Source organism: Dendrobates tinctorius, unplaced genomic scaffold (assembly GCF_039654945.1).
Source record: "Dendrobates tinctorius isolate UK_male_01 unplaced genomic scaffold, ASM3965494v1 ptg000056l, whole genome shotgun sequence".
Classification (NCBI taxonomy): Eukaryota; Metazoa; Chordata; class Amphibia; order Anura; family Dendrobatidae; genus Dendrobates; species Dendrobates tinctorius.
This window is the reverse complement of record NW_027361724.1, coordinates 14,951,226-15,239,583: the sequence shown is the minus strand read 5'-3', so window position 1 is coordinate 15,239,583 and position 288,358 is coordinate 14,951,226. Positions and strand designations below refer to the sequence as shown.

The window sequence follows — 288,358 nt, the reverse complement described above, 5'->3', positions numbered from 1 at the left end:
TCTCATAAAGGCACGGCACTTCGAATTGTGAAAAACACAATAAGGTTTTCCAGACAATTCTATTGTATTATATTCATGATATGGTATATTTAAAAAAAAGTCTGGTATAAAAACGAGTCAATATGATTTCAAGTCACAGCAGTCGATCAGCATTCAGAAAGACGATGGCGATCTGTTAGGTACATATGTGTTATGCAACTGTTTGGGATTAGCGGCTCTGCCTCCTCCAATGCGGGTTATACAAGTGGCACCTCCCATCTTCATACGATGCCGTCCTTTTCTTCCCTTCCTGTCATGGCTTCGGCGCAGACGCACTGCTCTGCCCTTTTGAGGGCAGAGCAGAGTCCTGAAGTGCGCAGGCGTCAGGAGAGGTCTGGCGCCCGCGCACTACTGCGGGCCGTAGTTTAAGCACCCCTGCTATAAAGTCATGACAGGATATTGTGGTTTTGCCATGGTGGCAAAGACGACACGATGATAGGCTTACACTAAAAATGCCAGCAGATGGCACTATGAAACAAAATAAAAAAATCAAAGCACCAGAATTACGTTTTTTTGGTCACCACAACATTGCAATAAAATGTAATAACGGGCAATCAAAATATTGTATCTATCCCAAAATGGCAACAATAAAACCGTCAGCTTGGCGCTCAAAAAATAAGCCCTCACCCAGCCCCAGATTCCGATAAATGGAGGCGCTACGTGTCTTGAAAAATGGCTTTTTTTTTTTTTACAAACTTTGGATTTATTTTTCAGCACTTACCGGTCCGTAAATAAAAAAGAACCTAAAGATGTTTGGTATCGATGAACTCATAATGACTTGGGGAATCATAATGGCGGGTCAGTTTTAGCATTTAGTGAGCATGGTAAAAAGAAACAAAATAGTTGAAGAATTGCATTTTTTTTTTGCAATTTCACCGCACTTGGAATTTTTTCCCCCATTTTCCAGTATACTATGTGGTAAAAGCAATGGTGTTGTTCAAAAGTACAACTCGTCCTGCAAGAAAAAAGCCCTCACATGGCCATATTGACAGAAAAATAGAAAAGTTATGGCTTTGGGAATAAGGGGAGCAAAAAATAAAAACGCAAAAACTGAAAAACAAAACAAAGCGGTAAAGGGGTAAATCAGGTTTTTGTGTTACATATATATTGTAGGGGTGCAGCTCTGTGGTGCACACACAGTCATCCGATTCTGGTGTTCAAATAGTCAGTGGTTTGTTGAAAGTCCATAAACAGTCACGGCTCATTAAAAAAAAATGGCACCAGTGGCACCATCTTGCTAGAGAAAAAAAAATTCCTCTTCCAATATCGGTGATCGCTGATAGCTGCTACTCTGCATGTGCTGTATACACATTACACATGTGATCATGCTGCAGCACAGGGGCCACCACCGGCGCCTGCCTGCAGAAGGGTTTTTTCCCCCATGTTATATATACAGTCATGGCCAAAAGTATTGACACCCCTGCAATTCTGTCAGATAATACTCCGTTTCTTCCTGAAAATGATTGCAAACACAAATTCTTTGGTATTATTATCTTCATTTAATTTGTCTTAAATGAAAAAACACAAAAAGAATTGTCCTAAAGCCAAATTGGATATAATTCCACACCAAACATAACAAAGAGGGTGGACAAAAGTATTGGCACTGTTCGAAAAATCATGTGATGCTTCTCTAATTTGTGTAATTAACAGCACCTATAACTTACCTGTGGCACCTAACAGGTGTTGGCAATAACTAAATCACACTTGCAGCCAGTTGACATGGATTAAAGTTGACTCAACCTCTGTCTTGTGTCCTTGTGTGTACCACATTGAGCATGGAGAAAAGAAAGAAGACCAAAGAACTGTCTGAGGACTTGAGAAACCAAATTGTGAGGAAGCATGAGCAATCTCAAGGCTACAAGTCCATCTCCAAAGACCTGAATGTTCCTGTGTCTACCGTGCGCAGTGTCATCAAGAAGTTTAAAGCCCATGGCACTGTGGCTAACCTCCCTAGATGTGGCCGGAAAAGAAAAATTGACAAGAGATTTCAACGCAAGATTGTGCGGATGTTGGATAAAGAACCTCCACTAACATCCAAACAAGTTCAAGCTGCCCTGCAGTCCGAGGGTACAACGGTGTCAACCCGTACTATCCGTCGGCATCTGAATGAAAAGGGACTGTATGGTAGGAGACCCAGGAAGACTCCACTTCTTACCCCGAGACATAAAAAAGCCAGGCTGGAGTTTGCCAAAACTTACCTGAAAAAGCCTAAAACATTTTGGAAGAATGTTCTTTGGTCAGATGAGACAAAAGTAGCGCTTTTAGGGCAAAAGCATCAACATAGAGTTTACAGGAGAAAAAAGAGGCATTCAAAGAAAAGTACATGGTCCCTACAGTCAAACATGGCGGAGGTTCCCTGATGTTTTGGGGTTGCTTTGCTGCCTCTGGCACTGGACTGCTTGATCGTGTGCATGGCATTATGAAGTCAGAAGACTACCAACAAATTTTGCAGCATAATTTGGGGCCCAGTGTGAGAAAGCTGGGTCTACCTCAGAGGTCATGGGTCTTCCAGCAGGACAATAACCCAAAACACACTTCAAAAAGCACTAGAAAATGGTTTGAGAGAAAGCACTGGAGACTTCTAAGTTGGCCAGCAATGAGTCCAGACCTGAATCCCATAGAACACCTGTGGAGAGATCTAAAAATGGCAGTTTGGAGAAGGCACCCTTCAAATATCAGGGACCTGGAGTAGTTTGCCAAAGAAGAATGGTCTAAAATTCCAGCAGAGCATTGTAAGAAACTCATTGATGGTTACCAGAAGCGGTTGGTCGCAGATATTTTGGCTAAAGGTTGTGCAACCAAGTATTAGGCTGAGGGTGCCAATACTTTTGTCCGGCCCATTTTTGGAGTTTTGTGTGAAATGATCAATGTTTTGCTTTTTGCTTCATTCTCTTTTGCGTTTTTTCATTTAAGACAAATTAAATGAAGATAATAATACCAAAGAATTTGTGTTTGCAATCATTTTCAGGAAGAAACTGAATATTATCTGACAGAATTGCAGGGGTGTCAATACTTTTGGCCATGACTGTATATAATATTCATTATATAAACTAGGGGGCAGGTCAGTGAGGGATCAGTGGCCTGTCAGCAGGCTTCATTATGAATAGCTAATCAGAGCACCACCTGAAGACCCCACACAGGCCGCCCCGGGGCACGGGCATATCATTAATCTTTATTTTCAGTTTAGAGTTAAACAACAACCACAAGACGGATTTCATTAACCAAGGTATCATTGTAAGGCTGGAGTCACACACAACGAATAAAACATCGGTCCGATTTTTACGGTACGAAATCGCACAAAGATTTCTTGTCCAGGGATCCGTCTGTCATCCCATTTTCCGGCGATGAACCGATTTTATTCGCATCTAAGCATCAAATTGACATCCAATGCTAATGGCTGATGCTCTTTCCTGTTGACCTGGAGAAGTCTTGCGATTTAATCGCAAGTCACACGTGTGGTGCGTTTTCAATGCGATTTTTAATCGCATCCATAGACTTGCATTGTCGAATCCGATCCGAAAATCGGTGACAATCGCAGCATGCTGCGATTGTCTCGGACCGAGGAACGGATCTGGTAAAAAAAGCGCATGATGGGAGCAGCACCATAGAATAACATTGGGACAAATGCAATGCGATTTTTTTATCGCATTGCATTCGTCCAATTTAATCGCTAGTGTGACTCTAGCCTAATCAGTATAACGGCGCCGACCTGACAGTGTCTGTAGGTTACTGTGCACAATCCTGCTGACAGGCTCCCTTTAAGAAAAGCTACTTCAAAACTTTATCATAGTAGAAATGTTTCTTACAATAGGACATTTTCAGCTAATTTAATTCATTTTGCAATATGTTCGCTTAGTAATTATTACTAAATGATTGCTTGGTCTTGTAACGTTATATTTAACACACAATTAATTGAGTCATCCCACTGTTTTTGCGGCTCGTAGTTTATAGATAAACTGCTTACATACCAAGTTTTATGGGCAATTATAAGTTTGCCTCCTTTTTCTCTAACTGCCTTTGGTAATTATTAGTTTGTTGCCTATGCATATGATATACTGCTACTGCTAGGTTTAATTCACAGCATGTTTTTGATGGCGTGTTGGTGTACCATATAAAATGAAAATCTCCTGATGTACATGAGTAAAGAGGACCTGTCACCAGTTTAAAAATTAGACTTTTTTGCTCTTATTTTATTCCTACTGCTTCTCTGAATATTACATTTTTTTTAAAATCCACCACACGGTACTAATGGGATGGTACTCACAGATCCTCTGGGACGTGTTTTTAGGTGACTCTGTATTATTTCTCTGTTAGCTACATCCCTTAGAAAAGACCATAAAAGTTTGCAGGAAATTATTTATTCTTTATTTAATGACCTTTGGCTCAGTCTCGAACCATTGCGACATGATGGATGAACGATCTGTAGGAAGATTGATCATGTGCAAGCCTAGATAGGTCCACCAGGGTCATCTATGCCGTTATTTTGATAATATCAAGCCATTGGGTAGTTGGTCTTCCTCGTAACCTCATTCCTTCTATTATTCCAACCATGATGTCCTTCTCTAGTGATTGCTGTCTGTTACGCACCTTTGGTGGCGCATGTGGTTCGTGGACCCACTGGGCAACAGACCGGACCTACCCGACAGAGGCGTGACTAAGCAGCAACCTTGGTGTTCACTTTAGCCTCTAGTAATGAGATCAGACTTGTGCGGCAGGTAGCTGCCAGGTGCCACTCCAGGGCGACGTCCTTTAGGAGCTGCTGACCCCAAAAGGCAGAGATGATACTTGAGATTCTCAATAGAGCAGTACAGCAGGAGGCCACTTAGTGATGTGGAAATTTATAGTTGGGTAAATTTACCCCTGTGCGTACTGTGGCCTGCCCAAATTAGATAGAGTCTTACTGAGCGCTCAAAGAAGGAAAGACGCCAGACTTGAGTGGCAGCAATACCTCCCAGCAAAACTCTGGAAGTTTATTGAATATACTTGGTTTTATCAATTGTACAGAAAAGGAGTGGCTACTCATTAACATAAAGGCTTTACTTCTTAGCTAATTGGTCAGTTTTAATGCATAAACTTATTTGGGCGTCGACCTAAGGTGACAAGCATCAGATGATATACTGCTCTTTGTCTTACAATGTCAGCAATGTTCTGATATTGGCTGGCCCATCTGGCCTAAACTTCCTCTTTCTATGTCTGGGACAAATATCACAAGACAATTCTATCATAAGATACCATCTGCTCCCCAGACTATCTCATGGGGGGGCAGTAGGTCATTTCCACCAACTAGTTACAAGGTTCAAACTGTGAATATGTATCTGTGTGCATATAAGAATATATAAGAGTACATGAGTATATAGCAGTATATGGAGTATATAGCCTATAGCAGGCAAGTGAGATCTATATGAAATACATATACATATATATTTCCATAACAATCCCCCTTAGATATCACTTGCCCTAAAACCCTGCTCCTGGCCCAAAGCGCTGCAACTCTTTTATGCTGCCAGTGGACTGACATATGCCTAGTGCATACATCCTCCTCTGTACAGACTTTTGCTAATGGGCGGTCAGGAGATCTGTCCCTAGAGGGGGTGTGGTGTAATGTAATCAAAGTCTCTTAGCAGTCTATGCAGTCAGTGCATGTGTATTCTCCATCAGGTAGGTAATTTATTCAGTCAGGGAGGTCATCCACAGCATCACTCCAGCTCAGGTGTATCTTCTGGTATGAAGGCCTTTTCCCTGCAATGCGATGCGTGGATCCAGGTGGGGTTTCCCTCCAGGTCGGTGGCGTCAGCACTTGGAGAAGGGCCATCGGATCTGGGATTGAGTGCTTCTCTTTGTGGACTTTCTCCACCCACACTCTGTCTCCTGACTTCCGGACGTGTATACCAGGCACCGACTCTGGACCTGGCAATAAAGGAGAGAAACTCGAGAATGGACATTAGCAAAATTTTTGATAAATTCATTTACACATGCAGACAAAGTATCATATTGCATAGTCAACTGCTAAGCGAAGAATACCCCTAAAATGGGTTTGGACAAAAATAAAGTCTCATATTGGTAACAGCTTTTTCCTGAGCCTACGGGAGTGTCTAATGCCAGGGTTTGTCTGTCTCTTGGGCCAATTTTTTTAGCATGCTGCTCTTAAGTGTCCCACCTAGTCTATGGTGTGGGATGGTGAGTAGTGTGTAGGCCTAAGTCTGACCCTACTGCTGATCAGGTCTCTTGTGTTAGGTTTGCTGTGTATGCGGGTCCCTGATCACTTGCTATTGCTTCTGGAAACCCCATATCTGCACACTATTTTTGAAAGTAGCTTCTTTGCAGTAGTCTTTGCCAACTGGTTCCTTACTGGGAAGTCTTCAGGCCAGATGATGTGGGGGAACTTTTCCCGCTTGTCCGATGTTAAATTTGTCGGTGGCCGAACAGCTGCCGGGAATCTTTGCTGTTTAGGTGTGAGTTGAGTCCAATCAGGTCATTCATCTGTGCCTTCACTTCTGTGTGGGGGCCATGTGCCCACTGAACCACCGTAGGATACACATTTTGAGATAGACTGGGTCTGTCTTGAGGTAGACGTTTTGAGGTAGACGGTTTCTTGGAGCCCAGTGCTTTTGGCCTTCAGCATCCAGCTTTTCTTCTCCTCCTTCCGAGTCTGATCCTATTACTTCTTGTACAGGTTTCAGGAAGTCATTTTGTCAGGTTTAGTGACTGGGTTGTGGTAATTGACATTCTCTGAGCTGATTGTGGGATTTTCCGCGCCTCCCTCTGTATGAAGACTCGTGTTAGACTGCGTCAGAGGAGGACTTGGGACTCTTTGCATTGGTACCGGTCCAGCCGGTATTCTCCGGGGATGAGGGGGAAGGTCAAACTGTCGTAGCCTTGGGATGCCTTCGGACTCATGCAGCTCGTCTCGGGGAGTGTTGCCATGGACTGCCAAACGTAGGACTGTGCTGGAGGAGAAGCTTCCCCATGAGAGGGTGGTGGAGGACAATCTTCTGGAATGTTCTCCATCAAATACGTCCTTTCTGGTAGAGGTGGGCACCATTCTTCAGAATTCAGAATTCATATCCACGTCAGAGTCTTTGTCCTGGAAGTGATTCAGCTTGTTGGCTGGTTTAGGAGGAGGCAGCACTTCTGTCCAATTCAGAGATGGCATCTTCAACGGTTTTCCCATTGACTTCTGTTTGCCAGGTTTTCTCGTCTTCAGTCGTCATGTAGTAGCCGTCCGGCTCTACGACCTCTCCCATTTTCCATATTGTCTTCCTCTGGCTGCTTCTTTGGCTGCCACGTCTGCTGTTGATGCCCCGTGTCTCTACTGTGTTCAGTTTTCCGTGTGCCTTGGCATTCAGCACTGCCACCACTTTTAGTAGTTGAAGAGCATCCAGCAGGTCTCTGATGGCTTCATGGTGCTTCACGGTCGATCCGCTTGCTGTGATGAAGTTTCTTGCAGCCCAGATGGGTCTGAAGTCAGGTGCCATATCATGCGAGTACCTGGAAGTTTTTGTTCTTCGCAATCTGGCAGGTCTTTCGTCAGCTCTATCAGCTCCGCTTCTTGGGCTCTTGGGCTGACAACCTTCTGGACCATAGAATGTCTTGATTGCTGGTCGCTGCACATTCCGTGTGGAACTTTCCTTCATCATTTGCAAGGCTGGAGCCATGTACGGTATCTTGCAGATTTTTCATCTGAGGGTCCGAATCTGCATCCCCCCTTGGGAGTGGGAGTAGAGACAGGTAACGGCTGAGAGCACTGAAGAGTGGTGGAGAGCAGTCTTGTCAAGAGGGCGTGTGCTGCGGGTATTGCTTTCATGCAGGAGGGCCCCCCCTTGCAACTGGATCCAGACCTGCTGAGAGGTAGTCTAGAGGCCTCTGGTTTTCCTCCGTGGGTCTGTTTTAAGCCTGGCCAGTAGCATGACCTTCTCCATCTTGGTCCTTCTTTCTCCGTTTTGGTCAGGACGGGATGGCTTCTTGTAGTCAGGGAGGCCTAGAGTTGGCGCAGAGACTATGAAGTCTTTCAGTTTCCTGTACGAGATGAAGGTTGCAATGTGTTGATGCAATTGTACAGAGGCTGCATTAAGCCTGGAGCACCAGGGATCCAAGTTCTGCAGTAAGAGACTAGACCAAAGAGGCCCTGCATCTTCGGAGTTGTTGAGGGAGCCATCTTCTCCTCCGCGGCCCTCCGGTCATCTGTCAAGTGTTTCGTCTAGTGGGCGATAAAGCAAGTTCCTGAAGACACTGTGACACCACTGGACTCTGTTTTGCAGAACTTACGATGCTGCTCTGCTAGGCAGAGTAGAGGAGACATGTAAAGCGCAGTGCAGGTAGTGATGTCGATGACTTCTGCATGCTCCGCAATCCAGTTGTCGGGGATGGAGGACAATGCTCTGGCGAGCTGTGAAAAGCTGTTCTGGGCCATCTTGGGTCTTACTGTCCATTTGTTCCGCACCCCCCTTGTGCGCTTTCAGGAACTGGTCGTCCAGGTGAGGGGGAACATTGGGGGAAGCTTCGGGCAGATCCATTGCCGTGAGCACTGTTAGGGCCTTCCTCTCTGTTTATCATCCCATTGTTCGTATATGTTGTGTCGTCCTCTGGACATACCTGTGTCCGTTCGTGACAGTATCTTGTCTTCTTTGTGTTGAGTAGCAGTACCATGTTCAAGCTTTCCATCTTGACACTTCTTAATAAGTCCTTCATGCCATCCATGTTTGTTGCTATCATTGTTGTATTGTCTGCGTATTTAAGATTGCTAATTCGTCCATAAATTTTGTAGTTCTTCTGCATATACAGTAAAATGATGAGAAATGATGATTGGATGCAGCCTTGCCTGAAGCCTGGCTCTGCTTTGAACCATGCTGCCTAACGGTGTTCCATTCGGACTGTTGCTTCTTGGAAATTGTAAAGGTCCCTAAAGCGGCTGATCAGATGGCTTGGCACACCCGATGTCCTTCATGTTATTCCAAAGTTTCTGGTGATCAACAAAGTCGTAGACTTTGCTGTAGTCGATGAAGCAAAAATAATTTCTTAATTGTATTCTTTGGCCTTTTCCATTATCCTTCTATTAGTAGCAATCGCATCTCTTGTTCCCCTGCCTTTTCAGAATCCTGATTGTCCTTCTGGAGCTTTTTGTCAAAATAAAGCTGCAGGCGTCCTTGTAGGATCTTCAGTTGTATATTGCTGGTATGAGGTATAAACGCAATAGTCCAATAGTTTCCACAGTGAGCAGCATCTCCTTTCTTTGGAATAGAAATAAACACCGATCTTGTCCAGTCTTTGTCCCATTTACCAGTTGTCAATATACAGTCATGGGCGAAAATGTTGGCTCCCTTGAAATTGTTCCAGAAAATGAAGTATTTCTCCCTGAAAATTATTGCTCCGCCAACATTTTGTGAAAGCCTGGAGCCACTACACTTTCCTTACTTTACAATGTGGTGGACACTGGGAAAATGACCGCCAAAGTCGGCGCAGGAGCAATTGAGGTCTCGGGATCTTGAATTCTTTTTGTAGGGAAGAAAGGGCTAAAATTCCTCCATGCCAATGTGCAGGACTAGTGAACAATTACATGCAGTTTTTACTGCATAAAGGGGTCACACTAGATACAAAAAGCAAAGAATCGCATGAACTATCAATATAATAAAAATAATTAACCCCATCGTTAAACGGCTTAACGAGAAAAAAAGCCAGAATTAAGTTTTTTGGTTGCCACAACATTGCATTAAAATGCAATAATGGGCAATCAAAAGATCGTATCAGCACCAAAATGGTATTCTTAAAAACATCAGCTCAGCGCACAAAAAATAAGCCCTTACCCAACCCGAGATCAAGAAAAATGAAGATGCTACGGGTTTTAGAAAATTTGCCATTTTTTTTTTAACAAAGTTTGGAATTTTTTTTCACCACTTAAATAAAAAAGAACATAGACATGTTTGGTGTCTATAAACTCATAATGACCTGGAGAATCATAATGGAAGGTCAGCATTTAGTGAACATTGTAAACCATCTGTGGGATTGCACTTTTTTTTACAATTTCACCGCACTTGGAATTTTTTTTCCCATTTTCCAGTACACAATATGTTAAAACCAATGGTGTTCAAAAGTACAACTTGTCCCGCAAAAACAGGCCCTCGCATGACCATTTTGACATAAAAAATAAAAAAGTTATGACTCTGAGAAGAAGGGAAACAAAAAATGAAAATGCTAAAACAAAAAATACTTCTGGTCGTTAAGGGGTTAAAAATGACAGTCTAAAAATTTTTCTTTGTTTGTTGGATTTGGTTCTCATTATCTACTTTTATGACTTGTGTGAAAATCTGATGTAGTTCTAAGTCAAATTTTTGCAGAAATGTGAAAAATTCTGAAGTTTACAAACTTTCAAGCACCACTGTGAAGGAGAGGTTTGGTTGGAACACTTAGCAAGACCCCTTTTTTTGCCCACTTCCGAACACTTCTGATGTTCCTTTGTCAAATGACCTAAAAACCTGGTGTGATGCCATTACGTGGTTGTTCAATATGTTAATCAAAGCTATGACAAGTTGCATTTCTAGGCACTCCTTTGTTGTCTCATCACATTAAATCCTATTTTTTCCTGCTAGTTTATATATATTTAAATATGTGGAATCTCTTTATCTAATTGTGCCTAAATATATAAGGTATAAGTCAGCCTAATTATACTGAATATTATTAGTAATTAAAGTTTTATATTAACTGCCTTATGGTTGTGTTGGATTGAGAGATGTTACATCATGAGTAGAGTTGAGCGATACCGTCCGATACTTCAAAGTATCGTATCGGATGGTATCGGCCGATCTTTAAAAAAAGTATCGGTATCGCCGATTCCGATACCGGAAGTCCCATTCAAGTCTATGGGACTTCCGGTATCGGAATAAGAAAAACCCTTTCCTGCCCTTGTACAGCCTCTCTGGGGTCTGTACGGGCCTTTCGGGGGGCTGTGCCGGCCTGCCAGGGGGTCTGTGCAGGCTCCGGTGGTCTGTGCCGGCCTGCCGGTGGTCTGTGCAGGCTCCGGGGGCTGTGCCGGCCTGCCGGGGGGCTGTGCCGGCCTGCCGGGGGGCTGTGCAGGCTCCGGGGGGCTGTGCCGGCCTGCCGGGGGGCTGTGCCGGCCTGCCGGGGGGCTGTGCCGGCCTGCCGGTGGTCTGTGCAGGCTCCGGGGGAATTTCCCACACAGCAATGGCATAAAGTGAGACTAGGGACTTTTTTTTTTTAAGTGGCGGAGGAATACAGTGCGGAAGGATACCTACCTTCCGTCATTGGATTCCTGCAGCCCGTAGAGAACGGCAGCATCATCTGATGCTGCAGTTCTCTACCCAAGATCGTCGTGGGACACACTCGTGGACTGCTTCGGATCGTGGGTGAGTATTTTTGTGGTTTGTTATGTTAATATTTATCCCGGAAAAGACAATGGCTTCGGGGAACAATGTGACAAGTATTGGTAAGTATGTTACTCTATGTTATATGTACTGTATGTCTATGTATGTATTGTATGAATGTATTGTATGTATGTAGTATATATGTGGTATGTATGTAGCATGTAGTATGTATGTAGCATGCATGTAGCATGCATGTAGTATGTATGTAGCATGCATGTAGTATGTATGTAGCATGCATGTAGTATGTATGTAGCATGCATGTAGTATGTATGTAGCATGCATGTAGTATGTATGTAGTATGTATGTAGCATGTATGTAGTATGTATGTAGTATATATGTAGTATGTATGTAGCATGTAGTATGTATGTAGCATGCATGTAGTATATATGTAGTATGTATGTAGCATGCATGTAGTATGTATGTAGTATGTATGTAGCATGCAGTATGTATGTAGCATGTATGTAGTATGTATGTAGTATATATGTAGTATGTATGTAGCATGCATGTAGTATGTATGTAGTATGTATGTAGCATGCAGTATGTATGTAGCATGTATGTAGTATGTATGTAGTATATATGTAGTATGTATGTAGCATGCATGTAGTATGTATGTAGTATGTATGTAGCATGCAGTATGTATGTAGTATGTATGTAGTATATATGTAGTATGTATGTAGCATGCATGTAGTATGTATGTAGCATGCATGTAGTATGTATGTAGCATGCATGTAGTATGTATGTAGTATTTTTTTTTTTTTTTTTTTTAACATTTAACACATTAGCCGGATGATGGGACTACTACTGTCCCATCATTGGCTAATGTGTCAATCACTGTCATGGTAGCAGGCATCGCCCGATGGGACTTGTAGTCCCATCGGACGATGCTTGCACAGACCCCCGGACATCAGCACAGCCCCCCGGCAGGCTGGCACAGCCCCCCGGCAGGCCGGTACAGACCCCCACAGGGTGCACAGACCACCGGCAGGCCGGCACAGCCCCCCAGCAGGCCGGTACAGACCCCGGGCAGTCCACACAGCCCCCCGGCAGGCCGGCACAGCCCCCCGGCAGGCCGGCAGAGACCCCCGGAAGGCCCGAAATGACGGCGCATCATGATGCGCACACACCGCGCATCATGATGACGTCAGGCCGTCAATCAACTGAACTTCCGATTCCGATGCCGAATTCCGATATTGAAAAAATATCGGAAGTCGGTATCGGAATTCCGATACAGCAAGTATCGGCCGATACCCGATACTTGCGGTATCGGAATGCTCAACACTAATCATGAGTGTCAGGCCCGGATTGAGGGGGGCCCAAGGGGCCCGGGCCCTAGGCCACCCACCAAGCGGGGGCCTCCCACCAATATAGGGATACATATCTCAAAACATGTAAAATACACGTCTCTCTTTGCTGTGAACTGTTTCTAATGATAAGGAACATTTAACAAAAGAGAAACTAACGAAAGTGTAGGGACCTGGATACGGTCCTACATCTCAGTGGCTGGCGCAGAGCGGCAAAGTCATGGCACCGGCTTCAGCATCCACTGACCTGGCTAGCCAGACTTCCTTAGTACCTGTACCTAATGCTTAGCTTATGGCATGCGGCAGCCTTCTCCGATCCCAACAGAAGCTACTAGGCGCGCTGCGCTACTTATTCAGCTATATCGATCCCTCGGATTAGATCAGATGAGAGTTTGTTCAGTTTAGCTACCTTCGAGGAAGGAGGCAGAGCCACGATGTCGGCGCGAGAAGAGGATTCTCCACCGCGGAGTGTGGCAGGACTTCACTCTGGATCTTCAGTCACTGAAATGGTCTAGCCTTCACAGTGTCGCGATGGTTGAGTGATCTCTGTCTGTCTGTGTGTGTGTCTGTGTGTGTGTGTCTGTCTGTGTATCTTTCTTGCAGCTCCTGTCCTACACAGTACCATACTGTATATACAGATCCACACTATATCCTGCATTACAGTGTCTCTGTATACTGTATGTATAGTGTGGACCTGTTTACAGTATAATGCTGTGTATACACTTTATACAGCCCCTCAGCCTCTATTCTATATACAGCCAGCACAGCAACAGCCTCTGATATATACAGCCAGGTAAACAGTCTCTGATATATACAGCCCGGCAGCAGCCCCTCATATATACAGCCCAGCAGCAGCTTCTAATATATACAGCCCAGCAGCAGCCCCATATATATATATATATACAGCCCAGCAGCAGCCCCTCATACATATATATATATATATATATATATATACAGCCCAGCAGAAGCCTCTCATACATATACAGACCAGCAGCAGCCTCTTGCATATAGAGCCCAGCAGCAGTCTTTGATATAGACAGCCCAAATTTCTACAATATACATACATACATACATACATACATATGTACATATTTTAATTTTTAATTCCCTTTCAGAACTTCAAGGGTTGACAAGGTCATTTTGCTACTTTTAGATTACCATCATGGACAATCATGAAGGAGATAGGCACGGACATCGCACAAGAATTTGGGAGTCTGGGGCTTCTAAAAGACGTAAGGCAAAAGAAGCAACAATGAAATCAACAGAAGAGATAGCGAAGACAAGAACATTGGCGAGTTCTTCACTGTTCATTCAAGGCAAGTGTCGGAAAGGAATAATGACCTTGAAGAATCTGATCAACCTGACAATGCTTCAGTGGAAATGGTTTTTGATCCTGGCAAAGAAAAGGCTGAAGTATTAACGTGTACAACTGAAGAACACAAAGAAAAGGAGACTGATAGTGGCACATCTTATAAAGAAGGTGAAGTTGAGGGCCCACCAGGGGGCGATGAAATTGGACTTTGGCCATGCATTATTTCAGAACAGATGCAAGATTACTGGCTGAAAAGGGGTGTATCAACAATCCAGCACTGTGATGAAAGTTTGTTCATTGCACACTCGGCTCAGCAACCTAGAAAGACTGCAATATTCCAAGAATGTGCACACTTGGGCTTTTCCGTCTTCAAAATCATAATGGAGAAGTCATAATGAGGAATTGGTTATGCTTCTCTCCCTTTAAAGGACGCATTTACTGCTTCACATGCAGATTGATGTGCTTTATTACAGCATCTGAGTCTTCTCAGCTTTCGTCTAATGGAGTCTGTGATTGGAAATATTCACAAGAAGGTATAAAAAGTCATGAGCAGTCAGCGGAACATCTTAACTCTACAATTGCTTTCAATATGAGGTTAAAAGAGATTGGGCGAATTGATATGGAACTAACACAACAGGTCGAGGCTCAGGAGCATTATTGGAGGTCAGTATTGAAAGGAGTAGTAAATGTTATTCAGATTATTGCCGAGCGTGGCTTAGCATTTAGAGGAGATAACGATTTGGTTGAATCACCTAGAAATGGAAACTTTCATTGCCCAATACGACGACTTTCTTGCACAGCATATCAAAACCAATTGTGGCAAGGGTCATACAAACTACCTGTCATCTACAATTATGGAAGAATTTATCAATGTAATTGGTGAACAAGTCCTCAGAGAAATTATTTCTCAAGTTAACAAATCAATACGACTTTCTGGAATGATGTCCTGCAAAGAACAGATGGTACTAGTAAAAATCTATAACAACAAGCAAAAAGGCAGCAACACTTACCTGCCCAGGTCTAGAACAAATGCACTGCAGGGTGCAGCCAGCCCATAAAGCAAGATGTTAGCAACACAGGTGCAAAATACCAGATTAACAGCCACTCTCCACATACCCATTCCTGGAGGGGGTGACTGCCCAGTATACAATTGCACAATGAGGGTCCGCATAGGGTACCGTTCACACATGGGAACTGCATGGTGTCTGGTTCACAGCCTATTAGTAACGCCCCTACTATTCGATTAGGCGGGCTGGCCAGCACACCCTCAATGCATCCCAGTGTGAACACCCCTCATACGAGACCAAACGTGTCTGGGCTCTGCTGCACCCCGAAAAATGTAGTGCAAAAAATTTACCAATTAGTGAGGTATTAGCTGATATTTTGGCCAATAAATATTATTTATTATTATTTATTAACACGACTTTCTGGAATGATGTCCTGCAAAGAACAGATGGTACTAGTAAAAATCTACAACACGCAAAACTCGATCTAAACACTGCTGTGGCGTCACTGACCAGCTTAAAAAAGCTATGTCGCATCAAAGCGTGACTCGTTCAAAATTTATGAGAAGCAAGGCGAAGAGCTGTGTGGTTCATCTGAGTATGTTCAGACGATAACTCGACACAGGCGCCAAAACGTGTGTCTCAATCCATTGGTTTATGGCCATACGGAAGAAGTACAACTCAGCCCTTCTGAAAAATACAGAACAGAAACTCTTTCCTATCATCAGTTTATCGCTTCTCTTGCCCAACGTCTTCAGGCATATAAAGTTATATCAAGCAAATTTAGCTTTTTTAGGCTACTTTCAAACTAGCGTTCGGAGGCTCAGAGCAGGGCCACCGCTAAGCTCCGCCCCTGGCCGCGCCTCCTCCGGTCAGCTCCTCCTATGATTGCATGACGCTGCATGTGATCAACGTGCCCTATATTTAGCGTTGGGAACGCTGGCCGTGCGCTGGTATGATTTTGCCGGTGCTTGCGCCCTTATGGCGCTGCGCTGAGCGCACAAAAATGCAACAGAGTGCGTTTTTGTCAGTTTGCCACCATTTACTCTACAGTATTGTACCCATTTGGTCTTTATTAGAGCATCGGGTTGTCTTGTTTAAATATAGCCAAATGTGTCCTGTTTTTGCACCTGTTTAGATTTATATATGGTCATCTTTATTTTCCCTCTTGTTCTTTGGCACTTTGCACTTTTATTGAGGGTGTTCTAAAGATAGGCAGTTCATTGCACAATTAAGGATATTGTTTAGCACTACTGCACTTTAATATGTCTATTTAATGTTATATTAAATTATTGTTCTGGCTGTATTTATATGCAATTTTTGCACCTTATATTAGGTGACCTGTCCCTTTTACTGGTATACAGCAGTTTTTGCTTGAATGTAATATTTAATAAAATCATTTTAGGACTATACTCTAAGGAGGTGGTTCATTCTCCTCCATTGTTCTTGTGTACTTGACTTCATATATGAGTTTTTTCCTACATCATTTATTACTGGGACTTTTTGTGTTCACATATATGGAGGACTGAGTAGTGTATTATACCATATGGAGGACTGAGTAGTGTACTATACCATATGGAGGATTGAGGAGTGTATTTTAATATATGGAGGACTATAGGGAGTGTATTATACTATATGGAGGACTATGGGGCACATTATATTATATGGAGGACAATGGGGTGTGCATTTTACAATATGGAGGACTGTGGTGCACATTATAGTATATGGAAGGCTATGGGGTGTATTATACTAAAGAAGCAAAATGCTGCCTATTAATCAAGTGATAGGATTGTTTATGCCGGAACAAAAATCATTGTTCTCAGCAGCACATCTCAGATGTGAACTGTAGATGTGCTGCTGATAACATGATACTGTATGGGGATCTATTAGTGATTGTTCTGTCCCCATTATTATTCCTCAGCCAGTGGAAAGAGGCAGGGAAACAAGCATCGAACGACTTCAGTATTGTCGGTCAAACTAGTTTAGCGGCCTGAACTCAACTTATGTAAATACAACAGAAATGTTTCTGTGTGATGTGCAATATGTTAGCATTTGGGGACCCATTTTAAACTTTTGCCTAGGGCCCCACTTTGCCTAAAACTGGCCCTGTTCACAGAGTATAAATAATGTAGAGCGAAGCTTTGCTTTGATAGTTAACTTTTCTGGCCTATTTATTGGGCTTTATGGTGGGGACCTGACTGCAGTAAACATTTGCTTGGGCCGTCTTCTATTTGGGTACATTGACATGCGCCATTATTCACCCTAAGATTAGGGTCACACCACCATATTTTCTCACAGCTGAGATAATCTAGCCAATTCTGATAATCACACTCTGATCAGAGTATGTTCAGAGTGTGATCCAATTTTTTTGGATGAGAAGATGGAAAAAAAATTCTCCATTTTCTCTAATCTGTCAGTGCGTGAAAATCAGACTGCACTCAAAAGTCATCCGAGTGCAGTAGGATGTTTTCCATGGACTCATTGACTTGCATGGCCAAGTGCAATCCAATAATCAGATGTACTCGGCCATGCGGGTCAATGGGAAAAAAAATCGGACAGGAACACGGCCCCATAGAATAAAATTGTTCTGAGTGCAATCCAATGTTTTGCTGGATTGCACTCAGACAGAAAATGCGGTTGTCTGCACGAGCCCTTAGGGTGTATTCACACAGAAGTTTTTGACATGGTTCATCAATCCATATCAAAAAAGTCTTCAAAATTTGCTTGCAACAACGTTTCAGTTCATTCAACTGGGAAAACACAACAAATGTGCACAAGTTACATTCCTCCCCATGCATTTTTTAATACATGTTAGAAAAGCCATAACGTTATTTGATTGCAGTATTTGATGAGTTTTTTTCTGCAATGTTTTTGCACTGAAAAAGATTGAAAAAAAAAACCCATCAAAAAAGCCACACTATTCCTAAACAAGAATGCTAAATTGAGACAGAACGATCATATTAACAATTGCTCTTCCCCGTACAGCTTGTATTGGCCATTGTGCCGAAATCCGTCAGTGTAAATGGAATTTTGGGCTGTGTTCACATTGTCACTGCGTAGGGTGATAAAAAGTTTTATTGCAAGAAAGGCTTCCCATTGGAAAAAAAATGTAACTATATGGCTTTTTAATTCATTAGGATAAATTGGGATTAATTTCGAAACAGATCAGTCATAACAGAGATAACAGTAATAAAAGTGTGAACAGAGTTTTATGCAGAGCACAGTCTTGTAAATTGCAACACTGCCTGTCATCCTGTTATCACAGGTACTTTATAGTAGTGACACATGAAGGGGTTGATGAAGTCTATTAGGTGTGCATATTGCGATCTCCATGCCCATTGTGTACCAGGCATGATGCTTGTTTCCACCCAGCCTTTCACAGCTCTATAAGTAGTCCGGCTCTTTCTCAGCAATACGCACACATTCTATTTCTACCAAGGTTTCAGTTCTAGGTAAGTAATTATAAAAAATAAAACAAATTATAAGCAGTTACTAGAATCTAAAATATATTTTATATCCAGCTATCTTAGTTACTACTTTGCAGGAAATTTTTGGAAATGTCAAATCTAGCAACACCTTGATTTCAGATTTTATATTATTGCTAGAAATTTTATTACTATACAATGTGATTTAATGCAAATCTAACTCTCAGCTTTTTCGTATTTAATGGGAATAGGTTTTCTATGCAATCCGCGTGCAGCACGATGTAGAGACAGACACTTAAGCCCCCGTTACACACTGCGATATCGCTAGCAATATCGCTGTAAAGTCCCCGATTTTGTGACGTTGCAGCGATATTGCTAGCGATATTGCTATGTGTGATACTTACCTCCGACCGGCTCCCCCGCTGGTTATCGCTGATCGCGCGAGAAGCTCCTGGATCATTTCTTGTCGGCCGCTTCCTGCTGGGCTTCCTGTGGCGCCGACGAGCGACGCGTGGAGCCGGGCGGGAGGACGCAGCATCGCCGCGTCTGACAGGTAAGTAGCAAGACCCCCGTCCCCAGCGATGTCGCTGGTGAGATCTGCCTGTGTGGCAGCTCACTAGCGACCACCTAGCGATGCACCAGCGATCCTGACCACGTCATATCGCTGGTCGGGATCGCTGGTGCATCGCTAGGTGTAACGGTACCCTTATTCCAGTGATTTATCACTTACAGGGCTGCTTGCTGTCATTTTTAGACAATCACAGTTTTCTCTGTTGCAGATCTAGCAGTTCTCTGAATGTTGAGCTCTCTATAACCCCGCCCACACCACTGATTGGCAGGTTTCTGTGTACACTGTATGTTGACATTAAACTGCCAGTTAGTGAGTGGGGTTATAGAGAGCAGTTGGACTAGAAGGCAGGAGACACCTAGTCTTGGAGTGATAATAATCTCCTGATGATAAAACACTTTTTATTGAAGCAGCCTAATGAGTGTCAAGTCATTGAAATCATGGTCTCTGCCCCTGCATCATGCTGCTCTCAGATTACATAGAAAAACCTACTGACATTTTCTCTTTAAAAAAAATGTAAAGGAGAGTAGTTTTATTCTCATTTATCATATTTGATTTTTCAATTTCTACTTTGTTTCTTTGAAATGTTAACAGCATAGTTTGCTCTGTCTGATTGGATTTTGCATTAGCATTATGACTTTATATGTCAATGTATACTCCTCTTATTTAGCAGGAAAGTTGCTTGTATTTGGCCATTCTTTTCACATAACATTTTGCTTCCAAGTTTTTGCATGATTTTCATTAAAAACATGCAATAATTTAAACTGTAACATGTCGTATTTGTGATTTCATCCCATTGATTGTTTTATACTTTCAATACTGTTGACCTAGTTTTACAAGAAACAGTTCTGGGAAGAGATTCTACCCCAGTTTCTTTAACTCCTTCCCATTAAAGCCAATTTTCATTGTTGCATTTTAATTTTTTTCCAAGAGCCGTAACTATTTTATGTTTCTGTCAATATAGCCATATGAAGGTAGAGGTGTTTCTTACAAAATTAGAATATCATCAAAAAGTTAATTTATTTCAGCTCTTCAATGCAAAAAGTGAAACTCATACTGTATATTATATAGAGTAATTACAGAGTCATCTATTTCTAGTGTTTATTTCTGTTAATGTTGATGATTATGGCTTACAGCCAATGAAAACCCAAAAGTTATTATCTCATTAAATTAGAATAATTAACAAAAAACACCTGCAAAGGCTTCCTAAGCATTTAAATTAAAAAGGTCCCGTAGTCTGTTTCAGTGGCTCCACAATCATGGGGAAGACTGCTGAGTTGACAGATGTCCAGAAGGCAATAGAAAAGATACAGCCAGCAGCACTTCAATATTTGAATGCAAGTTCAGAGTCCAATGACACAATTGGAGAGCAAACCATTAAAAACAGGAAAAGAACAGCATTCCATCCGGGTGATTGAAAAATTTCTAAGACCCATAAGGGTTGAAACGTTGCATTATGGCAGAGTAAAGTTTTCAAGAAATTTTTCAATCACCTGGATGGAATGCTGTTCTTTTCCTGTTTTTAAAGATGTCCAGAAGGCAGTCATTGACACACTCCACAAGGAGAGTAAGCCACAAAAGGTCATTGCGAAAGAAGCTGGCTGTTCACAGAGTGTTGTATTCAAGCATGTTATTGGAAAGTTGAGTGGAAGGAAAAAGTGTGGTAGAAAAAGGTGCACAAGCAACCGGGATAACCGCAGCCTTGAATGGATTGTTAAAAAAAGGTCATGAAAAAATTTGGGTAAGATTCACAAGGAGTGGACTGCTGCTGGAGTCATTGCTTTAAGAGCCACCACACACAGATGTAACCAGGACATGGGCTACAAGTGTCGCATTCTTTGTGTCAAGCCACTTAGACAACGTCAGAAGCGTCTTACCTGGGCCAAGGAGAAAAAGAACTGGACTCTTGCTCAGTGGTCCAAGGTGTTCTTTTCAACAAATGAAAGTAAATTTTGATTTTAATTTGGAAATCAAGGTCCCAGAGTCTGGAGGAAGAGTGGAGAGGCCACAATCCAAGCTGCTTGAAGTCTTGTGTGAAGTTTCCACAATCAGTGATGGTTTGGGGAGCCATGTCATCTGTTGGTGTAGGTCCACTGTATTTTATCAAGCGCAAAGTCAGCGCAGCCTTCTACCAGGAAATTTTAGAGCACTTCTTGCTTCCCAATGCCGACAAGCTTTTTCGAGATGGAAATGTCATTCTCCAGCAGGACTTGGCATCGGTCCATACTGCCAAAAGTACCAATATCTGGTTTACAAACAACAGTATCACTGTGCTTGATTGATCAGCAAACTCGCCTCACCTTAACCCCATAGAGAATCTATGGGATATTGTCAAAATGAAGATGAAACACCAGACCCAACAATGCAGACGAGCTGAAGGCTGCTTTAAAAGCAACCTGGGCTTCCATACCCCCTCAGCAATGCTACAGGCTGATCACCTCCATGCCACGCAGTAATTGATGCCAAAGGAACACCGACCAAGTATTCAGTGTATTTACTGAACATACATTTCAGTAGGCCAACTGTTGTGAGTTCATTCTCTGGTTCACCAGTTGTGAGTTCTCCTTCCAGACTCCCTCTGGTGGTAACAGGAGGTAGTGATGCTGATTTGATCGATGGAGATCTGCCACCTGAGAATGAGGATGACGATTGGACTTAAGACAGCCGACGCCCTATTCAGTTGCTGGTGATTCCTTCTGCTTGTCAGGTCTTGGTTCTCAGCTCTGTTCCAGTCAGCTCAAGCTAAGTTTCTCTGTTAATGTTCACACTTGATTTTATTGGTCTATTCAGCTTTTTGTGGTCAGCCAGCCCCGGCTTGGGCTGTGCTGAATTTCCACTCTTAATTATCTGTATTTGTCAATTTGCTTTTTGTCCCTTATTAGATTGGCCTCTTTTTGCTCTGTCTCAGAATATTTCAGAGTGCTGATATAGTGGTAGAAGTCTAGTGACTTCAGGGTTAATTTTGCTATCAGAAGTGTTGGACATTATTTTTGTAGGGTTTTTTGCAGATTGCAGACAGTGTCTTTCCTTTCCTCTCCTTTCTAGTTAGTTTGGGCCCCATCGTTTGCTCAGCCTATTTTCCTACCTGTGTTTGTGTTTTCATCTTGTTTCACCGTCAATACATGTGTGGGGGCTGTCTATTCCTTTGGGGTCTGCTCTGGGGCAGTTAGTCTTCCCTTTTCTTGCTTTAGGCTTATTTAGTCCTCCAGCCGTGACGAGGCGTCTAGGTTCATCGTAGGCACACTCCACGGCTGCTGCTAGTTGTGTGGTAGGATCAGGGATCTGCAATCTGCATAGTTACCAACCAATCAGGTTTTTCTGAGCTTAGCATGTTTAGGTTTTTTCCTCCTCGGTGACCCATTCATAACAACCAACATTTCGGATTTTAAAATAATTTTTCAAGCTGGTGTTATAAAGTATTCTAATTTATAGATAATGACTTTTGGGTTTTCATTAGCTGTATCAACATTAACAGGAATAAACACTTGAAATAGATCACTCTGTCTGTAATGACAGTATAATATATGAGTTTCACTTTTTGTAATGAAGAACGGAAATAAATTAACTTTTTAATGATATTCTAATTTTGTGATAAGCAACTGTATGTGTTTCGTAGGACAAGTTGCAGTTTTGAATGACATGACACCATTATTTTAACCATATACAGTAATTTACTGATAAACAGAAAATAATTCCAAATAGGGGGAAATTATGAAAAATTGCAGTTATACCAATTTTTTTCTTTTAATTTTTCTAGCGTTTATTGTGTGGTGACTATGATATAGTAATATGATTCTTCAGGTCAGACTACGGCAATACCACATTTCTATAAGTATACATTAATTACAAATTAAAAAATGAAAAATTGGCTTGTGTCGTCATTTTCCGAAATGTAACTTTTTAATTTTCTTGATCTATGGAGTCGAGGGGCTTGCTGTTTATGTTGTAAGTGGGTCGCCCTCACACCCAGGGCTGCGGGGCACTCGGTACCGGGCCGGTCTCTCAGAGGGGATTGTCACAGCAGCGGCGACCCGGTCCGTGGCCCTGGGCGCCCATTGTTAAAGGGGTTGTTTCAGTGTGCTTATGGTGCTAAAAGTTTCTAAGTGATTCGTGACGCCACCTGTGGTGTTTGGCAATGAAGATGTAAGCCGACGCTGCAGACAGATCCTCTGGGACAGATGGTGTGGTGCAGCAGTGATGTTATCGCCCTCCACAGGCAGGGCTGTAGTCCCAGGGCAGAGTAAGTGAAGGGACACGTAGATGGTGTAGTGTCAGGCGCAGAGGGGGTAGCAGTGCTGGACAGGTTGGCGCAGGGAATAAGTGGAGAACACCAGGGCATGTAGTTCCAAAGCTTTACTCACAGTCTGTTGTACAAACAGGTGCCTGCCTCCGTGCATTGTCCTCCGGGTCAGGGACTCAGTCAACCTCCAGGCCAGATGGAATACTCCTTTCCAACACTCCGCCAACATGTGCCTTTCTGAACGTCTCCTCTTATAGTGCCTTTAAGTGAAGTACTCCCTAGTACTGAGTTACACTGGAGTGCCTCCTGTTCGATGTTCTTATGAACTCTACTTGTACGGCAGACAGCTGTAGCCTGCTTCGGGGACTCCTTGTTACTAAGTCCTGGCTCACTATCCAGTTGCTGTTGTGCCCCCAAGTTTTGTGTGGGAATAAAGTGGTCACTACTTCTATTCCTCCGGTGTCTGCTGCAGGACCATTAGTATCCATACAACCTCGGGACTGGGCCCCGGCCTTGCGCTTAGGGTTCTCTTCTCACCCACGTCCTCTGGTCTCTTTTACTCCTCACATTCCGTACTAATCTTTCTTTCTATGGAAGATCAGGCTTTTGGTCTATGTTACTCTATCTCTCTTCCTTTCCCGTGCCAGCAGACCCAGATCACTGGGATCTGCTGCAGCACTTCCATCCATCTATCCCTCTCTCCGGGGATCTTCTTCCCTCCAACTCCATAACCAACTGACTTCTAATCCTCAACTCTTCCCACTCCTTGTCATGTAAACTAACTCCACCCACCTCCTAGCACGTTTCGTGTTCCAAGCAGGGAGCCACCAATGGGTGCTTTGCTATACTCCAAGCAGGGAGCCGCCGAAGGTGCTTTGCTACACTACTTTGTGGTGTGGGGTGCAGGTGTTGGAGCGTGGTCAGGTGTCTCCACCCTACCTGGATGGTGGGGCACCACACCTCAGGAGGAGGTGCAGTACCTCTGTGGCGACTGAGCCTCAGGGGCGCCACATAAGCCTTTTATTGGTATCATTTTGGTGTATATCCAATATTATGATCACTTTTTATTCCATTTTATTTGGTGATGCGCAATGAACAAAAATCAACAATTTGTCATTTGCCGTATAGGTTAAATTTATTTTAATAAATCAAATTTTTTTTGGAGTGCTATCATATCATGCATATTTATTTAGTTTTTTTTATCTTTATTTTTAAATTGGGAAAAGAAGAATGATTCAAACTTTTCTCATTTTATTTGTTTTAATATTTATTAAAAACTTTGTTTTATTGATTTTCCCTTTTTTCTCTTAGGCCCCCTAGAAAACTTGAACTATATACTTGTACTATATACTGCAATGCTACATTTATGTAATTAATTAAATTATCTCATATGAAGCCACAGGCTGGGCTTTATAAATTACAAAGATAGTGGTAATGGGGGCCTTCAGTAGTCCACAGCTGTCATGGTAACTCATCGGCACCCCACAATCTTGTCACACACGGGACAAAATTATTTAAATGCCGCTGTCGTAGATTGACTGCAGGATTTAAATGGTTAAACAGCTAAGATCTGAGTTAACTCCAGTTGCTGCTGTTAGAGGCAGGTGCTGGCTGTACAAGGCAGTTGACATCCAGTATGAATTGGACAGGCTCAGCGCCTGATCCCGCTCCATGCACCTGCACCCAACGCAGAACACACATATATATCCTACATCGTGAAGAGGTTAAAGGAGTTGTTGAGAACTTAAATATCGATGACCTTTGCTCAGAATAGCTCATCAATATAAGATTTGTGGGGGCATTCACACTTATCAGCTGTTTGTAGCTCCTTGAATGTAATCAGTGTACAGAGCAGCACTGCTCCATACTCTGTGTAGTGGCCGGTACTCAGCTCAGATCTCATTCGCTTTACATCTGGCCACCACGGGAGATGATCGACTGGGGTACTGGGTGTCACACAACCCCCAACATATTCATGACCTAAGGAGCAGACGCAGACATAAGTGGGACTCTATGCAAAAACATTATATGGGCCCTTTGCAGTCCAATAGCTCATCATATTGCACAATTACACCTGCCTTCGGCCTTCAAGGTTGTAGTGCGCCCCTGACCTCTTGGACCCCTGTGTGACTGCACAGGTTGCACCAATAGTATGTCCAACCATGGATGACCTATTCTAAGGCTAGCTCCTCACGGTCTAAGTACTGGTCAACCTTTTAAAGAAAACCACTCTTTTAGCTGCTGTTTATATGCTCTGGTTATGGCATGACTTGGAGTTACACCATTACACCCAATTACATAACAAACCCTTACTCAAGTTTTCACAGATAAACATAACACAATTGTATATACAGTACAATAAGTGCAAGCCATTAAACTGTACTATGTGCATTTAAGAACCGTTGATTATATTTTATGATAATGTACGGTATAAATAGTGATGATTCATCTGTGTAGGTGTGGAATTTCTAGTACAGTCATCTTATCTTATGCACACTACCCTGTCCTGTTAACCATGTGTTTCTGATGTGCCCTTCAAATACCCAGTTAACCATGCACAAAACGATGAAGAATAAATGCAGACATGTGCAATGAACATGTGACTTCAGGCCCGAATATACATTATACTAAAGTCTGCCAAACTGAACGTCACGGTTGACTGACAGTCTAATGTGTATGGGAGCCTCCAGACTCTCTTCCGACAGACTACGTTGGGGGCGAAGGATTTCAACGACTGATCCTTCTGCTTGGCGTGGGGATAACCCGCTGCCAGAGGCATTGGCCCTCTCGTAGACAATACAGCAGGATGCAGCCAGTGCGGTTATAGGAAGTTTTGCCCCCAACAGTTCTCCCCCAGCAATTTGCCACCTGCAGTTCGCCCCCAGATACAATTCACCCCCGCACATTTCGCCCCATCATTTCACAAACATCCGGGGGCGAACTGCTGGGGGCGAAACATCCGTCGGCGCACTGCTGGGGGCGAAATGGGCGAACTGCTGGTGGCGAAATGTGCGGTGGCGAAACATCCTGGGGGCCAAATGCTGGGGGCGAACTGTTGGGGGCGAACTGCTGGAGGCAAAACATCCAAATCCCGGCCTGTACATGGGGGAGTTGAGAGAGATGGCTGTCGGGAGAACTGTTGTTTGTCTGACAACTATCTAGTGTGTTTGGCCAGGTTCACTCATAACAAAAGTACATTCAAATAAATTAATAAAGTGTCTTTTTTGTTACAGGTGCTTCACCATGTCTTCTTACGGTATGTGACGTAGTTTAAGACCTTCTGACCTCCCACATATTCTCCTGTCTATAAAACCTTTGAAACTCCATCTTTTTATATTATTTGATGCATTTGTTCTTCAATTTATGGATTAAACTATTAAAGAGAATTCACTTGTCAATCCCAAATTTTAAGATAAATTAGTGCTTATGTGATCAGAGTACCAAGTCATTGGGTTTCTATAATACTTATATTTTCCATAAAGTATAAATTCAGATATTTTCTTCATCTAATAAGTAGAAGAATACCATTTTATTGTGGAATTGCTGCTTGTAGCAAATGCATACCCTTGAACACAATCTTTTTTAATTTTAATGCATTCATATATCCTTACAGCAATCTGATGCAAGTTTTCGAACCCAGGGGTGGGGAACCTTAGGCCCACAGGCCATTTACGATCCACAATGACCTTTTATTCCGGGGACCACAGTTCAGTACTGAATTCTGAGGCTTGTGCAATGAAAGATTACACCCTGACACCAGTGCCAGCATCATGAAGTACTTTGTGGGCAGAGTTAGAGCCCAATTTGTACGGCCCCCGAAGGATGGTATAAATATCCAAGTGGCCCTTTCCAGAAAAATGGTTCACCACCCTTGTCCTAACCGTTGCATAGATATAAGAATCTACCTCTTTTTAATAATCCTCTATTCTCAAGAACAGAGGGATTGTTTTTTATTTTAAAGTGTTTAGCTCATTTGTCTAGTTTACCAGCCACCCTGCAGTCTCACAATAGCTGGTTAACTCGCTAGCAAGGGCACCGGGCAAACGTCGGCTGTCAGAGCCAACGTCGCTGTGCAACCTTAGCCTTAATCTTTGCAATGCAAAGGGTAAAATCTACAGTACATCCAAAGCATTTACCAAGTGGACATTCCCTATCATTAAGTTCCCTCAATGAGTATTTGGTGCATTTTTAACGCTGCATATTTTCATGCACAAAAAGTGCAGAGTATAAGACTACGTTCCCACGAAGAGCTTTTGGTGAGTATTTTGTCGCTGCATATTTTTGCTGCTTCATGGATGGGATTCATAGAGCTCTCATGTCCACTGTGTTTTTATTTTACTGAGCGTAAACTGACCTGTGGTGCCTGTTAGAAATCTGCAACATGTCAATTCTATGGCAGCAAATATGCGTTTAAGGTTTCGCTCACACTTGTGTATAAATTGTGTATAAATCAGTTGAGTGTAATCCGATAAAAAAAAAAATTGGATTGCACTCAGACCAATGTCATTCAATGAGGCAGTGCATATCTGAGACTACGTCAAGGTCACCTGGTACTAATATAATAATAAGTAGAAAAATTAACTAAGCTGTAATTTGGCTGTATGACTTAAAATGCCACCACAAGTGTTTCGCTTGTGTACCTCAAACTCAAGATCTCCTGTTTTCTAGACAGGGGCTTTAACAAATTATGCCATAGCACCAGGTGATAAAAGCTAAGGCTGGTTTCACACTTGCGTTTTTTTGCACTGGATTTTAGCGCTAAAAAACGCATGCGTTTTTTTCCCTATATTTTGCATGGGACGCGCTTATGTGCGCATACACATGCGTTTGTATGCGTTTTTCCGCGCATGCGTTTTTTTGTGGTGTGCGCCTGGGCGCACAAAATGCATCCTGTTGCATTTTTTGGGCGTCCGACTTGCCTCAAAAAAACGCATGCGCGCGCAATGCGTTTTTTTTTACAGCAAGACACCCATTATAATTCTATGGGTGCGCATATGTGCGCATTGCCACGCTCATGTATGCGTTTTTTTGCGCATGCGTTTTTTTGATGGCCATTAGTTAGACAATGGAATTTAGGGGTTTGGGTTATAGTTAGGGTTAGTTAAGGGGGTTTAGGGTTAGGGTTAGGGCTTGGGTTAGGGTTAGTATGGTTTGGTTAAGGGTTAGGGTTTAGGGTTAGCTAGGGTTTAGGGTCAGGGTTTGGGTAGGGTTTGGTTAAGGGTTAGGGTTAGGGCTAGTCTGGTTTGGTTAAGGGTTAGGGTTAGGGTCAGGGTTAGGGTATGGTTTGGTTAAGGGTTAGGGTCAGGGTTAGGGTTAGTAAAGTCATGGTTTGGGTTAGTGTGAGGGGCCAACTAATGTTGGAAAAAAACGCAAATGCGGTAAAAACACTAAAAACGCATACAAACGCATAAAAACGCTGCGTTTTTTTCATGCATGCTCATAAAAATGCTTGAAAAAAACGCAGCATTTGTATGCGTTTGTATGCGTTTTTTCCATGTTTTTTTTTTAGGGAAGAACGCGCTGCAAAAAAAAGCAAGTGTGAAAGTAGTCTAAGCCACAGCACCAGGTACGCGCTGCCTGAGGAAGCAAAGCGAAACACGTGTCATGGCATTTCAATTTATACAGCTGCATAATGGGTTACTTCATTTTTCTACTCATTACTAATCAAGTATTTTTACTCTCTGGTCTTTGTTATTTCATTTAAATCATAATGTTTCATTGCACGCTTCTACATATTTTCAAAACGTTGTCATGTTCGTTGTCATGTCACTCCTGCACGGTGGCTCAGTGGTTAGCACCAAGGACAACATCTGCAAGGAGTTTGTATGTTCTCCCCGTGTTTGCGTGGGTTTCCTCCGGGTACTCCGGTTTCCTCCCACACTCCAAAGACATACTGATAGGGAATTTAGATTGTGAGCCCCATCGGGGACAGTGATGAAAATGTGTGCAAACTGTAAAGCGCTGCGGAATATGTAAGCGCTATATAAAAATAAAGATTATTATTATTATTATTATGTTCAGTTATGAAATGCGCTATTTCTTAATGACTTTGATCTCCTGAATTCAAATCTGACTATGAAAATATTTAGCTGGCTCTTGTTTCTATAATATCAAAGAGTTTTTTCCTTTTATTGCTATATATAATTAATGCACAAACGTTTCAGCACTTTGAAACATTATTATTTCTGCAAATATAAAGATCCAGAATATTTTGTTATGCCACTTGTCTGATATTTATTTAGAGGAAACGTAGCAACAATTCAAAGAACTAAAACGTGTCTGCTATTGTGATTTATAAACAGTTACATAAATTACACACAAAAAAATTGGTCGTCATTCAGTGACAACTCATTTCTGCTTGTCTCTTGTACTCCTGCATCAGATCATCTCTTACAGTTACAGTTGTCAACAGTAATCTGCAAGCATTGATGGATTCCATTTTCCTTGATATATTTTCTCCATAGCCTCAATATTGTGGTGAAATCTCTCACCGTGCTCGTCGCTCACTGGTCCCCAGTTTGGAGGAAAAAAGTTTAAATGCGAATGTTAGAAATTAATATTTAAGGACATTTTACAGCCAAGATCTTTATATGTTTTGAGGAGATTTTCCATCAACTGTAACAATATTTATTTCAGATAGAAGCAAAATTCAATAGATAGTGTGTCCTTTTCCAACTACTGGATGTGCTCAAAATAAACCTTATAGTAAACCTGTACATTTGCATATGGATATAATAAAAGTGTTAGTTATAGTTGAATAAATATATGTATTTTTTTTCTTTTTAAGGTTATCCCAATAACAACCAGCCGAATCATGGTTAGTATTAAGAGTATTATGACATCATCTGACAGTTTTTCTAATCTTAGATTTGCCTTTTGAATATAAATCATATTGCAAACTCCTACAATCACTCCAGGAACAGCACCATAATACAGATTATGAAGAATCCTAATAAGAGCAAATATAAACTAGCTGTTTTATGCCTGCAATAGTGGACTTTATAAATGATGTTTCTGAATGGAAGCACATGAATCTTAAATGGTTATCCCGATCAAGTACATTTAGGTTATGTCATAAGTGTATAAGGCTGGGGCTACAACACCTGCCACACGGCTACATTTTACAAGATGTCGCTGCAACAACATGGTACAATACAAATGAGTGGGGTCACAATGCGACAAGCAAGTTGTAAAATATCTGAACATCTTGTTACTTGCTTGTCACTGTACTCTCGAGGTAGCATTGTTACACCAGTCACTTGTATTGCGCTGTGAAGTAGCAGAGACACCTAGCGTACTTTGATCACATACTGTACATGACAAATGTCAAAACCAAAGTCGCTGTATAGTCCTAGCCTTTTATATATTGATCCCATTCCTGAAAGCTAGCCCTGTCTCACAGCGCTGTCAGAGCAGAGGTATATACATATCTAAACATTTAAACAATTTTTTTTCTCAGCATGTGTTATTTGAACGTTGCATTTATATTTGGAGCAACTAAGAGTTTTATAAAGGATAATGCAAACCAAACCTCCAGTACTGTCAAACTATCCATCCCTACCTAGCTATGTGGTATAACATGGTGTCCAACTTATAGGCTCCGATTCATCAGTACTCCAGTCTTGATGAAGTGTGCGCTGGAGTAACATGTGCTAAAGTCGTAAAAAGTCGTACATCTTACAGCTGCCGTGCACCACAACTGCTTTTTGTGTGTAAATTATGATGAATTTTTCAGGTACGTATGGACACCTTGGCCCACACTTCCATAAAGTTTGAGGAGCTGGTCAGGACTGGCATAAAGATGCCAAAAGTCATAACACTTTTGTGTAACTTTAAGTCCTGGAAAAATTTTTATGACATTTCAAGCAGTTGTATGCCATAAAACTGGAGCAGATTTCTTGATGAATCAAGGTCTTAGTGTAATAAGTGATGCATATTATAGCTGTGATTCTAGCAATAATCTATTGTTTATGATCAAACTGTAATATTCATCTTACAGGGAACTATCCAGTGAATCACCCCCAACCCAACTATAATAATGGACATTACCAACCACCTCCTCCCCGTCATGGACATTACCAACCACCTCCTCCCCGTCATGGACATTACCAACCATCTCCTCCCCGTCATGGACATTACCAACCACCTCCTCCCAACCGGAACAATGTTTCTCATCCTCCTAATTATAATGGCCATTCCAGGCCCAGCCGGTCTAATGGATACCATGGATACTAGCCTGCAAGACTTTGACAAAGCAATGGTGGGTTTAAATGCATCAAGCTCTCAGTTATCACAGCAAAGCCAATGGTATATATCTGTAGTAAGGTTTAAACTTTGCTATTATAATTCCAAATAAATTCCTCTTACACATCTACACCTTAACTGCTTAATGACCTATTTACATTTTATGTGCGGCAGATGCCGGTCGAGTTACATAGCCAGCATCTGCCTGTAACAGCAGTGACTGGAGTAAACTCTGATCATTGCTGTTAACCATTTAGATACCACTGTTAATCACTGACAGCAGCATTTTAAAAGCACAATTGCGAGTGTACTCCCACCGGCCCCACCATAATGCAACAATGGAGAGCCAATGAGTTAATCTGGCCTGCTAAAGTCTCCTGTCACTGCCATCTTAGTCCTCTTATGATGATTAGCTGGAGATTGGCTGAGGTTTGGCCAGGAAAAATGATTTGCATTGAATTTATGTATATTTTTAGAGTATGATGTCTGTTCAGAACACAGAACATTATTAGCACATCTAAAAAGAAATAAAGGAATTCTATTCACCTGACCCTCACCTGTCTCATGGCACAATGCACCCAGTCATGTTCTTTGGTCCATGTACCTGTGCGGTTAATAAAGATGGCCCCGTGAAAATCGCACTGGGGACCAAACTGAAAAGACGTTATGTTTACGTGAGTGTGCATACAGTGTATATATATATATATATATATATATATATACACTGGGTGCAGAATTATTAGGCAAATGAGTATTTTGATAACCTCATCCTTTTTATACATGTTATCCTACTCCAAGCTGTATAGGCTTGAAAACCAACTGCCAATTATGTAAATCAGGTGATTTGTATCTCTGTAATGAGGAGGGGTGTGGTCTAATGACATCAAGACCCTATATAAGGTGTGCTTAATTATTAGGCAACTTCCTTTCCTTCAGCAAAATGGGTCAGAAGAGAGATTTGACGGACTCTGAAAAGTCAAAAATTGTGAGATGTCTTGCAGAGGGATGCAGCAGTCTTGAAATTGCCAAACTTTTGAAGCGTGATCACCAAACAATCAAGCGTTTCATGGCAAATAGCCAACAGGGTCGCAAGAAGCGTGTTGATAAAAAAAGGCGCAAAATAACTGCCCATGAATTGAGGAAAATCAAGCATGAAGCTGCCAAGATGCCATTTTCCACCAGTTTTGCCATATTTCAGAGCTGTAACGTTACTGGAGTATCAAAAAGCTCAAGGTGTGCCATACTCAGGGCCATAGCCAAGGTAAGGAAGGCTGAAAAACGATCACCTTTCAACAATAAACATAAGATAAAACGTCAAGACTGGGCCAAGAAATATCTTAAGACTGATTTTTCTAAGGTTTTATGGACTGATGAAATGAGAGTGACTCTTGATTGGCCAGATGGATGGGCCCGAGGCTGGATCAGTAAAGGGCAGAGAGCTCCACTCCGACTCAGATGCCAGCAAGGTGGAGGTGGGGTACTGGTATGGGCTGGTATCATCAAAGATGAACTTGTGGGACCTTTTCGGGTTGAGGATGGAGTTAAGCTCTACTCCCAGACCTACTGGCAGTTTCTGGAACACTCCTTCTTCAAGCAGTGGTACAGGAAGAAGTCAGTATCGTTCAAGAAAAACATGATTTTCATGCAGGACAATGCTCCATCCCATGCATCCAAATACTCCACAGCGTGGCTGCCCAGTAAAGGTCTAAAAGAAGAAAAAATAATGACATGGCCCCCTTGTTCACCTCATCTGTGTAATGTCACGTGTGACTGGATACACTGCCTCCAGCAGGGCGAATTTCTATAACACCCATGAACCTGGATACACTTGCCTCCAGCAAGGTGAATTTAGACAGAGTTAAGGGAAACTCCGGGGAAACCGTTACAATGGAGGGCCCTGCAATAGGGAACGGGGATGTGGAGAGCTTCTGCACTCCCCTGAGTCAGTGTCCCTACACTCCTGACGATCCCTAGGCAGGTTCCACACCTGGCGACGAGCTGCATACCTCAAATCCCTAGTTCGTCCTGCACCTATCCCTTACTAGTGAATTGGACGGTGCAGAAACTAATCCCACCACTGCACTAATACACACACAAGGAAAGTCACAAACAGGGAAAAACACCACTTAGCTTTGCTCTGTTGCTATTGCTCCCAGCAACAGAGTACAACACCAAAGTTCAGCTTCACCCCTGAAGCTCGACACCTGAATTCATCTTCCGCCTGAAGCAATTACACCAGAGCTCCCCTGAACTGCAAGGAACTCCTATCTGTCATTCCTTCACCAGACTTGGTTGGAAATGAGCAATATCACCAGCAGTGAGTGAGACCACCTGCTACTCCTTTATAGGTAGCAGCCATGGAATCACACCTGCTTCATTATCATGTGCAATAACACTAGCGGCCACCGGGGGCAACTAAACTTAAGTAACCAGAGTGCAATGACGCTAATGGCCACCGGGGGCAAAACTAGAACTAAAACAACCACAGTGTAATGACCCTAATGACCACCAGGGGGGGGCAAAACTAACTTTAAGCAAACAGCTTAAAGCAAAAAAAAAGGTTACTTGTGCATAATCTGTCATAATCTAACCTAGATCATGACAATCTGAACCCCATAGAGAACCTGTGGTCCCTCATAAAATGTGAGATCTACAGGGAGGGAAAACAGTACACCTCTCCGAACACTGTCTGGGAGGCTGTGGTGGCTGCTACACGCAATGTTGATCGTAAACAGATCAAGCAACTGACAGAATCCATGGATGGAAGGCTTTTGAGTGTCATCGTAAAGAAAGGTGGCTATATTGGTCACTGATTTTTTTTTTGCTTTTTTTTGAATGTCAGAAATGTTTATTTCTAAATTTTGCGTTGCTCTATTGGTTTACCTGGTGAAAATAAACAAGTAAGATGGGTATATATTTGGTTTTTTTTAAGTTGCCTAATAATTCTGCACAGTAATCGTTACCTGCACAAACAGATATCCTCCTAAGATAACCAAATCTAAAAAAAACCCACTCCAACTTCCAAAAATATTAAGCTTTGATATCTATGAGTCTTTTGGGTTGATTGAGAACATAGTTGTTTTTCAATAATAAAAAGAATCCTCTCAAATACAACTTGCCTAATAATTCTGCACATGGTGTATATACGCAAACAAAGACATATATATACAGTACAGACCAAATGTTTGGACCACCTTCTCATTCAAAGAGTTTTCTTTATTTTCATGGCTACGAAAATTGTAGATTCACTCTGAAGGCATCAAAACTATGAATTAACACATGTGGAATTATATAATTAGCAAAAAAGTGTGAAACAACTGAAAATACTGTATGTCTTACTGTATATTCTAGGTTCTTCAAAGTAGCCACCTTTTGCTTTGATTACTGCTTTGCACACTATTGGCATTCTCTTGATGAGCTTCAAGAGGTAATCACCGGAAATGGTTTTCACTTCACAGGTGTGCCCTCTCAGGTTTAATAAGTGGGATTTCTTGCCTTATAAATGGGGTTGGGACCATCAGTTGTGTTGTGCAGAAGTCTGGAGGATACACAGCTGATAGTCCTACTGAATAGACTGTTAGATTTTGTATTATGGTAAGAAAAAAGAAGCTAAGTAAAGAAAAATGAGTGGCCATCATTACTTTAAGAAATGAAGGTCAGTCAGTCCAAAAAATTGGGAAAACTTTGAAAGTGTCTCCAAGTGCAGTGGCAAAAACCATCAAGCACTACAAAGAAACTGGCTCACATGAGGACCGCCCCAGGAAAGGAAGACCAAGAGTCACCTCTGCTGCGGAAGATAAGTTCATCCGAGTCACCAGCCTCAGAAATCGCAGGTTAACAGCAGCTCAGATTAGAGACCAGGTCAATGCCACACACAGTTCTAGCAGCAGACACATCTCTACAACAACTGTTAAGAGGAGACTTTGTGCAGCAGGCCTTCATGGTAAAATAGCTGCTAGGAAACCACTGCTAAGGACAGGCAACAAGCAGAAGAGACTTGTTTGGGCTAAAGAACACAAGGAATGGACATTAAACCAGTGTAAATCTGTGCTTTGGTCTGATGAGTCCAAATTTGAGAACTTTGGTTCCAACAACCGTGTCTTTGTGCGATGCAGGAAAGGTGAACGGATGGACTCTACATGCCTGGTTCCCACCGTGAAGCATGGAGGAGGAGGTGTGATGGTGTGGGGGTGCTTTGCTAGTGACACTGCTGGGGATTTATTCAAAATTGAAGGCATACTGAACCAGCATGGCTACCACAGCATCTTGCAGCAGCATGCTATTCCATCCGGTTTGCGTTTAGTTGGACCATCATTTATTTTTCAACAGGACAATGACCCCATACACACCTCCAGGCTGTGTAAGGGCTATTTGACCAAGAAGGAGAGTGATGGGGTGCTACGCCAGATGACCTGGCCTCCACAGTCACCAGACCTGAACCCAATCGAGATGGTTTGGGGTGAGCTGGACCGCAGAGTGAAGGCAAAAATGCCAACAAGTGCTAAGCATCTCTGGGAACTCCTTCAAGACTGTTGGAAGACCATTTCTAGTGACTACCTCTTGAAGCTCATCAAGATAATGCCAAGAGTGTGCAAAGCAGTAATCAAAGCAAAAGGTGGCTACTTTGAAGAACCTAGAATATAAGACATATTTTCAGTTGTTTCACACTTTTTTGTTAATTATATAATTCCACATGTGTGGAATTATATGTGTTTCCCCTGTTTTTGCTGGTAAGCGCTTGTGTGATTTTTTGTTTTTTTATAATTCCACATGTGTTAATTCATAGTTTTGATGCCTTCAAAGTGAATCTACAATTTTCATAGTCATGAAAATAAAGAAAACTCTTTGAATGAGAAGGTGTGTGCAAACTTTTGGTCTGTACTATATATATATATATATATATATATATATATACCCTGCAGCCAATCAGCAGCCACAATTGAGCTGTTGTTCATTCACTTCCTGCTGCAACATTAGCGACCACTGATTGTTATGTGCCGTGAGCTCTGCAGCTAATCAGTGGTAATGTTGGGCTCCACCACTGGAATGGTGTTGGTACAGGTGGTGGGTGTAGGGTATTTTTTATCTAAGGGATAAGGTTTCTCCTTGTGGAGAGTGACATGCCATCTCTGACATGCCAGTATGAGGAGACTTAAACGCCTTGCATGCTCATCTGGGAAATTAAATATGCAAATTGTCTCTTCAGAGAGGAAACGGACTTGAACTCTAATGCCACTTATAGGAAGTAGCAATCCTACAAGCCATTATTGCTAAGTTGATAATGATTTGTAGGATTGCTCCTTCCAATAGGTGGCATTAGAGTTCAAGTCCTCTTCCTCTTAAGAGACAATTTGCGTTGGGCATTTTTATGTTACAATTGGGAATATAATATTTTAGAAAGGGTCGTCCTAGCAGTAGGCAATCCCTTTAACTTGTCCCCAGCCCTTTATAATCTACAAAATGGTGCCTGACTGGACAATCCAATAAATATCAATGTTGCTAAGGCCTAATTTATGAGTTCACATGTAATGCTATATGCTCAGAAGAGTCCTAATGTGAGTCAAAGCAGCTTTTCATATAATCATTTTTTATTTTAATAATTTGAGATCATGTTTTTTCACAATCCTATCTTCTATAAAAGAAATTTCTGGGATTACTCAACAAGTAGTTCATATATTATATCAACTCACTTTTATTTTTCTCTGTTTTAGATCTTGCACCTCCATGAATCTTCATAGTTTAAAGAAAAAAATATTTGATTTTCTGCACAAATTTCCTTTCTATAACAATGTTAATGCATTTGCATTGTTTCTTATCATTTTACAACACCTGTGTCACTTGCAGTAAGCAAAATTAATTGTCATTTGCTTTGCCTATCCGGAAGCTTAAAGTGTTTTGCATACTGTAATTTATGGAAATAAAGCTTGTCAGACTGTCCATGCTCAGTGACTTTATATCATGTAATGAGCTCTTGCTAGTTACAATTCAGTTTTATTCTTTTTATATTTCATTCAAACAATAAAGAAACTTTCCTGTCTATAATAATAATCATACAACTATGAAGAGAGAGAGAGAGAGAGAGACAATCTTTACTTGGGGTCTATTCACACATAGTCACTTTTTATATGCCCTTTTAAGCTAGGTTTCCATGATGAGCTATCGGTAAGTTTTTTATGTTGCAGATTTTCTGCACCATTTATGCATCTATTAAGTAAATTAAGTTGCTTTCATTTTTTTTCCGAAAATGCACTGAATAAAAAAACTCACCAAAAAATCATAGTTTAAATGTATCCTTTACCCACTCTTGATTTTGACTTACAAATACTAAGGTAAAAAAACTAAAAAAATACTCAACGTGTGCATGTGACCTAACAGTATCTTACTTGCATTTTTTTACCCATTCACTTTAATGGATGAAAAACACTGCAAAAACACTGAAAGAATAGATACGCTGCATCGTGGAAAAGATGTAGCAAAGTTAAAAAACTGTACATAAAAAAAGTAAGAAAAAGATTGACGATTCAGACATCTTATTGATTATGCTGCTACTGTAAAATGTGGCACATTTTACGCACAAAATACGCTACGCAAAAATCCTAGCAAAAACAAAAATGGTGTAAAAAGCCACGCACAAACAAACCCTAAGATCATTCTTTAAAGGGAATCTGTCACCCCCATGATGCTTTTAAGTTATTACTATGGGAATACAGGTAATAGAATGGTTAAACCAGTCTTACCTGTGTGCCTCATAACCGCGGTCTACATGTTGAGAAATACACTTTTAATGTTTTATATTAATGATTTCTTCCAGGCTCCGTGGCGTAAGGTGCCTGGAAGAAATTCTTGCCTCCCTCATTAAAATACCACACCCCTCCCATTATTGTCCCACTGACCTGCGATGTGCAGTTGTGGCGCTGTAATTCTGCACATGCGCAGTGCACTTGCACTTATTTCATGCAATAAAATGCAAATCATTTATGTAAAAAATCATGCAATGTGATTTTCTGGATTTCTTCTTAGGATTCTGTCTCTCATACTTGAAGTGTATCTAAAGTAAAAATTACAGACCTCGCCAATCTGTTGTAAGTGGGAAAACTTGGAAAATTGACAGTGTATCAAATACTTGTTTTCCCCACTGTATATATATATGTGTATATATATATATATATATATATATAACGATCACTGACAACTTCATAATAACAAGAGGTATTACTAGCTGCCACCGCCAATCGTTTATACAGACTGATTGGACACCCGTTACAAGTAGCGTATGGCTTCAGGGGTGCAGTTTATAGAGCAAGAAAAACAGAGCTATTTTACTTCATATATTTAATCCAGAAAGGTGGTAGGCAGTGCTTACAAAAGTATATAAAAGATGTTATAAAGTGGGATCAAACAATATAGTATATACAATTACATAAAATAAAAAGTAATTGTGAAAGAGAAGTACTAAACCTGATGTTGCAGCAATGGCTCTTATCTTTGCGGAGGGAAGTGCTTTGATTGGTAAAATTAAACACTCTCACAGAGAAATGTGTCTTCTAGAAATGAACAATGACAGAAACTCAACCTCTGAATTTTATTAGATCAAGGTTGCGCTCACATACCTCTCCTTGGAGAACTCATATGGAGACTGGTTGTGGGATGTGCTGGGTCTTTTAGAAGTCTATGAGATCCCCAACTTTCAGGATATATTTGATCATGGAGGTCCCAGGTGATAGATAATGTAGTCATGCTTCCTATCCTGATTTTACCTTTCTATACAGATGAAACATGGCATAGATAGCATCATACATTGGAAGGTAATGTGAGTGAATGCACTATGTTTGTCCCTTTGCTATGATGCTAAAATGTTTTTTTTGCAATACTCCTCTCTAGTTTTCTCCTTCCCTGTTTTTGTGATTTTCAACACATCTTACATTTTTCCTACAGTATGCTTCTGTCTCCCAGTTTTTGAAAACCTGTCTATGTTGCATTTGTGAGAACCTGCCTAAATTCATCTCTTTTGTCATGCTGAGAAATGAATTGCTCAGCATCCATGTCCTTGGTTTGGTACTTCATTTATTGTGTTTGTATGCAATAATATTGTTGCACTGCTGCAGAATTTCCTGGGGCTAGGGGCTCCTTCCCTATTCCTAGAGCTAGGGGATTCCTAACTATCCCTGCTCCCTAGATTACTTCAAATGGTGAAGATGCCCCGGCCACGTGACTTACTGAGCTCCTAAATCATCCTTTATCTGCCCCCTCCCTCACCCAGCGAAGTGGGGATTTGCATCTTGGATGATTTCTTGAGACTTTCCCATAATGCTACACAATGAAGTAGTGTTTTTCAGGTGTGCATTAAAATACATCCACAGGTGTGTCTCTAATTAGCTCAGATGTTGCTAAAAAAACTTCCAAACACACAACATCATCATATGGGTAGTCCAGAATTGTATAAAGGCAGAGAAATCTTAGTGTATCAAAATTAAAATCCAGAAAATCACATTGTATAAATTATATAAATGTATTTGCATTTTGCAGTGAAAAATAAGTATTTGATCCCCTACCAACCATTAAGAGTTCTGGCTCCTACAGACCAATTAGACACTCCTAATCAACTCGTTACCTGCATTAAAGACAGCTGTCTTACATAGTCACCTTTATAAAAGACTCCAGTCCACAGACTCAATTAATCAGTCAGACTCTAACCTCTACAACAGGGGCAAGACCAAAGAGTTTTATAAGGATGTCAGGGACAGGATCATAAACCTGCATAAAGTTGGAATGGGCTACAAAACCATAAGTAAGACGCTGGGTGAGAAGGAGACAACTCTTGCTGCAATAGTAAGAAAATGGAAGATATACAAAATGTCAATCAACATCGATCTGGGGCACCATGCAAAATGTCACCTCGTGGGGTATCCTTGATCATGAGGAGGTTGAGAGGTCAGCCTAAAACTACATGGGGGAACTTGTTAATGATCTCAAGGCAGCTGGGACCACGATCACCAAGAAAACCATTAGTAACACATTACGTCATAAAGGTTTAAAATCCTGCAGTGCCCGCAAGATCTGCATGCTGAAGAAACCACATGTGCAGGCCTGTCTGAAGTTTGTCAATGAACACCTGGATGATTCTGTAAGTGATTGGGAGAAGGGTTAGATGAGACAAAAGTTGAGGTCTTTGGCATTAACTCAACTCGTCATGTTTGGAGAAAGAGAAATGCTGCCTATGACCCAAAGAACACCATCCCCACTGTCAAGTATGGAGGTGGAAACATTATGTTTTGTGGGTGTTTTGCTGCTAAAGGCACAGGATTACACAGAACCACTGTAGGAAAGAAAAATGCCAATAGAGTCTTATCCAGTGATAATTTTAAAATTAATTTTAGTTTGCACTCACCTAATATTCCACAATGCAAAAGCATATAGGACTCATAAGAGCCAACAGCTGCTGTGGATCCACAGGTCAAACCATTGACCGATTCAAAGTACTAGATAGAAGGAGACGTGGATATTACCCGTGCTGCTGTAACAATAACGATCCAGGCATGTAGATAGAAAAAGATTATATTTTATTCACTACTAGCTGAAGAACCCGGTGTTGCCTGGGCATAATAAGCAACTGTGGTTAGTTATAACAAATTATAATGATTATATTGCACATAAAAACCGTGCATCTAATCCTATCCTGTGTGATACTGACTGCTGAGCCTTGTATCTAATCCTATTGTGTGATACAGTCTGCTGAGCCGTGTATCTAATACTATTCTGTGTGATACTGTGTGCTGAGCTGCGTATCTAATCCTATCCTGTGTGATACTGTCTGCTGAGCCGTGTATCTAATCCTATCCTGTGTGATACTGACTGCTGAGCTGCGTATCTAATCCTATCCTGTGTGATACTGACTGCTGAGCCATGTATCTAATCCTATCCTGTCTGATACTGTCTGCTGAGCCATGTGTCTAATCCTATCCTGTCTGATACTGTCTGCTGAGCCATGTGTCTAATCCTATCCTGTGTGATACTGCCTTCTGAGCCATGTGTCTAATCCTCTCCTGTGTGATACTGAATGCTGAGCTGTGTATCTAATCCTATCCTGTGTGATACTGACTTCTGAGCCGTGTATCTAATCCTATCCTGTGTGATACTGGGCTCCCCCTGCAGTCTGTGTCAGAGGGTGGTCTGTGTTGGCACGGTAATAAATTGTGTTATTTCCAGCTTTACAGAAGTACAATAACACCATAGAAATGATAAGAATAATAGGCCTCAGTTACCACAACTGTCTACAAAGAAAACTGTTGCTGATAGCAACCAATCACAGCTCATTTTTGATCTTTTAAACAGCTCTGGGACAGCGTGGCGAGTTTTGAGTGGCGACTGCAGTGTTTCGACTTTTATGTGGCGAGGTTGGTGTATGTGTGGTGAAATGTGTGCTGAGGGTGGTAGATGTGTTGACGCACGTGGTAGTGTGTGGCGCATTTTGTGTGAGTGTTCATATCTCCGTGTGCGGTGAGTATCCCATGTCAGGGCCCCACCTTAGCAACTGTACGGTATATACTCTTTGGTGCCATCGCTCTCATTCTTTAAGTCCCCCTTGTTCACATCTGGCAGCTGTTAATTTGCCTCCAACACTTTTCCTTTCACTTTTTCCCCATTATGTAGATAGGGGCAAAATTGTTTGGTGAATTAGAATGCGCGGGGTTAAAATTTTGCCTCAAAACATAGCCTATGACGCTCTCGAGGTCCAGACGTGTGACTGTGCCAAATTTTGTTGCTGTAGCTGCGACAGTGCGGATGCCAATCCCGGACATACATACATACATACATACATACATACATACACACCCACATTGAGCTTTATATATTAGATTCTCTTAATGCATTTCGAAGTACATATGACTTCTTCCTCAGGAGATGCATAAGTGTACAATATCTTTACATACCATTTAAATAGATTCAGACATTCAGATCTGACGCCAAGGTACAATCACATGTCAAACGGTGTTAAAGTTCATAATGCTGGCGCATAAAAGGCACAGGATTACTTCATCACATCAATGGGAGAATCAATGGCGTCATGCACCATAAAATCCTGAGTGACAACCTCCTTCCTTCTGCCAGAACATTAAAAATAGGTTGCGGCTGGGCCTTCCAGCAAAACAATGACCCAAAACACACAGCCAATACAACAAAGGAGTGGCTCAAAAAGAAGCACATTAAGGTCATGGAGTGGCCTAGCCAGTCTCCAGACCTTAATCCCATACAAAACTGATGGAGGGAGTTGAAGCTCCGAGTTGCCAAGCGACAGATTCAAAATCTTAATTATTTACAGATGATCTGCAAAGAGGAGTGGACCAAAATTCCTCCTGACATGTACGAAAGCCTCATCATCAATTACAAAAAACGTCTGACCGCTGTACTTGCCAAAAAGGGTTTTGCCATTAAGTATTAAGTCTTGTTTGCCAGAGGGATCAAATACTTATTTCTCACTGCAAAATGCAAATAAATTTATAGAATTTATATAATGTGATTTTCTGGATTTTATTTTTGATATTCTATCTCTCAATGTTAAAATTAACCTACCCTAAAAATGATAGACTGTTCATGCCTTTGTCAGTGGATAAACTTACAAAATCAGCAAAGGGATCAAATACTTGTTTCCCTCACTGAATATATTCGGAATACAACCGTCCACTCAAAGGGAATCTGTCACCTAATTTTTGGCAGATGCGGCCACCTCCATCAGGGGTTTATCTACAGCATTATGTAATGCTGTAGATAAGCCCTTGATGTAACCTGAAAGAGAAGAAAAACGAGTTAGATTATACTCACCCAGGGGTCTGGTCCCGTCCGATGGGTGTCGCGGTCCGGGTGCGGCGCCTCCCATCTTCTAGCAATGACGTCCTTCTCCTTCTGTCACGGCTCCTGCGCAGGCGTACTTACTCTGCCCTGTTGAGGGCAGAGTAAAGTACTGCAGTGAGCAGGCGCCGGACCTCTCTGATCTTTTCTTGTGCCCTTGCACTGCAGTACTCTGCTCTGCCCTCAACAGGGCAGAGTAAGTACACCTGTGAAGGAGCCGCGGCAGAAGTAAGGAGGAGGACGTCATCGCTAGAAGATGGGAGGCGCCGGACCGGACAGCGACACCCATCGGACCGGACCGAACCCCGGGGAGAGTATAATCTAACTCGTTTTTCTTATCTTTCAGGTTACATCGGGGGCTTATCTACAGCATTACAGAATGCTGTAGATAAGCCCCTGATGGCGGTGGCCGCATCTTATAGGGCAAAAATGAGGTGACAGATTCCCTTTAAGTAAAATCAAAAGACTAGTCTTGGAACAGGATTCTATCCTGTCTAGTATTCATGTGGAAGCATTATATTCCTCCATCCCACACTCGAAAGGCCTGGAGAGGATTGAGTATTTCTTAAAAAGCAGAGTTTGTCAATTCAGAAAACATAATGAGTTTGTGCTGTAGGGGATTAAATTCCTTCTCACCAGAAATGTTTTTACTTTTAATGGTAAGTACTTCCACCAGCTCAGGGGCACTGAGATGGGGAGGCCCATTGCCCCCTCATAAATTATTCTGCTCCTGGGCTGGTGGGAGGAGGAAAGTATAATTTTTGGTGAGTACAGTGTAATGGGCATTGAGAACAACTTAATCTGGTTAAGATAAATTAACGACATATTTGTCAGTTGGTGGGGCGTAAATGAGAGTTTTTCAAGGTTCTTTGAAGTCTTGAATATCAATAACCTGGGACTAACTTTCGCTTCTGAATCAAATAGCACAACACTTTATTTCCTTCATATGTTGATTGAAAAGAAATCTGATGGTTCCCTCAGCGCCAGCATCTACAGAAAGCCTGCTGGAACCAATTCCCTACTCAGATGGAAAAGCAGTCACCCTGTCACCCCAAAAAAAGGGCTGCCCATGGGGCAGTACCTGAGATTATGGAGAAAGCGTTCTGATATGAACAATTTTAAGAGAGAAACAAGGGATTTATGTAAAAGATTTATTGAAAGGGGTTACCCCGATAAGATCTTAATAGAAGCGTACCAAGGAGACCTGAAGAAAAACAGGACTGATGGATTTTCTGCTGTTCCGAAAAGACTCAACAATAATGCAGAATTGCGCTTCATAACTGCATTTAACAATGGCGCTGATGAATTTAGAACAATTCTCAGTAGACACTGGCCAATACCCAAAATGGACTGAAATATTGGAGAACTCTTAATGCCACAGCCAAAGATTATCTACACAAAGGGTAGATCATTACAAGACTACCTAGTGCATAGCCATTTTACATCATCCTGACAATCTATATGGCCCCCATTCAAAATAACTGGCCTCTATGTAGCGGTTGTGAGGCATGTAACGTCATTGAGGTTGGAAAAATCTACCATGATAAAGCCACCAGGAGGAATTATAATATCAGATAATTTTATAAATTGTAGGATTGTTAGTGATCTACAGGGCATCCTCTGTGTGTGGCATGGATTATGTTGGTAAGACCAAAAGAGAATTCAGGTGGAAAATAGGAGAGCACAACGGGGACATATTTGAAACACAGTCCAAAAAATTGTTTCATAGGGCAAAAAGATTACCTCTGATTTAAGTATAATATCAAACACATCCCTATCGCTAGTGATATCGCTATGTGTGATACTTACCTCCGACCGGCTCCCCCGCTGTCCATCGCTGATCGTGCGAGAATGTCCGGCTCCATTTCTCGTCAGGCGCTTCCTGCTGGGCTTCCTGCTGGCGCCAACGAGAAATGGAGCCGGACATTCTCGCGCGATCAGCGATGGACAGCAGGGGAGCCGGTCGGAGGTATCACATAGCGATATCGCTAGCGATATCGCTATAACGTCACAAAATCGGTGATGTTATAGCGATATCGCTAGCGATATTGCTATGTGTAAAACCCCCTATACTTACAAAGTGCCCAGTGCTCTTAAGTATAGATGAAGTAAGCCACCACCCCTGACAACATCGTTTTGCCAGATGCATTTTCAAAAGGGGCCCCCAAATTTTTATCTGTGTGCTGGATCAGATTTTCATTAGTTTTTGGTCCATTTTTACTATCAGTGATATTCTGATATGCCAAAAAGTACTGACAATGACGAATACAGCCAGGGCCAAGACCAAGGCCAGACAGTATCCAAAGTGATTCAGTTGATTTTATTCGATGGAGTTTGCATTAAAATCCTGTTTTTGAGGATTACAACAGAAACCCTTATTAAATGGTAAGCAGAAAGCACGGTAGAAGCGTGTACTTAGCCATACTAATTTAATATCAGGATACTGGAAAAAATTATCCTTTTTCCATTAACTACAAATCCTGTTGGAATGAAATTCAAATGCAGAAAAAAAACTTGTGTATATAATTTTGACCTTTCAGAACCAAAATGATCCAAGTCACATAAAGGGTATGTTTCCCTTTTGAGCACCATTTTACTTTTTGTAGACTTACTGTACTTTGTGAACATCCTGCCTTGCTTAACATGCACTTGTTACAGAGTAAATATTGACCATCAGCTAAGTGTCAATCACAGATCTACTGGCAGGTATCGAAACTAGAAGGGCTCGTAGTTTTGATCCGAGTCCGTCCAACAAAATATTGAATTGCACTCGGATCAATGTTATACTATGGGACCGTGCACATGACTAATTTTTTTCCCCAGGAAAAAAGTTGCAGCATGCCCCAGTATTATCCAATATTTGTATTGCACTCGGTCATGCAAGTCAATGAGTCCATGGAAAACATCTGACTGCACTGGGATGATATCTGAATACAGTCCGATTTCCACGGCCTGATGCAATGGTGAAGATAGATAAATTATTTTCTCCATTTTCTCCTCACCCGAGAAAATCGGATCACATTATAATCAAACTCTGTTTGATCAGAGTGTAATTTGCATAATCGACCCAATCCTCTTGGATGAAAGAATGTACGCTTGTGCGACAATAGCCGAAAACACAGTTATCAAGAGGTATAGCTTTTCATTGACCACCTATACTTCTGTGGTAAAATTACTGTTTATTTTCTGATGTAGAAGCTTGGAAACCTGCAGAAATGTTAATATACTCGCAGTATCAGTGCAAGACACATAATGGAGGGTTCACATCTCACTATCTTCTTCATTGAACGCTCAGTCCATTGGGTTACACTTGATTATAAAGAATACACACATGCCCCTGACTATATCCATTCGCTTATTGAGGCAAATGCCGTCTCAAAACTGGAAGTTTGGACTCTGACTCCTATCTGCTGCTGTTGTCTTGTAGTCTGCTGTGTCATCTTGTCTGTCATGTAATGAGAGCATAGGGTGATCGGAATCCTCCTTATAGCAATTTACTTACATAGATAACTAAGGTTTTGCACAAGTTTGTTTTATAGGGAAACTGTAAAGAAGATTTTCAAAGGTGAACAAACAATTTAAGTATCGGCAGGGCCACCTACAGACATTTCTAGACTGACTCATAATGTTTATTTCATTAAAGTGTCCAAGGAAACTGTAGGAGAGATCAGCGCAAAATAGGGTCTTATCAGAGAAATATGGTGAGCTTTACTCTCAGATTAAACTCACCATATAGTGTAAAATCAGCTGCAGCAGATCCACGGGTCAGCCAGTGAACATCAAACATCACTAGGTAAGAAGGAGTTTGTGGATAGTCTCCGCGCTGATGACAGGATTTAAGACATATATCTCAGGGTAGTAAAATAAGATGATGGTTTATTTTGATGTGTTTCTAAGTACAAAATTACTTCTTCTTCAGGAAAAAACACATTGTGTTTTTGTGTTTATACCTGTATAGATTATCTCTACCAGTGCATCCTGTTTTCTGAACGTGCATGTTTTATTTTTCCTTTCTCAAGCCTGTACCTGGTTGTGTCCTATAAACTTTTATACTTATATAACATTTGGGATGTCTGATCGTTTGTCCTTGGGTTCTTTTGTGGTTAGAAGGGGGAACCTGGGCACAGCTTCTATCTTCTTACATTTTCCCCTTCTTTAATGATGGCCATCCCCAGCCATGCAAAACCTGAAAGACACCGAACAGTGCCACAAACAGATAAAGTTAAACAATATAGAATCCTTTTCTTTTCTGAGAGCAACACAGTCCTAGTTCTACTTGGTTAAGATCGTGGAACCACAACCATCCGAGTCCTTTTTTAATTTCTTTCTCTTTAACCCGACACCAGTCTTTCAGGTTGATATGGCCCTTTTTAGCAATTACCCTAAAGCCAACACAACATGGCAAAGTTTATCCCTTTAAGGATAGCCCTTGACTGTGTCAAGGGCATAGTCCATTGTCCTCCATCAGTCCTTAGGACGGGGAAAAAGTCCTTTAGCTCCTCTCAGGTCTACGAGACAGGTACACATTCCCTTAGGTTGCAAATTCCATCCTGGTTTGGGATTAGTTTATAACTGAGAATGTAGGACTCTGCAGTGGCTGCAAAGTCTTTCAGCAGAAGGAAACGCAATGAGCATAACAAAACTGGAGGTTTGTAAACAACTTCAGTCATCGGTGGATATCAGGTCACTGGAGTCCCATGCTTTTGGATCATAGGTCTGCTGGACATGGTCCTTCTGGAACTTTGAAATTGCTCCAGTCACTAGTGTGCACCGAGCACTTTGTGGACTTTTTTCAGCTCCCTACTCTCTTTTAGCACCGTTCACACATCCTGGGGGGTTCCTCCTTCTTCCGTCTCTAAGAGGTGCTTAGACTACTTTTCCCTTCCCCTTGCACCTTCAGACTACATGGCCTTTTTCCTGGCCCTTTCTTCTTTCCAGAACCACACGAAGGCGGCCATGCTCTCAAGCACTACGCTAACCGCATAACATCCGTGGGGACGTCCATCTTAAAGAAAGTTACTTGCATACCTGGCATGAGATTGTGCAATCTCTGGTGCAGGTGTTCAGTCTCCACCATCTTCTTCTCTGCATAGACATGATGACAGGTCCTAAACACACAAATGAACCTGTGCCACCACTGTAGATCATAACAAAAAGCTTCTCCTCAGGAAGCTAGCTGTCCTTAGCATTCCGCCAAGGGGGCCACAAGCATTTCTCTGGCCCTGGTACCAGCCCTTCTTGTTTCCAGTGTTGACATGCCCATACCTCTGATCTCCAACTGAGAAATGGCACCGACCTTATTGTTGCTTGGTATCTGTCACTACTCCTCCTTGGTGGGATCTTCTGGGGCACACCATCCTGTTTCTCTATCACCTTTGCCCATTTCCCTGGATCACACCTCACTTGGCAGGCCTTTTTATTCCACTTCACTTTACTGAGGCATGCAATTCCAAATATGACACTCCCCTCAATAGGCAAAACCTCTGGAGGGCTGGACGGTTCTTTGTGCCCTGTCCTGTCTTCTACGCCCATGATGAATGGAATATTCCTGATGTACTGCGCCATTAGCCGCCATTTTGGAGTCAGTACTTGGCGGTATCTTAGATCACGTAATGTTTGCCATCTTCCATGCAACTCGAGTCTTCCCTGGATCCCTTTGTTCTTCATGGTGTCAGACTCGATCCTGCAAAGTGAAACATGGCGCAGGATGGTAGCCTTGGGGAGGAACTTGTGTATTATGCCCCAGACCGTTACATGAAGGTGGAGTACTGCCTGGATGTGTGGACTTGTGCTATAGGGGTGCTGTGCTGTTGCAGGTTGCATGATGCTGGTGACTTAGGCTGGCCAGGACCAGGTGTTGTAAAATTCAATGAGAGAGACCGCCAATCAACAATAAGCAACCTTTTACTAAACAGCAACTTGTTGGGAACTATGTCCAGTAGATAGCGGGTGCAATCCTTCACAAAAGTTTCCTTTAACACATAGAGCATATTCAACATCTTCACATAAATTATTCCTGTCCTTCTCAGAATGAATCTGTTCTGCCTCACTCAGTCCTATATAACAGCGGAGAATCCGGCATCTTTATGATCCTACTGTGCCTGTCCGCAATCGATACATTCTAAAAAGCAAGAGACTAATTCTCCTGTTTACTGCGCATGTGTACAGACATATTGAAGCCTTTCCGCCACATTGCCATGGATTCAATCAGTGTGCGTGTCTGTGCATGCTTACTAATGTTATTGAGGTCGAATGATGCCATCGTGCTTATTAGCTATTCAATATCACAATTCATGTTACATTAAACAGTCGATATACAGATAACAATATTAAAAATTATAATAGAGAAAACATACTTCTTTGAAAACCAGCGAATCAATCCATTAAACGGAAGGTACATTTTTAAATTATGTGTCATGTGTCAATATGCTGTGTCCAGAAACCTAGTATTACTGAGCGTGGTCACGCAGCCTTAGGATACATGCACACACTGAGTATTAGGATGCAGAAACTACTGCACTAATTTTGCTTCTCTCGGTAGGAAAAATTCAGCCACAAAAATGTGCATTTTTGCTGTGTTTTTTTACATTTTTTACCAGCGGTTTTCACTTGCATTTTTCTATTGTTTTTGGACATCAATAAATACTATGGACATAGATAATAGTTAGGAACAGATATACTGTAGATAGATAGATAGATAGATAGATAGATAGATAGATAGATAGATAGATGGATAAAGACAGATATCTAGACATATAGCAGGGTAAATAAGTATTTGATGCACTCCCGATTTTACAAGTTTTCCCACCTACAAAGTATGGAGGTCTCTAATTTGTATCATAGATATACAGTGGGGAAAAAAAGTATTTAGTCAGTCAGCAATAGTGCAAGTTCCACCACTTAAAAAGATGAGAGGCGTCTGTAATTTACATCATAGGTAGACCTCAACTATGGGAGACAAACTGAGAAAAAAAATCCAGAAAATCACATTGTCTGTTTTTTTTTTCATTTTATTTGCATATTATGGTGGAAAATAAGTATTTGGTCAGAAACAAAATTTCATCTCAATACTTTGTGATATATCCTTTGTTGGCAATGACAGAGGTCAAACGTTTTCTGTAAGTCTTCACAAGGTTGCCACACACTGTTGTTGGTATGTTGGCCCATTCCTCCATGCAGATCTCCTCTAGAGCAGTGATGTTTTTGGCTTTTCGCTTGGCAACATGGACTTTCAACTCCCTCCAAAGGTTTTCTATAGGGTTGAGATCTGGAGACTGGCTAGGCCACTCCAGGACCTTGAAATGCTTCTTACGAAGCCACTCCTTCATTGCCCTGGCGGTGTGCTTTGGATCATTGTCATGTTGAAAGACCCAGCCACGTTTCATCTTCAATGCCCTTGCTGATGGAAGGAGGTTTGCACTCAAAATCTCACGATACATGGCCCCATTCATTCTTTCATGTACCTGGATCAGTCGTCCTGGCCCCTTTGCAGAGAAACAGCCCCAAAGCATGATGTTTCCACCACCATGCTTTACAGTAGGTATGGTGTTTGATGGATGCAACTCAGTATTCTTTTTCCTCCAAACACGACAAGTTGTGTTTCTACCAAACAGTTCCAGTTTGGTTTCATCAGACCATAGGACATTCTCCCAAAACTCCTCTGGATCATCCAAATGCTCTCTAGCAAACTTCAGACGGGCCCGGACATGTACAGGCTTAAGCAGTGGGACACGTCTGGCACTGCAGGATCTGAGTCCATGGTGGCGTAGTGTGTTACTTATGGTAGGCCTTGTTACATTGGTCCCAGCTCTCTGCAGTTCATTCACTAGGTCCCCCCGCGTGGTTCTGGGATTTTTGCTCACCGTTCTTGTGATCATTCTGACCCGACGGGGTGGGATTTTGCGTGGAGCACCAGATCGAGGGAGATTATCAGTGGTCTTGTATGTCTTCCATTTTCTAATTATTGCTCCCACAGTTGATTTCTTCACTCCAAGCTGGTTGGCTATTGCAGATTCAGTCTTCCCAGCCTGGTGCAGGGCTACAATTTTGTTTCTGGTGTCCTTTGACAGCTCTTTGGTCTTCACCATAGTGGAGTTTGGAGTCAGACTGTTTGAGGGTGTGCACAGGTGTCTTTTTATACTGATAACAAGTTTAAACAGGTGCCATTACTACAGGTAATGAGTGGAGGAAAGAGGAGACTCTTAAAGAAGAAGTTACAGGTCTGTGAGAGCCAGAAATCTTGATTGCTTGTTTCTGACCAAATACTTATTTTCCACCATAATATGCAAATAAAATGATAAAAAAAACAGACAATGTGATTTTCTGGATGTTTTTTTCTCAGTTTGTCTCCCATAGTTGAGGTCTACCTATGATGTAAATTACAGACGCCTCTCATCTTTTTACGTGGTGGAACTTGCACTATTGCTGACTGACTAAATACTTTTTTTCCCCACTGTATTTCAACTGTGAGAGACAGAATATCAAAAAAAATCCATAAAATCACACTGTATAATTTTTACATAATTAATTTAATAGCATGTATAAGTGTTTGAAACAGTAGAAAGCCAGAACTCAATATTTGGTACAGAAACCTTTGTTTGCAATTACTGAGGTTAGATGTTTCCTGTAGTTCTTGACCAAGTTTGGAAACATTGCAGTAGAGATTTTGGACCCCTCTTCCTTACAGATCTCCAGATCTTTCAGGCTTCAGGGCAGTCACTGGAAAACATTGAGTTTCACCTACCTCCAAAGATTTTCTATTGGGTTTAGGTCTGGAGACTGGCTAGGCCACTCCAGGACCTTGAAATGCTTCTTATGGAGTTGTAAGGGGGAGGAGGATAATGTTCCTTTTTGACCTCCCTTCTTAACAGGTCTTGATGTTAAATGTGTTATCATAATGTCTATATGTTCTTATGTTTTGGTACTGCTACACTATTCGGTGTATTACCATTGTTTGTAATATTGGTACTCCTACATCTCATATATATTACCATTTACTGTATTTTGAATGTATTAAATAGGGACAGTGTACTTCCCCGGGTCGGCCACTAGATGGGGGGCATGTTTATGTTCATAGCTCATAGATAGTGTAGCTAGTGCAAACACATAGTTAATTCTAGGAGAAGCTGCTGTCTGTTAAGTTTGAGAGAGAATTTGAGGTAGGGCCAGAGGGCCAGAGGCGCCCGAAGGGTCTAAATGGACAATAAGCCCAGAACTTAACAGCAGTCTCGCAACGTTTCAAGTGAGAAGCCTTCCACCACACCAGCACAGCATAGCAACGGGCTAGTACAGCAGAATGTGGCAACTCATTGCTTGGGCACACACCTTTAAGACCGGGGCGAAACCATCTGGGGAACCCACAGAAGCAGTAAGTACAGATGAAGAAGAAGCGGGGCCAGTACAGAGAGCAGTACATCAGATCAGGGCTCATCCTCAGTGGCTACTGACTTCGGCGACAAATTATCTTGTGTCTTGGGCAAAACAGACCGAGGGATGCTTCGCCGTGGCAGAGCTGAATAGAGAGGAAACTGGGAAACCGTCAGGGATGGTCCGACCCAGGCCCTTGAAGAGTAGCTGTGAACAAAGTGTAGGGAAAGTGAAGGAACCTCGTTATGTGAAGCCTGTCGCAAATGCTGTGAAGTCTTTGGAAATGCTGTGTAAAAACCAAGTAATGATGTCTTTGTTTAAGTTATGATGGACTGTGTCTCAGTTGATGTGAGATTTCCTTGAAATGGCCTCCCACTGTATAGGGAGGATCCTGAAGGAGCTGAATCCGGAGACACAGGTATGCTGACTAGTGAGCATGATTTTTCTGTGAGGAGAGGTCAGGACACCAGAGCCCCAGTGTCCTCGGCTATGACTACTGTCCTGGACCTCCCTATCACTTGGCGTAGTCGGCAGGATACGACTACCTCACAGTGTGGAGAACTGCAAACAAAAGAGTTAATGATGTTGTGTGTGCGACTGCCGTGCCCCTGAAAGATGACAATGAAAAGGAGCAAGTGGTTGCTGTATTTCGAGAATTGCAAGAAGATTTTGTGAATATTGATGAAACACTGGATTTGACTGCTAAAGATTCTGTGACAACAACGGACTTGACTACCAAGTTGGACTTGGCTTATTTTGTGAGAAAGTCTGACACCATTATTGCGACTAAGATGGCGACAGTAGAATTGGTGGGAAATGGGGGGTGAAGAAGAAAACAACAAGGACGACACCCTTCGTGGGCATAGTCGCTCTAAAAAGGTGCCAAAATCCCCCTGCTGTCCTCCAAGGGTCCGCCCCTGGTGGGTGCGGATGACAAAAAGAAAGCCTCGCCCTCCTCTACTAAATTCCAGCAAATGGGTGGAGTTATTGGAGGCATTCTCACCTGGAAATGGGTGGGACATAGAAGGAAGAACCCAGCCCCGCCAGACAGTGGGAAGAAATCTCAGCGCACCCCACTTAGCATTGCCCTGAGAGTTCTTCAGCATAGAGTCAGCAGCCGGCAGAGTTCACATCATTCCGCAGGCCAGAGACATCGCGAGCAGAGCAGTCCTCTTCACGTTCACTGGAGCTGGAACATCTTGCGGAATCAGCAGCACGGTGCCAGGCAGAGGAATCCTGTCATCCAGAATCTTGGTTCTAATCTCAGCGAAGACCGGAACTAGTGTCCGCCCCAGAGGAACCGCTACTGGAAGCTGGGGATGAGCTGAAGCTTTACCTCGCAGCGGCAGAGGGATCTGGACCTGACGAAACGGTTGCGGCCAATGCCAGAGCTGCTGAGCTGGTGAGTGCACCTCAGCCCCTGACCCCGGGGGGATGGTCCTCTCCACGGGTTCCGCGTACATGAGGGGGGTTCTGCACCTCGGCCTTGTCCCTCGGAGGTTCACCCTGTCTCGAACACCATGTCCCTGGATGCCTCCCATTTTCATTTGCCTGCGGAGAAGCATGAACCAAAACACCTTTCTCCGGAGATGGAATATCAGTGGCGAGTGGAAATCGAAGGAACGGAAGTAGTGCCCGCCCCGGAGGGACCCATGCTGGAAGCTAGGCTGGAGATGGTGTTACATCTATGGGAACCAGACCGCGCAGCTGCAGGCTCAGAAGAAGATAATCGGCGTGCAACGGGTGTGTGCAGGATGCTGTATCGAGAGGTGGTAAGTTCACCTCGGTTCCTGTTCCGGAGGGGTCGGCCCGATCTCCCGTTGAATGAATCAGAAAGTGGTCCTCTAGAACTGTCATATAGCCCTTACAGTCACTCCTTAGTTGTCCTGGCTGTGTGATTCAGGTCACTGTCATGCTGGAAGATCCAGCATTGACCCATCTTCAATGCTCTTACTGAGGAAAGGAAGTTGGCAAAATTTCAAGATACCGTCCATCCTCCATTCAATACGGTGCAGTTGCCTTGTCCCCTTTGCGGCTCTTCCCTCACCATGCTTCACAGTTGGCATGATGTTCTTGGGGTTGTACTCCTCCTTCCAGTAAATACGGCGAGTGGAGTTGATACTAAAATGTTCTATTTTGATCTCATCTCCCCAGCCTCCTCTAGATCATCCAGATGGTCATTTGTGTGCGCTAGTCATGTGCTGAGCAGGGGGACCTTACTTACCCTGCAGGATTTTAATCCATGGCGGCATAGTGTGTTACTTAGGGTAATGTTTGAGACTGCTCTCTTCAAGTCATTGACCAGGTCCTCCCATGTAGTTCTAGGATGATTCCTGACCTTTCTCAGAATCATCCTTAACCCACGAGGTGAGCTCTTGCATGGAGCCTCTGGCCGAGGAAGACTGACAGTAATCTTGTGTTTCTTTGATTTTCTAATAATTGTGTCAACACAACAGTTGTTGCCTTCTCACCAAGCTGCTTGCCTATTGTTCTGTAACTCATTCCAGCCTTGTGCAGGTCTAGAATTTTGTTCCTGGCGTCCTTAGACATCTCTTTGGTCTCGGTCATGGTGGAGAGGTTGGAGTGTGATTGATCGTGTGGACACTCCCATCAGCCGCCACCTGCTCTTGCTGTTATTAGCAGCAGCAGGTGTAGGCTGATGGAAGTAGTCCCATCAGCCGACGCCAGTGACCGGAGGTAAACTTTTTACCTCAGATCACAGCTGCAGACTCACGCTGTCATTTGACAGCGTGGAAACTGTGGTTGCCTGACCGGCAGTAAAGATTTTACCGCCGTTTAAAGGAAGTGTTTGCCGTGCTGTCATGCACATGACAGCATGGCATACACTGGATGTTTGGGTCTCAATTCAAACAAAAGGGGTCCGTGTTCAGATTCGGGTACTGTTCTTGTACCCGAACTAAACTTTTTTAACTATTTGGCTGAACCTGCCTGACCCGAAAATCCAGGGGTTCACGTATATCTAATATTGAGTTAAAACAGGTGCAATTAACACAGGTAATAAGTGCAGAGTAGGAAGGCTTATTAAAGAAAAACTAACAGGTCTGTGAGAGCCAGAATTCTTGCTGGCTGGTAGGTGATCAAATACTTATTTAATGCAATAAAATGTAATTTAGTTATTTAAAAATCATACAAAGTGGTTTTCTGGTTTTCCTTTTTAGATTCTGTCTCTCACTGTTGAAGTGTGCCTATGATGAAAATTAAAGACCTCTCCATTCTTTGTAGGTGGGAAAACTTGCAAAATCAGGAGTGTATCAAATACTCATTTTCTCCACTGTACATACAGACAGACACATAGACAGACACATAGACAGACATAAAGATAGAGTGATAGACATACAAACATATAATTGCACAATCCCTCAATATATAATAAAATTGCACCCTATGGAGTTTATCGGACAGCTTTTTATGAATAAATAAATAAATGAAAAAAACTACACAGGGCCCCCCAATTTTTTGTAACCAGCAAAGGTAAAGCAGACAGCTGAATACTGATATTATCAGCAGGCTGGGAAGGTACATGGTTATTGGGCCCATCTCAGCCCAAAAATACACAGCCTGCAGCTGCTCCAGAAGTGGCGCATCACATTAGGTGCGCCAATTCTGGCACTTTGCCCTTCGCTCATCCCTGTTGCCCTGCTGCTTTGGAATCAGAGTAATGGGACTTGGGATTGATGTCAGCTGTGAATTATCCAAAAACACAGCTGGCATCAAACCTTGGTGTTAGTAATGGAGAGGTGTCTATCAGACACCCCCATTACTAACCTAGTAATAAAAAGTAAAAAACACACACCCTGGTTCACATAATAGAGGGTTCCCATCTCACTATCTTCTTCATTGAACGCTCAGTCAGTCCATGAGGTTACATTTGAATACAAAGAATGCACACATGTCCCTGAATATATCTATTCATTTATTGAGGCAAATGGAGCCTCAAAGATGGAAGTTTGGACTCTGACTCCTGTCTGCTGTTGTTTGTCTGTTTTACAGGTGTAATAGCATAGTCTGCTATGTTATCTTGTCCGTCATACAGTATAAGATTGAGAGCATAGTATGATCTGAATTATTATTAAAGCAATGTACTTGCAAAAATAACCAATGTTTTGCACGAGTTTATTTTATAGAGAAGCTGTAAAAAAGGTTTTCAAAGTTGAACAAACAATTTAAGTATCGGCAGGGCCACCTACAGACATTTCTAGGCTGACTCATAAGACTTATTCTATTAAACGACACGTGGAAAGAAAAATGCATATGCTGTCCACACCTGTGAAAGGTCTCGGGGACTGAAGTTTTAATCAGTGTAAACTACTAACATATTGAACATTTTTGCCCCAATTCATCAAGCAGTTTTCAACAAATTTCTGGCAAAAAAACATGTGAAATGTCACAATTTTTTTGTGCAACTCACACGTCTGCAAAAATTGCAATTTTTGGACTTTTTTCTGTCACTCTCAGCCATCTTCTCCAACTTTTTAAAAGTGACGTCAATTACAAAAGGGTTACACTGCAGATGGAAGATGCGCTAAAAATCTTTAAGAGGTGCATGACTCTTAAAAGTGGGATGCATTTTTCTTCATTGTGACAGTGAGTCTGTTACCTACTGGGCATGTGTGCAACTGGGCAAATTGGAAAATGGACATGTCCACTCTTGTTTAGGCTGAGATCAGACTGGCACTCGGATCAAAGCATTCAGCTGCATGTATTTCTTTGCAGTCGCACGCTCGCTCGCGGCAGTGTTGGGTATTAACGTGCGAGACTCGTCCAAGTTTCTCGCATGTGTGATCCCGGCCTTAGACATAACATATGTGATCTTTATGCTGCTCAAAGATCGGATTACTATGAGTAGGTCACCAGACATAAAGGTATAAATTAACCTCTTCACTATTATAAACTACCAAGAATATTGAGGTTAAACCTTTTACTATGAGAGATGCTAATATTAACTGCATTACGACTCCAAAGGTTTGATGTAATTTATAATAATGACCTTTTGAGTACACTGGACCACTGGGAATATTAGTATCACCCTTTACTGTCTTATACCACTGAAGTTGCTTGCCTTAAAGGAAACCTGTCAACTTTACATGCAGAGCAATCTGCAGGCATCATGTTACAGAGCAGGGGGAACAGGGAAGATTAACATAATTTTTGAAAAAAAAAAAGACTCAATATAACTTATATTTTATTCAATGAAATCCCTGCTGTTTCTACACATGGAGGTGCTGTCCTTGTCAGTAATTGGCAGTTTGTCCTTTGTCTATGTGCATGCAGAGAAAGCCATCAATCACTGATTGAAACTAACCATTGGACCCGAGTGCCCAAAAAGAGCAGGGATTTCATTGAATAAAAAATAAGTTTTACTGGGTCTCGTCCCACATTATTCTGTTCAGTTCCTTATGCTTTATGAGACCCTGCTGGTGGATGGCCCTGCATTTCCAAGCTAACAGGTGCCCTTTAACCCCTTCAATGAAGCTAGTAATAGCCGACGGATCAGACTAAATGAGGCACGCTGGCATCAATTCCCAACCCACCTTAACCCCTTCACCCCCAAGGGTGGTTTGCACGTTCATGACCGGGCCAATTTTTACAATTCTGACCACTGTACCTTTATGAGGTCATAACTCTGGAACGCTTCCATGGATCCCGGTGATTCTGACATTGTTTTCTCGTGACATATTGTACTTCATGTTAGTGGTAAAATTTCATTCAAATAACTTTGGTTTATTTGTGAGAAAAACGGAAATTTGGCGAAAATTTTGAAAATTTCGCAATTTTCCAACTTTGAATTTTTATGCCCTTAAATCACAGAGATACGGCACACAAAAAACTTGATAACTAACATTTCCCACATGTTTACTTTACATCAGCACAATTTTGGAACCAAATTTTTTTTTTGTTAGGAAGTTATAAGGGTTAAAAGTTGACCAGCGATTTCTCATTTTTACAACACCATTTTATTTTTAGGACCACATCACATTTGAAGCCACTTTGAGGGGTCTATATGATAGAAAATACCCAAAAGTGACACCATTCTAAAAACTGCACCCCTTAAAGTGCTCAAAACCACAATCAAGAAGTTTATTAACCCTTTAGGTGCGTCACAGGAATTTTTTTGAATATTTTAAAAAAAAAATGAACATCTAACTTTTTTTCATAAAAAAAATACTTCAGGTTCAATTTTTTTTATTTTACCAAGGGTAACAGGAGAAATTGGACTGCAAAAGTTATTGTGCAATTTGTCCTGAGTACGCAGATACCTGATATGTGGGGGGGAACCACTGTTTCTGTGCATGGCAGAGCTCAGAATGGAAGGAGCGCCGTTTGACTTTTTCAATGCAAAATTGGCTGGAATTCAGATTGGACGCCATGTCACGTTTGGAGAGTCCCTGATGTACCTAAACAGTGGAAACCCCCTACAAGTGACCCCATTTTGGAAACTAGACCCCCCAAGGAACTTATCTAGATATGTGGTGAGAACTTTGAACCCACAAGGGCTTTACAGAAGTTTATAACGTACAGCGGTACAATTAAAAAATCATATTTTTTCCACAAAAATGATCTTTTCACCCCAATTTTTAATTTCCCAAGGGTAACAGGACCCTAAAAGTTATTGTGCAATTTGTCCTGAGTACGCTGATACCCCACATGTGGGGGTAAACCACTATTTGGGCGCATGGCAGAGCTCGGAAGGGAAGCAGCGCCATTTGACGTTTTTGGCTGGAATTGAGATCGGACACCATGTCGCGTTTGGAAAACCCCTGATGTACCAAAACAGTGGAAACCCCCCACAAATGACACCATTTTGGAAACTAGACCCCCTAAGGAACTTATCTAGATGTGTGGTGAGAACTTTGAACCCCCATGGGCTTCACAGAAGTTTATAACATAAAGCCATACAATTAAAAAATCATATTTTTTCCACAAAAATGATCTTTTCACCCTCAATTCTTATTTTTTCAAGGGTAACAGGACCCTAAAAGTTATTGTGCAATTTGTCCTGAGTACGCTGATACCCCACATGTGGGGGTAAACCACTATTTGGGCGCATGGCAGAGCTCGGAAGGGAAGCAGCGCCATTTGACGTTTTTGGCTGGAATTGAGATCGGACACCATGTCGCGTTTGGAAAACCCCTGATGTACCAAAACAGTGGAAACCCCCCACAAATGACACCGTTTTGGAAACTAGACCCCCTAAGGAACTTATCTAGATGTGTGGTGAGCACTTTGACCCCCCCAGTGCTTCACAGAAGTTTATAATGCCCGGGCGTGAAAATAAAAAATTCGCATTTTTTCCACAAACATGATCTTTTAGTCACCATTTTTTTATTTTCCCAAGGGTACCAGGAGAAATTGGACCCCAAAAGTTGTTGTCCAATTTGTCCTGAGTATGCTGATACCCCATATGTGGGAGAAAACTACTGTATGGGCACACGTCGGGGCTCGGAAGGGAAGTAGTGACGTTTTGGAATGCAGACTTTGATAGAATGGTCTGCGGGTGTCATGTTGCCTTTGGAGAGCCCCTAATGTACCTAAACAGTAGAAACCCCCCACAAATGACACCATTTTGTAAACTAGACCCCCCAAGGAACTTATCTAGATGTGTGGTGAGCACTTTGAACCCCCCAGTGCTTCACAGAAGTTTATAACGCCCGGGCGTGAAAATAAAAAATTCGTATTTTTTCCACAAACATGATCTTTTAGTCACCATTTTTTTATTTTCCCAAGGGTATCAGGAGAAATTGGACCCCAAAAGTTGTTGTCCAATTTGTCCTGAGTATGCTGATACCCCATATGTGGGAGAAAACTACTGTATGGGCACACGTCGGGGCTCGGAAGGGAAGTAGTGACGTTTTGGAATGCAGACTTTGATGGAATGGTCTGCGGGTGTCATGTTGCCTTTGGAGAGCCCCTAATGTACCTAAACAGTGGAAACCCCCCACAAATGACCCCATTTTGAAAACTAGACCCACTAAGGAACTTATCTAGATGTGAGGTGAGCACGTTTAACCCCCAAGAGCTTCACAGAAGTTTATAATGCCAGGGCATGAAAATAAAAAAATCGTATTTTTTCCAGAAACATGATCAATTAGTCCCCAATTTTTTCATTTTCCCAAGGGTAACAGGAGAAATTGGACCCCCAAAAGTTGTTGTCCAATTTGGCCTGAGTACGCTGACACCCCATATGTGGGAGAAAACTACTGTATGGACACACGTCGGGGCTCGGAAGGGAAGCAGTGACGTTTTGGAATGCAGACTTTGATGGAATGGTCTGTGGGTGTCATGTGCGTTTGGAGAGCCCCTGATGTACCTAAACTATTGAAACTCCCCACAAGTGACCCCATTTTGGACACTAGACCCCCCATGGAACTTATCTAGATGTGTGGTGAGCACTTTGAACCCCCAAGTGCTTCACAGAAGTTTATAACACTCGGACTTGAAAATAAAAAAATCATTTTTTTCCACAAAAATGATATTTTTGCCCCCAATTTTTTATTTTCCTAAGGGTAACAGGAGAAATTGGACCCCAAAAATTGTTTTGCAATTTGTCCTGAGTAGGTTGATACCCTACATGTTGGGTAAAACACTGTTTGGGCGCATGGCAGAGCTTGGAAGGGAAGGAGCAGCATTTGACTTTTTCAACTCAGAATTGGCTGGAATTGAGATCAGACGCCATGTTGCATTTGGAGAGCCCCTGATGTGCCCAAACAGTGGAAACCCCCCAATTATAACTCCAACCCTAACCCCAACACACCCCTAACCCTAATCTGAGCCCTAACCCTAGCCCTAACCCTAGCCCTAACCCTAACCCTAGTCCTAACCCTAGCCCTAACACTAGCCCTAACCCTAGCCCTAACCCTAGCCCTAGCCCTAGCCCTAACCCTAACCCTAATGGGAAAATGGAGATAAATACTTTTTTTTTTAATTTTATTATTTTTCCCTAACTAAGGGGGTGATGACGGGGGGTTTGATATACTATTTATGGCGGTTTTTATATTTGGCAGCTGTCGCACGCTAAAAGACGCTTTTTATTGTAAAAATAATCTTTGCATCACCACATATTGAGAGCTATAATTTTTCCATATTTTGACCCACCGAGTCATGTGAGGTCTTATTTTTTGCGGGACGAGTTGACGTTTTTATTGGTACCATTTTCGGGCACGTGACATTTTTTGATCGCTTTTTATTCCTATTTTTGGGACACAGAATGAACAAAAACCAGCGTTTCATGAATTTCTTTTGGGGGGGTGCGTTTACACCGTTCCGCGTGCGGTAAAATTGATAAAGCGGCTTTATTCTTCGGGTCAGTACGGTTACAGCGATACCTCATTTATGTCATTTTTTTATGTTTTTGTCAGTTTTATGCAATGAAAACTATTTTATATAAAAAATAATTATTTTTGCATCGCTTTATTCTGCGAGCTATAACTTTTTTATTTTTTCGCTGATGATGCTGTGTGGTGGCTTGTTTTTTGCGGGACAAGATGATGCTTTCAGTGGTACCATGGATATTTATATGCGTCTTTTTGATCGCGCGTTATTACACTTTTTGTTTGGTGATATGATAATAAATCATTATTTTTTGCTTCGTTTTTTATTTTTATTTTTTAAGGGGTTCGCTAAAGGGGTTAACTAATGGGACAGTTTTATAGGGCGGGTCATTACGGACGCGGCGATACCTAATATGTGTACTTTTATTGTTTTTTTTTATTATTATCTCCAAAAAATGGATTTATTGGGGGAATTTTTTTTTTTTTTTTCTAATTTATTTGGCGATTTTTTTTAATCATTTTAACACTTTTTTTTATTTTTTTTTTTACTTTATTAAATAGTCCCAGGTGGGACATCACTGTCCTGTGACAGATCGCTGATCTGCCACATCACAGATCACTGTGACAGATCAGCGATCTGACACAGGCACTGCAGAAGGCTTCCTCATGCCTGCTCTTTGCAGGCACTGAGGAAGCCAGCTTCCTCAGGCCCCCGAAGGCCCCCGTCTCCATCTTGGATTCGGGGGCCTGGAGGAAAGGAGCCCCCCGCAGCAGCGCTGCACATTGCGCTGCCGTGGGGGGCTCAGGGAAGCACGGAGGGAGCCCCCTCCCTGCCGATGCTTCCCTTTAACCCCGGGTACACCGCGATCATGTTTGATCGCGGTGTGCAAGGGGTTAACGTGTCGGGGGCGGTCCGTGACCGCCCCTGACACATTGTGCCGGGTGTCAGCTGTGATAATCAGCTGACACCCGGCCGCGATCAGCGGCGCTCACCTCGTGGGTGCCGCTGATCGCGCTAGACGTACTATCCCGTCCATGGGCATAGGGGCCCGGGTCCCATGGACGGGATAGTACGTCTCATGTCAGGAAGGGGTTAAAATACTAGGTACGATGATATGACCCTCATTAGGATAAGTTCTCATGATGAGTAGATTTTGTGCACAAAAAACACAATGTCTTATAGTTCCAGTAAAGTGGATGTGATTATGTATATATGTATAGATATATATACTGCTCAAAAAATAAAGGGAACACTAAAATACCACATCCTAGATATCTCTGAATGAAATATTCCAGTTGCAAATTTTTATTCATTGCATAGTGGAATGTGTTCAGAACAGTAAAACATAACAATTATCAATGTAAATGAAAATGAATATCACAAGGAGGTCTGGATTTGGAGTGATACTAAAAATCAAAGTGGAAAATCAAATTACAGGCTGATCCAACTTCAGTAGAAATGCCTCATGACAAGGAAAAGATGCTCAGTATTGTGTGTGGCCTCCACGTGCCTGTATGACCTCCCTACTGTAAAACATCTGGGCATGCTCCTGATGAGGTGGCGGATGATCTCTTGGGGGATCTCCTCCCAGACCTGGACTAAAGCTTCCGCCAACTCCTGGCCAGTTTGTTGTGCAATCCTGATGTTCTGTGGCAAATTCCAAGCATCCTGCACAGTTTTGGGCTGTGAGCACAACCCCCATCTGTGGATGTCGGGCCCTCAGACCATCCTCATGGAGTCGGTTTCTAACTGTTTGTGCAGACACATGCACATTTGTGGCCTGCTGGAGGTCATTTTGCAGGGCTCTGGCAGTGCTCCTCCTGTTCCTCCATGCACAAAGGTGGAGGTAGCGGTCCTGCTGCTGGGTTGTTGCCCTCGTATGGCCCCCTCCATGTCTTCTGGTGTACTGGTCTGTCTCCTGGTAGTGCCTCCAGCCTCTGGACACTACGCTGACAGACACAGCAAACTTTCTTGCCACAGCTGGCATTGATGTGCCATCCTAGATGTGCTGCACTATCTGAGCCACTTGTGTGGGTTGTAGAGTCCGTCTCATGCTATCACGAGTGTGAAAGCAAAACAAACATTCAAAAGTGACCAAAACATCAGCCTGAAAGCATTGGTACTGAGATGTGTTCTGTGGTCCCCACCTGCAGAACCACTCCTTTATTGAGGGTGTCTTGATAATTGCCAATAATTTCCATCTGTTTTCTATTCCGTTTGTACAGCAGCATGTGAAATTGATTGTCAATCAGTGTTGCTTCCTAAGTGGACAGTTTGATTTCACAGAAGTTTGATTTACTTGGAGTTATATTCTGTTGTTTAAGTGTTCCCTTTATTTTTTTGTGCAGTGTATATATAAAAGTTATGTCTATTTTTTTTTTTTTTTTTTAAACGCTGCGGAAACTAACCTATGAGATCTGCAACATGTCAATTTCTCAAATTTGCGCTTTATTTGCAAATTTTCCCCATAGATTTGAATGAGACAAGAAAAATCCGAAGATAAAAAAATGCATATTTGTTTTATTGTTTCTCAACATGTAAGAGAAACATACTCAAAATGCAATGAAAAAAGCAAGTTATTTAATTTAGCTTCTTGGTGCAGAAATGCTGCAGAAAATCTGCAACATCAAAAATGGCACCAAAATGCTCATCATGGGAACTTAAGGGGGTTTTACACATAGCGATATCGCTAGCAATATCACTAAAGCATCACCGATTTGGTGACGTAGCAGCGATATCGCTAGCGATATCGCTATGTGTGATACTTACCTCCGATCGGCTCCCCCGCTGGTTATCGCTGATCGTGCAAGATCGGCAGGGTCCATTTCTCGTCCGGCGCTTCCTGCTGGCGCCGACGAGCGACGAGTGGAGGTGGGAGGACGTCAGGATTGCCACGTCTGAAAGGTAAGTATCGTCCACTGTATCGCTGCTGCATCGCTATGAGATCTTCCTGTGTGGCAGCTCACTAACGATCATTTAGCGATGCACCAGCGATCCTGACCGGGTCGTATCGTGGTCGGATCGCTGGTGCATCACTAAATGTAAAGTGGGCTTTATGCAAACTACCCTAGACCACCAGGGTTAATCTCATTAACTATTTCCTCACATTTCCATTTGGACCAGAATGAATATTGTTATTAACCCCAGAGCACTTACATTGCCAATAAAACCTTCAATTTTTGTATCAAGGAGGAACTGTCTCTCCAGATTTTCACAACACAACCCTCATACATTAATAGGTGGATTTAATAGACCAAAGGAGGCTGTGGAATCATTTTAGAAAGTAGTTTTTCTGCCTAATTATAACCCTTTTAGAACACATCAAATTTTCATTTTTGTGGTTTCTTTTTCTCCTCCTCTTCTTCAATAAGCCATAACTCTTTTTTTTTTCTGGCGACATAGACTAATAAGGATTTATATTTTGTGCTGGATGAGTTGTCATTTTGATTGACGCCATTAATTGTACCATATACTGCATAATGTATTAAGAAACAGGAAAAAAAATCTAAATAGGGTGAAATACTGAAAAAAAAGTCAGTTTTTTGTTTTTTTTATGTAATTTAAAGTACAGTAATAATAACCTGATAACATGATTCACCAGGTCAGTATGATTATGGCAATACCAAATATGCATAGTTTATTTTTACTATTTTATTAGCTTAAAAAAATTCTGAACATTGTAAAAAAAATTGGTTTGTGTCACCATTTTTGAAGACTTACAAATTTTTTTTGTATTTTTCTGTCAATGGAGCTTCATAAAGATTGTGTTTATTGTGTACCATTTTGGGCACATACTATGTTTTAATTACTTTTTATTGCATTTGGTAACCATAAAAGAACAATTTAGGCATTTATTTTAATACTTACAAGAATTCCTACACAAGGTAAATGATTTTATATTTTGATAGATTTGACATTTATGGATTTGGTAATACCAAATATGTTTTTATTTGACATTACTTTTAATTGGGAAAGGAGCATGATTCAAATTGTTTTGTTTTTGTTTTTTAAATATTTAAAACAAAAAACTTTTTTTTACCTGTCCTTTTTTTTATTCCCCATGGGGGGACTTGACCCTGCACTCATTTGATCACTTGTACTATTTGCTGCAATTCTTCAGCACTGCATTATGTAGTCAGAAACAGACTCTGCTATAAAGCCCTCTTAAGTACTCATAAGAGTACCAACATGGCAACAATGGAGGGTTTCAACAGGCCCCTGGCTGCCATGGCAAATCATAGGCACTCAATGATCATGTCACTCGGGGGTGAAGGGCTCTGGAAATGGACAGACTGGCAGGATCATACAATTTAAATATGGCTGTCAGTGATTGACAGCAGCATTTAGCGGGTTAAAGGGAATCTGTCAGCAGGCTTTTGCTACCTCATCTGAGAGCAGCACGATGTACACAATGAGATCATGATTCCAATGATGTAGCACTTAGATTACTGGGTGCAGCATATCTCACACAATCAGAGCTTTTAGGTTAACAATGAAGCAGAGCTGAGAACGCTAACCACGCCCACACCACAGCTAACCCCACCCACACCAGGCTCTATATATATAATGTTCATAGACAGTGAGATGCTTAGTTTCTGGACTAGTCCAACAATGCTTATCTCTTAGCCACAAATCCTTCATAGTTAGTAAACAACAGCACTCACATTGTCAAATGACACATCCCTGAATTGTGTATTTCAGTCTCTATCTCCTGCTGTCTTCAGGTTACATAGTAAAAACCTGCTGACAGATTCCCTTTAATTTGCAGTAGATCCCAGAGGATGGAATTGCATTGAAAAGGGCTTATTTACAGGGGTGGTTTCAAGAAAAGCAAAACATCTTTCAACAGACTGTTTCTGAACTGTAATACTATACAGAGGAGGTCACGGACAGACACATCAAACTTTTTCTATTTTGACTGCCATGTCTTTCTTTTCAGTCATGCCGCATATTTTTGACATGACGAAGATAACTTTGCTTCTGGCATGAGTTGTCCTTTGTTTAGCTTTTATCCTTGTGATTGTGACTCCCTTCTTACTCTTGTATAAATGTTAATAGACTTGTTAAAAATCACAAGATCTGAACTATTTTGTCTTGTGAAAGTTACATGTATTAACTGAATACACGATATTGTTTCCTGGCAGCATAAATATACAGTTTAAGCATTGCTGCAAAGGGTGTGTACTGCTTTTCCCGTATACTTGTAAATTGTATACCTTTATACAATCGTCATGGGATAATGGTTTGTTGGTGAAATGGTGAAAGCAAAAAAAGCAAAAAATAAAAAAGTTTACAGCTCTGAGCACAAAATTCTCAGAAGATTTATTTTAGAAGATGAATAAATATCGCGATCAGCGATAACCAGCGGGGGAGCCGGTCGGAGGTAAGTATCACACATAGCGATATCGCTGCTATGTCACCAAATCGGTGATGCTTTAGCGATATTGCTAGCGATATTGCTATGTGTAAAACCCCCTTAAGTTCCCATGATGAGCATTTTGGTGCCATTTTTGATGTTGCAGATTTTCTGCAGCATTTCTGCACCAAGAAGCTAAATTAAATAACTTGCTTTTTTCATTGCATTTTGAGTATGTTTCTTTTGCATGTTGAGAAGCAATAAAACAAATATGCATTTTTTTATCTTCGGATTTTTCTTGTCTCATTCAAATCTATGGGGAAAATTTGCAAATAAAGCGCAAATTTGAGAAATTGACATGTTGCAGATTTCATAGGTTTGTTTCTGCAGCGTTTAAAAAAAAAAAAAAAATAGACATAACTTTTATATATACACTGCACAAAAAAATAAAGGGAACACTTAAACAATAGAATATAACTCAAAGTAAAGGGCATGTCACACTAAGAGATATCGCAAGCAATATCGCTATAACTTGTGACGTTATAGCGATATTGCTAGCGATATCGCTATGTGTGATACTTACCTACAACCCGCTCCCCCACTGGTTATCGCTGATCGCGCGAGAACAGGCTGGACCGTTTCTCGTCGTCAGCTTCCTGTGGCGCTTCCTGCTGTGACGACAAGCGACGCGTGGAGCTGGGCGGGAGGACGCAGGATCGCCTGGTGTGACAGGTAAGTAACGACCCCCGTCCCCAGCGAAGTCGCTAGTGAGATCTGCCTGTGTGGCAGCTCACTAGCGACCACTTAGCGATATACCAGCGATCCTGACCGCGTCATATCGCTGGTCGGGATCGCAGGTACATCGCTAAGTGTGACAGTACCTTAAATCAAACTTCTGTGAAATCAAACTGTCCACTTAGGAAACAACACTGATTGGCAATCAATTTCAGATGCTGCTGTGCAAATGGAATAGACAACAGATGGTAATTATTGGCAATTATCAAGACACCCTCAATAAAGGAGTGGTTCTGCAGGTGGGAATCACAAACCACATCTCAGTACCAATGCTTTCTGACTGATGTTTTGGTCACTTTTGAATGTTGTTGTGTTTTCACACTCGTGGTAGAATGAGACAGACTCTACAACCCACACAAGTGGCTCAAGTAGTGCAGCTCATCCAGGATGGCACATCAATGCGAGCTGTGGCAAGAAGGCTTGCTGTGTCTGTCAGCATAGTGTCCAGAGGCTGGAGGCACTACCAGGAGATAGGCCAGTACGCCAGGAAACGTGTAGGGGGCCGTAGGAGGGCAACAACCCAGCAGCAGGACCGCTACCTCCGCCTTTGTGCAAGGAGGAACAGGAGGAGTACTGCCAGAGCCCTGCAAACCGACCTCTAGCAGGCCACAAATGTGCATTTGTCTGCACAAACGGTTAGAAACCGACTCCATGTGGATTGTCTGAGGGCCCGATTTTCACAGATGGGGGTTGTGCTAACTTAACCCCCTCTTGGGGCATGGAGAATTTTATGCTGTATACTATTTTAAAGTACTTTTCAATAAACTTCGAATTTTATGATACAAGTGTAGCTGGATATACCTTTTCCTTGATCAATTGCTATTCCTGCTGCACTGCAGTCTTTCCGTGCTCTGGACTTGAACATCTAATGGGTGAGCTGACCTTTCTATTTTCTATGTTCCTACAATCAATGAGGACCCTATCCTGCCTTTCAAACTTAAGGCCCCATCTCACATAGCGAGATCGGTAGCGAGATCGCTAATGCGTCACCGATTTTGTGATGCAACAGCAATCTCGCCTGTGATCTCGCTACATGTCACACATAGCGGCAACCGGCACCCCCGCTGGTTATCGCTGATCGTGCTTGAATGTCCTGGGCCATTTTTTCATTGTCGGCATCACGCTGGCCAGCATGCATCGCTGTGTTTGACACCGACGAGCGACCCCGTTGGCGATGCAGAACTCAGGGACGCAGGCGGGAATCATTCAGAATAGCTGCTGTGTGACAACGCACCAGCGATCCTTACCAGGTCGTATCGTTGTCGGGATCGTTGCTGCATCGCTGAAGAGCTCTGCCTGTTTGACATCTTACTAGCGACCATGTAGCAACGCACCAGTGATCCCTACCAGGTCGTACCGTTGTCGGGATCGCAGGTGCGTCGCTATGTGAACGGAACCCTTACGTATGCCCAAAAAAAGAGTAGCCAAATACAATGAAAGTTCAATAATTAGTGTTTGTGCCCACATAGTGTATTTCCAGCAGAGTTTTCTCCACAAAAACTAGTGTTGGCAGGAAAAATGCTGTTTAAAGTGCGTTTTTGAATGGGTGAAAAACTCTGCAAAAATGCCGAAAAATTGTCATACTGCAGATTTGAAAAATGCTTTGATGGTTCTAATTTGCAAATCAAAAGTAAGCAGCATGTACGTGAGATTTCAGAAATCTCATTCACTTTGCTGGCACTGCTGTTTTCACCCATAAAAAACCTACCCCCCAAAAAAAGACAAAACCGCAGCATGTGATCAAGCCCTCATTTGTCCTTAGTATTCAAGATAATCAAGATAAAATACTGTATTATTTATGACTATGAGAACATAGTATTGTAAAGACGAAAAGATAAGGGGCAGATAATTTATGTGTATTTTGATGAACCTATATTTGATATGACCTACTATGATACCATTGTTTCTGGCATAAAGTCAATAAACACTGAGATGTCCTTTGTTTCTGTTTTATCCTCATGCCTGTGATTGGCTCCTAACTCTGCTCTTACCCTTGTATAAATATCAGTAGTAGACGTCTTGAGAATCACAAGATCCTGAATACTTTGTCCTGTGAAAGGTATGTGCATTATCTGACATAAATAGTATATATATATATATATATATATATATATGATATTGATACTGATCAGCATACACAAAGTTTAGTCATTACAGCAATGGGCATTTATATTGTTTTTTTTCCTGCATGCTAGTAAATTGTATCACTTTATACACTTTATACTATTTTCATTCTCATACATGTGGTAATCTACCGATGGATAATACTTTCTTAGCAAAACGGCAAAAGCCAAAAAGTTTTAAAAAAAGTCCTTCCAGGCGTTTTATTTCATCCTGGAAAATATCAGTATAATTAGTAGAGTGGGTAACAATAGCTTACAGGGATAAGCAGTAATTCTATGTATGATATCATTCCTAATTCGATACTTCCCGCCCTCTGTGGCTGCAAGCCAGGATTTATTACATGTACTCAGCCATATAAAATGCTTCAGTGATTCGGTGCATTACAGAAAATGTATCAGATTCTTTGGAGCAGGAGGACACTTACTGCAAATCAAGTCTACATTTTTTAAGGTTATTTAGTGTTTTATTCAACATTTTAAAGAGGCTTTACACTACTTAGAAAATGATTAACTCTCCTTGGGATAGGTAAAAAAATATCAGCTTCATGGGGGTCTGACACATGGAACCCCCATTGTTCAGTTGTCTGCAGTGCTATCAGTAGCCGGATCTGAACAGTGTGCGGAGCCAGCATGAGTTGTGTAGTGTATGGTCTCAATTGTACCTAGGATCCCACTCACTTCCAGTGCAGCTGAGCTGCAGTACATGAGAATGGCCACTACACGCAGTATTGAGCTGTGAGGTTCTCATTGGTTACGACACTGTACCCTGCTAAGCATTGGGGGTGGTGGGTGTCAGTACCCCTCCAATCTGTGACTGATGACCTATCGGAAGGAGAGATTACCAATATCTATGTAATGAACAACTCTTTTAAGAGAATTTCATGTGATTCACACAATGCTAAATTAATGTTTGTTACTGTATATGCATGTATGTATTGATTAAATGTGTATCTGGATATTACCTTATTGCAATGTTGCTTTTAATGAAGCCACGTATATTTATATTTTAATGAAGAATTACATTTTGAGTGAATAGCAGAACATCGAATGCTTAGTGATGTAGAGCCTGTCAGAGCTTGGGCTGCTCTTTGTCAGGGATTTGTTACGGTCTGGACCTACATGGAGTTTTTCGAGCTAGGGGCCTATCTATGTTTATGACCATATGCCTTAACATCGTTAATATCTGCCTGTAAATATTAAGAACGTATGAACCCTTACAAACAAGAAACATAGCGCTAATGTAAAAAAATTCTAAAACCAAAGAAATATTACTATTCTAAATATTGATGACACTGATATAGCAGTTAATATATACAATATAACATTTTAGACAGACTATATACATTATAGGACTATGCTATACAATATGGAATTTAGGTTCAGATGTAACAAATGTGCAAAATATCACTATCTATGGTTTCTAATATCAATGCAGGTACAACTGTTAGTTTATAATATTTCAGTTAGATATTGCGGGGTAGAAAAGAAGCCACTAGATCCAGCACTTAACCCCCCCCTCAAAAAAAACCAAATGAGCATATACTTTACAGCAACTAAATAAGTAAATAATAATAGTGCATGTAAATAACATAGGGTACTTTGTTAACCCTATTTTGATAAAAAAAAAAACCTCATAAAAACCATCCCACCACAACAAGGTGTACCCAACAGGACGGCCCTAACCTGTCTCTAGTATTAAAACCTTACCATTTTTTGCCTTCCTCTGGATCAACATGTTAGGGCAAGTTAGGATAGGATATGGGTTGAACTAGATGGACTTAAAGTCTCCCTTCAACCTTAATAACTATGTTACTATGTTACTATGTGTCAAAACAACCTCAATGTGAATAAAGGCAGAGCAGGACAAGGCCAGACTGAGGCAAAAAAGAGGAAAAGATCCAGCTTCTGGTAAAATTTCAAGTATGATCTTTATTCCATCAAAAACAATTAAAAAATTGAGGACAGGATGGTCAGCAAGCACCGCATTTCAAACACGGCTGTTCTTCGTCAAGCTTGATAAAGAACAACCATGTTCAAAATGCATTGCTTGCTGACCATCCTGTCCTCAATTTTTTAATTGTTTGTGATGGAATAAAGATCATACCTGAAATTTTACCAGAAGCTGGATCTTTTCTTCTTTTTTGTTGCATTTGCAAACACGAGTGGTCGGCTCGTGGTTCCGTGGATCCGAGCACGCTAGACTTCTACGTACTTCAATGGTGAGCTGGCATTACCCCTTTTTTCTGTTTTCCCCAGACTGAGACCCCCACCAGTGGGAAGCATTGTAATCTGTGTCTGTAATTTGAAAAAATATTGTAATAGTGTTAAGTACCATATTTTGCTGCCTTCCTACAGAAAACCTATGCAGAACTGTGCTGCAGCAACTTTTTAGATCCAGCCACAATATCTGGTGTACAGATCCGCCACGCCAACTCCGAGTATGAGGGTGCATAGTGTGAGCTCTGAATCCTAACAACCACAGTGAGAGAAGCACAGGGGAGCATGTAAGAGGGTGTTAGAGATATCTCACAGTGTGCTCTGCCTCCTTTATAGCAGTCACACTCCTGGTAGTTTAATGTGGAATGGGACGGTAGCCATAGGCAAAATACTCGTCTTCCACACCCCAGGGGTTCTGTCTGAGTGTGCAGACTTGTGTTACATTGGCGATACTCCTCACCAGACCATGCGGTGCCGCTGGATTCAGCTGGCCAGGTCCAGGTGTTAAGGACTTAAATGAGGGAGAGCACATTTCAAAAACTTTTTTTGCTGCAGATTAACATAGTAAGAACTATGTACTGGAGGTAGTAGATATGAATCGTTTCTTTTGTAACACACCATCATACACGTTTACTTCCTTGTCGAAATTTCTCTGCTCTTCTCAGTGCCTCTCTACTACCAGAACAGCCCAAAAAACTAACTTGGGAGTTTCCATTTTCCTCAACAACATCACTAAAGTGCAGTCAGCAGGAGTCTATTCTCCGTCGGAGTGTGTGTGTCCCAATATGGAATCCACTTGGTATAGACGCTTCGTAACCACAGCCCTGTGTACATTGTCTTCCTTTTGTTCTCCTTCACTATAACCTCCCGTCACCTCTCAGCTCTAAGACTCCCCACTGTCCTGATGGGCTTTAGGGTCTAGCCCTCAGTCTGTGTACTTTTTTCCATTTCTATCATTTCTCCTGCCTGTAATCCGGCCTCTCACTGTGTCATTATTCTCTTCGGAATCTTATTATCTGTCTCTGAGTTCTCCGTCTTGCCATACAAACACCCATTGCATGCGGATCTGCCAACTTTCAGACCTGAGGTCTGCTACAGCTGCAAGCTAGGCCCTACCTAACTAACTACCAGGAAATCATGTCCTCTGTGCCCGTGTAGCTCACACCGTTCTGGGCTAGTACCAACTCTTAACCCTATCTATACCTACCAACTAACTGTTGCTGGGCAGAACACAACCTTATCACATAACAATACAAATCATTAGACATAGCATAAAGTACATGAGTAAAACAACAGAATGCATCATATCAGCTCTATTTCCTTAAGTGGGGTTGTGGGCAACACCTCCACTTGCTTACAGTGACATCATTACTTTCACAGTGACAGTGCTGTAACTTGAAGACACGAAGAAAAAGCGTATACTGAACATACAATACAAAACTCTTTATTCAAGTATTAAAATCATAAATTTACATACATCAAGACAGTCCTAATAGTGCATGATTGTGAGTCCAAAAGACCAAACACCAAAGCAGCACCAAAATTGGAGCAAAATTGTTTACATAACACTATATATTTACCAGTAGTCACAAAAAATATTTATGGTTAACCCTAATTCAATAGCAGGTTTAGTCACACATCTTCCCGAAATATAGGGATCAAAAAATAAACTGCACCATAAGAATCACATAAAATAAGGGTTACATACCAATGCCCCAGTGATGGTGCCGCTTCCCCTTTTTGTCTAACAAGTCCAGATATTTTAGCTTGATTCCTCAATTGTGACTTTTAGAAAAGTCGCACAACTTGGCACAATGCCACTCCAGTCCACCCAGGCGTATTTGAGAATATACATATTTTTTGCGGCTTTTGGCCCCAAAACTCACAAAAACAACTCAAGAAAGGACAGTTTTTGACTTTGTGCCAAATGCATAAATCACGTGCACAAATGATGAATCGGGGCCATGGTGTAAGTATCTAAGCAGTCGTTACTGCACGGTTCAGCATCTGTTTTCTGCAGGATGCCAGCAAAACGGATGAATTAATCCTATTAAAATATTTTTGCAAATTATAGATCCCGCATTAAAATTAACAACAAAAGATTAGTTACGCTTTAAATATTTACACTTCATAATAAATGAAAAATCTCTGACAATCAGCAAAATGGAAGTCATGAAGGGTCTAACAAATGCAGTATTAACATATGGTATATTGCATACAAGCTATCCAAATGAATGACTGTCAAAGTAAAACAGTATTTGCTACATGAGCTCATAGGAAAGATATTTTATTATGAAAACTAACTTTATACTGGGTAATTATACCAAATATGAAAACTATATGGATATAACAATAAAACAATGTCTTCTGCAGTTGTTTTATTATTTTTTTTTTCTCTTTTCCCAGGAAAAGCCATCATGCACCGTCCTAATCAAGGTAGTGCGCTTTACACCACATCCTATGGCATCATCTACAGGATTTGGCAGCTTCATCTTTGACCTAAATGTGTCCACTCTGTAGGATTTCTGACCATTTTATGTGTATTTTCCCATTGTTATAAATATTGTAAATATTACTTCATGCATATTGCTCTCTCTTTGATATACATCCTTGTTTTTGGATAAAAAAAAAAATTATTATACACAGGAGTGAATTAAAGTCATTATCGGTGACTTTTTTTTTAATACCCTAATTCCCTACGGGGCTTAGCCATTATTAGCAGGTATTTGCTAACTAGCTGCTTGTTCATCTCTGCCCCGATCTCTGACATTGAATGATCAGTCCAGGAGGAGAAAGCAGCTGATTTCTCCCATAAGATATATTGCAGAGTTTGCTATTTTCATGTGTACTATTGATTTACATAAGGTCACACCTTAAGGTATTGCAAGAGGATAACAGTTTGGAAATGGAAGAATAAAGTTTGGAGCAGGATTTGACAGAGAGGACAAATTATTTGCATGGCTGGTTATTTTTCTATCTTATTACACCAATTTTTTTTTTTTACATAAGCCCATCTGGCTAATTTAAAGCGGTAGTTTGGTCTAAAGGAACAAGTCTGCAGTCACTTTATGTGATAAACACTTGAGAAAAGGAGGGCATAAACCACCACCACGGAGTATAATTCTTAAAAATATTTTTTATTAAATAAATTAAATAAATATTGTAAGAAATAGAAGGCAGCTAAGCACCTAATTGCAGGGGTACAGGTCACCATATAAAGTGCAAAGTGCAGCACATCAAAATACAACTAACAAGTAAGTAAAAAGTGGAAAATTTCACCAATAGAAATCCTAAGCCATATGATCCTAATGACTGGAGTAACATGTAACAAATAAACATAGTAGATTTAGTAATCATCAAATATAAGATCAAAAGGACAGTACAAGTGACGCATATGGAAAATGCAATCAGAAAGTGCAATGTGCAAACAAGATGAACCAAAGTGACAGTGCAGTCATAGGAACAAGCGGTGGCCCCAAAAAATGCTTAACTGCAAGATAGGCACATGGCAAAAAGGAAAGCAACTTCCTGAGGTAGATAGAAGGTAACTGACGTGTCGCCAGGGGCCATGGTAGACAGCTATTAAGGGTATGTGCACATGTTGCGGATTAGCCTGCAGATTTTTCTGCAGAGAATACGCATGTCTTGGCAGAAAACGCAGGGTAAAACGCTTGTGGCTTTCTAGTGGAATTGATGTGGATTCCTTTGGGTTTTCCTGCGGAATTGATGCTGTGCAGATCTGTTGTGAACTTTGTCCCTTGTGTGTGTTTCTGGAAGAGAGAGAGAAAATTTTCCACAGCATATGCACAGCATTTTTGCATTTCCCATTCATTAACATTGTGCGCACTCTGCACTGCGGATTTGAGGCAATTCCGCGCATCCAAAAGCATTGCGGAAACGCATCAAAATCTGCAACATGTGCACATAACCTAAGTCTCCTCTCAGTATTCTCTTTTGCCAGCTAAACATTCACAAATTCTCTAACCGTTCCTCCTATAACATTGTTTGCAGGTCAATCACCATCCTGGTAGCTCTTCTCTGAACTTGCTCCAGTTTTTTCAAGTCTTTTTTAAAATGTGGTGCCCAAAACTGGACACAGTATTCCAGATGAGGCCTGACCAAGGAGGAGCACAGGGGAATAATTACTTCACGTGTTCTAGACTCTATGCTTCTGTTAATGCATCCCAGAATTATGTTTGCCTTTTTTTTGCTCCTGCACCATACTGTTAACTCATATGCAGTCTGTGATCTATTAGTTTACCCAAGTATTTTTCACATGTGCTGTTGCTTAGCCCTATATTCCACCCATTCTGTAAATGCTTTTTTCATTTTTCTTGACCAGATGTAGGACTTTGCATTTCTCCCTGTTAAGAACCATTCTGTTAGATCACTTGCATTGAGCCGTGACCATCTAGTCAGATTCTGGCCTGCAGTATGCATATCACATACTTGTTGTCACTTGACTGCCATTCCTGTTACTGACACTGGATAAACATCACAGCTTGCAGTGCGTGCAATGTGAGGATTCATATGTCTGCAGTCATAGAGTGACTGTAGACTTGTAGTTTAAGGAGAATCAAAATTCACCACACACTCCTGAGTTCATGTGCAAAATGTTCTTTTATTTAAGTCCATAAACAAAAGCAATATTCTAGGGAACAAATCAAATTGTGATACAAAAAAGCGGCTAGAGCTATATTAGACATTTCGACCCGTCTTGGGTCTTAAACATTGAGTCACTGTATTGTGAAGGTAGATATCATAGTAAGAAGAAGGGAAAAGTATTTCTGGGTCCAAGGTCTTGACCGGCGCAGACTGGTTTTCGGACATTGCCTGGCACAGATCTTGGGCCTTGACTGGCATGGCCTGATTCATGGACCTTGACTGGTGTCGTCTGGACCTCACTCACGGTCACATGTGCTGGTTCAAGCCTCCTGGCTCATTCTGAAATCTCAGCCTTAGAGCTCCCCTGCGCATGCTTCCTGTTCATCTTACTGGTTGGAATCAAATCCCTCCCTGCCTTACTGCTCTGACCTTTCATATCAGGGACCACGTCTTTAAGACCATCTGACCGGGTGCTCCATCTAGACTTTTCCTCCCACAACTCTTTCTCTTCCTGTTGGTTCCACAGAGTTCTGCTCTGATATGGGTTACCTTGACGTTTGGTAGAGCGGCTTAGTATACATTTTTTACAAAAAAACGAATCAACCAAATACCCTAATTTTTTATCATCTTTTTCCTAGCACTTGCTGTTTATAGTTACTTTTTACAACAGAGTATTTTTACACTTTTTTTGTGTGTTTCAGTCTTTTGGTTGTATGAACACTGTCCTACAGAATTGTTCACTGTGTGCATGGTCCTTGTGTTTGCATTTAATTGGTTTCTTGTTTTTACTAGATTAGGGAGGTTTCCGCGCCTTCCTTGTGGGCCATGCACATATAAGCCGTTCTCTGCAGTGTGTCCACATTGGAGATCACCTGTCTGAATCCTGCTTATATACTGTAGGTACTATACACATGATCAGGTTTTTAAATACATCAGTTAGGGACTGCTCTGATACAGGTTACCTTGACGTTTGGTAGAGCGGCTTAGTATACATTTTTTGCAAAAAATGTATCAACCAAATACCCTGTTTTTTATAATCTTTTTACGAGCACTTGCTGTTTATTGTTAATTTTTTACAACAGAGTATTTTTACACGTTTTATTGTGTTTTTCTGTGTTTCAGTCTTTTGGTGGTGTGAACACTGTCTTAAAGACTTGTTCAATGTGTGCATGGCCCATGTGTTTGCAGAGTTCTGCTCGAGCAGCAAATGGCGGTCTCCAGACACAAATGCCGCACAGTGCTGGGGAATCTCATCCTTTGCGGCACATCCTCTCACAGCAGTACCTAACCATGCAGAAGCATGATCTGAACTTACCACATCTCCTGGGCAAGGGAGGAAGCAAAAGAGAGTATACAGACATTACTACATGGGATTGCAGCTGATTCTTTTTTTGAAGTAAAATGTTTCCCTGCCTGTTTTTAAGCAATGTTTTACCTCAAGCATAGAAACATCTGTGATCCCCTGCTGTAGTATCTGTATACTCCTTTACGTCCTCCCCTGCCCTGGAGTTATGGTATGATCAGACCACATTCCTGCACGGTCAGACACAGCCATTACAAAGGACATAGCAGGAGCATATTTATAAGATTATCTCAGAACAGGAGCATTTTTTAAACACATCCAATTGTTGAACTCATTATTATTAAACTATCTATTGATTAAAATGTTGATTATTATTAACTTTGTTTGTGGACAAACCCCTTTGAAAGGAAGGCTGCCCTATTAGGCAAAAATATCTATAAAATCAGGAGAAAAAAGTAAATACTAAAAAGTAAAGAAAAGAGTTTATATATTCCCTTTAGTGAATTGAACGTTATTTTTATTACTTATATATTGTTCTTGTACTTTACAATATTTTAGTCAAGCTATGTTATCACTGAACTCTTGTATTGACAGGAAAAAGTCATGATTCACATCACCCACCTCATACACAGCACAATCCTCACCACCCAGGACCTCAAGGAGGCCACCCTCCTGCCCATGGACACAGTGGTCCACCCCAAGGGCACGGACCTCATAACCAGCATGGACCTCATAATCAGCATGGATCTCATGACCAACATGGACCTCATGGTCACCCTGGACCACATGGAAAGCACTAGTACTGTCTATAAAATTTGAAAGTTGAGGATCATCAGAAATAGGCTTAATCTATGTCCTTTTGTTCTATGTTCTCTTAAGATAGAGTAACACAAATCTGTCTGATTCATGTCCACAATGTTGATGCTTTTCCCAATTAATATGAAAACATTTCTGATTGTGCGGTAATTGTTTTATCATACTTTTACTTACATTTCAGCTTGAGCACTGGAAGACCATTAATAATAATAAAGCTATGAGCATTTACCAAAAGATATACTGTTTTGTCTCTGAATTACTTCCACTTCTTAAATAACAAATCTAAAATTCTTTTGGTGTACATCATATAAGTGTATTTATAGTTTTTGAAAAAAAAATAATTTTTATCACATCTTTTAGTAAAATTCTATCATTCAATGTAATTCTGCAATCAATGACACCATTGTGTCTTCATTTTTGACCAGTTCATATTCTATTTAGGAAGTGATATTATTACCTGACACAAAATGTGGATTATACTGTAAGTGTAATCTAAAATGAGTGGCAAAAGGAAAAACAATAGGTCCTTAAAGACTTCCATAGGTAAAATATTAATGCTCCATATTAGCCCAACATAAAAATTAAAAATTCAAGGGTCCAAGCCCCAAGAAATGTCTACCCATGTGCCCGCCCTCGACTCCATATGTAAAAGTGCTTCTGACAAAATTAAAATATCATCAAAAAGTTAATCTACTTCAGTTCTTCAATACAAATAGTGAAACTCATATATTATATAGAGTCATTACAGAGTGATCTATTTCAAGTGTTTATTTCTGTTAATGTTGATGATTATGACTTACAGCCAATGAAAACCCAAAAGTCATTATCTCAGTAAATTAGTGTACTTTATAATAACAGCTTGAAAAATGATTTTAAAATCTGAAATGTTGGCCTACTGTAATGTATGTTCAGTAAATGCACTCAATACTTGGTTGGCTCTGCTTTTGCATCAATTACTGCATCAATGCGGCGTGGCATGGAGGCGATCAGCCTGTGACACTGCTGAGGGGTTATGGAAGCCCAGGTTGCTTTGATAGCAGCCTTCAGCTCATCTACATTGTTGGGTCTGGTGTCTCTCATCTTCCAATTGACAATACCCCATAGATTCTTTATGGGGTTAAGGTCAGGCGAGTTTGCTGGCCAATCAAGGACAGTGATACTGTTGTTTATAAACCAGGTATTGGTTTAAAAAAGGACACAAAAATTGAGCTTGGTTGTCCCATCGTCAACATTTTGTCTCTTGTAGGTTTTGTATGCTTTATGGCCAATGTGAACATGTGTTTATGTGCTGCATGTATACCAACTGAAACCAAGCTCAGTTTTTGTGTTTTTTCTTTTTCTTTTTGCATTCTGTCCAAGCCGGGGTGTGGCCTCCATCTCCTGAGCTGGAAATTGTATTTAAAGGTTTCCCCTGGCTGGTGTCCACTGGTCGGGACCCGGTGCATTTGTCTGCCTTTATTCACAAACTGAGGTCAACTTTGACACATAATAAGGTTTTTAATATTAGACAGTGTAGGATCACCCTGATCAGAATCACGTTGTCGACGGTGGGACGGCTTTTGTGCTATTTTTGATCAAAAACATTATTACTAAGAACTCTCTATTCTTTAAATGCACTTTTGCGTTTTACTTATTTAGTTACAGCAGGGTTTTGCTCATTTTGTCTCTTGTAGGGTGTGTGTGTTCATGTGTGTGTGTGTATATATATATATATATATACTGTATACACACACATTATATATGTACATTATATATGTATATTATACACAGTGACGGATCCTTTGCTGATTTTGTAAGTTTGCCCACTGACAAAGACATGAAGAGTCTATAATTTTAAGGGTAGATTAATTTTTAACATCGAGGGCTAGAATATCAAAAATAAAATTCAGAAGATTACATTGTCTAAATTATATAAATTTATTTGCATTTTGCAGTGACAATAACTATTTGATCCCCTACCAATCATTAAGAGATTTGGCTCCTACAGACCAGTTAGATGCTCCTAATCAACTCGTTACCTGCATTAAAGACAGCTGTCCTACATAGTCACCTTTATAAAAGACTCCTGTCCACAAACTCAATTAATCAGTCAGACTCTAACCTCTACAACATGGGTGTCATGATCCATGCTGAATCAGTACTGATAAAAAGCACAGGTAACCTTTTTTTTCTTAAGCTGTGCTTAAGTTTGGTTTTTGCCCCTGGTGGCCATTAGGATTATTGCACTGTGGTGTCACTTGCTCTAAGTTTGCCCCTGGTGGTGTCATTGCACTCTGGTTTCTTTAGTTAAGTGCACATGATTATAATGCAGGTGTGATTGCTGGCTCTGCTATAAAAGTGTCACAGGTGTTGCAATCAGTGTTGGTGATAATGTTCATTTCAACCATCCTTGGTGGAGGAAGGAGCTGGAGAGCATTCCTTGCAGCACTGTCTTAGCCCTGGTGTGAAAAGAGTCATACAGGATTTCCTTGTAGCTCTGACAGAGCTTGGTGGCAGCGATTCAGGAGGAGAGCTGCATTCTGGTGGTGGACTCTGTTGCCAGGAGCAAGTGCAACAGAGTAAAGCTAAGGGGTGTTTCCCTGTTTGTGCTTTTCCTTAGTGTGTATTAGTACAGCGGTGGGGTCAGTGCCTGCGCCACCCAGCTCCCTAGCGAGGGATAGGTGTAGGGTGTGCTAGGGCGACAGGTTCCTGATCGGCGCCCGGTGCGGAGCCAGCATAGGGAACGTTAGGAGCGTTAGGGACACTGACTCAGGGGAGTGCAGGAGGTCTCCACATCCCCTTTCCCTATCACAGGGCCCACCATTGTAACTGTTTCCCCTTTCCCCGTGTCTTGTTGTTGTAGTTACCGGCCTGCGGGCCATGTCACACAGGACAGTATCACGTGCCGTGTCTTGTTGTTTTAGTTACCAGCCTGCGGGTCGCGTCACACAGGGCAGGTCATCGTGACAATGGGCAAGACCAAAGAGCTTTATAAGGATGTCAGGCACAGGATCATAGACCTGCACAAAGTTGGAATGGGCTACAAAACCATGAGTAAGATACTGGGTGAGAAGGATACAACTGTTGGTGCAATAGTAAGAAAATGGAAGAAATACAAAATGACTGACAATTGACATTGATCTGGGGCACCATGCAAAATCTCACCTCGTGGGGTATCCTTGATGATGAGGAAGGTGAGAGATCAGCCTAAAACTACACAGGGGAATTTCCTAATGATCTCAATGCAGCTGGGACCACAGTCACCAAGAAAACCACCAGGACATTAAAAATGGGTCGTGGCTGGATCTTCCAGCAAGACAATGACCCAAAACATACAGCCAAGGCAACAGAGGAGTGGCTCAAAAAGAAGCACATTAAGGTCATGAAGTGGCCTAGCCAGTCTCCAGACCTTAATCACATAGAAAACTTATAGAGGAAGTTGAAGCTCCGAGCTACCAAGTGACAGCCTCTAAATCTTAATGATTTAGAGATGCTTTGCAAAGAGGAGTGGACTAAAATTCCTCTTGACATGAGAGCAAACCTCATCATCAACTACAAAAACCGTCTGACTGCTGTGCTTGCCAATAAGGGTTTTGCCACCAAGTTTTAACCCCTTTACCCCCAAGGGTGGTTTGCATGTTGATGATCAGGCCAATTTTTACAATTTTGACCACTGTCCCTTTATGAGGTAATAACTCTAGAACGCTTCCATGGATCCTGGTGATTCTGACACTGTTTTGTCGAGACATATTGTACTTCATGATAGTGGTAAAATTTCTTTGATATGACTTGCATTTATTTGTGAAAAAAACGGATATTTGGCGAAAATTTTGAAAATTTTGCAATTTTCCAACTTTGAATTTTCATGCCCTTAAAACAGAGAAATACAGTATGTCACAAAAAATAGTTAATAAATAGCATTTCCCACATGTCTGCTTAAGGCTAGTTTCACACTAGCGTTCAGGTGGGCTGCAGATGGCAGCCACTTCCTCCTTTCCTTCCTCCGTGAAGCTACGCCTACACTACGGCTACCGCCACATGTGTCCAGCATTTCCCTACGTACCTATCTTTAACATTAGGTACACGGGACATGCATTGTATGCGGATGCGTCCGCATGCGGCAATTTGTGCGGCGACCGCACTGAATCGCAAAATTTTGCGATGCCATCCGCAGCCCTACTGAACGCTAGTATAAAAGCAGCCTTACATCAGCACAATTTTGGAACCAAATTTTTTTTGTTAGGAAGTTATAAGGGTTAAAAGTGATTTCTCATTTTTACAACACCATTTTTTTTAGTGACCACATCACATTTGAAGTCATTTTGAGGGGTCTATATGATAGAAAATACACAAAAGTGACATCATTCTAAAAACTGCACCCCTCAAGTTGCTCAAAACCACATTCAAGAAGTTTATTAACCCCTCAGGTGCTTCACAGGAATTTTTGTAATGTTTAAAAAAAATGAACATTTAACTTTTTTTCACAAAAAAATTACTTCAGATCCAATTTATTTTATTTTACCAAGGGTAACAGGAGAAATTGGACCCCAAAAATTGTTGTGCAATTTCTCCTGAGTACGCTGATACCCCATATATGCAGGTAAACCACTGTTTAGGTGCATGGCAGAGCTCGGAAGGGAAGGAGCGCCATTTGATTTGCGAAATTGGCTGGAATTGAGATCGGACGCCATGTCAAGTTTGGAGAGCCCTTGATGTGCCTAAACAGTGGAATTCCCCCAATTATAACTCCAACCCTAACCCCAACACACCCCTAACACTAATTCCAACCCTAACCATAACTCTAATCACAAACCTAACCCTAACACACCCCTATCCCTAATCCCAAGCCTAACCCTAATCCCAGCCCCAACCTCCCAACCTTAACCCTTACTTTAGCCCCAACCCTAAACCTAATTTTAGCCCCAACCCTAACTTTAGCCTCAACCCTAAACGCAAACTTCTCAACAGAGAATCCTTCTGGATTTTCACTTTGGAAACCAGAATACCGAATGGATTAAAATAAAGACAGGATTTGATTTTACAATATTAGTTTATTTGATATATACAATTCATATTTAATCCACATATAATTCTCTCCTAATGTGAATTGAAATCATTCTGAGATTTTTTTGGTTGTTGGTTGTATTATATGTTTTTATTAGTCCTTTTGCAAAAGGCATTTTGTGTTTTAATCTTTTTTGTCCGTATGCAGCTTTTTGGAGTATCTCTTGAACCTGCAGTATTCGTCATGATTATAACACCTGATTTGGATGGGGAGGATACTGTTTAAATGTGAACATTTTCTATATTGTTATACCATGATTAAGACCTAGAGTCGAAATGCGTTGGAAATATGCTGCTATGTGTGTTGTGCTGCTAAGTGCTATTTTGTACTGGAAAAGGCTTTGTTCCTATTTTTATGATAACAAATAAAAGTTATATTTTAAGCGAACAAGACTTCCTTGGGATCCTGCTGGAATTCACCTGGTTCTTTGATTAACACTAACTTTAGCCCCAACCCTAACGCCAACCCCAATCCTAACGGGAAAATGGAAATAAATACATTTTTTTAATTTTAGTATTTTTCCCTAACTAAGGCTAGTTTCACACTTGCTTTTTTTTGCAGCGCGTTTTTCCCGCAAAAAAACGCATTGAAAAAACGCATACAAAAGCATACAACTGCTGCGTTTTTTTCAAGCATTTTTATGAGCATGCATGAAAAAAACGCAGCGTTTTTATGCGTTTGTATGCGTCTTTAGTGCGTTTTTACCGCGTTTGCGTTTTTTTCCAACATTTTTAGGTGGCCCCTCACACTACCCAAACCATGACCTTACTAACCCTAACCCTGACCCTAACCCTAACCCTAACCCTGACCCTAACCCTAACCCTAACCCTGACCCTAACCCTTAACCAAATCATACTTAACCCTAACCCAAACCCTAAACCCTAACTAACCCTAACCCTAACCCTAACCCTGACCCTAACCCTAACCCTAACCCTGACCCTAACCCTAACCCTAACCCTAACCCTGACCCTAACCCTAACCCTAACCCTGACCCTAACCCTTAACAAAACCATACTTAACCCTAACCCTGACCCTAACCCTAACCCTGACCCTAACCCTTAACCAAACCATACTTAACCCTAATCCTGACCCTAACCCTGACCCTAACCCTAACCCTAACCCTAACCCTGACCCTAACCCTTAACAAAACCATACTTAACCCTAATCCTGACCCTAACCCTGACCCTAACCCTTAACAAAACCATACTTAACCCTAACCCTGACCCTAACCCTAACCCTGACCCTAACCCTAACCCTAACCCTAACCCTGACCCTAACCCTTAACCAAACCATACTTAACCCTAATCCTGACCCTAACCCTGACCCTAATCCTTAACAAAACCATACTTAACCCTAACCCTGACCCTAACCCTAACCCTGACCCTAACCCTAACCCTAACCCTGACCCTAACCCTAACCCTAACCCTAACCCTGACCCTAACCCTAACCCTGACCCTAACCCTTAACAAAACCATACTTAACCCTAATCCTGACCCTAACCCTGACCCTAACCCTTAACCAAACCATACTTAACCCTAACCCTGACCCAAACCCCAACCCTAACCCTGACCCTGACCCTAACCCTAACCCTAAACCCCCTTAACTAACCCTAACTCTAACCCAAACCCCTAAATTCCATGGTTAAAAAAAAAACGCATATGCAAAAAACCGCATACATGAGCATGCCAGTGCGCACATATGCGCAATCCATAGGCTATAATGGCCATTTTTAGCGCAAAACGTGCGCATATGTGCGCATGCGCTTTTTTGCAGGGCCAAAAAATGCAACATGCTGCGTCTGGAAAATACAAACGCACACCCCAAAAAAACGCAGCGCATGAAAATCGCATACATGCGCTTACAAGCGCGCAGGTATGCGCACCCATGTTAAATATAGGGGAAAAAACGCATGCGCACATGTGCGTTTTTTTCCAGCGCTAAAAAACGCAAATGTGAAACCAGTCTAAGGCTACTTTCACACTTGCTTTTTTTGCGCTGCGCACCATGCGCAGTGCAAACGCACATAAAAACGCATCATGCGTTTGTGTGCATTTTTTGCGGTTTTGCTCATAGTTTTTTTAAAAAACGCATGCTTTTTTGCGCTGACGTGCGCATTACCATGTGCACGTCAGCGCACCCATAGACTATAATGGGTTTTTTGGTGAAAAAAACGCATTGCGTGCACATGCGTTTTTTTGGGACAAGTCGGACGAACAAAAAATGCAACAGGATGCATTACGTGCGCCCGAGCGCACACTACAAAAAAACGCATGCGCATACAAACGCGTACAAATGCATGTGTATGCGCACCCATGTCAAGTATAGGAAAAGAAAATGCATGCGTTTTTTTGCGCAAAAAAACAGCGTAAAAAAACGCAAGTGTGAAACCAGCCTAAGGGGGTGATAAAGGGGGGTTTGACTTACTTTTTATAGCGGGTTTTTATGTTTGGCAGCTGTCACACACTAAAAGACGCTATTTATTGCAAAAAATAGTTTTTGCATCACCACATTTTGAGAGCTATAATTTTTCCATATTTTGGCCCACATGTGAGGTTTTGTTTTTTGCGGGACGAGTTGACATTTTTATTGGTACCATTTTGAGGCACATGACATTTTCTGATCGCTTTTTATTCTGATTTTTGGGAGGCAGAATGAACAAAAACCAGCAATTCATGAATTTCTTTTGGGGGCCGTTTATACCGTTCCGCATGTAGTAAAATTGATAAAGCGGTTTTATTCTTCAGGTCAGTACGATGACATCGAGACCTCATTTATATAATTTTTTTATGTTTTGGCCTTTTATACGATAAAAACTATTTTATAGAAAAAATAATTATTTTTGCATCGGTTTATTCTGAGAGCTATAACTTTTTTATTTTTCCAGTGATGGAGCTATATGGTGGCTTGTTTTTTGCGGGACAAGACGACATTTTCAGAAGTACCACCTTTATTTATATCCATATTTTTGATTGCGTGTTATTCCACTTTTTGTTCGGCAGTATCATGATAAAGCATTGTTTTTAATGGTGTTCACTAAAGGGGTTAACTGTTGGGACAGTTTTATAGGTCGGGTCGTTACGGACACGGTGATACCAAATATGAGTACTTTTATTGTTTAGATTTTTTTAAATTCAAATATTGATTTAATGTAAAAAAAATAATAAAAATCAATATTTATTCTATTTTTTTTTAAATATTTTTACAATTATTTAAAACATTTTTTTTAATTTCATTCTTACTTTTACACCCTGTCCCACTATGGGACACTCATTTTGAGCAGGCTGATTGCTTCTATAGCATGCAGATCTGCACGCTATAGAAGCTGTCAGCGCTGCAGCTTCTGTGCACTGACCTCTCTGAGCTCTGGTAACCCAGATGTCGTCATGATGACATCGTGTTACCATGGGAGCGATCGGGACCCCGTGTCATTCCGTCGGGTCTCAGATCCAAAGTCCAGACACACTTACCCTGACAAAGCTGTGGCCGCAATGATACACATGGGGCTTCCCACACACCCTCGGTCCCGGGACCTTTCTTTACCTACCATGATTATCCATGACAGCTTGACCTGACTGCTCCATCTGGTGACTATTTATGCTCCTTCAGCCTGATACCTATACTTACCTAGCGGCACCTTATACTATCTCTTGCAGCCTTCTAACAATCAGGCTCTGACTTTTGTCATTATATACCACATTATAGGGATTTCTGTCTTGTCGCCCTCTGGTGGCTGCCTATGGCATTTATCTTGTTGTATCACTTCTCTGTATCCCAGTATTTCCAATTAGCCCTATAGGGTGGCACTATATTATATAATTTTTGATTCTACCTTGTGTTCATATTTTCCACTTTTGGGGACACCCAATCTTGGTTGTTTATATACTACCATATATTGTACATGTACTAGTCTTATTGGAGCTTATTCATTTATCTATAGTTGATATATGCTATATCAATATATATCTGTACTATCAACTCAGGTTCAGGTTCATTATGTTTCACTAGATGTTAGGACAGTTACGTTACCTTGGGTGTTGTATTATTGTCTTTTGTTGTTGTTTCTAATGGTGTTTTATAATGTATGTGTCTCCTCTCTGGTCAATCAATAAAATTATTTTTGTTATATTTTTCCTACATTAAGGTGTGCACTACATTTATGCATGTGTCTACTTTCTCTTTTTTGCTCATGTATCCATATACAATGCATTATGCAGCACCCTAACGGTTGATATTATTTAACTTGCAGTGCACCTTATCTTTTTCTTTAGCTTAAGCTATTTGTGATCTGTCACCATGGTGACTGGATGAACGGATCCTTCCAAAAAATGCCTCCATTCTTCAAAAGCCAACTTGACAGCAATTAACTCTCGATTACCCACATCATAGTTTCTTTCAGCAGGAGAAAATTTTTTAGAGAAAAAGGCACATGGTCGCAGGTTAGTTGAAGTGTCAGGACCTTGAGACAATACAGCCCCCACCTTCACCTCAGAAGCATTTACCTCCACAATGAATGGCCTCTTTAGGTCTGGTTGAACAAGAACAGGCGCAGACATAAAACATTTCTTCAACTTTTCAAAAGCCCCAACCGCTTCCGGCAACCAAACTGTTAGCTCCGCCCCTTTAGGAGTGAAGTCCGTAAGAGGCTTGACTACCTGAGAAAATCCTTTAATATTAGTAAATTTTCAGTAATAATTTGCGAATCCTAAAAAGCACTACAGAGCCTTGAGGTTTCTGGGTTGAACCCACTCAATGATGGCCTGAACTATCCCAGGATCCATGTTAAACCCGGAGGCTGACACAATGAAACCCGAGTATAATATTTCTTGAACAGAAAAGGTAGATTTTTCAATTTTAGCAAGCAAACAATTATCTCTCAACCTTTGCAGAATCAAATGAACCTGTTTATAATGTGAATCCAGGTCAGGTGAGAAAATTAGAATATCATCCAAATAAACAATAATAAATCTCCTGACATAATCAGAAAAAATATAATTCATAAAATTTTGAAAAACCACGGGTGCATTTGTTAGACCAAAAGGCATGACGCGATTTTCAAAGAGTCCTTGAGACGTTAAAAATGCTGTCTTCCACTCATCACCCTCACAAATCCGTATCAGATTATATGCCCCTCTGAGATCAAGTTTGGAAAACCATTTAGCCCCGGAAAGGTGGTTATATAGATCGGGGATAAGTGGAAGCGGATAAGTATTTTTAATCGTTATTTTGTTTAATTCTCAGAAATCAAGGCAGGGACGGAGACCTCCATCTTTCTTTTTAACAAAAAAGAATCCTTTTCGTAAACTTTCGTTAATATAAATTTTCATAGCTGAACGCTCAGGGCCAGACAAGTTATACAAACGAGCCTTGGGTAATATGGCATTGGGAATGAGATTAATAGCACAGTCATAGGGGCAGTGAGGAGGTAATATTTCAGACACTTTTTCTGAAAAAACATCTCCGAAGTCTTTCAGGTATTCTGGAAGACCCTCAAGACTAACGGAGCAAACATGCACAGGTTTCAGACATTTTTCAATACAATAAGGACCCCATTTGACAATATCTTTCCGATTCCAGTCAATAATCGGATTATGCATACGGAATCAAGGTATACCCAACACAATTCTAGCAGGTAATAACAGGAGATTAATTCCATTTGAAGAGACCCCACCTTGAGTGTGAACTGCACCGTAAATAACTGAACCAGATTTTTGAGCAACGGTGTTCTATCAATGGCCACAATTTGAATAGGGCTTTCTAGATTAACTGTCCCTAATACTAACTTCAGAACAAGTCCCGCATGAATGAAATTAGCAGCAGAACCGCAGTCAATAACGGCAAATGTGAACGGACACTGATCTTGAAAAAGAAATTCATCATTGAACAACACTTCTTCGGAGGACTTAAATGGTATCTGTAAGTCTGAGTTACCTCCTCAACCATCACCCAGACTTAGCATTTTCCCGACGGTTTGTTTGCTGCAGGGAAACGCCTAAGTCTGAACTGATCTTTTTCTCCTGAAATTTGTCAGGGAGTGCCATAACAGGTTCAGGAAGACTCAAAGATATGTCAGATGCTTCAGAAGTCATAACAGCGGTCAGAGGAGAGGGATTATGAGGGGCAGTAAGAGTACCAGAAATCTGACCCTGCGACTGAGCAAATGAGGAAGCCAGTTTGTGCTTTTTCAAGGCCAGATCTTGGACTAACAGAGACAGATTTGGCACCTGATCACACAGAGTACGTAACGGATCCATATGTGGGAAAAAGAAAAAAATCGTAATATGACACGAGTCACTATAGTAATAAGTCCCAAAAATGGAGAGAGACTACAATAACAGGTAGTAATAATATACTACTTACTGGATAAGTAAAGGGATGTCAAATGATCTGAGGTCAGGTTCAGGAAATGGCGCAGTACAACAAAGGGTAGTCGGAGACGAAATCCAATTCACTAGCCGTTGTCAGGAAAACCAGGAAGGCAAATATAGTTTACAGGGAGCAGGCAAAAGAGAAGTCAAGTCACAAGCAAAGAGTCGAGTCCAAGAAGGGAATCATGTCAGACTGGGTCAGGCGCAGAGCAAAGAGGGATAAGACTTACACAGGCAGTGGCAATGTACGATTGACACTGGTTGCAGGAGCTATCCTGCTTAAGTAGAGGACTAATCAAGAAAAGTGAACACAGATGATTGTAGCCCAGACCCTATACAACCAAAACAGACTGACAGCCTCCACCTAATAGTAACATAGCAGACAAGGACAATGAGGAGATCGTGACACATGCATATGTGTTTTTTATATAGCGTATGTAAACTTGTGATTTCAACTGTATGTACTGTATATAAATAGCAAAGTATAGGTGCAGCACCAGTGAAGGCAAAACATTATAAGCGGGTGCAAAGCCTACCAGGCAAAACCAAATCTCAAAACATATCCAAGAAAGATTAAGGCAGCACTCCAAAAGTCCAAAATATAGTGGTTTACTGACCCATCATGCCAGGGTGACGTTTTGTTCCAAGTGTGGAACTTTTTCAACCTTGGAACAAAACATCACCCTGCTGCCATCATATTTTTATATTTTATATTATATTTTTAGGATGAAGATTATATTTTTAGGATGAAGATTTAGATCCTGGTATTTTGACCCTTGAACAGTGACCTGACTTACAACTTTGTCTTTTCCCTTGGTTATCTACGTCTGGAGCGTCTGATATCTCTGCCTCTTGGTCTATTCGTGTGTAGTGACTAGTGTCACAACCTGTAGTAAAGCAGACAAAAAGGGCAAAGCCCATACACACTGTATGATGCCCTCGAAACACAATATGATACACCTATATCTCCCCATACAGTATGATGCCCCCCTCAACACCCCCAGTAAAATGCCCTGCTATTTCCACACTGTCTGATGCCCTCACAATTTCTACAGTTTCATGATGTCGAAATCCCTACACAGTATGATGACCCACACAAAATGATTAACCTCACACAGTATGATGCACCCACTGCTACCACACAGTATAATTCCATTACAGCCCCAACATAGTATCATGATCCCAAAATAGTATGATGCCTTCAATGTCCACCACAAAGCATGATGTCCCACAGTCCCCCCACACACACAGTAAGATGAACCCCACATAGTAGGATGCTTCCAGTATCCCGAATGTCCCACAGAACTTTCAGTCTCTACATAGACTGAATGGAGGAGAAATGATTTGTTGGATTATTTGCTCCACTGTTATATTTAATTATACCTGTTTGCTTAGGACACATATACAATTAAAGTTGTGACGTCTCTGACCTTCTAAGACAGTGGGACTGCTCCCCAAACTCAGAGACTGTCTCACAGGTTTCGAGAAAGTTGGGAGGTATGTTTATAATATAGCATGCAACGCTGTAAACCATTATTTTGGAATTCGTGACAAAAAAAATCATTCATAAGTGCTGTATTCATGATTTGCGTGCGAGCTAAGGAAAGACTTAATTCCATGCTTCTAAACAAACTGAAAGAAACTGGATTTTTACAGGTTTGTCACCGGATGATCCAGTTGTGATAAGAGTTTACTAGACTGTTGTATTATCTTGTGCCCTAAATGACTCTTTTTATGATTATTGCACAATGTGTTAGGGCACTTTAACCCACCATGCATTGTGTCACGGAGTTCACCAGCAAATATACTTTTATTGTAATGATTTATTGTCTCCTTTTGTATGTTTTATAGCTGGGTAGTGAAAGTTAAATCATTGACAGTATGACAGGCTCGTCACTAACCAAAAATGACAACACCAAGGATATCATTAACTATGTAGGAAGGGACTCCCTATACTACTGATAGTAGCCTTCTCATGTACAGGAGCATGGAATCATTAGTGCTATATAAATAATAATAATAACCTAAGCTATCACATGATAGTCTGCATTCAAGCAGTACAACAATCACTGTGAACATTATTTTCTGAGGAACAGGTATGTCTTTGCGTTAATGATGTATCAAATTGAAACATTTGTGTTCTCATGCTCCAAATCTGTATATTGTTTTGATAAATAGATTTATTGATAGAGGTAGATAGATAGGTAGATAGATAGATAGACAGACAGACAGACAGATAGATAAATCAAAAAAAGGGCAGCACTACCAAAATTAAATAGTTGGTGCAAAACCTATTCAGCAGTGTCCAAACAGCCAAATTAACAAAAGTAAAAAAATAGGCAGCACTCAAATTAAATGTGAAAAAAAGTGGATACTTTACTGATCCTCAAGTGGCAACGTTTCAACGGTGACCCGTCTTTATCAAGCAATGTGCTCATAGTCAGTACAAACTTAAATAGTAGTAACACATGTGTATACAATTTCAATAATTAATCTGTTTTACATATTCAAAATGGCCATTGCCATAGTAACATTTACAAGTGCTCCATACAACATATGTGCATATGTCCGAAGATCTAGATTACAAAGTGCAACAGTGCATATACAGTGCTTAAAAAGACTCAGCTTGTCAATAAAAACGATCATGACACAACTTATGAAGGTACTAAGGCTTATATAGTTAAAAAAAATTGGTATACTTTACTCATATCCATGCAGCTCTCTGTCACTGCTGGCAATTAGCTGTGGTCAGTGTTGTTTGTCGCTGCCCAGCTCCAACATGTGATTCATCACTGCAAGGCCGATCATTGCAGGATGCCTGAGCATGCTCACTAGACATACTGTTCAGAACTGCCATTTTACTTCAGGGCGCCACAGCCCTTTTGCTGATTCCATGTAAATACATGTATTAGTGCCTGGGGTTGCGGATTTACACCTGGAATGGTCACAAACCCTAGAGGCACCCACCAAGGTGACAATATGGTTGTGTTGCTGTTTTTACAAGAGATAACGACCTCACACAGTCTCTCTTTACAGCATTACCCAATCCTGAATACCCTTTCACCACCAGAGGTCACTCTCTATGCAGTTCCCATTCACTCTATTTCACACATACCAGGCATTAGTATACTGCAGTGAAATGGCCATAAAACTCATTCTATAGAAAAATGAAAAAATATATATTTTTACATAACGCCTTTTATTAAGTACCCTTCATAATCTTGTGGTCACTATCTTCACAGCATCATAGAACTGGAAAAAAAATAAAAAGGATATAATTATAAACATATCCATATATATTAAAATATCAATAGCACATACATCACACAGAAGTCAGGTTACATGGAAAGTTATAGCCAAAAAAGGTAAGTTTCTCAAAACATATGTACCTTAAAATCAACGTTTAATCCTGCCGGTTTTAATGTCCCCAATTCGTATATCCATCTCATTTCCAATTTTTTTTAAAACTTCCGTACGGTTCCCTCCTCGTCTATGTACCGGTACATAATCTATAATTCTAAATCTCAAATCTTTCTCTGTATGTCCTTGTTCATTAAAGTGCTTAGGGACAGGCAGATCTTTGAGTTTTTTCCGTATGTCGCACCTATGCTGATTTAACCGTGTCTTCAGATCACATGTTGTTTCTCCAATATAATAAAGTGGACATGGACATTGTAACATGTATATTACATAATCTGTATTGCACGTTAAAAAATGTCTGATGTTTAACGTATGTCCTGTACGAGGATTTTGGAATGTGGAGCCTTTAAGCATTAATGGGCAGTTTACACAAGATAAACAGGGAAAACAACCCTTCCGCTGAGTATTTGTTAGAGTCAACTGCTTAGTTTGTTTTAATGACCCAATGTCTGCTTTAATCAATCTGTCACCCAGACTTCTACTCTTTCTATATGCAAGAATTGGGTTTTTTTTAAATTCCTCTATTTGTGGACACCCCTTATTCAGAATCGGCCAATGGTTCATTATAATTTTAGATATTTGTGGACTTTCTTCACAGAAATTACTTACAAAAGGAATTCTACTCATATTATCCCGTTTTTTCTCCTCAAACAAATCTCTCCTTTCCACCTCATCCAGTCTCCTTTTCTGTTTAGCCAATATACTTTTGGGGTACCCCCTCTGTACGAATTTTTTACTCATATTGTCGACTGTCTCTGTTAGTTTTTCATCTTTGCTAACTATTCTCTTAGCACGTAGATATTGACTATATGGAATAGCATCCAGCATTTTTTGTGGGTGATGGCTAGAATAATGGAGGAGGTTGTTTCGATCGGTCTTCTTGCAAAAAAGTTCAGTATCCAACCTCTCTCCATCCTTCCTTATCAACACATCCAAAAAGTTCAACTCTACTCTGGAACATTCCATTGTAAATTTTATGGTTTCATTAATAGAGTTCAAAAAGTCAAAAAACTCTTGAAGCTCTTCACGTGATCCAGTCCAAGTCAGAAAAATATCGTCAATGTATCGCCACCATCCCCCTACTTTGGGGAAATGGGGCGACACATAGACGAACCTCTGCTCCAGAGTGGCCATCATGAGATTTGCATATGAGGGGGCCATATTTGCCCCATAGCTGTACCCCTTATTTGTTCATAATACTCATCACTGAACATAAAATAATTTTTTGTTAATACCAATTCCAAGAGGGACATGATCATCACTATGGCTTGATTAGTAAAATTGGTTCTGGACAAGGCTTCTCTTACCACCTCCAAACCTTCTTTATGGACAATAGATGTATACAGAGATGTTACATCAATTGATACTAGCCAATCACTTTCTCCCACTTTTAACTCCTTGACCTTCAAAAGAAAATCAGTGGTGTCTTTAACATAAGAAGTGGCCCTTTGTGCTAATGGATTCAAGATCTTATCCAGGTACACCCCAACGTGACTGAGCACTGAATCAGTCCCTGCCACAATGGGGCGCCCTGGAGGGTCTCGCATGGACTTATGCACTTTCGGCAGAGTATAAAGTATAGGTGTCGTTGGAGTAATATGTAACAGAAAATCAAATGTTTCTTTGTCAATCAATCCTTGCTCTAAAGCAGGTTTCACAATATTCCCAATATTTCTGATAATCTGGAACTTAGGATCTTGAAATAATTTCCTGTATACATCTTGATCACCTATCTGTCTCATTATTTCAGCCACATAATTTTCTTTATCCATGATCACCAGGGCTCCGCCCTTATCTGCCCTTTTTATAATAATTGTTTCATCATGGATTAATTAATTCATTGCTTTAACCTCCTCTGTTCTCAAATTTGGTTTAGTAAAACCCTCCATTCCTTTTGACCGCAGTGATTCAATATCTCGTGTAACTGCCTCAACAAATGTTTCTATTGCTGCAGAGCTATTTGGAGGTACAAATAGACTTTTCTTTTTCAAACCCAATTTTGCCATACATAATTCAGCCTCCTGACTTATCATATTTTTACTCTTATTATGAAACCATTCCTTTAACTTTACTGTTCTAAAAAGCCTATTCAAATCAACTTTACAGTCAAACCAATCGACATGCGTATTCATACAGAAAGAGGGACCCTTATTCAAAAGTGACAATTGTGAATCAGTCAATACCTTTTTGGATAAATTAATCACTAGTTCTGGTGGTTGGATCGTGTCACTGGTTTCGGTGATTGGTTGTAATTCTTCTGTTTTCCGCCTGTTTTCTCTTTTTTCTCTGAATAGTGTTCCTTTTTGTACACGGTTTACTCAAATCTCTAACAAATATGCAATGGACACTATGCTATTGAACATGGAGTTTTTACAGGATGAGATCAAACTTTTACAAGAAAAAGTGGATGATGTATGTGCAAAAATTAAAAGTAAAATCAAAGAGGAGGAGTGGAAGGCGTTTTTTGCTGTAATCAAGGGGAGAATTGATAAAATGCGTATAGAACTAGAGGATAATAAACGAAAAAAGTGGATCCGTGACTCTGGAGATTATAAAATAGGAAACATCTATAACACTGGTCAACAGCATTTTTGGTGCCAAAGATATTTCATCGAATTTAGGGTATTTTTGGGGTGCTGATTCTGAATATGTCATCAGTTTTGCCAGATTGGCTCAAGTTTTTGAGATTTTTGGTATCTTATTTATAGCACTTGTTGGTAAATGCGACGCATCATCTCATTAATTTCTTTGGATTAGTACTTGAACTGAGCAGTTCTCAATATAGTTTTGTGTTAATTAGTGTTCTAAAAGTTTGTTCATAGCTTGATTTTTGCACTAACTTTATGTTGTTGTCTGTTTTCCAGTGAAAAGCATGAACTCATCATGAAGAAGTTGTCTTAACGATCCAGACTCATTCTGTTACATTTGTGGTGAATATACACTGCCAAAACATAGAAGAAACATAACAGACTTCGTAAAAAAAGTGTATTTTGCCTATTTTGGGGTTATGCTTGGGGACCAAGACAAGTTTTGGGCACCACACATAGTGTGCAAAGCATGTATCGAATTATTACGAAAATGGAGCAAAGGACAAAGAAAAAGCTTCAAATTTGGTGTTCCAATGGTGTGGAGAGAGCCAAAAAATCATCATGATGACTGTTATTTATGGTAAACACAGGTACAGGCACATCTTCACAATGAGGGACAGGCCTTCTTGCAGATTCCATGTTACTCCCATTTTCGTTTCTTATGCTTATTGAATCCTTGCACTTGCACTGCACAGAAATAACAGTCATCATGATGATTTTTTGGCTCTCTCCACACCATTGGAACACCAAATTTGAAGCTTTTTCTTTGTCCTTTGCTCCATTTTCGTAATAATTCGATACATGCTTTGCACACTATGTGTGGTGCCCAAAACTTGTCTTGGTCCCCAAGCATAACCCCAAAATAGGCAAAATACACTTTTTTTACGAAGTCTGTTATGTTTCTTCTATGTTTTGGCAGTGTATATTCACCACAAATGTAACAGAATGAGTCTGGATCGTTAAGACAACTTCTTCATGATGAGTTCATGCTTTTCACTGGAAAACAGACAACAACATAAAGTTAGTGCAAAAATCAAGCTATGAACAAACTTTTAGAACACTAATTAACACAAAACTATATTGAGAACTGCTCAGTTCAAGTACTAATCCAAAGAAATTAATGAGATGATGCGTCGCATTTACCAACAAGTGCTATAAATAAGATACCAAAAATCTCAAAAACTTGAGCCAATCTGGCAAAACTGATGACATATTCAGAATCAGCACCCCAAAAATACCCCAAATTCATTAAAATATTTTGGACACCAGAAAAAAAAATTTTTTTCGTTGACCTGTGTAATTGGCAGAAAGACAATCTAAGATGGAGGAGAAGAGGTCACTGGATTAATAGGACTTATAAGAGACAGTTGATGGGTATAAAAAACGTAACTAATCATAAGTTTACTTCTAGCAGAATTAGATCATCCTCCTCAAGGAAAAGGTCAAAAAGGAGAGGAGGAAGGCTACAATGGAAAAGAGAAAAAAGAGAAAAGAGGTGGAAAACAGAAGAATTACAACCAATCACCGAAACCAGTGACACGATCCAACCACCAGAACTAGTGATTAATTTATCCAAAAAGGATTCCAGGTGTAAATCCGCAACCCCAGGCACTAATACATGTATTTACATGGAATCAGCAAAAGGGCTGTGGCGCCCTGAAGTAAAATGGCAGTTCTGAACAGTACGTCTAGTGAGCATGCTCAGGCATCCTGCAATGATCGGCCTTGCAGTGATGAATCACATGTTGGAGCTGGGCAGCGACAAACAACACTGACCACAGCTAATTGCCAGCAGTGACAGAGAGCTGCATGGATATGAGTAAAGTATACCAATTTTTTTAACTATATAAGCCTTAGTACCTTCATAAGTTGTGTCATGATCGTTTTTATTGACAAGCTGAGTCTTTTTAAGCACTGTATATGCACTAAAGAACCGGAGAACAATGGGAGTTTAAAGAATAAAACATGGTCTTTATTTCCATATACAAAAGAATAAAATTATATCACACATACATAGACAATGAATTAAGTGTATACACCAATATCGGAACATGTGATATCGCGCTCACCATAGATAACAACCCCAGTGGGTTAATCACCCTTTACCAATCCCTCATGCCCTGGACTCAAAGCATAAAACCCCATATGAATCTCAGTGGTGCCATAACTGAACCCGGCTATCCATATAGCCTCTAAGGTCCTGCTTCAAATAAGCAGCCACCATGTGCAGATGAATACTCAAAATGGGAAACAATGAGATAAATAGGGCAAGGGGCGACAATGATACTCACATCCAGGAGCACTACCACCATGACCCGGAAAACCCCGACGCGCGTTTCGCCAACCAGCGTTTAGCTTTCTCGAGGGGAAGTACAATGAATGCAAGTGCAGGGCCTTTTAATGGCGTCATGATTATGTCACCTGATCATCAGCTGATCATCGGCTATTTTACAAGCCGAGCGCCGTTGTGTAGGCGGCGCATGCGCAGATCCCCGGCATCCCACAGCTCCGAGCACCCGGCGGTGCCCAGCCGGAAGCGAGCGGGGACAGAAAGTCCCCAGTCGCAGACAAACATAGGCTGTTCCGGATAGTCAGAGCCGGGGGAAAGCAAGGAAACCACACAGGCGCACTACAACAGCGCCGGGTACAAATGCACATTGTCATAATGAATTCATATAAAACAAGCACAACAAAATGCAAAAAACAGACAAAAAGAGACAGTCGGATCCTTTCTCATCATGATCCGCTGGATATATCTTCATAGTAATTATCGCCAGCGATTTTCAATCATGAACTTCATTTATGGAGGGATCCGCTCTCTCAGGGGATGTAATAAACTGTCAAGCATCTATTGCAATGTAATTAACTAAAAGAAAAAACACACAATTAAAACCACAAAAGAACCCCACATATTAAAATACAATGGTGGAGGAAATGTACCAACATCAACTATTTATAAAAAAGGGCCAAAATTAAGGGAGTCATTAAGGCCAGCAGGTTTCATTGTTCCTAAAGTCACAATCCACTTTAATTCTCGTTGTGCAAGTAGTTTTTTTATATTGCCACCCCTAATTCCAGTGTGGACTACATCAATTCCCCTTACCATAAAACTAGACGGATCACAGCCATGGACTGCCTTAAAGTGTCTGGGAATTGTTTTGAGGTCAGAAACATTCTCTACTTTTTTTGCTGCTTCAATGTCTCGAACATGTTCCCGTATACGTACACGTAATTCCCTTGATGTTAGGCCCACATAGATGAGGGAACAGCCACAAGTGGCATAATAAATCACGTTAACACTATTACACGAGATATACTCGTTAATCATATACTTTTTAAGGCCATCAGCAGTGGAAAAAGAATCTGTTCGAAGAACATTGTTGCATGCCATACAATGTCCACATCTGAAACATCCCCTCATCTGCCTAGTATGTCCAAAAAGACTGTCTCTTGGAGGAACATAGTGACTTTTAGTAAGCAAATCCTTTAAATTTCTGGACCTCCGAGGGGTCATTTGTGGGCGGTCAGTCAGAAAAGGTCGCAGGGAGGGCTCCGTACACAAAATAGGCCAATGTTTCTGAAGGATACCTCTCATACTATCCCATTCATTGTTGTAATCGGAAATAAAACGTACAATATCATTATCCTTTTTGGGCACCTTTTTTGAATATAACAACTGATCACGTGTTGTAGCCTTGGCCCTACGGTACCCATACCTAATGTTTTTCCCACTATAGCCCCGTTGCCTGAATCTCTCCCTCATATCCAACGCTTGTGTCTCAAATCTACTCTCCGTAGAGCAGATCCGCCTTATCCTTAAAAACTGTCCAACCAGGACGGCCCTCACCGTGGCTTGGCTGTGTGCAGATCCTGCATGCAACAAAGCGTTAACAGCTGTAGTCTTCCGAAAGACATCAGTCTGGACCAAGGATGCAGCATCCACCTCCAGACTGATGTCCAGGAAATCAATCTTAGTATAATCATATTTATAAGTTAAACGAATATTGAAAGAATTATTATTCAACACAGCCATAAACTCCTCCAACTGCCGCACCGTCCCCCGCCAAAATAACAAATCATCATCAATATAACGCAGCCAATGCAGCACATGGCCAGTGGCCTCCACACCCGCGTCCCCAAACACCAACCTCTCTCAAAACCCCAAGAAGAGGTTAGCGTACGCGGGAGCACAGGCCGCCCCCATGGCCACGCCCCATTTTTGTTGGTAGAACTGATCTTTAAAGACAAAAAAATTGTGCGTCAGGACAAAGTGCAGCAGTTCGAGGATAAGCTCACACAGAGGGCCGTCCAGGTTGGAGGTCTCCAGAAAAAAGCGGACCGCTCGTAATCCATCTTCATGTTTGATGCAGGTATACAGTGCCTCTACATCAGCAGTGACCCTTATAGTACCGGCATCAAAATAGACCCCGTCAACCCTTGTCAGGACGTCCGTCGTGTCTTTAACAAAAGAGGGTAAGGTTTCCACCAATCCCTTCAAATAAAAATCTATAAATTTACAAATTGGGTCACATAACCCGTCAATTCCTGACACGATCGGACGTCCCGGCGGGTTGACAGGGTCTTTGTGTATTTTTGGTAAAAAGTAGAGCGTCGGCGTCTTAGGGAAAGAAACGGTCAACCCCTCTAACACCTTTTTTGTAATGATCCCCAAATCAAAGGCCCTAACCAGAATTTTCTGGAGGGCCGCCGAGAAGGAAGCCACCGGACTATGACTCAGCTTACTGTACACCTCACTATCACGGAGTTGTCGAAATGCCTCACGTTCATATTTCACTACCGGCCAAATCACAATGTTTCCCCCTTTGTCCGCTGCCTTTATAACCACATCATCAAGCAGTTGCAGTTCCTGGAGTCCCTGTCTCTGCCTATGTGTAAGATTGTCAAACTGGCGGTATACAGGCAACCTCTTGAAGTCATCCATTACCATTTTGGTAAATACTTCAACCGCCGGGCAGAGGGACAAAGGGGGAAACCTCGTTGACTTGGGTAGTATAGTTCTCGGCCACACACCTTGTTTTGTGGGATTTTGTTCCTCAAGCAACTCGTCCAGTATCCCAATGGCCTCCCTCTCGGCAGGCGTCCAGGCCTCCTGTGTCAGGTCACCCCTGGAGTGCAATTTTTTTAAAATAAGTTTCCGTGAAAAAAGGTGAAGGTCCTTCAACGCTGTAAAATAATGAAAGCCATTAGTGGGAGAAAATGACAGTCCTCTACTCAAAACCTCAATCTGTGCCCGTGATAACTTATGATGTGATAAATTGATTACCTGGAGCCCCCCTTGAGAAGCCCCATCTGGCTGCTTAGGATTTGCCGTCCTTTTGGTATTTTGTCTAGTATTTCTCTTTCCATTATTGGCTGAGGTATAGGCCTTATCCCTTTCATCCCTTAGACTTCCATCTACTGAAACTGTAGATCTCACAGAAGTGGATCGTGAACGAGAATAAGACCCATTCCTATAGAAGGGCCGTGATCTTTCGTTACTATTCTTCCATCTATACATTGTATTTTGTTGCTTATCATTCATGTTGCGTTGAAACTTCTTAGATTTCACTTGCTGAATCTCATCAGCCCATTTCTGTGTTATTTCCTCTATTTCAGCAGTAAATTTTCTCAGAGCTTCACTCGACATGTCCTTTTTAATCATACTTTGGAGGGTTTCAATCTCTCCTTCGATTGTCTTAAGGGAGTCCGCATTCATCCCTTTCAAAATCTCCATAAAACCATGATCATGCCGATGATCAGCTGATGATCAGGTTGCATTCATTGTACTTCCCCTCGAGAAAGCTAAACGCTGGTTGGCGAAACGCGCATCGGGGTTTTCTGGGTCATGGTGGTAGCGCTCCTGGATGTGAGTATCATTGTCGCCCCCTGCCCTATTTATCTCATTGTTTCCCATTTTGAGTATTCATCTGCACGTGGTGGCTGCTTATTTGAAGCAGGACCTTAGAGGCTATATGGATAGCCGGGTTCAGTTATGGCACCACTGAGATTCATATGGGGTTTTATGCTTTGAGTCCAGGGCATGAGGGATTGGTAAAGGGTGATTAACCCACAGGGGTTGTTATCTATGGTGAGCGCGATATCACATGTTCCGATATTGGTGTATACACTTAATTCATTGTCTATGTATGTGTGATATAATTTTATTCTTTTGTATATGGAAATAAAGACCATGTTTTATTCTTTAAACTCCCATTGTTCTCCGGTTCTTTAATGTTTTACAGTGGAGTGGTCAAGTGCACTTATAGGGTGTGTGCACACCCGGTGTCAACATTATGATAAATCTGGTATTGGTTATACTAACTGTATATGCACTGTTGCACTTTGTAATCTAGATCTTCGGACATATGCACATATGTTGTATGGAGCACTTGTAAATGTTACTATGGCAATTGCCATTTTGAATATGTAAAACAGATTAATTATTGAAATTGTATACACATGTGTTACTACTATTTAAGTTTGTACTGACTATGAGCACATTGCTTGATAAAGACGGGTCACCGTTGAAACGTTGCCACTTCTGTCAGCTTCTGTATGGTATTAGGCAGAGCTGAGTGTAATTAGAAACACCTTCTGCTTTCATCTTGTGGCAGACTCCCTTTAGTCTTCCTCACTCCATTGAAATCTTGTCCTAGTTACTGGTAGAAATGTTTTCTGCTAAATGTACAGATGATGAATTTGTGACCTCTAGTGGCAAAGTGGCCAAATATCAAGATTTATCATGTTATGTTGCATCTATTCTTTTCGTATACCAGTTATCACTTTATATAATAAAATAAAGTTCTGTGGATATGTCCTGCAGTTGTTTCTGTTTTTTTGGATCTGGATTTCTCCAGTGCAAGACCTCTTCATTAGAATTGAAATGGAAGTTTTATAAAAAGTCTTCCATTTGCCTCTTTCCCAGCTGGAATCCATTTTTTAGCTGGAAAAAAAATCTAGTCCAGCCAAAAATAGATAGGAAATGGATACATTTGTTTAAAACTTTAAAGTCTATGGGAAATGAATCATAACAGATGGTCGTCCGTTATACCAGCAGCTAATGAGTCCATTTTTTAGCACTGCACGTTCCCAGAATCCTGATGTGTTCAGACAACTCTAAGTAAAAATGGGCCTGCTAAAAACAGAACAAACCAGATGCAAAATGGAAACCAAAGCGTCTCTTTTTAAAGTCATTTGTTTTATTTGTTAAAGATGGATCTATTCAAAAACAGAAATTTTATTTTTCATTTAGCATTCATTTATGCTAATTTTTTGTAATGGATTTTTTAAACACTGGAACTGCTACAAAAGGATGACAACTGGACATACAGTATTAAAAGAGGTTAGCGCCGTTATACTGATTAAAATGATACTTTGGTTGATGAAATCCGTCTTGTGGTTGTCGTTTAATCTTTATTTTCAGTTTTCAATTAATGATATGCCGCATGCACCGGGGCGGTCTGTGGGGGGTCTTCATGTGGTGCTCTGATTAGGTATCCATCTGTATGGCTTCTGACAGGTCACTGATCCCTCAGTGAACTGCCCCCTATTGCAAATAATGAATCATATTTATATTTAAAAAAAACACCTTCCGCAGGCAGGCAGGCAGATTGGGCTCAATCTGTACCTCTACCGCTTCTGTTGGCATGCAGATCTGCACCGGTATGGTGAGTACGGTATGTCCGGCAGGCAAGGATACCATAGCTTGTGAGGGTATGACCACTTTGCCAAGGAGATGGGAGGTGTCAGGTAACTTCTGGACCTAAGGGTCCAGTTATACTAAACGACGCACCAGCGATCCTGACAACGATACGACCTGTCAGGATCGCTGGTGCGTCGCTATATGATCGCTGGTGAGCTGTCAAACAGGCAGCTCTCACCAGCGATCAGGACCAGCAAGGATGCTGGTATCCAAGGTAAACAGCGGGTAACTAAGCGCCACACGCGCTTAGTTACCCACTGTGTACCCTGGATACCAGCGTGCTCGCGCCGGGAGCTGGTTTCCAGGATAAACAGCGGGTAGCTAAGGCTAAGGCCCAGGCTCACGATGGGTCCAGAGCCCATGTAGCTTTTTACCAGCATGATCCCTTTTCTTCCCCATATCTCAACGATCATCCACACCACGCTGGCTATTGGGATGGGTAACTGGTTGGCAGCTACCAGTCTAATGTTCGGCAGCTTCTTCTCTTCTGGCATTGTGGTCATCTTGGACCCTGTGTTGGTCACGCAGCAGATGCATTCCCCATTAAACTCAGCCCAGGTGATAGGCCTTTCGGAAACAATATCTTCAGAGTCTTCCTCCCCTTCCTCTAGGGTATGGGGGCCCCCACATGCGCTCCTTGATCACGTGGCACATTATTTTAACTGACGGATTATGCCCTGGCTTGAGCAGTCCTGGGACATGTGTCATGGGATACGTGTGCAACATGCTCCGCAGTGTCTCCACCCAATCCCACAACTGCAAAATATTCCCTGTTAATTATAGAAGGTTACTGAGCATGGCCCCCAGGGAATACTTCAATGTACTCCAATACTCCACCTATTAATAGCCAGGCCATTCCTCACCGTATTTATTAATAATAATAATAATTTTATTTCTATAGCGCCAACATATTCCGCAGCACTTTACAACATTATAGAGGGGACTTGGACAGACAACAGACATTACAGCATAACAATAAACACAGATCAAAACAGATACCAAGAGGAATGAGGACCCTGCTCGCAAGCTTACAATCTATGAGAAAAAAGGGGAGACACGAAAGGTAGATGGTAACAATTGCTTTCATTGTTCAGACCAGTCATAGTGTACGAATCAGGTGTTCCTGTAATGCTGCATGAACCAGTTAATAGCCTAAGCATATAACAGTACAGACATAGAGGGCTATTAAATGCATAAAGCATGTGCGGAACCTGAATATGGTAAAAAAAATTTTTTTGAATGGGCAACACAGAGATAATTAGGTTAATGCGTTGAGGCGGTAGGCCAGTCTTAACAAATGCATTTTTAGGGCACGCTTAAAACTGTGGGGATTGGAGATTAATCATATCAACCTGGGTAGTGCATTCCAAAGAATTGGTGCAGCACATGAAAAGTCTTGGAGACGGAAGTGGGAGGTTCTAATTATTGAGGATGTTAACCTCAGGTCATCAGCAGAACGGAGGGCACGGGTAGGGTGGTAGGCTGAAACAAGGGAGGAGATGTAGGGTGGTGCTGAGCCATGGAGGGCTTTGTGGATAAGGGTAATAAGTTTGTACTGGATTGTGGAGTGGATGAGTAACCAGTGTAATGACTGGCACAAGGTAGAGGCATCGGTATAATGATTGATGAGGAATATGATCCTGGTTGCAGCATTCAAGACAGATTGGAGAGGGGAGATTTTGGTGATAGGGAGACCGATTAGTAGAGAGTTACAATAGTCCAGACGAGAATGAATAAGAGAAACAGTAAGAGTTTTTACAGAGTTTAAAGTAAGAAAAGGTAGAATTCTATAAATATTTTTGAGGTGCAGAAAACAAGAGCGAGCCAGTGATCGGATCACAGAAACCTCGCACATCTAGACACTCGCACACTCTCTGACTATTCTACCACTGTCCTCCATAGCTTCACTCCACGACACTGACACTGCCACTAGTTTCTACAATGCCACTCTTGCATCAGCCATCGACTCAGTCGCCCCTGTCATGCATAACAGAGTGCGACGAACCAATAGACAACCCTGGCACAATAACACCACTAAAAAGCTTCGGCAAGCATCCAGAATTGCAGAACGGTGCTGGAAGAAAACGCATTCGCAAGACAATTTCACAGCACTCAAACAAGCAACACTTGCATTCAAATCAGCTCTCACCTCTGCTAAACAGGCCTTCTTTACACCCCTTGTATCTTCCTTATCCCACAACCCCAAACAGTTGTTCAATACTTTTAACTCCCTCCTCCGCCCACCACTGCCACCTCCGACTTCCCTAATCTCTGCCGAGGACTTTGCCGCACACTTCAAAAACAAGATAGACCAAACACGGCAAGTCTTTATTGCCCAACCACCTCAACCCCTTTGTATACCAGACCAATGCCCAAACCCCACAACCTCCTTATCTAACATCACTGAAGGGGAGCTTGCTCATCTTCTCTCCAAATCACACCTCACCACTTGTGCACTTGACCCTATCCCATCCCACCTCCTCCCCAGCATCACCACCACTCTTATCCCATCCCTAACCCACCTCTTCAACTTATCACTAACTTCTGGTACCTTCCCTTCTGCTTTCAAACATGCCACAATCACACCTATCCTTAAAAAGCCAACCCTCGATCCAACAACCATGTCCAGCTATCGCCCAATATCGCTGCTCCCATTCGCTTCTAAACTCCTGGAGCAGCATGTCCCCGCTGAACTTTCCTCTCACCTCTCATCTAACTTGCTCTTTGACAATCTACAATCTGGCTTCCGCCCCCATCATTCCACTGAGACAGCCCTGACCAAAATTACCAATGACCTACATACAGCCAAAGCTAACGGACAATACTCTATACTCCTGCTTCTAGACCTGTCCTCTGCTTTTGACACAGTTGACCACTGCCTCCTACTACAGATCCTCTCCTCCTTTGGCATCAAAGACCTCGCCCTATCCTGGATCTCCTCATACCTTTCCAACCGCACATTCAGCGTCTCCCACTCCCACACTACCTCTTCATCCCACCCTCTCTCTGTTGGAGTCCCCCAAGGCTCTGTTCTAGGACCCCTACTCTTCTCAATCTACACACTTGGTCTGGGGCAACTCATAAAGTCCCACGGATTCCAGTACCACCTTTATGCCGATGATACTCAGATCTACCTCTCTGGCCCAGACATCACCTCTCTGCTCTCCAGAATCCCAGAGTGTCTATCAGTCATATCCTCCTTCTTCTCCTCTCGCTTCCTCAAACTCAATGTGGACAAATCTGAACCGATCATCTTTCCCCCATCTCACAGATCTTCCTTACCCGACCTTTCTATAACAATTGACAACACCACGCTTTCCCCCGTACCAGAGGTCCGCTGCCTCGGTGTAACCCTTGACTCTGCCCTGTCCTTCAAACCGCACATCCAAGCTCTCTCCACCTCCTGTCGCCTCCAGCTCAAAAATATTTCCAGAATCCGTCCCTTCCTCAACCCTCAATCTACTAAAATGCTTGTGCATGCCCTCATCATCTCCCGCCTCGACTATTGCAACATCCTTTTCTGTGGCCTCCCTGCTAACACCCTTGCACCTCTCCAGTCCATTCTCAACTCTGCTGCCCGACTAATTCATCTCTCTCGCTACTCCTCCGCTTCTCCCCTCTGTAAATCTCTTCACTGGCTCCCATTCCCTCAGCGTATCCAGTTCAAATTACTAATACTGACCTACAAGGCCATCTACAACCTGTCTCCTCCTTACATCTCTGAACTAATCTCCAGATACCTCCCCTCACGTAATCTCCGGTCCTCCCAAGACCTCCTTCTCTCCTCCACACTTATTCGCTCCTCACCCAACCGCCTCCAAGACTTCTCCCGAATAGCCCCCATCCTCTGGAATTCCCTGCCCCAACACATCCGGCTATCAACCACACTCGGATCCTTCAGACGGAACCTGAAAACCCACCTCTTCAGGAAAGCCTACAGCCTGCAGTGATCCCCGCTGCCTCCTCACCACTACTGGAGCTACCGCCTCACCATCACTGGAACCGCTGTAGCCCTCCAACCTACTGTCTCCTTCCCCACCATCCTGTAGCATGTAAGCCCAAAAGGGCAGGGTCCTCTCTCCCCTCTATATCAGTCTGTGATTGTTAGTTTGTTTGCTGTAAGTGATATCTGTAATCTGTATGTAACCCCTTCTCATGTACAGCACCATGGAACCAATGGTGCTATATTAATAAATAATAATAATAAAAAAAAATCGGATGTGGGGGTGAATGAAAGCTCAGAATCAAGTATGACCCCAAGACCGCGGGCATGTTGCTGGGGAGTAATGGTGGAACCACACACAGAGATGGCAATGTCGGGCAAAGGTAGGTAAGTAGAGGGAGGAAACACGAGGAGTACAGTTTTTGACAGGATCAGTTTCAGATAGCGGGAGGACATGATGTTAGAGATAGCGGTAAGACAATCACTGGTGCTTTCTAAAAAGGCAGGCATGATATCGGGAGAAGAAGTGTATAATTGGGTGTCTGTTATGAATGAGTCACCGAAGGAGGAAAAAACAAAAATACAAGCTAAGTCCAGAAAACCGGAGAGGTTGGTAGCTATCGGATTGCAGACCCCTGATCCTATCCACAACAACTAACAGTAGCCATGGGGGGGTTCCTACGATGCCCTAGACCCCTCGATCACAGCCGGAGAACTAAATAGGCCTAAAGAAGAAAGGGGAAATCTAAACTGCCCCAGAGCAGACCCCAAAGCAATAGGCAGCCCCCAACATATAATGACGATGAAGCAAGATCGCCATCGAGCGTGTCACATAGCGCTCAGATATCAGTGGGCCTCACACAATCCACAAGTGTCCAGTGTCCAAAAGTGTGCGCAGAGATTCAAAATCTCCATTATCCTCTCGTCACTTTGGTCACAGGCAGCTGTGCCATCGAGCGTGTCACATAGCGCTCAGATATCAGTGGGCCTCACACAATCCACAAGTGTCCAGTGTCCAAAAGTGTGCGCAGAGATTCAAAATCTCCATTATCCTCTCGTCACTTTGGTCACAGGCAGCTGTGCCATCGAGCGTGTCACATAGCGCTCAGATATCAGTGGGCCTCACACAATCCACAAGTGTCCAGTGTCCAAAAGTGTGCGCAGAGATTCAAAATCTCCATTATCCTCTCGTCACTTTGGTCACAGGCAGCTGTGCCATCGAGCCTGTCACATAGCGCTCAGATATCAGTGGGCCTCACACAATCCACAAGTGTCCAGTGTCCAAAAGTGTGCGCAGAGATTCAAAATCTCCATTATCCTCTCGTCACTTTGGTCACAGGCAGCTGTGCCATCGAGCGTGTCACATAGCGCTCAGATATCAGTGGGCCTCACACAATCCACAAGTGTCCAGTGTCCAAAAGTGTGCGCAGAGATTCAAAATCTCCATTATCCTCTCGTCACTTTGGTCACAGGCAGCTGTGCCATCGAGCCTGTCACATAGCGCTCAGATATCAGTGGGCCTCACACAATCCAAAAGTGTCCACTGTCCACAAGTGTCTGCAGAAATTCTAAATCTCCCCTGTCCTATAGACACCTTGTACCTTGTTTTACATTACTATATAGTTTGTTGGATTTTGTCTACATTTCTACCAAAAATGAGGAAGGCTGGTGGAAGAGGCCGTGGAATTGGGCGGGGGTTGGCAGCTGGTAATGATGGTGTTGGTGGTGGATCTGATGGTAGTGGCAAGAGCAAAATAGGACCGAATGCAGGAGGTGCTGACCCTGCGTCATCGTCTGGCTACATAAGGCCTCGAACGCTTAGTTTTCTAGGAGTTGGCAAACCGCTTTTAAAGGCAGAGCATCAGGAAAAAGTTTTGTCTTACATTGCTGACTCAGCCTCCAGCTCTATCGCCTCCTCTTCTTCAGTTGTAAAAAGTAAAAGCACTGAGTCGTCATTGGAGGCTCATGTTCATGAACCACACCTTTCCTTGTGTCCTTCACCCCAACCAAGATTGAAGGATGACGCAGGCCATACTACTGATTACTCCATGGAGCTGTTTTCACATACCATGCCTGGATTATCAAGTGAAATGGTGAATTACCTAGGCCAAGATGAATCTGACATGGAGTGCACTGATGCACAGCCGCTGATGGATGATTCTGCTGGTACATTCACTCAGAGCACTACATTGTCCTCGCAGTGTACAGAGCCAGATTTTGACCCTGATGAGACTCAGGTGCCCCTTCCCGCACACTATACCACCATACACGGTGACACAGAGAAAGGTGCACATGACATAGAAGAGGAGGTGATGGATGACCCAGTTGTTGACCCAGATTGGCATCCATTGGGGGAAGAGGGTGCTGCTTCCAATAGCTCAGATGAGGAGCATCCACAGCAGACATCGACATCGCAACAGCTGTTATCTGGCAGGCACGGAGCACTCCAAAGACAGGTTCCAAACATCAAAAGAGTTGCTGGACAGCTTGTCCAGAGGGTCAAAAGATCACAGCGTGCTAGGCCGCAAAATGTCTGCCAAAGTAGGAAGAGTGCAGTGTGGCACTTTTTTGAACAAAATCCTCATGATCAGACCAAGGTTATCTGTAAGAAGTGCGCAAAGACCTTTAGCCGAGGGAAAAATCTGAAAAATTTGAATACCAGTTGCATGCTTAGACATTTAACCAGCATGCACTTGCAAGCGTGGACACAACACCAAACCTCAAGTGCCACATGTGCAACTGATCACAACGAAGGTAGTCAGCAACGCTACATTGTTTCCCCCACTGTAAGCCCACCAGTTAGCACAGCAGCAAATGTTGAGGTGTCGTTGCAAGACCACAGCAGTCAGGGAATCCCACTGTTATATCAACGAAAGACTGATTCTAGGCCATCAGAAAGAACACCAACTCCATCACCATCATCAACCCTCTCTCAGTCCGCCCTGTCCACCGCTACTTCCACCATATGCAGCTCTCAAGTCCAGCTCACCCTCCCAGACACTATGAGTAGGTCAAGAAAGTACTCAGTCTCTCATCCGCGTACACTGGGTTTGAACGCCCACATTGCCAAACTAATCTCGTTTGAGATGATGCCCTTTCGGTTGGTGGAAAGCACAGCTTTCCGCGAACTCATGGCCTATGCAGTACCACGCTATGACCTACCCAGTCGCCACTTCTTCTCTCGCAAAGCCATCCCAGCCCTCCACCATCATGTGAAAGACCGCATTGTCCATGCACTCAAGCAGTCAGTGAGCGGAAAGGTGCACCTCACAACTGATGCATGGTCCAGTCGGCATGGCCAGGGCCGTTACGTGTCCATCACTGCGCACTGGGTTAATGTGGCAGATGCAGGGTCCACAGGGGACAGCGGTGGTGGGACAGTGCTGCCTAGCCCACGGTATAGGAAACAGTTGGCTGTAGGCGTTCGACCCTCCTCCTCCTCCTCCAGAAGCGAAAGCTCGTCCACAGAGCGCAGTCGTACGAGCACTCCATCTGCAGCTGCCACTGTTGCACACGATGTGTCCCCCTATCGAGCAGCTAGTGGAAAGCGTCAGCAGGCTGTGTTGCAGATGATGTGTTTGGGCGACAGACACACCGCCGAGGTGCTGGCCGAGTACTTGAAGCGACAAACTGAGTCATGGCTGGGCAGTGTACATCTTGAGGCAGGCAAGGTAGTTAGTGATAACGGCCGTAATTTTGTGGCAGCCATAGCCCTTTCAAAACTCAGCCACATACCTTGCTTGGCTCACACCTTGAACCTGGTGGTGCAGTGCTTCCTCAAAAATTATCCGGAGTTAACAGCCCTGCTCCAGAAGGTGCGAAGACTGTGTGCGCACATCCGCCGGTCGCCTGTACACTCCGTTCGTATGCAGAAGCTGCAGCGATTGCTCCACCTTCCCAACCACCGCCTCATTATCGACATTGCAACAAGGTGGAATTCCACCCTGCACATGGTGGAGCAGCTGTGCGAGCAGAGGCAGGCCATAATGCATTTGTGGGAGGATACACGGCCAGGCACTTTGAGAGCAGACATGGAGTTGACAGGCGTGCAGTGGTCGAAGCTGAAAGACCTTTGTAAAGTCCTTCAGTGTTTTGAGGAATGCACATGGCTGGTAAGCGCAGACGACGCCATCCTAAGCATGAGCATCCCACTTATGCGTCTGCTCATGCAAACTTTGACGCACCTTAAGGAGCAGGCGTCTGCAGCCAATGTTGATGAGGAGGAAGAGGAGGAGGGAATCCTTGATGACATTCAGCCATTGTCTGCTCAGGGACCTCTCCTGGACGAGGTGGAGGAAGAAGAGGAGGAGGAGGAGGATGATGGGGATGATTACTTAGGGGAGGAGGATGCATCTCGTGGGGCAAGTGAAAATGTTGGCGTGGCAAGGTCTGGTACAGGGTTTGTGCGTGACTGGAGGGATGTGGATTTGCCAGAAAGTGCTCCTCCACCCAGCACTCGCAGTGCATCATTGACACCGGGAACATTGGCCCACATGTCAGATTATGCCTTGCGGATCCTAAAAAGGGACCCCCGCATTGCCAAAATGATGAACGATGACGACTACTGGTTGGCCAGCATCCTGGATCCACGCTATAAAGGCAAATTACAAAACATCATGCCACAGGAGAACCTTGACCTAATATTGGCTAATAAACAAGCAACTCTGGTAAATCGGTTGCTTGAGGCATTCCCAGCACACAGCAGCGGTGATGGTTCTCACACGAGCCGTACGGGCCGGGGGCAGCTTGGCAGAGGTGTTCGTGGTGCACACAGCAGAAGTGGCGTTGGAGACAGGGGTTTCATGACAATGTTGTGGACTGATTTTTCAAATACCGCTCACACAACTGGTAATACTGCATCGATGGAAAGTGACAGGAGACAGCAGTTGTCAACTATGGTTACAAACTACTTTTCCTCCCATATCGATGTTCTCCCACACAGGTCATTCCCCTTTGACTATTGGGCCGCTAAACTGGACACCTGGCCTGAATTGGCCCAATATGCCTTACAGGAGCTCACTTGCCCAGCTGCAAGTGTGCTATCGGAAAGAGTCTTCAGTGCAGCTGGATCAATCCTGACAGAAAAAAGGACCCGTCTGTCAACCCAAAATGTGGATGATCTAACCTTCATTAAAATGAACCACGCATGGGTTTCCAAGGATTTTGTCCCACCTTCCCCTGATGACACATAGGGTGACAGAAAAATGGCTTGCTTTGGTCCACCTCTTCCTGGGAATGGACCTATTTTGCCTTTTGCATCAGCTGAATGTCCAACATCAACATATGCCACTTTCTAAAACTCCCTAACTGTGCTGCCTCCCCCCCCCATGGCCGGGGTCACCACCTACCGCACGACACCGTGCGAGTGCCGTTGCCCTGGACAGGTGGGTAGGCCGACTCTTGGGCGCGGGCACTGGCACAGGGTCCCTCATAGTGCAATCAAGTGTCTCTGACGGTGGTGGTGCACACCCGCCGTCAGACACACCGCTGTACTATGAGGGGCCCAGTGCCAGTACCGACGCCCACGAGTGGGCCCCCCTTGCTTGGGCAGGGCCCCAGCATTTGCAATCTTTACCTCTCCCTGCTCCTCCGCTGTGTAATCTGGGCCGTCAAATCCATACTGTGCCTGACACCGTCTGAGCCTGCCTCCTGAGACATATATTTTGAATGTGTACGCTATCCATACATGTTATCCAGGGATACGGTACCCTTTCTAACCTTTGTGCAATCACGTGCAATCCATACTGGGCCTAACACCGTCTGAGCCTGCCTCCTGAGACATATATTTTGAATGTGTACGCTATCCATACATGTTATCCGGGGATACGGTACCCTTTCTAACCTTTGTGCAATCACGTGCAATCCATACTGGGCCTAACACCGTCTGAGCCTGCCTCCTGAGACATATATTTTGAATGTGTACGCTATCCATACATGTTATCCGGGGATACGGTACCCTTTCTAACCTTTGTGCAATCACGTGCAATCCATACTGGGCCTGACACCGTCTGAGCCTGCCTCCTGAGACATATATTTTGAATGTGTACGCTATCCATACATGTTATCCAGGGATACGGTACCCTTTCTAACCTTTGTGCAATCACGTGCAATCCATACTGGGCGTGAGAACGGCTGGCGAGCTGTTAAGCAAGCTACAGCACCTGTCCAGACAAGTACAGGGATTCCCTAGCGAGGAGACTTATTTGATTGTTTTCAATGTTGGGACAGCAATTTTTGGGGAGCACTATAATCTGGAGAATGATAGATGGGGCCCACCATACACTGGAACATTCCAAAGGTGGACATCAGACACTGGAGCAGCATTTACAGGGCCCATTATACACTAGAGCATTAGAAATGGGGCCCATTATGTTTGGAGCATTATTTGGGCCCATAAGACAGTGGAGCTTCATCCATGGGGACCAACATATACTGTAGCATTATGTGGAGCTCATCATATACTGTTTCAAACATTATATGGGACCAATGATTCTGTATGGAGAAATAGATGGGCCTCGTCATGAGATGTAAAAAGTGAGGTATTTTTCATTGTACTATACCGCTATTTCTCTGCCGTATCGGAGCATGATGAGTTGTGGTATGTGTTAAAGGGGCGCTCTTTTGCCCAGGGCACATGAAAACCTGCAGCCAGCCCTCCCCCCCCACAACTTTAGCCAAATAACCCCCATTTTTCAGTGCGTAACTTGTATTATGAAGTTAATTAAGGTTGACAAGCTTAAGTAAGAAGAATTGATGCTTTTGGCATTCAAATGGGCACTGTAGGTGTGTTTCCTGTCCTCCTCTCACTGCCGACTTTTATTCCCCATTGACTTACATTGGGTTTCGTGTTTCGGGACGACCCCGACTTTTCCCTATAATCGGACGATCTTGCTCGACCCGACTTTTGGAAAAGTCGGGTTTCACGAAACGAAACGCGACCCTAAAAAACCAAAAGTCGCTCAACTCTACTGATGACCCTATAAAGATTTTGAGTGAGGGTCATCTTATGACCCCATAAAAATTTTGATGAGGGCAGTCTGATGATGCTATAAAGATTTGAAGTGAGGGCCGCCTGATGAACCTGTTGATATGGTGGAGGAGAAGGACAAGAAAAAGAAGAAATCATGAACTCTATACCCTTTTTTGGGTGGGAAGGGGTGCATGGGAAAGCTCCAGAAAAAATGAACATTTGAATTGGCTTTATGTTATGCTGCACAGAAGAATCACGGAGGACGCTGGTATGGTCGGCTAAGTACTCCTTCACCATCTTCAAAAAATTTCCCCATCTTACCAGACTACCTCGAGCATCAAAGCCTGGGCACTGGGATGGTCCAATGAAACTGTCATAGACCTTTGACAGTGTTTCCCTTTCTTTATTGTACCTGGTGTGTGACTCCCTTGTCTCTCCTCCTTGGTTGCCAAAGGATCTATGATCTCTGCCTCCAGCATTGTCAGATGGGAATTGTTTTACTAATTGTTCGACTAGGGCCTTGTGGTCTTGCACTGCATCATTTTACTACCCATCTCTACACCGCAAGAAGAAGATGGAAAGTTTGCCTTGTAGCGTTGGTCGAAAAGGGTGAACAAACAGTAATCAGTGTTGGCCAAGATGCGTATAACTAGGGATGAGCGAGTAGTGAAATACTCCGACTCGCTGTACTCGTTACGAGTAGCTCCTAATACTCGGGTACTCGTAACGAGTAGCGAGTCCAATGTAAGTCTATGGGAAAAGCAAGTAATGTGCTGTGTGTGTGTGCGGGGCTGTGCTGGCCTGTGTGGGACTGTGCTGGGCTGTGCGGGACTATGCTGGGCTGTGCGGGGACTGGCCGGGCTGTGCGGGGACTGTGTGGGGACTGTGCCAGGCTGTGCGGGACTGTGCCGGGCTGTGCGGGCCTGTGCGGGGACTGGCCGGGCTGTGCGGGGACTGTGCCGGGCTATGCGGGACTGTGCTGGGCTGTGCGGGGACTGGCCGGGCTGTGCGGGGACTGTGTGGGGACTGTGCCGGGCTGTGCGGGACTGTGCTGGGCTGTGCGGGGACTGGCCGGGCTGTGCGGGGGCTGTGCGGGGGGTTGTGCGGGGACTGTGCCGGGCTGTGCGGGACTGTGCTGGGCTGTGAGGGGACTAGCCGGGCTGTGCGGGGCCTGTGCGGGGCCTGTGCCAGGCTGTGCGAGACTGTGCCGGGCTGTGCGGGACTGTGCTGGGCTGTGCGGGGACTGTGCTGGGACTGTGCCGGGCTGAGCGTGACTATGCTGGGCTGTGCGGGGACAGTGTGGGCTGTGCCGAATATAGCGAGGCGAGTAGTGAAATTTGCTCGCCAGGATTCGAGTACCGCGAGCACCGCATTACTCGCCGAGTACCAAATCCTAACGAGTATACTCGCTCATCCCTACGTATAACACAATGATCACGGGAAAGGCAGAAGGACATAAAGTTAGACTCGCAACAGGCAAGACTTCCCTGTCCACACCAGGGGGACAACTCTCCATTTCCTCCACTTCCCTCTCCTCCTCCTCTTCAGCCAATCCATGCTGAACAGACGGGATAAAGCAGGAGTGGGTAGTGCCCTCTGTAGCACAGGCAATCATCTTCTGTTCTTCCAATGCATCAGCATTCTCCTCATTTTCACCCAATTCGAGTTGAGAAATTAAGATGAGGCTGAGCTTGGAAGTATCACCCTGTGTACTTTCTTCCATTTTCATCTGGTCCAAATGCAAAGCTGTTTCTTTATTTGCTAGCAGTGAGCGTTTGAGCAGACACAGAAGTGGGATGGTTACGCTGATTATGGCATCATCACCGCTCACCATCTTGATTGATTCCTCAAAATTTTGTAGAACATCACAAATGTGAGACATCCATGTTTGTTCTTCAGTTGTTATGTGCAAAGGCTGACCAGGAAAAGCAACAGGCTTGATGTAGCTGGTATTCAACTACTTCCCTCTGCTGCTCACAAAGCCTTGACAACACACATAATGTGGAGTTTCATCACGTGGTCACATCACAGACGAATCGGTAAGCTGGAACTTGCAAGCGCTGCTGCAGCACTGCCAGATTGGCGATAGCTGTAGGTGGCTTGTGAAAATGGGCGCACACGCAGTGTACCTTCACAAGTAACTCAGGCAAATCTGGGTAGGTTTTCAGAAAGAGCTGAACCACTAATTTGAGTACGTGGGCCAGTCATGGTACGTGTATGAGCTTGTCTAGTTTCAGAACTACAACCAGGTTACAGCCATTATCACACACGACAATGCCTGGTTGTAGGTTCAGTGACGAGAGCCACAGATCTGTCTCGTCTGTTATAACTTTCCACAACTCTGCGACGATGTGCTGTTTATCACCTAAAAAAATTAGTTTCATTAAAGCCTGTTGCCGCTTCATCAATGCAGTGCTGCAGTGCTTCCAGCTTGATACTGATATTGAAGATGTACTATGAGATGACAATTTGGAGATGTAGGAGAGGGAGGGGGTGCAGGAACTGGTGTAGAAGTTGGGGGAAACGCTGATTGAACTAGGTCCCGCAAGCCTCGGCGCCCTGAAGAGGTGTCACGTCACCGTCAGACGAGGGGCCTGCTGTTCCGCCCTCAGCCACTAGGAGGCGACGGACTGTCACGCTGCCCTCGGGCTCGGGGCATGCTGTCCAGGCCTCGGCCACCAGGAGGCGCCGGACTGACACATCGCCGTCGAACTCGGGGCCTGCTGTTCCTGCCTCGGTCACTGGGAGGCGCCGTGGTTCACGCCCGAGTGATCGCGGCAACAGTGAAAGGGCTTCTGCGGAGACGTCTAGTGGATGCAGACTCCCTCCGCTCCTCTGTCAGTCATGAAGGGGTTGGTGCATCATCATTGGGTCTGGTCCTGGGGGCGGTCCAGATGACATCAGCAGGCCGGGAGCCTGTGAGAGATGACCTGATCCCTCAAATACTTTGGGACTGGGCTTGCAAGCCGCCGGATATAGTCTTGGTTTCCCCAGTGTGCTAGTTGTTATTTGCTATCTTTGATTCTGACCTCTGCCTTGATTCTGACTCTGCTACTGCCTAACGATTCTGTACCTTTGCCGTCCTTCTGGTTTATGATTCTGACTTTTGCCTTGATTCTGACTCTGCTACTGCCTAACGATTCTGTACCTCTGCCGTCCTCCTGGTTTATGACTCTGACCTTGGTCTGAATTTGACTCTGCTATTGCCTGCTGTTTTTTGTACCTTTGCTGTCCGTCTGGTTAAGACTCGGATTTCCGACTACGCTTTTGGTCCCATATTTTAACCCCTCTCTGGCGACCGTCCTGCTCTGGCCGCTGCTCATATTCAGACAGCGCCCCCTGGGCTCTGCTGTAAATCCAGATCCCTGAATAGGGGTAAAGGGTATCGGGGTTGCTCGGGGTGCTGTCTTACTGCAGCCCAGACTTGCAGACGGACATAACAAGAGGACTTTTCTTTTAATGGTGCAGCAACGATATATAAATTATACAAACCCTGATCTCAACATCACGTTCAGATTCAGATTACGTGAAGAGTCAGTAGGATTTTCTCAGCCTACATCCACAGAAGACATATGGTCAGTTCTCCAAGATGTTTGGAACCACTTTACTGCCAAGTTTCTTCAAAAACTGTGTACAAGTGACAAGTGTACCTAGAAGAATTGATACTTTGATTCTGTTTTGAATGCAAAAGATTGTCATGTCAAATATCGATTTGATATAGAGTTCTCTTTTGTGCATTCACTTTACAATTTGTTAATTGATTAAAGCAAAGTATTAACACTTAAATTTTTTTAAAGCTTTTTTACTTTCCAGCATTTTTTCCACATTTGTCAAAATTTTTTAAGACATAGATGTTTGTAGTGCTGTGTGCGAAATAAACAGAATATAAATTAATGGCGATCCAAAGGAATTGGCTTTATCCAGATTCTGAATGGCAGATTTGGGTTTATCAAAAAGTGGTTTCGCGGTGACATATCTAGGTCAGTTAAGGCCTCAGACCAAAAGTTGTGGCCTGGATTGGCCTGAGACAGTAAGGAGATAAGTTGGTCTTCACTGAGAGAACTGAGCTAAGATAGTGTCTCCAAAACCAGTTCTTTCCTGCATCAGTAAGACAGCACCGTGACGGTCACACAGAACTTTTGTTTCCTAGATACCATTACCACAATGGAACTCTTGAAATTTTGGGAAAAGAAAGCAAACATTATTGCAGAATTTATCATTTTTTAATATAGCTATTACACATGATTTATTCAGAGAATATATCTAAAACTTTAAGCTCCTGAGAATCAATTCAAAACCTGTAATAGAGACAGTCAACATGGGAACTATTTATAATTATACCAGGAGAAATTAAACACTAAAGTTGGTGATCTAGTATAGTATTACATGTGTGCAACTTACATAATAATTCATGTGAATGCAATATTATTGCTTGTATTACATATCAATTTCATCCAGTTAATTTTGCTGTTGCCGCCAATAGCTGGGTATTGATGCAATTTAAATTGTTATTCCAATGTGTGATTATGGCTACATTAGTCATTATACTATTTTCTATGTGCAATTATTAATATGTTTGATGTGGCTTTTCAGCCGAATGTGGTGGTGCATCATGGGACCTACACTAATAGTGTTAGTGGAAGGCACACCTTGCTTTGGAATGGATCATAGAGGACAAGTCTTTGATCTTTGCAATAATGTTTGTAAATTGTTAAGAAACTAGTCTGATTGGCTGCTAAAGTATTTTGGAGGTGCTCCAGGAAAGTCTAGATCCTGAAGATCCCACTGATTACTCAAAACACTTTCCCAAAGTACTCAGTTCAGGAGGCACAAGTCCCCAGCTCCTACATGAGTATATGCAAAAAGAAGTACAGTATGGGGTCAATAGAAAGTGTATGAGTCTCTTTGCAAATGCTTATGCAGGAGTTAATTACTTCAGCCTCTTGAAGTGAACAATTTGAGACAGTGCCTTGTGCGATTGGCAGGGGTCTAAGGACCAGGACCCACATCGATCAGCCCGAAGTTTAGTGACAAACTGTCATGTAGTGACTTGCCCTGTGTGACGCGACCAGCAGGTTGGTAAGTGAAACAAGACAAACAAGGGAACACCGGGGACACAGTTACAACGGTGGGCCCTACAATAGGGAACGGGGACGTGGACACCTCCTGCACTCTCCTGAGGCTGTGTCCCTGAACACTCCTAGTGTTCCCTATACAGGCTCTTCACCTGTCGCTGATGAGGATACTTGAATCTCTCACTAGCCCTGCACCTATCCCTTACTAGGGAACTTGCCAGTGCGGACACTGGTCCCACTGCTGAACTAATATAACATTAGGGAAAATAACGAACAGGGAAAAACAAACAACTTAGCTTTCTCTGTTGCCAATGCTCCTGAGGCAGCAGAGTATGGCACCCGGATACAGCTTCCAACTGAACAGCTGAAACACCAAAGCTCTGGATGAGCTGCAAAGCACTGCTCCAAATTGCGCCTCTCTCCACCAAGGTTGGTTAGGAAATGACCAGTATCACCAACAGTGATCCAGAGCACCGGACACCCTTTTATAGGAAAGAGGGGAGGGTTAACACCTGATGGCTAATTCAACGTGTTGCAACCCCAGCGGCCACTGGAGGCAAAACCCATTAGCAGCAACTAGGTTGTGATAACCCCAGCAGCCACCGGAGGCAAAACCCATTAGCAGCAACTAGGTTGTTATAACCCCAGCAGCCACCGGGGGCAAAACTAACATTAAGCCAGAGGCGTGAAGGAAAAAAAGGTTATATATGTGAGCCCAGATCTGCCACAGATCCAAACATGGATTGTGACAGTACCCCGCTCTCAATGAGTGACCTCTGGACCATCAACACCACACCTCACCGGAAAACCACCTGCAGTGAGGACGCCCAGATCCACCAAAGTTCACTTCAGCAACAATCTTACTCAGGTTTATCGCAAACGTGGGCAGATGGAAGTGGCAATGTATGCTCCGGAGGCACCACAAATCTCCAGAGCGTCGACCTGGGGAATGAGTTGTGTATGGGCATATTTGGGGGTAACTCCAGCTGGTAAGTCCCCGGGCCGTGGATGGCCGACACCAGATATGGCCCGATTACCTGAGAACTCCAGACCCCCGCAGCACACTTTCACTGGATGTTTTTGGTGGCCACCCAAACATACTCGTTCACACACAGGTTCAGACCTGAACGTTTATTGCCACACATATGTTTGCCACAAGACGGTGAACTCTTTACGGAACTGACAACAGAGGCGTCCCCACACTCACACCCCCGCAATTCACAGAGGTAACCACCACCCTCCTCCGACCCCTCCTGCTACGAGGCCTCCGCCTCTCAGAGTCAGTGATAATGTCATGTAGTGACTTGCCCTGTGTGACGCGACCAGCAGGTCGGTAACTGAAACAACAAGACAAACGAGGCAACACCGGGGACACAGTTACAACGGTGGGCCCTACAATAGGGAACGGGGACGTGGACACTTCCTGCACTCTCCTGAGGCTGTGTCCCTGAACACTCCTAGCATTCCCTATACAGGCTCTTCACCTGTCGCCGACCAGGATACCTGAATCTGTTGTGAATTCACTTTCTGGCCTACCTCTGGTTGCTGGTGAAGGTAGTGGAAATGGTTGTATTGACAGAGGGGTCACGAGTTCTCTTTCTGGGCTCCCTCTGGTGGTTACAGGAGGTAATGGAGCTGATCTAATTAACAGAGGCCTGCCACCTGATAATGAGGAGGACGATAAGACATTGGGAGTTTCTGACTGGATTTAAGACAGGCGACTCCCTCAATCCCTGCTTGTGATTTTTTTCCTGCCTCCTGAAGTCTTAGTTTCCAGCTCAGTCCCTGCATCCTCAAGCTAAGCGTTCTTTTGCTATTGTTCACATTTGATTTGGTTTTGTCTATTTAAGTTTTGTGTGGTCAGCCAGCCCCGGCTGGGGCTGTGCTGATTTTCCATCCTTATGTTACTGTTTGTGTCAGTTAGTTTTTGTCCCTTATTAGATTGGTCTCTCTTTGCTCTATTTTCAGAATATACCAGAGTGCTGATATAGTGGGTGAAGTCTAGTGACTTCAGTATTTTTTCTATCAGACGTGTTGGGCATTTTTTGCAGGGTTTTTTGCGTGATTGCAGACAGTGTCTTTCCTTTCCTGTCCTGTCTAGTTTGGGCCCCATCGTTTGCTCAGCCTATTTTCCTACCTGCGTTTGTGTTTTCTTCTTGTCTCACTGACAATATATGTTTGGGGGCTATCTATTCCTTTGGGGTCTGCTCTGGGGCAGTTTTGATTTCCCCTTTCTTGTTTTAGGCTTATTTAGTTCTCCGGCTGTGTCGAGGCATCTACAATCATCGTAGGTACGCTCCACGGCTACTGCTAGTTGTGTGGATAGGATCAGGGGTCTGCAATCCGCTTAGTTACCAACCTCTCTGGTTTTCTGTGGCTTAGCTTGGTCTTGCTTTCCTCCTCGGTGACCCAATCATAACAGAATCACCAGCCTAAACCGCAGATTCTAGGGTACTCAAAAGCAGGAGAGAATTGTAAAAAAAAAAAGTGTCATAATTTTTTTTTATATATATATTTTTTCCTCTTTTTCTCTGGGGCCGTAGGAGGATTTTTTGTTTAATGGAGATTAAGCAATTGTCTGATCGTGTTGAGCAGCTCGCTGCTGAAGTGCGGGGAATTTCCGCCTATCTCGCTCAATCACCTGCTGTTGAACCAAAAATCCCTACTCCTGATGTGTTTTCTGGGGATTGGTCTAAATTTTTTAATTTTAAGAGTAATTGTAAACTATTTCTTGCCTTGAAGCCTAACTCATCGGGGAACTCTGTGCTGCAGGTTAAAATTGTCATATCCTTGCTGCGCGGCGATCCCCAGGATTGCGCTTTTTCTCTGACACCTGGAAATCCTATTCTGACTAATGTGGAATATGAGGTAGAGAAAATATTGAATTCTCGTTTGGCTAGACGGAGACTCCAGTACTTGGTCAAATGGAAGGGTTATGGCCAGGAGGATAATTCTTGGGTCTCTGCTTCTGACATTCATGCCGATAAATTGGTTCGTGCTTTTCACCGGGCCCATCCTGATCGGCCTGGTGGCGTGGATGAGGGTTCAGTGACCTGTTGTGAGTTCATTTTCCGGTCCACCAGTTGTGAGTTCTCCTTCCAGGCTCGCTCTGGTGGTAACTGGAGGTAGTGAGGCTGATTTAATCAGTAGAGATCTGCCACCTGATAATGAGGATGACGATTGGACCTCAGGAATCTCAGACTGAATTTAAGACAGCCGACGCCCTAGTCTGGTGTTGGTGATTCCTTCTGGCTTTTCAGGTCCTGGTTTTCAGCTCTGTTCCAGTCATTTCAAGCTAAATTTTTCTGCTAATGTTCACACTTGATTTTCTTGGTCTATTCAGTTTTTTGTGTGGTCAGCCAGCCCCGGCTGGGGCTGTGCAGAAATTCCACTCTTATTTATCTGTATTTGCCAATTTGCTTTTTTGTCCCTTATTAGATTGGCCTCTTTTTGCTCTGTCTCAGAATATTTCAGAGTGCTGATATAGTGGGAGAAGTCTAGTGACTTCTGGGTTAATTTTGCTATCAGAAGTGCTGGACATTATTTTTGTATGGTTTTTGGCAGATTGCAGACAATGTCTTTCCTTTCCTATCCTTTCTAGTTAGTTTGGGCCCCATCATTTGCTCAGCCTATTTTCCTGCCTGTGTTTGTGCTTTCATCTTGTTTCACCGTCAATAGATGTGAGGGGGCTGTCTTTCCTTTGGGGTCTGCTCTGGGGCAGTTAGCTTTCCCCTTTTCTTGCTTTAGGCTTATTTAGTCCTCCGGCTGTGACGAAGCGTCTAGGACCATCGTAGGTACGCTCCACGGCTGCTGCTAGTTGTTGTGGTTAGGATCAGGAATCTGCAATCTGCATAGTTACAACCTCTCTGGTTTTCTGTGACTTAGCTTGTTTAGTCTTTTCCTCCTCGGTGACCCATTCACAACAGTGACCCCTCCTCAAGGGGGGGTACTGTTGTGAATTCACTTTCTGGCCTAAATCTGGTTGCTGGTGAAGGTAGTTGAGATGGTTGTATTGACAGAGGGGTCGCGAGTTCTCTTTCCGGGCTCCCTCTGGTGGTTATAGGAGTTAATGGAGCTAATCTAATTAACAGAGGCCTGCCACCTGATAATGAGGACGATAAGACATTGGGAGTTTCTGACTGGATTTAAGACAGCCGACTCCCTCAATCCCTGCTGGTGATTTTTTCCTGCCTCCTGAGGTCTTAGTTTCCAGCTCAGTCCCTGCATCCTCAAGCTAAGTGTTCTTTTGCTATTGTTCACATTTGATTTGGTTTTGTCTATTTCAGTTTTGTGTGGTCAGCCAGCCCCGGCTGGGGCTGTGCTGAATTTCCATCCTTATGTTACTGTTTGTGCCAGTTTGTCTTTGTCCCTTATTAGATTGGCCTCTCTTTGCTCTGTTTTCAGAATATACCAGAGTGCTGATATAGTGGATGAAGTCTAGTGACTTCAGTATTTTTTCTATCAGACGTGTTGGGCATTTTTTGCAGGTTTTTTTGTGTGATTGCAGACAGTGTCTTTCCTTTCCTGTCCTGTCTAGTTAGTTTGGGCCCCATCGTTTGCTCAGCCTATTTTCCTACCTGCGTTTGTGTTTTCATCTTGTCTCACCAATAATATATGTTTGGGGGCTATCTATTCCTTTGGGGTCTGCTCTGGGGCAGTTTAGATTTCCCCTTTCTTGCATTAGGCTTATTTAGTTCTCCGGCTGTGTCGAGGCGTCTAGAATCATCGTAGGTCCGCTCCACGGCTACTGCTAGTTGTGTGGATAGGATCAGGGGTCTGCAATCCGCTTAGTTACCAACCTCTCTGTTTTTTTGTGGCTTAGCTTGGTCTGCTTTCCTCCTCGGTGACCCAATCATAACATAAATCCCTCACTAGCCCTGAACCTATCCCTTACTAGGGAACTGGGTAGTGCGGACACTGGTCCCACTGCTATACTAATATAACATTAGGGAAAATAGTGAACAGGGAAAAACAAACAACTTAGCTTTCTCTGTTGCCAATGCTCCTGTGGCAACAGAGTACGGCACCCGGATACAGCTTCCAACTGAACAGCTGAAACACCAAAGCTCTGGATGAACTGCAAAGCACTGCTCCAAATAGCTCCTCTCTCCACCAAGGTTGGTTAGGAAATGACCAGTATCACCAACAGTGATCCAGAGCACCTGACACCCTTTTATAGGAAGGAGGGGAGGGTTAACACCTGCTGGCTAATTTAATGTGTAGTAACCCCAGTGGCCGCCGGAGGCAAAACCCATTAGCAGCAACTAGGCTGTAATAACCCCAGCGGCCACTGGGGGCAAAACTAACATTAAGCCAGACGCTTGAAGGAAAAAAAAAGGTTATTTATGTGAGCCCATATCTGCCACAGATCAAAACATGGATTGTGACACAAACATTGTAAGAAAGAAATAAGATGTAAAATGTTACTTTAATAACTTTCCCATATCTTTCATAAATCACCATTTAAAGTTCCATTAACTGTTTTTGTTTATTAACTATTAACTGTCATCCCATAGCAAAGCAGATACTATTAATATAAAAAAAACTGACCAGCTCCTCCAAACAGAACAAGACAAGTGTGAACTAATGCAAGCTGAGACGACCAAGTCAATAAAGCTAAAAAAAAGTCAGCTGCACTCTGAAATGCAATAATATGCAAAGATTGAATATATGAAATTGGAATTGCATTACTGCTATAGAAAATACATTTAAAATGAAGGTACTTAGAGCACGAATTGGCCAATTTGTGAGAGCCCAACAGCCAGCGTCAAGGCATACCCCTTTGTTGGGACTCTAATTTAATATGCCTCTTACCAAGCTAAAAAATCTACAATTTTAACCCCTTTACTTTTCTACTGTCACTTTGGGAGGTAACAACTCTGGAATACATCAATGGATCCCACAGATTCTGAGATAGATTTTCATGACATATTTTACTTCATGATAGTGGTAACATTTATTTGATGTGACTTTTGTTTATTGGTGAAAAAAAACTGAAATTTGATGAAAATTTTGAAAATTTTGCAATTTTCAAACTTTGAATTCTTATGCCCTTAAATCTGAGAGATATGTCACACAAAATAAATAATAAATAACATTTCTCACATGTCTACTTTACATCGGCACAATTATGTAAACATAATTTTTTGTTGGTTAGTCAGTTATAAGGCTTAAAAATTGAGCAGCGATTTTTCATTTTTCAAGCAAAATTTACAAAACCATTTTTTTTAGGGGCCACCTCACATTTGATGTGACTTTGAGGGGTCTATATGATGGAAAATACCCCAAAGTGACACCATTCTAAAAACTGCACCCCTCAAGATGCTCAAAACCACATTCAAGAAGTTTATTAACCCTTCAGGTGCTTCACATGAATTTTTGGAATGTGGAAAAAAAGAACATTAAACTTTTTTCACAAAAATTTTTATTTAAACCCCAATTTTTATTATCACAAGGGTAACAGGAGAAAATGGACGCCAAAATTCATTGTGCAATTTCTCCTGAGCATGCCGATACCCCATATGTGAGGAGAAAACCACTGTTTGGGCACACAGCAGAGTTCGGAAGTGAAGGAGCACCATTTGACTTTTTGAACGTAAAATTTGGAGAGCCCCGATGTGCCTAAACAGTGAAAATCCCCCACAAGTGACACCATTTTGGAAACTATACTCCTCAGGCAACTTATCTAGATGTATGGAGAGGACAATGAACCCCCCGGTGCTTCACAGAAGTTTATAACATTGAGCCGTGAAAATTTTAAAAATCACATTTTCCCCACATACAGTGGGGCAAAAAAGTATTTAGTCAGTCAGCAATAGTGCAAGTTCCACCACTTAAAAAGATGAGAGGCGTCTGTAATTTACATCATAGGTAGACCTCAACTATGGGAGACAAACTGAGAAAAAAAATCCAGAAAATCACATTGTCTGTTTTTTTTTCATTTTATTTGCATATTATGGTGGAAAATAAGTATTTGGTCAGAAACAAGCAATCAAGATTTCTGGCTCTCACAGACCTGTAACTTCTTCTTTAAGAGTCTCCTCTTTCCTCCACTCATTACCTGTAGTAATGGCACCTGTTTAAACTTGTTATCAGTATAAAAAGACACCTGTGCACACCCTCAAACAGTCTGACTCCAAACTCCACTATGGTGAAGACCAAAGAGCTGTCAAAGGACACCAGAAACAAAATTGTAGCCCTGCACCAGGCTGGGAAGACTGAATCTGCAATAGCCAACCAGCTTGGAGTGAAGAAATCAACTGTGGGAGCAATAATTAGAAAATGGAAGACATACAAGACCACTGATAATCTCCCTCGATCTGGTGCTCCATGCAAAATCCCACCCCGTCGGGTCAGAATGATCACAAGAACGGTGAGCAAAAATCCCAGAACCACGCGGGGGGACCTAGTGAATGAACTGCAGAGAGCTGGGACCAATGTAACAAGGCCTACCATAAGTAACACACTACGCCACCATGGACTCAGATCCTGCAGTGCCAGACGTGTCCCACTGCTTAAGCCTGTACATGTCAGGGCCCGTCTGAAGTTTGCTAGAGAGCATTTGGATGATCCAGAGGAGTTTTGGGAGAATGTCCTATGGTCTGATGAAACTAAACTGGAACTGTTTGGTAGAAACACAACTTGTCGTGTTTGGAGGAAAAAGAATACTGAGTTGCATCCATCAAACACCATACCTACTGTAAAGCATGGTGGTGGAAACATCATGCTTTGGGGCTGTTTCTCTGCAAAGGGGCCAGGACGACTGATCCGGGTACATGAAAGAATGAATGGGGCCATGTATCGTGAGATTTTGAGTGCAAACCTCCTTCCATCAGCAAGGGCATTGATGATGAAACGTGGCTGGGTCTTTCAACATGACAATGATCCAAAGCACACCGCCAGGGCAACGAAGGAGTGGCTTCGTAAGAAGCATTTCAAGGTCCTGGAGTGGCCTAGCCAGTCTCCAGATCTCAACCCTATAGAAAACCTTTGGAGGGAGTTGAAAGTCCGTGTTGCCAAGCGAAAAGCCAAAAACATCACTGCTCTAGAGGAGATCTGCATGGAGGAATGGGCCAACATAACAACAACAGTGTGTGGCAACCTTGTGAAGACTTACAGAAAACGTTTGACCTCTGTCATTGCCAACAAAGGATATATCACAAAGTATTGAGATGAAATTTTGTTTCTGACCAAATACTTATTTTCCACCATAATATGCAAATAAAAGGAAAAAAAACAGACAATGTGATTTTCTGGATTTTTTTTTCTCAGTTTGTCTCCCATAGTTGAGGTCTACCTATGATGTAAATTACAGACGCCTCTCATGTTTTTAAGTGGTGGAACTTGCACTATTGCTGACTGACTAAATACTTTTTTGCCCCACTGTAAATGTTTTTTTAGCACCAAACTTAGCATTTTCATAAGGGATACAATTGTAGTGCAATTTCTTCTGAGTACACTGATACCCCATATGAGGGAGAAAACTACTGTTTGGGCACATGGCAGGGTTCGGAAGGGAAGGAGCATAATTTGACTTTTTGAATGTAAAATCATTAGTGGGCGCCATGTCCCGTTTGGAAAGCCCTTAATGTGCCTAACCAATAGAAACCCCCCACAAGTGACCCATCAAAGAATGTATTTAGATGTGTGATGAGCACCTTGAACACCCAGGTGCTTTACAGAAGTTTATAACATTGAGCCGTGAAAATAAAAAAAATCACATATTCCCACAAAAAATTTATTTGACTCCTAATTTTTTATTTTCACACGGGTAACAGGAGAAATTGCACCATACAATTGTTGTGCAATTTCTCCTGAGTACGCCGCTATCCCATATGTGGGGGAATACTACTTTTGAGGCACAGAGCAAATCCCAGATTTTGCTGGATTGGTTTGAGGGTGCCATGTCACATTGGCTGAGCGTCTGAGGTACCAGAATAACAGAAACCCCCATATGTGAACTTATTTTACAAACTACACTCCCCAATGAATTTATCTAGGGGTGCAGTGATCATAATGACACCACATGTGGGGGTTTTACAGAAAAATAATTATATTTTTACCACCAAAATTTAGTTTTAAACTAAGATTTTACATTTTAGCACAAGAATTGAGTAAAAATGTCACCATAATTTGTCCCACAATTTCTACTGAACATGGTAATACCCCATATGTGGCTTTACAGTACTGCTTAGCCATACAGAGAGACTCGGGAGTGACAGATTGCTGTTTGCCTCCTGGAGCGCAGATTTTCCTAGAATGGTTTGCGGACTCCATATACAGAGCCCCTAAGTGCTAGAAGAGCCGAATTCCTCCCTCAAGTAACCCCATTTTGGAAATTAGACCACTTTGGGGATTTATCTACAGGTGTAGTGATGATTTTGACTCCATGGGTGTTGTCCAGAAACACGCAGCAATGAATGTTGCCGAGTGAAAATTGCAAACTGCCGTTTTAGTGACCAGTACACAGAAGTGACCAGTACATTGTAGTGACCAGCACCTTATAGTGACCAGTACATTATGACCAGCTCATGCTTATGGGGACATGAACCTGTAAGTTAGGCGGGCTCTCATCATTTCAGAAATGCCAAACATGTGGATGCTATATGTTGTTTAGGGACACTGTGGGGCTCAGAAGGGATGGAGGCATTTGAACTTCGAGCACAGAATTTTCTGAATTTCTTTTCAGGGGCAAGTAATGTGGAAGCCGATATATTTTTGCTAACAGATGACGGACCTGAATGAGAACTTGTTTTTTTGTGGATTGAATTGAAGCTTTTGTTAGGAACATTTTGCATAACATTTGAGATCACGTTTATATGGGGATCTACACAAAGCACTTACATTGGGGTTTCCATCTAAATCTGTGAGGGACGTGATTCAGATGAAACCCCCGAGTGATCCATTTACTTTAATGAGTCAGTAGAGTTACTCTGGACATTGTCTGGCCTCTGTTCAGCAGTGTCCTTCTTTTCAGAAGTGCACAAAACTAGCCACCGCCAGATCTCAGGTCCTATGGTGTCCACAGTTCCTCCATCTGCCTTATTTTAGGAATCTTCTGCCTGGGGTTCTGTCTGAATCACATATTTCACAGATTTACATTGAAACCCTGGTGTAAACGCTCAGTGCAGAGCACAGGATAAATGTGCGCTGAGCCTTATTGCGATTTTTGGGAGGGAGAATGAGCAAATCAACAGCAGGTGAAGAATTGGTTTTATTTTGTACCTCATGTGGTATAAGTGATATGGCGACTTTATTTTTCAGGTAGGTGTGATAACAGCGATACCAGATTTATGTTGTTTTCATGTTTGACTGCTGTTGCACACTATAAAATGCTTTTCATTGCAAAAATTATTTTTTGCATCACCATATTTTGAGAGCTATCATTTTTCCATATTTCTGTCCACAGAGTCTTGTGAGGGCTTCTTTTTTGCGGGACGAGTTTACATCTTTATTGGTATCATTTTCAGACACATAACTTTTTTGATTGCCTTCCATTCTGATTTTTGGGAGGCAGAATGAACAAAAACCAGTAATTTAGGAATTTTTTTATGTTATTCTGCATGTGTTAAAATTAATAATTCTTCAGTTGAGTTCACTACAGCAATACCCCATTTATATTGTTTTTTATGTTTTGCCGCTTTTACACAATAAAAATTATATTATAGAAAAAATAATTATTTTTGTATCGCTTTATTCTGAGAGCTATAACTTTATTATTTTTCCACTGATGGAGCGGATTGATGACTTGTTTTTTGCGGCACAAGATGACATTTTCAGCTGTAACATGTTTATTTATGTTTATAATTTGGATTGTGTTTTATTTCACATTTTCCTCGGCAGTATGATGATAAAGCATTAATTTTTCCCTTAATCGATGGCATGCATGCGAATGACACACGTATGCGGCATGTATTGTAATCCGTGCTTTCTGAAAAAAATGGACATGTCTACTTGTGCGACACATGGTTCGTGTGAAAACATGGACATGTGGCAGCACCATAGATTATAATGAACAACAAATAAGAGAAGGGAAGGGAGAGTCAGCTCACAACCAGTTGCAGCAAAAGCCTGATGATCAACAACGAAGCCTGGGGTCCGGCTGATGCAATGCATGAACAAAGAATCCAGTGTGTTTCACAGTTAATTAAAAGTCAAGTGTTTATTGATTCTTCAAAAGTTAAAAAAACATGCTGACAGGTGGCTCTGGCCGATGTGGAACAACCGACGCATTTCAGCTTCAAACAGCCTTAATTATGGTTGAGGGCCTTTGGAGCTGAAATGTGTCAGTTGTTTTTTAACTTTTGAAGTTTCAATAAACACTGGATTTTTAATTACTGGCGAAACACGCTGGATTCTTGTTTCATGCATAGATTATGCATGTACCCCAATAGAAGTCTATGATTCTCTCCATTCCAGTGTTATTTTACTACCCCATATTTACGGACCACTCAGGAGCAGTCTGTGTATTGATGAAGGTCAGATGTATTGACCAAAACGTTTACTGCCTTTGACTGCAAATAAAATCATTCATTTATTCTCAAGTTGAGTGCCAAAAATTTACTTTATTATTGTTCTGGTGTGGGAACCTATTTTTGAGCACCGACACAGCTGTGCCACGATATACTTGATATGTGTTGGTAAATATGGCTGCCTTTATCTGTAATGTCTTCTTCTGTGCCAAAGGAACATATGGGGGCCCCTCCGCTACCAGGATCGGTTGAAATAGTTACCTCTGTACTGTCTTTAGATACAGTAAAATGCACATTTGTTCCTTGAACCTATGTATATATTTGAAACAACGCTTGTGCCATGTCCAAATAGAGATAAACCGCTATAAATGTTTATATGATGTAAATCTATTTACACAACATAGTTATTAGTATTGCAGTCCTTGACTTTTATGTCATCATACGTAAATTGCTGAGTATTTGTCACGAGTCAGGGAGCGGCTTGGCAGGGAGTGCACTGTTGCTGAAACAACAGTGGTTAACTTGATGTCATTGGAAACTTAAGACTCGTATGTTTCCCCTCCAACTATTTCACTTTTGTTTGCTCTCGCTTGTCATATCCTTTTAGCTCTTCTACTTCACTATACATTCAGCTTGGACAGCACTGAACAGACACTGATCTCTTGGCACCAGCGGAAGGTATGTGCATTGTCCTGGAAGCCTTCTATCATTGCAAGATCAATATTTTTTATCATGTTTAGAGCTTTCTAGAATAAGAGACAATAATTTATTATATAATAAATGGAACAGCTATAACTTAAATTAATTTATTTATTCATTTCCGTATCATCACAGTGTATCTTAATATTGGTGCATCCAAATTATAATACTTGTAGGGTATATGAACGACAATTTGTATGTGTTTCCGTGTTACCTATTTGCTATTAAGAGTAAGATAACATCTAATAATCTAAAAAGCTAAAATAATTACATGTTTTTTGTGGCAAAATTATTTCTAAGTATCTCATAATGTGAAATTCTACATTTTTGCCACATAAATATAATGTACTAGCTGAAGAGCCCGGTGCTGCCCGGGCATAGTAACTAACTACGGTTAGTTATAACAAATTATAATGATTATATCTATATATATAAAGTTGAGTGTAGAGCCTCGCCCACTCCGCATAGCCACATTCACTATAATATCCTACATCATCCCATCAGCCAGAGCCACTGGACTACTACCCCTAATATCCCACATCATCCTGTCAAAGCCACCGGACTACTACCCCTAATATCCCACATCATCCTGTCAGCCAGAGCCACCGGACAACTACAACTAATATCCGACATCATCCTGTCACAGCCGCCGGACTACTACCCCTAATATCCCACATCATCCCGTCAGCCAGAGCCACCGGACTACTACCCCTAATATCCCACATCATCCCTTCAGCCAGAGCCACCGGACTACTCCCCCTAATATCCCACATCATCCCATCAGCCAGAGCCACCGGACTACTACCCCTAATATCCCACATCATCCCATCAGCCTGGGGTCAGAACCAGAGTGCTGAGTGGATTTGCCCTGACTTCCATACCAATGATCCCTTTAATAGAAGCCTGGGGTGAGAATCAGAGCGCTGAGGGATTTACTCTAACTTCCATACCGGAGATCCCTTTAAGAGAGGCCTGGGGTCAGTACCAAAGCGCAGAGTGGATTTGCCCTAACTTCTATACAGATCCCTTTAAGAGAAATCTGGGGTCAGTAACAAAGCACAGAGTGGATTTGCCCTAACTTCCATACCGGAGATCTCTTTAAGAGAGGCCTGGGGTCAGTACCAAAGCGCAGAGTGGATTTGCCCTCACTTCCATACCAATAATCCCTTTAAGAGGGGCCTGGGGTCAGAACCAGAGCGCTGAGTGGATTTGCCCTGACTTGCATACCAATTATCCCTTTATTAGAACCCTGGGGTCAGAATCAGAGAGCTGAGGGATTTGCCCTAACTTCCATGCAGGAGATCCCGTTAAGAGAGCCTGGAGTCAGTACTAAAGCGCAGAGTGGATTTGCCCTCACTTCCATACCAATAATCCCTTTAAGAGGGGCCTGGGGTCAGAACCAGAGCTCTGAGTGGATTTGCCCTGACTTGCATGCCAATTATCCCTTTATTAGAACCCTGGGGTCAGAATCAGAGCGCTGAGGGATTTGCCCTAACTTCCATGCAGGAGATCCCGTTAAGAGAGCCTGGAGTCAGTACTAAAGCGCAGAGTGGATTTGCCCTAACTTCCATACCAATGATCCCTTTAAGAGACCCTGGGGTCAGAACCACAGAGCTGAGTGGAGCGGTCCTAACTTCCATACTGGGGATCCCTTTAAGAGAGGCCTGGGGTCAGTACCAAAGTGCAGAGTGGATTTGCCCTAACTTCTATACAGCTCCCTTTAAGAGAAATCTGGGGTCAGTAACAAAGCACAGAGTGGATTTGCCCTAACTTCCATACCGGAGATCTCTTTAAGAGAGGCCTGGGGTCAGTACCAAAGCCCAGAGTGGATTTGCCCTCACTTCCATACCAATAATCCCTTTAAGAGGGGCCTGGGGTCAGAACCAGAGCGCTGAGTGGATTTGCTCTGACTTGCATACCAATTATCCCTTTATTAGAACCCTGGGGTCAGAATCAGAGAGCTGAGGGATTTGCCCTAACTTCCATGCAGGAGATCCCGTTAAGAGAGCCTGGAGTCAGTACTAAAGCGCAGAGTGGATTTGCCCTAACTTCCATACCAATGATCCCTTTAAGAGACCCTGGGGTCAGAACCACAGAGCTGAGTGGAGCGGTCCTAACTTCCATACTGGGGATCCCTTTAAGAGAGGCCTGGGGTCAAAACCAACGCGCTGGATGGATTTGCTCTGACTTCCAAACCAATGATCCCTTTAGGAGGGAAGATGTGCCTATAGGATGGAGGATGTGTGATGGTATATGGGCACAGGAGGGGGGATTAATTTCTGTTGTGCACTCTGCTCCTTTCTGGGGGGCAGACAATGGCTGGGAGCTTATGTTCCCAGGGATGTTAGATTTCTCCCACCATGTCCGTGTCTGCTGAGGTGTTGTCAAGTGGGAAAACTTGCTCATAGCAACCAATCACAGCTCAGCTTCTTTTAACCAGCTCTGGTGAAATGAGAGTTGCTTAGTGATTGGTTGCAAGGAAAACTGTTGCTCATAGCAACCAATCACAGCTCAGCTTCTTTTGAACACCTCTGGTGAAATGAAAGATTCTTCGTGATTGGTTGGTGATACACACATACATTCAGTTTTATATATATAGATTATTATTATTATTAATTTATATAGCGCCATTAATTCCATGGTGCTGTACATGACAAGTGGGGTTCCATACAAAGTTATAGATATCGTTAACAGTAAACAAATTTACAATGACAGACTGGTACAGAGGGGAGAGGACCCTGTCCTTGCGAACTTACATTCTACGGGATAGTAGGGAAGAGACAGAAGGTCGGGGGTGCAGCAGCTCTGGTGGTGATGAGGCGGCAGCTCAGGCGGTGGTGAGGCGGCAGAATGGTCATTGCAGGCTGTAAACTTTCCTGAAAAGATGGGATTTCAGGTTCCGTTTGAAGGATCCGAGGTAGATATAATCTCTGATACACGCTGCACATTTACTGTATATAGTGATAATGCACTTCCCATCCACACAGTCTGTCTTATCACTGTCTATATATCCTGTTAAATGGATAACATATACTAAGCTTATGATAATCCCCCACTGAGATGGCCTTGTGCCAAGGGGTCATTTGATCACTGCATGACTTTTATCACTATTCCAAAGGTCATACTATAGGAAGCGCCATAGTAAACTACTGTAGTAGAGAAGCTGCTGGGTGACATTCTCTTCCTTTGCACACTGTCAGGTATTTAGGATCCCATGTGTATGTACTGTATATGTATTCTAATTTTACAGTAGACTTTACATATGTACCTATACATATTCGAGGTGTAATTAAGTTTCAGCATATAAATAGACACATTTGGTGAACGGGATGGGCACCCCGCAGTGGGAGTATGTATAGGGTGGATATACTGTATTTAAAAAACCTGTAGTGAAACCCCCTTTACAGTTGGCCTGTGGATTATGTGTCCTGCACATTTTTATGGAAATGTAAGATGGCGCAAGGCAGTAGTCGTGGACGAGATACTCGTCCCTTAAGCCCCGCAACGTTACATGAAGGTGGGGGTTCTGGCTGGGTGTGTGGACTCCGTGTATGGGGGCGCTATGCCCTTGCAGGGCGCATGTTACTGATGTCTTTGGTTGGCCAGGACCAGATGTTGAGGGCTTCAATGAGGAAGACTCCCACTCAAAAATAAACATTTTACTAATGGGGATTGTATACAGTAGATAGCGAGTGCACAGCTTAATGAACGTTTCCTTCACAATACAGAGCATTTTCACACACCGTCTCAGTTCTTTCCTCATAACTTGCATGGTTTCTGTCTCCACTGGTTGACCTGCCTTCACCACAACCCAGATCCATACTACAGTCCAGTTAGTGAGAGTCCTACTTTCAACCCATATTTCCGCATTCTCTCGTCCCTCTCAATGGAACTAGTTTGCTAATATGACCAGTACTTATCTTTTTTGCTTCTGACATTCTCTGTTTCATCCGGGCCTGTTACCTTCCCCAGTTATAAACTCGGGGCTGTATTGCTTGGTGTACGGTGTTGTCCTGATCTTCTTGCAACCGTACAAGCTAAAGAATTCCTGCAACACTTCCGCCTCAAAGGCTGGACCTTGATCTGTAAGCACTCGCTCGGGATATCCGTGTGGTCGACAAAAGTGCTGTTGGAATGCTCTGGCTGCTGTCCTGGCTGTTTGATCCTTGACAGGCACGACTACCAGGAATCTCGAGTAGTGGTCAATGATGGTAAGAGCATAAACGTAGCCTGAACGGCTTGGAACCAGCTTCACATGGTCCAGGGCGACCAACTCAAGTGGTTGTTTGGTTATTATTAGCTGCAAAGGAGCTCGCTGGCTGTTACGGTCCTTTCTGCGCAGGTTACATTGTCCACACTCCCGGCACCAATTTTCAATGGCCTTCCTCATACCAGCCCAGTAGAATCTCTCTCGGAGCAAGACCTCCCTCTTTGGAACTACCACTTGCCAGACCAACTCATGAGTGCGGGCATTGATACTCCTCCGGCACAGCTTTCACTCATAGATGAACAGCCGGCCTCTCTCCTTCCACAACTGCTGGGTTTCTTCAGGAGCATCTGGATCTGGGCATGAGTCAGCTTGTGACAGTACTTTACCAGGCGGACTGCGGGGTCGCTATCCTGCGTTTCTGCCCAGTCATGATGAGGCTGTCATGATACCAGTGCTGGGTGACCGGCACTGCTGGGGTAAATGTTTTGACCTCAGTGCAGACTCTCACCTGCACACCTGGGACCTATTATGGTGGCCTCTCATTGGTTCTGGGGAGGCTTCGTATAGCCTCAGGAAGCTCCCATCCCCCGTCAGTTATACTTTCGCCCTTGGCATTGTGTGGTGACCCCTGAGTGTGTTAGTGCTGTGTTCTGGCTGCTTGATTCTCTGTGTATGACTCGGTATGTTCTCTGGAGTCTGCTTTGGATTCTGCCTGGTACCTTCTACGTCTGTTTGGTTTTCATCTCTGCTTGGCTCTGACTATCCATTCTGTCTCATCCCTGGTACTTTACTGAGATCTTGTGTATGACCTTTGGCTTTGTCTGACCTCCCGTCTGTTTATGCCTCCTGTACCTCGCTTGCCTGTATTGTGCATGACCCCCACTTTGCCCGACTTTGAGTTTTCTACCTTCTTTGAAAGCAGGATGATAAGCCCCGCCCCCTTGCAGTCACATGACCGTTCACATGACCATAGGTCCTGTGCCTACTTTCTAAACTTCTACATTCAGGTCCCGTGCATCTTTATTTTCCGGCTGTTCTTGTCCCCAGTTGTCCCTACGGTGCGGGTGAGTCCCTGCCTAGTGGAAGCTGTATGCCGGTGCTGTCAGGACCCTGACATTATAACTGACCATTAAGTTTTTTGGGGGGTTTTTGTGCAGAGAGTTATGGATCCCATACAGTCTCTGGCTGACCAGATGAAAAGTCTGAGTCAGATGTTTCAGGGTCTATCTCTGGAGCAGCAAGCTCTGGCTCGTTCTCAGCAGCAGGTTTCTGAGACAGTGCGGGGGGCTTTAGCTGCTGGATCTCTGGGGGCTGGGGCGAGTGATGTTGTTTTGGTGTCCCCAGAACCACCTGTTAAACTGCCTTACTTTTTTTCTGGAAACAAAAAAGAGTTCAGGGTCTTCATGGAGGGGTGCAAACTTTTTTCTAGTTCGAGACCACGTTCCTCTGGGGACGAAAGTCAGAAGGTTGGGGTCATTATGTCTCTGTTAAGAGGGTCCCCACAAGCTTGGGCTTTCTCCCTTCCTCCCACTGCCCCTGAGAGAGTGTCGTTGAATGCATTTTTTGAGGCCCTCGTGCACATTTATGATGAGCCTGACCGAGTGCGATTGGCAGAGGACATGGTGATGAGCGTCTGTCAGGGGAAACACTCAGCTGAGTGGTTTTGTACTGAATTCCGCCGCTGGGCCGCAGAGATCTCTGGGAACGATGCCGCACTCCGAGGACTCTTTCGCAGAGGCTTGTCCGAGCGGCTGCAGGATGCCTTGGCATTACATCCCCCACCTAACTCTCTCGAGGACGCCATGACCCAGGCCGTCCGGATGGACTGCAGGCTGCGGGCCAGAGGGGTGATGCAGGTGGAAACTCCATTGTTCCCCAGTGGAAAAGAGACTGCCCCTGAGCTCATGGATGTAGGCGCCCTCTCCCTGAAGGATACGGAGAGGAAACGCCGGAAGGACAAGCAGTTATGCTTTTACTGCGGTAAAACGGGACATTGGAAAAGGGAGTGTCCTGATTGCCTGTCTTCAACCTCGTCGGCGGGAAACGACTAGGTCTGGGTAGTCTACGGGGAGACTACTCAGACCCTCAGGTACCCTTTTCCTTGTTTTCTAAAGTCTTACTCATGTGGAAAACCTAAGTTGTTTTGTTCTGGACAATCTACCTGCAGGGTTGGTGCTGGGCATGCCCTGGTTACAACGTCATAACCCAGTTATCAACTGGAAAACGGGGGAGATTGTTCAATGGGGTTTAATGATTTTAAGTTATGTGATAAATCCGCACTGCTGGTTGAACCTGTTAAATCTGTGTCTGTATCATCTGTTGAGCTGGAAGGTATTCAGGAATGCCTGAAGGACTTCAAAGATTTATTCTCCGAAAGTGAGGCCGAGACGTTACCGCCACATAGACCCTTTGACTGCGCTATTGAGCTGGTCCCGGGGGCTAAATTACCTAAAGCCCGTCTGTTTAATTTGTCTGGTCCTGAGCGCTTGGCTATGAAGGAGTACATTGCTGAAAGTCTGCGCAAAGGACACATACGTCCTTCAGTCTCACCTGTGGCGGCAGGTTTCTTTTTTGTAAACAAAAAAGATGGCGGGTAACGTCCCTGTCTCGATTTTCGGGAGCTTAATCAGATTATAGTACGGAATACGTACCCCCTTCCGTTGATTCCCGATTTGTGTAACCAACTATCGGGGCAAAGTGGTTTTCTAAACTGGATCTTTCGGGGGGCATATAATTTGATAAGGGTCCGAGAGGGGGATGAATGGAAAACCGCATTCCTCACGACCGAGGGACTGTTTGAAAATTTAGTCATGCCATTTGGTCTTACAAACGCCCCTGCCATATTTCAGAATTTCATCAACGTGGTATTCTCAGATCTCATTGGTCGTTTTGTCGTTATCTACTTAGATGATATTTTGATATACTCCTCCGAGAAGCATTCTCATTTGGAACATGTACGAACTGTTCTCCAAAGACTGAGAGAAAATCATCTGTATGCCAAATTGGAGAAATGTGTATTCTGTGTGCAAGAATTGTCATTTTTGGGATTAATTGTATCCGGTGAGGGTTTTCGCATGGTCCCCAAGAAGGGGCAGGCCATTGCGGATTGGGTGCAACCCCAAGATCTTAAGGGTCTTCAGCGCTTCTTGGGGTTCGCCAATTATTACCGCAAATTTATCCGGGGGTTTTCGCAAGTGGTCAAACCTCTCACGGATCTAACATGCAAAGGTGCGGATGTGAGAAATTGGTCTTCGCTCCCAAAAGAGGCCTTTGCGACGCTGAAAAAATGTTTTATGTCTGCTCCTGTCTTGGTACAGCCAGATCCTTCCAAACCATTTGTGGTGGAGGTGGATGCCTCCGAGGTGGGGGTGGAGGCAGTGTTATCTCAAGGGTCTGCCACTCTTACCAACCTCAGGCCATGTGCTTTCTTTTCCAGGAAGTTCTCTGCTGCTGAAAGAAATTATGATGTAGGCAATAGAGAGCTTCTTGCGGTCAAGTTGGCATTTGAGGAATGGAGGCACTTTTTGGAGGGGGCCAGTCACCCGGTTACTGTGATCACTGATCACAAAAATTTGTCATACATTGAGTCTGCTAAAAGATTAACGCCCAGACAGGCCCGTTGGTCACTTTTTTTTTCTCGTTTCCAGTTTACTATTACTTTCCGTCCAGGGTCAAAGAATGTCAAGTCTGACGCCTTATCTCGTAGTTTTCACCCTGTGTCTGCCCCTGAGCCACCGTCCTCCATCCTGCACCCTGGGGTGGTGTTAGCAGGGATCTCGTCTGAATTGCAATGGGAAATTGAGGGGGCCCAGTCACTGGTTCCTGCGGCCAAGTCAGGGGGCAAGTTGTTTGTCCCAGAGCAACTTCACCTTAAACTCTTGCAAGAGTTCCACGATCCAAGTTGTGTGCTCACCCTGGTATATCAGCCACGCGACTGGTGGTGGCTAGGATCTTCTGGTGGCCTACTCTTGGTTCTGATATAAAGAAATTCATTTCTGGTTGTGGGGTCTGCGCTCGTTCTAAAAGCTCCCATAGCCGGCCGGCGGGGGAGCTGATGCCCTTGGAAGTTCCCGAAAGACCGTGGACCCATCTGTCCATAGATTTTATTACCAATCTTCCCTCTTCCAGGGGTAATACGGTGGTATGGGTAGTGGTGGACAGATTTTCAAAGCAGGCTCATTTTGTACCCCTGTCCGCATTACCTTCTGCTGAGACCTTATCCAGATTGTTTGTGCAGCATGTGGTCCGCTTGCATGGGGTACCCCTGAATGTGGTGTCTGATCGTGGTGTGCAGTTTGTGGCTAAGTGTTGGCGTGCTTTCTGCAAAAAATTAGGGATATCTCTGTCCTTTTCGTCTGCATACCATCCTGAGAGTAATGGTCAGACGGAACGCACTAATCAGTCTCTGGAACAGATCTTCAGATGTCTAACCTCTGCTAGACAGAATGACTGATGTGATATACTGCCGTTGGCTGAATTTGCCTTCAATAGTCGGGTGAGTCAATCCACTGGTCTGTCCCCTTTCTTGATCAACTATGGGTTCAGTCCTCATTTTGATGAGTTTTCTCGTCTGGATTCGGGGTGCCCCGGGGCTGAGGACTCTGTTCAGCGGTTAAAAAATACATGGGCATGACTACATGACTACATGCACTACCGACCCCATTCCCTCACATCTCCTCCAGTCTCTCTCTCCAGTCGTCACAACCCACCTAACTACAATCTTTAATCTCTCCCTCTCCTCGGGCATTTTCCCATCCTCCTTCAAACACGCCATCGTTACTCCATTACTAAAGAAACCTGCTCTCGACCCATCCTGCACAAACAACTACAGACCAGTCTCCAATCTCCCCTTCATCTCTAAACTTTTGGAACGCCTAGTTTACTCCCGCCTTACCCGTTACCTCTCCATTCACTCCATTCTAGACCCTTCACAGTCCGGCTTCCGCCCCCTACATTCGACTGAAACTGCACTCATCAAAGTGACCAATGACCTTCTGACAGCAAAACGTAACGGTGACCACTCTCTGCTCATTCTTCTTGACCTATCTGCAGCTTTCGATACTGTTGACCACCATCTCCTACTCTCTAGGCTCCAGTCACTAGGCATTAAGGACACTGCACTCTCCTGGTTCTCTTCCTATCTCTCTGACCGCTCCTTCAGTGTTTTGTTCTCTGGCTCCACGTCATCTCCTCTTCCTCTTGCTGTCGGGGTACCTCAGGGCTCAGTCCTTGGCCCCCTTCTTTTCTCTCTCTACACGGCCCCAATTGGACAGACCATCAGCAGATTTGGCTTTCAGTACCATCTTTATGCTGATGACACACAACTATACACGTCTTCCCCCGACCTTACCCCCGCTGTACTACAGAACGCCAGTGACTGTCTGTCCGCAGTCTCCAATATCATGTCCGCTCTCTATCTGAAACTCAACCTCTCCAAAACTGAACTTCTTCTGCTCCCGCCGTCTACTAACCTCCCTAAATCTGACATTTCCTTCTCCGTGGGTGGTACCACAATAACACCCCGGCAGCAGGTGCGCTGTCTGGGTGTTATGTTTGACACCAATCTCTCCTTTACATCCCATATACAATCCCTTGCCCGCTCTTGCCGCTTACACCTAAAGAACATCTCTAGAATCCGCCCTTTTCTCACTATGGAAACAACAAAAACCCTCACGGTTGCATTGATCCACTCTCGCCTGGATTACTGCAACGCTCTATTAATTGGCCTCCCCGTCACTCGACTATCCCCTCTCCAGTCCATACTCAATGCAGCAGCCAGGATCGTCCATCTGGGTAATCGGTACTCGGACGCGTCCGCTCTTCGCCAGTCCTTACATTGGCTGCCCATTCATTATAGGATCCAATTCAAAGTACTTGTTCTCACCCACAAAGCTCTCCACAGTGCGGCACCCCCTACATCTCTTCTCTCATTTCTGTCTATCGGCCTAGCCGATCGCTGCGCTCTGCAAACGACTTTCGACTAACCTCTGCACTAATCCGTACCTCCCACTCCCGACTCCAAGACTTTTCCCGTGCTGCTCCTATCCTCTGGAATGCTCTACCCCAAGAAATCAGGACTATCCACAATTTGCATAGTTTTAGGCGCTCCCTCAAAACACACCTGTTCAGAGCGGCCTATCACATTCACTAATCAAAGTCATTCTCTGTGTAAGTGTGCGTGCGTAGCCCATTCACTATCTCCATCCATCCTTCACTCCTGCAAGATGGCTGGACCTTCATTGTAAATACACCATTGTAAATACACACCTGTATTTTGTATCCTCCTCACCTCATTGTAGATTGTACGCTCTCACGAGCAGGGTCGTCTTATTTCGTCTTATTTTGCTTTAATTATTGTATTGTTAGCGTTGTTACTTATGACTTGTGTTTTGAAACTGTTAAACTGTAAAGCGCTGCGGAATATGTTGGCGCTATATAAAGATTATTATTATTATTATTATTATGGGCAGAAGTCCAGCGGCGTATATCTAGGTCTCAAGGAAGGTAAAAGTTTTTCGCTGACAGGAAACGAACACCTGGTCCCATGTTTCAGGTTGGAGAGAAAGTTTGGCTCTCCACGCGAAACATTAAGTTAAAGATTCTGTCAGCCAAGTTGGGCCCCAAATTCAATGGCCCGTACAAAATTGTGGAAAAAATCAACCCAGTAGCGTACAGGCTATGCCTTCCACCCTCTTTCAAGATCCCTAATGTCTTCCATAGATCTCTACTGAAACCGTTTGAAGCAGTCCGGGGAGAATCCGAGTCCGCTGCTCCTCCGGTTTCAGTTGAGGGACATGTGGAATATGAGATTGGTCACATCGTACATTCTAGGTTGGTACGGCGGTCTGTACAGTACCTAGTTCATTGGAAGGGGTATGGGCCAGAGGACAGGTCCTCGGTGCCGGCCCGGTTGATGCATGCGGATCGTCTGGTTCGGGCTTTCCATGCTAGGTACCCGGGCAAGCCTGGGGTTCCAGAGGCCCCCCGTTGAGAGGGGGGTACTGTCATGATACCAGGGCTGGGTGACCGGCACTGCTGGGGTTAATGTTCTGACCTCAGTGCAGACTCTCACCTGCACACCTGGGACCTATTATGGTGGCCTCTCATTGGTTCTGGGGAGGCTTCTTATAGCCTCAGGAAGCTCCCATCCCCCGTCAGTTATACTTTCGACCTTGGCATTGTGTGGTGACCCCTGAGTGTGTTAGTGCTGTGTTCTGATTGCTTGATTCTCTGTGTATGACTCTGCCTGTTCTCTGGATTCTGCTTTGGATTCTGCCTGGTACCTTCTACGTCTGTTTGGTTTTCATCTCTGCTTGCCTCTGACTATCCGTTCTGTCTCATCCCTGGTACTTTACTGAGATCTTGTGTATGACCTTTGGCTTTGTCTGACCTCCCGTCTGTTTATCCCTCCTGTACCTCGCTTGCCTGTATTTTGCATGACCCCCGCTTTGCCCGACTTTGAGTTTTCTACCTTCTTTGAAAGCAGGATGCTAAGCCCCGCCCCCTTGCAGTCACATGACCGTTCACATGACCATAGGTCCTGTGCCTACTTTCTAAACTTCTACATTCAGGTCCCGTGCATCTTTATTTTCCGGCTGTTCTTGTCCCCAGGAGTCCCTACGGTGTGGGTGAGTCCCTGCCTAGCGGAGGCTGTACGCCGGCGCTGTCAGGACCCTGAGAGAGGCAATGGATTTAGGGTGGCCTCTTTCACGATAGACCGTCTGTTTCTCACTCCTTGGGCACGTTGGGCCGCCATTGGCCGGTGGAAGGCAGGTAACTCTATTTCTTCGAGTGCCTCAGGGTCTTCTCCTGCATCTGGCAGATTGGGCATTCTGGACAGCACATCAGCATTGGTATTCTTGTGCCCCACTCGGTACTTGATGGTAAATTCATAGTTAGACAGCCGGGTCACCCATCGCTGCTCCAGTGCACCTAGTTTTGCAGTCTCCAAGTGAGTCAACGGGTTGTTGTCCGTGAAGATGGTAAACTTGGCTGAAGCTAGGTAATGCTTGAATCGTTCAGTCACAGCCCAGACTGTGGCGAGGAACTCCAGTTTGAAGGAACTGTAGTTGTCAGGGTCCCTTTCAGTGGGACGAAGCTTCCTGCTGGCGTAGATCACTCTTTCTTTGCCATTCTGTACCTGTGACAGTACTGCTCCCAGTCCCACGTTGCTGGCATCAGTATACAGAACAAATGGTTGGTCATAATATGGGTAGGCCAGAACTTCATCTCCTGTGAGAGCCATCTTCAGTCGAGTGAAAGATCTCTCCAGTTCCTCATTCCATTCAAATGTAGGACTTTTCTTTCTGGCTTTCTTGGGCTGGCCCACCAGAAGATTTTGCATAGGTGTGGCTATCTCGGTGAAGCCTTTGATGAACCTTCGGTAGTAGCCTACCAATCCGAGGAATTGACGTACCTCATGGAGGTTGCTGGGCTTCTGCCAGTCTCGGATGACAGTGACTTTGTCAGGATCCCGTTGCCACACCTTCTGCACTCACTACATGACCGAGGTACTGTATCTTGGGCTTCAGGAGGTGGCATTTGCATGGCTTCACTTTCAGGCCAAAGTTGGACAAGGCTTTAAACACCTCAGCCAGGTGCTTCAGATGGTCTTCATAAGTCTTGGAGAAAACAATGACATCATCAAGGTATAACAGAACTGTCTCGAAGTTCTTGTGTCCAAGACAGCACTCCATTAGCCGTTGAAATGTCCCAGGGGCGGTGCAGAGCCTGAATGGCATGTAGTTGAACTCGCAGAGACCCATTGGTGTAGTAAACGCTGTTTTCTCCTTGTCTGCCTCTGCTAAGGGAACCTGCCAATACCCACTAGTGAGATCTAAGGTGGAAAAATAGTTAGCAGTTTTAAGTGCAGCTAATGACTCTTCAATTCTAGGTAATGGGTAGGCATCCTTATGTGTAATGCTGTTAATTTTTCGGTAATCAACACACATTCTCATGTTACCATCCTTCTTTTTCACAAAGACTATTGGAGCTGCCCAGGGGCTACAACTATCTCTGATCACCCCAGCCTCCTTCATTTCCCGCAACATACTTTTGGCACCTTGATATTGTGTTGGGGGTATAGGCCGGTACCTTTCTTTAATGGGTGGATGGTCTCCAGTGGGGATATGGTGTTGAACCCCTTTTGCCTTCCCAAAGTCTAATGGGTGTTTACTGAATACCCGCTCATACTCCTGAGTCACTCGGTAAACCCCACTGTTTTGGTATGAAGGGGTGCAGTCAGTTCCCATATTCAGCAGCTGACACCATTCCTCTAGCTGCTTTACAGAGCCATTGTCCTCCACCTGGTCGGATGAGACCAAGGGCTCTGCTGCCTGTATTGCATTGTTACTGACAGTAAGCAGCTTAGCAACTGTGGCATACCGAGGTATTATGGCCTCCTCCTCCCCACAATTCAAGAGGCGTACAGGTACTCTCCCTTTGCGGACATCAACTACCCCTCTGGCTGTCAGGACAGTGGGCCAGCTATCAGAGTACACTGGCTCTACCAATGCTTGGTAATCTTTTCCTCTGAGGCCTATGGCTGCCCGACACCAAATTAACATTTCAAATCTGGGTGGTATCGCAATGGGGAAAGAATCACTCACTCTGACGCTGCCAATTTCTCCGCCAGACAGTTCTACCTGCTGTCTTTGCATCAGGGCCTTGATCTCCTTCTGCAGGACTCGTTGTTCACTGGAACCAGCAGTCTCAGCCACCTGTTGCAACAAAACTATAACCTCGGCAAGACAATTTTCAATCACATTAGTACCTAAGGTCATCATTGGATTACATTCTCGTCGATCAATATCTACAACTATCAAACCTTGAGATTTTAACTCTACTCGCCCCACTTTAATAGTAATCTCTTTACATCCTACTTGCGGCAAAGACTGACCATTGCTGGCAACTACTGTCAGTTCATCACTTGGGCCGCCAGTAAGTTCAGAGTCAGCCCAATACCGCTTGTAAAGGATATATGGCATAGTTGTCACCTGAGAGCCAGTGTCCAGCAAAGCGTTCATGGGGATGCCGTCAATCACCACTGGGAGGACAGGTCGCCCTCCAACATACTTGGCTCGCCAGTTCTTTGGGTCTTGTGATCCTACTCCTGGGGGTTGGCCCTTTGCCCCAGGGGTTGCTCGCTCAAATAACAGAACCTTGCAATGTGGCCTGCCTTGTGGCAGTGACGACAGATGGGACGTCCGTCCATGTCATAGCGATCGTTGTCTCTTCCTCGGCATGGAGTGATCCTCTTCTTCCATAGCCATGGGACATCCTCTGGACTGGAGGCCAGCTGGATCTTCTCCTTTGATGACACCTGCAGGGACTGCACAGTTTTGACTAGTGCAGCCATATTTTTGGTCAGCTCCTGGACCTGAAGACGCAGTTCGGCAGAAGGGTCTTTGTCCAGAGTCTGTGCATCAGCCTCCACAAAGCTAAGAGGGAAAGATGCTGCTTCTTGATGGTATGTGATTGCTGGGCGCTTAAGGGGCGCTGGACAGCTGACATTTGGTTCATGCAGCACCCGAATAGCCTTGTCTTTGAAGTCTGCAAAGTCTAGATCAGGGTTCTGTTGGGCTGTGATGCACAGCTGTGCTCTGTGGGTACTGGATAGGAGTCCCTCAATAAATTGCTCCTTTCACAGTCTGTCTCCATCTTTCACACTGTCTGGATCAATCTGCTTGATAGCTCGCAGCGCCTCCTGCAGGTTAAGGGCATAGTCCCGGATACTGTCCTGCACGCTCTGCTTACAAAGAATCTCATCTTTATTTCAGCTGTAGGCGGGTGTCAAAGGTGATTTTTAGCTTAGCCAGGATCTTTTTAACAGTCTCTTTATCAGTGTCCGGCCAGGCTTTTACTTCAGCTAAAACTGTTCACTTTTTGGTTTTCAGACAGAGGATACACCTCAAACAAACTGCACAGTCTCTCTTTAAATTCACTCAGGGTATGTGACTCCCCTGAGTACTGCGGTAGCCAGGCCGCTCCCGGTATATAGGGCATGGACAGCGGCATTATGGGGACTGCTGCGGTGGGCGCTGATTCTTGTGGCACTGTGGAGGCAGCGCTGGCTGCAGGATGCAGCGGCGCTATGGGAGCTGCAGTTGCGCTGGGTCCTGCAGCTTGTGGCACTGTGGGGTTTGCAGTGGCGTCCGCCGCTGCATCTGCTCTTGCCTCAGACATTCTCTTCCCCCCTAGTTAACATTTGGCCAGGCCCTGGGTTGCGCTGGCTTACCGACTGCCGCTCTGCAGGCTGGATGATCGGGGGGACGCAGGGACTGCAGGCCTCCGCTTCTCACTTTCCCGCGCGCTGGCCTCTTCCCACGCAGCACTTCGCTTTTCGCGCTCTTTTCCGCTGGCTCCGCCCACGACGGCCCGCCCCTGTTGCTTCCCGCGCGCACCAAGCGGCGGGATAATGGCGGCAATTGCACTAATAGTCTATGGCACAAAACACAGTCTCTGGCACACAGGACCCGGGGACACCAGGCTCCGTAAATCCTATTCGTGACGCCAAAATGGGTCGCCCTTCCAGGGCTGTGGGGTACTCGGTATGGGGCTGGTCTCTCAAAGGAGAATGTCACAGCAGCAGTGACCCGGTCTGTGGCCCTGGGCGCCCATGTAAAAGGGGAATGTGATGGACTAAAGTTTATGAGTTAATGATTCGTGACGCCACCTGTGGTGTTCGGCAATGGAGATGTTAAGACAGATCCTCTGGGACAGATGGTGTGGTGCAGCTATGATGTTGTGGCCCTCCACAGGTAGGGTAGTAGTCCCAGGGCAGTGAGGATAGGTGTTGAGGAAGTGGGTGTAGTGTCTGGCACAGAGATGTAGCTGTGCTGACGGGATTGCAGGAAGAAGGCAAGGACACAACAGGGTGCAGTTTCTTTACCTTTACTTTGCTTGGCAAATGGAGTCCAGGGTCCAGATTACAGATGGCACAGGAGTTGGCTAGCCTGGAAGCAACTTAGGAATCTCTCTAGGCAGATGGGTTGTGTAGTCTCCTTCCTAGCGCTTAGTTTTAGGTACTTGCAGCACTGTGTTACACTGAAGTTCCACTTGCTTATTCTCTTTAGAACTCCCTCGTATGGCAGACAGCTGTAGCCTTCTTCTTCTGGCTCACACGTCGCTGTTGTGCCTCCAAGTCTTATGTGGGAATAGAGCATTTACAGCTTCCTATTCCTCCGGTTTCTGTTGCAGGACCATCAGTGTCGGTACAGCCTTGGAGACCGGGCTCCAGATCATGCGCTATAGCTGGGAATGAGCCTGAACTCTCTGCTCAATCCCCCAGCACTTCTCCTCCACGTCCACACACGTTGCCCTCGTCACACGAACTCCTCATTTCCCCTTCCTGGCCCCCAGAGAGTAGCTCTTCCCTGAGTTTTGGTTCAGAGCTCCCTCTGCTGACCTGGAATGGGAACTGTGTTGTGTGTTGTGGTTAACTGCCTGAGAGATCCTTTATTGCTTTCAATCATGACATCACACTCCCTAGGAGGAAGGCAATGCCACTGTAGCGACCATACTCCTGGGGGCGCCACACAGCTCCTTAAAGATAAGTAGATTATATATACTACATTTATATAAGTCTCTATATGAACATGCTGAATGTGGCCAATAAGTCTACATCCAGGAGACATTGAGATCTGGAGGATATATTTATTATATACATTTACATTACTAGCCACATTTGCTTCATCCTCAAGGAAGGTTAGGACACTGTGTGTGGTTATATCCTCACTATATACTGTGTTGTATATTAATACACCAAAAAAAAGATATCGCATGCAACTTAATAATAAAACGGCAATTTCATTAAATATGGATTCATAAGTTTTATAAAATATCTATCACAATCTATCTATATATGGTAATAGGTGATAAGACTCACAGAGATAAGCAGAGAGCCAGGTGCAGATTGCATGGAACACAGTACATTTGATATAAAAATTCAAAGATAGTACATTTGCTGTAGTGACAGATTCTTACGAGTGCACTGTCATCACAGCAGACAAGAAATATTACTCCGATGCAATTGAGGGAGCAGTAAGAGCCTTTATTAGTATTGAAATAAAATTCACAAACCAGTTTTCAGCCCCGAACTGAAGCTTTTGGCAAGTGAATATACATCTTGTCATACACTGAGTGATTTAACCACCATGATGGTGAGGATTGGGAGGAGGGAGAGGAAAAGACAGGATTTAAATGACTTATAAAAACCATTCACATCAAAATCCTGGTGACGGATACCCAGCTAGCAAGGATCGTCGGCGTTGCTGTGAGGTGTCAGCTGTCACATACAGCTGACAACCGCACCCGATCGCTGCTCAATGTCAGGCCGCGCGATCTGTGCGCTGTACTAGTGCTGCAGTTTGTGGGAACCCACCTCACGCAGAGCAGTACTAATACAGCGCATGTCGTGAAGGGGATAAATAAATAAAAATACACATATGGTATTACCTCATTCAGAAAAGTCCAATCTATCAAAATATAAAAACAATTAACCTGATCGGTAAACGCTGTAAATGGAAAAAAATAATAAATGCCAAAATTACGTTTTTTGGTCACTGCAATTCCCAAAAAAATGCTCTAAAAAGTTATCAAAAAGTGTTAGGCGTCAGGTTTCTGCGTCTGCTCTGCAGGAATCCAGAGCCTCACATTCTGCGGTCTCCTGCTGTCTTTCTATTGCAGAGGAGATTACTTTGCAGCAGACCGTTCCAGTGACTAAGTCCCTCTGTATTCCTACTGGGCATGCTCACGAGACTATCTCCGATTGGAGATTGGGAGTCATGTGCCCAGGTCCTGTTCCAGATCTCATTGGTGCATCTTGGAGATCCGGAAGGTCCCGCACAGCTATAAAAAGCGCGCATGGCCGTTCCGCCATGCGCTAGTATAGACTATACTGCTATGTGTGAATGGTGACGGATGTATGTTTCTGGTGACTGACTCATTATAAAACCCCTTCCCTCTGATATTACGCATGTGGATAGGGAATTAGTTTAGCAGTCAGTGCCAGTCAGTGGCAAGCCTTAGGCCACTGTGCACATCGCACCTCTACGCTAGCGTCCGACATTGCGCTTGCTTTCTAGCTTTGTCATCGAGCGGCAGTGTCCTACGCCACGCTGCAGTTGCAGCCCTTCTTGGCGGTCGCAGTAGCGATGCCGCACACACGGTAGGTCTAGACGGACACAGCTCCTCTGTCTTAGGTCCTGCTGCTGTGACCAGATACCGTGTGTGCATTTACCTGAGGCCTGTGACACTAACAGGCTCAGCGTTTTTGTATGTTTTTGTTGCGGTGTCTCTGTGTGTGAACAGAGCCCGCTCTGCGCACTTTGGGTGAAGTTCAACCTGTGCGCATTATACCGCCATATTGCTCCTCTTTCATTACCTAGCAGCAGTCATATAACCTACTGCACGGTGGACCCCGAGCGGCGAACGCACTTTATTACTATTTTTATTTAGTGCGTTCTGCCGTTCCTAACAAAAAGTTACATTTATCCCCAAATTGTAATACTATTGCTATGTAGTAAAATTAATGGTGTAATTCAAAAGTACAGCTCATCCTAGAAAAAAACAAGCCCTCATATGTCTATGTGGACAGAAAATAAAATATTCAAGGCTTAGGGAAGAAGGGGAGGAAAAAATGGAAACGCAAAAACGGAATTTGGCTGCAGGGTGAAGTTGTTAAAGGGTTGATTCAAGGAAAAAAAATACTCAACTAAATTAATAACAAATGCATATTAAAAAGCTGAAAAAATAAACCAAGCAGACTGTCTACAGCCAAGAAGTCAGGAAAAGGACAATAATCCATTCAAATTAAACTTTAAAAGTACTTATAAAAAAATCCCATTTAGGCCTTCGCAAAATACTGGAGAAAAATTTAATATTTAATAATCACTTTAATGATCAGTTTTTGAAAGGTAACATCCCAAGTAAATTTCTATCACATTCTGTCACCAACAATTAAAAACATTCTGACCCCCAGTAAATTCCCGTAAAAGGAAAATCTAAAGAAATTGTTACTCTACCTGGAAGTTACAAATGCAGAACCACAAGCTGCCTGAGTGGTGAAATCATTCACAATGATATTTCTGAACTTAAAGGGAATCTGTCACCACATTTGACCTATCTAAACTATTAATATGGCCATACAGGTTACAGACAGCTGAGGACAGTGATCCCTGTATGTCTCATATCAGCTGTGTTTTTGTTCATAAATAAACTTTTATCACTTTATATAAGTGACCTCTTCCAGGCTCTGGGGAGGACTCTGCCTGGAACATAACTGCCTCCAGAGCTTATTATACTTGAAGGAGAGTTACCAGTATGAGACAAGTAACTAACACAGAACAGGAGAAATTAACTTTGTCTTCTCGTAAACACATTTTTGCAGCTCTCTGAGCTCTGCTGTATTGCAACCCTGTCTGCCTCTCAGATGGAAACTGAGAGGAACCTGCAGATGTGTCATGTATAATCACACACAGCTTTGCAGTGAGATCAGGAGAGCAGAGAGTGGGTTTTACACATCACACTGGTAACCATTACATAACACACTGGTAACTACACCTTCATGTAAAATAAGCTTTTTATCCCTTATGTTGTACCGTAATGAAAATGACTTTGTCACTGCTATGTGACAGGTAATGCATTATTATGGGTGTATTCTGTAAGAATCTTCAAAGGTCATGTATTACTCCTGTTGGGGGTGAAAAACTGGTATGTTTGCATTTTTTAAATACAGTGGGGAAGAAAAGTATTTAGCCAGCCACCAAATGTGCAAGTTCTCCCACTTAAAAAGATGAGAGAGGCCTGTAATTGACATAATAGGTAGACCACGACTATGAGAGTCAAAATGAGAAACAAATCCAGAAAATCACCTTGTCTGATTTTTGCAAGATTTATTTTGCAAATTATGTTGGAAAATAACCATTTGGTCACCTAAAAACATGCTAAAATTCTGTCTGCCACAGACCAGTAACTTCTTCTTTAAGAGGCTCCTCTGGCCTCCACTCATTACCTGCAGTAATGGCACCTGTTTGACCTTGACATCTGTCCACAACCTCAAACAGTCACACTCCAAACACCACTATGGTGAAGACCAAAGAGATGTTGAAGGACACCAGAAACAAAATTGTACCCCTGCACCAGGTTGGGAAGACTGAATCTGCAATAGGCAAGCAGCTTGGTGTGATGAAATCAACTGTGGGAGCAATAATAAGAAAATGGAAGACATACAAGACCACTGATAATATTTCTCGATCTAGGGCTCCGCACAAGATCTCACACCGTAGGGTGAAAATGATCACAAGAACAATGAGCAAAAATCCCAGAACCACACGGGGGGGACCTAGTGAATGACCTGCATAGAGCTGGGACCACTGTTACAAAGGCTACCATCAGTAACATACTACACTGCCAGGGACTCAGATCCTGCAGTGCCAGACGTGTCCCTCTGCTTAAGCCAGTACATGTCCGGGCCTGTTTGAAGTTTGCGAGAGAGCATTTGGATTATCCAAAAGAGTATTGGGAGAATGTCATATAGTCTGATGAAACCAAAGTAGAACCTTTTGATAGAAACAAAACTTGTTGCATTTGGAGGAGACAGAATGCTGAGTTGCATCCAAAGAACACCATACCTACTGTGAAGCATGGAGGTGGCAACATCATGCTTTGGGGCTGTTTCTCTGCAAAGAGACCAGGATGAAAGATCCGTGTACATGAAAGAATGAATGGGGCCATGTATTGTGAGAATTTGAGTGCAAACCTCCTTCCATCAGCAAGGGCATTGAAGATGAAACGTGGATGGGTCTTTCAGCATGATAATGATCCCAAGAACACCACCAGGGCAATGAAAAAGTGGCTTCGTAGGAAGCATATGAAGGTCCTGGAGTGGCCTAGCCAGTCTCCAGATCTCAAACCTTTGGAGGGATGTGAAAGTCCGTGTTGCCCAGCAACAGGCCCAAAATATCACTGCTCTAGAGGAGATCTGCGTGGAGGAATGGGTCAACATAACACCAACAGTGTGTGCCAACCTTGTGAAGACTCAGAAAATGTTTGACCTCTGTCATTGCCAACAAAGGATACATAGCAAAATATTGAGATGAACTTTTGCTAATGACCAAATACTTATTTTACACCATAATTTTCAAAATAACTCTTACCAAATCAGACAAGGTGATTTTCTGGATTTGTTTTTTCAATTTGACTCTCATAGTTGTGGTCTAAATATGATGTCAATTACAGACCTCTCTCATCTTTTGTAAGTGGGAGAACTTGCACAATTGGTGGCTGTTGGCAGCGGATTATTCAGGATATTTTCCAAGCGTGTGAAAACAGAGCTTCTTTATTCAGGAACAAACAAGAACAATATATGATAAGCTTAATAGATCAGGAATAAATCATTTGTGTGTCTCTATCTGTGCATCATCTACAGCAGGCTGCTTCTCTCATACACAGACACAGGAAGCAAAGTCACATGCTCTTCCCGTGTGAGCCTCTGGGAGTTTTTTTTCTAAAACTTTATGAACAGCATACAAATCTAGCAAGTAAACACTCATAGACAGGAATGGAGTTGTTGCACCAAACATATTCCAACACCCCCACTCAACAACTACTTATCATGTTAGTTCCATTGCGGTTCTGAAGTCCACAAACTTGGCTTTTGATAATGGCTTTGTCATACCATCAGCTATTATCTTGTCAGACTCGCAATAAACAAACTCGAGTACACCACGTTCCACTAAGTCACGTAAGTGGTGATGTTTTACATCAATGTGATTAGTCCTTGCACTAATCTTCTCACTCCTGACAAGTTTATTGCATCCTTGGTTGTCCTCATAGATAACTGTTGGTTGAGCTAATGGCTTGCCGAAATCTTCCAAAAGTTGTTTCAACCAAATTACTTCTTGATTTGTATAAGCAGCAGACATACAGCTCTAGCAAAAATTAAGAGACCACTTTCAAATGTTCAGTTTTTCTGATTTTTCTCTTTATAGGTATATTTTTGAGTAAAATGTAAATTGTTCTTTTATTCTATAAACTACTGACAACATGTCTCTGAATTTCCAAGCAAAAAATGTTTTTTTCTGAAAAGGAGAAATGGTCAAAATAAAAAAAACAGTGCTTTCAGACCTCAAATAATGCTAAGAAATCAAGTTCATAATCATTTAGAAACACCAATACTAATGTTTTAACTCAGGAAGAGTTCAGAAATCAATATATTGTCGAATAACCATGATTTTTAAAAACAGCTTTTATGCGTCTTGGCATGCTTGCCACGAGTCTTTCACACTGTTTCTGGTGCAAAAATTTAAGCAGTTCTTTGTTTGATGGCTTGTGACTATCCGCCATCCCCTTGATTACATTCCAGAGGTTTTCAATTGGGTTGAGGTCTTGAAAATGGGCTGCCCATGACATGGTTTTGATGTGGTGGTCTTTTAATTTTTGCCAGAGCTGTATATTCTGCTTCTGTAGAAGATAATGCAACTGACACTTGTTTTCTGCTGAACCAATAAATTGAATTTTCTCCTTACTTGAACAAGTAACCAATTGCTGATTTCCAATCACTTGAATCTCCAGCCCAATCTGCATCCACATAACCTGTGAGAGTGAGATCTCCTGATGCAGATATCTTAAGATTTAGCCTTGGAGTTTCTTTAAGATATTGAAGAATTCTTTCAATTGCATTCCAGTCTCTTTGGCATGATTTGCTTACACGTCGGCAGAGAATTCCAACTGTGGCTATGATATCTGGACGAGTTGTGGTTGCTATGTATAGAAGTGCCCCCACTGCTTGTTTGTAACTCTCATTGCTGGGTAGCAGATCTTCTTCTCCTTCCAACTTTAAGTTGGACGGATCCATTGGTATTGACACACCTTTGGCTTCTGACATTCCAAACTGGTTTAGTATTGCGGAATTTTAGAACTTTGGTTGAGATGAAAACTCCCATCTTCCTCTCTCTGGATTTGGATTTTGAAATAATGTCACATTTCCAAGGCCCTTAGTCTCAAAGTGCTAGTTGAGAATTTCACCCATCTTTGCAATTTCCTTTTCATCTTGATGAGACATGATCACATCGTCTACATATAGGAGAACATGCATTCACTCCTTCGCTACGTTTTTCATATACAAACATGGATCAGCTTGAGTTTTTTTAAATCGTTCATCCATCAAACCTTTGTTCATTTCCGAGTTCCAATCTCTTGTCGGCTGATTAAGTCCATAGAGAGATTTTTGCATTTTACAAATAAGGTACTCTTCACCCTTTTTAATATATCCCTCAGGTTGGCTCATGTACAACTCATCTTCAATGTCACCATGTAGGAAGGCTGTTTTCATGTCAAAATGTCTCACTGTCATCTGTTGAACTGCAGCTATGGACATTAAAGTTCTGAATGTGGTTAGTTTCGCAACTGGAAAAAATGTAGCATCATAATTAGAGTTGAGCGATACCGTCCGATACTTCAAAGTATCGGATCGGAATGGATCGGCCGATCTTTAAAAAAAGTATCGGTATCGCCGATTCCGATACTGGAAGTCCCATTCAAGTCTATGGGACTTCCGGTATCGGAATAAGAAAAACCCTGTTTTTGCCTTGTACAGCCTCTCTGGGGTCTGTACGGGCCTTTCGGGGGGCTGTGCCGGCCTGCCAGGGGGTCTGTGCAGGCTCCGGTGGTCTGTGCCGGCCTGCCGGGGGGCTGTGCCGGCCTGCCGGTGGTCTGTGCAGGCTCCGGTGGGCTGTGCCGGCCTGCCGGGGGGCTGTGCCGGCCTGCCGGTGGTCTGTGCAGGCTTCGGGGGTCTGTGCCGGCCTGCCGGGGGGCTGTGCCGGCCTGCCGGGGGGCTGTGCCGGCCTGCCGGTGGTCTGTGCAGGCTCCGGTGGTCTGTGCCGGCCTGCCGGGGGGCTGTGCCGGCCTGCCGGTGGTCTGTGCAGGCTTCGGGGGTCTGTGCAGGCATCGTCCGATGGGACTACAAGTCCCATCGGGCGATGCCTGCTACCATGACAGTGATTGACACATTAGCCAATGATGGGACAGTAGTAGTCCCATCATCCGGCTAATGTGTTGAATGTAAAAAAAAAAAAAAAAAATTACATGCTACATACATGCTACATACATACAACATGCATACTACATACATGCTACATTCATACTACATAAATACTACATGCAACATACATACTACATATATACTACATACATACTACATATATACTACATGCATGCTACATACATACTGCATGCTACATACATACTACATGCTACATACATACCACATATATACTACATACATACTACATGCATGCTACATACATACCACATACATACTACATACATACTACATGCATGCTACATGCATGCTACATGCTACATACATAACACATATATACTACATGCATGCTACATACATACTACATGCTACATACATACCACATACATACTACATGCATGCTACATACATACTACATGCTACATACTACATATATACTACATGCATGCTACATACATACTACATGCTACATACATACTACATATATACTACATGCATGCTACATACATACTACATGCTACATACATACTACATATATACTACATGCATGCTACATACATACTACATGCTACATACATACTACATATATACTACATGCATACTACATACATACTACATGCTACATACATACTACATATATACTACATGCATGCTACATACATACTACATGCTACATACATACTACATATATACTACATGCATGCTACATACATACTACATGCTACATACATACTACATATATACTACATGCATGCTACATACATACTACATGCTACATACATACTACATATATACTACATGCATGCTACATACATACTGCATGCTACATGCATGCTACATACATACTACATACATACTACATGCTACATACATACCACATATATACTACATACATACAATACATTCATACAATACATACATAGACATACAGTACATATAACATAGAGTAACATACTTACCAATACTTGTCACATTGTTCCCCGAAGCCATTGTCTTTTCCGGAATAAATATTAACATAACAAACCACAAAAATACTCACCCACGATCCGAAGCAGTCCACGAGTGTGTCCCACGACGATCTTGGGTAGAGAACGGCAGCATCAGCTGATGCTGCCGTTCTCTACGGGCTGCAGGAATCCAATGACGGAAGGTAGGTATCCTTCCGCACTGTATTCCTCCGCCACTTAAAAAAAAAAAAGTCCCTAGTCTCACTTTATGCCATTGCTGTGTGGGAATTTCCCACGCAGCAATGGCATAAAGTGAGACTAGGGACTTTTTTTTTTTAAGTGGCGGAGGAATACAGTGCGGAAGGATACCTACCTTCCGTCATTGGATTCCTGCAGCCCGTAGAGAACGGCAGCATCATCTGATGCTGCAGTTCTCTACCCAAGATCGTCGTGGGACACACTCGTGGACTGCTTCGGATCGTGGGTGAGTATTTTTGTGGTTTGTTATGTTAATATTTATTCCGGAAAAGACAATGGCTTCGGGGAACAATGTGACAAGTATTGGTAAGTATGTTACTCTATGTTATATGTACTGTATGTCTATGTATGTATTGTATGAATGTATTGTATGTATGTAGTATATATGTAGCATGTAGTATGTATGTAGCATGCATGTAGTATATATGTACTATGTATGTAGCATGCAGTATGTATGTAGCATGCATGTAGTATATATGTAGTATGTATGTAGCATGCATGTAGTATATATGTAGTATGTATGTAGCATGCATGTAGTATATATGTAGTATGTATGTAGTATGTATGTAGTATGTATGTAGTATGTATGTGGTATGTATGTAGCATGTAGTATGTATGTAGTATGTATGTAGCATGCATGTAGCATGCAGTATGTATGTAGCATGCATGTAGTATATATGTAGTATGTATGTAGCATGTAGCATGTATGTAGTATGTATGTGGTATGTATGTAGCATGTAGTATGTATGTAGCATGCATGTAGTATATATGTAGTATGTATGTAGCATGTATGTAGTATGTATGTAGTATGTATGTAGTATGTATGTGGTATGTATGTAGCATGTAGTATGTATGTAGCATGCATGTAGCATGCATGTAGTATGTATGTAGCATGCATGTAGTATGTATGTAGCATGTATGTAGCATGCATGTAGTATGTATGTAGTATGTATGTAGTATGTATGTAGCATGTATGTAGTATGTATGTGGTATGTATGTAGCATGTAGTATGTATGTAGCATGCATGTAGTATATATGTAGTATGTATGTAGCATGTAGTATGTATGTGGTATGTATGTAGCATGCATGTGGTATGTATGTAGCATGCATGTGGTATGTATGTAGCATGCATGCAGTATGTATGTAGCATGCATGTAGTATGTATGTAGCATGCATGTAGTATGTATGTAGCATGCATGTAGTATGTATGTAGTATGTATGTAGCATGCATGTAGCATGCATGTAGTATGTATGTAGTATGTATGTAGCATGCAGTATGTATGTAGCATGTATGTGGTATGTATGTAGTATGCATGTAGTATATATGTAGTATGTATGTAGCATGTAGTATGTATGTAGCATGCATGTAGTATGTATGTAGCATGCATGTAGTATGTATGTAGTATGTATGTAGTATTTTTTTTTTTTTTTTAACATTTAACACATTAGCCGGATGATGGGACTACTACTGTCCCATCATTGGCTAATGTGTCAATCACTGTCATGGTAGCAGGCATCGCCAGATGGGACTTGTAGTCCCATCGGACGATGCTTGCACAGACCCCCGGACATCAGCACAGCCCCCCGGCAGGCCGGCACAGCCCCCCGGCAGGCCGGTACAGACCCCCACAGGGTGCACAGACCACCGGCAGGCCGGCACAGCCCCCCGGCAGGCCGGTACAGACCCCCACAGGGTGCACAGACCACCGGCAGGCCGGCACAGCCCCCCGGCAGGCCGGTACAGACCCCCACAGGGTGCACAGACCACCGGCAGGCCGGCACAGCCCCCCGGCAGGCCGGTACAGACCCCGGGCAGTCCACACAGCCCCCCGGCAGGCCGGCAGAGACCCCCGGAAGGCCCGAAATGACGGCGCATCATGATGCGCACACACCGCGCATCATGATGACGTCAGGCTGTCAATCAACTTTGAACTTCCGATTCCGATGCCGAATTCCGATATTGAAAAAATATCGGAAGTCGGTATCGGAATTCCGATACAGCAAGTATCGGCCGATACCCGATACTTGCGGTATCGGAATGCTCAACACTAATCATAATCTTCACCATACTTTTGCGATTACCCTTTTGCGACCAATCTTGCCTTAAACCGGTGAACTTTACCTTCTGAGTCATATTTGTTTTTGAAGACCCACTTAAATCTGATAGCTCTTTTTCCTTGTGGTAGCTCAGTAAGCTCCCATGTCTGGAGTTGGTGAAGGAACTCCATCCCTTCAATTGCGGCATTTATCCTCTTCTGTTTCTCGTGGATAGGCAGTTTGTGCATCTCTTGCCATGGCTATGGCTTGGTTCAGGAAGTGTTCTGACCATATAAGAAAGGCATATAGCTGAGATACCTTTGTTTGGCCTTTCTGATCTCCTGACTGAAGGTTGACTTGGTTCTTCTGTTGTTGATTTCTATGGATTCTGCCACACTAGGGTGTGGCCCGTCTTAATTGTCTGTGGCCGAATTGGATCTCTGAGAGTGGTGGTACGTGCACGGAGAAAAGAATACACAAGACAAGGTGTATCATGTCAAATGATTCTTCTCTATCTTTCATCCGAGATGTACAGTTTTTATAACAGAAATTGAGCTGTCTCATTGTGTTACATCATGGTTCTTTTCCAATTTACTGTTTACCCCAAGTAGCAAATTAGTATTGATCTCATATGATCTCATATGTCCTATATCCGCTACATAATCATTATGTACATAATTATCATTTTTCTAGCCCGGTCCACCCTAGTCCACCCAGCTCCAAATGAAGCCTAGGTCGGTTATACAATACAGAAATAAGTCTTAGAAAATCAGAAGTATCTTATAGCTACATGATTCTAATATTTGAGCAAAGCGTCCATATAGTGGTACAATTTTTGATTCTTGTATATATTCATATGCCATATATTCTCCCCTTAACAGTCCCTCCTTTGGAAATATGCAAAATCAAAATCCTAATCTCGTCGAACCTATCGATCTGTCCTCCCGGCCTACCTATCTCAACAATGCTGGAACCTAACTAACTAATCTTCACTGTATATACGAGACGACCCATCTCTAATAGATGGACCCCCTCCTAACGGACTTTGCACAGGAGGAAGTCAAATCCTGGACTCTCCCTCGTTGGTTTGCTTCAAGCAGGCATAATCCGGAGGTGGTGCCTGCATGGTTTCATAGGGACATTTTTCATACAGGGGATCTTCAAAATCGGCATGCATGGTCATCACTGTGGTTTCCATAGTTTTCATCATCATCTTCTTAAGGAATGGAGCTAAGCAGCATAGAATTAAGGCTAAAATAATTAAAACACATAAAATAGCTATTCCAAACTTTGTGAGTGCTCTTTGCCAGCCATGCCACAACCCAAACCAGGTATCCCATTGATCATCTACTCCAGAGTTTCGAGCTAACTCTTCTGATAGGTCAGTAAGGCCTTTAAGTGCTCTGGATATACTTCCGGTGGGGGCAGTATTATTGGGTATATACGTGCAGCAGCTGGAGCCTATCATTTTGCAGACTCTGCCTTTTTCCGCTAGGATCATGTCTAGGGCCATCCTGTTCTGGAAGGCCATGATTGATGTGGGGCCTAACTGTTCAATAAGTCCCCGTATAGCATCTCTAGTAAAATTAACAAACCTCTGCTGATTATAGTATAAGTAATTTATCCATTTTACATTCTTGTTTACCCCAATCATGGGAATAATTGATTCAAAACCAGCTGCTATCTCATTTCTGGCTTTAAACTCATTAGGTACCCCCTGTGGAACCCCAATGGAATCTATGTAAATATGGGGGTCAAAGGAACCTTGGAGTTCCCTTTTTACCCTTTTTGGCAGATGCTTTTCTTGGAGTACTTGATCCCAGCCGGGTAGATCAAATATATGGAAGGGCATAAGGGCTTTTACCATGGTACACTGTCCTTTGCATGGAACAGTGAGTCTTGGCCTGATCTTCATGTCCCCACATAACCAATATACATCGGGCAATTGGTAAATTTGTAGTACTAACAAGGAGTCATTATATAGGCTACCTTCCTGGACCTGAATGACTTGATTATTACAGTAATTAGATGGTAGGTTGTTTACCTGTCTACCAGGGGCATCTCGTTGGAAGCAGGTATAGTTACCTGGGTAGGGGGTGATCCCATGACCAGTTGGTTCGGTATTTTGGTGAGGTGGGTATAGGTGGCCTATGGATTGGCATTTCTGTGAATTACCTGATTGATTATTCATGTATAGAGATAGAGTACACTAATCCCTTCTCATCTACCCAGGGGTTAATTGGGAAAGGTACTGTGCCTAAATGGGGTCTGGCGGTGGTGCCGGCTATACATGAGGAGCGGTTTGCATTAGTCACAGTATATCTCACCCACTCGAGCAAGATATTGGAATCAGAAAACCCTGTTTCTATGGCAAGTTCATCTTCATATGTCAAATCTAATAGGAACTTGGCTCCTGGTACTGGTTCAGCTATCTCTTCAGTTGGTGGTCTGGATTCAAGGTTTCTCAATCGGAATTTACCCATTTTGTCACCTCCCCCGCTCTACCAGCTTTTCTACTTGAGCCTAGTACTTATAACCCTTGGTCATTCTCTGAGGGTTTGTCAATAGTAAGGTAGAGAATTATGCATCCCTCCCTGGGGCAGTGGGTGGCAGGGATGGGTAGGCCTGGAAAGGCTCTCTGGCCTTTAAAAGGGGCTTTGGTCAGGGTCATGCGGGATAATAGACTGGCTCCCCACTTGTCCCTTCGCTCTAAGGTGGGATTGGTCGATAACCCCAATCTTGTTCACCAGTGTTCCATCCAACAAGTGCCCAATCCTCACAGTTTGACCCTTCCCCCCTTTCAGCTGTGGTGACACAGATGAATTGGGTGCCTAATATCAAACTGTCCCATGGGGCCTGAAAGGGCCCTTCATTATACCAGAAAGTCACCATACCCTCCTCATGAGTGATTGTCCCTTGGAGGCTGACTACTGGTTGAACTAAGAAAAGGATAAGTATCAGGCGGACGAAGAGTGGCGGTCGCCACTGGCCTCTGGATCTGGGACCTTCTTGCAGTGTGAAGCGTGGATCCATGTGGGCTTTCCTTCAAGCTTGACAGCTGTGGTAGTAGTCAGCAGGACCTGGTACGGGCCGTCGTATTTGGGTTCCAGGGTACGTCTGTTGAATCACTTAGTGAGGACCCAATCACCGGGCTGGATCTGGTGGGTTCCTTCTAGGTCCTGTGGATCTGGGATGGATGAAAAAACTCGAGAATGTATTTTAGTTAAGTGCTTGGTTAATTCAATCACAAACTTAGTCAAAGTGTCATACTGCATAGACAACTGTTGTGGGAAATACAGTCCTAGTCTGGGAGCACTACCAAACAGGATCTCGTATGGACTAAGCTTGGTGGGACCAGCTGGTGTATGTCTGATACTGAACAGTGCGAGGGGAAGACTCTCATGCCATGGTCTCCCTGTCTCCTGTGCAGCCTTTAGCATTTTACACTTCAGTGTTCCATTCAACCTCTCAACCTTGCCACTGCTCTGTGGGTGATATGGAGTATGTAGGGCCAACTCGGTCCCGAGGGCCCCCCATATCTCCTTTGTGAGATTGGCTGTGAATGCGGGCTTTTGATCACTTTCTATGGTTTCTGGGAGTCCATACCTGCACACTATCTCGGAGAGAAGCTTTCTAGCAGTGGTCTTTGCTGATTGTTTCTTGACCGGGAAAGCTTCTGGCCATCCCGAGAATATGTCTATCACCACTAATATGCAAATAAAGTCCGTGGAGCCTCATTTAAGAGTCTCAAACACGGGACTAGCCAGATCTTCCTCCAGGGAAGGACCCAGCCAAGGGGTGACTCCTTTCGGAAACCACCAATACCATATTAAGTGGCCCTTTAAGTCAATATCCAGCTCTTTACGAGTGTACAGATATGACAAGGGAAATACCAAGGCCAGGTATCCATCCACAGACAGCTGTTTCGGGGTGTTGCCCCTCATCAGTGTGGAGTAGGATTCTGGCTAGGTGGGAGCAATGCCTAGTAGACCAATGTCATGAAACAATCACTGACCTCAGGGAGACCAGTCAAAGAAAACACTGCGGCAGCCGGCAAAGGCGCTCAATCAGTGGATTCCTAGGTGCAATGCTCCCTGGGAAATACGAATATGCAAATAAAGTCTGTGGAGCCTCATTTAAGTGTCTCAAACACGGGACTAGCCAGATCTTCCTCCAGGGAAGGACCCAGCCAAGGGGTGACTCCTTTCGGAAACCACCAATACCACCATATTAAGTGGCCCTTTAAGTCAATATCCAGCTCTTTACGAGTGTACAGATATGACAAGGGAAATACCAAGGCCAGGTATCCATCCACAGACAGCTGTTTCAGGGTGTTGCCCCTCATCGGTGTGGAGTAGGATTCTGGCTAGGTGGGAGCAATGCCTAGTAGACCAACGTCACAAAACAATCACTGACCTCAGGGAGACCAGTCAAAGAAAACACCGCGGCAGCCGGCAAAGGGGCTCAATCAGTGGAATCCTAGGTGCAATGCTCCCTGGGAAATACGAATATGCAAATAAAGTCCGTGGAGCCTCATTTAAGAGTCTCAAACACGGGACTATCACCACTAAGGCATACTCAAAACCCCCTGAGTGTGGCATTTGTATGTAATCTATCTGTATGCGCTGGAAAGGGTACAGGGGTCTGGGTGTGCATTTCTGGGGTGTTTTTTCTGTTTCCCTGGATTGCATTGGGCGCAGACAAAACATCCTTTTGTGATGTTGGCGGCTACTGTTGAAAAGCCTGGTGCATGGTAGTACTGGCAAACAAGGTTGTGCATCTTGACCTTGGACTGGTGAGTTGTGCCATGGACCCATTTGGCCACCATCGGGTAGAGGACTCTTGGTAGGTAGGGCTTTCCTCTGTTCATCATCAGGTGTCCTGCATCTTCTGTGGCTCCATCTTGGGTCCATTGGTCCTTTTCTTCCTTGGATGCTTGTTTCTGGAGTGTGGAGAGTGTCTTCTCCCAGGGCTCCTTCTTTTCCTCTGCTTCTGAGTCCTTGAGAGAGAAAAGATGAGCTGCTTCTGTGTCAAGTGGTAGTAAAGCTGCTTCTTTTACTGTGACATCAGCCAGTTTGTTGCCCACTGCTTCCTTGGAAGTTCCTCCAGTGTGTGCTTTTACTTTTACCACCGAGACTCTTTCTGGCATCAATAAAGACTCCATTAATTCTTGTATGGCTTTGTGGTGTCTGACAGGCGTTCCATTGGATGTGATGAAGTCTCTTGCCCTCCAGATTGGTCCATACTCATGACAAACACCATGAGCGTAGCGTGAGTCAGTGTATATTGTGGCTGTGCATTGGGCAGACATCTTGCATGCTTCTGTCAAGGCTCGCCGTTCTGCTTCCTGGGCAGAGACGGATGGGGGTAATGGTTGTGCTAGTAGCACAGTATCTTTTGTGACTACTGTCATACCCGTGTGAAACCGGCCTTCTTGGTCTGCATACCGTGATCCATTCACAAAGAGCGTCAGGTCAGGATTTTCCAAAGGCATATCAGTGACTGAGTCAAAGCCGGAGGTTTCCTGTCTCATCAGGGCGAGACAATCATGTTGGGCCATTTCAGAGTCGATTACCTCTTCCACTGATGTGTCAGAGATGTGGTCTTCACCCTCTTCTCCCCCTGGCAGGGGTAGGAGAGTAGCTGGGTTAAGGACAGCACACCTGGAGATGGTAACGTCTGGAAGCAGAAGGGAGCATTGGAGACGTAAGTGGCGGGCAGCAGACAGGTGCTTTGGCTGTGTCTGGGCCAGGATGGCAGTAATGTCATGAGGTGCCATGATCTTCAGTTGGTGACCCAGTATGACGTCAGATGTCTTGTCCAGGAGTAGGTGGGTTGCAAATGCAGCTTTCATGCAAGTTGGGGCTCCACGGACCACTGGGTCCAGTCTGGCAGAGTAATACCCAAGAGGGCGTTGTCTACCTCCGTGGAGCTGCATGAGGACTCCAGTTGCATGGCCTTGTTTCTTCATGACGAACAGGCAGAATAGTTTGTTGTAGTCTGGTAGTCCTAGGGCCGGAGAGGATGTGATGGCAGTCTTTAGCATGTAGAATCCATCAATGGCTTCCTTGGTCAGGCTGAAGGGATCTACCTTGAGGCAGTCATACAGAGTCTGCATGTGCAGAGAGGCATCGAGGATCCAGGGACGGCAGTAGGAGACAAGGCCAAGGAAGGTCTGCAGCTGTGGGGGCTTGGTTGGCAGGGGTATATTCTGCACAGCTGCTTTCCTGTCCTCAGTCAGGTGTTTGGTTTGGTGGGAAATGCAGTGTCCCAAAAATACAACTTTCTCCTTGCAGAACTGCAGTTTGTCCTTCGATGCCTTGCATCCATTATGTGCTAGGAACTGTAGTAAGGAGATGGACTCTGTCTGAGCTTCTGTCAGAGTGTCAGCCCAGAGGAGGAGGTCATCCACATACTGTAGGAGAACGACAGTGGGATGTGTCATCTTCCAGGGGTCCAAGACAGTCATCATGGCTTGGGTGAACATAGAGGGGCTATTTTGTGCCCCTTGAGGCATCACAGTCCAGGCATATTGCCGACCCTCATGTGTGAAAGCAAACAGATACTGGCAATCAGGATGTAGAGGCACACTGAAAAAGGCATTTGCTAGGTCAATCACTGTGAACCACTTGGAGGTGGGTGGGATTGATGAAAACAGTGTGTGTGGGTTCGGCACAATTGGTGTGTCCAGTACTGTGGCTTCATTGACAGCACGTAAATCATGTACCATGCGGAGCTTAGTAGGTTGTCCCTTAGGTGTTTTCTTCTTTACTGGAAACAGAGGAGTATTGCAGGGTGACTTGGTGGGTGCGATGGCTCCATTTTCTATGTAGATTTTCAGTTGCTGTGTAATAGCAGCAGATTGTGAGATGGAGAGCGGATACTGTGGTTTCTTGGGCAACAGCGCTCCTGGTTTCAATTCTACTTTTATGGGCGGAACCTTGAGTCCGCCAATGTCTTCTTGGCCTCGCACCCACTGTGAATCTGGGATCATTGCCATGAATTCAGGTTCTACCTGATCCATGGGCACACCCTGCTCATTGCACTGCAAAGAGAAAAAAGCGTATAATTCTGCCGAGTGATCATAAGAAAATGGGGTCTTGAGAGTGACTGTCCCGTCTTCGTGAAACAGAATATTAGCTTGAAATTTTGACAGCAGATCTGACCCTAGCAGATTGACGGGGCAGGTGGATGAGACTACTAATTGGGACAACATGGTTTGTGTTGGCTGGAGGCTTACATGGAGGGGTCTGGTCATTGGTGAGTACCGAGTATTTCCATCCACCCCCCACACAAGGCACTATTTCATCCGTGAGACAGTCCGGGTCTGGTAAGTCAATGTTTCTAATTACACTTCTGGCAGCACCGGTATCCACCAGGAAATTGAAGGGTCTGCCCTCAACCTCTAACTGGATAGTAGGCGTTGGTCCACTCGGTTGTTTGTGGAGTGCATGAGTAATGGGTAGTGTTGAGCATTCCGATACAGCTAATATCGGGTATCGGCCGATATTTGCTGTATCGGAATTCCGATACCGAGTACCGATATTTTTTCAAAATAGTGCAATGAGCCACTGTTGTGTTTTTGATTGGCTGCTGAAATGATGTCATCATTATGCGCGGTCTGTGCGCATCATGATGCGCTGTCTGTGCCGACAGCCGGGGGTCTGTACGGGCCTGCCGGGGGCCTGTGCCGGCTGTCGGGTGTCTGTACGGGCCTGCCGGGGGCTTGTGCCGGCTGCTGGGGGGTCTGTACGGGCCTGCCGGGGGCTTGTGCCGGCTGCCGGGGGTCTGTACGGGCCTGCCGCGGGCTTGTGCCGGCTGCCAGGGGTCTGTACGGGCCTGCCGGGGGTCTGTGCGGGCCTGCTGGGGGTCTTGTGTGTGTGCAGGCATCGTCTGATGAGACTACAAGTCCCATCGGGCGATGCCTGCTACAATGACAGTGATTGACACATTAGCCAATGATGGGACAGTAGTAGTCCCATCATCCGGCTAATGTGTTGAATGTAAAGAAAAAAAAAAAAATATATATATATATATATATACATACTACATACATACTACATACATACATACTACATATATACTACATTCATACAGCATACATACTACATACATACTACATACAGTATATACTACATTCATACAACATACATACTACATACACTCACTGGCCACTTTATTAGGTACACCATGCTAGTAAGGGGTTGGACCCCCTTTTGCCTTCAGAACTGCCTCAATTCTTCGTGGCAGAGATTCAATAAGGTGCTGGAAGCATTCCTCAGAGATTTTGGACCATATTGACATGATGGCATCACACAGTTGGCGCAGATTTGTCGGCTGCACATCCCTGATGCGAATCTCCCGTTCCACCACATCCCAAAGATGCTCTATTGGATTGAGATCTGGTGACTGAGGAGGCCATTTGAGTACAGTAAACTCATTGTCATGTTCAAGAAACCAATATGAGATGATTCGAGCTTTATGACATGGCGCATTATCCTGCTGAAAGTAGCCATCAGATGTTGGGTACATTGTGGTCATAAAGGGATGGACATGGTCAGCAACAATACTCAGGTAGGCTGTGGCGTTGCAACGATGCTCAATTGGTACCAAGGGGCCCAAAGAGTGCCCAGAAAAAATTCCCCACACCATGACACCACCACCACCAGCCTGAACCGTTGATACAAGGCAGGATGGATCCATGCTTTCATGTTGTTTACGCCAAATTCTGACCCTACCATCCGAATGTCGCAGCAGAAATCGAGACTCATCAGACCAGGCAACGTTTTTCCAATCTTCTACTGTCCAATTTCGATGAGCTTGTGCAAATTGTAGCCTCAGTTTCCTGTTCTTAGCTGAGAGGAGTGGTACCCAGTGTGGTCTTCTGCTGCTGTAGCCCATCTGCCTCAAAGTTCGATGCACTGTGCGTTCAGAGATGCTCTTCTGCCTACCTTGGTTGTAACGGGTGGCAATTTGAGTCACTGTTGCCTTTCTATCAGCTCGAACCAGTCTGCCCATTCTCCTCTGACCTCTGGCATCAACATGGCATTTCCGGCCACAGAACTGCCGCTCACTGGATTTTTTTTCTTTTTCGGACCATTCTCTGTAAACCCTAGAGATGGTTGTGCGTGAAAATCCCAGTAGATCAGCAGTTTCTGAAATTCTCAGACCAGCCCTTCTGGCACCAACAATCATGCCACGTTCAAAGGCACTCAAATCACCTTTCTTCCCCATACTGATGCTCGGTTTGAACTGCAGGAGATTGTCTTGACCATGTCTACATGCCTAAATGCACTGAGTTGCCGCCATGTGATTGGCTGATTAGAAATTAAGTCTTAACACACAGTTGGACAGGTGTACCTAATAAAGTGGCCAGTGAGTGTATATACTACATTCATACAGCATACATACATACATACATGCTACATATATACAAAATTCATACAACATACATACATACTACATACATACTTCATATATACTACATTCATACAACATACATACATACATACTACATATATACTACATTCATACAGCATACATACATAGATATTACATGCATACTACATATATACAACATACATACTACATATATACTACATTCATACAGCATACATACATACATACTACATACTAGAAACATACAAAATTCATACAACATACATATATACTACATACATACTTCATGTATACTACATTCATACAACATACATACATACATACATACATACTATATATATACTACGTTCATGCAACATACATACATACTACATACATATATACTACATTCATACAACATACATACTACATACTACATACATACAACATGCTTCAGTCATACAACATACATACTACATACATACTACATACAATACATTCATACTACATATATGCTACATTCACAAAACATACATACATAGTACATACTACATACATACTACATACATACAACATGCTACAGACATACAACATACTACACATTCATACATTCATACAATACATACATATAGACATATAGTACATACTCACCATCATGTGTCACTTTGATCCCCGAAGCCAGTGTCATCTGTGGAAAAATATGAAAATAACAAACAAGCAATATACTCCCTGATCCGCAGAAATCCACAAATGTCCCATGCCGATCTCCCGTGGAGAACAGCAGCATCAGCTGATGCGACCACTCTCTACGGGGCTCCAGGAATACAATGACGGGAGGTAGGTATCCTTCCGCACTGTATTCCTCCGCCACTGTAAAAAAATAGTTCCTGGTCTCACTTTATGGCAAAAGCAGAGTGGGAACTTTCTCACACAGCAATGCCAAAAGTGAGACTAGAGACTATTTTTTTACAGTGGCGGAGGAATACAGTGCAGAAGGATACCTACCTCCCGTCATTGTATTCCTGGATCCCCGTAGAGAGCGGTCACATCAGCTGATGCTGCTGTTCTCCACGGGAGAGCGGCGTGGGACACTCGTGGATTTCTGCGGATCAGGGAGTATATAGGTTGTTTGTTATTTTCATATTTTTACACAGATGACACTGGCTTCGGGGATCAAAGTGACAAGTATTCGTGAGTATGTACTCTATGTTATATGTACTGTATGTCTATATGTATGTATTGTATGAATGTATTGTATGTAGTATGTATGTTGTATGTCTGTTGTATGTCTGTAGCATGTTGTATGTATGTTGTATGTATGTAGTAAGTATGTAGTATGTATGTATGGGTCACCCTCGCACACCCAGGGCAGCAGGGTACTCAGTACCAGGCCGGTGTCAAGGTGAGAATGTGTCACAGCAGCGGTGACCTGGTCCGTGGCCCTGGGCGCCCAATATCATTGGTGGTGATGTTAATGGTGTTAAAGTTTATTAGAATAGTTCGTGACGCCACCCGTGGTGTTTGGCAAGTAAGATGTTGAGCCAATGCTGCATGCAGATCCGCTGGGACTGATGGTGTGGTGCAGCAAAGATGGTGTAGCTCCCCACAGGTGGAGCTGTAGTCCAAGGGCAGTGTAGGTGCAATGGGTGAGGAGAGGCGCAGAATGGTATGGAGGCTGGTACCCAGGTGTAGTAGTGTGGGAATAACTGGAGGACCCCAGAGTATGCAGTTCCAAAGCTTTACTCACTGTTTGCAGTTCACACAACTGCCTGCCTCCGTACTGTGTTCTCCAGGTCAGGGCTCCAGCCAACCTCCAGGCAGGATAGGATTCTCCCTTCCACACTCCGCCAACATGTACCTTACTGAGCGACTCCTCCAATGCGCCTTTAGGTGCGAAGCACTCCAGTACTTAGTTACCCTGGAATGCCTCTCTCTAGGTGTTCCTAGTCTTTACTTGTATGACAGACAGCTGTAGCCTGCTTCGGGGACTCCTCACTGCGTCCCGGCTCTCTATTTAGTTGCTGTTGTGTCCCATGTCTATGATGGGAGCAAGGCATTAGCGGCTCACTACTCCTCCGGTGTCTGTTGCCGGACATAAAGATCCAATCCACCTCGGGCATGGGCCCCGGCCTTTGCACTCTCTGGACTGGAAGGGTTCTCTATCTTTCTTCAACCAGCTTCCCACCGTCCTTCTATTCTCCTTCGTTCCGATCTGTTCTATCTCTCTTATGGAAGGTTAGGTTATCAATCTTATCAGTCTCTTTCTCTAGTCTTTCTCATGCCAGCAGCCCAGATCACTGCGACCTGCTGCAGCACGTCCCTCAGACGCCCATCTTCTCTCTTCTCTAACCAACTCTCTCCTCCTCTGGGACTCACCCCAGACTGACCTGAAATCCTACACCTTCCCTCTCTTTTATATCTAACTCCACTCACCTCCCCAGCACCTCTCGTGTTACAAAGCCAGGGACCACAAAAGGCACCCTATGACCTTTCCAGCATAAAGCATGGATGGGTCCCTGCTGAACTATCCTGTGTGTGGGGTGCAGGTGTTGAAATGCGGAAAGGAGTTCCCAGCCTACCTGGATGGTGGGGCACTACACCTAAGGAGAAGGTGCAGTACCTCTGTGGCGACTGAAGCCTCAGGGGCGCCACATACCCCCCGTTAAACACAGCACGTCCGTGGGCTGTAAGACAACAAAAGGTACAATACAGGAACACACAAAAATTTTTAAATGCTATTCAACAATACTTATCTAATCTTCCTAATGTAGGAGGCACATTTCTTAAATGTTACAAACAGGTTAACTTCCTATCTTAGCATCAAAAATTTACTTAAGTGCAATTCTTAATTCAAAGTGCTATACTCAACACATTTTCTTTAGTACATTTCCTATCAATTATTCTCTTTTTCTTTCTTTCCTCTACTGGACGCAAGACACTGACCATCTACTCTTGGCCTGTCACCTGTCACTTTCAATTCTTCAGTCTTTATTCAATTCTCACATTCTATTCTAATTCTCTGTATCAAATATTCTATAAAAGACATCTACTTTTTCACAAGACACAACATTATCAAATACATTATCATAAAACATTCAAAGATTCTTGCAAAGTGCTGAACACTGCTCCCAGCCGGGCTTTCTTGCAGTGTCCCTTGAGGTAGACATCATTCTTCGAAAAGTGTCCATGCAAAAACATTATCTTCGCAAAGTGTCTTTATATGTAAAACCAAGAAAGGGCACCTAAAGAGGTGCAACTATTTACAATAAACGTTCTTGGATCAATCAGCGTCTATGATCTCCACAGTTCCATTTCAAAAACAACGCTGCCAATCAAAAACTGGGCAACATGATGAACAAAAAGGCAAAGGCACAACTGGTGCAAAAAACCCTCCTGGGTAACAAGATTTAGTTACTTATAATTCTTCTACTGGTGATCCCCTCCTGGGGTTCTGGAAGCTGAACTGAAATTGTTCTCAGAGGTTGTATCTTCATCCCATTGACTACTTGCTAGCCGCATATACTCATTCTCCCATAGAGAGGGATAGGGAGTGGTGGGGCCCAGGGAAAGCACCATGGAGATTTCTACTGTCTGCGGGGATATGGGTCCCTCCAGTTCCGTAGGAAGTTCAGGAGATGGTGCCGCAGCCCGAGGCCACCAGCCAGGAACAACTTAATCATCCCCCCCCATAGGCACTGCAGCCGGGGATCGTCGGCGAAGGTCAGTGGGCCCGTTCCTATCTGTGGGTTCCGCTCCCAAAACCAGGGTCAGACCGGGGGTAGCGATCATACCTGGCGTTTCCAGCCGCGGTTCCGGCTCCGGTTCCTGGTGGTAGATGGCAGCAGCTGCAACTCCCGGAGTGACTGGTGGAGTAGGCCGGAGTTGGATCCGTGCCGGGACCAGGCCGGTCTCTGCTGGGGTTGACGGCGGAAGCCGGTGCCACCGCGCCCGGTCCAGGCGGAGACACGGTCCCGATCCTCCATTCTGTTCCAGAGCCCTCATGTATCTCCTCCGGACGGGGCTCACCCAATGACAGTATCGGTTGTGAGGCGGTGGCGGACGCAGCTGAGGATGAATCAGCGGTCACAGCCTCCGCAGGAGCGGCCAAGAGGTGAGTGGCTTCTCCCTCCTTGTTCTTCTGTCTTCTCATCTGCTTTCATCATGGCGTTCTGGCGTTCTTCCTCTTGCTCTGCCCTTCTGCTCGCCACTGGCTTTCTCTGCCCCTCCTTCCGGGGGTGGCATCTTCTTCCAGCGCCTCCATACCAAGCCAGTATATGTAGCCTGCTTCGGGGACTCCTCACTGCGTCCCGGCTCTCTATTCCGTTGCTGTTGTGTCCCAAGTCTATGATGGGAGCAAGGTGTTAGCGGCTCACTACTCCTCCGGTGTCTGTTGCCAGACATAAAGATCCAATCAACCTCGGGGACCAGGCCCCAGCCTTTGCGCTCTCTGGACTGGAAGGGTTCTCTATCTTTCTTCAACCAGCTTCCCACCGTCCTTCTATTCTCCTTCGTTCCGATCTGTTCTATCTCTCTTATAGAAGGTTAGGTTATCAATCTTATCAGTCTCTTTCTCTGGTCTTTCTCGTGCCAGCAGCCCAGATCACTGGGACCTGCTGCAGCACATCCCTCAGACGCCCATTTTCTCTCTTCTCTAACCAACTCTCTCCTCCTCTGGGACTCACCCCAGACTGACCTGAAATCCTACACCTTCCCTCTCTTTTACATCTAACTCCACCCGCCTCCCCAGCACCTCTCGTGTAACAAAGCCAGGGACCACAAAAGGCACCCTATGACCTTTCCAGCATAAAGCATGGATGGGTTCCTGCTGAACTATCCTGTGTGTGGGGTGCAGGTGTTGGAATGCGGAAAGGAGTTCCCAGCCTACCTGGATGGTGGGGCACTACACCTTAGGAGAAGGTGCAGTACCTCTGTGGCGACTGAAGCCTCAGGGGCGCCACATGTATGTATGTATGTATGTTGTATGAATGTAGTATATATGTATGTAGTATGTATGTATGTTTAATGAATGTAGTATATATGTATGTAGTATGTATGTATGTATGTTGTATGAATGTAGTATATATGTAGTATATATGTAGAATGTATGTATGTTGTATGAATCTAGTATATATGTATTATGTATGTAAGTTGTATGAATGTAGTATATATGAAGTATGTATGTAGTATGTAGTATGTATGTATGTTGTATGAATTTTGCATATATGTAGTATGTATGTAGTATGTATGTATGCTGTATGAATGTAGTATATATGTAGTATGTATGTATGTTGTATGAATGTAGTATATATGAAGTATGTATGTAGTATGTAGTATGTATGTTGCATGAATTTTGTATATATGTAGAATGTATGTAGTATGTAGTATGTATGTATGCTGTATGAATGTAGTATATATGTAGTATGCATGTATGTATGTTGTATGAATGTAGTATATATGTAGTATGTATGTATGTATGCTGTATGAATGTAGTATATATGTAGTATGTATGTATGTTGTATGAATGTAGTATATATGAAGTATATATGTAGTATGTATGTGCTGTTTGTTGTATGAATGTTGTATATATGTAGTATGTATGTAGTATGTATGTGTGTAGTATGTATGTATTATGTATGGTTTTTTTTTTTGCTTTTTTTTTACATTCAACACATTAGCCGGATGATGGGACTACTACTGTCCCATCATTGGCTAATGTGTCAATCACTGTCATTGTAGCAGGCATCGCTCGATGGGACTTGCAGTCCCATCGGACGATGCCTGCACACACACAAGACCCCCAGCAGGCCCGTACAGATCCCCGGCAGCCGGCACAAGCCCCTGGCAGGCTCGTACAGACCCCTGGCTGCCGGCACAAGCCCCCGGCAGGCCCATACAGATCCCCGGCAACCGGCACAAGCCCCCGGGAGGCCCGTACAGACCCCCGGCAGCCGGCACAAGCCCCCGGCAGGCCCGTACAGACCCCCGGCAGGCCTGTACAGACCCCCGGCAGGCCCGCACAGACCCCGCCCGCAGACACAGACACGCACAGTGTCCGCCAACACACCGCCCATGCACTGCCCACACTCTTCCCCCCTCCCAAACTGGATGTGCAATTTGCAAGTAAAGAAAGGGTTTTTTTTAATTCCGATATTTCTGTCCCATTGACTTGAATGGGACTTCCGGTATCGGAATCGGCGATACCCGATACTTTTATGGGTATCGGGCCGATCCAATCCGATCCGATATTTCTCAATATCGGATGGTATCGCTCAACACTAGTAATGGGGTCTGTGGTGGATCTGGCTTGCCAATGTCCTATTGTGGACGGGGTCCAGGTGGTCCCTGGGTGGGCTGCTCTCGCTGTTCTGGCCCTCTCCTGAGTGGAGCTGATCTGCAGTTCCTTTTTAGGTGTCCTACTTTCCCACAGTTGAAGCAGGCACCCCTAGGTCTCTGTGGTCAGAGGTTGCCCTGGGATGGGTCCTGAGACAACAGAAGGGTAGTACGGGGTTTAACTGGCTGATTCAACTCTAATCCTTTTGCTACTGTATGTAGCACTTCTGATTCTAGCCTGCGGTATTCTGGCCTGGTGGTCTGCAGGTGTTTGTGTATTGGTTCTCTGAGACCCTGCACAAAGGCCTGCACCCAAATTTGGTGGTGGGCTTTGTCCAGGAGATCAAATCCTAAATCAGTTAACATTTGGTTTAACCTGTGGTAATATTTTTCCATGGATTCACCTTTCTCTTGCATTGTATCTTGCAAGGAAGTGGCTTGATCTATTAGACGGTCCTTGGCCCAGAGTTGGAGCTTTTCTAGGAAGTCCTCCCCAGAGGGTAAGGACTGATAATACTCAGGCATTCCACTTATGGGTCTCAGGGCTGGTTCCATTACAGGCCAAAATGAATCACCTGCTTTGATCTCAGCCAACCCAATCAAATCTATCCATGAGGCTGCATGGGTTTTGTGTATCTGACTCATTTTTCTATAGAAAGGCATAGGATGCCCCTCTGGATCAGGTAAGCTGTTAACTAGAATGGCAGCTTCCTGTGGGTTCCAGCTCACATATCACTACGTCTGGAAGGAATTAAAATGTCATTGGTGGGAGCTATACGCCTAGTTCGGCGTGGGTAGAAACCATCTATATATTCAGACCTGCCTGGGGGACTGTTATCTTCGTACATAGGCAAAGACCTCCTTCCTAAATTGCCTGACGCTGCTATACTGCTGCTTGGGTCTGCATCCTGCGGTAAAAATGTGGTTGTGGGGAAACAGGTTTCTACTTTTTCTTCCTTATCCTCTCCCTCAGTTTCACTGTGCTCACCATTTGTATATATGCCAGATACTACAGGAGCTAAAATGGCTGCTGGATGACGTGTGCCCTTACATGAAATGGTTGCTGGTGTAGGTGTGGGTGTAACTATGGGTGTGGCCTGCCTCAAGACGGCCTCTGGGACATGGGGTGTTCCATCTGCATTAAGGACTGGGTACAAGGAGGTAGATTTGTGTGGGCACGGTGCCCCACAAACGGCACATGTGTCCCTCCAATCTGGGTTCTGATTTTGGCAGACTGCACATGTCCACCCCTCTGGGGAATACGGAGGTGGTTTGTGCGGTGTAGGTGCAGCTGCCAAAGCCAGAGTCATTTTATCAAGAGGTGGCTTATACATATATTCACCAGTGGCAGAATCAAATTCTTCAACCCACATCTGCCTCTTAATTTCTCTAGCTGTCCTATGCCACGCTTCTGCACCCCTCAAAATATTATTATCTCGTAAAAGTCCTTTCTTTTTGACAGCGTGCTTTTCTATTCTATCTCATCAAGTCTCCCTCCTCAGGTTGTAGACCCCGTAAGTATCAGGAGGAGCTTCGCATTTTTAACATACTATTTGCCTTCTCTTTGTGCCACTACCTCTTGAGCAGAAAAATAATTAGTCTTAAGGGCCTGTCACACTTAGCGATATCGCTAGCAATATCACTATAACTTGTGACGTTATAGTGATATTGCTAGCGATATCGCTGTGTCTGATACTTACCTCCGACCGCTCCCCCGCTGGTTATCGCTGATCGCGCGAGAGTGTCCTGGACTGTTTCTCATCGTCAGCTTCCTGCGGCGCTTCCTGTGGAGAGACGAGCAACGAGCATGGAGCCAGGCGGGAGGGCGCAGGATTGCCTAGCGTGACAGGTAAGTAGCGACCCCCGTCCCCAGCGATGTCGCTGGTGAGATCTGCCTGTGTGGCAGCTCACTAGCAACCACTTAGCGATGTACCAGCGATCCTGATCGCGTCATATCGCTGGTCGGGATCGCTGGTACATCGCTAAGTGTGACAGTACCTTTAGACTCGCTGTGACCCATGTTTATAACTTAATTTTCAACCACTGTATTTTTAGCAAAAATCTCATAAACTTTTAGATTACCGTAATTATAGATATACCTGAAGGGTTACTGTGTATGTGTGTATATCATAAAACAACTTATTACACTCTATATAATATAATATTATACCCTCTGGACTGAATACAGGTAGTTTAGCGTGATTGTTAAACACTTTGAATTCAGGAAATGCAGCTGAAGTAGCAGTCTAACCAGTATAACCAGTATGGCAGTATACTCAGTATGAGAGCTGCGGACAGGTGTATCTCAATAATACATCAATTCTACAAAACATAAAAACTATTATGAATAGCAATACAATAATCAATGTATTCCTTATCCCTTTCACTGTTTTTTCCCAGTTTATACCGTGGGCATATGGCTGGACGTGAGCACCTATATGTATATATATATATAACTTCTTCGACCATCTAAGGTCGGAATCAGGGTGATTACCCAGTGAGAACACCCCCCTTTGTACTCTGCTCTGTATGATTCTAGTAGCCCTAGTGCAGTATAAAATAGCTTTTAACAGATACTAGACAGAGTCTAGACACACCCTCCGAATTGGTTAGACCGGACAATACACACAGATACAGACAATTAAGGAATTATATATATCTGACCGGGTCCGTAGGCTCAGGTCTTTCAAATGTGGTCAGTTAAGGGTTCAGAGAAGACAGCCAACTATCTCCTCCCAGCCGGACGTGAATACAGAAGGGTAGGTAAGATGATATATTTTCTCACCTAGTCTCGAGCTGCAGCCTTGTCCCGCTGGAAAGACGTCCGTCCTGGGGGAGATTTTGCTGCGCCTGTGATCGTCTGGTATCGTCCTGAGCCCCACTGTTTGAGCGCCAATTGTTGATTTCTATGGATTCTGCCACACTAGGGTGTGGCCCATCTTAATTGTCTGTGGCCGAATTGGATCTCTGGGAGAGATGGTACGTGCACGGAGAAAAGAATACACAAGACAAGGTGTATCATGTCAAATGATTCTTCTCTATCTTTCATCCGAGATGTACAGTTTTTATAACAGAAATCGAGCTGTCTCATTGTGTTACATCATGGTTCTTTCCCAAATTACTGTTTACCCCAAATAGCAAATTAGTATTGATCTCATATGATCTCATATGTCCCATATCCGCTACATAATCATTATGTACATAATTATCGCTTTCTAGCCCAGTCCACCCTAGTCCACCCAGTCCACCCAGCTCCAAATGAAGCCTAGGTCGGTTATACAATATAGAAATAAGTCTTAGAAAATCAGAAGTATCTTACAGCTACATAATTCTAATATTTGAGCAAAGCGTCCATATAGTGGTATATAATTTTTGATTCTTGTATATATTCGTATGCCATATATTTTCCCCTTAACACTGTGTCTTCCTTGTTGGCTTCAGAGCTTATCCACACTTCAGTGTTTTCCTTTTCGGCAACTGGGTTTGGTGATTGAGATTCTTTTTCTTGCTTCTTAGGTTGAATATCTGGTGTGACTTCATTGAATTTGAGCGATACAGAATTTTCATCAATCACTTCATATTTGCAGATTTTTACTTTGTTGGTCTCTGGGTGCAGGATTCTGTATCCCTTTTGAGTTTCGCTATAGCCCACCAGGACTCCTTGCTTTGCATGTGATTCCCACTTGGAACATTTTTCTTTGGGAACATACATAAATGTTTTGCTTCCAAATATCCTGAGGTGCTTCAGGTTAGGTTTCTCGCAGTTCCTTACTCTGTTTTGAAGATAGCAAGCTGTCATGATGGCTTTTCCCCAATATGTTGTAGGTAGATTTGGATCAAACAACATACTTCTACTTTCACAGAGAGTACGGTTCTTTCTTTCTGCAATGCCATTTTGTTCTGGGTTGTATGGAATGGTAGTCTGGAACACGATTCCATCCGTTTTCAAATTGGTTTGCACCTTACCACTTGCATATTCGGTTCCAATATCTGCACACAGAGCTTTCAGCATTCTTCCAAATTTGTTAAACACTACAGCAAGATATTCTTCAATTTCTGTGGAACTTCATCCTTACTGTGAAGCAGGTAGGTGACTGTATATCTGGAGTAGTCATCAACAAATGTGCGAAAATATCTCTTCTTGCTAGGTGTTTGAACACTCATTGGACCGCATACATCTGTATGTATCAGATCCAATGACTGTGCAGATCTAGTGGTGCTTATTTTAGGAAAGGATTTTCTGGACATTTTCCCTTTAAGACAGCTAGTGCACTGGTTGATTTCAATACCATTTGCAAGTGGAGCTAGCTTCCTTACTGCTTCTGGGTCTCTGTGCCCAAGACATCTGTGCCATACATGGATACAGTTCTTATGTAGCTCTTGTCTAGCACTGTACACTCTTTCTCTGCATTTTAGCTGATAAAGTTCATCTTGGATTTTCCTTCTGCAAGAGTGTGATCCTTCTTTGAGATGATGCAGCTGTTATCTCTAAAAGTAACGACATTTCCCTTTTGCGTGAGCTCTTTACTGACAGAAGATTGCTTTCAAGGCTGGAAACTTAGAGAACATCCTTTACTGGGATCTTTCTGCTTCGCGCTGAGGAAACTGGACAGTGGCGGTAGCTGTCTCCTACTCCTTCTGAAGTCATGTCGTGACCATTAGCTAAGATGATCTTTTCTGACTTGTTTTCATTAAGGTCAATGAAGAAATCCTTGTTATTTGTCATATGACTGATTGCACCAGAATCTATACACCATATATGCTTTGCAGATGGGCCTGTACTGGCATTAAATGCAGCTTCAACACATGCAGAATCTTCCTTTACAGCTGTTTTAGTCCTTTGATGACTGTTCTACTTTTTAAACTGACTCATTCTTGCTTTCCAAATTCTACAGTCTGCTTAAGTAAGGTGGCCAGGCTTTTTACAGACAAAACATTCATGAGTTTCTCTTGCATTGCTCTTATATTTATGGAAATCCTGTGTCTTTAATGCTGTTTTTGCTCTGGATTCATTACTGCTGCTTACATGCTGCGTTTTCCTTTTGAATTCATCCACAAGTTTGCCTTTAACAAACTCTAGTTTCAACTCATCATATGGTCGTGCATCTAGTGCAGTCACAAGTGTGTCATAACTTTCTTAATATATAATTTTCTTAAGACCTCTTAATTGTGAAGCAACATGAAAATATTTAATTTCTTCTCCTATATCCCTGAGATGCTCCACAATCTGTGGGGTGTTTCTTATATAGTCCTGCATAATCCGTCTATCACTTAGCTTAGACTGATACAGATTTCTCATGAGATAAAGCTTATTGCTGAGATTTGATCTTTCATTCACTTTCTGTAACTCATCCCACATCTCCTTTGCAGTTGCTCACTTGCATATATGCACAATCTGATTATCATCTACACTGAGAGAGATCGTGTTTTGTGTTTTATGATCTTTCTCCCAATCATCTGGTAATGGATGAGGCACTTGCTCCTGAATATATTTCCACATACCTTCTCTTATGAGCAGCATCTTCACATAGGACTGGTAGTTCTGGTTAGTGTTAGGGCTGGCGGAATGCACCAAATATTAAAAGATGGTAATAAGGTGCGTTCGCAGCCCGGGGTCCACCGTGCAGGGTTGGTAAACTGCTGCTCAGTAATGGCGGACGCTATATGGCGGTATAATAGAAAAACACACGCGGGTTAGCGTCACCTGAAGTGTACAGGGGCGAACTCTGTTGCTTCATAGAGCCGCACTACCGCAGAACATAAATGCCGGAGTCTGTTTAAAGCTCACAGAGCTCGCCAAGGGAATGCACAGAATGTGGTCACAGAACTCTGCCCCAAGGACATGGGGTCAGAGACCCTCTAGGCGCGTGGCGTTGCACCTGCGGACGCCACTATAGACGCTAACTATGGGGGAGTGTTGAGCACATGCACCGTGGCGTGCAGAGCCAGCGGTGGACACTGATGCCAGTCTCAGACTCTGCCTCTACCTACACCTAAGCCTGGGCACTTAACAGGCTAGGCTGCACAACACATGCGTACCAAGGGTAGGGGTTTCTTAATGAGTCATTCACCAGAGACATTCATACATGCATACAACACTTACTCCTCATAGTCTGGTAATGCAGTCTTTACTAGCGCATGGACGAGCAGCCATGCAAACCTTTTATAGCAGCGTCCTTCCGGGACCTTCCTGACCTTTCTGATAGTCCAATCCGAGCTGGAGAAGGACCTGAGCAGGTGAGCTCCGATCTCCAATGAGAGATCGTCCCATGAGCATGCGCAGTGGACTGAAAGGAGGACTTAGTCCCTGGAGTAGCTCGCTGCTGACCAGCATGCGTTGCTATAGCTGGACCAGAGGTGGCAGCAGCAACCAAACCCACAGAGATAGCCTGAGCAGAGCGCCAGGATTGATGAGTCTGCTGAGCAGCCTCCTCTGTGGCCGGAGAGGAATGGGAGACTGCCGAATGCAAGGCTCTGGATTCCTGCTCTGCAGCAACAGGAACCCGACGCCTAACAGTTAGTGAGGCTTGGCACTGAGAACTTGACAGGATTGCTGCTAGTGGACATCTGCTCTGTGCTGCTTTTGCTTTGGGCTTCTGTAACTGTGTTACTCTGGGGTTCTGTGTCACTCTGGGCCCATAACCTGTTGGCAGTGGATTATTCAGGATACTCTCCAAGCGTGTGACAAAAGAGCTTCTTTATTCAAGAACAAACAGGAACAATATATCATACGCTTAATAGATCAGGAATAAATCATTTGTGTGTCTTTATCTGTGCATCATCTGTAGCAGGCTGCTTCTCTCATACACAGACACAGGAAAACAGGAAATAAAGTCACATGCTCTCCCTGTGTGAGCCTCTGGGAGTTTTTTTAACTTTATAAACAACATACAAATCTAGCAACTAAACACTCATAGACAGGAATGGAGCGTTGCACCAAACATATTCCAACAGTGGCTGACTAAATACTTTTTCCCCACTCTAACACAATTAATGCGATGTATAGAAACAATGGCAGAGGACTAGGAACTGACTAAAGCCCCAGTCACACACAGAGATCTCGCTAGCGAGATCGCTGCTGAGTCACAAGCGAGATTGCTGTGTGTGACATTTATCAGCGACCGGCCTCCCTGCCGGGTATCGCTAATCGTGCTCAAATGGCCTGGACATTTTTTGATCGTTGGTCTCCCACTGGCCAGCATGCATCGCTGCGTGTGGCAGGCGGGAGACCAGCAATCAGCAGTGCTTAGAAACCCGATGTGTATGTTAGATACCAGCGCCCTTGTGCAGGGAGCTGGTAACCAAGATAAACATTGGGTTTCTAAGCGCCGCGTGGCACTTAGAAACCCGATGTTTACCTTGGTTACCAGCTTCCTGCACCAGCGCGCTGGTATCTTAACATACACTGCGGCTAACTAAGCGACGTGCGTCGCTTGTTACCCGCGTGTCACTGTCCTGATCGCTGCTGAGATCTGCCTGTTTGGCAGCTCACCAGCGATCATGTAGTGACACACCAGCGATCCTGAAAAGTTGATATCGTTGTCGGGATCGCTGGTGAGTCGCTATGTGTGACGGGGCCCTAAGGGTAATAAAGTGCAAATGTAATTATAGGTATAAAATGTAAAACAATATCTGCTGTACACTATAGAAAGAATATACAATAGCTAATACTTTGTATCCTAATGTATTGAACTGATATAATTTAAAGGGAAGCCGTCAGCTGCTTCATGCTGCCTGAACCACGCGCAGCATGAATCAGAGTCTGGCTTCATAATTGTTGTATATTGATGTGATAAGACAATTATATAGCACAATATTATATTTTTCTTTTTTTTTCAGATTCCAGTTATAATGGGAAATTCAAATCCAGGTTAGTGTCAAAAAATGTTTTTCCATTGCAATTTATGTACTAAGTATTCTTGCACATGTTTCTAGATAACATAGATTGTAAGAACAGAACTCTAAACGATTTGCTAACACTTTGTCTTTTAGTCTCTCGTGTATACAATATGTTAACATATCCATACAGTATGGGAATATGCTTGTGTAGAACTGCCAGGCTATCAGGCATAATAGCTTCTATAGCGCTCACCCAGGAAAGGACCGACTTTAATTCAGAGGTTAGGTGCCTCGATGACTGGGAAACCAAAGAAAAGGACATTGGAGCATATTTATGAATCCTCTTCAGGGCTCCGGTGCTAACCTCCCTTAAATCAGTAGGATCACATACCATATTTTTCGGACTATAAGATGCACCGGACCATAAGACGCACCCCAATTTTCAGAAGGAAAATAGAGAAAAAAATAATAATGTGTCAAATCGGGGTCTGTCTTAGGCTACTTTCACACATCAGGTTTTCGGCGTCAGGCGCGATCCGGCGTCGTGCCGGAACGCCGGATCCGGCAAATGTTTTGTAAAACCTGATGTGCCGGATCCGGTTTTCTGCCGGATCCGTCTTGTTCTTGACAGACAAAACCGGATCCGTCTCATTCGGTTCATCTGTTTTTCTATCCGTTTTTCGACGGATTACGCCGGATCCGGTTTTTAAAATTGACCCTTGTGGCCTTCCGAACGGGATTGGCTACTGGAAAACTATATATAGCATGTTCCTACAGCCCTTCTTTGACAGGTTGGAGAGGAGAAAGTGCAGGTTGGAGAGAAGAGCAAGTTACTGGCGAAGATGGATGTTGTCATTGGAAATATTTTGAAGAATTTGGCGGATTTTATAGCGGAGGCGAATCGTTTGAGGGTGATTGTTCTGGAGAAGGAGAGAGCGAGACAGCAGCGCATCAGGCATCGTAGACGACGTTTGTGGATCCACCCCATCACAGCCAAGAGAATGACGCGTGGGGTCTATTCTACACTCTGCATGGACCTTCGACGAAACCCGGATAAATTTTTTGGATATGTTCGGATGAAAATGGAGAATTTTGATTACTTGGTGGAGCGCATTGCACACCTCATAAGAAAAGCGGACACCTATTGCCGCTTCTCTGTTTCACCCGCAGAGCGTCTGATGGTGACTTTAAGGTAAGCCACATTTATTGGATGTGCTCGCATTGAGCACACTTTCACTGCAATCTTGTTGGTGGTAGTTTGTATCTCCAAGTGTTATAGCTCAGTTTTGGTATGTAATGCTGTGATTTAAAACTAATTTATTGTTTTTTAATTCCCCACAGATTTCTTGCAACTGGAGAATCCCTTTCGTCACTGCATTTCCAGTACAGACTCGGGATTTCCACCATATCTGGAATAGTGAAGTACACATGCCGTGCACTGTGGGACTCCTTAGCTGAAGAGTTTTTACCAGAGCCCACAACAGAGAGGTGGATTGAAATTGCTGACAAGTTTCAACAGATATGTCAGTTTCCCAACTGCTTGGGCGCTGTGGACGGGAAACATATCCGCATTGTAAAGCCAGCCGGATCGGGATCGGAATATTTCAATTACAAGAAATATTTTTCAATTGTCCTCATGGCCATCGCTGACGCGGAATACAAATTTATTGCTGTTGATATTGGGGCCTATGGCCGCTCCAATGACTCTCAAGTTTTCAAACTGTCTGCCATGGGGCGTAAACTGTATGGAAACACCTTCCAGTTCCCAACACCTAGACCGCTGCCGCAAACATCTGGTCCACCAATGCCATTTGTCTGTGTAGGGGATGAAGCCTTCCAGCTGTCAGAACACCTTTTGAAACCGTACTCTAGCAGAGGATTGACAAGACCAAAACGCATTTTTAATTACCGCCTCACAAGAGCAAGAAGAATGGTTGAATGTACCTTTGGTATTCTGACAGCCAAATGGCGGGTCCTATTGACTGCGATCAACCTCAAGACAGAAACTGTGGACGAGGTGATCAAAGCTTGCGTGGTACTCCACAATTTTGTTATCTGCAAGGAACCCATTTCCATTGAGGACACCTCTGAAGAAACCACCTTGCAAGATTACCATGACATTACCACTAGAAGTTCTGTGACGGTTTCAGTAATGAGGGACAATTTTGCACTATACTTTATGTCACCTCAAGGCAGAGTACACTGGCAGGATGACAGAGTGTGAAAGATTTGTGCCCTAACCAAACTTGTGTACCTTCTGTACCAACAGTATATACCTTTGCCAACCAAAGTTGGCTATCTTGTCATGGTCTCTATTTTTAGCTTTAGGCCACAGGTGTGTACCTGGTTGTGTTTTATGCAAAGTATTTCACCTTTTAACAAAAGTTGTGTACATTGTTAGGAAATCACCAACAATAAACACAACTTTTTAGGTGAAATACTTTGCTTCAAACACAACCAGGAACACAACTGTGGCAAAAAGCTAAAATTTACCCACAGTTATATACCTGGTTTTGAATACCTTTTTACCTTTTAAATACCCTGTATTTAACCTTTTTTTTAAACATATTTTGCCGCAGAAAGAAATTGACAGACAACCAGTGTAAACAATAATTTAACTTTTATTTAAAATATTTTTTTTTTGTAAACTGTTTTTAAAGTTAAAAAAACTTTTTTAATAAAGGTTTGGAACCAACCAAATGGGCATTTTTATTACAAAAAAAACATTATAACTCGGTGTAGTGTGGGGTGGAAATACTGCTGGAGGGGCTGCGGGACACCGACAATGGGAGTGTGGAGAGAGGACTGGGATCGTGGTGGGGAAGGAACAGTTAGAGGTGATGGTGTGGAAAAAGCTACAGAATGGGTGGACATGTGGGAGGCAGAAGAGGTGGTGGGCGGTGGAGTGGAGGGTTGGGCAGGGACTGTAGGAGCAGATGATGTTGATGGAAAGTTGTATGGGGAAGGAGTTTGGTACGGGGAAGGAGTTTGGTACGGGGAAGAGTTTGGTACGGGGCAGGTTGCTGGAAGTGGGGAGATGTCTGGTACTGGGGAGGTTGCTGGTACTGGGGAGGTTGCTGGTATGTAATAGGAGGGGGAGGATGGAAAGTGGCTGGAGGGGGTGCAGATGTAATAGGAGGGGGAGGATGGAAAGTGGCTGGAGGGGGTGCAGGTGGTGGAACTACAGTGGTGGGAGGTGGAGGTTGGGAGGTAACCTGCTGTAGAGCACCGTGGCACGAATGCATTACATGCATCTGCTGGGTAGGAGATAGTGTTGCCATGCGCTCCACAACAGACCTGAAAAAGGTGTGGTTTGGCGAAGATCTTGCTTCTGAATGCATGGTTTGCAGAAGTGTCTTCACCTCCAGAATGCTGGAGTTGATCTGCTGAAAGCCTGCGGAGATTTGCTCTGACAAGACTTTTAGACAGTTCTGGAAAGATGCATTCAGATGCAAGAACTCTGGCGCATAACTCTTTTCCTGACCCCTCTGCCGCTGCCGCCCAGTACCCGCAGGTGTACTAGAGGTGGCAGGGGCAGAAGGGTGGGGTAAAGGGAAAGCGATCTCCTCACCAGCAGCTTCATGTAATGTAGGCGGCCACGATGCTCCTGTGCTGGTGGATGGGACAGATGGGTCGAATGTGTGGGAAGGCTGGGAAGGTGCAGATGTATCGGGGCGGTCGAAGTGTCCCTCGGTGCCGGTCTCCTCAGGGATCGCCTCAGAAGGGTCCAATCGTGCAGGCTCCCGAGTGCTGCTCACCGTGCTGTGGAATAAAGAGAAAAAAACCCAATTAAAATAGTGACATGGTATGGCCCTGGCTGAAAAAAAAAAGTTACATCTAAACATTTTTTTGTCACATGTGGTGTGTAATATTTACCTTCTGGTGACCATTGTATCCCGGAGGAACGACAGGGCTCGTGCGTACTTGTACTTGCTCCTGCGTCCTCCAGATCCACTCGGGGCCCGCATCTCTTTATTGAACTCCTTCTTGAAACGATCCCTCACAGACCGCCACCGCTTCACAATTCTCTCCCCTGAAACGAGAAAGGACAAAGTGGTTAGTATACAACATCAGTGTTTCCCAAACTCCAGTCCTCATGGTCCCCAGGGGTCATGTTTTCAGGATTTCCAAAGTAAATAGAAATCCTGAACACATGATCCGTGGGGACCACGAGGACTGGAGTTCGGGAAACACTGGTTTAAATCAAGCAACCGGTACTGTATATACTTACGCTCTTTAATCTGGGCCCGAGCTTCGAGGTCCTCCCAGCGGTCCACAAGGAGCGAACAGATTTCCTCCCAGAGTCGTCGGGTAACGATAAGGTCAGCGTGGCGGCGGTCAGCCATATTCCAGAGCGGCTCCCTTTCTCTGACGAGATCGATGAGGTGGTCCACATCGATTCCTCCATCCTCACCGTCAGAGTCGGGAGCACGCTGTGAAGGCTGTTAAAGAAAAAGACAAAAATAACATAACTAGCCTCCACAAAAGAAATGAAATAAAAAGTGCAAAAAAACAAAGCAAAAATATTTATACTTACACGCTGGTGACCGCCGCGTTGCTGTCGCCGACGACCCTGGGAGGCACTGCGAGGACCTCTTGGCCGAGCACCAGATTGGGAAGACTAGAGAAGAAAACAAAAAATGTTATGTCTTTGGATGTAGGCATTTGTTTGCTGTGTGTGGTCTGCAGAACATTGTTTTCTATGTGTTGTGTGTAGTGTGATGTTGTGTTTCTGCGTTTGATGCAAAAAACTTACCAATTGTGAGCCCACTCCAAGTGTCTGTCCACCCCTTCCTTCTTCTTCTGGGAGCTCCTCTTCATCTTGTGATTCCTGTTTTGAAATAAAAGGCAATGAATAGACATATATTACAGAGATGATGGATTTTGGAAATAAAAACTTACCGTCAAACGCTGACGATGCGAGGGAGGGCTCCCAGAAGAAGATGTGCTGTCTTCCTGATGGCCAGACTCCATGGCTGTGGGTGGTGTTCCTGCTGCTGCCATTGCTGCTGCTGCTGCATCTATTGGGCTGCTGTTGAATAAAGAGAAACAAAGGGCCAATGAATATCTTGATATTCCATAGCCCTAGTTTGGAGGAATGGGGGATTTGATAATTACCGTCTCTCATCTGCTGCTGGACCCTCCCGTTGTTCAGCATGCTGCTCCATTTGGGGTGGTGCTGATGGTGCTGCTGCAGATGTCTGCTGCCTTCTCCTGCTCCTGGTTCTTGGCTTGGGTGGCATGTTGGGTGTGGCTGAGGGTCCCACTGTCTTGCTTTTATATATGTCTTGTGGGCAGAGCTACTGAGCATGCTCAGACCAAAAAAACCGGATCCGGTCGCCGGATCCGGCTGTCGCCGGATCAGGCGCATTGCGGCGCTCATATTGTATGAAAAAGCCAGACACGCCGGATCCGGCGTGTCCGGCTTTTTCGCCGGAGACAAAAAACGTTACAGTAGCCGTTTTTTCCAGATGCCGGATCGCGTCACATTGCCGGATCCGGCGAAAATCGGATGAAACGCATGGCCATCCGGCTCGATCCGGCTCTAATGCAAGTCAATGGTGGGGAAACCGGATCCGGCATTGCATTTCGCCGGATCCGGTTTCTGTCAATAGCGCCGGATCGCGCCTGACGGCGAAAACCTGATGTGTGAAAGAGGCCTTACAGTCCGAATTCAGCTTACCTGGGAAGGGATCCGGCACAGGTGGAGGAGTGGTCACAGGGGTCATTCAATGGTCCAGGCTCGTGCGGTGGCGGTTCTGTGCTGGGGCAGGTTGGTTGTGCTGGAGCAGCTGGGCTGTACTGGGGCAGCTGTGCTGGGCTGTGCTGGGGCAGCTGGGCTGTGGCAGCTGTGCTGGGGCTGGGGCAGCTGTGCTGGGGCTGGGGCAGCTGGGCTGGGGCAGCTGTGCTGGGCTGGGGCAGCTGTGCTGTGCTGGGGCTGGAGCTGCTGTGCTGTGTTGGGGCTGGAGCAGCTGGGCTGGGGCAGGTGGGCTCTGTTGGGTGAGGGTGGTGGCTCTCTGTGCTCCGGTGCAGGGGCGGTGGCTCCACCGGCATTTCCTCCAAGCCCAGAGACCCCCGCACATCCCTTGTTGGCTGCCGCCATATTGCGGTGGCCTCCGGGAACATGGACGCCGGGAAGATGGCTGCCGGTCCAGGGACGGCGCATGCGCAGTTTCAGATCTCGTCCTGAGATCTCAGGGGACGAGATCTCGTTGCCGAGATTTGAATCTCGTCCCCCGAGATCTCGGGACGAGATCTGAACCTGCACATGCGCCCTCCCCAGACCGGCGGCCATCTTCCCGGTGTCCATGTTCCCGGAGGCCACTGCAACATGGAGGCGGCCAGCAAGGGATGTGCGGGGGCCTCCGGGCTTGGAGGAAATGCCGGCGGAGCCGCCGCCCCTGCACCGGAGCACAGAGAGCCACTACCCCTGCACCGGAGCACAGCCCGCTGCCACCACCGCACTACAGAGCCCCGCGGCACCCGCACCAGCCTCCAGCCATGATCGGAGGTTAGTATATTGCGACCATAAGACGCACCCCCCACTTTCCCCAAAAATTTTTGGGGAAAAAAGTGCGTCTTATGGTCCAAAAAATAAGGTACTTTGCTCGCTGTTCATAGCCCCTGAGCAACTAAGCATGTAGTTTTTCAGACCACTTACAACTTATCCTAGTGGATTGTAAAGTAGCAGCTAGTTGGATCTTTGCACATCTTTCCCTCCCTTTCTCTTGTCCTGTCTGTGAAAATTACCACCTCCCCTGAATAGACATTGAATTTCATGGTAAGACCAGCAAAGGACAGGAAAGCAGGCTACAAGAATATTATATTCTTATTGTGAGCTTCTATTGCCGCCCTAGGTCCTGGCTCTCCAGTGCCTTGTAACAAATACAGGCCGATCCTCTCAAATATTTAGATAATGCAGATGTAGATAAAACTCTATGAAAATATATCAAATTTATCACAATGACTCATGCCAGATGATAAATTAGCCACATCTTTAGATATTTTTTATTTAGCTTTTTACTACCTCTTGAATGAAGTATTCCAGGGGTATTATATTTACCATTTTCAATCCCCTGCAGGTCCTCTTCTGGCAGTCACCATGTCCCCACTGATCTCGGCTTCCTGGTCACATCATTGACTCCCTGGAAATGGGTCAAAATACTGGGTCACTGGTGCAGCAATGACTTACCTCAGTCAGTAACTTGCTGAATGCCATTTCCAGTATTTTCAAGATGAGACAAGGAAGCAGAGACCAGGGGGCTACACAAATGCCAACAGGACCTCCAGGATAATCATGAAGGGTGAGTATGATTTTTTTCTAAATTACTTTAAAGCAGCATGGTGGCTCCACGGTGGCTCAGCACTGTTACTTTGCAGCTCTGGGTTCAAATCTCACCAATGACAACATCTGCAAGGAGTTTATATGTTCTCTCCTTGTTTGCTTGCATTTCCTCCAGGCTGTCCAGTTTCCTTCCACACTCCAAAGGAATACTGATAGCAAATTTAGACTATGATCCCTAATGGGACAGTAATGATAATGTCTGAAAAGTGGTCTGGAAAATAATTGCACTGTATAAGAAAAGCATAATTAATAAACAAGAAAGCACTCTGAGAAATTAAATAAAAACCAATCATGTTCCCTAGAACATCCGTTTAATTCATGTGACTTCATTCTGCGCGTTATTGTGTTGCTGTCAGAATATTGTGTGCTTGCACTTTATACTATGATATCACTATGTACATTACCCCATTACTGTGACATCAGTGTTTCCCATGGTTCTTGGGCTTCAATACTTGAAAAGAATATTATAGTGAACATCACTTTGTTCAATATTTTTAGCTTGTGACATCACTGTTCACATTGCTGTTGTACTGTGTGATCACTATGTGCATTATTCCATTACTGTGAAACTCTGAGAAGAATATTAGTAAATTTATGACCTGGCTATACCTGAAGATGTTTGCAAATGATTTTGCTTGTTATTTAAAAAAATGTTATATTAAATTACTTGTTTCAGGCCCGCATTTCCATCATCCACCTGGGCACCCGCACCATCACCACCACCATCATCCCCACCCTGGATATCCTCCAGGTCCTAACATAGGTCCACATATACATCATGGTCCTCCTGGTCACTTTGGACCACATATACACCATGGTCCTCCTGGACACTTTGGACCACATCATGGCCATCATGGACACCACGGCCATCATGGGATTCATGGCCATCATGGCCATCATGGTCATCATGGTCATCACTAAACTTGTCTTTTTAACCACAGCAAGGTGAGTCTTGATTAAGGAATTAGTGCTATAGCCCTTGTTTGATTAAACACTACTTTTTTGCTGAATGTAAATGTTTAAGATTCTTCCCTTGATTCTGTTATTAGCAATGTAACATGCAAAAAGATAATGACTGTATTAGGTAGGTATTAAGTGCACAGTAATTTGAGACTGCTTTACACACAGAAGAAGACATCCTACACAACCTATCTGCCATCAGGACAACAATATACGAAGGTATATATGTTGACCTTCAGCTGTGTTACGTCAGCTGACAGTTCTGTTCCAGGGACTTCTCAAGACCTGGACTCCAGTCTTTGTCAGCTTAGAAAGGATAAAATACAGTAGGAGATCCCATAAAACAATGCAGATTTGCTCAAGACATATGGAAAAGTTCATATGCAGAGTAGACAGCCTCAGCGACTAGGCATTTTGCTAGAATACCTTTGTCAAAAACAATTATGTAGTTTTGTTCGGATCTGATAATGTTCGTATCTGCTGCTATAAAGCATACGTCTAATTAGTGGTTTACTCTAATCTGACAAATTAGGACTTCTTTCCCAATTATTAAACTACATAGTAACATAGTTAGCAAGGCTGAAAAAAGACATTTTTCTATCCAGTTCAGCCTATATTCTGTCAGAATAAATCCACAGATCTACGTCCTTCTAAAGAACCTAATAACTGTAAGGATTCTTTTACACTTACTGGGTTTTTTGTGGCCCGTTATTGCGGACCTTTTTTGTGGGCCGTATCGCCGCAATTTTCACTGTCTGCCGCTATATCGGACTGCAAAAAACTTGCGGATCGACGTTTTTCAGGTTTCCAACACTATGGAAGAAGTATTGTATTTAAAACGGCGTTCTGCAAAACCGGAAGTGACGGTGCACCGCAAAAACAACTTCCATTCTTTTTGCGGCCTCATTAATTTTCAATGGGGGCCGTGTCTGTAAGCCATGAAAATGATCGAGCAGGCTCGATCTTTTTTCACAGCCGCAATACGGCCCTCATGGCCATACAGCACATGGCGCACCGTGGAATTTTTGCGGGCCGATTTTGGAGCCCTATAGAAATTTACTGGAGCTGCAAAATAGGCCAGTAAAAACATGATAAATGTAAAAGAAGCCTAAGATACAATATTGTTACGCTCCAGAAAGACATCCAGGCCTCTCTTGAACCCATCGACTGAGTTTGCCATCACCACCTCCTCAGGCAAAGAATTCCATATTCTCACTGCCCTAACAGTAAAGAATCCTTTTCTATGTTGGTGGAAAAACCTCTCCTCCAGACGCAGAGAATGCCGCCCCCTTGTGACCGTCATCTTCCTTGGTATAAACAAATCCTTAGAGAGATATTTGTATTTCCCCTTCTATACTTATACATGGTAATTGGATTGCCTCTCAGTCGTCTAGAGCTAAGATACTGACCTAAAATGATATATTCAGGGGAAGACAATTAGGGGTTTATAGACATTGAGCATGTGTGACTCTTCACCATTCAAGATTCTTTATTATTAGAAGCCCCAGAGGACCCAACAATCAGACCTCCAGCAATCAGTATAATTATCACCTATCCTATGTATACAAGATAAGTTACTGTTTTGAGAATAACCCATTAATTCAAACCACCAATCGTCTATGTCATTCTCATGATGCATAGCAGATATAACGTGGCACTACTGTGAGCGGTGCCTAAGTAGGACCCCAACCCATGAGTAATATCAAGAGAAAACTTGGCACTCAACTTTTGATGATTATGAAAATTTTAATGCAGTCGAAAATCAACAACGTTTCGGTCCCAGAGTGGACCTTCATCAAGTACCGACTGCTCAGTATAAACACACTCCAATATGTTGGGATAGAAACCAGCCATATAGACTGAGGTACACCTTCAAGAGGTATAGTTAAATGATCAGTGGGTAAATTGACCCAAATTGCGCCTTTGTATTAATTGCATCTAATGAGCATCCACTCCCATGGGTATCAAAAATTTTCATGGATGGCATAAGACACTTAAATATGGCCATATGTATTCAGGAGGAAAACGTCCTCTAATAGGATAATGGGAAATTGTTTAAATCTCTCATATAGGGTAAAGCCTTTACTTATGTATAGTCTCACTCTGTCCCCAGGCAGTATTAGCATCAGCCCAGTGGTGGTTCAGTGGGCACTATGACAGGCTCATCAGCATGGTGTCCACCGCTTGCTGTAGTAACTACAGCTCTTCCAATGATTAAATAAACATAGCAGCACAAAACAGGATGTCATCAGGGGGTGGCACTGTGGCCACTTACCACAATTTTATCACTACTGTCCCCTGATGACATCTTGTTTCAGGTGGGTGATGGAGAGGTGACTGCAGCTTCAATGGCCGCTGACACACTTTATTTGTGCGAGCTACCCGCATTGTCAATGGCCGCTGCCAAAGTCCATTCTATCACCGCTGTCTCTTTCCCTGAAATGAGATTTCATCAAGGGGCGGTGATAGAAGCAGTGTGAGTGACAACAGCACTACAGAGCAGCTTTTATCACTGCCATTAAACAAAGCATTATCAAGGGCGCCGCTGATATCACCTGTCTTACTTCTATCACTATCCCCTGATAGTGATTCATTTGAGGGTGGTGATAGAATATCTGGGGCGGCTCTCCTGTCACTCACCCTGCTTTTTTCACCACCCCCTGATGACGTCTCATTTCAGGAAAAGCGATATGGGTGATAGAAGCAGGCGCTGCGGCCACTGAAGCTGAGGTCATTTCTCCATCCACCTCACAATGCAGGATGTCATCAGGGAATGAAGGTGACAGAAACTGTGTTAATCACCACCCCCTGATGACATCCTGTTTCAGGAAGGGTGATAAAAACTGCGGGGAATTGACTGCAACCTCAGCCTCCTGTGATGTCCAGTTTGTGGCTCTTCTCAAATGAATCATCACAGGAGGTAATAAAAAACAAACATAGGGGATGGCTTTATAGGGAGAAGAGTAGGGCATTTTATAATAAAGCAAATTACAAAAGTGGTTAGGGCTTAGCAATAGATATTTTTCTAAAGGGCATTATAGGCATCGGGACCCTCTTTTAGGCTATGTGCACACGTAGCGTTTTAAAATGCTCACTAAAAACCGGACTCCTTCCCAGAAATCACGCGTTTTTTTCCGCGCGATTTCACAGCGATTTTATCGCGATTTTGCCGCGATTTTCGCGTTTGTTATTCAAGCACTTTCCAAGCGATTTGAAGCATCGCTTGGAAAGTGATTGACAGGTTGGTCACACTCGTCAAACATAGTGTTTGACAAGTGTGACCAGGTTTTTACTATTGAGGCCGCCTATGCGGCCTCAATAGTAAAAGATAGGATGTTAAAATGCTAAAAAAAAAATAAAAAATCGGGGTATATTTACCTTCCGGCGTCCCGCGCTGCATTCCCGGGCCTCAGCGTTCCCAGTAATGCCTTGCGAGACCTGTGATGACGTAGTCTCGCGTTGCTATAGCGATCTCGCGAGACCGCTAGAGTCACGCAAGACTACGTCATTACAGGGCCTTGTCGCAAGGCATTACTGGGAACGCTAGGCCGGGAATGCAGCGCGGGACACCGGAAGGTAAATATACCCCGATTTTTTATTTTTTATTCTTTTTCTTACAGGGGTATGGTACCCAGGGCCTGGAGGACAGTCTCCTCTCCTCCACACCGTGGGTACCAACCGCACATGAGACGCTTAACTTCCTGCATGATGGGCATAGCCACATGCGGGAAGTCAGCGATTCTCATGCATTCCTATGGGTGCGGAATCGCAGCAATTCTTTGCGATTCCGCACAAAAGAATGAGCATGCTGCGATTTTTTCCGCAATGCGATTCCGCCGCGGAAAAAAGCGCAGCATTAGCACAGCATGTGCGGAATACCATAGGAATGCATGGGGGGCGTTCTGTACACGATTTTTAAGCGTTTTTGCAGCGTTTTCGCGCCGAAAATCGCGGCAAAAACGCTTAAAAATCGCTACGTGTGCACACAGCCTTTATGTTTCAGCATACCAAGACATTTTGGACTGGATGTCTCAGAGGGAGCAAAATTGCTGAGTTTTACTGCCGCTTTTTGAAGAAAATTAAATTAAAACCATTTTATGTTCCATTTGCAGTAATATATATGGTTAAAAATTTTGTTAAACACAAGTCCACATTTTTTTCCTCTGTGATGTCCTGAGTGATAACATCGCAAGTGCTTTTCTGAATGAATGGCCAAAAATTCCTACAAACGTCAAAATCTTTTACAAAGCCTTCCCAGAAGAATGGATGCTGTTATAGCTATAAACGGAGCAATTCTATATTAATGTACATGGATCTAAAATATGAGGTCATAAAATCTCCTTCAGGTGTAATGAGTAGATGTCTCAATACTTTTATCCATAAAGTTTATATTGTGTGATATGGAATAATATTTACGCCATTTGACTATTCTTAAATTAATGTGAAAGTGTGGGGAGATGTAAGAAGCAGAATGAATAGGACAAGTGGAAAATTTGCCTTTAACAACCAATTGTTTCACTGATTTTAAAGCTTTAAAACGTTTATGAAATATTAAAGGTGCAATGTGACTGCCTGCTATAGATAATGAATCTAACTTTCCTTTGCACCACTTTTGGTAAATCTCCATCAATTTTTCTGCTTGTCTTTATGATTGTGAATGTGATAATTGATGTCATGAAATCTGAACATTATACTACATATATTTTTCCCTAACTTGTATTTTTGTTATTTTGTATTTGCAGACATGAAGTAAAATACTGATATTGGCAACTTGCAAGTAGATTGTTCATCTATCTTAATAGCAACATATATAACCAAACAGAAAAGTCTGTATGCATTAAAAACTGAGCGCTACATTTACTGTACTATTGCAATGACTACAGAAAATAAATAAATGGATGATTTTGTGGTTAATTGATTTATTAATTAATTACAGAAGAGTCTTTTGGGTTATTTATTTGTTCTCAGTTTTGGTTATTTTTGCCCTATCAATTAGAATAAAAAAGCCACTGTTTTGCAAATCAATGGAAATATGCTGTGGTTTCAGCAGAGGAATTTTAGCATCGAACAACCACTTTCTTCTTTGCTAATTTTTATCTAAGGGCTCATGTAGGCACCCATGGATTTCAGTCCAATCTTGGACAGCAATGCATGGACTGGCCGCAGGTCTCCAGACCTGAGTGTGACAGCCTCATAGAAATATGTGAAGCTGTCATGCTCAGGTCGGGAGAGCCATGGTCAATCCATGCAGTAGTGGACCGTTCTTGGACCTACTGGCATGGACGTCTGCATGATCGCTTAGTCTAAAGGTCCCGTAACATTTAGCGATGCACCAGCGATCCCGACAACAATACGACCCGGTCAGGATCGCTGGTGCATCGCTAAATGGTCGCTAGTGAGCTGCCAGACAGGCAGATCTCACCAGCGACACAGCTATGCTCGGCGGTCGTTACTTGCCTGTCAGACGGCAGCGATGATGACGTCTTCCGCCTGCGTCCATGTCGGCGCCAGTGGGACTCCAGCGAGAAGAAAACGGCCCAGGACATTCTCGCGCGATCAGTGATATCCAGCAAGGGGGCCAGTCGGAGGTAAGTGTCAAATGTAGCGAGATTGCTAGCGAGATTGCTGTTGTGTCACATAATCGGTGACGCTTTAGCGATATCGTAGCGATATCGCTATGTGTAAAAAGCCCTTTAGAGCTTTTATTGGGCTTAAAAATTCAAATCACTTGGCTTAACACAGTTGCAGGTTGATATCAGAAACAAAGGCTGCGGATACATGGTGACTTTGGCAGCAGCACAGATTACACAGCCAGAGATTGCTATATGCCTCTACTTCAGTGGAGTGTAAAAGATTGAATATTCAATGTGGAAGAATATTGTGTTTTTTGCTTCTTTCTTTAGTTTTTTGCTTTTTTCTGTTTCACTGTTCATGAGATTTGGATTTTTAGTTGTCATATGTGATTTATATGTGATTTATGTGATTTTGTTTAAAAGTTTTTTAGGGAAAGAAAATTTGTATGAAAAAAACAGTCGAACCGCCATCATACTTTGAAAAAAGCTCACCAGATCTGTTGCTTGGATCACTTTTTTGGTTGGTACTCACCACTTCTTGTATAGCAAAAAACACAGCACAAGACTTGCAATTTTAGAGTTGCTCTGCCCTAGATTTCTAATCTTCACTATGTGGACCATGTCAAAATCACTCAAATCCTTATGTATGCCCATTTTCCTACCCCCAATAAATTACCTTGACAAACAAATTTTTCACTAACTGCCTTATATACTGTATGACTCCCTTGACACCTTCCATTTTTACAAGATAGGAAAAGTTAATATTATTGGTTATCACTGGTTTTGTTTTTTGCCTGATCAGTGTATAATACTGTCATAAAATTAATATTAAGATCTCAGGAGCCCCTGACGCACCCAGCACGGTTTCACAGGTCACACACCATTAAAGGGAACCTGTCACCTCATTTTTGAGCTATGAGCATGAGGTGCAGTACTATGAAGATGAGGTGCAGTACCTCCGTGGTGACTGAAACCTCAGGGGCGCCACACATGAACATTTCTTGGGCCCTTCACATTTCATTAGCTCATCATTCCTGCTTTGAAAGTCTAAATGACCCCCTTATTTCCTAGTTGCACCAATAGTGGGTCTGCCTTGCCATGGTTCATGGGTTTACATCATTGTACTATGTAGCGCCTGTGATGTAAATCTGATTTGCCTTATGCTTAGCTATTTTGTAGTGATTCATTGTTTTCTTTGCTGTTTATTGTCCATGGATCCAACACCATCTGAATATCATTTTATTTATTTTATGATGTTCTTTTCTTTCACAATATGATTGACCTTGAAAAAAATGTTTTTGTGTAGTGGCAAACGTTGAATAAAGTTCATCCCACAGCATTTTCACGCCAGACTTTATCAAGCAGGAAGCAAGTGTTTTTTTTCCCCTTCCTTTCATTCATCCTTGGTCCCATTCCCAATAGTTCCTCTTGTAAGGGAAGTCCTGCACAGGTTTTTAACACCCAGTAGCATAGAGAACAGAATTTACTAAAGCTGGACCAACATAATATGATTTACCTTTATGGTGGGTTATTTTGCTGTTATATTATCTATGGAGCACTAGTTTTTTTCTTCTCCCAACTTATAAGTTCTTCTTTGTGGAGGTAAAGCTTTGGAATGTAACAGCTGATTGAAACTGTTTTCTTTAAGGATTACTAATTTCTTACATCTGTCATTTGCATATAGAGTAAAATTAAGCTGTCAGTCCCCCCCCGTAATAAAGCGTCAACATAAAGGGGGGTCCCATGTCTATACAGGCCGTAACTTAGCACAAAGTTTAATTGTTTTATAGCGGTTTTTCTCCTCATTAAGAGGTTGGTAAAGGGCCAAGGTTAATTTTTCTGAGGGTCATTAACCCCTTCACCCACAAGGGTGGTTTGCACGTTCATGACCGGGCCAATTTTTACAATTCTGACCACTGTCCTTTTATGAGGTAATAACTCTGAAACGCTTCCATGGATCCTGGTGATTCTGACAATGTTTTCTCATGACATATTGTACTTCATGTTAGTGGTAAAATTTCATTCAAATAACTTGCATTTATTTGTGAAAAAAACGGAAATTTGGCAAAAATTTTGAAAATTTCGCAATTTTCCAACTTTGAATTTTTATGCCCTTAAATCACAGAGATACGGCACACAAAAAACTTGATAAGTAACATTTCCCACATGTTTACTTTACATCAGCACAATTTTGGAACCAAATTTTTTTTTTTGTTAGGAAGTTATAAGGGTTAAAAATTGACCAGCGATTTCTCATTTTTGCAACACCATTTTATTTTTACGGACCACATCACATTTGAAGCCACTTTGAGGGGTCTATATGATAGAAAATACACAAAAGTGACACCATTCTAAAAACTGCACCCCTTACGGTGCTCAAAACCACATTCAAGAAGTTTATTAACCCTTTGAGTGCATCACAGGAATTTTTTGAATATTTAAAAAAAAAATGAACATCTAACTTTTTTTCACAAAAAAAAATACTTCAGGTTCAATTTTTTTTATTTTACCAAGGGTAACAGGAGAAATTGGACTGCGAAAGCCATTGTGAAATTTGTCCTGAGTACGCTGATACCTGATATGTGGGGGGGAACTACTGTTTCGGCTCATGGCAGAGCTCAGAAGGGAAGGAGCGCCGTTTGACTTTTTCAATGCAAAATTGGCTGGAATTCAGATCGGACGCCATGTTATGTTTGGAGAGCCCCTGATGTACCTAAACAGTGGAAACCCCCCACTAGTGACCCCATTTTGGAAACTAGACCCCCCAAGGAACTTATCTAGATATGTGCTGAGAACTTTGAACCCACAAGGGCTTCACAGAAGTTTATAGTGTACAGCGGTACAATTAAAAAATCATATTTTTTCCACAAAAATGATCATTTCACCCCAATTTTTATTTTCCCAAGGGTAACAGGACCCTAAAAGTTATTGTGCAATTTGTCCTGAGTACGCTGATACCCCACATGTGGGGGTAAACCACTATTTGGGCGCATGGCAGAGCTCGGAAGGGAAGCAGCGCCATTTGACGTTTTTGGCTGGAATTGAGATCTGACACCATGTCGCGTTTGGAAAGCCCCTGATGTACCAAAACAGTGGAAACCACCCACAAATGACACCATTTTGGAAACTAGACCCCCCCAAGGAACTTATCTAGATATGTGGTGAGCACTTTGACTCCTCCAGTGCTTCACAGAAGTTTATAAAGCCCGGGCGTGAAAATAAAAAATTCGTATTTTTTCCACAAACATGATCTTTTAGTCACCAATTTTTTTATTTTCCCAAGAGTACCAGGAGAAATTGGACCCCAAAAGTTGTTGTCCAATTTGTCCTGAGTACGCTTATACCCCATATGTGGGAGAAAACTACTGTATGGGCACATGTCGGGGCTCGGAAGGGAAGTAGTGACGTTTTGGAATACAGACTTTGATGGAATGGTCTGCGGGTGTCATGTTGCCTTTGGAGAGCCTCTAATGTACCTAAACAGTGGAAACTCCCCAGAAATGACCCCATTTTGGAAACTAGACCCCCCTAAGGAACGTATCTAGATGTGTGGTGAGCACTTTGAACCCCCAAGGGCTTCACAGAAGTTTATAATGCCCGGGCATGAAAATAAAAAAATCGTATTTTTTCCACAAACATGATCATTTAATCCCCAATTTTTTTATTTTCCCAAGGGTAACAGGAGAAATTGTACCCCAAAAGTTGTTGTCCAATTTGTCCTGAGTACACTGATACCCCATATGTGGGAGAAAACTATTGTATGGGCACACGTCGGGGCTCGGAAGGGAAGTAGTGACATTTTGGAATGCAGACTTTGATGGAATGGTCTGCGGGTGTCATGTGCGTTTGGAGATCCCCTGATGTACCTAAACTATTGAAACTCCCCACAAGTGATCACATTTTGGACACTAGACCCTCCACAGAACTTATTTAGATGTGTGGTGAGCACTTTGAACCCCCAAGTGCTTCACAGAAGTTTATAACGCCCAGGCGTGAAAATAAAAAAATAATTTTTTTTCCACAAAAATGATATTTTTGCCCCCAATTTTTTATTTTCTTAAGGGTAACAGGAGAAATTGGACCACAAAAGTTGTTTTGCAATTTTTCCTGAGTAGGCTGATACCCCATATGTGGGGGTAAAACACTGTTTGGGCACATGGCAGAGCTTGGAAGGGAAGGAACACCATTTGACTTTTTCAACTCAGAATTGGCTGGAATTGAGATCAGACGCCATGGTGCATTTGGAGAGCACCTGATGTGCCCAAACAGTGGAAACCCCCAATTCTAACTCCAACCCTAACCCCAACACACCCCTAACCCTAATCTCAGCCCTAACCTTAGCCCTAACCCTAACCCTAGCCATAGCCCTAGCCCTAACCCTAGCCCTAACCCTAGCCCTGGCCCTAACCCTAGCCCTGGCCCTAGCCCTAAACCTAATGGGAAAATGGAAATAAATACATTTTCTTTTAATTTTTTTATTTTTCCCTTATTAAGGGGGTGATAACGGGTGGTTTGATTTACTATTTATGGCGGGTTTTTATGTTTGGCAGCTGTCATATGCTAAAAGACGCTTTTTATTCTAAAAATAGTTTTTGCATCACCACATATTGAGAGCTATAATTTTTCCGTATTTTGACCCACCGAGTCATGTGAGGTCTTATTTTTTACGGGACGAGTTGATATTTTTATTGGTACCATTTTCGGGCACGTGACATTTTTTGATCGCTTTTTATTCTGATTTTTGGGACGCAGAATGAACAAAACCCAGCTTTTCATGAATTTCTTTTGGGGGGGTGTGTTTACACCGTTCCGCGTGCGGTAAAATTGATAAAGCAGTTTTATTCTTCGGGTCAGTACGGTTACAGCGATACCTCATTTAGGTTTTTTTTATGTTTTGTCGGTTTTATGCAATGAAAACTATTTTATATAAAAAATAATTATTTTTGCATCGCTTTATTCTGCGAGCTATAACTTTTTTATTTTTTCTCTGATGATGCTGTGTGGCAGCTCGTTTTTTGCAGGACAAGATGACGTTTTCAGTGGTACCATGGATATTTATACGTTTCTTTTTGATCGCGCATTATTGCACTTTTTGTTTGGTGGTATGAAAATAAATCATTATTTTTTGCTTCGTTTTTTATTTTTATTTTTTAAGGGGTTCGCTAAAGGGGTTAACTAATGGGACAGTTTTATAGGACAGGTCGTTACGGATGCGGCGATACCTAATATGTGTACTTTTATTGTTTTTTTTTTAATTTCCAAAAAATAGATTTATTGGGGGAATATTTTTTTTTTTTTCTAATTTATTTGGCGATTTTTTAACATTATTTTAACACTTTATTTTTAACTTTATTACATAGTCCAAGGTGGGACATCACTGTCCTGTGACAGATCGCTGATCTGTCACATCACAGATCACAGCGATCTGTCACAGGCACTGCTGCAGACTTCCTCATGCCTGCGCTTTGCAGGCACTGAGGAAGCCAGCTCCCTGCAGGCCCCAGAAGGCCCCCGTCACCATCTTGGATTCGGGGGCTTGCAGGGAATGAGCCCCCCGCAGCAGAGCTGCACATTGCGCTGCCGTGGGGGGCTCAGTGAAGCATGGAGGGAGCCCTCTCCCTGCCGATGCTTCCCTTTAACCCCCGGTACACCGTGATCATGTTTGATCGCGGTGTGCAAGGGGTTAACGTGTCGGGGCGGTCCGTGACCGCCCCTGACACATTGTGCCGGGTGTCAGCTGTGATAATTAGCTGACACCCGGCCGCGATCAGCGGCGCTCACCACGTGGGCGCCGCTGATCGCTGAGACGTACTATCCCGTCCATGGGCATAGGGGCCATAGACGGGATAGTACGTCTGATGTCAGGAAGGGGTTAAACCAGTTATATCTGGTGTTAACATGTTTTGATTGGCGCCGTTTTCACGGGCCTTGATTGGTAGATGTGATTCATGGAGCTCTTGGATTGGTGGAATTAATTTTGGCGGTTTTTTGTTAAATATATAAAGCCCTGCTTGGGCTGTTTTTACCTCACTCAGCATTTTCTCTGAAGAAAAGAACATTCCCCTCCCTCCCTGTTCAATTTAAATGTCGTGAGGATTATTTAAGGGAAAATCGCCCGCTAAGGGGCGGATTGTTTCTTTGGTATGATAATATTGGGTATATGGAATTATTTATTAATGGATTGGTTATTATTTATTTTTATTAACCCAAAATAAACTCACGGCCACTTTTCATCCACTATTATTTGTGTCAGTGTCTTTTATTTAATTATTATTCAGATCGGCCTTGTATGGCCATGTGTCATTACACTTACACTTTGATGGGGCTGATACTTATTATGTATGCGTGGAATGACAGAGGTGCCTTATTCCCATTTATTGTACATTTGAATTGAACAACAGATGATATTTATGAAGGTTGAAAATTATTTAGCAACATTGAATACGGGGATGTTGGTGTTAGGGGCTGGCGGAACGCACCAAATAATGAAGATGGTATAAGGTGCGTTTGCAGCCCGGGGTCCACCGTGCAGAGATGGAAAACTGCTGCTCAGTAATGGCGGAGGCTATACGGCAAATAATAAGTGAATACACGTGGGTTAGCGTCACCCGGTGTGTACAGGAGTGAGTTCTGTTCCTTCACAGAACCGCGGTGCCGCACAAAGTAAATACCGAAGCCTGTTAAGCTCACAGGGCTCGGCTGAATGAGCGCTAGGATACGGACACAGGCCTCTGCCCCAAGGACACGGGGTGAGAGTCCCTCTAGTCCATTAGCGCTTGGCGCCGCTGCAGTGGTGCCAGTAAGAGAGGAATAGAATATATCTAACATACTAAGTGTGCACTGCACCGCTCTGGTGGATGCCACTAACCACCCTGACTGGGTAAGGAAAGCGCTACCTGCGCACGGCGCCGTGCTGGCGGATGCAGCTACTTAGGTGCCTTGTGCTGGATGGCACAATATGGCGCTAAGAGAAGTGCTGTGGATAGGATGTACTGTGGTGCTAGACTTAGCCACTACAAGGCGCTGACTCAGACTAAGATACCCTACAACATGCGTATCAAAGGAAGGGGTTTCATAATGAATCAACCACCAGTTCCATACATCCCAAGCTGAACAGTAAATATATAAGGTGCACTACCAATGGAGTAATACTAGCAGATAGGGTGCTGCATAATGCATTGTACAAATAGCAAGGACAAAAGCAAGGGAAAAAGACCAATGCATAAAAATAGCGCACACCTAAATAAGAAAAAAAATATATAAATCAATAATTTTATTCAAATACCAGACCACAAGAAGACACATACATGATAAAACAGCATTAAAAAGCTACAATGACAAAAACACATCACCCAAGGTCCCGTGCTTATAACAGGTGGTGCATAAACCTGACCCTACATGACACAGACATATGTATGACAAAATGACCAAAAGACATGAAAATATGAATACGCTCCAATAAATGAACCTTATGTTAGCATATGAATAAATAATCCAAAATTGGGCATCCCCAAGATTGGAAAAAAAAAAGGTTAACAAATGACCCTATAACCTAACAAAATAGCTCCAAACGAGGAGAATGCGACAATCATGGATAGTGATAGACCACTAATAGGAATATTTAGTTTAACACAATCCAACATAATAGAGAACATCAGTATTTTTCCCCACAGGAAACAAAATGTTCAAAAAAACATGGCGCTAGGACAACTCCCATTTAACGATATGAAAACCTACATAGAAATCCGGAGTATAAAGCCCAAAGTATTCAATCAAAGAGTCAGAATTATAGTGACAAAATATATGCTCTTTATAAGTACAGGTGCTTGTCAAGCCCCCCGACGAAGCCCAGCGCGAAACGTGCGTAGGGGCTCTGGGATCTGACACGTCGCATATGGATGTCCCACATGGGTAAGCATGGTCATTTTTTCATTCTTTTCCCCATATCCCTTTTTGCACTGAGCACTTTATGAGGGGTTTTTTTATGGCTCTTTAGGTCCTTGATATGGATTTTATCCTTGTAAGGTAATTAATGATTGGTAAGGGACTGTGACACATGCTTTTGCCATACTAATATGGGGTCTGGTCTAACTATGTCAATGTACCATTGCACTTAACTGTGTATATGCAGCGGTCTTTTCCCTTTTTCTTGTGTCATCCCTGGTATCTGACCATATGATTGTATTTTTAATATTTTTTGCACCTGTACTAATAAAGAGCATATATTTTGTCACTATAATTCTGACTCTTTGATTGAATACTTTGGGCTTTATACTCCGGATTTCTATGTAGGTTTTCACTAATAGGAATATGCAAATGGTTTAGCATAAAATAGCATGCAAGCACAATAAATGTGTGTATGGACAGTAGGCTATAGGGCAAATTACCACAGGAGCAGTCAAGACGCAATTGTGCTCTAGATAATGATTTCTATAATCAATCAAGACTTCTTACTGAGAGATTTCAACAACGGGGTTACCCTAGAAAAATTATTTCAGCGACCTATCAACGAACAGGACGATATAGTCAGGATACCCTACTTACTCATCGCCATAACCAACGAGATTCCCAAATTACGGTAGGTTCATTACGAACTATAATAATCGCTGGGACCAGGTGAGAAAAATCCTCAAAAATCATTGGGACATTCTCACTATGGACGCTCAAACGGCATCTTTTATTAGTTCACAACCCAAGATGACTGCTAGACGGGCACCTAATTTGAGGGATATTTTGACTAATAGTCATTTTGTGCAGCCCACCACGAGATAGACTCGTGGCATACGTCTCAGGGGATCTTTTTCGTGTGGGGAATGCAGTGTTTGTCCTTTCATGCACAACACCAAGGATTTTTTTTTAACCCACTTGACACTAAATCATATCCACTAAGATCATATATTAATTGCAAAACTAAAAATGTCATCTATGCAATTATTTGCCCATGTCATAGGATTTATGTGGGCCAAACTTCCCAGGAATTAAGGAACAGAGTGCAAAAACACCTTTCAACTATACATCTGGCGGCCTCTGACCTTAAGAAGGGTAAGGTGCTTACCCCAGTGGCATCTCACTTTTTGAACCAACATGGTGGTAGCACTAACAACATTCAATTTTTTGGTTTGCAGAGAATCACTGGATATGGGAGAGGAGAAAACCTTCATAGACGCTTACTTCAGGTGGAAGCGCGCTGGATTTACAACCTGCAAAGCATTTCCCCCTTGGGTCTTAGTGAAGAATTACTCTTCACAGGTTTTCTGTTATGAATCCCCATCCTCTTTTCAAAAAATTCTTCTGGTTCAATATATATATTTATAGCCCATGTTTGATCATGTTCTTTCTGATGCTTTCAGAATATCACCTGTAAAGACTGTAGTTTGGGGCTATATGAGACCTTATTTTGTACGTGAAATATCATATATCTTTGGTCCCGTGCCTACTTTATTTTACTTTATATTTTTCCTTCAGGGTCGTTGATTTTACTGAAGGATTTATTTAACAAAGTCCTCATTTTCATGAAAGTATGGTCATTCTATCTTTGTCTGACTCATAAATCACAATTTTTGAATTGATCCTTGCTTGTGCCCTTTTGGTTGCCATGCACGATTCCTGTGGAGTTGTGTTTATCCCTTTCCATATATTCTATTTTTATCTTGCTTGACATGTCTTTCACATATTCTTAGGACTATCTATATGCTTATTTAGGGCTATGTTCTTTGCCTCAGTGTTCACATTTGTGTCCCTCTTTATATATTTTTGGAATTGATTATAGCTTTTACTTAGTTTCACTTTGTATGTGTGGGGGGGGGATTTTTTCAGCTGAATGCCTTTTTACAGGCACCAGCTATATAAGGGTATGTGCACACGGTGCGGATTCTGCTGCGGTTCCGCAGTGTTTCTGCAGCTGCGGGTCCGCAGCAGATTCTGCTGCGTTGTACAGTACCTTTATTTCCAATGGAAATTAAAAAAAGCTGTGCACATGCTGCAGATTTTTCCGCGCGGTTTTGCTGCGGTTTACAATCCACAGCATGTCAATTGTTTGGTGCAGAAACGCTGCAGTTTTACACCTCATCCATTATGAGGTGTAAAACCACTGGGCAAAACCTCAGATAAACCACAGGACTTTTGTCCTGCGGATTTACCTGCGGTTTTCTCTCCAAAATCCGCACACCCAAAAAACTACGTGTGCACATACCCTAACACACTGTGTCTGCCCAGATTTTCATGCCAGCCTCTGTCCTTGCTGTTGTTATCAGTGCCCTCTCTGTGCAGGTGCTGTGTGAATAAACAATTCAGGACTAGCTGACTGAGCTACTACTGCTAGCAGTGCTATTGCTCATATGCAGCTGCCGCGACATGATCAGCTGATGCTCCTTGCTTCCTTCTACACGCCTATTGGCACTTGTATACAAGGACTCCACATGTCTGTGTCTGAACTCAGCGCTTCTGAGCATGTCCTTATCTGGCTGTGACACGGCTCTCGGCTGATGTTTCTATTTCCTCCCTCCTACACACCAGTATGCAATTGTGCTGGGGAATTTTTGTATTTAATGATGGACCCGCATCCAGTTGGTCACACTTCCCGTGACGAAGCTGCAGCAGCAGCGCTACGCGTGGGGCTTCCCACTCACCTTCGGTCCCAGGACCTTGCTTTCTATCATGACTATTTCCTGACAGCTTGACTGGACTGCTCCAGTGGTAATTTGCCCTATAGCCTACTATCCATACACACATTTATTGTGCTTGGATGCTATTTTATGCTAGACCATTTGCATATTCCTATTAGTGGTCTATCACTATCCTTGATTGTCACATTCTTCTCGTTTGGAGCTATTTTGTTAGGTTATAGGGTCATTTGTTAACCCTTTTTATCCAATCTTGGGGATGCCCAATTTTGGATTATTTATTCATATGCTAACATAAGGTTTATTTATTGGAGCGTATTCATATTTTCATGTGTTTTGTTCATTTTGTTATACATATGTCTGTGTCATGTAAGGTCAGGTTTATGCACCACCTGTTATAAGCACGGGACCTTGGGTAATGTGTTTTTGTCATCGTAGTTTTTTAATGGTGTTTTATCATGTATGTGTCTTCTTGTGGTCTGGTATTTGAATAAAATTATTGATTTATATATATATATTTTTTTTTTTTCTTATTTAGGTGTGCGCTATTTTTATGCATTGGTCTTTTTCCCTTGCTTTTGTCCAGTTCCATACATCCATCATTACACATACAAGTTACCATAACTGTCTATAATAGCGCATGGCCGAGCGGCCATGCGACCCTTTTATAGCAGCGTCCTTCCGGGACCTTCCTGATGGTCCAATCTGAGCTGGAGAATGACCTGAGCATGTGACCTCCGATCTTCAATGAGAGATCGTCCCACGGGCATGCTCAGTGGACCGAAAGGAGGACTTAGTCCCTGGAGTAGCTCGCTGCTGACCGGCATACGTTGCTATAGCTGGACCAGAGGTAGCAGCAGCAACCAAAGCCACAGTGCTAGTCTGAGCAGAGCGCTGGGATTGACGAGTCTGCTGAGCAGCCTCCTATGTTGCTGGAGAGGAATGGGAGACCGCCGAAGATAAGGCTCAGGATTCCTGCTAACAGTTGGTGAGTATCTACTGGACTCTCTAAACCTTTATACCTGTGATAAGACCCTATTTTACGTCTCTCCTCCAGTAAAAACTCTATTTGGAGTTTTATACCACTTACCACAATACCACTTGTTTGGAGGAAGCAAATATATTATTTCAAACCATAAGGAATCTGCAGGGAATACATATTTTCAGTGTCTTCCCTGAAATCTTTGAACAGGCTGCAGATTGGTTTTAGATGGTATTTAGCTTGAACTGTTCTTCAAAAAAGTTTGAATTGCTTTTCCTTTGGATAAAAACCTAGTTTAATTGTCATATACCCCCTTAAACTTTTAGTAGCTGCCACCGATTAAATGCCCTCAATTAGCAATACTCCATAATTAAAGAGAGACACAACATGACAGGAGAACATTTTATTGTCTTTACAGCAGGATATTCAAGGACAAACAAAAGATGGTCTCCCAGTCCATAAATCGCTGTATCACTTGACAACAAATGGTTGTGAGGGTGAGGTCTCCTCTTTAGATGTACAAAAATACATTTCTATGTAACCAACCTTTAGCCCCATTATGTTCCCTGCCACAGGTTTAAAGTTCAGGACACCATGACGCGTGACCTGCAGTTAGCACCGCATGAATGTGACGCTGATCACGTCTGAGCATGACATAAGATGTTGTGCACACCCAAGAATGTTTTCCTGTTACGACACAAAATATTCCAATTTTTAGAATCATTACCCTGCACTTAAATGTAGACTTACGTGTACTCTTCCCAAACGCTATGTTTTGTGTTCAGTTCACCAATTAGTGTATTTCTCTGTTCACAAATGTAACCCCTTTTTAGTTGAAGTCTGTACCTGTCATTGTGTGTATCGGTGTGTGTTGCATGTTTCAAGTGTGTTTGTGTGAAATTTTCATGATTTATCGAGAAATGAGAAAATGTTCGCATGTTTCTAGGAATTTTTACTTATAAAGAACCACAGTTAATAAAGACATTTAGGAATTAATCTTGATAGATATTTAGAAAGATCAGCATGGGGCCAATTTACAGGTACACAAAGCCCATAAGAAGACATAGATATTTTTACTAGTAGAAAAAAAATCTAAATCTCAAGGGCGGTATGTACTGGTAAAGGGGGTCATGTACAAAGATCTATTTTTTTTCTCATTTCTAGATAAATCTAGTCTTGTTTTTAACAAACCCAATGAACAAATCTGTCCATAAAAGCATTTTCAGTGAGTCTTCCATAATTACTCTCTTTAAAGATGGCTGCTCCCTCTCCTAAACTAAGTTTCTTTAGCACCGGCAAATCGAGGTCTGATCCAACAGACACCAAAGTAGACACAACGTTATGCTTTTTCATGGAGCTCACAGACTCATCCAGACCCTCTTGACCTGTAACGCCATCAGTGATTAATACAAATGAGGTTTCAGCAAATTTCCTTGCACCTCTGGTGCGGTCCCCAAGGATACTATTGATAGCAAAAGTAATGGCATTACCAATGTTAGAGGATGAGTCATAGTAAGTAAGACGTGATAGACCTTGGTAAATCTCTGTTAGGTTATGGGTAAGTGGGAATACCACAGCTTGCTCATCCTTTCCACCATATTGTAATAGGGCCACGCGAGCATTGTTAGCGTCATCATCACTTCTGGACAGAGACAGGCGTTTCGATACCTCCTCCACAAATGTTGCTGCTTGTCTGAAGTTTTGCCTTCCCATACGTTCAGAGCTATCCAAAAGGAAGACAACATCCACTGGGCGCTGAGTGCATTGTGCAACTGCAAGTTCTGCGGGAAGAAGGTGTATATATGCTATGTATACAACTGACATACTAAATATACTAATTAAACTTGCATGCATGCATATAGCTCACTTATGTACTTTCGGATGTTCACCAACAAATCTCATTTACAATTTCTCTCCTAATAAATTACTTTCTATGAATCTTTTATGAGCATACAAAAATAAATTTGAAAAGGAAGTGAGGGAATTCTAATCTGTTTCAGAACATTTTTTGGGGGGAAGTCTAAAAAAAATCAACAATGGCAGAACAAACAAAAAAAACTACTGGTAAAGTGCAGCAAAAAATCCATACAAAATATAATGTCCCCAGCGATGCCCACAGGCAATTTGCAAAGGTAGCAGTCGTACCTGCGCCCAGATGTTTCCACATCAATATTAGACATGACATTTATCAGGTGTTATAGATTTGGAATCTATTAAATATATGTTTTAGGGATTTAATGTGAACAAAATGCCCTATAATTACAGATTCAGTCTACCAAGGAATATCAGACAATCTATAATATATTGTCAACACAGCAAGTAAACCCACTGTAATAATAAGCCAGTAGTGCTTGTAACCATGAGTTTGATGGGAATCTCTTAGGTCACCTGAAACTTTTATGTTGTTCTTGTGTCCTTTTAAATGTTTATTTGTATATTCCAGTAATATTTTTTTTTGCTTTTTGAAACTGCACACATGAGAAAAATCAACTTATACAGCATGTTGCTATGTACTAATGAACAAGGGGCAATTGCTCTCTGACACTAGTCTGGATTCAGTAGCTGCAGTCATGACCCCGGACAGTTCCTATGCTGATGATGTCTCCTCCGGACACCTCGGTTTCCCTGACACTGGTTTGCTAATAGTCTAATGCAGAGCGGACTTGTGATAGGGGAACTGAAATGTCTGGAAAAGCGCAAATACAAATGTGAGAAAAAACTTGAGTGAAACTGATTCCTATTCAAATTTTACAAAAATCTGTATTTGCCGAAACTGCACTTATTCAAAGATTCAGCAAAATGGCTGCCATTTTTCTGTGTCGCAAAAGGCCTTTGAAAGGTTAAAAAATACTAAAACTCACCTTACCACTCTATTCTCTGCCACCTTGTTCCTTATCATCACTCATTTGGTAATCATCACATCTTTTGATTCCCTCCCCTCGCTCTGAAATCCCCAGTCAGCAGTCCCAGCTTATTGTGAGACGCCCAGGAATTTCAAGCTGGAGTGGCAGGGATCAAAAGATGCAATGGTGACCAGATTTTGATGGTGAAGAGCGGAGGATCCAGAGAAGTGAGTGGTGAGGTGAGTATGCCTATTTTTTTTTATTCATTACATTTAATTTATTATGCTCTAAAGTCTAGAAAGACCTTAGAGCATAACAAGAAACAATACATTTGTGGAGAATAACTTTTCCACAAATCAAATTTCCCTGGAAAAATGAATTTTAGCTGATCCCTAAGTAGAAACTGTGAAGACTCTGGCAATGCAGCGACTATCATTTACGTCCAGGGGGAGTAGTGACTGCGGCTACTGAACAGGTTAGGCTACTTTCACACTAGCGTCGGTACGGGCCCGTCGCTATGCGTCAGGCCGACGTACCGGCGCACGTTGTGAAAGATTTGCACAACAGGGGCGGCGGATGCAGTTTTTCAACGCATCCGCTGCCCCATTGTAATGTCCGGGGAGGAGGGGGCGGAGTTTCGGCCGCGTGTGCGCGGTCGAAAATGGCGGAGACGACGCACAAAAAAAGTTACATGTAACGTTTTTGTGTGCGTCGCGGCCGCCAAAACACGACGCATCCATCGCACGACGGATGCGACGTGTGGCCATACGTCGCAATGCGTCGCTAATGCAAGTCTATGGAGAAAAAACATCCTGCGGGCAACTTTGCAGGATGCGTTTTTTCTCTAAAACGACGCATTGCAACGTACGTCACACGACGCTAGTGTGAAAGTAGCCTTAGTGTCACTGAGTAAATGCCTCACTGGACTGTTCAGTAATATATAACGAGCTGATGTATATAAGTTCATTTTTATCAATATCTGCAGATCCAATACTGAATAAACATACAAGGCCATGTGCACACGTTGATTATTTGATGAGTTTTTACCCCAGTATTTGTAAGCCAAAACCAGTAATGGGTGATAAATACAAAAGTGGTGACGTGTTTGGCTTATAAATACTGAGGTAAAAAATACTCACTGTGTGCACGGGGCCTTACTGGAACACATGAATAAATGCCTGAAACCACATGTACATGCTCAGTATTTGGTGACTTTTTTACCTCAGTATTTGTAAGCCAAAACCAGGAGTGGAAAAATCAGAGGAAAAGTATAATAGAAACCCGTCCCCACTTCTGTATTTATCACCCACTCCTGGATTTGGCATACAGATACTGAGGTAAAATACTGACCAAATACTGAATGTGTGAACGTGGCCTAAAAGGTGGTAGAAATCGACCAGACAGGTTCCCTTCAATTTGTCTACATACTGTAGTTGTTTAGTGCTGCAATATTACAAGAGACATTCACACTGCCATATTTCAATTTTGTGTCATCTCTGAACGATTCTAGTCAAGGAATGGATGCCAACAGGTGTAAGCAGAAAAACCTCTATTTTCCATTAATCTAATCTACTCTAATTGTAATAATACTATACAGGCGTAACAAAGACTAAAAACATGACTTCATGGATGCCGTCTAAGGCCTGACTCACACTTCCGTTTTTTGACATCAGTCAAAATCCGCCAATTTTCGAAAAAAAACGGATCTGCCAAAAAGGGGCAGATCTTTACTGACGGTCGTCCTTCCCACCCGTTTTTTGATGGATCCGTCAAAATGTTAGCGTCTCCCGGGCGGATGAGACGGACTCTGCAACGTTTTTTCCGAGCGACGGTCCGCTAATTTATATTGCGCATGCCCAGCAGATTCGCTGTAGCAGGGCTTTTAACCCCTGAGTAGCGTTCCGGAACAGCCGTGCAAAGAAAAAAAATTCTCTCATTTTTTCTCTCTCCCCAGACTCGTGTTCCTTTAAATTTCAGTGCTAAAGCGGATCCGTCAAAAACCGGATCCAGTGGCATCCATTTATGCCACAACGGAAACGGATCCGTTTTTTCACAACCTGGCGGATTTTGACTGATGTCAAATAACTGAAATATGAAACAGGCCTAAGGCTTTTTTCACACTTCAGTTTTCTGGCGTCAGTCAAAATCCGGCAGAGTGTGAAAAAACGGATCCGTTTCCGTTGGGTAACAAACGGATGCCACCGGATCCGCTTTAGTCGCTAGTGCTTGAAATTTGAAGTAACACGAGTCTGGAAAAGGAGAGAGAGAGGCGTCCATTATAACGCATGGCGGACAGTGACGGATCCGTTGCTATCCGCTGTTTTAACGCACAAAAAAATGTTTCATTGTCCGTCCACTCAAGAGAGCGGACGTGAAAATTATGACGGATCCGTCAAAAAACGGATGCAACGGATGGCCATCCATCAGAATCCGCTGCAATGCAAGTCAATGGGGAAAAAAACGGATCTGCCAAAGAAAATGGCGGATCCGTTTTTTTTTTTGCAAAACGGCGGATTTTGACTGATGTCAAAAAACTGAAGTGGGAAACAGGCCTTATACTGTGTATGTGGCAATTAGCAAATTTGCATTTCTTTGGACACATTCTCGCAAGATCACATACAAGCGTGTATACATTTCATCAAGCAGTGAGATGTAGACAAAATGAGAAAGGTAAAAAAAAGAAAGTGAAAGTAGATAATGAAGAACTATTACTTAAAATATGGTTTCATAGCATAGAATACAATTAACTAAACAAACCCTTTTTTAATTTTTTTTAACCCTAAAAGTGTTTTATTGCGTATGATGTCCATATTTAGCAGTATGAACATCTTAGAGGGTTCACCCGTAGAGACCTCATTCTATGACCAACGCTGTCCAATCCATGCACCACATGGCGGACCATTAGATTGAATGGACACTGCACTGCAATACTATATTTCTGAAAGGGACAGGCCAAATGTATAGCCAGATATATCTTCTTACACTGATAGTAGCTGACCTCATCCAATGTAGTTAAATTCTAAAATGTGAAATCCAAGAAAACCGAGGCCCCAAAGTCAAACGCTTCTAAAAAAAACCTTGATATTCATTCCATAATGTTAGAAATAGGTTTATAGCTGTATTTTTTAGGATTGAAAGATATGGCCAAACCCTTGCACTGAATTCTTGTTTTGACCTGTTTCTAACTTTATGGAATAAAGATCAATTTTTTTTACAGCAGAGGGATTTGCATTGGGCCTCGTTTTCTTAGATTTCTGAAATATTTTGGACCCGTGAGATGCGCTATTGAGTTAAGTACAAAATTACGTGATGCAGTTTAATTATCTTTTGAGCTGAGTGAATTCTGAATTGTGAGATCTTTAGAATGGTTTGCACGTTCCTAGAACGATAACAAGGTGTATTAGTTGTTTCTTTTTTCCCTACCTAAATGCAGAATAAAAGCACCAATGACAGACATAGGGAAACCTAAAGTTTAGAATTAAAAGACCTTACAACACTTAATTCCTTTACTTTACGCCAAGCGATTATTATTTTGGAGGGAAGGGAGAGTGATAGATTGGGGCTACCTGCATTGCAACCAATATTTAAAAGTTCTTGAGTATAGTTAAAGACCTTTCATTAGTTTGAGCATGTTAAATTGGCCGCATCGTAGAGTAGGGGCTGCAGAGCTGAGTAAAATTTTTATTTTTTTTAATTCTTAGTTTTTCCTCTCCGATACAGAAATATTAGCTTGTATAGTTTAGGTTATAACTTACATTAAAATTCAGCTGGATGTTACCAGAGATTTTTCTCTATGGGTGTGTATTTTCCCCATGCATGACCTTGACCAATCACAAGCATCATGCAGAGGAGGAAAGAACACACCCTCCTCTCCTCACTGATCTCTGCAGCTACTGTGTAGACATACAGCAGAGCTGAGTTATGTATCATTACAACCAATTCCAAATCTCATCTCACCGCATTCAGTGTAGGGTAAGTGTGAGACCTGGCAGAAGTGTGAGATGAGATCTGGAAGTGTTTGTAAGTGTGGGAGGAATGGCCCCCATCGAGCCAAGGGAGCCGTCATCTGGGTTCTGGGGGAAACTGTCCCCGGGGGGCAGAATTCAGAGGCTGGCGACCCTGACAGACAGGTGGCCTAGGGGAGGGACAAGTATAAAGGGGGCGGGGAATTCCCCGGGCGATGAGTCAGCAGATGGACACAGAGACAGTGGGAGCAGCTGAGAGCGAGAGCAACTCACCACTGTCAGGGGGGATGCTCACGGAAGACTCCGAGAGGATGGTACCGGGGCGGCTACCCAGGACCTGCTGCCCCACTTCAGCCCGCGGCCCCTGTGACCTCAGTTCAGCCCACGGCCACTGCCGCCTCTTCTCAGCCCGCGGCTGCGGCCTGCCCACGGTCGCTCGCGCCCTGCCCTCTCACTCCAGCCCGTGGCTGTGGCCTGTCCCCTTCCACCTGCAGTCGCTCTGCCCCCGCGAGTAGCCGCGGCAAGTGCAACACAGCCGGCAGTCTCCACTGTCCCGCTCCGGCCTGCAGCCGAGGCTGGGCCTCCGCTGATTGAGGGCCCCCGTCGCAGTCGTCAGCTGTGCAGGTGGCCAGCCCTGCGCCACCACTCATCGGTGCCACGTGCCTCAGGCCAGGGGCTGCGGTCCACCCGTCCGAGGACCCCATTGTAGCCTGTGGGGCTCCAGCGGCATCAGTGCGCCGGAGCGCGCGAAGACTCCATCATCATCTCAGCAACTGGGCCCAGCAACTCTACGCCGAGAGACCACCAACCCGGATGGCGAGGGACTTCTGAACGCTAAGTTGACTTTATAGATAAGGACCCGTAGTCGGCCATACCACGGCCCAATAGTGACCGGCCGCTGCCGGGAGTAGTCGTGTTTTATTGTTGGTGTGTGCCTGTATCGAGCCCCTGCGAGGGCAACTACTGTTACCCCCTTTCTGTTTGGTGATCAGGCTGGGGCTGAGGAAAGCTCCCCCCTAGCCCTTATAAAGGTTAATACAAAGCATCTACCGTCTCACGACTCGTCACTGCATCCTGCGCACCTGCGAGTACTACATAATGATACCAAACTTAGCTCTGCTGTATGTCTACACAGTAGCTGCAGAGATCAAAGAGGAGAACATGTTATTTTTTCCTCTACATGACACTGCCTGCCTATTATTGGTTAAGCTCATGCAGGGGAAGAATTACACACCCCCAGAGATAAGTCTCTGGTAACATCCGGTTGAACTTAAACAAAAATTATAACCTAAACTTTACAAGCAAATATCTACGCAAGAAAGTGGAGAAATAAAAATAGGAAAACTGTGTTTTACTCAGCTCTACAGCCACTATCACATGATGTAGCCAGTTTAACATGCTCAAACTAGTGAAAGGTCCTTTTTAAGCATTAAGAAAGTTGGCATAAATGGACTGGTTAAATAAATAACAGTTGCACTAAATGTTAATTTGTAAATACAGTATATCATATTTTATGTATGTTTAGTCACATTCCATAAATTATAATATACTGTATAGTTATTAATACTTTCTTCATGCCAGAGTCCTGTCTGGGATATAGCTCTATAGATCTTTGCTTTGTATGTACATCTACTTAACTATCATGTTTACTTTGAGAACACCCATAAATCTCTTTTTATATTTATATGTATTCACCCATTAAACCTGTAACAGGTGCACGCTGCCTTGATGACAAATGTGAAATAAGAACATCACGTTAGCAAATTCCGGTCAGTGCATTGGCATTGCCTACAATGTCTGTATGGACCCTCCTAAAAGCATCAACAAACAGCCCGGTCCAGTTCTGCCTCTCCTCTCCAATGGAGAATTTAGCTCTCTCGGCTGTATAAACCATCATAGCAATGAGCTGGGAGTGTGTTGGGGGCTCGGAACTCGCCTTCTGAGACTCAAGGTATTCAGCAATCTGAGGGAAGGTTTTTGGAAAGGCGACCTTCACACCCTCTTCACTTTGGTCGTAATTAACGATAGTTTCGGGGTTATATCCTCTCCCACCTGCAAGTGAGGGCCAGAAGGACAGGGTCAGGGTTCCCTTTACCCTGATACAATAAGCAGTAAATTGTTTATAGTTATTAGGATGTCTTTTTTGCAATTCCTAATTTTATAATCCTTGACCTATAGGTTTTACTTCTGCTTATCCAGACTGTGCAGGTCAGAGAAGTATAAAAAAAATATAATAGAAATGGTAGGAAACAGCTTACGAGATGTAGTGAAAATGTTAGCAACAGATGCAGAAATCAAAATGGTAAAATATTAAGCAGACCCTGCAATTTTCTGGCTATGCTATAGAACTTTTTTTGCTGTGAAGAAGAGGATAAAGGCCTTGTGATAACATAAGAAGATGTCTAACCTCATTTCATACATGAAGGAGATACATAAATGTTGTTATTCCGCTACCTAATGCCTTACAACAAGGAATTTCATAGGCATCCTAAAAGAGGGCATGAGTGCATCTTAACTGTAGGGGATGCTCTTACACAAAAATATACAAAGGACTGCCAAAATGTGCAGTATATATACTTATGTACAGTAGATATTTTGGAAGAAACATATGGATGAGATTAGCCTAAAATGTCAGGACCTTGAAACTTATATTAGTTGGGATTTGACTATTTTTGTTGTTAATTACAGGGGTTGCCCTGTTTCAACTAATGTTAGCATGCAGTGATGTTGAAAAAAACAAATCTGAGCTTCACTTACCCTATCCTGGCCCTGCGTTGCTTCTACGCCACTGCCCCAATCTTTGTTGGTTGGCTGCAGTGGTGACATTATGTCAACAGAGCTGCAGCCAATCAGCTCTGGAGCCAATCAGTGTTGGAGCTGCACCAATTATTAAAGACCGGGCAGCAGCAGAGACACAGCGCTGGACGTAAGGATTGCAAGTAAAGCTCAGTTTGTCTTTATTACACATCTCTGAGCCTTTGGACTAAACTTAGTTTTAAAGGGACAATACATTTAATGGCTGTTTTGATGACAGTGGTAACAACTTCTATATATTGTATATTTATACCTATCACTACATTGCAGCAAAGCAAAGAAATGTAAAAAGCCAAAGTAAAATATGAAGTATGATCACAGAACATAAAACAATGGCTTACACATATACACACACAAGAACATGTGCTTCCAGGATAAACTGCTGCTAAAATGAAAATGATCAAAGTATAGTATATTACCTGCTTGACATGGCAGATCCGGACATACAATTTGAGGGTCTATAGAAAAGACAAGATAAAGGAGTAAAATGAACACTGTGGTTTCAACAAACTTTGCATAAATCAATAAAACAAATAAAAGAAACTTTGTAATATATCTTATCCACTTATGAGCTATAAATTCTTTCACCTAACCCTGCCTCCTAAAGGCATCATTCCCTCTTGGAAAACTGATAAAAGCCATCATAGTCACAGTAAGGGTATGTTCACACGTTGCATTTTTGCTGCAGTTTTCCTTCGCTTTTTTGCCAGCGCGTTTTAGCCATGAAAAAATGCAGCGTTTTACTGTAAGTGAATGTGATTTCTGAAATCTCGTGAACAAGTTGCTTATTTTTTCTTCGCTGCAAGTCAATTCTCTCAGTGTTTTTGAAGAGTTTTTCACCCGTTTAAATAAATCAAATACGGATCAAAAATGCAGCAAAAAAAGGGGAAGAACATTTGTATATTACATAGCGTTTTTCCTGCCAACACTTAAGTATTTGCTACAGATTTTTCTGCTGCAAACACTGAACGTGTAGACATGCCCTAAAGGTCTCCATACACATTAGAATTTTCTTAGCTGAACTCGCCGAAATTGACAGGCTCGAACAATGATCTATTGTGAATGGGGCACCAAGCGACAGATGGTTGGGAGAGATATCGATTGCGCTTTTCCGATTTCAGACTGCCGATCGCATTGTTCACCCTGAGATAAGTTGATGTGTTAGTCGGCAGCTTTCTCACAGTGAACACTCAGCTGAGCGCTCCTGTGTACGGGAGAGTCGACTGAGATGGCTGTCGGACTAACAATCAGCCAAAGAATTGTTCAGCCGACAGCCATCTAACATATATGACCAGCCTAAGACAGACTGCCAGCTCACTGCGATGTCAATTTACAGTTGCCTATTGAAGTCTATGGAAAATGGAGGTGTGAGGAGTCAAAGAACAGTCAAAAGCACAAAGACCCATTTTGCTGCTCTCTAGCAAGTTTTTTATCTCACCCCAGAGCTAAATTGGAAATGACAATGCTCAATGCTGCTGAAAGAAGTTCTCCATGCTGCATCTAACCATGTGCTACAGGACAGCAGGAATCCTTAATTTATCTGTGCCTTACGTACGCAAGACATCACAGAAACTCGTCTCCACCTATTCTGTTTTACTTTACATTTCAAAATTAAGCCCATATTTTAACACATATAAAAGTAAAGATAATTCCTAATACTTATTCATGTACCTGGGCAAAGCAGTACTTCCATCTTGCTGATAAACTCATCAGCTACGAGTTCAGAGAAAAGTTTCATCTTCTGAACTTGCTCCTTCTTGTCACAGGCGATGGAAGTCAGGGTTTCAGGGTCATCTTCTTTGTGAAACATGTCACCAATACCAATAGCATTTACTGTGACATGGGGGTCACACAGTGATTTCAGAAGATCATCTGGGTCTCTGGGATCGTGACGTCCATCAGTAATGACTACAGCAAACACTTTAGCTTTCTCTCGTCTTGTTTCCTTGATCAGCTGGTTGTATGCAAACTGCAGAGCTGATGGGGTCCATGTTCCACCTGCAATCCACTCAAGGCGCTTTACCGCTTCTTTGAAACTTGATAGAGAGTCAATGCGGGGATCATTCAGTTGAATTGCTTCAAATGTGCCTTCATGACTGTACTGAACAACACCAACTCGAGTACCTACAAGGTAATATTTTTATTGGTTATGATGCATTTTTAACCAATAAATGCTTGGGATATACATTTAGTGGTTAATACACGGCTAAATAATTAATTAATCAGGTTACTTAGCGTACAATAGAAACATGTACCATATAAAGAATAAACAATGGCAAAAAATGATATTCAAGCTTGAGAAAAGTTAAATGTATACGATTCTCAGACAAAGATGGACAAATGCTGTTTTGTTTCTGCAAAATTATGTCTTGCACCTCAAAACATAACTTACCTGTAGCAGAATTTGGATCTTTAGCCATAGATCCTAGTTTGCTTACAACATTGATGACAAAGTTCTTCTCCAGAGTAAAGTTTGTATATCCGATACTCTCAGAGCTGTCGATAATAAAGACAATATCCAGGGCACCACATTGCTTCTCACAATCTGTAGGAGCAAACAAGAGTGGTAAGTCAATGAAACTGTTGGACAATAAAATGTATAGGAACCGAATTACAGGCTACAAGAGCATAAATTAGCACTTGTAAAAGAAGAATGCAGATTAGAGATTAGATGCTAATCGAATTTGTCAAAAATTTCACAAAAATTTTTACCTCTTCCAAATCCAAATTTTTTGGATTCAATTCACAGAAATCCAGCAAAAGAGTGGCTAACTAATCAACTATTTGCTTCTCTATAGGGCTGAAAAGGTGTTAAAAAATATTATACCTACCTTTCCTAACTAAATCCCTTATCTATCTTACCTTCACATCTTTCCTCCAAGTCCTCTGCTCACTTCAGATCAGTCTTCTCTATGATATTCTCTTCTTCAGTCTTCTTCAATATTTGGGCACTGACTACGCCTCACATATCCACAAAAGGTACGAAGCATGTTAAAGAAGTGCATCACCCTATGGGGTTCACATGGGGCGATGCCAGTTACCAGTGTGCATCACAACCCATGTGGATATTTGAGCCTAAGGGTCCCGTTTCACATAGCTACGCACCAGCTATCCCGACAACGATATGACCTGGTAAGGATCGCTGGTGCGTTGTCACACAGCAGCTATTCTGAACGATTCCAGCCTGTGTTCCTGAGTTCTGCGTCGCCAACGGTGTCGCCAGTCGGCGTCAAACACAGCGATGCATGCTGGCCAGCGGGACGCCGACGATGAAAAAATGGCCCAGGACATTCGAGCACGATCAGCGATATCAGCAGGTGGCTGCTATGTGTCACCTGTAGCGATTTCGCAGGCGAGATTGCTGTTGCGTCACAAAATCGGTGATGCATTAGCGATTTAGCTATGTGAGACAGGGCCTTTAGTTAGAGCCTGAAGGAGAGAAGGCCGAAGAGAAGCCAGTGGTATAACAGGCAGAGAGTTGCAGCCACAGGTGAGTATAAACGCTTAGTTTTATCATTCCCTTCCCAGCCTTATGATTATTACCCTTTGGGGTCTAGAGAGATACCACAGTATAATAAATATCAATTTAGGAAAAATTTGATTTAGACAAGTTTATGAATACATAATAAATTCTACCGGACGATTTGAGAAAATCTGCAAAAAATTAATTTTTGGAAATTCACTTATCTCTAATATAGATTCTTGTTAGAGGAGTTTTCCAGGACTTTAACATTGATGGCCTAGCCTTAGGATAGGTAATCAATGTGTGATCAATGGGGGCGTGACACCTGGCATCCCACCGATAGGCTGTTCCCGGTGTTAGCCGCAACTGCTCAGTCGAGGAGCTGGTCAGCACGCTCATATCTTATCATAATAAACATTAAGGATTTGATATTCTTTCAAATAAAATGACATGCATATTGATAATGGTAAGTTGTACATTATATATTTTATAACTAACCGCAACATCCACATGTCTCACGAACATATGTCATTACATCACATTCCTAGGAAAGAAAAAAATCATTAGTTGCCTCAAGCATAAGCCGTATATTGAGGATTTCACATTGATACATTTGATTGTAGTTTCAGTGTGTTGGATTGACACATATAATTTAATCAGAAGTACTCCTTTTCTTTTTAGGAACTTCATATATACTCACAGTTAAAGCAGGATCACCAGAAGGACCCAAGTCACCCTAAAAATGAAAAAAAACAAAAAACCGTTGAACAATTTTCAAATGGTCAAAACGCCAAAATAGTGAAAGATAATCCATGCACAAAAAAAGCTTCTCATTTTGCACAGTGATCTAGCCATAGCTTTGTCAGTGACTTCTCCGATATAATTCTTATAAATTAACACTCCTACCCCGTCATGTCTACACTTTGTGGCTGGATACCCCAAAATACAGCAGATATGTATACTGATGGCATGGGATATGACAAGCTGAGATTGGTAATACCAGTACATATAAAAGGTGATATTAAAAGTATATGGCTAATATGTAAGAGTAAAAATGTACCGGAAGTCCAGGACCTCCTGTTGGTCCACGTGGGCCTGGTTCTCCAACAGGTCCTGGGTCACCCTGTGCAACAGAAACTCAAATTGAAAAAACTACATTATGACGATTTAAAATGCTAAAAATGTCACTTTCTCACAAATTACTAAGTCAGAGAATCTAAGAACACAGTGGAGTTAATATGGCAATCCATACCTAAATCAATGTCTACTTACTGGCTCTCCTTTTACACCCTTTGGTCCGGCTGTTCCTTTCAGACCAAAGTCTCCTCGTCCTCCCTGCAAAAAAAATAAGAATATGGAATATTTTTAAACTTAAACAATATAGGTTGTATTGGTTGTATAGGATGTTTAAATCCATCAATACACCTGTGGTTCTCAAACAAACACTGTAGTATTGACTGGTATATGGAAATATGTGATCATGGCACAGAAAGGCTCCTGGTGCCCTGGAGAAGACCTGATCCTGCTTGATACATTACAACGGTGAAGGGCCTCATAAAGGCACCTACAGCAACCATAATAAATGTTGACACAGGACAGACATTCATTTTAAATAACAGAATTACCCAAAGGTGAAATTACTAGTTTAGGACAAAAAGGTGTCTCACCAGTGGTCCTGGAAGCCCTTTGTCTCCCTTATCACCCTAAAATAAAAATGAGAAAATCAATAACAATCTGCCACTAGTACATCAACAATCATTTTTTTAAGACTTGGTGCATATCATACTCACTGAAGCTCCGCGGGGGCCTGGATAACTAATACCAGGTCTCCCTCTGTCTCCCTGTAAGAAATAAAGAATAATATTAATAAAATCCTTCAATGGAGACTATTCTATATAGGAAAAAAGATGTCACAGATGTCAGCTTTTAAAGACTGCAGATCAAGTTTTTGCATGTTGTTATAGAAAAAAAATATTGTATAAGATTTACAAAGTAATTTATATATTCTACATAAAGTAAATGTCTTAGCCAATTAATTACTTTGATCAGAACTGGGCAAACTATGGCTTGCAGACCAGGACAGCCAAAGCACTGGAAACAGTGGTGTACCACCATTCCCCCACCTGACGTCTCAATGTCACCAGTATCTGCATACTCAGGATGCAGACAACATTGAAGTCACTGGTAGAACAGGGAACAGTTGGCTCCCTCTTACACCATGTGGCATGTGCAAATAAATCTCAGCGCAGTAGGTGTCTATCATACTGTATGGGGGGCTGTGGGTCCATATCATTTTGTGTGGAACTGTGAGGGCCATAATACTGTGTGTAGGACTGTTTGCCATCATACTGTGTGTGTGTGTGTGTGTGTGTGGGAGGGCTGTAGGGTCCATCACACAGTGTGGGGGAGTTGTAATTGTCATCATTCTGTGTAGAGGTCCTGTGGATTCTATCATACTGTTTTGGGCCTGTGGGGGTGTGGCGCCCCTGAGGCTCAGTCGCCACAGAGGTACTGCACCGCCTCCTGAGGTGTAGTATCCCACCGTCCAGGTAAGGTGGAGACTCCTGACTCCAACACCTGCACCCCACACCACAAAGTAGTGTAGCAAAGCACCTTCAGCGGCTCCCTGCTTGGAGTATAGCAAAGCACCCATTGATGGCTCCCTGCTTGGAACACGAAATGTGCTGGGAGGTGGGTGGAGTTAGATTACATTACAAGGAGCGGGAAGAGTTTAGGATGAGAGGTCAGTTGGTTAGAGAGTTGGAGAGAAGAAGATCCCCGGAGAGAGGGATGGAAGGATGGAGGTGCTGCAGCGGATCCCAGTGATCTGGGTCTGCTGGCACGGGAGAGGAAGAGAAAGAGCAACGTAGACTGAAAGCCTGATTCTCCATAGAAGGAAAGATTAGCACGGAACATGAGGAGTAAGAGAGAACAGAGGACGTGGGTTAGAAGAGCACCCTTCATAGAAGTTCTAAGCACAAGGCCGGGGCCTGGTCCCCGAGGTTGTATGGGTACTAATGGTCCTGCAGCAGACACCGGAGGAATAGAAGTAGTGACCACTTTATTCCCACACAAGACTTGGGGGCACCACAGCAACTGGATAATGAGCCAGGACTTAGTAGCAAGGAGTCCCCGAAGCAGGCTACAGCTGTCTGCCGTACAAGTAGAGTTAATAGGAACATCGGACAGGAGGAACTCCAGTGTAACTCAGTACTAGGAGTACTTCACTTAAAGGCGCTATAAGAGGGACGTTCAGCAAGGCACATAGTGGCGGAGTGTTGGAAAGGAGTATTCCATCTGGCCGGGAGGTTGACTGAGTCCCTGGCCCGGAGGACACGGCACGGAGGCGGGCACCTGTTTGTACAACAGACTGTGAGTAAAGCTTTGGAACTACATTCCCTGGTGTCCTCCACTCATTCCTGTGAGAACCTGCCCAGCACTGCTGCACCCTCTGCGCCTGACACTACATCATCTGCGTGTCACCTCACCTACCCTGCCCTGGGACTACAGCCCTGCCTGTGGAGGGCTATAACATCATTGCTGCACCACACCATCTGTCCCAGAGGAACTGTCTGCAGCGTCGGCTTACATTCACATTGCCGAACACCACAGGTGGCGTCACGAATCATTTATAAACTTTCACTACCACAAGCACACTGAAACAACCCCCTTTTACAATGGGCGCCCAGGGCCACGGGCCGGGTCAGAGCTGCCGTGACATCTCCCAGTGAAGCTCATAGGGCCCGGAACCCGAGTACCCCACAGCCCTGGGAGGGCGACCCAGGGGCATCATACTGTGAGTGTGTGGTTCTGTGGGATGCATCATAATGTATGTAAGTGGAGCTGTGGCATGCATCATACTGTATAAGGCAGGCTGTGGGGGAATCATACTTTGTGGGAGTTTTGGAGTCTATCATACTCTTTGGGGGAAGATATGTGGGCTATAATACTCTGTGTGGGGGTTTTGGGGCATACTGTGTGGGGAGCTGTGGGGGCATCATACTGTATGTAAAGGTGTAAGAGGCAGTTGGGGACATCATTCTGCATTGGTGTGGGTGACTGGCGGCATCATAAAGTGTGGAGGGAGCTGTGGGGACATCATACTGTGTGGGTGTTTGTGCTGGCATACTGTGTTTGATGGTGATGAGGGGACATCATACTGTGTGTGGGGACATCATTCTGTAGTTGTGTGGTGGGAGGTACTGATCAAGGTACAAGGGGAACAACAGGAACAGTATGATTTACTGCTTTTTTAAACTTCTAAAAAGCAGTACATTATGTAATTTTGGTTAACTTCTACTGGTAAGAATATACGATACAATAATAATAATAATAATTAGCAGAATAAAGTTCAGGCCTCCGAAACAGTCACAGTCTCTAATGTGGCTCCTTGGAAAATTAATTGCCCACCCCTTCTGTAGAAGAATATTTTAACTAAAAATCCTAAAAAAATTCTAATTGTTATTTACTTTGGGACCTGGTAAGCCTGGGTTTCCTCTTTCTCCCATGTCACCTGGGTCTCCTCTTGACCCCTGAAATGAAAAACAATGACATTAATAAGAATACTATGGACAATGTGAAAACAAATACAAATAAAATGATGCATATACCATATAATTATTTTTTATATCAAAAGAAAAGTAGGCCAGATGGAACATGATGAATTTAAAGGGCATCCTCAAAGGATAAATAAAGTATGCCATTCATTTTTGATTAATTCTGATTTAAACCTCAGGAACACCCTGAAAATGAAGAGCCATCAGCTCTGGTATAGATGAAACCACCCCTCAATGTTTTTCTTTGTGCAACGTTGTTCACATTCATGTACTGTGCAGAAAACTGCCTCACAAACCTGCGCTGTCGTGTGTCTGTCATACAACCGTGAAGATGTTGTGCCAGGCCGGCTAGTCAAAAAAAGGAGTCAGGGATGAAGGCAGGTAGGATGCAGTTCACAGGGCACCTCTCCTGCGGTCACGGAATACTGACCTATCCACTAGATCAGGGTCTTATGAATTAATTTGCTGATCTCCAAATGATGAAAGCACTGCGACCGCTGTGAAATTGGAATATTTCCGATTTTGTTTCATATTGATATAAATGAACTATGTATCTTTTCTATCAAAATTTGACTTCAAAAGTAGGCTATTTTCTGAATGTTGAGATATGTGCTTCATCAAAGCAATTGCGCTGTCAAATTATAGTTAAAGAGGTATTATAGTACTATTGTAGGGGAATTATAGTACTGTTCTGGATCGGTGATAACTATTTGAATAGGGACATATCGTCCAGCGTAAATGCGGACTGCCTGATATAGCCAAGAACAGCAGTCATGTATTTTCTGCAGTCTCAAAGTGGATGAATGATGCAGCCAGAGTCTTGTACAACGGCTGTTGGACTTACAATGGGGGACACAAGGCGATAACTTGTAGCAAATGGAATATTCTACCTCTTTAACTGTTGGAAAGCAGGAATTTTAGGACATTACTATGAAAACCTAAAATTAGATCACAAATGATGCTTGGAAAAGTATTACAGAGAATCAAATAAAGTGTTATAGAAACTAAATGGAATAATAAAATTGTCCCACCATCTTAAATTGATAAAATTGCAAAGTGCTTGTAAAATCAAGAAACCTATGCAATTTACTTTCTCAAAATATTAGTATTTTTTAAATTTTATTGCTTATACCTTGTTACCTAAATTACCAGTCACCTCTACAGTCTAGCAGTGGTGGGCGGTATCCTAAGAAAGGAAAGCAGTGATTACAAGCTCTTTACTTTAGAATCTGTAAGCACTGCTCTGAAGCTGGCTGGATCGCTGGTAGACCGTGGTATGTACATTTCACTATTATGTTGTAATGTATTTCTGTACAGTGGGTCACAATGAGAGTCGAAGAAAAAATATAAAGGTAATTGGTAAACTTACGTTTCTACCAGCTACTCCTACTGGTCCTTGACCTCCTCTTGGTCCCGGAGTGCCACGATCACCCTTTAAGAAAAACAGTAAGTCAGTAAGTAATGATTAATGACATAATTACTGAAGTAGAAAAAAGCCTAATTAAGCCTGATAGTAATTGAATACTTATACATGTTGTTGAATATATGTTATATTGTGATCACAACAAGGTTCTATCAAGCAGCTTACTACACACTGCTTGACCGCCATAAGTGTACATTAGCTAGGCTTCATCGCTTGAAGAAAACAATGTGTGTTATCATGAAACAAGGTTTGTTATAAGTGTGTAACTTTTGTGACTGTAGGCCAAATCATATGCCTAAACATCAATTTGATTTTACCTTTCCCCCTTTCATTCCAGCTTCTCCACCAAGACCTCGTGGACCCTCTGGTCCGGGATCACCCTGCATAGAAAAAACAGCAAGAGAACAATCAAGAGAGATATTGAAACTATTATCAAAATGTTTTAAACTATACTAGATTAGGATCATAGACCTATTTTCATTTGTGCTTTCCCGAAAAATCATTGAGTTCACTCCAATATATTGGACCAAACTGTTATCAATACATGAAGGACACATAGCATCCACTTAGATGGGCTGAAATTGGGGGAAAAGCATTTCTAGAAATGCTGATTTCTCGATTGTCAGTCCGAACAGACTGGAAATCACCTGTTGAATGAGCAAAACACTAATTCATCAGGTGCCATGATTTTTAAGCAGCTTTTAAAATCATTGTCCTTGAGGAACCAGGATATGTACTGCTAATAACATAATATTCTATGAGCACAGAACAATTGTATTAACAATCAGTCTGTGAGCACAGAATTCTGGTTGGTCTGTCTAAACAGGCCATTAAATGATTACTGATTGGCATGTATATGGCCAATTGGTTGTTTAGAGGCCGGAGTCAGAATGTGTAAATGGGCCTTAAACCGGCAGTTTGTTTACCTTCTCTCCTTTAGAACCATCAGTTCCTGCTCCTCCTTTGGTTCCAGGATCTCCTCTACGACCCTAAATGAAAACAAAGTCAATAAAAAAGTGTCTACGAGACCAAAAGATTCTATTGAGTTATTACAGACCACGCTGAGCTAAGATGAACTACAGATAATAGACCTAACATTGTGATAATAGCAACAGATATTCATCAACCAATCAAGTTTAAAAATAGACAAATATGGTCTTACTGGTTCCCCTTTTGGTCCTTGTGTTCCGGGTCCTCCTTTATTCCCTTTCTCACCTGGAGCACCAGGAGCTCCAATGTTTCCTGCAGGACCCTAACAAGTCACAATCAGAGAGGGTCAGGGGTGGAGACACATATAGGACAATTCAGAAATAAGTTAATAAACCAACAATTGGAAGTAAGGAATTCTAACTCCACAATTTTTATACATCACATGTAGAGTGAGAATGTCAGAAACTATAGACCAAAACACAGTTTCACATTGAATGGTGCAATTTGTGGAGGTAGAACTTGCGTATCATTTTACTGTACTTTCCAATTAAACATGTGTTAATGTCAACTATAGCTAAATGCAGCTTTGACCTTAGAAATGTAATGTTTCTGTACAAAAACATTTACATTCTAGGGATTCTCAAAAATGTGAAGAGTTTACAGCACATTTCACATTTCCACAGTTGGATCTATTATGTTTTCTAAAAATAAGAATACATTATTTTTCGCTCCAAAAGAGGGGTTAGGGCTTATTTTCAGTTGATGTCTTATTTTTTTCATCAACAATAATCCACATTTATTCTTGAACTGAAAATCAATACTTATTCAAATATAATGGTCATCACACACACACACACACACTGCACATACACATGAATTTACACACACTGTACATGCATACACATCTATATACACACAATGCACATTTGGTACATACCAGCCTAGTTCCTCTAGATTCCTGCAGTTAAAGGACCCTTGCGGATATCATGGTGGCATCACATGACCATGATGTCACCAAAGGTCCTAAAGTAGTCTTAACCTCAAAATGGAAATGTCATGGGCTCCTAAACGAGTGGGGACCTGGGCAATTGCCATCTAACACCGGTCCTGACTGTAACTAGAACTTATTTTTGGAGTTTATATTTCAATCATACTACGGCAGGTCTTATTTTCAGAGAAACACAATATGTTTTGTACCTTATCTCCTTTCTCTCCAATAGTTCCAGGTAGTCCACTACGTCCAGGTCGACCAGGGTCACCCTGAAATATAAAAAGTACCGGCAATTAATAATGAATATTAAAAACCTTATTTATGTTCTATGTTCAGTACTCACCAAATATGTGTCTAGTACAATGCTTCAGTAGGAAGGTCATACCCTGGGCTATACTTCACTACTGACCTGCACTGAGCGGTACTGGCCAGCAGACAATTTTTTTTCATCTACACCCCTGTGTTCCCATACTCTACTGGTTACAAACCCTGGTGATTTCACAGAGGTCAGTACTAAGAGGTCCATTGGTAAATAATGGGCCGTTCTATTTTAAGTTAAATGGCTAGAGCAAAGACGATGCTTTGCTCTCAAAACTACCAGCAAGAAATACTGCTGAATAGCTCACTACATATTTAACTACTTTACAGTATTCTACCATGTGTTCAGCCACTAAATGATCTTTAAAGAAGTACTTCTATCAATTTTTTTACCCTATTAATATATTGCAATCATCATATTATACAGCACTGTGTACTTGCAGTTTAATTTTACCTTTCTACCCAGATAATTATTCTCTTTCCATTAGGTCTATGACATCACAAGATTAAATTCTGACTAGCTGAAACCATCTAAGCTCCAAGTAGAAATAGGAGGTCAATTTCCCCTGTATGAGTCATGAGTCACTGCAAAAATCCCTGGCAGGAGGAGGTGGAAGCAGCTGGGTCAGGAGGTGAAGAGGAGAATGATAACTACAAGGACAAGAGATTTCCTGTTTCTACATATAGCACAGAAGAGAGATGAATTATCTAAGTAGAAAGGCAAAATGAGCAATTGTAAGTATGCAGTGCTATATCATATGATGATTGCAATCTATTAAGTGGATAAAAACTTTTATTGGAGGAATGCATCTTTAATCTTAAATCTGAAAAAAATAACATCAGACAAAATACAGAATACTAAATAAAAGCATACTTTAATTCCACGATCTCCATCTTCTCCCCTGTCTCCAGCATCTCCTGAATAGCCATCGGGACCCTGAAAGCATAAGTTACAAATATTTCACAAAAATTATAACTTAACTTTGTGAAGCTGTAAATAATAATTACATAGTCACAAACTTAAAACCGAGAAAAGACGATGGTCTAGACATGTAAAAACACTGGAAATGGTAAACTAATTATCTCAATCACAGGACATCTGCTAACTGAATGCTTGTGGTTTATTCACTGTGACTTTTTGTATCTATATGTGGCAGTCAGAGTAATAATGATGCTCCATGAATCACTTTGTATGTAATACAAAGTATGTGATACTTATTAATTCCTTTATAATTTACTATTTAGCCTAATGTTACCGTATATAGTCTGGGAAAGGGTAGTGTAAGTCATAATCTATCCGTTATTAATGTTTCATGTGGGCGCCGTATTACCAAGGAACTATTTGTGTTATCTTGATACTCTGCATTACTGATATTCAGGGTTGCCAACCACCCAGAAATTCCAGGACAGTCCGTAAAAATACGGCACATTTTTCCCTGTCTGTAAAATAAATGTATTGTGTATGTGATTTTTTTGAAGCTGAAGAAACTTTTACAAATTATTTTGACTGTAATTATCATCATTTTATAGTCTACAATGAATACAGCTGATGTCTTCTTATTAGCATTATTTGCTGTAGATGTGTATAACTTTTAATCAGAATGATTTATTGCGGTTTTCCAATGTGTCCGTAAAGATATTGTCTCTTTGTGATTTTTTGATAATCTGTCCAGAAAAAAATAAAAAGTCAAACTGGCAACCCTGCGTATATTGGCACCGTATTTCGTTCCGTACCTATGTACTATATGCACTGAACACTGTATTACTGGACCCTATGGAATCACTGTCTTTTTCCAGTGTGGATAGTTTAGTTCATTTATGCTCACTGAGGCAAATTGTGGTGCTTTATTGCTTTTATTTATGTGCTGTGCATAAAAGAAGCAATGGAAAAACCTGGTTGTGGAACTTTAGCAAATGTTGGTGGAAGAGTCATCCTGAAGGTACACCTGTGGTGCTGGAGTTTTGGCTGAGTTTGTTACCCAGTCAAACCAGATCTCACACTTTGCACTGATGAGGGGCAACACCCTGAAACATAGTGTCTGCAAATTGAGATTCTGGTTTGTCTTTTATCCTAAGTCATGTGGCAAGTCTCATTAAAGGGTCAATACTGACTTTTAAGATTGCTACTTCCAATACTTGGCACTCTCGTTCTAGTCCTCTTCCTCTTTGTAGAGGCAATTTGCATATATAATTTCCCAGGGGAGCATGTATGGCTTACAAGTCTCCTCTGATTGGCATGCCAGGCTTGGCATGTCACTCTTCACAAGGAGAAACGTTACCCTTTGGATCCGTGTTAAAAATCTTAATATTTTTAGCCAGGACGAAGGTGAAACTGGGGAGCACACTATTTATCTAAGCCCCATGTGGCCGTAGATGTGTGCTCTGTATGGCCCAAGTAATTTGGGCAAAGTTTGATGCTGGTACTTAGGGCACTATAAGACACTCATGAATAATGTAAATTCCTGTCAATTCACTGTTCAAACTTTTATCTAACCATTTTGTGTATTGTTGTAATTATTTTTGTATTGCTTGTTGCATTTATCCTGACACTTTATACTACATATACCTGACTCTTATAGCCACTGTGAGCACTTTTTCACTGACAATGTGGGCACTAGTTATCTGGACACTGTATGCACTATGCCTTCAGAACTGTGTGACCCCTTATTTTTGGACACTAGGAAGCTTTTCATAGGTGCACTCAATGATCCTTTATGTAATAAACTTTTCAGCTGGGAACTGTATCAGCTTTTCAGCTGGGCTCTGTTTTAACCACTGATGTAGCACTTCCTAAAATTAACCTATCATTAATAAAAAATATAAAAAAATTTACCTGCAGACATAGTGATCTGCAAATAAATACCATTTTACACACGTGCATCTGCCTAATTAGAAGGAAAAAAATTAAGCAGAGGAGTGAATACCCAACACTCATAGTATAGAGGGTGCTGATTGTTCATTTTACCTTGTACCGCCCACTTGACTGGAAGCAAGAAAGCCACATATATTCAAAATGGTATATACCTGCAGATTAGTACATTCGCTGAGGGTTTCTTTATCTGGGCCACTAAATAATAGTATCCTACACACCACTTCTGCAAGACGGTCAGTACACTGCATAGCTATGGGAAACCTTACCTTGTCTCCTGGGTCTCCTTTACATCCAGGAGCACCAATCCGACCAGCTCGACCCTAGGCAGAGACAGAGATTGTGTTTATCATCCTATTTTCATTGGTTCAAATTTTCTTTAATAAATTTTATATCCTTTTAAAACATATACAACTTGAATAATTTGCATGCATTAAAAATGCCAAAGAAAGAGTTAAACATTACTTATCAGAAAGAGTTGGTGTAATTGTAACGAGGTGTGAGGTGGTAGCCGTGGGTGAGGGACTCGTTTCTTGCACCCTGGTGCGTTGCATGAAGGTGGGGGTTCCTGGCTAGCTGTGGGGACTTCTGCTGGGAAGACCCTACGCTCGTACAGGCTGCATGTAACCGATGATGCTGGTTTGCATCCATTCATCCACCATTCAACAATAAACGTTTTACTGAATGGGAACTTGGTAGGGAACATATATAAGAAATTGCGGGCACACAATTTCCTTCCTTCTTTCCTTTGTTGTTCTCTATCTTTGCCTTTTTTCTTTATTCTTTCTATTGGTACTCAGTATTCATTGTTTATCACTGCTTCACTGTAAACCAACTCAACTTTACAGTTCTGTTTAGTAAGAGTCATTTATTCGTCCCCTCATTCCGTATCTTCTTTTTTTTAGGGTGTCACTATGGACAGTCCTGCTGAAGCTATGGAACTCCCTCCTGGAACACTCTACTCATCTCACGTAGTCAGTCCTGTCTAGGCCCGTTACCTTCAAGAGTTATAAACTCTGGCCCTTGTGGCTAGGCGTCCTCTTCCAGGACCCGTCTCAGGTAGACCACTCTATCTCTCAGTCACTTCTGTTTTGGATCTCACTATCCCTTTCCTTTCAGTCTCCTCTCACCTCAGCGACACCCCAAAATGAAGCACTGCTCATATTGGACCTCAGGTCCTCTTGCCATACACTCCAGGCCTTGACAGGAAAACTGACTCCTGACAGGAAAAACAGTTACTTTCAATTCAACTTAGTCTATCCTAATTTGTGCTAGTCCCAAACATTAACTCTCATTATCCCTACTGTCAAACTACATACTTTATCAATACTAGTAATATCTTTAGTACACCTTACAATTCACATCATACATCCCAGTTCACATTACACCTCATAACATTAAACTTGTTCTTGAAGGGGGAACATGTGCCATCTCCTTACATAATTTGCATTTAACCTGTGGACGAGCCTTGCTGAATTGAACAGCCTACACTGGAAACGATACATATGAGTACACATGGCTCACAAAAGGGGGCTGACATTATTTTCAGACTTTGGATTTTATTATTGAGACACGTGGATTTTATCTACAGCCAGATGAGAAAACTGCAACAATACAACAAAATTGCCAGAAAACTCGATAATGCTATTAAAATATTTCATAATTGTAGTAATATGTGTTTACTGCAATATCAGCAGGATGGGAATATAGTGAAGAGCAATTCTTACTAGAATAAATATAGCTGTAAATGGAAATAATTACATTGCCCTATTTTGTCAAGTTGTTAAATTTCATATCCAGCCATTTCCAAGACAATCAGATCACACTTTGCTGACACTCTGATAATAATAATAATAATACATTTTATTTCTATAGCGCCGACATATTCCGCAGCACTTTACATTTCAGAGGGGATTTGTACAGACAATAGACATTACAGCATAACAATAATCACATAGATCATAGCAGATACCAAGAGGAATGAGGGCCCTGCTCACAAGCATACAATCTATGAGGAAAGAGGTAGACATGAAAGGTGGGTGGTAACAGTTGCCCTGATTGTATGGACCAGCCATAATGTTAAGTGTGTAACAGGACAGACACAGAGGGCTAAGGGATGCATAAAGCATGTGGGAACATGATACGGGGAACCAGATTATGGTAAAACTTTTGACTGTGCCACACAGGGATAGTTAGGTTAATGTGCTGAGGCGGTAGGCCAATCTGAATAAATGCGCTTTCAGGGCACGCTTAAAATTGTAGAGACTGGGGACTAATCGTTTTGACCTGGGAAGTGCATTGCAAATAATTGGCGCAGCACGTGTAAAGTCTTGGAGACGGGAGTGGGAGGTTCTGATTATTGAGGATGCTAACCTCAGGTCATCAGCAGAACGGAGGGCAAGGGTAGGGTGGTAGACTGAAATGAGGGAGGAGATGTAGGGTGGTGCTGAGCCATGGAGGGCTTTGTGGGTGAGGGTAATAAGTTTATACTGAATTCTGGAGTGGATGGGTAGCCAGTGTAAGGACACTGGCACAAGGTAGAGGCATCGGTGTAACGATTGGTGAGGAATATGATCCTGGCTGCAGCATTCAAGACAGATTGGAGGGGGGAAAGTTTGGTAAGAGGGAGACCGATTAGAAGAGAGATACAATAGTCCAGACGAGAATGAATAAGAGAAACAGTAAGAGTTTTTGCAGAGTCAAAAGTAAGAAAAGGTCGAATTCTAGAAATGTTTTTGAGATGCAGATGACAAGAGCGAGCCAGTGATCAGATGTGGGGGGCAAAGGAAAGCTTGGAGTCAAGTGTGACCCCAAGACAGCAGGCATGTTACTGGGGAGTTTGATTAGCGCGTGATTGGCATAATGAGCCCGATTCTCTCAGTGAGAGAACATATGTTGGAGTGATCCTAGCCTAGCCCACTTTGATCTCCATACCTTCTGTCCGTCTGTACCGTTTCTTCCATAAAGTCCTGGTAAACCCTGGTGTAAAAAGAAATACAGCGGTTAAAATAGAATTCACTCAAGTTTAAACTATATATGTAAAAATTCTACAAACCCAACTTACCTTCCTTCCATCTGCCCCAAAATCTCCCTAAAGAAGAAAAGCCACAAGTTTAGTACAGAAGATGTATTGCTGCCAAATCAGTAATGACCTTTGATAGGTGAAGTAGTTAGTGTTACCTTTTCTCCTTTAGCACCAGGACCACCCTAAAATACAATAAAAAAGAAAAAAGAAAAAAAGTTAGAAAAATCATCGCATGAACGGCATGGCTAAAATATCTTACTAGCTATGAGCAGTTTTCAAAATAAAAACATACCTTAGGTCCAGGATATCCAATTGGTCCCTCAATTCCAGGATCACCCTAAAAATAAGACATACGAATGTGAGCTCTTCAAATATAAAATGATGTAAAATGCAAATAATATATAAACCAACATGGCTCACCTGACGACCTTTTAGACCAGGAGCTCCAGGCTCACCAGCGTTACCTTTGGCACCCTGAAATGGAGCAAAAAAATAAAACCCGATTAAAGGTATGTGCAGCATTTTTCTGCTGTAAAAAACAGAGTATTGGCAGCATAAAAGGGTGTGTAAAATATGCTCTTCTAGTCTCTTTTTTGAGTGAATTTTTTATGCGATTTTACTTGCGTTCTTTCCCCATTCATTTAAATGGATGAATAATGCTACAAAAAAGCTGGAAGAATCGCCATGCTGCAGATTTGAAAAAAAAAACTCTGATGGTTCAAGTCTGCAAGGAAAAAAACAAGCAGCATGTGCTCGATATCTCAGAAATCTCATTCACTTTACTGGTACTGTAAAACGCAGCTTTTTTCCACGACCAAATCACATGGAAAAAATGCGGCCAAAATGCAATGTGTGAACCAACCCTAAGACATTTATCAGTGAGGATAAGTAGATGTCGTTTTACCATGGAATCAGATCCGATATATTTTTATTAGTGAAACTTTGATTACTTTATATAGTAATCTATTTTTTTAAGTTTTATTCTTTTTTTTTACTTCTTGATCTTTGCTGACTTCCAAATTTATCAAAATGGTTCATGCAGTTCATGAATTTTGAGCAAAAAAAGTTGTTTATTTTTTACTTTAAGCTGTCTTGTGCCTTTTTAGATAAAAAAAAAGTTACACATTCCACTAAAATTATGCAAAACTTTCATTAAAATATCTAGAATATACATATCTCCACTCCAACAGGGGACCGAAGTACATTTGCACCAAAAGTCACAAATAGTAAATCAGTAGAAAACATCTGGAAATATTAAACCCCATTCACAATGGTGAACTATAACAAAACCAAAAAGCAAGCGAACAAATAAAAATTGATTTAAAAAAAAATATAAAATTAAAATGATGAATGCGGTGCAAGCGAAAAACAGGCACAAAATGTACAAATTTACCAAAAAGAGGCACAAAAGCAATGATGAATCTGAACCTATAAGTGTCACATCTACGCCAGGACCTGCTCCTGTGATATCTTATTCTGTCACCAGGCGCCACCATATTCATTCTGTGGCGACTCTGGTGATAGAAGAGTCGTGAGAAGAAGAAGCTCTGGGTTGGCACAAGCTCTGTCCAGATACTAATAATAGGATGGCTGAGACCTGCAATGCCATCCAGTATGACAGTATGGGTGTGTGCGCTGTAGTTATTAGCTCCCTGCTCCTGCCAATTGGGGAGCACCACACCCTACTTATACTTCCTGCTGGAAGCTGTTAGATATAGTCTTTTGCTTTTCTGGTTCAGTTCTGTTAGGTCAACTTCTGTTTAGTTTGTTTTCTGTTTTTGACCTTGTCTTGAATTATTGACTATTCTTGGGTCTTCCAATTTTGTACTTTTCCTGCCCTCTTGGTTCTGACCCAGCTGCATGACCACTCCTGCCAGCCTGCTCCACCATACAGTAGCTTATTCCTTGGCCCCAGCCCAGAGAACACTTTTTAGGTCCAGATAACTGTATAGGGGTTAAAAGGTGAAATCCCAGGCAACCCCTGTTATCTGGTAAGCAGAGCGGCTTGCGCTAAGCCTGTCTGTAGTAGCGCTTTTAGAGCTATAAGGCGACCACTGACAGAGCTACATTACAATAAGTACAATTTATACTGTGCCCATTGTGAAGTTCTACTGTGAAAATCTGTGCTTTGTTAACAACTTAGGCTAAGTTCACAATTTTACTTGAGGAGGACAAATTCCACAAGTTTTCCAAGCAAAAACTACTTCGGTAAACTGTCCTTTTGGGGGAAATTTTAGTGAAAAAACTATTTTCCTAAAGTGTTCACTGAAGTAGGTTTTCAAAAATTTGGGAAGAATTTTTTCCTGAAACGTTTTTGATGGTTTTTGATTCACTGGTCTAGTTTGCTGCAGATGCCATCAGGATCACCTCAAAGAAATTACATTAATTTATTTTCTTTCCAAACCTCTTTAGGCGACGTTCCCGCAATAAGGGATATAGAATGGGAAAGCTCAAGTGTCACATTTTGCATGCTCAGAGTACCGTATATGGCAGCATTAGTGATAAATATTATGTCATATATAAAGATGTAAATACTTATCCCCCCAAAAAAATTGAGAAAAGTATTCAAGGAGTGATACCTTTATTGGCTAACCAGAGAAATTATATTTGCAAGCTTTCAAGGCTCAGAAGGCCCTTCTGATCCTTGAAAGCTTGCAAATATAATTTCTCTGGTTAGCCAATAAAGGTATCACTCCTTGAATATTTTTCTCAATTTTTTGGGGTGACATAAGTATTTACATCTATTTTTCTGGCTAACACGGTACCACAATATTATTTTGTATTGTACATCGTCCAATATAAAGCAAAGTTAGGCAATTTTCGCTCACCTTCTGTCCTCTCTGACCAGGTTGACCCGGAGGTCCCGGTAATTGCAGGCAGCTCAGTCTGTAACACTGCAAGAAACAAAATATTAATTTGTAGCTGAATTCAGCGTAGAATCATGTCTATAACTTTACTTCTCTACTTACCACATTATTTGTGATTTTAATTGTGCACATTTTCCACATTATATATTTATTAAAAGTGATTATTAAAAATTATATTTTACATTTTGGAAATTTCAGTTAGGAATTATTGGCTTTGCCAACTTGTAAATAATATGTTGATAACCTACGCTCATTCCTTGAACCATTTTGGTGGCTTTTCCTCCTGTCCCGCTCAGCAAATTGTGCTATGTTTTTTTTGTAGGTAAACATACTTATAAGCCTTCAATATAAAGAATCATAAAATGCACTACTGTATCTCTGCAAATAATAAACAAACTATTACATTTATATATCTAACATTTGTATAAATAATGTTTGAAAGTGTATTGTACATGATTTGCATTGGGAACTATGTTATGTCCAAATTAAAAACTACTCAAAATAAGACAAGTTACATGAAAACAAGAGTTTACATACCTCTCCATAAGCCTCGTGTTTCTATAGAGAGAAAAAAAAAAAACCCAAAAAATATAGTTAGTCTGAATAACAATAACATTTTAACAAAACGATTATCGAAAGATAGATAAATAGATTGAAATGGTTAAATTTAATAGTTATAAGCAAATAGAATTTATGGAGGAAGCAGTAAGAATAATGAAGTGTAAAAACCTGCATCACTGTTTTTAGTTAAAGAGGTTGTCTGGCCTTAGGGTGTAAGTCTGCAGTCACTCTTTGTGACTGCAGACTTGTGAAGTCTCACATCGCGTGCACCGAGAGCGGTGCATGTGTGACTGCAAGTATGTGATTTGCATACATGCGGTCACATGCCGACTAGATGAGCGCGGCCTCCCGAGCAACGACGGAGACAGTTTAGTCATTATGTGTCCGGAAGTATGCAAACCACATACTTGCAGTCACATAACCACCTGCACCCAGTGCAAGTACCGGAGGACCCTCACAGGGCGCAGTGCGTGGGATGTGAGGCTTCACAAGTCTGCTGTCACATAGAGCAACTGAAGACTTGTACCCAAATGCCAGAAAACCCTTTTAAGATAAACACTCATCAAATCTATTATTGTACAGATGTCCTTGCTTCAAAAAAATAAGTAGGGTCCTACGTTGCTGACTCATGTGACTATGCCCATCTCATGTGATAGCAGACAGAACTGACCCACAATAACTGCCTTCTTATACCTTCTGCCCCCATGAATTAGTTTTATTTTTCTGTGCCTTCATTTATTCATGTAACTTCTTAGTTTCAGTCACATGAAGCCATCCATGCGCTGCCATTTCTCTGATTGTTGCATTGGTCTCTCATTTGGATCTTTCCATAAGACTGGATCTAGACAGACATATCTTAAGGTCTGCATATGGACCGCTATGAATTGACTGACTACTTTTTTCCTGAACTTATAGCAATATAGACATATGTGATGCTGTAAGTTTGGGTCAAGAAACAAGCAGTTAGTCTAGCATTGCGGTTCATATTGGGATCCTGAAATATGAAAGTCTGAACCCAGCCTAAAGCCCCCCCCATACATTTTAGAAAGCTGTTTGCCAATTTATACTTTGGCTTGCTCTGCTGAGCGCTCCTGTGTGCTCTATAAGAGAGCCGCTGTCAGACATCTCCGGCAGATTAGCTCTTAGAGAACAAAAGTCTGAAATTAGGCTTGCTGGATCCTTATCTTCCTCAACACCAATGAGTAACGGTCCTTATAAAATCATAGAATGGTAGAGTTGGAAAGGACCTCTTGGGTCATCTGGTCCAACTCCCAGCTCAAAGCAGGATTCACTAAATTATCCCAGACAGATGTCTGTCCAGCTTCTGTTTGAAGATTTCCATTGAAGGAGAACTCACCACCTCTCGTAGCAGCCTGTTCTACTCAATGATCACCCTCACTGTCAAAACGTTTTTTCTAATATCTAATCTGTGTCTCCTCCCATTCAGTTTCATCTCATTGCTTCCATGTGCAAATGAGAGTAAGGATGATCCCTTTGCAATGTGACAGCCCTTGAGATATTTGTAGACAGCTATTAAGTCTCTTCTCTGTCTTCTTTTTTGCAAGCTAAATATTCCCAAATCCTGTAACCGTTCCTCATAGGATATGGTTTGCAGACCGGTCACCATTCTGGTCCTCTTCTCTGTACTTGCTCCAGTTTGTTGATGTCTTTTTTAAAATGTGGTGCCCAAAACTGGACACAGTATTGCAGATGAGGTCTGACCAAAGAGGAGTAGAAGGGGATAATGAGATCAAGACTGTATGCTTCTGTTAATACATCTCAGAATTGTATTTGCCTTTTTTTGCTGCTGCATCACACTGTTGACTCATGTTTAGTTTATGATCTATTAGTATACCCAAGTCTTTTTTTTTTTACATGTGCTGTTGCTTAGCCCTATTCCTCCCATTCTGTATATTCCTCCCTTAACACTAACTACTTCATTATAGAAAGCCTACAATAGTGGCACCTTTCTATAGTGTAGAAAACCATCCACTCATTAGATTATTTTTCCAATATGTCTAGTCTAAACTTGTACCTTAATCTGCTTTAAACCTTTGCTTTGACTGCAGTTTCTAAAACTTTCCAAGTATAAAATGCAGATAGGTGAAAAATTTGATTAAAAATACTACTATTAAACAAAATCCAGTAAGAGAAAAGCCAGCTCTCTCTTCCTTCATTAAAAAAATCTGTGCTTATTGTAACTTTATTCCAAACAAGCTAAGACCACTGAACACAGGTCAACAAACATCTGATGCGTTTTGGAAGTAAACTTCCTTATTCATAGCTATGAATAAAGTTACAAAAACACAGAGTTTCTCAAGAAGGACGGAGTGCTAGCTTTTTTTTTAATGAATTACATTGACCAGCTCTGCTTAAGCTGCCGAGAACCCTGGATGACTCTATTACAAGTGTGGTGAGCTGTTCGTTTTCTTATTTTGGACTGTCAAACAAAATTTTCAGCCCTTGAAACAAATTTCCAAAATGCCAGATTCCTGGAGAAATGTGAATGTGACCGATAGAATTAACTGCAGTCACAGCTGGATTTTGTGGTTGAGGAATCGTAGCATCTTAAGCATCTTAAGTTTTAATTATTTTGTTTTCATATTTGTGTACCTAAAACCCAACTTTGTATTTGACTTGCTTTTAGGTATTCCGAACATATTCTGTTTCAACCTAGGAATCCTGACCTTGCAGGCTTGTTACTATTAGTACTCCTGACGGATTCCAACAGACAGTGCTGGTCAGACAATACCGACTTGGGGTCTGAGAGGTTTCGTGGGTATTGGACATATTAATGGAAAGAATAGCGCTGCATGTTGTTATTTTTGCATGCGGCTCTACTTTTGTGAATGGGCTGGCTCTCTGACTTATTGTTACTTTGACCTCCCAATTTCCATAGTTGTAATGGGTGGTCTGTTTTTACCAGCTAGGGTCTTAGCTCATTTAGAACAATACACTGCATTTAAGGCACTAAATAGTAACACATATGTAGAACTATAAGATATATCAATAGGTGTTTCCAGCCTGCATCAGAGATAACACAGTTGTATTGTAGTCATTCGATTACACTGATTGTATTGGTACAAACTACCTCTGAATTCAGAAAGGTACATGATTTTTTTATCATGGCAGAATGATTACCACCTCAGCAGGAAATCTAAAGGTAATCTGTCAGGTCTGATAATGCTAATAAACTGCAGATATAGGGTTATTCTGCAGGTTAATAGCACCTATAGACTGTGAGCCCTCGCGGGCAGGGTCCTCTCTCCTTCTGTACTTGTGTGTCCCTTGTCTTATGCCTTTACTGTACTTGCCTATATTTCCCCTTTTCACATGTAAAGCGCCATGGAATAAATGGCGCTATATAAATGTGTAATAATAATAATAATTATGAAGGTGCATGATGGCTGCCATACTGAAAGTGCGCCATTAGGGAGATTAACTTTATGTTTTCCAGGAGCCGTCGGCTTTCAGTCATGCAGGTTAGCTAGTGCGACTAGAGTCACCGCTCACTATACTGTGAAAGGCAGCTGTAAGTATGTCCCGACACTTTCACTGACACCTCTGGAGCGCCCTGTAGGACCGGGGGTTACTCAGTACCGGGCCGGTCAGACTTTTAAAGGGGAAGTGTGTCACCGTAGTGATAGTGACCCGGTCCGTGGCCCTGGGCGTCCAGTGTAGATGGAAGTTCAATGAGGGGGGGGGGAGATGATAGGATAAATATATGGAAAGGGGAATCATGACGCCACCTGTGGTATTCGGCAAGGATAGCCGACGCTGCAATGCAGATCCACTGGGACGGTGTTAGGGCAGCAGAGATGGTGAAGCTCTCCACAGGCAGAGCTGTGTCCCAGGGCAGTTGAGCCGGTGATGGTGAATGCAGTGTAAAACAGACGAGATGTTAATAACATGAAGGACACAGTAGGGTGCAGTTTCTGGGGTTTTTTACTCACAATTCTTGTGCACACGATTACCTGCTTGGCACTGTGTCCTCCGGGGGAGGGGTCCAGACAACTCTCAGATAAATTGGTGACACCGTTTCAGGACTTCTTTTTATGTCTCCTCTCTAGGCCGTGTCTCTGCGCTGATCACTCCCTTCTTTCCTGCCCTGTGCCTTCATAAGCAGTGTCCCCAATCCAGCAGCCTCGGACCTTGCCGAGCGACGTGGGTCAGGCCCCGGGGTCCTTTATCTCTATGGCTGCCTTTTTGAGGAATGCTTGTGGATTTGGCTGAGGCACTTAAAGTTACCAGAGCCTCTGGCTTTCTAGCTGAGCCTTGTAGTTCTCCACTAGCCTCAGGGGCCGGCTCCCCCACTGTGGCCTGGTCCTTCCCTTCCGGGATGTGGGCCCCACAGGTGACTTATCGCACTACCCGTGCCTCAAGGACCCTTTCTTTCCTGTCTAGGAGCGCACTCAAGATGTTTCTAGCTTCTCTGACCCTCACGTCAGTCCTGCTCTTCCGCTGTCCTGCCACCGACTGCCTGACTGGATCTTTCCAGCACAATCTTCCGCTTACCTCACACTAACTCCTCCCACTCACTCTCTGATTGGCTACACTCTTTGTCACCCCATCTCCTTAGCTCCTCCCCTTCTACCTACCTTTCCCACTAACTCACCAACACCCTTTCCTAGCCAGTCTGGGATGAGGCCATCCTCCCGAAGGGTACACCCAGATGCCCCGACTAACCTGGTGTGGGTGCGAGTGTTAGGAGTCCTAAGTGGTGCCCCCTCCTTACCTGAGGGTGGGATACCACACCTCTGGATGAGGTGCAGTACCTCTGTGGCGACTGGACCCTCAGGGGCGCCACACCTCTCCTTGGTGGCACAGCTCCCTGCTTAATCTTTCCAGTCTGGTATTAATTCACTTCCTGCCGAGCTTCTACATGGCCTGTCAGATTATCATCGCTTTCCATGCTGCCTAGGCCTCACATCATCATAACCATAGCCTAATACTTTCAAGATGTTGGGCATCCCAGTCAGGGTAGTCGTCTTGTTTCATCATGATGTTCATTAGGCCACGATGTGTTGAAGTCACTAGGTTTAGTGGTCACCAGACAGGACCCATGGCATAAAGAAGACAGATGGCAAGTGAATGAAAACCACACTGGAACAACCAGACTGGGATGTGCACAGAAAAGGTGAGGGCCAGGGAGAGATGAATATAAATTTCTTATATTTTTTTAAAATCCTTCCCTTCTTTTTTGAATAAAGTAGAATGGGTGAGAGCCATTTTACTGGATTAGCGACAATGGAATAGCAGAAAAATGATTTTGTGAAATTCATGACAGTTCTCTCATCTTTAAATCCTTAATTAGACCATGTAAACTTAGACTAGATGGCCTTAAAGGGAAGCTGTCACCACCAGGTTTTTGCTACCTCATCTGAGAGCAGCGTAAAGTAGGTAAAGAGACCCTCATTTCAACAATGTATCACTTAGATTACTGGGTGCAGCAGTTCTGACACAATCACAGATTTTAAATTTATAATGAAGCAGAGCTGAGAAAGCTAACCCTGCCCACATCACAGCTAACCCCACCCATACCAGGCTCTCTGTGTACAAAATCCATAGACAGTGAGCTGCTTATCACAGGAGGGGCTGTATACTGGACAAATGTAGTCTGGCAATGTTAATCTCTTAGTGATAAATCTGTCACAGTTTATAAACAAGGGCACGTACTTTGACAAGTGACACATCCCTGAATTCTGTGTTTGAGCCTCTATCACCTGATGTTTTCAGATTACATAGTAAACATATTACATAGATGACAAATTCCCTTTAAAATGAGTCAGTGTCTCACACTAAATTTAGCATGTCTTTACACGTTTTTGACTAACTTTATACCTCTTCGTGGTTTGCTTATCTTTTGCGCTCTCTGGTGCGTTGTCACATCTAAGCTACTCCCACACTTGACTATGCCAGCCCCCGCCATGAAGACATACCCCATTTTTTCTTTTGAGCAACATTGTTTTAATTATATAAAAATAGTTTTAAAGCTAAATGGAAAATTTGCTTTGAAACATAGCGAAATTTGACACATTCTCCATCAAGTCAAGGGTCATTAAGAATAGTAAATCTGACCCGTTCTTCCTTTGCTATGCACTTACCATAACTTGAATGATTTTATCAATCGTTCTCTGATCAATCTCGGTTTGGTCATTGGGGTTGGTCACTGAGTAAGAGTTCCTGAACAGCTCATGTGGCATGTTAGCAATTTCTCGTAGACCAGATTCATAAACATCACGACTTGCAGCTACCGAGAAAAGCTTAATACCAGCCAGCTGTGCTCTGTCTGCCTGTGTCTTCATTCCTCCACATGGGTTACCAGTGACATGACCATCGGTGATCACCACAGCAAAATTCACGGGTTCACGTCCTCCTGGCGGCGGTGGCTGGGCCTGTATCTGTGCCTTTATCTGAGCTGTCATGTTAGAGATGGCACAATCTGTGAAGGTGCCTCGTCCAATATACTGGACTCCTCGCAGCTTGTTAATGTATTCATTCTTGTCAGTGGTGAGTTTGCTGAAGATCTGGACCTCGTCTGAATAATGTAGACCTCCATATTGCCAGTTCAGATACACCTGATCTAGGTATGCTTCATTTTCTAGTTTTGCCAGGAAGGCAGGTATAAATTTCTTCATGTGATCCAGCAAGCTCTGAATGGGAGCAGTCTGAAGAATTATACTCTCAGATGTGTCAATGATGAAGTACACATTGATTGGACATTTGGTTTTGTCTGCAAGAACAAAAATTTCAATGTAGAGGCGTGAGATGTAAAGGAGTCAATGTAAGGAATAAGACAAGTCACAAATTTGTTGTACCTCTTGACACCATGCAAAACACACATTACCCAAAATAGATAGATAATTCTGCAAATGAATGAAAAATAGCTGAAGAAAAAATTACAAGGCTAAATCGAATGATATATGCTACTACATAAAGATCAGGCGTGACTGCCTTAAAAGGATTTTCCCACGAACAAAGTATATTTTAATTAATAGATCTTGGAATAATAATAATTTCCATAATTTAATGTGTTTTAAAAAATAATGTTCCTGTGCTGAGATAATCTTATAAATGTGCCCCCTGCTGTGTACTGTGTAATGGCTGTCTGACCATGCAGGAACATGGTCTGATCATACCACAGCTCCTGGGCAGGGGAGGAAGCAAAAGACAGTGCATAGACAGGACAGCATGGGATCACAGCTGATTCATTTTGTGATGTAAAACATTTCCCTGCCTGTTTTTAAACAAAGTTTTAATCAAAGAAAAAAATCAGCTGTGATCCCATGCTGTAATGTCTGAATACTCTCTTTTGCTTCCTCCCATGCCCAGGAGATGTGGTATGATCAGACCATGTCCCTGTACAGACAATGCCATTACACAGTACACAGCAGGGGCGCATTTATAAGATTATCTCAGCACAGGAACATTTTTTTTAAACACATCCAATTGTGGAAATTATTATTATTGCAAAATCTATTGACTAAAATGAACTTTTGTTCATGAGAAAAACCGCTTTAAGGGGCACTATGGGCCCAATTATCAGGCTAGTATGTGACCATATTATCATTTTATGCAGATTTTTTTCAACTCCTCATTGTGAGGTTGGTGCTTTCCAGATATCTCATGTCTAGATGTGGTCAGTATTACTGATGGCCTCACTTCTATGATATAACATTCATTATATTATTTACTGGCATATGTTTCTGTCTCTTTAGCCTTACTTTTGATGTAGTTATAATGTTACTTTTACCTTGATATGTAACTTTCAGTAAGTCATGTTTCAATAGTAAAAAATCATCCAGTTATTGTAAATAGCAATAGGATACATAGCACCACCTAGTGACCGTCTCATGTACTGCATACTGTAGCCTTATTACAATATATGTAAGCGCCAGACTTACCTTTCTGTTTATTCCTTTTCTATTATAGTAGTACTTTACATATTACCTATTTCTAATGGAATATTGCAAGGAAGGTTTACTGTACATAGAAGAAACAGCTACTGTATTGTTTTAGTTCTATAAGGTCAGGTCACAACTCCCTACTTTCTGTCAGAGTGCGAGCCAACAAAATATCGGATCACAGTTGGACCAATATTATCCTATGGGGCCGTGCACATATACAAGCCGGTCCAAGGCAAAAAATCACAGCATGTCCAATCCGATATTCAGATCGCACTTGGCCACACAAGTCTATGTGTCAGTGGAAATTAGTGGTCTGCACTCAGATGACATCTGAGTGCAGTTTGATTTCCGTGCACTGACAAAATGGAGAAAATGGAGACTTCTTTTTCCCATCTTCTCCTCATCTGAGAAAATCGGATCACACTATGATGACACTCTGATCAAACTGTGTTATTTGCAAAAGTGTCATTTGCATAATCGGTCCAATTTTCACCTGCCTTAATAAAAAAAATTGACTTTGTCATGAGTTTTAAGGGGGTTTTACACAGCGATATCGCTATGTGTGATACTTACCTCCGACCGGCTCCCCCGCTGTCCATCGCTGATCGCGCGAGAATGTCCGGCTCCATTTCTCGTTGTCTGCTTCCTGCTGGCGCCGACGAGCGACGCATGGAGGCGGGCGGGAGGACGTCAGGATCGCTGTGTGTGAAAGGTGAGTACCGTGCGCTGCGTCGTTGCTGCATCACTGTGAGATCTGCCTGTGTGACAGCTCACTAGCGATCATTTAGCGATGCACCAGCGATCCTGACTGGGTCGGATCTGGTCGGATCGCTGGTGCATCGCTAAATGTAAAGGGGCCTTAAACCAGAAAATTCTAAAACTCTGGCAAGGAAAAAAAATGCAACATTGGTATTTTACATGAGCAAAAAAATAAATTAGAGATTGCTGTTTAGAAGACTCCAGGTTGAAAAGGTGGTCCCATAAGCCCCTGCCATGAGCCAGAAAATAGTGCTGAAAACAAGCAGCAGTTTCCATGTATGGCCACAGATTTGAACAGCTGCCATATACTTCTCTGTTTATCCAGCAAAGATGCAATGTCACCATTTTTATAGTAAATTTACACTAAGAATTCAAGGTATGAACCAAATAATTGTTATGTCTAATAGGCTCTTACCGCCATAATGTCTCAACGTCAGTTTCTTTGTGAAACTCATCTCTGACAAGGAGCTGGATAACATTATTCATATTAGAGAATTACCTTCACACGTCTTTGCATCATCATTCTGCGCAGATATAGAGCCAAACGCAAAGCAAAGCAGCAAACACAGCACCGGTAGCTGGGCCATGACCACTCTGTAAAGAAATACACAGACATAAAAGAGTCATTGCAACATATAAGCCAGATTTCTTTATACATTTATGAAAAAATCTTAGTACACCCTTTTTAAATTCTGTGATTTTCTATGGTCCTTAGAAGGTCTTAAAATTGGGTAAATACAACCTCAGGTGAATAAAAAACATGAGAAATGACTTTGGTTCATTATTTACAAAATCTAGGCCAAAATGCAAAAACAGAATATGAAAAATATAGCGTACCCCATGAATCGATACCTGGCAGAAGTATCATTAGCAGCAATGACTTGAAGTCATCATCTTCTGTGGGACTTTATGAGTCTCTCACATCGTTCTGGAGGGGTTTTAGACCACTCTTCAGAACAAACATTGCTCTATTTCATTGAGGTTTGTGGACATTTGTTTACACTTTGCTTTCTTATGGTCCCACAATGCTATTTATATTGGGTAAAGTCATGGGTTTGACTCGGCCTTTGCAACACCTGATTCTTTTCGTTTTCAACCATTTTGAGGAAGATTTGTGGTTGCAGTTGCCCACTGTCAGCCAAGCTTTAGCTTTTGAATAGATAGATTCAAATTTGTGTCTAGACGACTTTAGAATACAAAGGAGTTCATGGTCAAGTCCATAACTGCTAGATGCCCAGGTCATATGTCTGCAAAGAAACCCTAAATCATCTTCCCTCCACCATCGGGCTTGAGACATGGTATGAGATGTTTGCGTTGATGTGCTGTGCTTGGTTTTCACCAAAAGTGGCCCATGGTATTATGGAAAAAACACCTCCACTTTGGTCTTATCGGTAATTATTCCGAAATTCTCGAGGATTGTTCAGATGCTGCTTTGCAAACTTTAGCTGCCATGCCCTTTTTAGAAAAATGAGGCTTTATCTTAGCAGCACTGCCAAACGAGCCATACTTGTTCAGTCGTTTTGTAATTGTTAAATGTCATGAACTTATACATTTAACATACTGACTGAGGCCTTTATAGTCTGAGCTGTAGCTCTTGGATTTCTTTTCTCTGAGCATTGAATTGTTTCACTTTGGCGTGAATTTCCTGAGACATCCACACCTGGGAAAATTGTCAACTGTCTTAATGTTTTCAGCTTGTGAATAATCTTTCTCACTATGGAATGATGGATTCCAACTTGTTTTTAGATGGCCTTTTAAGCCTTCTCAGATAGATGGGCTTCAACAACTGCATCTCTATGATCATTGTGGAAGTCGTTCCTCATTCATATTGTGTTAACACACGCCTGAATACTCCAGACCAGCAAACTGCCAAAACTTCTGCTTTTATAGAGGTGGCCACACTTGCTGATTAATCAATGGCATCAGATTAGTAGCACCTGGCTGCTACTTACATTCTTAATTCCTATGAAAGCAGTAATGATATACTTAATTTTTCACACACTTCTTATGCGTTTTTGCTAAATAAATAATGATATACTGTAATTGTTCATGTGTCGTTGCTGATCTGAAGCTATAGTTACCTTACTTTAGACCTTCCTAGGACCCTGGGGATTTTTTATTATTATGGCCTGACTGTACAGAGAACAAAATAGCCTTATTCATATAAATAGAGATGAGCTCATTAATGCTGCAGCCAATAACTGTGCTGAGCGGCTTGTACTGTTTACATTGGCAGTACTACTGAGGCTCAGTGATTGGCTGCAGCGGTGATGTGTGCTGTAGTCGTTAGATCACCCTGGCAGACAAGAGGCAGCGCTGCAATGGGGGAGGCGGGCGCTAAGATTATTATCTACACCTCCTGCAACCAGGATGTCCTATCTGCCTGATGTCTTCCATCCTTTGACACTGGATATACCTTCACCTCCTGATGAACTTACACCATGAATGGGAAACGCATTGAGGCATTTTTTTGGTTCTTCAGATCCCAGATAAGAATTTGATTTACTATATGGTGCTAGCATGGGCATAGTGCAATAAGTGTATTGGTTCCTAGGTGAATCTCTATGTGGACAATCAACATCTCAAGGGCATTGATACTGCTTTCACTCTTTGACAATGAATGATCGTTTTTTCTTTGTTATTATTTGATTAATTAAACAACCGATAGGATCACTCATTGCACATGGTGATGTGTTGAGCATTCTGTGGTGTGGCTTGTGCATGTGACACTGTACAAGATATGCAATTTTATACATCTAAAAGATATTTGTCATATGCTGCAGGTGTCATACACTGAAATTTGTCATTGTCTGTTTTGCTGCAGATGCTATACATTGAAATTTATCAGTGTTTGTTCAGCATCCATGGTATATACAAAGCACTTTAGCACTTCTTCTGCCAGTATAGCGCACCAGTATACGAGTTTTTGAGATTTGGGGCTCTTTTACTATTTTCAGCACTAACAAGTTTGAGCCAACTTCACACCCCCTCCCCCTCCTATTCCCTACTGCACATTGGGTTATAGAAAGTTGGAAGGGTTGTTGTTGAGGGGAAGTGAGGGGAAGACGATAGTGAGCGTGGGCGCCATTTTGCGTGATTATTTAGGGTGCCAACCTCCGCGGCAAGACAGCGACATGTGATTAGGGTGGGTAGAGGGTGATTAACCTTAGTCCATACCCCTCTCCTTCCCCTCCCTACCCATTGTATCTACATCAAGTACAGTTGTGGCCAAAAGTATTGACACCCCTGCAATTCTGTCAGATAATACTCAGTTTCTTCCTGAAAATGATTGGAAGCACAAATTCTTTGTTATTATTATCTTCATTTAATTTGTCTTAAATGAAAAAACACAAAAAGAATTGTCCTAAAGCCAAATTGGATAGAATTCCACACCAAACATAAAAAAGAGGGTGGACAAAAGTATTGGCACTGTTCGAAAAATCATGTGATGCTTCTCTAATTTGTGTAATTAACAGCACCTGTAACTTACCTGTGGCACCTAACAGGTGTTGGCAATAACTAAATCACACTTGCAGCCAGTTGACATGGATTAAAGTTGACTCAACCTCTGTCCTGTGTCCTTGTGTGTACCACATTGAGCATGGAGAAAAGAAAGAAGACCAAAGAACTGTCTGAGGACTTGAGAAACCAAATTGTGAGGAAGCATGAGCAATCTCAAGGCTTCAAGTCCATCTCGAAAGACCTGAATGTTCCTGTGTCTACCATGCGCAGTGTCATCAAGAAGTTTAAAGCCCATGGCACTGTGGCTAACCTCCCTAGATGTGGATGGAAAAGAAAAATTGACAAGAGATTTCAACGCAAGATTGTGCGGATGTTGGATAAAGAACCTCGACTAACATCCAAACAAGTTCAAGCTGCCCTGCAGTCCGAGGGTACAACAGTGTCAACCCGTACTATCCGTCGGCGTCTGAATGAAAAGGGACTATATGGTAGGAGACCCAGGAAGACCCCACTTCTTACCCCGACACATAAAAAAGCCAGGCTGGAGTTTGCCAAAACTTACCTGAAAAAGCCTAAAACGTTTTGGAAGAATGTTCTTTGGTCAGATAAGACAAAAGTAGAGCTTTTTGGGCAAAGGCATCAACATAGAGTTTACAGGAGAAAAAAAGAGGCATTCAAAGAAAAAAACATGGTCCCTACAGTCAAACATGGTGGAGGTTCCCTGATGTTTTGGGGATGCTTTGCTGCCTCTGGCACTGGACTGCTTGACCATGTGCATGGCATTATGAAGTCTGAAGACTACCAACAAATTTTTCAGCATAATGTAGGGCCCAGTGTGAGAAAACTGGGTCTCCCTCAGAGGTCATGGGTCTTCCAGCAGGACAATGACCCAAGACACACTTCAAAAAGCACTAGAAAATGGTTTGAGAGAAAGCACTGGAGACTTCTAAGGTGGCCAGCAATGAGTCCAGACCTGAATCCCATAGAACACCTGTGGAGAGATCTAAAAATGGCAGTTTGAAAAACGCACCCTTCAAATATTAGGGACCTGGAGCAGCATGCCAAAGAAGAATGGTCTAAAATTCCAGCAGAGCATTGTAAGAAACTCATTGATGGTTACCGGAAGAGGTTGGTCGCAGTTATTTTGGCTAAAGGTTGTGCAACCAAGTATTAGGCGGAGGGTGCCAATACTTTTGTCTGGCCCATTTTTGGAGTTTTGTGTGAAATGAACAATGTTTTGCTTTTTGCTTCATTCTCTTTTGTGTTTTTTCATTTAAGACAAATTAAATGAAGATAATAATACCAAAGAATTTGTGATTGCAATCATTTTCAGGAAGAAACTGAGTATTATCTGACAGTATTGCAGGGGTGTCAATACTTTTGGCCACAACTGTATATGATTTTTGGTTTCTGGTCTGGGTATTCGGTACTTTTTAGGTTTGAGGGTTTTTTTGGCTGGAGTGGATCACATGGGCTCCTAAGGGGGTAACTTTAAGGTTGTCGTGTTGCTACCAATGAACAGATCACCTTTATGTGGACATACCTCCTTTGGTTCACTGATCGATAAACCCTTACACCCTCTCCTTCTTTCTAATCACCATGGCACACTGTTTTTTGAATGTTGGTTGTTTGCGTTCTGGAATACAGTTAGGGATTTCTAGGTTTGAATCCAGGGTGAGCCGACGGTGAGCGGGGGCGCCATATTGCGTTCAAGTTAGGGTGCCAACCTCTGACGTAAGGAAGGGTGCATTAGGGTTCAATAGGGCCTGTTAGGGCACACTTGTAATCTACACCATTCAGCTTTATTGTTGGACCAGCTGGTTATAGTTTTGGTAAATTTGTCTGTGTATACAATTTAATGGCGCTAATAAAATTTAGTTTTAGGTTATAGTTTTCATGTTAGACTTTGTATTGACTATACCTCACCATCTTTAGTTTCTTTTTTCTTCTGGGCGCTGAGATTATTTTTATAACCAAGCAAGGGCCGATGGCGTGAAAAATTCAATTTACGGTAAAACCCCTTTAGTAACTATTAGACCAAAACAAAATGATACAAAACTTATGAGTGACATTGTAGAGTCAGGAGCAGGTTTAATCTGGGATCATCCTTATCAGGGTGCTTTTGTTATAGGTGCATTATGCATTTATTGAAACACTTTTATTGTGAACCTGTTACCTCTGTTAATTGTTACAGAATATAAACAGTGTACAGTCTGATCCTGAAGTCATAGATTATGCTTTCCTACTGCATGCAGAATAATAATAAGAGGAGCAGAGGGAGTGGACTGACCTATGAGTATAAGATCAGACTACACACTGCGGTTGTTTGTAGCCTGTACCCATGGAGACATATGTCTGTGCAGGTACTGTATACACAGAATAAAAAGCTGCTTTTGAGCAATTTAAAAAATTTGCCAAAGTGGAAATAACCTTTAAAGAAGTGCGATATTCTTAGGATGTGACATCAATATTAGGTCAGTGTTGGGGGCTTCCGACTGTTTCACCCCTACTTATCTGATGACCTAGTTTAGCTGCTAGCAAGTTCCATTGGCCAGAAGAAGTACACAATGTATGTATCTGAAACACCATAGCTCTGATTAGTGAGTAGTGGCCATTCTAAGGTACCGCAGCTTGGCTACCATTCATTTCAATAGGAGCTGAGCTGTGGTACCTAAGAAAAACCATTGCACTGTGTATGAAGCTGTGCACTTCACGTTCTGCACATTGTGTACATCTGTGACATGCAGAAGTAGTGCTGTGCTATTGCTTCAAAAGCATCCAGCAACTACAGGGGTTAACAGAGTCACAGGAAATAGGGAGTGGTTAGCAGAGCCCCAATAGCTGTGGGGAACTTGTTGACTATTCTGGCAGCAGTAGAAGGGATGAGTAGTGTGTGATCTGTCTCTCACAAAAATTCAGGCAAGTGAACCATAGGGACTCAGGATTCCATTAAAGAGTGAAGCCGGACTAACCCCTGTACTCCTAGTTGAGAAAGTCTATCAGGAGCAGGAAGATAAGGACTGGAAGGAATTGTGTCACAGAGATAATCTCCCTCAGCAAACCCTCCCTCCTCATCCATCTCACTGTGCTAGAAGGAATGCTGTGTACTGCTGTGCCTTTGTAAAGAGTCTTGATCTGTCCTGAACTGTGCTATCAAAAGAGACTGTTAGTCAATGTGCCATTAAGAAGCAGCTGTACTGTTTATGAAGCCTATGCTTAAGAGACTTGAATTGTACTGAATGTGCTGTGATATTAAACTACACTGTTCATCTGTTCATGAGGACGCTATCAATTGTGTTTGTGTGAGCCAGTGGATCCATCTTGTGCCTGAGGAAGCTGCAGTGAATGGTCGCCCTGCATAACGGTTCCCCCAGAGTTCCAAAGAATTAATGAGACCTGTCCCGCCCCTATCTGAACCTAGCGGCGTACACGTAACACATCCATTGGCCATAGCTCCAACTGTTAGCTGATTGGTGAAAGGCTGACATCCAGCACCCCAAAGATGGATGAGTTGATTTCATAGTCATTGATAACCCCTCTAAGAATTGGATTTTATAGCCTGATAACTTTTCTAGAGTAAATTCCTGCAATTGATGAAGTTTTCACCAAAGTCCACAAATGGTGCTACTATTCTCCGCTGACCCAGAAAAAAAGTTAAAAAAAAAAGAAAAGGGGGTTTTATAATCTCTGCCACTTTTGTTTCTATGTTATGGTTAAAAAGAAAGTAAATAATAACAGGAAAGTTAATCCCAGTGCGAATAGTTACTGTAGGAATATGGGGTATTGCCATTATGTTACTGTAGTTGTCCCTCCATATAACAATGCAGCGGCCATGCTAAAATGATATCAGTAATTGGAAACCCGAGTCCCACCTATTCTGATTTCTGGTTGGCTGACGTAATGGTATGATGTGCTATAGGTGGCTGCACTCATGGCTGCTGATAAAATGATAAAATTGATTGTCAGTGTCACACATATTTATAAATCCATTTAAAGTATATAAATAAAGAATACAGACATAAAATTATACAAGCTACATAGATGGTCATAGCCCAGTTGTGTCTTTTGCTATAAGACAATCAAAGGGCTGCTACAATTTCACGACCTATAAGCGATTTATTGCACATGTCATAGTACACTGGTCCCAATCTGAGGCTCATCAGCTTCACCGGGACTACAAATCCCAACATGACCTGGGAGTCTGGGAGTTGTAGTACCACAACAGCTAGACAGTCGCTGGTGACTCATATTATGTTACAGTATTTGCAGATTGCAATTACAGATCATCAATAGATGATCACACCTGTAATTCATGGCGAAACATTGAAGTCCTTGCGCTGAACCAGTTTGTAACTGAAAAGTGACAATAATCTTATATTAATCCTAACATGTAGAATATATGAGAATTTAACCTCTTATAAGCAATATTTGGAGGAGTGTACAGAAAGTGGACATAATATTATCCCCAATGTTCCTGGGGAGACACCACTGTAACATATGATGGTTAGGTCTGGTCGATGAGTGATGATCTACAAACTAACACCAAACTTGGAAAAAAGTGAAATAAAACTTTGTTCTGGATCTTACATTCTATGGAATACTGTCATTTCCTTGAGAATGCTGAAAACAATCTCATATTTTTGTTCTTCCACATACAATAGAAATTCTCAGATTGAATCAAAAAGGACCAATGATCGCGATAATCATTAAATGAATCCAACCAGAAATTGATCAGACCTTTTTTAATGATCAAACGTTTTAGCATATAAACCATGATGGTTGGAGAAGTCTCCCTTATAGGGAGTAGGCTACAATAGAAATTGTTTCCTGGCTTGTAAATGGCCAGCTCAGAATCATTCCCAAATCTGCACATTTCTACCCACCCTACTTGTGATTTTGGTACCTGTTAACCATAAGTATGCCAAGGCGACCCACTACAGCGTTACAAGATAGGGTTGATCACTGCTATTGGCTTTTGTCGTCCTAAAGCTAAACCTTACATTTTACATAAAATTTTAGAATTCTTACCTTACAGGTAGTAAGAAAGCAACACAGCGACTGTTTTCTATAATGTCAGCTGCAGGCTGGACCTGTGCATTCTCTGTAGTAAGAGAGAAGCTGATGCTTGAGATGGGACCTTCTTCTCAGGACAGAAAAGTTTCCTTCCTATACCCAAGCGCCTTCTATCTCTGCAGTTTTTTTTTTCTAATTTTGGGTCAGCCCCTTGGAGTCCCTGCAAGTTCTATTAAATTGTCATGCCAGCAATCTACCACTGGGTGGCGCTGTGGATCCACTGAAGGGTGTGGAAGTCCATGCTCCATGCTCTAGTCTCCATGCTAATGGAATGTGTGTGATCTACCATTTTTCCAACGAATCATTTTTTTTTTTTCATTTTTTTTCTTTCATGAGAAAAATCATACTGTTATACCGCAATTAATTAATTTCCTGTCGGATAAAAAAAAAGAATGACTTAATACTGGACTGATTCATTTGGTAGGAGTTTTTGGAAGGACTACAAGTAACAGTATGTTATGGCATCTGAGTTGCTATTTCTCGATTCTAATGATTTTTTTGGTAGCTTTTCGCTTTGTCTTGAGACAATTCCAGTATGATTCCATGTAGGAAATTATTGAGTATTGAAACTGAGAGTTCTTTAATATACAGAAAATAGCTACACTATAAGGATCTAAGTATACGGGCTCATTGAGTTCAGGTTTTCATTCATTCTCCTTCCCCCCCAGTCTATAACATCCAGCCCCTCACTGTGCAGATACTTACATGCCTTCACTAACATGTGTGACAGAGCGTCAGGTGGTAAGAATTCACACATGATGCTTACAGGACACAAATTGTGATGAAAATACTCCAAGAAAATGAGATTTCGCACAGCGAAGGAACCAACTCAATGCACAGGTGTAGCACAGACAAGTTGCAAGCATACATTCAGCAATGAATGCTCCGTAAGCCAGGGTGCCTCTCCAAAACGAACAGCCACAATAGATGCCAATAAAGATGAAAACGGATGGCACTCACCGGTAAAATTCACTCTTTATTCCAATATTTTAAAACATTGGCGTCGGGAGGATGGGAGCAGGAGTGGAGGAGACAATGGCCGTTTCGCGCTGCGGTAGCGCTTCTACGGGTCACCCGTAGAAGTGCTACCGCAGCGCGAAACGGCATTCGTCTCCTCCACTCCTGCTCCCATCATCCTGAAGCCGATGTTTTAAAATATTGGAATAAAGAGTGACTTTTACCGGTGAGTGCCATCCGTTTTCTTCTCTATTGGCACACATAATGATGATGGTTTATCGACTGGGTCGGTGCATTTCCAAAAGACCTGGTCATCTTGGATGTCCCTGTTATGCAATAGTGAATATCTCCAAAAGTGGGACAAGAAAGGACTTGGGGAGCAAAATCTAGCTGTGTCAGAACACACAGTGCATTGTGTCTTGTATTGTTACACACTGATCAGTGTCTAAACTGACCCCTGACCACCTCTGAAGATGCCTACATGATCACACAAGAATCAGAACTGGACCCCGGAGCAGTGGAAGAAGGTGACCTGGTCTGATGAATCATGAGATTTTTACATGTATATTGTCTCCAATGTGTGGTTCACTCTACCTGGAAAGAGATGCAGCGGGACAGAAAAGTCGGTGAACTACCTGTTAGGCTTTCAATAATATTTTGCTGGAAAACTTGGATCCTGGCAATTATTTGGCCTCTTAAAAGTAGCCAGCTCACTATAGAGGTAGACCTTTAAATGGAGTCATTGGCAAGAAAGGGCAGGGTTCTGAACTCCTGAGACCCAACAAAGATATGCTTGGGCCTGTGTGGTTTCAAATGCCAGGGCTGAATTTCATCCCCAGTCTGTACCTGGATTCATAGCATTTTCCTGGAGCTGCCAGCAGGAGGAACTCAATACATAGAGATTTCTATAGTTTCCATTGACTTTATTGTTAGCTGTATATAGTCACACGCATAGAGCTCCCCTTAGCGATGGTTTATATAAAATCTATTTCTGACAGATGTCTGGTGAAAATACAGCCTTCAGTAGGACGGCTATATTAATGAATCACCTTTTTCTATTTTTTCCAATAAGTAAAGTTGCTGCAGGGAGTGATTGATTAGTTTATTTAAACAATACTATCACTTTCCAACGTAAAAAAGTGATGTATCTGTCCTGCCATTTTTTGCCTAAGGCTGGGGTCACACTTTGACGACAAGTTTGTGATTTGCCAACTTGCAGTCACATGCCAACTAGCTTCTAATCTGCTTTTTTGATGTTATATAAAGAGAAGAGGATGAGAAGCTAGTCTGTGTGTGACAGCAAGTATGCAAGTTGCATGCTTGTGTTCATGTGATGACCACTCGCCCAGCTAGCAGAGCTGAATAATGACAGTATGCAAGTTGCATGCTTGTGTTCATGTGATGACCACTCGCCCAGCTAGCAGAGCTGAATAATGACAGTATGCAAGTTGCATGGTTGTGTTCATGTGATGACCACTCGCCCAGCTAGCAGAGCTGAATAATGATAGTGTGCAAGTTGCATGGTTGTGTTCTTGTGCGGCTGCTTGTATTTCTATGCAGCTGAGCGCTCCGGTCTGAGTGTCGGCGGCAGTGCCGGGTATTGATGCGAGAAACTCAAGTGAGTTTCTCGCAAGTGTGATCCCGGCCTAAGCCAGATTCCTCGATATGAATATGCACCATGCTGATGAATCTGTTATACATCTTCCAGGAGAGAGCGTAAAAGCACTTCCAACTGAGGGAAAATGTCTGGCAAGCAATGCACATTTCCAAATACTAACATTATGTAATATACACACTGTCAGGAATCAGCTCTGCTAGCTGGGTGAGTGGTCGACACGTGACAACAAGCATACAACTTGCACACTATCAGTATTTGGTTCTGCTAGCTGGACTAGTGGTTGTCACATGAACACAACCATGCAACTTGCACACTGTCATAATTCAGCTCTGCTAGCTGGGCGAGTGGTTATCATGTGACTGCCAGTGGGCAAATCACAAACTTGTCGTCAAATGACGACATCTCTTACCAGCTAGCAGAGCTGAATCCTGACAGTGTGTATATTACACACTGTTAGTATTCTGCAAACAGCATTACTTGTCATAAGTCTGCCCAGGGGTCAAAAACCCCTTTAATATATATGTACATTTTTCTAGCAATTGGATAATAGACATATTATATGTGGAGGCCAAAATTATATAATTAATAGTGGCCATGCAAGATGATCAGTGATATAATTCATATATCATGATCCACATAGTTAAATAGGACAAATGCAGGACAACTGCACAATGACTAGAAGTTACCAAAGAGAAAAGCAGTCAAAAATCCATAAAATATAATGTTTATTGAAAATACTAGTAAAAGTAATTACAAATAAAATGGACACACAGTATATGGAAGGGGAGAAACAGCATGTAAATGAGCACAATAGTCCATAGGGCCAACCGCGCTGCAAACACCTAGTCAGGTAGAGAGAATGCAGAGCTAAATATTGTAGCCAGTATTAGGTCAGGGGCACATAATTACAAAAATTATATATATAGCAAGAGGTGTATAGAACATCATCATGTAGCAAGTGCTACTGCCCTTAATAGAAAATGTACCCTGCCAAGGTGAAAAGTACAGAAGCATTCAATAAATAGAGCACAAGGTCGGTCCGACCTTGCTGCTTCACCGGTTCTAGGTATAGTCATGCAGTCCTTTATATCATTGTTAAGATGCTCTTTGTGCTCTATTTATTGAATATATAATTTTTGTAATTATGTGCCCCTGACCTATGGACTATTGTGCTCATTTACATGCTGTTTCTCCCCTTCCATATACTGTGTGTCCATTTTATTTGTAATTACTTTTACTAGTATTTTCAATAAACATTATATTTTATGGATTTTTGACTGCTTTTCTCTTTGGTAACTTCATGCACATTTTTCTGCAGATTTTGCATGATTTCTAGTCAACATCCTTTTCTATAAGTGATCATTAAATTGCATGCAGCGCTTGACATCAAATCCCAAAATGCTTTGGAATGCTGCACTCTGACATGTATCCAGGAACTGTTAATTATAGGGGTTTTTGTTATTATTTTTTGAGTTGTAGCCTAAGATCTACTATCAGGTAAGATGCTGCTAGGTTCATATATTGCACACTCTTGTGATAGTAGCTGTAATGGTTTCCATTACAGGTAACTTTACATCTTTGCTGTGGCCTCGGTATCTCTTGGGACTGGTATTCTTTACTCTGTAGAGGTGTACATCACGGGGATGCTACAATAATATGCTGAATGCGTTCATTTTACTGGAGCATAAAAAGAGGAATTCCCACATAGTCAAATTGATTCCACGAATGCTGCATTGATGTTTAGAGTTCAATCCTAAATATTTGTAATGTGATTGTAGCATATTGGACAGTTTAAGAAAGTAGAAATAGACCTCACGGAGATGATTGATTCATAAGAACCTGGGGATCATGTTGCATTATTCAAGATAGAACTTATAACGGCTCTCTCGTGTAACACGTTTCTGCTTGTGTCGTACCCCTTCCTCAAACATAAACATGATAATGCGGTAGACACATGGGTAAAGGATTTGTTATAGATACAGTACACTGGGTGCAATTATCAGAGTTGTGCCTTCTAAGGCCTCTTTCACACTTCCGTTTTTTACAATCAGTCAAAATCCGCCAGGTTTTGAAAAAAACGGATCCGCAATTTTTTTTTGCGGATCTGTTTTTTTCCCCATTGACTTTCATTATTGGCGGATCTTGACGGATTGTCGTCCGTTGCATCCGTTTTTGTGCGGATTCGCCATAATATTGCTGTCCGTCAACATTCTCAAAGATTTCCAAACGGAGCTTGCAACTTTTTTTGGCCGGCGGATCCTCCAGACACTGATTTAACCCGAAATTCTGTCTGGGATGCCGGACAACAAAAATTCTCTCTCTCTCTCCTTCCCGGCCAGCGGTTCCTTTAAATTTCCTCATTTTGCGCATCCGTCAAAAAACGGATCCTGTGGCATCCGTTCACATCAGTTAAGAACGGATCCGCTTGTCCGCCTTTTTGGCGGATTTTAACTGACACAAAAAACTGAAGTGTGAAAGAGGCCTAAGGAGTCAAGAACTTCTGTGCCCCTCACATGATCAGGAAAGATTCAGAGTTTCGCTACTACGGCTTCTTCTGGACCCCTATTTTGTTCCTACACTTGAGTGAATGTGTGAAAGACATCATATGAGTCTCAACTAACTGGTAATAGAGGATTGGGAAGACTTAATGATTCCTGGTTTGTGGGCATTGCATTTTTTTTTTTAATTGAGGTATTAGAGTGCACAAATGAATAAAAAAATCCTCCTTTGCTTAGTACTGAATGGTGTAGAGTACAGGTTGCATAATGTAATGGGATATGTGTCATATAATGCCAAATATTTTATAAATATCCATTTACTGTGCGCATGTGAAATTACTGGCAGCTCATTATATGGCCGAGAACTTTTAAGTTATGCTTCTGGTACCCCATACATTAATGCTTCCACATCTTGTTACTGAACTCTGTCCCAATCTATACACAGCCCTATTGCTGACATAAGTGGTCTATGGGGTGCTTAGAAATGGTAGATGTGTAGTTTTTATAGAAGACCAGTTTTCCTCGGCCAAAACCAGCCTTCTTTCCATAATAGTCAGGTGCAATAAATAAGTGGTTGGTGCGGTTATGCCATAGACCACCTACAATCCTTTCCCACTAGACCTCAAGTTGCTAGTGCTTTTTACCTCTGCCGTTCTCCTGACTGATCTGTGCAGATGTAACCAAATATAGAATGATTTTTTTTTTTCATAATTCAAGTTTTTATATTGGATTAAGTGCATTGTGAAAAAATGTGTTTTATTACGTTGCATAAAGTTTTTTTTAGAAGCAATTATATATTTTGTTACTGGATACAAAGTTTGTACTGCATCACATGGGATTGCATTTAAGATTTTTTTGCACCGAGACTAGTGAATATTAATAGTTCTTTACATCTAACCTGGCTTTCTTTTGCAATGGCAACATAACAGCATTCTCCACAATTAACTGCTTCAAATCTGTATGCACAACTTTTTCCATAACATTATGGAAAGAGTTAAAACTTCTACCTCTTGCTTTTTCCATTAAATTAAAACCACTTGGAAGAGAATTGTATGTTTTATTTTTCCCGTCTCCAAGAGAAACTAAGGAAAAAAAAAGAATTGACATTTGTTTTCCATTAACAGATCCCAGTGTGCCTCTCATTATTCAGAATGTACAGCTTGTCTGGGGACTCACTCCAGAGTGAGAAATGAGGGGGTTATATTCTAAAAACCCTTAACTGCATGTTCAAAGGAAAGCACCCACAAATTTGTTGTTTGAGGTTCTCCAAGAGTAAATCTTCTTTGCTCCAAGGCATTGCATTTTCCGTGAAAAATGATCTAGGCAATCAAAAAGGCCTCCCAATAGAACCAAGGCCATGTATCACAACTTGTATGAGGCTTTCTTGTGAAATTCAGAACAATCTCCTTAATATAATTTCTGGGGAAATACTGTATAATCCCAGAAGCAGAGCCAGACTGGGACTAAAATTCAGCCCTGGCATTTGAAGTTACACAGGCCCACTAGTCACATGGTGACTATATAATATCTTTGTACACTTGTAGGTTACAAGAAGTGAGAGGAGATTAACACGACTATATAACATGTAGTCACAGCTGTGCCCAGTATTTCAGCTCAGTCCTATTTATTGCTATTAGGTACAGTACTCCTCCCAAAGCTCTGTCCCCTTTTGTATGCACGGTGACAGAATTCCTGGCAGAACTGCTATCCATTGGGCAACCAGACCCCCTGGTCATAGCCGCTCCTATCATACCTCCCAAGTTTTGAAGAGGGGAAAGAGGGACAAAGACTGCGGCATGCGCAGCACGCCACTGCAAATTTTAGGCCATGCCCCGGCCACATCCATTTCGCAACTAGTCACACCCATGTCCACACCCAACCGCACCCATTTAGCACTGCTGATCACACTGACTGGTACTGAGGGCACAGTGGCTGGTACTAAGGAAGAGACAAAACAGAGAGAGAGAGAAAGAAAGGAGAGTGAGAAAGAAAGCAAGAACAGGGAGAGAAAGAAGAAAGAACAGAGAGAGAAACAAAGAGGGGAAAGAAAGAAAGAACAGAGAGAGACAGAGAAAGAACAGAGAGAGAGAAAGAAAGAAGTAAAGAAAGGAAAGAAAAAGAAAGAGGGGAAAGAAAGAACAGAGAGCGAGAGAGAAAGAAAAAAGAAAGATTAGAGAGAGAAAGAAAGAACAGAGAGAGAGAAAGAAAATGAGGGAAAGACAGGACAGAGAATGAAAAAGAAAGAAAAAGAGAGAAAGAAATAAAGAAAGATTCTATAAAGATACTATAGCAGCCCGGTTCCCATTGTAGTGCCCACCTGAGCCTCCCAGTGCAGGACATATCATGATCTGCGCACATGGCCGGCATCCCTGATTCCAAGGTGATCCTGCTGTCTGCGCTTTCGGAGGACATGGTGATGGATCTGAAGCATTCCTAGTTTCGTCACAATCTCCTCATGAAATTATCTCATTTCCGGTCAGCTTCCAGCACATCACTTCTGGTGGAATGTCATGTGTGAATTTTAAAATGCTCCTCGGGGCTCCACCGTGTACTCCTGTGTCCGTGGGAAAAGCCCGCTCTGTATGCTTCGTACACACTTGGCTCCGCTCCGTACATCCCGTACACATATGGCTCCACTCCGTACATTCCGTACACACATGGCTCCACTCCGTACACACACGGCTCCGCTCCATATACCCCATACACACGCGGCTCTGCTCCGTACACCAAGTACACACACGACTCCGGTCTGTACACCTCGTAAATGCGCAGCACCGCTCCGTACACCTCGTACACATGGCTCCGCTCCATACACATGTGGCTCTGCTCCGCACACCTCGTACACACACGGCTCCTCTCCGAACACCGCGTACACACGCAGCTCCACTCCGTACACCTCGTACACGCGGCTCTGCTCCATACACCTCGTACACGCGGCTCTGCTCCATACACCTCATACACACGGCTCTGTTCCGTACACCTCGCACACATCCAGCACTGCTCCGTACACCTCGCACACATGGCTCTGCTCCGTTCACCTCGTACACACATTGCTCGGTTCCTCTCCGTACACCTCATACACACGGCTCCGCTCCGTATACTTCATACACACACAGCTCTGCTACATCTACCCTGTAAACCCCTCTTGACCCCACACATACTTCCCTCATCCAGCACCATGACAACCAGCACAGCAGAGTCCTGCAGACACCAAGAGGCAGGGCTGTGTGCACAGGACCTGTGATGAGGTCACAGGAGGGGCGGAGTCAGGGGTCACATGATAAGGGGTCTGGACAAAGGATCCTGATCATGTGACCCCCTGACTCCTCCCCTCCTGTGACCTCATCACAGGTCCTGTGTACAGAGAAGAGAGCAGCCAAGCGATGCTGTGAGTGGCTGGGGGGGAGAGGTCTCATGCTAGGGCGAGGATGGGGTGGGGTGGCGTGGCGGCTTATCTCCCTGGACAGAAAAATCCGGGAAGGGTTGGAAACTATAACCGCCGTGCACGCAGAGGGCCGGCAGCAACAGCGGCCAGATGAGCGGGCGCTGCCGCCTGCGGCCCACATGACAGCGGCCCAGCGGGAAAATGCCCAAGTGGGCATATTACCAATCCAGCCTGCCCAGAAGCATTCTAGACTTCTAGTACTTCAAATTGCAATGGAAAAATACAAAGAACCATGTGTGAATTATTTTATTTTATAGCACCATCATATACCACAGCACTTTATAGACATTGCTGTCCCCATTTGAGCTCACAATGTCAATTCACCATCAATATAGCAATAAAGGGAATCTGTTAGTAGGATCAACCCTCCTAAGCCATCTATATGGGCATGTATCTCATAGAAAGATGACTTATATGATACCGTTACTTATGTCACCACTCAGCACGGCTTCTGGATGCAGCAGAGTTGACGATCATTGTGGAACATGGGATGGATTTATGGAGGACCTCTTTGGATTATTTAATTTTTTAACCCCTCTACGAATTATGACATATAGCTACATCATAAGTCGCCTCCTCCTCTTTGATGCGGGCTCCGGCACATTTTTTTAGGCACATAACAGCTGATTTGAGTACCCATAACAGCCGTGGGTGGAATCGCAATCCACTCGTGGCTGTTAACATGTACTTGCACTTACTAAGAGCGTGTCACAAACCCTGCACATCAGCACCCCTGTCACACGATCACAGGGTGCCGATGGCTTTGTGTGACAACCAGGGATCTGCAGACTCCTGTGCCTGTGAAAGCAGGTGACGGGGACCCTCCTATGCTTTCCCTTCTCTGGTCTATCAATTGTGTGGGGTTCCCTAGTGTTCATTAATGTGAATGTATTTGATATGTGCTGCGATGTAAATGTATTATGTGTTGTGTATAGGATTAGGGATAGAATAGGAACTAACAGTAGTATTGGACAACAGTGGGGTTAGAACAGATGGGGGCATAGTAGAGATAGGAATTAGGATTGTTAGTTTATGTATAGGTGTGGTGCCCCTGAGGCTCAGTCACCACAGAGGTACTGCACCTTCTCCTAAGGTGTGGTGCCCCACCGTCTAGGTAAGTTGGGAACTCCTTTGCACACTTCAACACTCGCATCCCACACGACAGGGTAGTTCTGCACAGCCACATTGCGGCTCAGTGCTTAGAGAGTAGCATAGCACCTCTGGTGGTTCCCTGCTTGGAACACTGCATGTGTTGGGAGGTGGGTGGAGTTTAGATCCATATAAAAGATTGGGAAGGTTTAGAATTACAGGTCAGTCTGGGGTAAGACCCAGAGGAGAGGAGGTTCAGTCTGACAGAAGGTTGGCGGAGTAGGAAGTCACTCAATGAGGAGTGAGGATCCCTGGAAGAAAGGATGGAGGAAGGAGTGCTGCAGCTGCCTCAGTGACCTGAGCCAGCTAGCACGGGAAAGTAAGGAAGGTGGAGAGACGTAGAACTGTAACCTAAGCATCCATAGGAAGGAGAGTCAAGTACGGAACGAAGGAGTAGAGAACAGAGAGGAGACGTGGGTTGGAAGAAGAACCCTGCCTATAGGTTCTCAGCACAAGGTCGGGGCCCGGTCCCCGAGGTTGTATGGACACTTATGGTTCTGCAGCAGACACCGGTGGAGTAGTTGGCTGTAAATGCATTACTCCCATCTAAGACTTGAGGCACAACAGCAACACAGATAGAGAGCCGGGAGTGAGGCGTCCCCGAAGCAGGCTACAGCTGTCTGCCATGCAAGTAGAGTTCTAGGAACATCTCTTAGGAGGCATTCCAGGGTTACTAAGTACTGGAGTGCTTTACACCACAAGGCGCATTGGAGGAGTCGTTCAGGAAGGTACATGTTGGCAGAGTGTTGGAGAGGAGAGCCCTGACTTGCCCAGGAGGTTGATTGAGTCTTTACCCCGGAGGACACGGCACGGAGGCAGGCACCAGTGTGTACTACGAACCGTGAGTAAAGCTTTGAAACTGCAGCTCTGGTGTCCTCCATTCATTTGTGCGCTAACACCTTCAGCACTGCTACATCTGGACACCAGCATCCATACCATCCTGCGCCTCTCCTCATCCACCTACACTGCCCTGGGACTACAGCTCCACCTGCGGGGATCTACACCATCTTTGCTGCACCACACCATCAGTCCCAGTGGATCTGCATGCAGCGTCGGCTTAACACCTCCCTTGCCGAACACCAAAGGTGGCGTCACAAACTATTCCATTAACTACTACCAAAAACCACCCTTGATTTGGGCGCCCAGGGCCTCAGACCGGGTCACCGCTGCCGCGACACATCCCCCAGACACCGGGCCGGTACCGAGTACCCCACGGCCCTGGGAGGGCGACCCAATTGGAGCATAGGGTTTTTCCCAGTGGGTGGAGTTAGAGCAGTGCAGTGCAGAGCAATTGAATAAAGGAGAGATACTTCCTGGTTAGGGAGCAGAGCCCATGCAAGCCTTGCCCAGGGCAAGGAATAAGGAGCAGCAGTGAGAGAGACAGTTTGCCAGCCTTGGGGATAAAGCTGCTACGGCAGGAAGGGGCTCCAGGCTGAGAATCAAGCAGGCGTTCTCCGGCAAAGAAAGGACCGTTCCAAGAAGGATCCAGAGTCTACGACCGGGGCAGGTGAAGCTGGGATGGTGAACCTGGCACCTTTTCCCATTGAAGCCGGACCAGGGGATGGTAGGAAGCTGGTGGGACTGAGGACACGGATGGGACAGGGATTGTCCAGAAGTGAGGCAAGAATTGCCAGAAGAGAGATAGAGTTATCAGGAAGAATAGAGGCTGCCCGGAAGGCAGGAAAGCAAGAGAGATGCTCCTCTGTGTACAAAGTGCAGTATTTGTGATGAATACCCTACTGCTCAGTAAAGTTAAACTGTTGGAAAAGAGTAATGTCTCTGAAATGGTTTGTGAAGCTCGGGGATGCGGAGCCGGAGTGATAGAAGCCAAGGGGACTCTGACAGTAACCATGAGTGCACTGCTGCACACACTGCACATGCAGCAGAAGGGACATTGTATTTTATCTGTGGGGTGCCAGTGTGTGGAAACCGTACAGCTCGTTGCCATGACTACCACCCTGGCCGCTTTACACCTGTGATTGCAGATCTCCTATGGACGCTTGCCCTTGGCCGGGGTTCATAGTGGAAGATCATTTCTGCTACACATAGCAGGGCTTAAGCTTTAAGTCTCCAAAGGTGACTATGGAAGAAAGTAAAATTGAAAAAGAAATGTTTTTAAAAAATAAAAAAAAATTGAAAACTATAAAAGTTCAAATCACTCCCCTTTTCCACATTCAAAATAAAACAATAAAAAAATTAACGCATACACATATTTGGTATCGCTGCTTTTAGAAATGCCCGATCTGTCAATATATAAAAATAATCCGGTCGGTAAACTGCATAACAGATAAAAAAAAATCCACATTTTTTTGGTCTCCTCAACATTCCAATAAAATGCAATATCAGTTGATCAAAACATCGTATCTAAAATTGTATCAATAAACACCTCAGCTCGACATGCAAAAAATAATCCCTCACCCAGCCCCAGATCATGAAAAATGAAGATGCTATAGGTCTCGGAAATGTCGTCATTTTTTTTTTTACAAACATTGGAATTTTTTATTCACTACTCAAATAATAAGGAACCTAGACATGTTTTGTATCTGCAAACCCGTAATGACCTGGAGCATCATAATGGCAGGTCAGTTTTAGCATTTGGAGAACATGGTTAAAAATAGTGACTTTTCAATTTTTTTGCAATTTCACGGCACTTGGAATTCTTTCCCCATTTTCCGGTATATTATATGGTAAAATCAATAGTGTTGTTAAAAAGTACAACTTGTTTCGTAAGAAACAAGCCCTCACAAAGCCATGTTGACTGAAAAATAGAGAACTTATGGCTCTGAGAAGAAGGGGAGCAAAAAAACAAAAATGCAAAAACAGAAAATCCCAAGGGGTTAACGGTAATAAATGGGTAGAAGAGGGTCAGGGAATGTTTTGTAGAATTATAGCACTTTTTGTGTGTGTGTGTGTATTAATTTTGACTATGAGGTTAGTAATGGGGGTGTCTTATAGATGCCTCTCCATTTCTAACCCTTTGACTTGAAGTCAGCGGACACTACACAGTTGACACTAACCCCAAAACCATTTCACTGCTTGCCAACGCATCAGGGCAAGTGGGAAAAGCTGAGGCTGAGCGCCAGAAATGGCACATCTAATAATTATGCCATTTCTGGGGCGGCTGAGGACTGATGTTATTAGTCTGGGAGGGAGTCAATATCTATGGCCCCTTTTCAGCCTATTAATATCAGCTGGCAGCTGTCTACTTAGCCTTTGTAGGTTATTAAAAATAAGGGGGATCCCAAGTCATTTTTTGGGGATCCCCTGTTTAATAACCAGTTAACACTATGCAGACAGCTGTAACCTGATATTAATAGCTTGGGAAGGTCCATGTTTATTGCCACCTTCTCAGAATAATAACATTAGACCAAAGCTATCTGTTTTCCCTCAGCTAGGTAATAAAAATAAGGGGAACCTGACTCCATTTTTTCCTATTATTTCTTTATTCATTAGTTAAATGCATGTACAGTAAGCTCTATATGCACTGTACTAGTTATATATTTCACTGACGTGTTTCTTACCATGGCCAGAAGCCCCCTGTTGAATACTCTCTTCAGCGTCGCCTGCTCTCGATTCTATCAGAGAGTTCAGGCTCATGATGATGAGACTAGTAGTTATCAGCTGACGCCTGACCGGCGATAACCTGGTTCACACACTGTCATCTGTGTGACAGCCTGGGAACCTGCAGTGATCCGAGATACCCAGCAGCTTGACATGCAAAAAGCAATCCCTCACCCAGCCCCAGATCCTGAAAAATTAAGACTATATTGGGTTTTGGAAATGTCGTAATGGTTTTTTTTTTACAAACTTTGGAATTTTTTTTTCATCACGCAAATAAAACAGAACCTCTACATGTTTTTGGTATCTGCAAACCCATAATGACCTGGAGAATCATAATTGCAGGTCAGTTTTAGCATTTAGTTAACAAGGTAAAAAAAATCTTACGCTTACTGTAGCGCTTCTTCCCGGCGGCCGTCCGTGTGGTCCTGATGAGGCACACGTGCTGCACACGGTTGTCACATGTGTCCACACGGACACACTAAAACTTTTAGGATAAAATTCTTGGATTTAAGTGCGCTGCCAGACAAATTTCATATCCATAAACAGGTTGATGAATTAACCCTTTTATTCCCAACGCGTTTCGAAGTTCATAATACTTCTTCCTCAGGGGATGACATATGGGGAAAAAAGGGTTAATTCATCAACCTGTTTATGGATATGAAATTTGTCTGGCATCGCACTTAAATCCAAGAATTTTATCCTAAAAGTTTTCATGTGGCGGTCTCTGTGTTGTGGACCGTTGGATGTGCAGCAAGCTGACATACTGATCCTACGTGCTTGACTCTCTCCTGGGAAGGGTGAGTATAAACCTTAATATTTCTTATAAGATTGCCCGGATAAGACCCTATTGCGCTCTTGTTTTTGCCTATAGTGTGAACAAGTTTCACACGGACACACTGACATGGATAGCTCCGGTACCGGTTTTTCCGGTACCCGAATTATCTGGACGTGTGAAACTGGCCTAATATAGAGGCAGAGACTCTGATTCCAGCGATGTGTCACTTACTTTACTGCGTGCTGCAGTTTTGATAACATTTCTGTTTTCTCGGCTGCAGATCTAGCAGTTCTCTGAATGCTGAGATCTGTATAACCCCGTCCACGCCACTGATTGGCAGCATTCTGTGTACACTGTGCATAGGCAGAAAGCTAGCAATCACAGGTGGGGGTGGGGTTTTTCAGAGCTCACTAATATGGAGGACCACATGGCAAAAACCCAGTGACAGATTCCCTTTAATGGGAATTTTAATATTAATATTTGCAAATACTTGGGTTTAGAAAGAGTATAACCGACCACCGAGTAGAGCTGACACACATATACACAGAGAAGTATTGATGTCATGTACTTACTTGTAAATACACAAACTGGTGTCAGAAACTCGGCTTCATGTTTAACTAGCACAGCTACTGTAAGTTGAAAAGTAATGTCGTAGTGATGAAGACAAGAAAATGACCAAATAATGGTACCTGTCCCTAAAGGCCACTATACACATTGAACAATAGTCGTCTGAACATGCTGATTTTGGTGGGATCGGCCGAACATCTAATGTTTAAAGGTCTTCTCAACCATCTTACAACAGGTGATGTTGGGGTGAGATGAATCCAGCCTGTTGAATTTAAATGGTGGAGAGATGATTGGGATACAGGAACTTGTCCAAACATTCCTGTGAGTGGGGGAGTCGGGAGAGATATATCTTATGTGTACGGGGTATTCAGTCTCTTTATGAGCCTTGTCTTATGTTATATTCGTGTCCTCCATAAGTGTTTTGTGGCAGGACCTTGTGGCAGGACCTTTGCATGTGTCTTTCAAAGTGATGATAATTGCAATCACTAGGGGATGTTCACACATACTGTAATTACTGTAGATTTTCCATCCAAATTTTTCGACCCTCGGCAGAACACAGCAGCAGCAATATGGATAAGATTTGAACAAAACTCATTCACAAGCTGTGGAAGTTTTGCCCTCAGACATTGACTTGCAGTTCAGTTTGTTTGTTTTTTAAGTCCATGCCACATTAATTTTTCTCATGGATTGGCCATAGGTTTGCTATGGATTTTCCTCAATTGGTCGGAGGAAAAATATCACAGCCTGCATGATTTGCCTCCGTTAATCGAATCGCACTGGGCCAGTCATGTCTATGGGTTTGTGACAAAAATCAAACCACAATTGGAAAACATCAGAGTGCAGTCTGATTTTCATGCACTGACAGAATGGAGAAGATGAAGAAACTTTGATTTGCATAATCGGCTCAAATTTCTCGGATGAGGAAAAATCGGTTGCGTGACCTTAGGCTTTATAACTGCTTAAAGGGTAACTGAAAATTGACAAATTTCTTCCCAAATGAATTTTTCTCTGCTTTCTCTTATCTCATAAGCAACTGTCTTTAAGTCAAGCTTACAATAGATTTGGTGATAGCTTTCTTGACCTTTCCTAATTTTACAAATTTGACCTCTTTCTAATTTTCTCCCAAATTTTATTAACTGTTTCATGAGCGATGTGAAGAAGGTCGTAACATAGAATTCTCAATATTTTAATTAACAATCTCAGTGTAGAACAATCTGATTAGGTCAGTGTCCGTGTGCTGACTGTGGTTCAATACCTTCATATTTATATGGTCAGTCTGAAGTGTTAAAGGGGTATTCCCATCTCTTTAGTGGTGTAATAATAATAATATTAGCAAATACCTCCAATTAGAAATGAAATATTGTTCTCCTGATAACTATGTCACTTACCTCATGGGCCTGGCATTGCAGTAGGTTTGATATCCATGGTTACGACCACTACCAACTAACTTTCAATATATGAGTGGTCGTAACCATGGATACCTAAGATACTGCAATGACCTGCCCATGGGGAAAGCGACAGTCATCAGGAGAACTATACTAGTTTTCCAACTGGAGGTATTTGCTAATATTATTATTACACCTGCTACATATTTGGATAGGATCTTGGAGATGGGAATACCCCTTTATGTTTCCTAAACCTTCTGAAAAATATAATTTTACACCAGAGAATAACCTTCAATATATAATGTTAATGTTAGAATTTCAGCTGATTGATTTGCATACCTACTACACAGTTAAATACTCCTTGTAAGATGATAAATGCACATAAATTCACAGACACAGAGGTTCCTTGATTAACATTCCTGGGCCATGTGTCTGGGCTTTATTCCATGGTACAGAAGAGGCAATGTTGGGTTTTCTCCACTTATAAATGATTTCCTCATGTACTCTGTGTGAGAAATGGTTTACTAGTTGGGACGGGGTGACTACCGAAGAGCTGCTGAGTTTGAGGTCAGTGTTGTGTTTGGCATCCAATGTACTGGAACTCGGCTTTAATATTACTCACTGAAAATTGGGGAATGTAGACAATAAAATACATTAGTCAATACATTATTGATCAGCATGAAAAATAACATGGAAAATTCAACAATTGTTTTTAAAAGGATTTTTACACCCGCAAATTGAAGTCTCTAATGGTGTAGCTGCCAATGAGTAATCCTATGACTAGCAGCACCATAAATAGTGAAATGGATCCTCTTAGGCCGACCTGGGCAAAGTACGGCCCGCGGTCCACATCCGGCCCTCTGGCTGTCTCAGTCCAGCCCACGGACTGAGACAGCCGTGGGGCTGGAAACCAGAGGCCCACGGTCTGCACCGTGCCCGCCCACTCGCTGTCTCAATTTGCGTTGACTGCATTGGTGGAGGAGGCGCCTCCAGCCACTTCCTCCACCAATCAGTATGTGAAACAGCTGACGCGATAACATCATTTCATTGCGTCAGCTGTGTACTGCGTTGAGTCAGCGCAGCGGCGTCAGGAAGAGAAGCAAATCGCCGGGGAATGGGACCGAGGTGAGTATGTGGTGGTCTTTTTTTATGTGTATGGGATGTTTGGGTGGGCATGGGGAAGCTAAGGGGGTGACATGCTGCACATGTTGCTGCTTATGGGGGTTCATGCCACATATGGGGGAGGAAGGTATGGTGCTCATGCCGCATATGGGAGAGGAAGGTGTGGAGCTCATGCCGCTTATGGGGGAGGCTATGTGGGGGTCATGCCACATATGGTGGAGTCTGGGAGGCTGTGTGGGGCTCAAGCTGCATATAAGGGGTTGTGGGGGGGGCTCATAGGATATACAGATGGGCCGTACTCGAGTTCAAACGATATATAGGGGGGTGTCAGTATATTTAATTCTGCTCAATATTAAGTGATACAATTAATATTAGTATAATTATCAATAATATAATAATTCTAATATATTGATATTAATATTGAGTAGAATTAATTGCAGCCTATTGGTTTGGCCTCCACAACAGTCATGGTATCTCATGCTATATTTGATCAAATACAGTATGACTAAGAACTCTGAATTACTTAAATGCACTTTTGCTTTTTATTTATTTCATTACAGCAGGGTTTTTCTTATTTTGTCTTTTGTAGGTTTCATACACTATTTACTTACTGCAGTGAGCAGGCCCATTACTTCAGTTTTACTTTATGTTCTGCGAAGTGTAATGACTCATGTATTTACTAACGTGTAATCAGTTCATGACCGATGACGTATATGTATGTCATCGGTCCTGTCCTATCGCTGTCTTTGATGCAGGCTCCAGCGTTGAGCCTGCATCTTTCCCTACACATGACAGCTGATCTGATCAGCTGTTATATGCATCTAATAGCCGAGGCTGGATCCGCGATCCACATGAAAAGTATCGAGAGAAGCCGATGTGTTGTCATGACAGTCATGGGTCTGCAGAAAGCCATGCAAGGGCTTGTTTTTTGCAGACAAGTTGTACTTTTGAACAACACCATTGATTTTATCATTTCATGTACTGGAAAACAAAGAAAAAAATCCAAATACGGTGAAATTGTAAAAAAAAGTGCAATTCCATAATTTTTTTTTGGATTTTTGTTTATCATGTTCACTAAATGCTAAAACTGACCTGCCATTATGATTCTCCAGGTCATTACAAATTCACAGACACCAAACATGTCTAGGTTCTTTTTTATTTAAGTGGTGAAAAAAAATTCCAAAGTTTGTAAAAAAAAAAAAAATTATTGCAATTTTCCAATACCCGTAGCGCCTCCATTTTTCGGGATCTGGGGCCGGGTGAGAGTTTATTTTTTGCACGCCGATCTGACGTTTTTATTGATACCATTTTGGAGTGTACAAGATCTTTTGATCGCTGTTATTGTATTTTATTGCAATGTTGCAGCGACCTGGAAAATGTAATTCTGGCGTTTCGATTTTTTTCTCGCTACGCCGTTTACCGATTGGATTAATTCTTTTCACATATTGATAGATCGGGTGATTCTGAATGCAGGAATACAAATATGTGTATTTTTTTATTGTTTTATTTTGAAAGGGGGGTGATTTGAACTTTAATTTTTTTTATTTTTTAATATTTTTAAAAACATTTTTTTCTTACTTTTAACTTGCTTCAGTAGTCTCCATGGGAGACTAGAAGCTGCGATAATCCAATTACTTGTACAACATAGAGCAGGGCTGCAGACCTACTCTGTGTAGCAGAAATGCTCACTTGCTATGAGTGCCGACTGCTGGGCAGCGCTCATAGCTATCCAGCTATGACAACCACAGGTGTCATATGACACGGGCACCAATGGGAGGAGCTTCCTTCCTTTGACAGTGGCATTTCACATATTAACAGCGGCGGGTAGATTGCAATTCCACAGGTGGCTGTTACGGGCACATGTCAACTGATCAGATCAGCTGTCATATGCCGGAAAAGGTGTGGGCTTATTGCCGGAGTCCACACCAAACAGGGGGAGGTGTCCAATAATGGACTCTGCCCGTCATTGGACGCTAAGGGGTTAAGAAAGAAAGTAATGGTTTGTTGTTTGAATCAGCCAGTCAGAGCTGCAGTCCCATCATAAAGCAGAGAAATGGTGTAGTGCTGGAAAGAGTAGAAAGCAGCAACTAAGAAGTATTTATGAAATTATTCCACCCCTCAGTGTGTCTTAGGGCGCAGTGATTGACAGCTCACTCATCTAGTCTAGTGCAAGGATGTGCTGAACTGTCTGTTTTTATTGACACTTGGCCATCCAATTTGGGACTGTGAGGTGCTGAGCTTTTATCAGCTGCTCCATCTTACCTTGATTCATCAGTTACTTTACTGGGCTGGCGGTCCCAGAAAGTTGCCAGCCATAGCTTTTAGGTCTGTGTGGCTTGTTCTTCTGTGCCTTGTTCTCAGCATTCTGACTTTCTGATACTTTCCTATTGACTACCTGTTTGTATTACCCCTTTTGCTCTGATCCGCTATATGCCTGGTATTCTGAACTCGGACCATTGCCTGATTACATCTTCATCTCTTCCCTCTGTTTATGAAGTACCTTACTGGCGCTTGACCTCGGACTTCTTGACTACCCTGAGTTACGTCTTGTCTGTGAAAAGTGACTCAACATCACAATTTTGTTGCACACAGTGTACATACATGACTAACAGCTAATGAAAGGGAAAATAATTAAAAAAATATTGGAATTGCACTTTGAAGATTATGATATAAAAAAATTGCCCACATTTTAAAAAATATACAACACAAACAAAATGATTTAAACAATAGGTCATTTTCTGATGATAGGGATAGCTTCTCTTTCAAGGTCACCTTGAAAGAAATCTAAGCTAGACCTTAAAAGCAAAATTTGCCTTTAAGTGAAGATCCTTTGTAGTAAATCAAATGCCAGATGTTAAATCTGTGGTCTGCAACTGTGTCTCTGTATTGAAATGACATCATGCAAACTTACATCTAAGTTACTCTGGAAGTTTGATTGGTCTGAACAACGTTTCATTGGAAGTAACAAAGTGTTAACTGATTAATTTCGAAGCCGGTAACATGTCTTAGGATGCAGGAACATGGTAACAAACTGTTCAGTATAACATCTCTTTGCCTCCATGTAGTGTCACACTCACCCTGAAGATTAAATGGCTTCTATTACAACTCATAAATTCACTGTCTAGAGCATCAACACCGTCACAGTAAAGAACCAGCTCCATGGTGAACATATGGGACCAGTATGGCATATGTCAAATTATTAATTATAAGTAGACTGCTTTGAAATCTAAAAATAAATTTGGGTGAACAAAGACAAATAAGAAGTCTGTGAAGAAAGTTCTGCATCTTGTGGCCAAAATCTAAAGAAAACATATGTTGTAATAAGTAAAGCAGAAGAGAATGTTCTGCTCTCTGAGAATATTCTGAGCGTTAAAATTCTGTAACCAATGTCAGATATATTGTATTTTCCAAGTTTTCCAAAAGAGATTGACAAGTCTATAAAAGTTTGATTCACCAGGATTTTACTTAAAGGTCAAATTTCTTAATACATAGCTGTTGTTCCACCATATAATACAATAAGGGGATGAATTATAGGTTCAAAATGCAGCCTTTAGAGTATATTAAGGGAAACAGAGATTCCACTTGCAGCATGCCAAACTGGCATGAGAAAACAATCCCAGATCTACACTGCCCCATAGAATAACATTGGTCTGACTGCTATCCGATAAAACATCAGCTAGTGCTTGTCCGTGTTTAGAGCCCTAAAGGAATGTGTGGGTTTACCAAATGTTTAGTAACAGGCTCCTGCTCAATTGACACATTGACAAGTTAAATTGAATGGTGTTAAAAGGAACAGGTGGCAATAAAAGTTGCTGTGTCTATGTAAACAGCAAAGGGGATCAGTGGGCATCCGTGAGGTTGGACCAATCCCATCAGAACATTAATAAATAATACCAAAGATAAGCAATCAATGCTTAAAAGTTGGAAAATCTCTTAACACAACTTTCATAATTTCCAGGTTGCTGTGGTAGTTAATGTTGGTGTAAGCACTACACACTTAAAGGATTCTGCCGACCAGGTGCCGGGATAGGGCCATCATTTGACCATAAGTATGTGATTTGCATGCTCCCGGCCACTTACCAACTAGACTGTAGCTGGCTTTGCTCACATCTAGTAGGCACTTGACCGCATGTATGGAAATCACATACTTGCAGTCACTCGCCTGCTGCTCCCAGCATCGGCACCAGAGAAGCCTCATAGTGGTTAGAGTAACTGCCGACTTGTAGCTTAAGACTGGACGAGCCCTTTAAGCTTGTTGTAAGAAGGGAAAATCTTTGACTAATTTATTCTAGTGATTAATTAATTAGTGCTTTGTTGCTCCGATTTTCATTAGTAAGAAAGAACAATGTTAGTGGAATTCTGTTTAACCTCTTGTGCAAAGTCTTCCCCCCTCTGCTTTATTATAAAATCTTTTATTACCAACCCCTCGTTACTTTTCCACTTCTCTTGAAGATTGGACCAGAGCCCAGATGTTAGAATTGCACCAATGACTCATTTAATAGCGGTCACAACAGCTGGATCCTGTTATATCCAAAAGATGTGACTCCAAGCTGAACCTATCAATGTATGTGGGGGCTTCCATAAAGGTTAATCCTCTCCCCATCCTGAGCTGTCTTGACTTTTTTCCTTCTTGGAGGCTTAACCTTATTATTTCCGTCTGTTCTGGATGCCTGTAGTGCAGTTGTGACTGCAGTCTCTGCTGCTTCAAGTTCTGGAGAAACATTTAAACAGTTTATGTTGCCATATCATTATTAGTCTGTTATGTCATGTTTACACTGGTCATAGCGTGTTATAATCTAAGGCTGGAGTCACACTAAACGTATAAAAAATCGGTCTGATTCTCACTGTCGAGAGTCGCACAAGTGTAATGTGTCATGTAAGTACAACCCGATTTTTCACTCCTCGCATCCGATTTACATCTGTATGCAGTGCGATTTTATCCCATTGCAATGTGATTTTAACATGAGCTTTTACATACAGCATTTCTCTATGTCATTTACACGTCGTTTTCAAAGGAAATATTATTCAAAACACACACACACGTATATATAGATAGAATAAAAGCCGGCAATTCATCTCCCGCGTACAGTAAAATCACAGAGTGACAGGTGTATCATGGGATAACAAAATTGGTCTGTCCCCCACTAAATTATACCACTCTCTCTATGCCTTACCATAAGAACGCTATGTAGAAGAAAAGAAAATCAGCTACCGAGGATCTCACCAGGTCCATTAAACGTCCTCCACCACTTGCCACATGAGGGACGGGCATGGGTGCCCCTTTACTTTGGCCGTGGGTAAACAGTCTTGAAATTTCTGCCAATCAAAATGAGAAAGAGAGTCAACGATTACATTGGTAGCTCTAAACCGAATGTTAAAATGTAAACACTGTAAAACCAAGAACCTAAGTAGCTTGATGACAGGGGGGAAAGAGGATGCCAGGTGATTTACAGAGTGTACCATACTCATGTTGTCAATTCAAAAACAAATTTGTCTATCCCGGAGAGAGGAACCCCAGATGGCAAGAGTCATGACAATGGGGAATAACTCTAACAAAGTGAGATTTTTTTTTACCCAGCCTAAGGAGAGCCAGGACTCCTGCCAATGTTCTGCACACTATTGATCCCCGAAAATAACGCCGAAACTTGAGGACATCGGAAAAAGAGGGGAGCAAAAAAGCATAGAGGTTTACCCGTCCAGGCCTCCAGACAAATGCACTATCAGGATTTTTGCTATTTCAGACATCGGAAAAAGGGAGAGATCCTCATTAGTCACTTCTGGGGCCTGAAAACACGTGTGACCATTGTTGGACAAGAGGATCTCTTTCCAGACCAGCAAATCAGCTTGTAAAGCTGGTTTTATTCGAATTCTGTGATGTGGAAGCTTGATACCTCTGATTGACAGCAACAGACGTCTTGAAAAAAATCTTCCCATGGGCATTACATGGCATGTGAATGTGAGAAGACCCAACAACGACTGCATGCTAACCATGTATATGAACATTTCTGAGCAGCGGACACAAAGGCCCAAATATCAACATAATCATTTGCCCAAATGTTGTTAAGTCTCTTCATCTAAGTAAGAGCCAAGGAGAGGTATGTAGCAAGGTGGCAGGAGGTGGTAGTCATGGGTGGGTCCACTAGGTCACAGTCAGTGAGCACCCCGGCCCCTTGCACATGAAAAGACAGTTCAAGTCCCAGTCCTATGGCACAGTTGGTTACCTCTGACACACAGTTGCTCTCCATGCTGGAACGGCATCCTATGGATGCACCACACATCACACTTTGGTTCCAGTGGTGGCAAACTTTTAATAACAATGAAATAAAGAAGATGACACATCTTGCACTTTCCCTATCCAAAGATGCAGCTTCATTAGCTCCTATCCGGTTCCTGGGAGCAAACAGTCCTTTGGTGGGCACCCACACAGTTCCAGTGCCCGTTCCCACTGCCCGGCAATCCTTGACAAAACTTTCTCTCCTCTATATTATGCTCCCGAGCAAGCAGAGCATCCTGCCCTGGGCAAGCCTGCCCGGGCACTGCTCCAGAAGCAGGAAATTGTCACTTCTTTAGCCTGCTGGACCAACCCCCTTTTTTACTGAATTCTTTCTGTCCCTAACCTTAATACATGCAATAGATAATATACACTGTACACACAGACACAGGACATTACATCAATAAAACAGTAATACATAGCATTAACATACAGGTAAACCCTCAGGATACCGCACGGGATACACATGCCTGGCATATAGGAGAGAGAAGGCAAATGAGGGTCTCCGCCACATCCTTACAGATATGTATCCTTATGTATGCTAGCCCGAGCAGGGAGATCTTTTAGGATTTTGGTCTAACCCACGGGGGTTAACTAAAATTTTTTGACCAGAGGTGAAATTAGTGCCCTGACTAGAAAGCTTTTAATGCTGGAAGCAAATATGCACCCTTCCCCCAAGCTCCTGCATACTGGTACTCACCAATACCTTGCTGAACGGGAGGAGCCGGGGCATCCTCACACAGGAACTGCTGCATCCTCTGAATGATCAGGAACTATAGAGATTCCAGGGGATCTACAGTGACGCGTTACCTGCAATGCACAGAAGAGGGTGGGTGTTCTAGGGATGTGAGCACACATGAAGCGTGCGCCCGGCTTAAGCACGCCGGCGGGAGGATTCGCTGTGCAGACCATCGCCCACAAGGAACAGATGACTGAGCAGCAGGCGGGGGTGTTTCCTGCTTGACCCAGATGCTGGAAAGAAGAAATTGGGGGTTGCCATTATGACAAACAGGAAGGGAGGAGATAAGAAAAAAACAAGGAACATTGGGACACAAGCTTTAATCCTTTCAAAACAGGGCAAACCAGTCTGGGGGCATTTAATAAAGGATGGAAGTGCCCCTAAAAACCGATGTAAAGAAATCTGAACAAGACACCGCTAGCCAAGAAGAGGAGTACTTTAATGCATGTGATGGAGCATTGTCCTGCATAAAAAAGTCCTTGAGGAAGGTTTTAAAGAAGAAGTTGAGAGTGAGATGGCAATGACAGATAGATTTAAGGGAAGAAGAAAACAAATGAGAGGACAGGAATAGACTTCATATTCACACCGGGTGTTAAAGACGACACACATCAAAAAGGTTTCCTCGCTCTCTTGCGCAGGTGTACTTCTCTGCCCTGTTGAGGGCAGAGCAAAGTACTGCAGTGCGCAGGTGCCAGGAAAAGTCAGAGAGACCCAGCACCTGCACACTGCAGGAATCTGCTCTGCCCTCAATAGGGCAGAGAAGTATGCCTGCGCAGTAGCGCGATGCTGGGTGAGCTATGAATCAAGCAGGAGTGTGTCGTCACAAGAAGATGGGAGGTGCCAGACCCGGACCTGTGACACCCAAAGAACCGGACCGCATTGGACCGCCTCCCCGGGTAAGTATAATAAAACTTTTTTTTCTTATCTTGCAGATCAGTTCGGGTGCTTATGTACAGCATTATATAATGCTGTAGATAAGCCCTGAAAGGCAGTGGCTGCATCTTATAGTAGCCAAAACAGCTGACAGGTTCCCTTTAAGTGTGACAAACATGAAAAAGAAAAGGCAATCGGGAAGGAGGCAAACACTTTCAAAAAAACACTAGAGCTTTGTGTCATCAGCATAGAGGTGATACTGAATGCCGTGGGACAATATGACCTGTCCCAGTTAAAAGGTGTAGATGAAGAAGAGCAGGGGTCATAGAACTGAACACTGGGGGACACTGACAGATAGGGCGCAAGATGAGGAGGGGGTGTGTGAGTGGGAGACGCTGAATGTTTGGTCGGCTAGGTATGAGGAGATCCAAGATCAGGCTAAATCTATGATGCCAAGAGATAAGAGAATCTGTAGAGAAAATGGTCCACTATGTCAAAGGCAGAGGACAGGTCCAGGAGTAGCACAGAGTATTGTCGCTTGGATTTGGCAGTTAGTAGCTGATTGATGACTTTATTCAAGGCAGTTTCAGTGAAATGATGCAGTCGGAAGCCAGATTCTAAGCTGTCGAAGATGGAGTGGAAGAAGAGGTGGGGGACATTTTAAATGGATGTGTTGTTCCAGTAGTTTTGAGGCATATGGGAGAAGTGACATGGAGTGATAGCTAGACAGAGAGGATAGGTCAAGGGAGGGGTTTTTTGGGATAGGTGTGATCTAGGCATGTTTAAAGCATGAGGGGAAGACACCAGTTGTTAGTGACAGATTGATGAGATGGGTTAGGGTTGGGCTGAAGACGGTGGTGAGGTTTGGGTTGAAGTGGGATGGGATTGGGTCAAGTACACAGGTGGTGAGATGTGATTTGGAGAGTAGAGCGGAAAGTTGATCTTCCGCAATGGCGGAGAAGCAGGTTTTGGAGGAGGGCTAAGTAGTTATGAGGAGGAGCTGTGGAGACTTTAGGCAAAAGCTTTAACGTTAATAGTCTTCTGCTTGAAGAATAAGGCAAAGTATTCAGCTGTAGTGAGTGAAGAGGGTGCTGGCGAACTGAAGAGAGACTTGAAATTGTTGAATAACTGTTTAGGATTGTGAGACAGGAAGGATATGATAGATGAGAAGTAGGTTTGTTTTGCTGCAGTGAGTGTGGACTTTAAAATGGTGAGGGAGGGACTGTTTGAATGTGATGAAGTGCTTGTTGGAATTAACCCCTTTACCCCCAGGGGTGGTTTGCACGTAAATGACCGGGCTAATTTTTACAATTCTGACCACTGTCTCTTTAAGAGGTAATAACTCTGGAATGCTTCAACAGATCTTGGCGATTCAGAGAATGTTTTTTTCGTGACATATTGTACTTTGCGTTAGTGGTAAAATTTCTTCGATATACACTACCGTTCAAAAGTTTGGGGTCACCCAGACAATTTTGTATTTTCCATGAAAACTCATACTTTTATTAATCAAATGAGTTGCCAAATGAATTTAAAATCTAGTTCAAACATTGGCAAGGTTCGAAAAAAAAGATTTTTATTTGAAATAATAATTTTCTCTTTCAAACTTTGCTTTCGCCAAAGAATGCTCCCTTTGCAGCAATTACAGCATTGCAGACCTTTGGCATTCTAGCAGTTAATTTGCTGCGGTAATCAGGAGAAATTTCACCCCATTCTTCCAGAAGCTCCTCCCACAAGTTGGTTTGGCTTGATGAGCACTTTTTGCATACCATACGGTCAAGCTGCTCCCACAAGAGCTCAATAGGGTTGAGATTTGGTGGCTGCGCTGGCCACTCCATTACAGATAGAATACCAGCTGCCTGCTTCTTCCCTAAATAGTTCTTGCATAACTTGGAGGTGTGCTTTGGGTCACTGTCCTGTTGTAGGATGAAATTGGCTCCATCAAGCGCTGTCCACAGGGTATGGCATGGCATTGCAAAATGGAGTGATAGCCTTCCTTATTCAAAATCCCTTTTACCTTGTACAAATCTCCCACTTTACCAGCACCAAAGCAACCCTAGACCATCACATTACCTCCACCATGCTTGACAGATGGCATCAGGCACTCTTCCAGCATCTTTTCAGTTGTTCTGCATCTCACAAATGTTCTTCTGTGTGATCCAAACACCTCAAACTTGTATTCGTCTGTCCATAACACTTTTTACCAATCTTCCTCTGTCCAATGTCTGTGTTTTTTTGCCCATATTAATCTTTTCCTTTAATTAGCCAGTCTCAAATATGGATTTTTCTTTGCCACTCAGCTCTGAAGGCCAACATCTCGGAGTCTCCTCTTCACTGTAGACGTTGACACTAACGTTTTGCGTGTACTATTTAATGAAGCTGCCAGTTGAGGACCTGTGAGGCATTGATTTCTCAAACTACAGACTCTAATGTACTTGTCTTTTTGCTCAGTTGTGCAGCGGGACCTCCCACTTCTCTTTCTACTCTGGTTAGAGCCTGTTTGTGCTCTCCTCTGGAGGGAGTAGTACACACCATTGTAGGAAATCTTCAGTTTCTTGGCAATTTCTCGCATGGAATAGCCTTCATTTCTAAGAACAAGAATAGACTGTCGAGTTTCACATGAAAGTTCTTTTTTTCTGGCTATTTTTAGAGTTTAATGGAACCAACAAAGGTAGTGCTCCAGATTCTCAACTAGCTCAAAGGAAGGTCAGGTTTATTGTTTCTCTAATCAGCCAAACTGTTTTCAGCTGTGCTAACATACTTGCACAAGAGTTTTCAAGCGTATTCTAACCATCGATTAGCCTTCTTACACAGTTGACAAACACAAAGTACCATAAGAACACTGGAGTGATGGTTGTTGGAAATGGGCCTCTACACACCTATAAAGATATTGCATTACAAACCAGACGTTTGCAGCTAGAATAGTCATTTATCACATTAACAATGTATAGAGTGTATTTCTGAATCATTTAAAGTTAGCTTCACTGGAAAAAAACTGTGCTTTTCTTTAAAAAATAAGGAAATTTCCAAACGACCCTAAACTTTTAGTCGATAATATAACTTGCGTTTATTTATGTAAAAAATGGAAAGTTGGCAAAAATTTGATGTGGAGATGTGGCCAGGATTGGAGACAGGGGCAGGATGGTGATGGGGGCAGGATTGGAGATGGGGCAAAATGCATTTGTTCCTTGCATGTGCTATTAATTATAGGTCACTATGTGTTGGTTATATTGTGTCTGGTCATGGTGCGGTGGTATTTGTCCCTTGTATGTGATATTATTGGTCATTTTAAAAATTGAAAAATAAATACATATATACCTAAATTGTATTGCATATTTTAACATATATTTAATAGGTTAGCATAGACTAGAGCTCGGCCAAAAGTGTCTACAGTGTTGTGATGGCGGCATAAAAACTATTTTGGCCAAAAAAAAAATCTGCCGGCTATATGTGTCATCTGGTGATGGGAACTGTAAATGTGTGATTGGTGAGAAGTGGAGTTTTCCAAGAGAGGATGGTGGGAATGTGGACAGTTTGTGGGGTGGAGGCGGGGCTGAGGTGGAGCCTGGGTGGAGTCTTAAGTGGGCCCCGAAAATTTTGCCAGTATGGGGCCCCAAAATTCCTAGTTGCAGCCCTGGTTTTGGCACATGGTAGGGCTCAGAAAGGAAGGAGCTCCGGGGACTTTTTCAAACTAAAATTGGCTGGAATTGAGATCAGACACCATGTCACATTTGGCGAGCCCCTGATGTGCCTAAACAGTGGAAACCCTCCACAATTGACCCCATTTTTGAGACTAGACCCCCTAAGGAACTTATCTAGATGTGTGGTGAGCACTTTGAACCCTCAAGTGCTTCACAGAAGTTTATAACGTAGAGCCGTAAAAATAAAAAATCATATTTTTTTCACAAAAATGATCTTTTCACCCCAAATTTTTTATTTTCACAAGAGTAACAGGAGAACTTGGACTCCAAAAGTTGTTGTCCAATTTGTCCTGAGTATTCTGATACCCCATATGTGGGGGACCACTGTTTGGGCACACGGTAGGGCTCGGAAGGGATGGAGCGCCGTTTTACTTTTTCAAACTGAAAGTGGCTGGAATTGAGATCGAACGCTATGTCGCATTTGGCGAGCCCCTGATGTGCCTAAACAGTGGAAACCCCATACAAATGACCCCATTTTGGAAACTGACCCCCCTATGAAACTTATCTAAAAGTGTGGTGAGCACTTTGAACCCCAAGTGTTTCGCTAACGTTTATAATGCCCGGGCGTGAAAAAAAATTTTTTTTTTTCCACAAAAATGATTTTAGTCCTCAATTTTTAATTTTCCCAAGGGTAACAGGAGAAATTGGACCCCAAAAGTTGATGTCCAATTTTTCCTGAGTACACCGATACCCCATATGTGGGGGAGACCACAGTTTGGGCATGTGGTAGGGATCGGAAGGGAAGGAGCGCTGTTTGACTTTTTCAAACTAAAATTGGCTGGAATTGAGATTGTACGCCATGTCGCATTTGGCGAGCCCCTGATGTGCCTAAACAGTGGTAACCCCCACACAAGTGACTCCATTTTGGAAACTAGACCTCCTAAGGAACTTATCTACTCATTCTACTCTACGGCGCTCTGAACGATCTACAGCAGGCATACTCTCGAACCGTTACAATCAAGATCAGTTTGTTTGGTGACAAATAGTTCAGGGATTGGAAGAGTGTCAGCGTGAGTTAAGAGAACTCTCCCCCTGTGGAATGGCGAGCTAAAAGAACGGGAGAATGTAAAAGGAAGAACAAGATCGGGGGTACCTTTCTCATTCCGGTTCCGGAACTGCCGGGACTGTCACCCATGTTGCAGGGGGGAAGACTTCCAGAGAGGGACTGACCCTTACGTGTGACTGAGGTAGGCGGGACAGAGTTAAAAAGTGCTACCCATGGGAAGAAGGGCAGAGTGCAGGCAGCAAGCTGAAGCAGGCAGTTGGGTACAGTGACGGCAATAAAGGCAGAACATCCCGTGAGCGCAGGCAGACATGACGGTTTACCTGCGTACAGGTCTGCTGCAAGTAGTCTACAGCCAGCCTTTTCCCCACTGTCCTCCCTGTTGGGAGGTGACTCACAGACGAGAACAGAGACTGTAACTATCTCGCCCCACTTAAAGCCACAGGTGACTAGGCCAGAGCCATTCAGCCAAGTTCCCAATACACCACGAAGTGAAGCCTCACTCCGGCGGTTACTTGTACTTGAATAACACAGAGGTTGGAGTTCCTGGGTGTGGGAGCTTCCCGCTTCCTTCAGAGACTCTTCTCCTGCTCCGTGGATTGGAACCCGGTCCTCTACAGACACCTCCGAGATGTCATGTACCGCTGTTGCCGATGCCACCGTTGGAGAACCGAGATGCTGTAATCAAGAAGACTACAGACTGATAAGTTTTTCCCTTTTCTTTCTGAACTGTTGTTCATCCCTGTCCTGCCCCGTTCAAACTCCCTGTCCCGTCCTTTGTCCTATCATACCTCTTCATGTCCTGCCACTCCCTGCGTGGAGTGTATTTTTTGTTAATAAAATTCGGTTAACTCTTGATCTGTCTCCTGTCCGTGACGACATCTCAAGTTCCTGCAGTTTCTACATATGGATTCATAGGTTGCACCTACGGTATGTCTGCCCCCTGATTAGCTACCTAATTTTGCATTTACTGAAACGAGAATAGTACTTTCTCTGAATCATAATGATGTGAGCTCATCCACAGCTGTGTCTGACATAAATTAGGAATACATGCTACTTGGGGATTTGCATTGGGAATCTAAGATATTGAATCTGCCTGGAACTAGAAAAACAAAAGAGAGATCTTTCTAAGGAACTCACATTTCCTAATAAAAGGCCTGTATGGCAGGTGTTCTGTTACTGACTAAAATTTATGAGCCAAGAGATTGATTTTCCCCTTAGAATAAGATTGTTTAAAATTCCTGATTAATATTATATTTAGTATTCAGTATATAAATATGTCATTGACATAAATAACCAAACTCATACTGACATTTCACAAGAACTTCTTGATCTATGATTATAACAAGCTGTGACAAGACCACAGCTAATTGCCATTCATCTAACAGAGGGTTCGCTCACACCGCCATATACATCGGATGAGTGCTATCAGATTTTTTATTGAATAGGGATTGGACCAATGTTATTCAATTGGGCATTGCTGATGACCGATTTTTTTTCGCTGACAGAATCTATCAGTGAAAAACATCGCAGCATACTACAATTTCACTGAAAATGGATGCCATTTACCCATTTAATCTATGGATATGTGGAAAACATTGGACTGCACTCAGATATCATGCTTGAAAAAGACCTTTTATAGATCGAAACGTCACATCCTGTGTATGGCAGAATAAAGATGTTTAGAACTTCATCACCTGCTGCACACTGTCTACTATTTTCCTGTGCATGCTGTATCCCACCACGCTCCTTGGATTTTGGACCTTGCGTCTTTATATGGGAGAATGCTCTGATCTGCACTTTTGTCCCTTTAAGAGTGCTGAGAACTAACACGATTGACATCTG

The 288,358-nt window shown here is 42.9% G+C and overlaps 2 protein-coding genes and 2 long non-coding RNA genes across 5 annotated transcripts; 3 read left to right on the top strand and 1 right to left on the bottom strand.

Annotated features, from left to right (window-relative positions):
* Positions 1-18,426: 18,426 nt before the first annotated feature.
* Positions 18,427-37,445, top strand: PRR4 (proline rich 4). Its single transcript, XM_073577519.1, has 5 exons — positions 18,427-18,483; positions 26,498-26,520; positions 30,052-30,081; positions 31,264-31,524; positions 37,220-37,445. Exons 2-4 carry the CDS (start codon positions 26,508-26,510, stop codon positions 31,497-31,499), a joined length of 279 nt encoding a protein of 92 aa, XP_073433620.1. The 5' UTR covers positions 18,427-18,483; positions 26,498-26,507; the 3' UTR covers positions 31,500-31,524; positions 37,220-37,445.
* Positions 37,446-70,135: 32,690 nt separating this feature from the next.
* Positions 70,136-79,463, top strand: LOC141091797 (uncharacterized). 2 transcript variants are annotated; one of them, XR_012232574.1, is made up of 3 exons: positions 70,136-70,222; positions 74,910-74,939; positions 79,006-79,463. It is a non-coding gene; the product is annotated as an uncharacterized lncRNA (long non-coding RNA). The 2 variants fall into 2 exon arrangements; XR_012232575.1 differs by lacking the exon at positions 70,136-70,222 and adding an exon at positions 70,694-70,737.
* A 52,856-nt stretch (positions 79,464-132,319) lies between these two features.
* On the top strand, positions 132,320-196,806 carry LOC141091796 (uncharacterized). The gene is made up of 4 exons (XR_012232573.1): positions 132,320-132,483; positions 183,545-183,575; positions 191,566-191,834; positions 196,592-196,806. It is a non-coding gene; the product is annotated as an uncharacterized lncRNA (long non-coding RNA).
* A 12,608-nt stretch (positions 196,807-209,414) lies between these two features.
* On the bottom strand, positions 209,415-256,969 carry COL6A2 (collagen type VI alpha 2 chain). The gene is made up of 28 exons (XM_073577518.1): positions 256,808-256,969; positions 248,817-248,911; positions 245,756-246,384; positions 239,628-239,648; positions 239,052-239,117; positions 236,644-236,697; positions 236,516-236,560; positions 236,379-236,405; positions 236,263-236,289; positions 236,133-236,177; positions 233,468-233,521; positions 231,204-231,266; positions 230,218-230,280; positions 229,253-229,342; positions 229,017-229,079; positions 228,408-228,470; positions 228,037-228,099; positions 226,581-226,643; positions 223,902-223,952; positions 223,779-223,814; positions 223,384-223,446; positions 223,172-223,234; positions 222,812-222,847; positions 222,610-222,655; positions 221,041-221,193; positions 220,320-220,772; positions 219,068-219,106; positions 209,415-210,807 (listed from the first exon to the last, which is right to left on the bottom strand). The coding sequence occupies exons 2-28, from the start codon at positions 248,902-248,904 to the stop codon at positions 210,209-210,211; spliced, it is 3,063 nt and encodes a 1,020-aa protein (XP_073433619.1). The 5' UTR covers positions 248,905-248,911; positions 256,808-256,969; the 3' UTR covers positions 209,415-210,208.
* Positions 256,970-288,358: the final 31,389 nt, after the last annotated feature.

Coding starts and splice junctions, on each gene's coding strand:
- PRR4 (XM_073577519.1), top strand. Junction 30,082..31,263: donor TAACAACCAGCCGAATCATG/GTTAGTATTAAG, acceptor TTCATCTTACAG/GGAACTATCCAGTGAATCAC.
- COL6A2 (XM_073577518.1), bottom strand. CDS start 248,904: ATGGCCCAGCTACCGGTGCTGTGTTTGCTGCTTTGCTTTGCGTTTGGC. Junction 246,385..248,816: donor TGATGCAAAGACGTGTGAAG/GTAATTCTCTAA, acceptor TTGTTCTTGCAG/ACAAAACCAAATGTCCAATC. Junction 223,235..223,383: donor AGGGTGTAAAAGGAGAGCCA/GTAAGTAGACAT, acceptor TCTGTTGCACAG/GGTGACCCAGGACCTGTTGG.